The 288,358-nt window shown below is 46.6% G+C and overlaps 1 protein-coding gene across 1 annotated transcript; it reads left to right on the top strand.

Moving 5' to 3' along the window:
- The first annotated feature begins 80,791 nt into the window (after positions 1-80,791).
- Positions 80,792-221,388, top strand: LOC109945012 (probable manganese-transporting ATPase PDR2). Its single transcript, XM_020550787.1, has 11 exons — positions 80,792-80,959; positions 204,151-204,255; positions 204,321-204,436; positions 204,518-204,599; positions 204,710-204,804; positions 209,668-209,773; positions 209,846-209,896; positions 210,194-210,273; positions 220,022-220,130; positions 221,139-221,267; positions 221,341-221,388. The coding sequence occupies exons 1-11, from the start codon at positions 80,792-80,794 to the stop codon at positions 221,386-221,388; spliced, it is 1,089 nt and encodes a 362-aa protein (XP_020406376.1).
- Positions 221,389-288,358: the final 66,970 nt, after the last annotated feature.

Raw genomic sequence — 288,358 nt, 5'->3', positions numbered from 1 at the left:
TAACACCGCTCGCTCCATGAGCTCGACTGAAGGTGTTTTTATAGTTTCAAAGAATACTTCCGAAGGGAGTGGGAGCCCCTGTGCCGCTGATTTAGCTAATAAATCTGCATGCTCATTTTCTCCTCTTGGGATATTCTTCACTGAGAAACCTTCGAAAGAGGCTTCCATTCTTCGGACTGTATCCAGATACTTCTCAAGCTTCGGATCTCTTGCTCTGCTGCTTTTGTCGATATGGCCTGTGATAACCTATGAATCAGATTTTAGAACTGCCCTTCTTATTCCCATCGCATTGAGCTTTCGAAGCCCCAAGAGAAGGGCTTCGTACTCTGCAATGTTATTTGTGCAGTTGAACTCCAATCTCGCTGTGTAGCAGGTTTTGATCTTAGATGGTGAAATTAGGATAGCAGCTGCACCTGCGCCGAAGGTCCCCCATGACCCATCACAGAACACTGTCCAAGCTTCGTTATCTTTTGTGCTTTCTTCGTCCTGAGCCCCTGGCGTGCAATCAGCAATGAAGTCTGCTAACGCTTGGGATTGAATCGAAGACCTGTGAGCATAATCAATAGTGAATTCATTCAGTTCTACAGCCCAATTTCCAACTCTTCCCATGGCGTCTCTGTTCCTTATAATGTCCTTGAGAGGCTGAGACGAAGGTACTATAATATGGTATGATTGGAAATAATGCCAAAGCTTTATGGAGGCAAACAATACAAATTATAGCACTTTCTCCAGCTCTGTGTAATTTATTTTTGATGGACTAAGTACTCCAGAGATGAAGTATACTGGCACTTGCTTCTTCGCTTGGCCATCTTGTTTTTCCTGCACCAATGCTGCACTGACTGCAGCGTGAGAAGCATCCACATACAGTAGCAATGGGGCTCCTGGCGAAGGTGTAGTTAATGTTGTCAATTCTATTAGATATTGCTTCAGCTCTTCAAAAGCCTTTTGTTGAGTTGGTCCCCACTGAAAGACTTCGGCTGATTTTAGCACTTCGAAGAATGGCAAGTTCCTCTCTGCTGATCTTGAGATGAATCTGTTGAGGGATGCCAGTCTTCCTGTTAATCTCTGAGCACCTTTTCTTGTGCTTGGTGGCTCCATCCGAAATATAGCTTCTATTTTGCTTGGATTTGCTTCAATTCCTTTTGCTGACACAAGACACCTAAGAAATTTCCCCTTCTTCACCCTGAAGACACATTTCTGGGTTGAGCTTGAGACTGACCTTCCTAAAATTGGCAAATGTTTCTTATAAATCGGCAATGTGGTTTTCTTGCTTTGTGCTTTTTACTATGATGTCATCGAAGTATGTCAGAACATTCCTGCCAATCTGAGAGCTAAGGACTTTGGCAGTCATTCTGCTGAAGCTTCTTCCAGCATTCTTGAGCCCCTCGGGCATCCAAAGGTAGCAGTAGGTCCCACTAGGGGTTATGAAGCTTGTCTTAGGCTCATCTTCCTTCTTCATCAAAAATTTGATGGTAGCCTGATTAGCAATCTAATAGACTCATGAGCTCCGAAGTGGCTGCTGCATCCACAAGGGAGTCTATTCTTGGCAAGGGGAACTCATCCTTCGAACACGCTTTGTTCAGATCCATAAAATCAATGCACATTCTCCACTTCCCATTAGCCTTTTTCATCATCATAGTATTGGCTTGCCACTCTGGATATGTCACCTCTCTGATTACTCCGGCACTCAGGAGTCTCTTGACTTTGTTTCTTGCACCTTCGGCTTTATCATCGGACATCTTCCGAAGCTTCTTCTTCCTTGCCCTGATAGCAGGATCTACATTGAGTGAGTGTTCGATGACATCTCTGTTGACACCATAAAGATCATTGGGTGACAAAGCAAAGACATCCTTATTGTTGAACAGGAACTTCAACAAAGCTTTCTCTTGTTCACCAGACAATTGGGACCCCAGCAACACCTTTTGCTCGGTTATGTCTTCGCATAGAAGCATAGGCTTTGGTTGATCTGCTGAGGTAGCCTTATCTCTTTAATTTTTATACTGTTGATGAGCTTTGACTTCATCTATGTTATGGATGGCCTTTGAATCTGTCCAGTTCCCTTCGGCCCTTCTAGCATCCTCTTGACTTCCATGCACAACGATGGGCCCCTAGTCAGATGGTATCTTCATGCATAGATATGCTGGATGGAGTATTGCTTCGAAGGCATTTAATGTCCCTCGACCAATGATTGCATTGTAGGGATAATCCATATCAATAATGTCAAAAACAACTTGTTCTGTACTTGTTATCTTCCCGAGTGCCACTATCTGCCTTCCTCCGAAGCCACACAGGGGGTGTGTTGCATCATGTATCTTGTCATCCTGCTCCAACATCTGCCTAAAAGCTTTTGCAAAGATGATATCTGTTGCACTGCCTATGTATACAAGCACATTGTGAACCAGAAACCCCTTGATGACACAAGATATAACCATTGCATCATTGTGAGGATAATCCTTGAGCTGAAGGTCTTCCTTTGAGAAGGTGATTGGTATACGAGACCACTTGGACTTGATGAAGGATCCCTGCACTCCAACATGTTGTACCCTTCTCTGTGTTTCCTTCTTTTGTTTCTTATTGGCTAGTTCAGAACTTGAGCCGCCTGTGATGGGGAGCACCAGCTTCGTAGCCGAAGGTGCCTGTAACACCCTGAATTTGGGGGTATAAAATTTCTTTTCTGATATCCACCAAATTCAGTGGTTACCCTCTTTCTTTACTTCTTTTCTACTCTTTTTTCCAAATAGTGGAGAGTTATTTTGTTTTATATATGTAAGCCTAGTAAAATAGAACCCTAAAAGGGTCCTTGATTGTTGCAGAGCATGTCGAGACATTGTTTTGTATGTTGACTTTTTTTTGTGGTTGTGCACCCATTCAAACTCATAAAGTATATTTGGATCTTGGATTCAAAAGCTATATCTAAATTCGAATAGAATAGATTAAAGGAAAGGGAGAAATAGAAAGCCCCCCCAAAAGTCCACAGCCGGCCCAACCCCTCTTCCTCGTGGCCCATCTCTTCTCCCCCCGTCCTTTCCCTGCTCGGCCCACTCAGTGCTTCGCCCCCTCCCCGGCCCAGCACCCCCGCATTCGCTCCCACAGCCCAGCAGCGCGCGCCTCCCCTGCGGCCCAGTAGTGCGCTTCCGTGCAGCCACGCACAGCCCAGCGCGCAGGGCAGCCCATCCGGCCGTGTCGAGCGTCGGCCTGGCATCCCCCCACCACTCACGGATCAGCGCGGTGGCGCCTCTCACTCTGGCCTACGCGACAGGGGTAGCTAGCATGCTTCTGTTCATCTTCCAGATGAAACTGATCCCGCTCCTAGATCACAAGGCGACCGTGCCCACGCCCCTCGCCCCATATTTCCCTCCTAGAACCGCCCTCCAGTTTCCCCTGCCCTCACAGCAGCCGTTGGAGGTCACCCTCGGCGGCAGCGCTGTCGTTTGTCCCACGCTGCAACGCATGCCGAAGTTCCTCGATCTCGCCGTCCACTGTCAGGCATCGCGAGGTAAGCTCTGCCTATCCTCCATCTTTCCCTTCTCTGTGCATGGACGGGCCTCCATTCACCATAGTCAGCCGCTCGAAGCCCACGTCCGGTTCACTGCGGCTTGCACTTCTCGGCCAATGGCCAGAGCGCTGGGTGCGGCGCCCAGCCGGCCTCCCCTTGTGACCTAGCTCGCACACGTCGTGCCTCTCTGCTGCTGCTGGCTCGCCGTGGTCGCGCTCGTCTTTGCGCTCGGCTTCCGCCATGGCCGGCCCTCGGAGTAACTTCCCTGGCCGAGCCCAGCACCCACCGTAGCCTTGCAGCCCGCGCGCCCCCTACAAACCGCATCGACGCCGACGAGCCTGCAGCCGAGCCCCACCCCGTTGCCCCACCCCGTTGAGCGCGTCAGCCACAGTCGTGTCGTGCACTGAGTCTAGCCTGGCGAGCCGTTGTTGCTGTGTTCGACCCGCCTGCCTACCTAGCCGGCGTCATCCCCGCTACTACAGTTGATCCGCATGCAGACGAGAAAGAAACAGACGTGAGCATCGTGGTCGTGGACACATAGACGAGAAGAGGAAACTACCAGTGGGGCCATTGCATGTTCTCATGTGCTCTTCATGCAGTTAGAGCATCTCTAAGAGACTCTTTATTTTTAACTCTATATTTGACTCTTTATTTGTCTCTCTATAAATATTAAACTCTCTATATAACATCTCATTCCAACAGACTCTCCAACATGTAAGTTAGCTTGGCTAGCGAGAGTTGCTAGCTAAATTTGGCTAGTGAGAGAGTTAATTTAGAGAGCCATATAATTTAGCAAGTTAAATGACTAGTCTGTTGGAGACCTATTATACTAATAAGTAGCTAAAATTTAACTTGACTAACTATTTAGCTAGTCTCTAGGAGATGCTCTTAAATGCTTAAAGCCAGGAAAAACTTCCATGCACCCCACCTGCATGTCCTCTTTTTCTCCCACGCACGTTCTCCCATTGCCCGCGCATGCAGTCCATTTGATCACGAATGCATAGTCTATTCATTAAATAAATATTAATTTAACCAATATTGAGTAAATTAGCCTTTTAATTAGAACTAATTTATCATTTCAAACCTTCTCTTCTATAAATAAATATTAATATGATTAATAACATCTTAAATACTTTTCATTAAATATTTTTTCATTAAATATTTGGCTTATTGTAATCGTGACGTGTATTTAGCCGTTTTCAAATGTCGTGACGTTTATACTCCAAGAATTATTAATTATCTAATATCTTTTGCGTCATAAACTCATTTTCTACTCGTTTTAGTTGTGTTATCTTCGCAATAATACCGTACCGTGTACACGTTTAAAGTACTATTTTGTTATGATGCATGTTCTATTTAACTAATTAATTAATTGTTCATTCAACAGTCATTAAAAATGACCCCCCAATTAAACCTAATGTATAGTTTTAATTTGCGTTCATAATCATGACATCAGTATGTTATTCTTGAGTGTCGCGTGCATTGCTTCACGCATGTCACGCTCGTCGTTCGCACGTCTCACTGTTTCGTGTGTTGAAACGTGCTGTTTCACGTGTTGTCGCGTGTGTTGTTCGCATGCATTGTCGCGCGTCGTCCGCGCACTGTTTTCGTGCATTGTCGCGTGTCGCGTGCTATCCGCGCGCGATATTAAATCGTTCACTTATAATCATTCAGGTTAGTTAATTAATCATTGGTTTAATCGTTCACTATTAAAATAGTAATTTAGTCAAAACTAAGTAGTAGTTTTAATCTACATTTCATAAATGTTAATCAATATAATTATGTCGAACTAATGTTCTAACCAATACTGGTTTAGTGTAACCGCGTTATTTGTTAGCGATTATCACACGTCGTCGCACTGTCTACGCGTTGTTTGCGCGTGATGTGCCCGTGGTCGCGCGGTGATTCGCGCGTCATTCGGCACACACATTGTTTCATGTGTCGTCAACATGCTATGCCGCTCGTGTCCACACGTCGTTCGCACGCTGTCGTGTTGTTTTGCGCTTCGTAAATTATTTAGAATTTTAGTATTTAAGAAGGTATAAACTAGAGCCCAAAAATTATTTATGCAGTATTTAAGAAGGTATAAACCTAGTCTTTTAGAATTTTAGAAATTTCTAGATAGCTCAAAAAATAATAAACATTTTTGGTAAACTTAATTTGATAACTAGAGCCCATGGGTGAAGTTTGACATGCCTTGGACATTGTTTGATCCCCAAACCCAAAACCCTAGCTTTCTAGGTAATAGTTGTCTTATCCTAGTGGAGTACTGACTCAGAAAACCCTAGTATCCCTGGTGTACCGTGAAGAAAAGTTGTATTCAAGATACAACTTGATGTATCATTAATATAATTGCATATTCATAACATCACATAAGCATTCATGTATATGTATGGTTATGTATAGAAAACGAAGAAGAAGTAAGTGTCGAAGGAGAAGGACTGCATCACCCACTGAGACTCCACCTGCCGGGAATTGTTTTTATTTTGATATTTGTGGAACATATCCCGAATCCCTTACAACACAAGGCAAGCCCCGATGCATTTACCTTGTTCCTTGTGATTTTAAACTCTTTATCACCTGAATGATGCATTAGGTGATAGGATTTCGGTGCTAAACCAATTGTTGCATTTCTTTCCTTGGAACTATTTACCCATCCTTGATTATCTGTTTTCTTAAAAGGTTTTCTGATGCTTAGTCTTGCTTTAGAAAACAAAAATGTTTTGGTTTTAACAAAAGATGATGCTTTAGATGGAATGGGATGTTTTCAAAATTAAAACTTGATGGTGGATCCATCATGGCCATAATGGGTTCAACATCGGATAAGATGTACCTCTGCCAGGTACCATACTTTGGGATTTTAAATGATAAAGCTGAGACCAAGCGGGTGACTTGCACGAGAAGGAAGTCTCGGTGTAGTGTCTCCATCTGAGTCGATTAAGGAACGCGTCGATGTAGGCCTGATGATCGAGGACCTTTTAACTAGTCACATGCCTCATCATGGGTAAGCTTTGCCTCGGGCAGACCAATACCAGAAAGGCCAACACGCAATGGGAGTGGAGAGATGGCAAGACTAGCGTGTACCCTCCGTGGTAAGAGGCTGGACGGTGGTGTATCTGTGCTCTCGGTTAGCGTGAACCCGGTCTGGTCTTGAGAAACCCGGTGACGAGTTGACATATGCAACGGTTAAGTGCTACATATGTCGTGTGATTGGAGATCCCCAGCTGGGTATTAATCGATTCGGATCACCGTTACTTCTCGGACATGAAGACTTGGTCACTGACTTACATGTAGCAATCCAGTAAAGTAAAAAGGGATGATAAAAGATGGCTAGTGTAGGCCAAGTGCTTGAACTAGGGTAGAAAGAACTCTAGATTCAGGTAATGACTTAAACTGATAATAAAACTGGATTTTTAAGGATCCACTATTAGTAAGCATTTATGCAAACAGAGTCTTGATTCTTGAATAGCCTTACCTTGACTCCCTCAAGAAAGCATATCCTTGAGAATCATTTCTTTTGTCAGGTAAGACTTGCGAAAGTACACTCTGTACTCAGGGTTTTCGAACCCATGTTGTTGTAGGAGAGGAAACAACAGACTTTTGCTATTTTTGTTCAAAGGTGGTACCCAAGGACGAGCCCCAGCAGTGAAGATGGTCGCGGGAGGATGTTGGCCTCCCACTTGAAATTAATAAACTTTTGTGTGGGAGGGTGTTTTGGCTCCCTGGTCTGTAATAATACTCTAAGCACTCTTAATACCCTGGTATTATAATAACAATACTCTCTCTATATATTTGATGAATGTAAATTAAGTTATTGTAATTCGCTTCCGCTTATTTTTTCCTCCGATGTTGTGACAGAACCTCCCAAGTCATTAGGCCCACCTACAGTTGTGAAAGTCGCCTAGAGGGGGGGTGAATAGGGCGAAACTGAAATTCTCAAAAATAATCACAACTACAAGCCGGGTTAGCGTTAGAAATATAATCGAGTCCGCGAGAGAGGGTCCAAAACAAATCGCAAGCAAATAAAGAGTGTGACACGCGGATTTGTTTTACCGAGGTTCGGTTCTCGCAAACCTACTCCCCGTTGAGGTGGTCACAAAGACCGGGTCTCTTTCAACCCTTTCCCTCTCTCAAACGGTCCCTCGGACCGAGTGAGCTTTCTCTTCTCAATCACTTGGAACACAAAGTTCCCACAATGACCACCACAAGATTGGTGTCTCTTGCCTCAATTACAAGTGAGTTTGATCGCAATAAATAATCAAGAAAGAAGAAAGCAATCCAAGCGCAAGAGCTCGAAAGAACACAAGCAAATCTCTCTCTCTAATCACTAGGGCGTTGTGTGGAGTTTGGAGAGGATTTGATCACTTGGGTGTGTCTAGAATTGAATGCTAGAGCTCTTTTAAGTAGTTGAAGTGGGAAAACTTGGATGCAATGAATGGTGGGTGGTTGGGGGTATTTATAACCCCAACCACCAAACTAGCCGTTTGGTGGGGCTGACTGTCGTATGGTGCACCGGACAGTCCGGTGCACACCGGACATGTCCGGTGCGCCAGCCACGTCACCAAAGCCGTTGGGTTCTGACCGTTGGAGCTCTGTCTTCTGGGCCCGCCTGGATGTCCGGTGGCGCACCGGACAAGTACTGTACAGTGTCCGGTGCGCCAGCATGGGCGTGCCTGACTTCTGCGCGCGCTGGCGCGCATTCAATGCGCTGCAGGTAGCCGTTGGCGCCGAAGTATCCGTTGCTTCGATGTCACACCGGACAGTCCGGTGTACACCGGACATGTCCGGTGAATTATAGCAGACTAGCCGTTGCGAATTCCCAAAGATGGCGAGTTCCTGAGACGCCCTTCCTTGGAGCACCGAACACTGTCCGGTGTACATCGGACAGTCCGGTGAATTATAGCGGAGTCGCCTCTGGATTTTCCCGAAGGTGAGGAGTTCAGTGTGAAGTCCCCTGGTGCACCGGACACTGTCCGGTGGCACACCGGACAGTCCGGTGCGCCAGACCAGAGGTGTCTTCGGTTATCCCTTGCTCTCTTTGTTGAACCCCATACTTGGTCTTTTTATTGGCTAAGTGTGAACCTTTGGCACCTGTATAACTTATACACTAGAGCAAACTTAGTTAGTTCAATTATTTGTGTTGGGCAATTCAACCACCAAAATCATTTAGGAAATAGGTGTACGCCTAATTCCCTTTCAATCTCCCCCTTTTTGTAGATTGATGCCAACACAAACCAAAGCAAGTATAGAAATACATAATTGAACTAGCTTGCATAATGTAACTGCAAAGGTTGCTTGGAATTTGAGCCAATATAAATACTTATAAGATATGCATGGATTGTTTCTTCATTTTTAACATTTTGGACCACGCTTATACCACATGTTTTGTTTTTGCAAATTCTTTTGTAAATCCTTTTCAAAGTTATTTTGCAAATAGTCAAAGGTAAATGAATAAGATTTTGCAAAGCATCTTCAAGATTTGAAATTTTCTCCCCATGTTTCAAATGCTTTTCCTTTGACTAAACAAAACTCCCCATAAATGAAATTCTCCTCTTAGTGTTCAAGAGGGTTTTGATATATCAATTTCGAAATACTACTTTTCTCCCCCTTTTGAACACAATACCAATTTGAAATTTATCAATTGAGAATTATACCAATTGAAAAACTCGTTTTATTTAAAATTAGGTGGTGGTGCGGTCCTTTTGCTTTGGGCTAATACTTTCTCCCCCTTTGGCATGAATCGCCAAAAACGGAGTCATTAGAGCCCTTGAATTACTCTCTCCCCCTTTGGTCATAAATAAATGAGTGAAGATTATACCAAAGATGGAGTTCTTTTGCTTGGTGCTCATGTTTTCTCCCCCAAAAATGGAGAGTTGCTCGGAGTGATGGCGAAGAATGAGTTACGGAGTGGAAGCCTTTGTCTTCGCCGAAGACTCCAATTCCCTTTCAATACACCTATGACTTGGTTTGAAATAGACTTGAAAACACATTAGTCATAGCATATGAAAGAGACATAATCAAAGGTATATAAGTGAGCTATGTGTGCAAATCAACAAAAGAAGTTCCTAGAATCAAGAATATTTAGCTCATGCCTATGTTTGTTAAAGGTTTGTTCATCAAGTGGCTTGGTAAAGATATCAGCTAATTGATCTTTAGTGTTAATGTATGAAATCTCGATATCTCCCTTTTGTTGGTGATCCCTTAAAAAGTGATACCGAATGGCTATGTGCTTAGTGCAGCTGTGCTCAACGGGATTATCCGCCATGCGGATTGCACTCTCATTATCACATAGAAGAGGGACTTTGGTTAATTTGTAACCGTAGTCCCTAAGGGTTTGCCTCATCCAAAGTAATTGCGCGCAACAATGGCCTGCGGCAATATACTCGGCTTCGGCGGTAGAAAGAGCTACGGAATTTTGCTTCTTTGAAGTCCAAGACACCAAGGATCTTCCCAAGAACTGGCAAGTCCCCGATGTGCTCTTTCTATTGATTTTACACCCCGCCCAATTGGCATCCGAATAACCAATCAAATCAAATGTGGATCCCCTAGGATACCAAAGCCCAAACTTAGGAGTATAAACCAAATATCTCAAGATTCGTTTTACGGCCGTAAGGTGAGCTTCCTTAGGGTCGGCTTGGAATCTTGCACACATGCATACGGAAAGCATTATGTCCGGTCGAGATGCACATAAATATAGCAAAGAGCCTATCATCGACCGGTATACCTTTTGATCGACGGATTTACCTCCTTCGTCGAGGTTGAGATGCCCATTGGTTCCCATGGGTGTCTTGATGGGTTTAGCATCCTTCATTCCAAACTTGCTTAGAATATCTTGAGTATACTTCGTTTGTCTTAGGAAGGTGCCCTCTTGGAGTTGCTTTACTTGAAATCCTAGGAAATACTTCAACTCCCCCATCATAGACATCTCGATTTTTTGTGTCATGATCCTACTAAATTCTTCACATGTAGACTCATTAGTAGATCAAAATATAATATCATCAACATAAATTTGGCATACAAACAAGTCATTTTCAAGAGTTTTAGTGAAGAGTGTAGGATCGGCTTTTCCGACTTTGAATCCATTAGTGATAAGGAAATCCCTAAGGCATTCATACCATGCTCGTGGGGCTTGCTTAAGCCCATAAAGCGCCTTAGAGAATTTATACACATGGTTAGGGTACTCACTATCTTCAAAGCCAGGAGGTTGCTCAACATAGACCTCTTCCTTGATTGGTCCATTGAGGAAGGCACTTTTCACGTCCATTTGATAAAGCTTAAAGCCATGGTAAGTAGCATAGGCTAATAATATTCGAATTGACTCAAGCCTAGCTACGGGTGCATAGGTTTCACCGAAATCTAAACCTTCGACTTGGGAGTATCCTTTGGCCACAAGTCGAGCTTTGTTCCTTGTCACCACACCATGCTCGTCTTGCTTGTTGCGGAAGACCCATTTGGTTCCTACAACATTTTGATTAGGACGTGGAACTAAATGCCATACCTCATTCCTAGTGAAGTTGTTGAGCTCCTCTTGCATCGCCACCACCCAATCCGAATCTTGTAGTGCTTCCTCTACCCTGTGTGGCTCAATAGAGGAGACAAAAGAATAATGCTCACAAAAATGTGCAACACGAGATCTAGTGGTTACCCCCTTATGAATGTCGCCGAGGATGGTGTTGACGGGGTGATCTCGTTGGATTGCTTGGTGGACTCTTGGGTGTGGCAGTCTTTGTTCTTCATCCTCCTTGTCTTGATCATTTGCATCTCCCCCTTGATCATTGCTGTCATCTTGAGGTAGCTCATTTGCTTGATCTTCTATTTCATCAACTTGAGCTTCATCCTCATTTTGAGTCGGTGGAGATGCTTGCGTGGAGGAGGATGGTTGATCTTGTGCATTTGGAGGCTCTTCGAATTCCTTAGGACACACATCCCCAATGGACATGTTCCTTAGCGCGATGCATGGAGCCTCTTCAATACCTATATCATCATTATCAACTTTCTCTACTTGAGAGCCATTAGTCTCATCAAACACAACATCACAAGAAACTTCAACTTGTCCGGAGGACTTGTTAAAGACTCTATATGCCCTTGTGTTTGAATCATATCCTAGTAAAAAGCCTTCTACAGTCTTAGGAGCAAATTTAGATTTTCTACCTCTTTTAATAAGAATAAAGCATTTGCTACCAAAGACTCTAAAATATGAAATGTTGGGCTTTTTACCGGTTAGGAGTTCATAAGAAGTCTTCTTGAGGATTCGGTGAAGATATAACCGGTTGATGGCGTAGCAGGCGGTGTTGACCGCCTCGGCCCAAAACCGATCCGAAGTCTTGTACTCATCAAGCATGGTTCTTGCCATGTCCAATAGAGTTCTATTCTTCCTCTCTACTACCCCATTTTGTTGAGGGGTGTAGGGAGAAGAGAACTCATGCTTGATGTCCTCCTCCTCAAGGAAGCCTTCGATTTGTGAGTTCTTGAACTCCTTCCCATTGTCACTTCTAATTTTCTTGATCCTCAAGCTGAACTCATTTTGAGCTCGTCTCAAGAATCCCTTTAAGGTCTCTTGGGTGTGAGATTTTTCCTGCAAAAAGAACACCCAAGTGAAGCGAGAATAATCATCCACAATAACTAGACAGTACTTACTCCCGCCGATGCTTATGTAAGCAATCGGGCCGAATAGATCCATGTGTAGGAGCTCCAGTGGCCTGTCAGTCGTCATGATGTTCTTGTGTGGATGATGGGCACCAACTTGCTTTCCTGCTTGGCATGCGCTACAAACCCTGTCTTTCTCAAAATGAACATTTGTTAATCCTAAAATGTGCTCTCCCTTTAGAAGCTTGTGAAGATTCTTCATTCCAACATGTGCTAGTCAGCGATGCCAGAGCCAGCCCATGTTAGTCTTAGCAATTAAGCAAGTGTTGAGTTCAGCTCTATCAAAAATTACTTAGTATAGCTGACCCTCTAACACTCCCTAAAATGCTATTGAATCATTACTTCTTCTAAAGACAGTGACACCTACATCAGTGAATAAACAGTTGTAGCCCATTTTGCATAATTGAGAGACGGAAAGCAAATTGTAATCTAATGAATCTACAAGAAAAACATTGGAAATAGAATGGTCAGGAGATATAGCTATATTACCCAATCCTTTGACCAAACCTTGATTTCCATCCCCGAATGTGATAGCTCGTTGGGGATCTTGGTTTTTCTCATAGGAGGAGAACATTTTCTTCTCCCCTGTCATGTGGTTTGTGCACCCGCTGTCAATGATCCAACTTTCGCCCCCGGATGCATAAACCTACAAAACAAGTTTAGTTCTTGACTTTAGGTACCCAAACGGTTTTGGGTCCTTTGGCATTAGAAACAAGAACTTTGGGTACCCAAACACAAGTCTTAGAGCTCTTGTGTTTGCCCCCAACATACTTGGCAACTACCTTGCCAGATTTGTTAGTCAAAACATAAGATGCATCAAAAGTTTTAAATGAAATGTCATGATCATTTGATGCACTAGGAATTTTCTTCTTAGGCAACTAAGCATGGGTTGGTTGCCTAGAACTAGATGTCTCACCCTTATACATAAAAGCATGGTTAGGGCCAGAGTGAGACTTCCTAGAATGAATTCTCCTAATTTTGCTCTCAGGGTAGCCGACAGGGTACAAAATGTAACCCTCGTTATCCTGAGGCATGGGAGCCTTGCCCTTAACAAAATTAGATAACTTCTTAGGAGGGGCATTAATTTTGACATTGCCTCCCTGTTGGAAGCCAATGCCATCTTTAATGCCAGGGCGTCTCCCTCTATAGAGCATGCTTCTAGCAAATTTAAATTTTTCGTTTTCTAAGTTATGCTCGACAATTTTAGCATCTAATTTAGCTATATGATCATTTTGTTGTTTAATTAAAGCCATGTGATCATGTATAGCATCAATGTTAACATCTATACATCTAGTACAAATAGTGGTATGTTCTACGGTAGATGTAGAGGGTTTGCAAGAATTAAGTTCAACAATCTTAGCACGCAATATATCATTCTTATCTCTAAGATCGGAAATTGTAACATTGCAAACATCAAAACCCCTAGCCTTAGCAATTAATTTCTCATTTTCACTCCTAAGGCTAGCAAGAGAAGTGTTTAATTCTTCAATCCTAGCAAGTAAATCATCATTATTATTTCTAAGATTGGGAATTGAAACATTACAAACATTTGAATCAACCTTAGCTAACAAATTAGCATTTTCATTTCTAAGGTTGTCTTGTCTCATGGCAAGTGCTTAGCTCACTAGATAATTTTTCACACTTCTCAACTTCTAGAGCATAAGCATTTTTAACCTTAACATGCTTTTTGTTTTCCTTGATTAGGAAGTCCTCTTGGGAGTCCAAGAGGTCATCCTTCTCATGGATGGCACTAATTAATTCATTTAACTTTTCTTTTTGTTGCATGTTTAGGTTGGCAAAGAGAGTACGTAGATTATCTTCCTCATCACTAGCATTATCATCACTAGAGGATTCATATCTAGTGGAGGATTTAGATTTAACCTTCTTCTTTTTGCCGTCCTTAGCCATGAGGCACTTGTGGTCGACGTTGGGGAAGAGAAGTCCCTTGGTGACGGCGATGTTGGCGGCGTCCTCGTCGTCGGAGGAGTCGCTAGAGCTTTCGTCGGAGTCCCACTCCCGACAAACATGGGCATCGCCACCCCTCTTCTTATAGTATCTCTTCTTCTCCTTTCTTCTCCCCTTCTTGTCGTCGCCCCTATCACTGTCACTAGATATAGGACATTTTGCAATGAAATGACCGGGCTTACCACACTTGTAGCAAACCTTCTTGGAGTGGGGCTTGTAATCCTTCCCCCTCCTTTGCTTGAGGATTTGGCAAAAGCTTTTGATGACAAGCGCCATCTCCTCATTGTTGAGCTTGGAGGCGTCGATTGGTTGTCTACTTGGTGTAGACTCCTCCTTCTTTTCTTCCGTCGCTTTGAATGCGACCGGTTGAGCCTCGGATGTAGAAGGACCGTCAAGCTCGTTGATCTTCCATGAGCCCTTGATCATAAATTCAAAGCTCACAAAATTCCCGATTACTTCCTCGGGGGTCATTAGTGTATATCTTGGGTTGCCACGAATTAATTGAACTTGAGTAGGGTTAAGGAAAATAAGAGATCTTAGAATAACCTTAACCACCTCGTGGTCATCCCATTTTTTGCTCCCGAGGTTGCGCACTTGGTTCACCAAGGTTTTGAGCCGGTTGTACATGTCTTGTGGCTCCTCCCCTTGGCGTAGACGGAAGCGACCGAGCTCCCCCTCGATCGTTTCCCGCTTGGTGATCTTGGTGAGTTCATCACCCTCGTGCGCCGTCTTGAGCACGTCCCAAACTTCCTTGGCACTTTTTAGTCCTTACACCTTGTTGTACTCCTCCCTACTTAGAGAGGCGAGGAGTATGGTTGTGGCTTGGGAGTTGAAGTGCTCGATTTGGGCCACCTCATCCTCATCATAATCCTCATCCCCTACGGATGGTACCTGTGCTCCAAACTCAACAACATTCCATATACTTTTGTGGAGTGAGGTTAGATGAAATTTCATTAAATCACTCCACCTAGCATAATCTTCACTGTCAAAGGTTGGCGGTTTGCCTAATGGAACGAAAAGTAATGGAGTATGTCTAGAAGTACGAGGATAATGTAAAGGAATCTTACTAAACTTCTTGCGCTCATGGCGCTTAGAAGTTATGGAGGGCGCGTCGGAGCCGGAGGTAGATGCCGATGAAGTGTCGGTCTCGTAGTAGACCACCTTCCTCATCTTCTTTATTTAGTCACCACTCCGATGCGACTTGTGAGAAGAAGTCTTCTTTTCCTTCCTCTTCTCCTTCCTCTTCTCCTTGTTGCGGGACTCTCCCGATAGGGCTTTCTCGTTGCTTGTAGTGGGCTTTTCGCCGGTCTCCATTTCCTTCTTGGCGTGATCTCCCGACATCACTTCGAGCGGTTAGGCTCTAATGAAGCACCGGGCTTTGATACCAATTGAAAGTCGCCTAGAGGGGGTCAATAGGGCGAAACTGAAATTCTCAAAAATAATCACAACTACAAGTCGGGTTAGCGTTAGAAATATAATCGAGTCCGCGAGAGAGGGTCCAAAACAAATCGCAAGCAAATAAAGAGTGTGACACGCGGATTTGTTTTACCGAGGTTCGGTTCTCGCAAACCTACTCCCCGTTGAGGTGGTCACAAAGACCGGGTCTCTTTCAACCCTTTCCCTCTCTCAAACGGTCCCTCGGACCGAGTGAGCTTTCTCTTCTCAATCGCTTGGAACACAAAGTTCCCACAAGGACCACCACAAGATTGGTGTCTCTTGCCTCAATTACAAGTGAGTTTGATCGCAATAAAGAATCAAGAAAGAAGAAAGCAATCCAAGCGCAAGAGCTCGAAAGAACACAAGCAAATCTCTCTCTCTAATCACTAGGGCGTTGTGTGGAGTTTGGAGAGGATTTGATCACTTGGGTGTGTCTAGAATTGAATGCTAGAGCTCTTGTAAGTAGTTGAAGTGGGAAAACTTGGATGCAATGAATGGTGGGTGGTTGGGGGTATTTATAACCCCAACCACCAAACTAGCCGTTTGGTGGGGCTGACTGTCGTATGGTGCACCGGACAGTCCGGTGCACACCGGACATGTCCGGTGCGCCAGCCACGTCACCAAAGCCGTTAGGTTCCGACCGTTGGAGCTCTGTCTTCTGGGCCCGCCTGGATGTCCGGTGGCGCACCGGACAAGTACTGTAGAGTATCCGGTGCGCCAGCATGGGCGTGCCTGACTTCTGCGCGCGCTGGCGCGCATTCAATGCGCTGCAGGTAGCCGTTGGCGCCGAAGTATCCGTTGCTTCGATGTCACACCGGATAGTCCGGTGTACACCGGACATGTCCGGTGAATTATAGCGGACTAGCCGTTGCGAATTCCCGAAGCTGGCGAGTTCCTGAGACGCCCTTCCTTGGAGCACCGGACACTGTCCGGTGTACACCGGACAGTCCGGTGAATTATAGCGGAGTCGCCTCTGGATTTTCCTGAAGGTGAGAAGTTCAGCGTGAAGTCCCCTGGTGCACCGGACACTGTCCGGTGGTGCACCGGACACTATCCGGTGGCACACCGGACAGTCCGGTGCGCCAGACCAGAGGTGCCTTCGGTTATCCCTTGCTCTCTTTGTTGAACCCCATACTTGGTATTTTTATTGGCTAAGTGTGAACCTTTGGCACCTGTATAACTTATACACTAGAGCAAACTTAGTTAGTTCAATTATTTGTGTTGGGCAATTCAACCACCAAAATCATTTAGGAAATAGGTGTACGCCTAATTCCCTTTCAAGTTGTCCTTGTCCAACGGACCTCAGACAACCCTGCAGGTGCCCCTGATCACTTGACAAGTCGGTATCTGTATTCTTTGCCTTTCCCAAGAGCGTTTCACCCGTCACACAGACATTACAATACATCGGAGGTACAAAAATGCGGAAGCAATTACAGTAACTTACCTTATATTAAAGTAAGAAAGAGTTGTATTATTACAGACCAGAGCGAAATATAAGAGTGCTGAATAATATTATTACATAACCTGGGAGGCAAAACCCCTCCCGATAAACAGTAAAAAGTTTTTCTTAAAGGAGGACACTTCCTCCCGCAGCTTAAGTCTTGATTTTCTTCTTTGGGCACCACCTTGGAACAGAAGCAACAAAAGTTTGCTGCTTCTTCACCTAAAAGAACATGGGACAAAGCCCTGAGTACAAAGTGTACTTTCGCAAGTATTACCCGGCAAAATAAAAGACTCTCAAGGATATGCTGGCCTTTGGGGGATCAAGGTATGGCTTTTCAATAATCAATGACTCTGTTTGCAGAAATGCTTACTAATAATGGATCCTTAAAAGTCCAGTTTTATTAACAAGTTAAGTCATTACCTGAGCTCTAGAGTTCTTTCTACCCTAGTTCAAGCACTTGACCAATACTAGCCAATTTCTTATCAACCCTTCTTGTTCACTAGAATGCTACGTGTAGGGCAGTGACCAAGTCTTCATCTCCGCGAAGTTACGGCGATCCGAATCGATTATACTCAGCTAAGGATCTCCAATCACATGACATATGTAGCACTTAACCCTTGGATATGTCAACTCGCCACCGGGGTTCTTAAGACCAGATCAGGTTCACGCCAACCGAGAGCACATATACACCAACGTCCAGCCTCTTGCTACGGAGGGTACACACTACTCTCGCCATCTCTTCACTCCCATTGCGTGTTATCTTATTCTGGTATTAGTCTGCCCGAGGCAAAGCTTACCCATGATGAGGCATGTGACCAGTTAAAGGGTCTTCGATCATCAAGCCTACATCGAGAAGGTCCTTAATCGACTCAGACGGAGACACTACACGGAGACTCTCTTCTCGTGCAAGTCACCCGCCCGGTCTCAGCTTTATCATTTCAAACCCAAAGTTTGGTACCTGGGAGAGGTACATCTTTTCCGATGTTGAACCCATCATGGCCATGATGGATTCACCATCAAGTTTTATTTTTGAAAACATCCCACCCACTTTGAAGAATCATCTTTGTCAAAACAAAACATTTTGTTTTTCTAGAGCAAAGCTAAGCATAAGAAAAACCTTTTTGTAAAACAGGGATTTAAGGAGAAGTAATCAAATCCAAGGAAGGAAATGCAGCAACTAGTTTAACACACATCTCCTATCACCTAATGCATCAAGTAAGTGACAAAGATTTTAAAATAACAAGGAGGTGGCAAATGCACCGGGGCTTGCCTTGTGTGATAGGTGAATCAGGCTCCACTCCATAGATATCAAAGTAAAAACAGTTTCCTGCCTGAGGTTCTTCAGGTGGTGGTGGTGTAGTCCTCGCTTCTTCAACTTCTATTTCCTCCTCGTTTTCTAGATATAGCCATATATAATCATGAATGCTCATGTAATGCTTATGAAAATTCAAAGATAATAAAAATATATTATCTAAGATCTTGAATATAACTTTCCTTTACAGATCTCCGGGAATCTAGGGTTTTTGGAGTCTATAGTGAAGTTCATAGGGCAGGGGATTAGGGTTTTGGGTTCTAAGTACCAAACTTAGTCCAAATCATGCCAAACTTTACCCAAGGCTTCTAAATATTACTTAAAGCTTGTTTAAAAAGTTTGGTGAATTTTGGGATTATTAATTACTCTCTATAATTCCAGATGTATGGATTTTGGCTATTTTAAATGTCCCAAAATTCCCTATTGGAACTAAAAACCATGAAACTATTTTTATTAAATACTATAGGAAATTAGAAGCCAAGAAAAATTGGTCTGGTATTTTTAGCAGTTTTCTATAATTTTCTCGGAATTCTCTAAGTCTAGAAGAAAAAGAAAAATGAAAAGATGCTACAGGATTAGGCTGAATCTGGCCCGAGTCGGCCCATTCACTGGTGAAAGTGCGCCCGCGGTAGCGGTTTTACACAGAAGACCCTAGCATTTTGAATAAGCAGCAAATAACCCAGAGCACTATTTGTTTGTTTCACTGACGTTTGCACTAAGACCCTCGAAGTTCTAATTCTTCACAAGGGAGAGTCCACGATGGGCAGCGGCGGAGAACCGAGCTCCGGCGAGCCTACACCGGCTGATTCACGCAACGACCGGTGCTCTACTTCGGCTTAGACCTAATTCAATCCCTAACAAGTGTTTCCCCTCAACTAATTTCTCTAACGGAGTTCTAACATGCTTTGTCCACGGTGGCAGCGGGCACCACGGACAATCGAACGCGTTCCCAGTGATCTAAGGGGGCCTAGTCCGATTGGCGGGGTCGGGGAGCATCAAGGACACATCAGAACACTGAAATGAAAGGGTAGAGGGTATGAGCGGACCTGAGACGAGCTAGCCACGACGAGGTCTCTTTCACGGTGGCGCAAAGCAGAATTGGGGGAAATTCGGAATTGGCAAGCTCTGGTGAACAATTGGAGGCACGACTTGGTGGCTTGGTGCGTGACTACCCTACGGACCCGCCGGTGTGCTCAATTTATAGCGTGCTTGGGTGGTGGCCTCCAATTTTGGATTGGCGCGCTGGCAGTCAGAGAAGAAAGGAGTCACTGGCGCACGAGATTATTGGCTGTAACCGTGGCAACCTCACCGACTTGTTGGGGACTTGTTCTCAAATACTATGAATCAAGAACAAGGCAACACAAGATGTTAAATGTTAATGCCCTTCGTCCTTTGAAGCATTATTTCCCTTAGGGTATAATGATCTTCAGACGAAGGTTATGAAGGACATACCTTCATCATCGCAATATACGTTAAATAAAAGAAATAGCATATGACATATGAAACAACATAAACTGTCATATAACATTATTAACTCATTATTATTCATTATATCATCATGTAAAAGCAGGAACAATATTGAATTACAAAGGTACCTTTGGCTTGTCAGAAGGCAAAAAAGCACAAGCGTGACGCAACAGCAGGTACAAGTCAGCGTGAACTGTACGGGGATACTGTTCACCTATTTATAGGCGTAGGACACAGCCTATGAGAAATTACAGGCATGCCCTTTACATTTACTATTGGCTTATAGAAAAATCTATGACGACTGGATAGCCTTTTCCCCTTTAAGTTGGTTCCTTTTCCCGTGATTGAGCCGAAGCTCCTTTGTGCATAGCTTCGGAGCGGCGACAACCTTCATCACTATCATGTCCTCATCCTATATGCCTTTTAATCCTGAATCCGAAGGTACCTGTTTATAAATCAAACTTGACAAACACTGTTAAATTACATTTTTGAGGACTTTCGGAGGACGGAGGCCCCCAACAATAGCCCCTTGCAGTATTAATTTGTTTTAGGATAACGAATTCAGAATGCGACATGGACGAAGGCCTTAAGCCAAAGGTCCGAAAAACACCTTCCTTTTGCTAGAATAGCAACAATCAATGACAGTCGGGACCCTCCAATTTGGATCGCGCCGAGCGTATAAATAAGAACTCACCCTGACCACATTTGGTACGCTGTTTTTGCCACTTGCTTTGTTTGCTCAATTTTATAGCTCTTGCTCACCAACGCTTGCTTAGTTTCTCAAGCTTTCTAAGCTTCGGTTTGGAGGATACATTTTTGCCATTTCCGAAGAAAAGATGTCTCAAGACAAGAAGACAGTTGCTGAGACAAAACTAACCGAAGAGGATAAGCTCCTTGAGGAGAAGACTGCAAGATTTGTTGAGTCAATAGCAAAAACAAATACAAAGAAGATTACTAAAGAGATACTAGAAGGCTTGTCTGAAGATACTGATGATAGCGACAGCTATGATGTGGAGAGTGGAGGCGAAGACTTTGAAGATCGACCCTGGCGACCAAGTAATGCAGTCTTCGGGAAAACAACTATCAAACAGAGTCATCTTGATAATATGAGAGGAAGGTATTTTCGAGATATGTCTATTGTGAGGGCTGACGTAGACAGGGCTGTTCCAGCTCCCGAAGAAAACGAAGTTGTGATCTTCCGAAGCTTCTTCAAAGCTGGACTTCGGTTCCCGTTGATTAGATTTGTGGTTGAAGTTTTAAAGACATACCAGATTTTCCTTCACCAGATCACTCCCGAAGCAGTTATTAGAATGGGAATCTTTGTCTGGGCTATGAGAAGTCAAGGTCTAGAGCCAAGTGCAAGATGTTTTTGCAGTATGCATGAACTTTTGTATGAGACGAAGGCCTGGGGTAAAGAACAATATCATAATAATTTCGGTTGCTATAGCTTCGTTGCTCGATCTGGCGCAAGCTACCCAGTGCCAACGTTTCAGAAGAGATGGCCCGGGGCCTGGATGGAAGAGTGGTTTTATGTGAAAAATGATTTGAAGGCGAGATAAGACATTAAAGAGAACATCATGCGCCCCATCTGGTCCCGCTTCAGCCTCTGAAAACCGAAGGTAGAAATTAATGAGGCAGCCGAAGCATGCCGAAGGGCCTTCAGCACAGTTTGCTCTTTTATTGGGACAAGAGACTTACTTCAAGAACATATAGCCTATAGGATATGGCCATTTATAGACAGCTAGGAAATGCCGAAAGAAACCATCACTAACCCTAGCGAAGGCGGCCTGGTTCGATTGAAATACACCTTCAAGTACAGAGATAAATTTGATGAACCGAATGATGACTGGCTGAAAAGTATCAAAGCTATAAGGGATGAACTGCTTGGGCCGTATTCCAAAGCAGAAGATAATGCATTATCTGCATCCTTTGGTGGCCGGGGAAAAAAGAGATTGAATAGAGTTTTTGATGCCATTGGTTTTGTTTACCCCGACTACTGCTACCCGCTGCGAGGACGGGGAAAGAAGAGGAAGGCTGCTGCTTCGGCCACTCCAGATGAGCCTGCGCCGAAGAGCAAGAAGTTGAAGGTTCTCACCCATCGGCCACGCTATATTGAGCCGGCCATGGTACCTGAGCTTGGCGAGAAGATCTCTTCAGCTGCTGAATCAAAGGAGCCCATTCCTCCTACGCAGAAAACTGAAGAACCGGCAACCATGCCGAAGGCACCCTCAGCCGAGCAAGCTGAGGCAAAGACTGGTAAAGATAAGGCTGAAGAGCCAAAAACTGAAAAAATGTTAGGAATTTTAAGCCCTTCGGCGGAATAACAGTGCTGAAGGCATGAAAAAGTCTTGCAGCAACCCCGAAAAGAAAAAGGATGGTAAATGTACTAAACGTGCTAGAAACAGTAAAGGCTTCAAGCTCTACTCCTTCAAGGAAAATTGCCGAGGCTTCGAAAATGCAAACCGAAGCTGAGACAGAGCCTGAGACAGAGCTGGCCGAAACTGAAGCTGCAGTAGGCCAAGCTAGTGCCGAAGCTGGGCCTTCAGAGCCTACTGAGAAAAAACCTTCGGAAATTAAGAGAAAACAGCGGAGGAAGAGGCTGTAGATCAAACTTTGCCTGAAAAAGCTGCCACTCCTGCTCCCGAAGCTTTAAAAGGAAGTATTGAATATATCATCTATCATGCTTCGGGAAAAAGACTCTCTAAAGAAGAAGAACGAGAAGCTCAACACTATGCCCAGAAGCTAAAATATCCAAAGGGGGCATTAGTGTTCAATGGCAGTGGAGAAGAAGATTTTTTGTACTGTTTCCCGGATAGCAAAGAGATATCTGTTTGCCGGGAGATGGGTAGAAGCTTCGGATTCCCAACGTTAGAAGATGGCCTCTCAGTACCGTCGAAGGATGAATTAGCTGACAGTTTAGCATATAATAACATAAAGGTATGAAAATGAATTTTTGTATTTGAAAACGAATTATTTATTTATACTTAATACTATACTCCTCTTGCAGGGCTTGATCCTTAGCAGTGCCCTCAGGGCGCAGAAAAATATCGAAGATGAAGGATGCATAATGGCTCTGAACAATCTTCGTTCAGAGGTGATTGAACTAAGGAACGAAGGCCTTGAAAAGGATAAAATATTAATTTCATTGGTAAACAAGATAAAGGAAGACGAAACTAATTCCAAAGTTCAAGCTGAGGCCCAAAAGAGTGAAATTGAAGACCTTCGGAAGCAATTAGCTGAGGCCAAATTAAAATGCGCTGTTGCCGAAGCTGATCGAGATGCCAGCAAATACTGGAAAATTTATTTTGAAAAAACAGTTGCAGAGCTTCGCGCATCCAAAGAAAAATGTTTTGAAAAATATATGGAGTGTGTGAAAAAATAAAGACTAGCTTCGCCAACGTGGGCGCCTACTCAAACGAAGACAACTTCATACGGGGCGACCCTGAGGGCGTTGTCGAGTGGATCAGTAGTGAAGCCGAAGCTTTTGAGGAGATTTTGAGTGACCGCAGGGACGTCTGCGCATTCTCTGGCGCGAGAGGAGTTGCAGTCGTCCTGGAGAAGGGGGGTTGCAAACATGTTAAAACCTTGGCCCAGGCCGAAGGTGCCTTTTCTGTTGACGACACGAAGGACCCTTCGGCCGAAGCAAGTTTATTGCGCGGCAAATTTTTTACTGATATCTGAGAAATGGCGGCCGAGGGATGGCTCATGATATAATGAAGAAGAGCGAAAAAGATATTCATGACGCTCGAGAAGCAACAAAAGAAGCTAAAAAAGCTGTGAAACTCGAAAGACAGATAGGTATTACTTAATGGCTTTTAGCTTTGTTGTTTATTTTTGTGACTTCGAACTAATTTATGTCTTCTACAGCAGCTGAACTATCTCCTCCCCCAGAGCCATTTGACCCACTGGCCGACCCAGAAACAAAGAAAGCAATAGAAATTATTAATATGACCGAAGCTATTGTAGACGAAGTTGTTACCAAACTGCTAACCGAAGCTGTAGAAAAGTTCTGAAGGAAGAAGAGTAGCTATTGTAAAAACATTTCTAGAATATTAATGTAACATTTGCTGAACTTAGTTTGTAATATTTTATGTTTACAATTTTGAATCTAATATGTAAGTTGTTTGTAATTTAATTCTTTGCGATGCATGAAATTTTACATACATACCGTTTTTTAGCCTTCGGCGAAAAAACACCTTCCCTTCTTTTCATGCTTCGTAAAGAACTTTTTATGCCTCGTAAGAACATCCACACTTCGTAAAAACATCAATGTTCGTAAACAACAGGTCCCTTCTTCCACATCGGTACTGATGAAGTTGTAATCCTCAGTTCACTTTGTGCCTGAGCACTTTTTCATTTCTGTAAAGCATTCTTCGCCTTCTATTTCGGTGGTATTTGAATTGACTTTTCCCGCTTCGCCTTATATTTCGGCGGTATTTGGCTCTGCATTCCCTTTGGAACGACTTTTGAGCAGAAAACTTACACTGCGCTCCCTTAGGAACGACTTTTTGTAGCTTCGGCAACTTACACTACGCTCCTTAGGAATGACTTTTTGTAGCTTCGGTGAGACTTGCAATGCGATTTTTAACTCTACATTCCCTTAGGAACGACTTTTGAGCTTCAGTATTCAGCAATTTTTGAGCTTCATGAGTCTGTGGAGAAGATATATTTCACTATGACAAGAACGAAGCTATTACAAGAAATTAAAAATGGTAAGGAAACTAAGTTCGGGGGTAGGATATCTCTTAATAGATGTGTTTTGATTCCGGCACAGTACTGATGACTGTGTGGGCTTCGGATTCCTCCCTGAAATCTCGCTGCTGATGGGTCTGTTGGCTCCCTTCTGGTTGCTGACCTCGTGAATAAGCAGGTTGTAGTAGTGGTGAAGGTGGGAGTTGTGGCCAAGAAGCCTGTGGCTGACTAGCCGAAGCAACCGAAGCTGCAGGATGATTACCCACATATTCTAGTATGTAGGGTGAACGACACGAAGCAGTGTGCAGGACCTACTTCGGTTGACTTTGCCTAGCTTTGGCTTCTGCGATTTCCTTCTGCTTTTGGATGGTGATTTGGCACATTCTTGTAGTATGGCCCTTGTCTTCACCACAAAATAGGCAGTAGATCTTCCTGGGCTGATCCCCATATCTTTCTCCGAAGCCCCTGACGCCTCTGCCTCTTGGTGCTGGCGGCCGGAAAGAGCTTTGCTCCTGCCCCAAAGATTGTGAAGTATATTGTGGCTTCTGCAGCTGACTTCCTCTATCATCACTCTGACTGGAGTGAATTGACCTGACATGCCTCGGGTGGATTCTTCCTCCGAAGCCCCTAGTCATCCTAGAGAACCAGTAGGCTTCCTCCCTTCTTTGGCGAAAGTCATTGTCAGCCCGGATGTATTCATCCATCTTTTGAAGCAGCTTCTCCAGAGTCTGTGGAGGCTTTCTAGAAAAATACTGGGCAGTGGGTCCTGGACGAAGCCCCTTGATCATGGCCTCAATGACAATTTCATTGGGCACTGTAGGCGCTTGTGCTCTCAGACACAAGAACCTTCAGACATACGCCTGGAGATACTCCTCATGATCTTGCGTGCATTGAAACAGTGCCTGAGCTGTGACTGGCTTCGTCTGGAAGCCTTGGAAACTTGTCACTAGCATATCCTTAAGCTTCTGCCATGAAGTAATAGTCCCTGGCCGAAGAGAAGAATACCATGTTTGTGCCACATTCTTAACTGCCATGACGAAGGACTTGGCCATGACAGCTGCATTGCCTCCGTATGAAGATATAGTCGCTTCATAACTCATCAAGAACTCATTCGGATCTGAATGCCTATCATACATGGGGAGCTGAGGTGGCTTGTATGATGGAGGCCATGGGATAGCCTGCAGTTCTGCTGCCAAGGGAGAAGCATCATCAAAGGTAAAGGTATCATGATTAAAATCATCATACCATCCGTCCTCGTTGAATAAGGCTTCTTGTTGAAGCTCCCTATGTTGGGGCCTTCGTTCTTGTTCGTCTTGAGCAAGATGGCGTACTTCTTCAATAGCTTCATCGATCTGCCTTTGAAGATCAGCTAGTCGGGCCATCTTCTCCTTCTTTCGTTGTACCTGCTGATGGATTATCTCCATGTTTCTGATCTCCTGGTCCAACTACTCCTCCTGGAGTGTTGGACTGGTGGCCTTTCTTTTCTGGCTTCGGGCCTCTCGAAGAGAGAGGGTCTCCTGATTTGGGTCCAGTGGCTGAAGTGCAGTAGCCCCTGGCGCTGAAGCTTTCTTCGGTGCCATGACGAAAGTCGGTGCTTGCCGAAGGTGGTCGAAAAAAGGGTTCACCGGAGGTGGGCGCCAATGTTGGGGACTTGTTCTCAAATACTATGAATTAAGAACAAGGCAACACAAGATGTTAAATGTTAATGCCCTTCTTCCTTCGAAGCATTATTTCCCTTAGGATATAATGATCTTCAGACGAAGGTTATGAAGGACATACCTTCATCATCGTAATATACGTTAAATAAAAGAAAGAGCATATGACATATGAAACAACATAAACTTTCATATAACATTATTAACTCATTATTATTCATTATATCATCATGTAAAAGCAGGAACAATATTGAATTACAAAGGTACCTTCAGCTTGTCAGAAGGCAAAAAAGCACAAGCGTGACGCAAAAGCAGGTACAAGTCAGCGTGAACAGTACGTGGGTACTGTTCACCTATTTATAGGCACAGGACACAACCTATGAGAAATTATAGTCACGCACTTTACATTTACTATTGGCTTATAGAAAAATCTATGAGGGCTGGATAGCCTTTTCCCCTTTAAGTCGGTTCCTTTTCCCGTGATTGAGCCGAAGCTCCTTTGTGCATAGCTTCAGAGCGGCGACAACCTTCGTCACGATCATGTCCTCATCCTATATGCCTTTTAATCCTGAATCCGAAGGTACCTGTTTATAAATCAAACTTGACAAACACTGTTAAATTACATTTTTGAGGACCTTCGGAGGACGGAGGCCCCCAACACTGGCGATCTCTGGATAGGTCAGTACGAGTCACGGCGGCGTGGTTAAAGTGCTAAGGCACGTGGCACAAGACCGTGAGGTGTCTAACTCCGGCGAGGGTTGATTCAAGGCGATCGGGGTAGGGTGGACACGGCACCTAGACAAATAGTGCCTTAAGCTCATCCGGGGGGAGAAGATCTTTTCACCGCGGAACGTTATCCGGGCGTCGGTGAGCATGAATCACCTCACCGGCGTGAATCCACGCGCGGGGTCACCGGCGGCCGGTTCACTGAACCAATAGATTCTTCTGGTCATTGTACCTTTAGATTCTTCTTTAGTCAGTCTGTTAGACCATGTTTGGGGCGAACTTTCCTCCCGATTTTATATGGTAACTAGATCAATGCTCTGCAGCAAAGTTGTAGCCTAATAGACCAGCTCCAACTTTGCTACATTGTGCACCCACAAGAAGTCACATGATCTTGCTTAGAATTGAGCCGTAAGTTCATCCAATCCCACTGTCAGTCTGAATTCAGACTTAGGGCAGTCTGACAGCCCGACTTTGGGCTCATTTTACTCCAAATTTTTCATGGGACCAAGGCTTAATCCCTATAGCAAACTTATTCCCCTTACATAGCTCTACAAATTTGATGTGCTGACCCTAGGCAAATTCTTAATATTTTTGGATCTACAGAGCCCTAAAGTCAGCCCTATTTCACTGTTTTCTGACTTAACCCTTGGAGCACTAGGGTGGCTTATTTGCAAATAAGCCCAAATCTCATGGTTTAATTTGCAAATCCGACGAGGCCACTGACAGGATCAAGTACCACAATCTCACTCGATGGTGAGTCACAGAGCAAATACAATAAAACATAAAACCATACATTAAGGAGTATTAAATTATTACATCATCATCGGAGTTTTTGCAAAAGTAGTCATCAGTGTTCGAAGTGCAGCAGAATGAAACTAACGATAAATAAACAGAGAGATGGGGAAGCCTGTCCCATCACTCCTCATGCTCCTCCCCAGCCGAGGCGGGGTCCCACTCGACAGTCCAACCTGGTGGCAAGATGGACGGCCAAGTCACTCCAGCAACCATGTCCTCCAAAGAACCTGTAAAATTATGCCACAAGCAAGGCTGAGTATACTAATACTCAGCTAGACTTACCCGGTGTGAGGAGTCTACTCCTCTACCTCTAGACATGCAGCTGCTTGGCTGTGGGGGTTGGTTGCCAAAAGCACTAGCTGAGTTTGTAAATCAAATTTTAGCTTTGTCAAGTTTAAGTGTGACTCTCTTAAGGCTAAATGTGTACTATCTACTCATACATGGTATCAAACATATTTAACAATCAACATCTTATGTCAACTCATCACATTTCCACTTGTTACTCAATGTAGCAGCATGGATCAAGCAGTCTCATTAGCTGCGAGAAGCAGTCGATTCGAATCAAGTTTTTAAACCTTGCAAGGTTAACCTAAACACACGACATGGCGAGGCACTCCGTCCCCACACACATCAACCGTCCCCATCGATTCCCCGTCAGCAGATCAGGGCTCACCGCCTTGGCGTACAATGCCTCACTGACCCCGACTGCCGTCGTGCAGTGACCGCACTTGTACCCACCATAACCGAAATGGGAGACCACGTCTCAGGTCGCGTGAGGGGATATGTCCACTGCCAGGTTCACTCATGTACTAGGCTTACCGATTTACCATATTTCTCGGCATGTGCTTAGTACGTTCAAACGCTTGACACACGGTACCACACCTTAATCCTTATTCCAATTTCCACCTCGTAGACAACCAATCCCCATGGATTGTTGTCCATAGACTATCATCATTATGATATCAAAATGGATACAACCAATTCCTGACCTCGCGCGAGTGCTAGAAAAATCACTCGACTTCTACCGAGATCCTAATTAATGACGCAGCTACTCGACCTAGCATACTAGTATCCATCTCAAAAGGATTCCTGAGATCATGCAACTAGGGTTTCAAACAACTCCTACACTTAAGTGCACATTCAATCCTACAATCATTAAGTGTAGTAAAATAGCATAATAAACAGGTTATGCATAAAACCGGGGCTTGCCTTCCAAAGCTGGGGCAGGCAGATCCTCTGGTGCAGACTCTGGTGCTGGATCCGGGGCTACCTCCCGAGCAACACCTTGCTCCAGCACGAGGACGTACTCTCCATCAGCGAGGTTGCGGTCTATCGAATGCAATGAATAAGAATATGCATGTCATGATTATGCAGGATTTAACAACATTATGCTAAAGGAAGAAGAACTAAGTTAGCTAGCAACTTAGGGTTTCTTGGTCATATGTGGCTTTTAGTGGTTTATGCTTATCACTCTAGGTTTAGGTGTTGTGGAGAATAAGCATAGTGGATTTGTATTTTTCCCTTACATATTTCAGTGGGCAAATTAAAAAGGGTTTTGCTAGTTGGGTTAGGGTGACACAAGTTTCCATTATCAATTTCCCCTTTTTCATTTTCTAATTAAGAATTCTAGTGTGGGTTTGAACTACAACAGTGGTTTAACTTTTTCTAAAAATTTTGCAAAAATTACAGTGGGTTACTATTGGTCACTGTAGTCTGTCCTATGAATTTGAGGTCCAGAATAAAAAGAGTATGCCTTGGACAAAAATAACAAAGTTGGGCAATGGGTGGCAACTTTGCACAACTTTAAACTAGGGGTGGGTTCTGTCCTAAGGGTCATTTTTGTTGGCATCTAACAGTAATAACAAGCTTCTGTGCCAAAAATCACAGAAAGCTAATTGATGGTTATTTAGTTGTGATTTTCTAAAGTTTAATGTCAAAAAGGCACTTACTACTGCCTTGTTATTTGAAAAATGTCAAACAACAGATTTCATATTTTTCCTAGGTTCTTAATAACAAAACATTAATTATCCCAAGGTTTGGGGTGTTTTCACCTTGGGGTTATTTTTCTAGGGTTTTTCTAAGTTTTCCTTGTTGTCTTAAAATAAAATGTATCCTATTTATTTTATAGTAACCAGGGTATAATAAACTTTTCTAGTGAACTACACTAAATAAGTAGACTAACAAAAATATGGGTGCTCCCTGGTTCCTTATTTAAACCTTCATTAATATTTTCTTTAACTTTAGGCTAAAAAGGGTTTAAATGGTAAACTCTATCTTAACTAGGTGTACAGAGGGGTTTATTATTTTTAAACAGGTTAGGAAGTAATTAGGTACTTCTCCAAATTTTCTTAGCCTCAGTCTAACAGTGCAACTATTTTTCTCCTATTATTTAGCTTTTGGCCAAATCAATATTTAAATCAGAACCTTAAAGTTTTCTGTAACACTTAGGGGTTTTATATTTTTCTTAAGTAGTTTACATTATTTAAGATCTGGCAAAATTAGTTTGACTTGATTTGGGTGAATAAAACAGAAGATATGAATTATTCAAGTTCTGTTTGAACTTAAATCAGGTTAAATAAATGGTTTCCTGGAAAAACCACTTTGCACCGAAGTCCTCGGGTTCTTTCCAAATTAATCCTCTCGGTTATACCCCTGCGCTACTATTCCCCTGAGTCACTGACAATGCGCAAAACCCCCTAGCCTTTTCTTCTGCTCCCCCGCGGTCCCTCCCTAGGTTTAAACAGTACCAACAGAAAAGAAAAGGGCGGCGCGGCTTACCAGCGGCGAGAGAGGTCCGGCAAGGGGCGGGGTTGGCTCCGGGAGGTCCTGGCGGTCACAACGGTGTACGGCTCGATGGTGGAGGTAGCCGGAATCGCCCGGTCCACGTGCGCAGGCGGGTGATCTCGTCGGCGGCGGGCGTTCCGGCTAAACCACGGCGATCTAGTCCAATCAATTGGCACGATGAGCTTCACGGGGTGACGTAGAGACTGTGTGCACAAGGAATCGAAGAATGGAGCAGAGGATTACCCAGTCTACGTTCACCGGCGGTCGGGTGAAGTCCGGCGACCGTGGACTGCCTCCTCCGGCGAAGCAAACTCCGATTCCTTGCTCGGGGAGCTTCACCGAGGCGTGCACAGTCTTCTCCGAGGGTTGGACGGGGTTGGGAAGGGCTCTGTTGGCCGGTCTACGGTGGCAGGGGCTCAGGTGGCCGCGGGCACGCCGTGCACGGGGCAAACGCCGGTGGTTTCGGGCTCCGGTGAGGTCGAGCGTGCGCGGAGGAGTACGGTCGACGCCCGAGGGTGCTTTATAGGCGCGGGCACGAGGAGGAGACGCGGGTGCGGCTTGGCGTGGCGCGGGGCACGCGGAGTCGGGCGCGGGCATGCTCTGGCCCGCGCAGAACGTGTCAAACACGTGGAGGTGTTCATCTGCCCGTGTTCAAAAGCTTGCTGAAATCGCAAACGTGCGAATCTTGGCAAAAATCTGGCGCAGACCTCTTCCTGGCACCTATGGCTATCTCTTGTATGTGAGTTCCAAGGGAAGATAAGCCCTAGGTCAGAAGATATGCGGACGCCAAATCTGGCTTGTCTCCCTGCCCGCTGCGCGACAAAAGTGATGCCAAGACCTGTCAAATGTCAAGGGCTCGGTCTCAACTTTTTCCAGGGGGTGCCTTAGGTGGTATGCCACATTTTTGGTATAGAACTTAGGTGGTTTTGGTGCCATCTTCAAGGTGAACATGGTGGATCTTTAGATTAGGTGTAGATTTTGACTTAGAGAGAATTAGAGAGCTCTAGCTCTTTCTCTACTTAAAGAATGGATTTGGGGTTTCTTAAGGGGTCTTTTTGCAATGTTTCCTTTCCATATTTGTTGATTAATATGTCACTTAACTTTAGCCAAAGGTTAGGTCATGATTTGCACATTTGCTTAATCTCTCTCCCCTTCAACCATGGTTTTAGGAGATAGGGGTTCAAGAGAGGTCTAGGGTTTACTCCCTTCTTGCCTAGGGTGGTAAATGCACAAAAGCTTGAGTAATGCTTTTAGGTCATTAACATTCTTGGTTAATACATGGTCTCCAAGATTCTTATACTCTTCTCCTTAAGTTTCTTCCACATGTGATCACAGTCATTAGTGCATAGATGTGCCCTAGCCATGGTAACACCTGGGGTGTTACAGCCCTCCCCCCTTAAAGGAATCTCGTCCCGAGATTTTAGGTAGAGTCCTCTAGAGGGGTGCCAAGAAGGCGTGTTGGTGCGTTGTTCCTTCTTTTGTTCAAGTTTCTCTAGTTAACTGCTCTTCGAATGTCATTCTCTTTGCGACTTCAGAAGGAAGTCCTTTTTAATTTAAATCCACAACTTATACTACCCTTGTCATCTAAGTTTTTCTTATATTTGTATTCAAAGGGCAGGTGGGAGTGGGGTTTTGGGTTATGTACCGACTCCTTTGGGCAGAAAGTCGGGGAAGCGAGAGCGTAGAAAATCCTCAGTCTCCCATGTAGCTTCTTCCACTGAATGGTGACTCCACTGAACCCTATACATTCTGATCGACCTTGCCCGTGTTGATCTCTCTTTCTGATCCAATACCTTGACGGGGTACTCAATTTCTGGTTTAGGTAGCACTTCAGTGGGTAAGCGGACACATTTCCGCAGTTGAGATACATGGAATACATCATGAACAACTGACATGTGTGGTGGCAACTTCAATTGATATGCTACTGGTCCACAAGTTTCCTTGATCTCGTAGGGTCCAATGTAGCGAGGAGCTAACTTGCCCTTGAATCCAAATCTCTGGATGCCCTTGGTGGGTGACACCTTAAGATAAACATGCTCTCCCACTTCAAACTGCAGAGGTTTCCGCCTCTTATCATGATAGCTCTTTTGCCTGGCCTGAGCAGCTTCTAAGTTCTTCTTAATGATTCTGACCTTTTCCTCTGCTTCAAGTACCAAGTCTGGTCCAAATATTTCTCTCTCTCTAGCTTGCGACCAATTTAGCGGGGTTCTACACCATCTCCCATACAAGGCTTCAAAAGGTGCCATCTTTAGACTTGACTGGTAGCTGTTATTATAAGAAAACTCTGCCAAAGAAAGACACTTGTCCCAATCCTTTCCATAGTGTAGCACACATGCCCTCAACATGTCTTCCAAAATCTGATTTACCCTTTCTGTCTGGCCATCTGTTTGAGGATGGTATGCTGAGCTTCGTATTACATGGGTCCCAAGTGATTCTTGCAATTGCTCCCAAAATCGTGCCACAAATGGTGCTCCTCTGTCTGATACTATAGTCCTTGGTATTCCATGCAAACGAACTATCTGGTCAATGTAGATCTCCGCATACTTCTCCGTCCTGTGGGTGGTGTGTACTGGCAAGAAATGAGCTGACTTGGTCAATCTGTCCACAATGACCCAAATGGAATCATGGTGTCGGGAGGTATTAGGCAATCCCACGATAAAGTCCATGCAAATGTTCTCCCATTTCCAAGACGGTATGGGAAGGGATTGCAAAGGGCCTGCTACCTTCAAATGACTGGCTTTGATCCTCTGGCAGGTGTCACACTCGGATATGTACTTGGCAATCTCCCTCTTCATTCTGGTCCACCAGTATAAGGATCTGAGATCATGACACATCTTGTTGCTGCCGGGGTGCATGGAGAATTTTGAAAGGTGAGCTTCATCCAACATCTTCTTTCTGAGCTTAGGGTCCTTGGGAACAACCAATCGATCTCCAAACCATAGAATTCCCTTTCTATCCTGACGGAAGCACTTGTATTTTTCTGCTTTTTGCTTGATCATTTCCTTGATAACCTGAACACCCTTGTCTTCAATCTGTGCCCTGACTATTTGCTCTTGTAATGTGGGCTCTACCGAGATATAATTTAAATTACCTGCAGAAACCACTTCCAGGTTCAACTTGCACAACTCATCACACAGGGTGGTGACTTTTGCATCCATGCTCATACAATTGCACTGGGCTTTTCTGCTCAAGGCATCTGCCACAATATTGGCCTTGCCAAGATGGTAATGCACCTCCAAATCATAGTCCTTGATTAATTCTAACCATCTCCTCTGCCTCATGTTAAGATCTGCCTGAGTGAAAATGTATTTGAGACTCTTATGATCAGTGTAAATGTTACAGTGAGCTCCCATCAAGTAATGTCTCCATATCTTGAGAGCATGAACCACAGCTGCTAACTCCAGATCATGTGTAGGGTAGTTCTGCTCATGGGGTCTGAGTGCTCGGGAGGCATAAGCAATCACTCTGTTATCTTGCATTAAGACGCATCCCAATCCAGTACCGGAAGCATCACAATAAACTTCAAAGGGCTTGGTGTTATCAGGTTGAGCTAGCACTGGGGCTGTTGTCAAGTGCTGCCTTAATGTATGAAAGGCATCCTCACACTTCTGGCTCTAATCATATTTGACTCCCTTCTTCAATAACTCAGTCATTGGCTTGGCAATTATGGAGAAATCCGGAATAAATCGTTGATAATACCCTGCCAATCCCAGAAAACTCCAAATCTGCCGCACTGTGGTAGGAGGTTTCCAATCCATTACTTCTTGTACCTTCTCAGGATCAACTAATATCCCATCTTGAGAAATTGTGTGACCCAAGAATTTAATTTCCTTTAGCCAGAACTCACATTTAGACAACTTAGCACAAAGACGATGATCGCGCAGTCGCTGAAGCACGATGTGCAGATGCTCAGTATGCTCGTCTTCATTCTTGGAATAGACCAGGATATCATCAATGAAAACCACGACAAATTTGTCCAGCTCTGGGATGAATACTGAGTTCATCAGGTACATAAAATAAGTCGGGGCATTGGTCAGCCCAAAAGACATCACCAAGAACTCATAGAGCCCATATCTGGTAGAGAAAGCAGTCTTCGGAATATCACTGGCACAGATCTTGATCTGATGGTAGCCCGAGCGAAGATCTATCTTGGAGAACACCTTGGCTCCCACCAACTGATCAAACAAAACATCAATGCGGGGTAGTGGGTATTTGTTCTTGATGGTCGCCACATTGAGAGGGCGGTAATCGACACACATTCTCAGACTTTCATCCTTCTTCTTTACAAACAAGGCTGGGCATCCCCAAGGTGAAGTACTTGGGCGAATGAACCCCTTGTCCAACAACTCTTGCAGTTGCTTTTTCAGTTCTGCCAATTCCGCGGGAGGCATCCTATAGGGTCTCTTGGAGATAGGAGCAGTCCCAGGTTGCAATTCGATTGCGAACTCGATGTCTCTGTCAGGTGGCATCCCTGGCAATTCATTTGGAAAAACATCTGGGTAGTCACGGACCACTGAGATCCTTTCCACTGGTGACTCTATCATAGTGAATGAACAAGAACGGGTACAACCCTGGTCAGGCAAAAATAATGTGGTTTCACCACAAGTCGGTGAGTGCACTTCAATGGCCCTAGCTGCAATATCCATCATGGCCTGATGTTTGGTTAACCAGTCAGTTCCCAATATGATATCCACACTATCCAAACCCAAAATGAGGAGGTTGGTTTTGATTGTCAAACTGCCAAACTTTATAGGCACATTCTTGTTGATTTGGTAGGTGGCAACCCTGCCTCCTGGTGTTGAAATTGTAATACCCCCATTGGTGTGGTGAAAAGGTAATTGGCACTTGGCACTAAATTTGGCACTGATAAAACTATGTGATGCGCCAGAATCAAAAAGAATAATAGCAGGATAATTCAAAACTGAAAAGATACCAGTCATGACGGGTGCTCCCTCTGGAATGTCAGCCATGGTGGTGAAGTTCAATCTGCCTTGCCTCACTTGCACCTTCTGTCTCTTGCCTTGATTCTGGTTGGCATTCTGTCCCTGCCTCTGCTAGTTCCTGGGGCAATTCTTGGCATAGTGTCCGGTGTTACCACAAGTGAAACACCTATTGTCATTTGCCTGACGATATTGCTGTCGTTGATTGTTCCTCTGAACTGGATACTGGGTGCGGTTGGGTGCGTGCTGCTGCTGCTGCTGTGGTCGGATCACCCAACGTCCTTGCTGCTGCTGCGGTCCCCTGTTCTGAGTGTCAGACACAATCCTGAAGCGCTGTGGCTGAGCTAAAGGTCCTGCCACAGTGGTCTTCCTCATCTTCTCTGCATGACGAGCTGTGATACAGTCCTCCTAAGAAATGGCCATGTTGACCAACTCATTATAGCTGTTGGCCCTGACGGTGTTGAGACGGTCATGGAGCTTAGTGCTGAGCCCCTTCTGAACCTGTCCCTCTTCTTCTTGTCCGTGTCTGCATGATATCCGGCATACTGGCACAGGTCATTGAAGGCCTGAGCATACTGTAACACTGTCCGGTTCCCTTGCGTGAGTGCCAGAAACTCGTTGAGCTTTCGGTACATAATGCCTGCTGGGATATGGTGACCCCTGAAAGCTGCCTTGAACTCTCTCCATTCCACCTCTCGGTCCTCTGGCTGCATAGCAAGAAAATGGTCCCACCATGTCCTTGCGGGTCCACGAAGCTGCTGGGTGGCGAACCTGACCTTAGTGACCTCTGAGCAAACTCCATGGAGTAGCGGGAATTTGGATTCCACTACTCTCAACCATACATCCGCATCAAGTGGGTCCTCGGCCCTGGTGAACAATGGTGGTTGGGTACTGAGGAACTCCTGGTAGGTGGCTGCTGCGGGGTGACGCTGATGATCACCTCCACCATAGTGCTGAGGTGGCGGCTGACGCCGAGCTAGCTGCCTCAAGATCTCATTCTGTTGGGCCATTAGCTCCTGCAGAGTAGGAGGCGGTGGCGGTGGTGGAGGAACGCGCTCATTTTGACCACGACGCGCTCTCCCGGCCATCTGAAAAAGTCACATATATTTTTAATACACATCTTTGAGGTTCAAGGTTCAAGCTCGATGAAAGAGTCAAAAGGCGAAACTCATAGATTCTTGCATAATCATAAAAGATTTCACATGCCATAAATTTCCTTCTTAACTTAAGACTGGCATCATTCATCAACCATGCTTCCAAAAGAGTTTATCGCGATTACATCAATAGCCCAAAAGACTCAACTCTATTTAGCCTAGTACCCCAAGGGTGCAAAAGCTAAGCTAGCTTCGAGGAGTTCTATCATTACCGACTTCTAGCTCTACCCCTGATACCTAGTGAGTGAACGAGGCAACACTCGACTCGGGGGAAGGTGGTCTCCCTGAGCCAGCATTGTCCAAGCTGGAGGCAGGCTCCTCTCCTCCCACGATGTCGACGTCCTCGTTGGCCTCCATGTCCTGGATCTCCTGGTGATGCATATCCAGGTGCTCATTAGCCTCGGCAAGCTGCTGCTGAGTGTTGATAAGCTGATCCTCGAGAACCTCGATGGTGTTCTCCCTTGTTCCCACCAGTTCCTCAAGCTCTTGGATCTCATTTGACAGTTGTTCCACCTGTAAGTCCTTTTCCACCATCTCAGTGGACAAGTCAACCACAAGCTCCTCTCTGTTATCCAGGGTGATCTTTGTCGCCTCCAACAATGCCATCAGATGGGACATTGCCTCTCCACGCATCACTTGCAAACGATACAGGGCATTCATGCACCGCACCGTTAAGTGAGCAGTCTGACCTGGGTAGATAGCCCAGATGTCCTTGGCATGCTCCACTCGGTCCTTCCACATTGGGTCGTCCTCCTTCTTAGCGGGGAATAAGCCAATGGGGTGAGTGGACAGCTCCAAGGGGTGGAATCCGCAGAAAGTGGTTAGTCCGTGAAGACAAATTGCCTCGATCGTATCTTTAGCCCGGTATCCAAAGGACTCAGAGTCCAGCGAACGCCAGCCTGGCTGCAGGGGATGAGGCTCCAGGGTCATCCTCACCCTACAGCGGGGCACTCGGTGCTTCTCGAACAGTTGCACCGCGTACTGAGGAGGTGTCGTGTAACCAGCTCCCTGAAGTACCTCCCACAAAATACGGGGAAAACCCTCTCGTGCAAGCCCGTCAGTGTGAGACTGTGCATTCCCTTCATCCGAGGATCCGTGAGAAGTCATCTGTGTACGGTGAAGCGTAAGTAAAAGAAAAAGAATTATAAAAAGAAAAAGGAATCACAACTCAGCCTCTCTACAACTACGACAATGGTACTGGGGTACTTAGTTTGTCATCATTTTGTATTAAAGTTCTTACCCAATTATCCATTTGTTTAATTAAGGATGCATGCATGCTCGTCCTATTCGACCTCACATCAACGTAGAGGAAATAGGGAGGAACTCCCATCCCTTATAGTAGCTGGTAGGGCTTACTCATATAGCCACCTAGCTACCCCTCTATTATCCTAAGGCTTCACGTCCTAGGTCTATCCTTATCATCCTAACGATCTATCCAACATTTGTTTCTAACCAGTTTTACTTTGAAAAAGGATGGTATTTATAGTTTATTGATTCCTCTGTGGTGGTACGAGCTCCGATACCAGCTGTGGCGGAACTGCCCGAATTATTCCAACTTAAGTGCCTAAGTCCCGCCTTAGAGGCTAGACCACACTTAAATGGGAATAACTCGTCAATCCCTCGGATCTAGTCTGACGAGGCCACTGACAGGATCAAGTACCACAATCTCACTCGATGGTGAGTCACAGAGCAAATACAATAAAACATAAAACCATACATTAAGGAGTATTAAATTATTACATCACCATCGGAGTTTTTGCAAAAGTAGTCATCAGTGTTCGAAGTGTAGCGGAATGAAACTAACGATAAATAAATAGAGAGATGGGGAAGCATGTCCCATCACTCCTGATGCTCCTCCCCAGCCGAGGCGGGGTCCCACTCGACAGTCCAACCCAGTGGCAAGATGGACGGCCAAGTCACTCCAGCAACCATGTCCTCCAAAGAACCTGTAAAATTATGCCACAAGCAAGGCTGAGTATACTAATACTCAGCTAGACTTACCCGGTGTGAGGAGTCTACTCCTCTACTCTGGACATGCAACTGTTTGGCTGTGGGGTTTGGTTGCCAAAAGTACTAGCTGAGTTTGTAAATCAAATTTTAGCTTTGTCAAGTTTAAGTGTGACTCTCTTAAGGCTAAATGTGTACTATCTACTCATACATGGTATCAAACATATTTAACAATCAACATCTTATGTCAACTCATCACATTTCCACTTGTTACTCAATGTAGCAGCATGGATCAAGTAGTCTCATTAGCTGCGAGAAGCAGATGATTCAAATCGAGTTTTTAAACCTTGCAAGGTAAACCTAAACACACAACGTGGCGAGGCACTCCGTCCCCACACACATCAACCGTCCCCATTGATTCCCCGTCAGCAGATCAGGGCTCACCGCCTTGGCGTACAATGCCTCACTGACCCCGACTGCCGTCGTGCAGTGACCGCACTTGTACCCACCATAACCGGAATGGGAGACCACGTCTCAGGTCGCGTGAGGGGCAAAGTCTACTGCCAGGTTCAATCAGGTACTAGGCTTACCGATTTACCATATTTCTCGGCATGTGCTTAGTACGTTCAAACGCTTGACACACGGTACCACACCTTAATCCTTATTCCAATTTTTATCCCGTGGACAACCAATCCCCATGGATTGTTGTCCACAAACCAGCATCATTATGATAAGAAAGCGGATACAACCAATTTCCTGACCTCGCGCGAGTGCTAGAAAAATCACTCGACTTCTACCGAGATCCTAATTAATAAAGCAGCTACTCGACCTAGCATACTAGTATTCATCTCAACAGGATTCCTGAGATCATGCAACTAGGTTTTCAAACAACTCCTACACTTAAGTGCACATTCAATCCTACAATCAATAAATGTAATAAAATAGCATAAATAACAGGTTATGCATAAAACCGGGGCTTGCCTTCCAAAGCTGTGGCAGGCAGATCCTCTGGTGCAGGCTCTGGTGCTGGATCCGGGGCTACCTCCTGAGCAACACCTTGCTCCGGCACGAGGATGTACTCTTCGGAGATTGCTCCGAGGCTACCTCCAAGATTCTTATGCCGACGGAGCAAGGTGTTGCTCAGGAGGTAGCCTCGGATCCAGCACCAGAGCCTGCACCAGAGGATCTGCCTGCCACAACTTTGGAAGGCAAGCCCCGGTTTTATGCATAACCTGTTATTTATGCTATTTTACTACATTTATTTATTGTAGGATTGAATGTGCACTTAAGTGTAGGAGTTGTTTGAAAACCTAGTTGCATGATCTCAGGAATCCTGTTGAGATGAATACTAGTATGCTAGGTCGAGTAGCTGCTTTATTAATTAGGATCTCGGTAGAAGTCAAGTGATTTTTCTAGCACTCGCGCGAGGTCAGGAAATTGGTTGTATCCACTTTCTTATCATAATGATGCTGGTTTGTGGACAACAATCCATGGGGATTGGTTGTCCACGGGATAAAAATTGGAATAAGGATTAAGGTGTGGTACCGTGTGTCAAGCGTTTGAACGTACTAAGCACATGCCGAGAAATATGGTAAATCGGTAAGCCTAGTACCTGATTGAGCCTGGCAGTAGACTTTGCCCCTTATGCGACCTGAGACGTGGTCTCCCATTCCGGTTATGGTGGGTACAAGTGCGGTCACTGCACGACGGCAGTCGGGGTCAGTGAGGCATTGTACGCCAAGGCGGTGAGCCCTGATCTGCTGACGGGGAATCGATGGGGACGGTTGATGTGTGTGGGGACGGAGTGCCTTGCCACGTCGTGTGTTTAGGTTTACCTTGCAAGGTTTAAAAACTCGATTCGAATCATCTGCTTCTCGCAGCTAATGAGACTGCTTGATCCATGCTGCTACATTGAGTAACAAGTGGAAATGTGATGAGTTGACATAAGATGTTGATTGTTAAATATGTTTGATACCATGTATGAGTAGATAGTACACATTTAGCCTTAAGAGAGTCACACTTAAACTTGACAAAGCTAAAATTTGATTTACAAACTCAGCTAGTGCTTTTGGCAACCAAACCCCACAGCCAAACAACTGCATGTCTAGAGGTAGGGGAGTAGACTCCTCACACCGGGTGAGTCTAGCTGAGTATTAGTATACTCAGCCTTGCTTGTGGCATAATTTTACAGGTTCTTTGGAGGACATGGTTGCTGGAGTGACTTGGTCGTCCATCTTGCCACCGGGTTGGACTTTCGAGTGGGACCCCACCTCGGCTGGGGAGGAGCATGAGGAGTGATGGGACAGGCTTCCCCATCTCTCTGTTTATTTATCGTTAGTTTCATTCCGCTGCACTTCGAACACTGATGACTACTTTTGCAAAAACTCCGATGATGATGTAATAATTTAATACTCCTTAATGTATGGTTTTATGTTTTATTGTATTTGCTCTGTGACTCACCATCGAGTGAGATTGTGGTACTTGATCCTGTCAGTGGCCTCGTCAGACTAGATCCGAGGGATTGACGAGTTATTCCCATTTAAGTGTGGTGTAGCCTCTAAGGCGGGACTTAGGCACTTAAGTTGGAATAATTCGGGCAGTTCAGCCACAGCTGGTATCGGAGCTCGTACCACCACAGAGGAATCAATAAACTATAAATACCATCCTTTTTCAAAGTAAAACTGGTTAGAAACAAATGTTGGATAGATCGTTAGGACGATAAGGATAGACCTAGGACGTGAAGCCTTAGGATAATAGAGGGGTAGCTAGGTGGCTATATGAGTAAGCCCTACCAGCTACTATAAGGGATGGGAGTTCCTCCCTATTTCCTCTACGTTGATGTGAGGTCGAACAAGACGAGCATGCATGCATCCTTAATTAAACAAATGGATAATTGGGTAAGAACTTTAATACAAAATGATGACAAACTAAGTACCCCAGTACCATTGTCGTAGTTGTAGAGAGGCTGAGTTGTGATTCCTTTTTCTTTTTATAATTCTTTTTCTTTTACTTACGCTTCACCATACACAGATGACTTCTCACGGATCCTCGGATGAAGGGAATGCACAGTCCCACACTGACGGGCTTGCACGAGAGGGTTTTCCCCGTATTTTGTAGGAGGTACTTCAGGGAGCTGGTTACACGACGCCTCCTCAGTACGCGGTGCAGCTGTTCGAGAAGCACCAGTGCCCCACTATAGGGTGAGGATGACCCTGGAGCCTCATCCCCTGCAGCCAGGCTGGCGTTCGCTGGACTCTGAGTCCTTTGGATACCGGACTGAGGATACGATCGAGGCGATTGCTCTTCACGGATTGACCACTTTCTGCGGATTCCACCCCTTGGAGCTGTCCACTCACCCCATTGGCTTGTTCCCCGCTGAGAAGGAGGACGACCCAATGTGGAAGGACCAAGTGGAGCATGCCAAGGACATCTGGGCTATCTACCTAGGTCAGACTGCTCACTTAACGGTGCGGTGCATGAATGCCCTGTATCATTTGCAAGTGATGCGTGGAGAGGCAATGTCCCATCTGATGGCATTGTTGGAGGCGACAAAGATCACCTTGGATAACAGAGAGGAGCTTGTGGTTGACTTGTCCACTGAGATGGTGGAAAAGGACTTACAGGTGGAACAACTGTCAAATGAGATCCAAGAGCTTGAGGAACTGGTGGGAACAAGGGAGAACACCATCGAGGTTCTCGAGGATCAGATTATCAACACTCAACAGCAGCTTGCCGAGGCTAATGAGCACCTGGATATGCATCACCAGGAGATCCAGGACATGGAGGCCAACGAGGATGTCGACATCGAGGGAGGAGAGGAGCCTGCCTCCAACTTGGACACTGCTGGCTCAGGGAGACCACCTTCCCCCGAGTCGAGTGTTGCCTCGTTCGCTCACTAGGTATCAGGGGTAGAGCTAGAAGTCGGTAACGATAGAACTCCTCGAAGCTAGCTTAGCTTTTACACCCTTGGGGTACTAGGCTAGATAGAGTTGAGTCTTTTGGGCTATTGATGTAATCACGATAAACTCTTTTGGAAGCATGATTCATGAATGATGTCAGTCTTAAGTTAAGAAGGAAATTTATGGCATGTGAAATCTTTTATGATTATGCAAGAATCTATGAGTTTCGCCTTTTGACTCTTTCATCGCGCTTGAACCTTGAACCTCAAAGATGTGTATTAAAAATATATGTGACTTTTTCAGATGGCCGGGAGAGCGCGTCGTGGTCAAAATGAGCGCGTTCCTCCACCACCGCCACCGCATCCTACTCTGCAGGAGCTAATGGCCCAGCAGAATGAGATCTTGAGGCAGCTAGCTCAGCGTCAGCCGCCACCTCAGCACTATGGTGGAGGTGATCATCAGCGTCACCCCGCAGCAGCCACCTACCAGGAGTTCCTCAGTACCCAGCCACCATTGTTCACCAGGGCCGAGAACCCACTTGATGCGGATGTATGGTTGAGAGTAGTGGAATCCAAATTCCCGCTACTCCTTGGAGTTTGCTCAGAGGTCACTAAGGTCAGGTTCGCCACCCAGCAGCTTCGCAGACCCGCAAGGACATGGTGGGACCATTTTCTTGCTATGCAGCCAGAGGACCGAGAGGTGGAATGAAGAGAGTTCAAGGCAGCTTTCAGGGGGCACCATATCACAGCAGGCATTATGGACCGAAAGCTCATTGAGTTTCTGGCACTCACGCAAGGGAACCGGACAGTGTTACAGTATGCTCAGGCCTTCAATGACCTGTGCCAGTATGCCAGATATCATGTAGACACGGACGAGAAGAAGAGGGACAGGTTCAGAAGGGGGCTCAGCACTAAGCTCCGTGACCGTCTCAACACCGTCAGGGCCAACAACTATAATGAGTTGGTCAACATGGCCATTTATCAGGAGGACTGTATCACAGCTCGTCAGGCAGAGAAGAAGAGGAAAACCACTGTGGCAGGACCTTCAGCTCAGCCACAGTGCTTCAGGATTGTGTCTGACACTCAAAACAGGGGACCGCAGCAGCCGCAAGGACATTGGGTGATCCGACCACAGCAGCAGCAGCAGGCACCCAACCGCACCCAGTATCCAGTTCAGAGGAACAATCAACAGCAGCAACATCGTCAAGCCAATGACAACAGGTGTTTCACTTGTGGCAACACCGGACATTATGCCAAAAATTGCCCCAGAAACCAGCAGAGGCAGGGTTTGAATGTTAATCAGAATCAAGGCAAGAGACAGAAAGTGCAAGTGAGGCAAGGCAGGCTAAACTTCACCACCATGGCTGATATTCCAGAGGGAACACCCGTCTTGACTGGTATCTTTTCAGTCTTGAATTATCCCGCAATTATTATTTTTGATTCGGGTGCATCACACAGTTTTATCAGTACCAAATTTAGTGCCAAGTGTCAGTTACCTTTCCTCCACACCAACGGGGGTATTACAATTTCGACACCAGGAGGCAGGATTGCCACCTATCAGATCAATAGACATGTACCAATTAAGTTGGGTAGTTTCATATTTAAAACCACTCTCTTGATAATGGGATTGGATAGTGTGGATATCATCCTAGGGACTGATTGGTTATCGCGACACCACGTGGTGATTGATGTCGCAGCCAGAGCCATAGAAATCCACTCCCCTCTGGATGGCGAGATCACATTGTACCTACCCGACCAGGGTTGTACCCGTTCTTGTGCATTCACTATGATAGAGTCACCAGTGGAAAGGATCTCAGTGGTCCGTGACTACCCAGATGTTTTTCCAGATGAATTGCCAGGGATGCCACCTGACAGAGACATCGAGTTCGCAATCGAATTGCAACCCGGGACTGCTCCTATCTCCAAGAGACCCTATAGGATGCCTCCCGCGGAATTGGCAGAACTGAAAAAGCAACTGCAAGAGTTGTTGGACAAGGGGTTCATTCGCCCAAGTACTTCACCTTGTGGATGCCCAGCCTTGTTTGTAAAGAAGAAGGATGAAAGTCTGAAAATGTGTGTCGATTACCGCCCTCTCAATGCGGTGACCATCAAGAACAAATACCCACTACCCCGCATTGATGTTTTGTTTGATCAGTTGGTGGGAGCCAAGGTGTTCTCCAAGATAGATCTTCGCTCGGGTTACCATCAGATCAAGATCTGTGCCAGCGATATTCCCAAGACGGCCTTCTCTACCAGATATGGGCTCTATGAATTTTTGGTGATGTCTTTTGGACTGACCAATGCCCCGGCTTATTTCATGTACCTGATGAACTCAGTATTCATGCCAGAGCTGGACAAGTTCGTGGTCGTTTTCATTGATGATATTCTGGTCTATTCCAAGAATAAAGACGGACATACTGAGCATCTACACATCGTGCTTCAGCGACTGCGCGATCATCGTATTTATGCTAAGTTGTCTAAATGTGAGTTCTGGCTAAAGGAAATTAAATTCTTGGGTCACACAATTTCTCAAGATGGGATATCAGTTGATCCTAAGAAGGTACAAGAAGTAATGGATTGGAAACCTCCTACCACAGTGCGGCAGATTCGGAGTTTTCTAGGATTGGCAGGGTATTATCGACGATTTATTCCGAATTTCTCCAGAATTGCCAAGCCAATGACTGAGTTATTGAAGAAGGGAGGCAAATATGATTGGAGCCAGAAGTGTGAGGATGCGTTTCATACATTAAGGCAGCACTTGACAACAGCCCCAGTGCTAGCTCAACCTGATAACACCAAGCCCTTTGAAGTTTATTGTGATGCTTCCGGTACTGGATTGGGATGCATCTTAATGCAAGATAACAGAGTGATTGCTTATGCCTCCCGAGCACTCAGACCCCATGAGCAGAACTACCCTACACATGATCTGGAGTTAGCAGCTGTGGTTCATGCTCTCAAGATATGGAGACATTACTTGATGGGAGCTCACTGTAACATTTACACTGATCATAAGAGTCTCAAATACATTTTCACTCAGGCAGATCTTAACATGAGGCAGAGGAGATGGTTAGAATTAATCAAGGACTATGATTTGGAGGTGCATTACCATCCTGGCAAGGCCAATGTTGTGGCAGATGCCTTGAGCAGAAAAGCCCAGTGCAATTGTATGAGCATGGATGCAAAAGTCACCACCCTGTGTGATGAGTTGTGCAAGTTGAACCTGGAAGTGGTTTCTGCAGGTAATTTAAATTATATCTCGGTAGATCCCACATTACAAGAGCAAATAGTCAGGGCACAGATTGAAGACAAGGGTGTTCAGGTTATCAAGGAAATGATCAAGCAAAAAGCAGAAAAATACAAGTGCTTCCGATAGGACAACAAGGGAATTCTATGGTTTGGAGATCGATTGGTTGTTCCCAAGGACCCTGAGCTCAGAAAGAAGATGTTGGATGAAGCTCACCTTTCAAAATTCTCCATGCACCCCGGCAGCAACAAGATGTATCATGATCTCAGATCCTTATACTGGTGGACCAGAATGAAGAGGGAGATTGCCAAGTACATATCCGAGTGTGACACCTACCAGAGGATCAAAGCCAGTCATTTGAAGCAGCAGGCCCTTTGCAATCCCTTCCCATACAGTCTTGGAAATGGGAGGACATTTGCATGGACTTTATCGTGGGATTGTCTAATACCTCCCGGCACCATGATTCCATTTGGGTCATTGTGGATAGATTGACCAAGTCAGCTCATTTCTTGCCAGTACACACCACCCACAGGACGGAGAAGTATGCGGAGATCTACATTGACCAGATAGTTCGTTTGCATGGAATACCAAGGACTATAGTATCAGACAGAGGAGCACCATTTGTGGCACGATTTTGGGAGCAATTGCAAGAATCACTTGGGACCCATGTAATACGAAGCTCAACATACCATCCTCAAACAGATGGCCAGACAGAAAGGGTAAATCAGATTTTGGAAGACATGTTGAGGGCATGTGTGCTACACTATGGAAAGGATTGGGACAAGTGTCTTTCTTTGGCAGAGTTTTCTTATAATAACAGCTACCAGTCAAGTCTAAAGATGGCACCTTTTGAAGCCTTGTATGGGAGAAGGTGTAGAACCCCGCTAAATTGGTCGCAACCTGGAGAGAGAGAAATATTTGGACCAGACTTGGTACTTGAAGCAGAGGAAAAGGTCAGAATCATTAAGAAGAACTTAGAAGCTGCTCAGGCCAGGCAAAAGAGCTATCATGATAAGAGGCGGAAACCTCTGCAGTTTGAAGTGGGAGAGCATGTTTATCTTAAGGTGTCACCCACCAAGGGCATCCAGAGATTTGGATTCAAGGGCAAGTTAGCTCCTCGCTACATTGGACCCTACGAGATCAAGGAAACTTGTGGACCAGTAGCATATCAATTGAAGTTGCCACCACACATGTCAGCTGTTCATGATGTATTCCATGTATCTCAACTGCGGAAATGTGTCCGCTTACCCACTGAAGTGCTACCTGAACCAGAAATTGAGATAGAACCAGACTTATCTTATCAAGAGTACCCCGTCAAGGTATTGGATCAGAAAAAGAGATCAACGCGGGCAAGGTCGATCAGAATGTATAGGGTTCAGTGGAGTCACCATTCAGTGGAAGAAGCTACATGGGAGACTGAGGATTTTCTACGCTCTCGCTTCCCCGACTTTCTGCCCAAAGGAGTCGGTACGTAACCCAAAACCCCACTCCCACCTGCCCTTTGAATACAAAAATAAGAAAAACTTAGATGCCAAGGGTAGTCTAAGTTGTGGATTTAACTTAAAAAGGACTTCCTTCTGAAGTCGCAAAGAGAATGACATTCGAAGAGCAGTTAACTAGAGAAACTTGAACAAAAGAAGGAACAACGCACCAACACGCCTTCTTGGCACCCCTCCAGAGGACTCTACCTAAAATCTCGGGACGAGATTCCTTTAAGGGGGGAGGGCTGTAACACCCTAGGTGTTACCATGGCTAGGGCACATCTATGCACTAATGACTGTGATCACATGTGGAAGAAACTTAAGGAGAAGAGTATAAGAATCTTGGAGACCATGTATTAACCAAGAATGTTAATTACCTAAAAGCATTACTCAAGCTTTTGTGCATTTACCACCCTGGGCAAGAAGGGAGTAAACCCTAGACCTCTCTTGAACCCCTATCTCCTAAAACCATGGTTGAAGGGGAGAGAGATTAAGCAAATGTGCAAATCATGACCTAACCTTTGGCTAAAGTTAAGTGACATATTAATCAACAAATATGGAAAGGAAACATTGCAAAAAGACCCCTTAAGAAACCCCAAATCCATTCTTTAAGTAGAGAAAGAGCTAGAGCTCTCTAATTCTCTCTAAGTCAAAATCTACACCTAATCTAAAGATCCACCGTGTTCACCTTGAAGATGGCACCAAAACCACCTAAGTTCTATACCAAAAATGTGGCATACCACCTAAGGCACCCCCTGGAAAAAGTTGAGACCGATCCCTTGATATTTGATAGGTCTTGGCATCACTTTTGTCGCGCAGCGGGCAGGGAGACAAGCCAGATTTGGCGTCCGCATATCTTCTGACCTAGGGCTTATCTTCCCTTGGAACTCACATACAAGAGATAGCCATAGGTGCCAGGAAGAGGTCTGCGCCGGATTTTTGCCAAGATTCACGCGTTTGCGATCTCAGCAAGCTTTTGAACACGGGCAGATGAACACCTCCACGTGTTCGACACGTTCTACGCGCGCCAAAGCACGCCCGCGCCCGACCCCGTGTGCCCCGCGCCACGCCAAGCCGCACCCGCGTCTCCTCCTCGCACCCGCGCCTATAAAGCACCCTCGGGCGTCGACCGTACTCCTCCGCGCATGCTCGACCTCACCGGAGCCCGAAACCACCGGCGTTTGCCCCGTGCACGGCGTGCCCGCGGCCACCCGAGCCCCTGCCACCGTAGACCGGCCAACAGAGCCCTTCCCAACCCCGTCCAACCCTCGGAGAAGACTGTGCACACCTCGGTGAAGCTCCCCGAGCAAGGAATCGGAGTTTGCTTCGCCGGAGGAGCCAGTCCACGGTCGCCGGACTTCACCCGACCGCCGGTGAACGTAGACCGCGTAATCCTCTGCTCCATTCTTCGATTCCTTGTGCACATAGTCTCTATGTCACCCCGTGAAGCTCATCGTGCCAATTGATTGGACTAGATCGTCGTGGTTTAGCCGGAACACCCGCTGCCGACGAGATCACCCGCCTGCGCACGTGGACCGGGCGATTCCGGCCACCTCCACCGTCGAGCCGTACACCGTTGTGACCGCCAGGACCTCCCGGAGCCAACCCCGCCCCTCGCCGGACCTCTCTCGCCGCCGGTAAGCCGCACCGCCCTTTTCTTTTCTGCTGGTACTGTTTAAACCTAGGGAGGGACCGTGGGGGAGAAGAAGAAAAGGCTAGGGGGTTTTGCGCATTGTCAGTGACTTAGGGGAATAGTAGCGCAGGGGTATAACTGAGAGGATAAGTTTGGAAAGAACCCTAGGACTTCGGTGCAAAGTGGTTTTTCCAGGAAACCATTTATTTAACCTGATTTAAATTCAAACAGAACTTGAATAATTCATATCTTCTGTTTTATTCACCCAAATCAAGTCAAACCAATTTTGCCAGATCTTAAATAATGTAAACTACTTAAGAAAAATATAAAACCCCTAAGTGTTACAGAAAACTTTAAGGTTCTGATTTAAATATTGATTTGGCCAAAAGCTAAATAATAGGAGAAAAATAGTTGCACTGTTAGGCTGAGGCTAAGAAAATTTGGAGAAGTACCTAATTACTTCCTAACCTGTTTAGAAATAATAAACCCCTCTGTACACCTAGTTAAGATAGAGTTTACCATTTAAACCCTTTTTAGCCTAAAGTTAAAGAAAATATTAATGAAGGTTTAAATAAGGAACCAGGGAGCACCCATATTTTTGTTAGTCTACTTATTCAGTGTAGGTCACTAGAAAAATTTATTATACCCTGGTTTAGTATAAAATAAATAGGATACCTTTTATTTTAAGAAAACAAGAAAAACTTAGAAAAACCCTAGAAAAATAACCCCAAGGTGAAAACACCCCAAACCTTGGGATAATTAATGTTTTGTTATTAAGAACATAGGAAAAATATGAAATCTGCTGTTTGACATTTTTCAAATAACAAGGCAGTAGAAAGTGCCTTTTTGACATTAAACTTTAGAAAATCACAACTAAATAACCATCAATTAGCTTTCTGTGATTTTTGGCACAGAAGCTTGTTATTACTGTTAGATGCCAACAAAAATGACCCTTAGGACAGAACCCACCCCTAGTTTAAAGTTGTTGTGCAAAGTGACCCCCCATTGTCCAAATTTGTTATTTTTGTCCAAGGCATACTCTTTTTATTCTGGACCTCAAATTCATAGGACAGACTACAGTGACCAATAGTAACCCACTGTAATTTTTGCAAAATTTTTAGAAAAAGTTAAACCACTGTTGTAGTTCAAACCCACACTAGAATTCTTAATTAGAAAATGAAAAAGGGGAAATTGATAATGGAAACTTGTGTCACCCTAACCCAACTAGCAAAACCCTTTTTAATTTGCCCACTGAAATATGTAAGGGAAAAATACAAATCCACTATGCTTATTCTCCACAACACCTAAACCTAGAGTGATAAGCATAAACCACTAAAAGCCACATATGACCAAGAAACCCTAAGTTGCTAGCTAACTTAGTTCTTCTTCCTTTAGCATAATGTTGTTAAATCCTGCATAATCATGACATGCATATTTTTATTCATTGCATTCGATAGACTGCAACCTCGCTGACGGAGAGTACGTCCTCGTGCCGGAGCAAGGTGTTGCTCAGGAGGTAGCCCCGGATCCAGCACCAGAGTCTGCACCAGAGGATCTGCCTGCCCCAGCTTTGGAAGGCAAGCCCCGGTTTTATGCATAACCTGTTTATTATGCTATTTTACTACACTTAATGATTGTAGGATTGAATGTGACTTAAGTGTAGGAGTTGTTTGAAACCCTCGTTGCATGATCTCAGGAATCCTTTTGAGATGGATACTAGTATGCTAGGTCGAGTAGCTGCGTCATTAATTAGGATCTCGGTAGAAGTCGAGTGATTTTTCTAGCACTCGCGCGAGGTCAGGAATTGGTTGTATTCATTTTGATATCGTAATGATGATAGTCTGTGGACAACAATCCATGGGCATTGGTTGTCTACGAGGTGGAAATTGGAATAAGGATTAAGGTGTGGTACCGTGTGTCAAGCGTTTGAACGTACTAAGCACATGCCGAGAAATATGGTAAATCGGTAAGCCTAGTACCTGAGTGAACCTGGCAGTGGACATATCCCCTCACGCGACCTGAGACGTGGTCTCCCATTCCGGTTATGGTGGGTACAAGTGCGGTCACTGCACGACGGCAGTCGGGGTTAGTGAGGCATTGTACGCCAAGGCGGTGAGCCCTGATCTGCTAACGAGGAATCGATGGGGACGGTTGATGTGTGTGGGGACGGAGTGCCTCGCCACATCGTGTGTTTAGGTTTACCTTGCAAGGTTTAAAAACTCGATTCGAATCGTCTGCTTCTCGCATCTAATGAGACTGCTTGATCCATGCTGCTACATTGAGTAACAAGTGGAAATGTGATGAGTTGACATAAGATGTTGATTGTTAAATATGTTTGATACCATGTATGAGTAGATAGTACACATTTAGCCTTAAGAGAGTCACACTTAAACTTGACAAAGCTAAAATTTGATTTACAAACTCAGCTAGTGCTTTTGGCAACCAAACCCCACAGCCAAACAGCTGCATGTCTAGAGGTAGAGGAGTAGACTCCTCACACCGGGTAAGTCTAGCTGAGTATTAGTATACTCAGCCTTGCTTGTGGCATAATTTTACAGGTTCTTTGGAGGACATGGTTGCTGGAGTGACTTGGCCGTCCATCTTGCCACCGGGTTGGACTGTCGAGTGGGACCCCGCCTCGGCTGGGGAGGAGCATGAGGAGTGATGGGACAGGCTTCCCCATCTCTTTGTTTATTTATCGTTAGTTTCATTCCGCTGCACTTCAAACACTGATGACTACTTTTGCAAAAACTCCGATGATGATGTAATAATTTAATACTCCTTAATTTATGGTTTTATGTTTTATTGTATTTGCTCTGTGACTCACCATCGAGTGAGATTGTGGTACTTGATCCTGTCAGTGGCCTCGTCGGACTAGATCCGAGGGATTGACGAGTTATTCCCATTTAAGTGTGGTCTAGCCTCTAAGGCGGGACTTAGGCACTTAAGTTGGAATAATTCGGGCAGTTCCGCCACAAAATCCTCTCACATGTGAACTATATGAGGTAAGGTACCCTAATTCCATGGTTTTTGCACTTAGGTCCAAAAGTGTGCTTATTTTGCAAATAACCCCTTAGGGTTTCAGTCTAGGGTTTTCTAGGGGTCTATTTAGGGTTTCTAGTACTTCTAGGGTTTGGATGCCACTTAAGTCTATTCATGGTGACATTTTATGACTATTTCTAATGAGTTTTGAAGTGTTCTCTTATTAAGCTTTGTTTACTCTTTTAAGCCCAGCCTAGGGTTAAGCACTGTACCCTAGGGTTTCACTTATAACATGTCCCATCAATACAACTTTGTTTGAAATTTTTACCTAGTGAATGCATTCTAGGTGTGACAAACACATGATATGCCAATGCGTATGATGTCTTGCTCAAGTTTTAGTGGCAGTAACACCAGGGGTGTTACATCCTTCCCCCCATAAAAGAATCTTGTCCCGAGATTAAAAGTCCTAGAGCAAGTAATGGAAAAGGAAACGTGTCATACTTTTATTCCCTTATTTTTGGTACAAGGCAGGGGTGGTATGGGGTTCATTCCTTTATTACAACAAGTGTACACATCTTACAAATTACACGAAGCTAAAAAGCCTGGGAAATTCTTATCTAAAAAGTCTTGAGTTTCCCAAGTAGCTTCATCTTCCGTGTGTTGGTTCCACTGTATCTTGTAAAACTTGAGAGTTTTCTTTCGCGTAATCCTGTCCTTTTGATCCAGAACTCAAAGAGGATGTTCTGAATAGGTCAAGTCTGGTTTTAAAGCAACATCTGTTACTTCAACAGTTCGATCTGGAACCCGAAGACACTTCTTCAATTAAGACATGTGGAACACATTATGTATAGCAGACAAGGTTTCGGGTAACTAGAGTCGGTATGCCACTGGTCCATATCTTTCAAGGATAGGAAAAGGACCAATGTATCAAGGTGCAAGCTTCCCTTTTATCCCGAAACGAGATACACCCTTCATTGGTGAAACTTTCAGGTAGACATAATCTTCAACTTGAAAGTGCAAGGGTTGACGTCGCTTGTCTGCATAACTCTTCTGTCAAGATTGGGCTGCTTTCAAATTATGAATTATTCGCCGCACCTTTTCTTCTGTCTCCTTTACCATATTAGGCCTGAAGAAACATCTTTCACCTCGTTCAGACCAGTTTAACGGAGTACGACACCGTCGGCCATACAAAGCTTCAAAGGGTGCCATTTTTATGCTCTCTTGATAGCTATTATTGTATGAGAACTCCGCTAATGGTAAACAATCATCCCATTTCTGCGGAAACTCCAGAACACATGCTCGCAACATGTCTTCAATTATCTGATTTACGCTTTCAGTCTGAACACTAGTTTGGGGATGATAGGCCGAACTGTGGAGCAATTTAGTACCCAAGGATTTGTGAAGTTCTTCCCAGAATTTGGATATGAATTGAGGTCCACGATCCGACACTATAGTCTTCGGAACACCATGCAAACTGAGAATGCGAGCAATGTATAGTTCCGCATATGCGATTACTGGATACTTTACTTTGACTTGGGAGGAAGTGGGCAATCTTTGTAAGTCGATCAATAATAACCCAGATGGAATCATACCCTTTTGCTGTCCTGGGTAACCCCATAATGAAGTCCATACTAATATCCTCCCATTTCCATGTTGGTATAGGTAAGGACTGCAATGGACCAGCAGTTTTCATATGTATGGCCTTGACACGTCTGCAAGTGTCACATCTTGCCACATAGCGTGCGATTTCAAACTTCATCTTTGTCCACCAGTAATGTTGTTTTAGATCATGATACATCTTAGTGCTTCCAGGATGAATAGAATAACGACTAAGATGTGCTTCATCTAGAATTTGCTGGCGGATCTCATCATTTTTGGGTGGCTATACATATATATACCCATGCTCTCCTAATCACTCACTAATGAAAAAAAATCTTGATTTTTGAACTGATTAGAAACTAAAAGCTAAATTGCAAACCACTCTTCCTATATCCTATTTCTCACAAATCTCGAGGACGAGATTTCTGTTAAGGGGGTAGGATTTGTAGCACCCAAAATCCTATTTTTGAGAACTAATAAAATTTCTCCGAAGATTTTTGAATTATGATATCATTTAATGATACTTATCTTATTCTTGAAATTCACCTCTCCTAAAAACACAAAAAAAGATTCTAATAAGGATTTAATAAAAGTACCCCTATATAATTTTAGTCATCTCCTTGTTGAGATATATATATCCCTAATTATCCTCTAAATAATTCTAAAATAAAGATTTCATTTCTTAAAATACCTATTCGTTATTTTAGTGTGTATAAATTTCAGGATTAACAACGTTTGTTTAAATAGTATAATAAGTAAATTAATTAAACAAATTAAACTCATGCTTGAGTATTTTTGTTGTGCATTTGTTTTTGAAGATGAAACTCAGGCTTGAGTCCAAATTATAATTTGAATTCAAAATTGAAAGAAAAGAAAACTAAAATAGGAAAATAAAAGGAAAAGGAATGCTAACTTACCCGTACTAGGCTCAAATTTTCCCCAACCGGCCCAAAACTCTCTTCTCCACCACCTCCCACACGCGTATGCACTATGTCACCGGTCGTGTGGACCCACGCCGCAGCCTAGCTAACACAGTCAGCCACTTTCGTGTGGGCCATCTTCGTCAGCTCTCTCTCCCTGCTCGAATCGGACTACCCCATGTCCGCGGAACAAATTTGGCAAGTGCGCAACAAACTCGACCGCATCTCGCGTGAGCTCACCGAAACGAACTCCGAATCGTCCGTGGCCTCTCCCCCTCTCTGGCCGGACTCCACGGCGGTACTATAAAGGCACAGGGTCGCACCCTCCCTTGGCCATAGGAGTTGGGGTTCCTCGTCCGGGTGTGCGAAGCGTACATGGTGGGCGGGTGGCGGCCGCCACCATAGAACCTTGCTGGCATCTGCAATTGGAGGACGTGATCTGGTTGGGAAGCTTCACGGGGTCACGCCGAAGCTTGTGAACTATGGGCGCACTAGATGGATGGGATTGCTCATCGGAGCTCGGCGGGCAGATCCGGGCCGCACCGTACCATGGTCAGGACTCCTCGCTTCTCAAACTATCATTAAATTGTCCCTATTGCGCTCTTCAGGCCCCCTGCTACGATTAGTGCTCTTCGGATCGGTGCTGGTAGCTCTAGCGCGGTGGTTTGGCGTGCCAACTATGGCCACCGCCGTGGTGAGCGCGCGCTCCGCTGCTTGCACACTGGCGTGGGGAGGAAGACAGCTGCGGGCCGTTCAATCTAAGTGGGCCGGCGTCGGATGCGTTGATGGACGTGGACCGCAACGTAAGGAAGGTGATGACCTTGTAACCGTTCATTCCCCATCGACGGTCGGGATTAGAAGCCGGATAACCTTTCGCCGCGTTAAATCCATGCCGTAGAAATTAGATCGGACGATCCATAGGGAATCAAACTTCATTAAATCTGTGACGCAGATCTCGGAATGAACGGTCCAGGCTGCGTACCGGTTCAGTGAGCCAAGATGTGGCGGAACTGTCCGAATTATTCCGACTTAAGTGCCTAAGTCCCGCCTTAGAGGCTAGACTACACTTAAATGGGAATAACCCGTCAATCCCTCGGATCTAGTCCGACTAGGCCACTAACAGGATCAAGTACCACAATCTCACTCGAAGGTGAGTCACAGAGCAGATACAATAAAGCATAAAACCATACATGAAGGAGTATTAAATTATTACATCACCATCGGTGTTTTTGCAAAAGTAGTCATCATTGTTCGAAGTGCAGCGGAATTAAACTAATGGTAAATAAACAGAGAGATGGGGAAGCCTGTCCCATCACTCCTCATGCTCCTCCTCAACCGAGGTAGGGTCCCACTCGACAGTCCAACCCGGTGGCAAGATGGACGGCCAAGTCACTCCAGCAACCATGTCCTCCAGAGAACCTGTAAAAAAATTGTGCCACAAGCAAGGCTGAGTATACTAATACTCAGCTAGACTTACCCGGTGTGAGGAGTCTACTCCTCTACCTCTAGACATGCAGCTGTTTGGCTGAGGGGTTTGGTTGCCAAAAGCACTAGCTGAGTTTCTAAATCAAGTTTTTAACTTTGTCAAATTAAGTGTGACTCTCTTAAGGTTAAAGATGTACTATCGATTCATACATAGTAGCAAACATTTTTAGCAATCAACATCTTGTATCATCTCAGCACAATTCCACTTGTTACTCAATGTAGCAGCATGGATCAAGCAGTCTCATTAGCTGCGAGAAGCAGACGATTCGAATCGAGTTTTTATCCTTGCAAGGTAAACCTAAACACACGACATGCAGGGGCACTCCGTCCCCACACACATCAACCGTCCCCATCGATTCCCTGGCAACAGATCAGGGCTCACCGCCTTGGCGTACAATGCCTCACTGACCCCGACTGCCGTCGTGCAGTGACCGCACTTGTACCCACCATAACCGGAATGGGAGACCACGTCTCAGGTCGCGTGAGGGGTAAAGTCTGCGGGCAGGTTCACTCAGGTACTAGGCTTACCGATTTACCATATTTCTCGGTATGTGTTTAGTACGTTCAAACGCTTGACACACGGTACCACACCTTAATCCTGATTCCAATTTTTATCCCGTGAACAACCAATCCCCATGGATTGTTGTCCACCAACCAACCTCATTATGATAAGAAAGTGGATACAACCAATTTCCTGACCTCGCGCGAGTGCTAGAAAAATCACTCGTCTTCTACCGAGATCCTAATTAATAAAGCAGCTACTCGACCTAGCATACTAGTATTCATCTCAACAGGATTCCTGAGATCATGCAACTAGGGTTTCAAACAATTCCTACACCTAAGTGCACAATCAATCCTACAATCATTAAGTGAAGTAAAATAGCATAAATAACAGGTTATGCATAAACCGGGGCTTGCCTTCCAAAGCAGTGGCAGGCAGGTCCTCTGGTGCAGGCTCTGGTGCTGGATCTGGGGCTACCTCCTGAGCAGCTCCTTGCTCCGGCACGAGGACGTACTCTCCGTCAGCAAGGTTACAGTCTATCGAATGCAATGAACATGGATGTCATGATGATGTAGGATTTAATAACATGGTGCAAAGAAGAAAACTAAGTTAAGGAGTAACTTAGGGTTTCTTGGTCATGTGGGGCTTCAGTGGGTTATGCTTATCACTTTTAGGCTTAGGTTTTTATTGTTGAGGATAATCATAGGAACTTTTTGGGTAGTACTTGCTAGTGCTATATGTGGTTTTGGGCATTGAGATACACATTATTCATGATTATACATTTGTTATCAGTTGTTATTTACTGTTCATGATAAGATCATTATGTTAATTGGAACATGGAGCGACCACCCAGGAAAACAGTGCTACCACAAGGGTTTAATGGACGCCGTTGGCTGATTAATTAGGAAAGCTAGTGGAAGACTACCTTACTCGAAAGGGGCAAGGGCAGTAGGGGAGTGGTCAGTGTGGGGAGGTCCTTGGTTGATTTTGCTGCGATGGCGGTCAGGCAAGGGATCCCTGCATTGGAGCTTCCTATAAACTGTAGCGGGTTTTCTGAAGCTAGTGGAACTTTGTAAAGGCCTCGTAGTGTTACCCTGCCTCGCTTCCTTGGTAGAGGTGTATGGGGCCCGTACAACCCTGTGGCAGATGGGTAACATGACTTGTGGGTAAAGATGTGCAACCTCTGCAGAGTGTAAAACTGGTATACTAGCCGTGCTCAAGGTCATGAGCAGCTCGGACCCTCACATGATGAACTTATGGAACTAAATTCAATTTGTCATATGCATTGCATCGCAGGTGTTGTTATTACTTTTGTTCTACTACTTAATTGGGTTGGTATTTACTAATACTTAGTAATTGCTAATAAATTTTTGACCAACTTTAAAAGCAATGCTCAACTTCAACCATCTCCGTTGGTAAGCCTTACACTTTACATGAGCTCCCATCTTTGGCGAGTTCCTGCACATTATTCCCCACAACTTGTTGAGCAATGAACGTATATGAGCTCACTCTTGCTGTCTCGCACCCCCCCAAAGGTCAAGAACAGGTACCACAGGATGAGGCGCATGGAGGATGTTGTGACGAGTTCGTGAGAGGTCTAGGTCGTCGTCTCCCAGTCAACTTTGGGTTGTTGGACCATTGTCTCCTTATAATGTAATTATTTATTTATTTTGTATAGAACTGCTATTATATAGTAAAGTTGTGACATTAGATCTTGTGCCATAATTCATCATATGTGTGAGACTTGGTCCCAGCACACCTGGTGATTATGTTCGCGCCCGGTTCTTGGTGCCCCGAAACCCGGGTGTGACACCTTGCGACTTAACGCATCTGGCACTACATTGGCCTTGACTGGGTGATAGTGAATCTCCAATTCATAATCCTTAATCAGCTCGAGCCATCTCCTCTACCTCATATTTAGCTCTGACTGGGTAAAGATGTACTTCAAGCTTTTATGATCTGTATAAATATGACAAATATTCCTCACCAGATAATGACGCCATATTTTTAGGGCATGAACCACAACAGCTAATTCCAGGTCATGAGTTGGATAATGTTTCTCATGCCGACGTAACTGCCTTGAAGCATAAGCTATCACTCGGCCTTCTTGCATTAGAACACAGCCTAGACCACTGCCTGATGTGTCACAATACACATCAAAGTGCTTTTCAATGTCCGGTTGAGCTAACACCAGAGCAGTGGTCAATAATACTTTCAGCTGCTTCATTACAACTTGAAGACCAATTAAATTTAGTATCATTCTTCAATAAACTTGTGATTGGTTTCACAAGCTTGGAAAAATCTGGAATAAATCGGCGGTAATAACCAGCCAGTCCAAGGAAACTTCGGACTTGATGTATAGTGGTTAGGGGTTTCCACTCCAAAATATCCTTGACTTTGCTGGGATCCACCGCAATCCCGTTAGAAGACAACACGTGTCCCAAAAATTGGATCCCCTCTAGCCAGAACGCGCACTTACTGAACTTAGCATATAATTGGTGCTCCCTTAAGCGCGTTAATACGATCCGCAAATGTCGAGCATGCTCCTCTTCATTCTTGGAATATGTCAATATATCATCAATGAATACCACCACGAATTTATCCAACTCGGGCATGAATACCGAGTTCATAAGATATGTGAAGTGGGCAGGAGCATTTGTTAGTCCGAAAGACATAACCAGATATTCAAATAATCCATACCGCGTAGTGAATGCGGTCTTGGGTATATCTTCAGGTCGGATACGGATCTGACGGTAACCCGACCTGAGGTCAATTTTGGAAAATACCCGAGCTCTGGTAAGTTGATCAAATAGGATGTCAATCCGGGGAAGAGGGTACTTATTCTTGATTGTGACCTCATTAAGGGGTCTATAATCCACGCACATCCGAAGTGTTTGGTCCTTCTTCTTAACAAAGATGGCTGGACAACCCCAAGATGATGAGCTTAGTCGGATGAATCCCTTTTCTAGTAGATGTTGTAATTAGGTCTTGAGTTCTGCCAACTCGTTCGGAGGCATTCGGTACGACCTTCTAGAAATAGGAGCCATACCGGGCTTCAACTCAATCACAAATTCTACATCTCTCTCTGGAGGCAATCCAGGCAGATCTTCCGGGAAGACGTTCGGGAATTCACATACTACCAGAATATCTTGGATCTCCGGTATGATGGCTTCATATACTCTGCCAATTGGTTTAGCTGGAATAGCTACAGGGATGGACAAGAGAATCTCTTCTTGGCCATAACTCAACCTGATGGTTCTCAGATCAGTGTTGAGAATAGCTTTATGTTGGGCTAACCAATTCATGCCCAGAATTATATCTATATCTTGGCCTTTTAGAACAATCATGTTTGTGGGAAAGTCCCGTTCAGCCTATGTTACGGGCACATGGAAAGCCACTTCTTTAGTGAATATTTGTCCCCCAGGCGAATGAATTATAAACCCTTCCCTTGATTCATTGTATGGAATGCAATGTTGCTCCACAAACTTCTTGCTTATGAATGTATGTGAAGCGCCAGAATCAAAAAGAATAACTACAGGGTGATTGGCCACGAGAAACGTACCCATCATAACCGGTTCTCCTTCCGGTGTCGTGGCCACTTGCGTATAATAAATCCGCCCAGTTTTCTTCATATTTTTGTCTGCTGTATTATTCACTGCATTTCCCTTGCCTTGAGTGGAACTCCTAGAACTCTGCTGATTATTTGATTTGTTCTGCTTCGGATATGGACAGTCCTTGATAAAATGTCCAGACTTTCCACAATTAAAGCAGCCTATTGAGGAGCTTGGGAGGGCGGGGAAACGAGTACCAGGGCACCCGGCTGATTTGTTGAGGTGGGGGCAGTTGCAGGATGGATAAAGACAGGTTATTTGAAAAGGTAGGAGGGTGGACGTGGTGAAGAACGATTCTGATTAAAAGGTCGGATCACCAACCTTTGTCTCTTCTCAGGCCCCTGGTTGGGCCTGTCACCTCCATAGCCCTTCGATTTTCCTGGGCCTGCATATTTGGCTTTGACTAACAGTGCCGTGCTGACAGCCCTGCTATAAGATAGGTCGAGGCAGGTGGCCATTTTCCGCTGCAGCCGGTCATTGAGGCCTCTCATAAAACAATTTCTCTTCTTCAGATCAGTGTTTACCTGATCAATGGCATATTGAGACAAATGGTTGAATTTGTTGAGATACTTTGTGACAGTATCTCCACCTTGTTTGAGCTTCATAAATTCTTCCTGTTTCATATGGAGCACCCCTTCTGGAATATAGTGCTCCCGAAAAGCCAGTTTGAATTCATCCCAGGTAATTTGATGACTAGCAGGCTGGATAGCCACATAATTTCCCCACCAGGTGCTGGCAGGGCCTCGCAATTGCTGTGCCGCAAATAAGGGCTTTTGAGTCTCCGTGCATCGGAGAAGCCCAAACTTTTGTTCGATAACCTGGATCCATTCTTCCGCTTCAAGAGGATCTTCAGCCTTGACAAATAGCAAGGGACGTGTTTCAGAGAAATCCAAATTTGAAGTTTTGCGGGGTCCTTGCGGATAGGCTCGCTCGCCTTGCTGTGCATTTGCTATCCCGCGATTTCCTGCAGAAAGCGGGTGTTGTCGGTTGTTGCATTGACTAAGGCAGCGATAGCCTCAGCCAAGGTTGGGGGTACTGGTGGCGGGTTAGGAGTAGTCTCCCTCCCACGGGAGGTTCCTGCACCATCCTATCCACGAGTCCTGGACGACATCTGAGGCAAAGAACATTTGGAAAATATAGTATGCCAAAGCAAACCATCCATTTTACATTACTTTAAAAGGTAATGATACAGACTCGAATTTACAACAGTACCACCTTACCTATTATACATTAACACTATTTCTATACTACACTACTCTAGCTTCTTATCAATTTTGGTAGCTTCGCTGTAGGGTGTAGGAGACCATTCGTCAACCAGATTCATTGAAGGAGGGGGCCTGAAAAGGTCCAGTTCCCCACCAAGGGCTTCACACGCTGCTCTAGAAGGTCCGTCTCCCATTCCGATAGGATCCACAGGTACATTAGGGTGGAGTTGTGAATACAATACATGAACCTCCTCATGTAGTGTATTACAGTACACCTGCAAGTTGTCCACGGCTGTGCTAAGCTCCTCCACGCGGGCTCGAGCTTTGGCTTCCTTGGCCCAAGCAAGTGAATGAGTTAACAGCCCAATCAAGCACTAAATCTTGTTCAGCAAGTTGGTCTTGCAGGTGTTAGATGTCAGTTATTAACTCGTTTATTCGCTGACCATCCTCGACCCATACATCGTTCCTGTGATGGAGCTCCGTTCGAAGCTGTTCTACTTGAGCTTCCAGATCTCCGATAGGATCATTGCTACAACTACTACTGTCCTCATGCCTTGGAGCTAGTTGATGGCGAGGTACGCCAATTGGTCCGGTAGACTTGCGCGCGGTTTTCCTTGTGCGCAGCGACATATCTCCATGAGGGGGAAAATATTATTAGTATAGTTTTTAACATGATGCATGCATAATTACAGAATCAACCTTAGTTGATTCACAACCTTCTATACATTGCACTCTACTATCTGGTCTTTAAAATAAGTACTTCAGAAGGTAGTTAGATAAGAAGGAAAGAAATTTTCTGAGGTAAGTCCTTGAAAATTCTTTTTGAAAATGTCTCATAACATCTGCAGAGATGGGCTTCACTCCAATACCAGCTGTGACAGAACTTCCCAAGTCATTAGGCCCACCTATAGTTGTCCTTGTCCAACGGACCTCAGACAACCCTGCAGGTGCCCCTGATCACTTGACAAGTTCAGTATCTGTATTCTTTACCTTTTCCAAGAGCGTTTCACCCGTCACGCAGACATTACAATACATCGGAGGTACGAAAATGCAGAAGCAATTACAATAACTTACCTTATATTAAAGTAAGAAAGAGTTGTATTATTACAGACCAGAGCGAAATATAAGAGTGCTGAGTAATATTATTACATAACCTGGGAGGCAAAAACCCCTCTCGATAAACAGTAAAAAGTTTTTCTCAAAGGAGGACACTTCCTCCCGCAGCTTCAGTCTTGATTTTCTTCTTTGGGCACCACCTTGGAACAGAAGCAAGAAAAGTTTGCTGCTTCTTCACCTAAAACAACATGGGACAAAGCCCTGAGTACGAAGTGTACTTTCGCAAGTCTTACCCGTCAAAATAAAAGAATCTCAAGGATATGCTGACCTTTGGGGATCAAGGTATGGCTTTTCAATAATCAATGACTCTGTTTGCAGAAATGCTTACTAATAATGGATCCTTAAAAGTCCAGTTTTATTAACAAGTTAAGTCATTACCTGAGCTCTAGAGTTATTTCTACCATAGTTCAAGCACTTGACCTATACTAGCCAATTTCTTATCAACCCTTCTTGTTCTTTGGAATGCTACGTGTAGGCCAGTGACCAAGTCTTCATCTCCACAAAGTTACGGCGATCTGAATCGATTATACTCAGCTAAGGATCTCCAATCACACGACATATGTAGCACTTAACCCTTGCATATGTCAACTTGCCACCGGGGTTCTTAAGACCAGATCAGGTTTACGCCAACCGAGAGCACAGATACACCACCGTCCAGCCTCTTGCTATGGAGGGTACACACTACTCTCGCCATCTCTGCACTCCCATTGCGTGTTATCTTATTCTGGTATTAGTCTGCCTAAGGCAAAGCTTACCCATGATGAGGCATGTGACCAGTTAAAGGGTCCTCGATCATCAAGCCTACATCGAGAAGGTCCTTAATCGACTCAGCTTTATCATTTCAAACCCAAAGTTTGGTACCTGGCAGAGGTACATCTTTTTCGATGTTGAACCCATCATGGCCATGATGGATTCACCATCAAGTTTTGTTTTTGAAAACATCCCACCCACTTTGAAGCATCATCTTTGTCAAAACAAAACATTTTGTTTTTCTAGAGCAAAGCTAAGCATAAGAAAAACCTTTTTGTAAAACAGGGATTTAAGTAGAAGTAATCAAATCCAAGGAAGGAAATGCAACAACTGGTTTAACACACAACTCCTATCACCTAATGCATCAAGTAAGTGAGAAAGATTTTAAAATAACAAGGAGGTGGCAAATGCACCGGGGCTTGCCTTGTCTGATAGGTGAATCAGGCTCTACTCCACAGATATCAAAGTAAAAGCAGTTTCCTGCCTGAGGTTCTTCAGGTGGTGGTGGTGTAGTCCTCGCTTCTTCAACTTCTATTTCCTCTTCGTTTTCTAGATATAGCCATATATAATCATGAATGCTCATGTAATGCTTATGAAATTGCAAAGATAATAAAAATATATTATCTAAGGTCTTGAATATTACTTTCCTTCACGGATCTCCGGGAATCTAGGGTTTTTGGAGTCTATAGTGAAGTTCATAGGGCAAGGGATTAGGGTTTTGGGTTCTAAGTACCAAACATAGTCCAAATCATGCCAAACTTTACCCAAGGCTTCTAAATATTACTTAAAGCTTGTTTAAAAAGTTTGGTGAATTTTTGGATTATTGATTACTCTCTAAAATTCCAGAAGTATGGATTTTGGCTATTTTAAATATCCCAAAATTCCCTATTGGAACTAAAAATCATGAAACTATTTTTATTAAATACTATAGGAAATTAGAAGCCTAGCAAAATTGGTCTGGTATTTTTAGCATTTTTCTATAATTTTCTAGGAATTCCCTAAGTCCAGAAGAAAAAGAAAAAGGAAAAGATGCTACAGGATTTGGCTGAATCTGGCCCGAGTCGGCCCATTCACTAGCGAAAGCGCGCCCGCGCGCGTGCCCGCGGTGGCGGTTTTACACAGACGACCCTAGCATTTTGAATAAGCAGCAAATAACCCAGAGCACTATTTGTTTGTTTCATTGACGTTTGCACTAAGACCCTCGAAGTTCTAATTCTTCACAAGGGAGAGTCCACGACGGGCAGCGGCGGAGAACCGAGCTCCGGCGAGCCTACACCGGCTGATTCATTCAACGACCGGTGCTCTACTTCGGCTTAGACCTAATTCAAGCCCTAACAAGTGTTTCCCCTAAACTAATTTCACTAACGGAGTTCTAACACGCTCTGTCCACGGTGGCAGCGGGCACCACGGACAATCGAACGCGTTCTCGGTGATCTAAGGGGGCCTAGTCCGATTGGCAGGGTCGGGGAGCATCAAGGACACATCAGAACACTGAAATGAAAGGGTAGAGGTTATGAGCGGACCTGAGACGAGCTAGCCACGGCGAGGTCTCTTTCACGGTGGCGCAAAGCAGAATTGGGGGAAATTCGGAATTGGCGAGCTCTGGTGAACAATTGGAGGCACGGCATGGTGGCTTGGTGCATGACTACCCTACGGACCCGCGGTGCGCTCAATTTATAGTGTGCTTGAGCGGTGGCCTCCAATTTTGGATTGGCGCGCTGGCGGTCGGAGAAGAAAGGAGTCACCGGCGCACGAGATTAGTGGCTGTAACCATGGCAACCTCAACGGTGATCTCTGGATAGTTCAGTATGAGTCACGGCGGCATGGTTAAAGTGCTAAGGCACGTGGCACAAGACCGTGAGGTTTCTAACTCTGGCGAGGGTTGATTCAAGGCGATGGGGTAGGGTGGACACGACGGCCGAACAAACAGTGCCTTAAGCTCATCCAGGGGGGAGAAGATCTTTTCACCGCGGAACATTATCCAGGCGCCGGTGAGCATGAATCACCTCACCGGCATGAATCCACGCGCGGGGTCGCCGGCGGACAGTTCACTGAACCAATAGATTGTTCTGGTCACTTTACCATCAGATTCTTCTTCAGTCAGTCTATCAGACCATGTTTGGGGCGAACTTTCCTCCCGATTTTATATGGTAACTAGATCAATGCTCTGCAGCAAAGTTGTAGCCTAATAGACCAGCTCCAACTTTGCTACATTGTGCACCCACAAAAAGTCACGGGATCTTGCTTAGAATTGAGCCCTAAGTTCATCCAATCCCATTGTCAGTCTGAATTCAGACTTAGGGCAGTCTGACAGCTCGACTTTGGGCTCATTTAACTCCAAATTTTTCATGGGACCAAGGCTTAATCCCTATAGCAAACTTATTACCCTTACATAGCTCTACAAATTTGATGTGCTGACCCTAGGCAAATTCTTAATATTTTTGGATCTACAGAGCTCTAAAGTTAGCCCTATTTCACTATTTTCTGACTTAACCCTAGGAGCACTAGGGTGGCCTTTTTGCAAATAAGCCCAAAACTCATGGTTTAATTTGAAAATCCTCTCACATGTGAACTATATGAGGTAAGGTACCCTAATTCCATGGTTTTTGCACTTAGGTCCAAAATTGTGCTTATTTTGCAAATAACCCCTTAGGGTTTCAGTCTAGGGTTTTCTAGGGGTCTATTTAGGGTTTCTGGTACTTCTAGGGTTTGGATGCCACTTAAGTCTATTCATGGTGACATTTTATGACTATTTCTAATGAGTTTTGAAGTTTTCTCTTATTAAGCTTTGTTTACTCTTTTAAGCCCAATCTAGGGTTAAGAACTGTACCCTAGGGTTTCACTTATAACATGTCCCATCAATACAACTTTGTTTGAAATTTTTACCTAGTGAATGCATTCTAGGTGTGACAAACACATGATATGCCAATGCGTATGATGTCATGCTCAAGTTTTAGTGGCAGTAACACAGGGGTGTTACAGATGTGATGTAATATCTGCGTGACGGGTGAAGCGCTCTTGGGCAAAATGATGAGGATACAATTATCGAACTTGTCGAGTGATTAAGTGCATCTACAGGGTTGTCCAAGGTCCTTAGGACAAGGACAACTGTAGGTGGGCCTAATACCTTGGGAGGTTCCATCGCAGCTGGTATCGGAGCGAAGCCCATCTCTCCAGATATTGCGTAGTACTTCAAAAGAATTTTCAAATACTTACCTAGAAATATTCTTTCATTCTTACCCTATCACTTTCTGGGTAGTCAATTATCTTCTAAAGTCAGGGTAATAGAGTGCACTATATAGGAAGTTTGGGATCATCGAAAGTGGATTCCATAGTTATCATGTTATGCATGCATCATGTTTAAGACTATACTAATAAATATTCCCCTCTTATGGAGATATGGCACGAACAAGGAAAACAACACGCAAATCTACTGGACCTTTTGGCGTGCCTCATCATCAGCTAGCCCCCAGACATGAAGGGAGTAGTAGTGGCAGCAATGACCCAATTGGAGACCTAGAAGCCAAGGTGGAGCAACTTCGGTCAGAGCTACGTCATCGAAATAGGGCATGGGCGCAGGACAGCCAGCGTATAGCTGAATTGTCAGCTGACGTCAGCCGCTTGCAATATGAGATATCAGAACGGGATTCGGCCATTGATTGGGTCGTCAACTCGTGTTCGATCACTTGGGACCGCGAAGCAAAAGCTCTAGCTCGTGTGGCAGAGCTTAGTGCGGCCCACGATAGCCTGCAAGTGTACTGTAATACTCTACATGAAGATGTACATGTACTGTATGCTCGACTGCACCCGGACATGCCTTCCGACGCTGCTGCAATGGGAGCAAGACCATCGGGGACAGCAAGTGAAGAACCTGATGGGGAGTTGGACCTTTTTAGGCCCCCTCCTTCCATGAACCTTGCTGACGAACGGTCTCCTGCGGCAGGAAATGAAGCAACCAAGGATGACGAAGACTAGAATAGAATAGTTTAAATGTTATACTTATGTAAAATAAGTAATGAAGTCAAGTTGTACGCTGGAGTCTGTATAATTACATTTTGGTAATGTAATATGATGGTGTATGCTGGCATGTTATATTTTTTCCAAATGTTTCTTTGCCTCAGATGCCACCACGGACTCACGCACATGATGGTGCGGGGACTTCCCGCGGTAGGGAAGATACTCCCAACCCGCCACCAGTACCACCGACGTTGGCCAAGGCTATCCCTGCCCTGGTCAATGCCACTGCGGATAATACGTGCTTCTTGCGTGAAATGGCGGGCAATCAGTTCCAACAGCATGGAGGTAGGGCTCCTCCTCAAGGACCGCGTGAAACTACATATCTGGAATTTTCTGAGACTCGACCCCCGCTTTTCATCAAAGCAGAAGAACCTTTAGAAGCTGATGAAGTAAGAGTGATGGAATAGAAATTTGGGTTGATTCGCTGCATAGAGACGCTGAAGCCATTAATTGCTGCCCAACAACTAAGAGGGCCTGCCCGTACGTGGTGGGCAAATTTTGCAGCACTTCAACCGACTGGACATTAGATCACCTAGGAGGAATTCAAGCTAGCCTTCTGGGAGCATTATGTTCCTGAGGGAGTGCTCCATATGAAACAAGAAGAGTTTATTCAGTTAAAGCAATGGGGAGATACTGTAATGCACTATCTCAACAAATTCAACCATCTACCCTGTATGACATCAACCAAGTGAATATAGATCTAAAGAAAAAGAATTGTTTTATGAGGGGACTTAATGACAGGCTTCAGCGGAAAATGGCAATGTGCTTGGACCTTACCTATAATAGGGCTGTCAGTACAGCACTGGCAGTGGAAGCTAAAACTGTAGGACACGAAAAATCAAAGAGGTTTGGAAGTGAAAAGTCAAATCAAGGGCCTGAGAAGAGAACCAGGTTGGTGATTCGAACTTTAAATCGAAATCGCTCTTCGCCCCGCCCACCTTCATACCCATTCAAGCAGCCTGTTTTTATTCATCCCACTACTGCCCCCGCTCCTACCAATCAGTCGAGTGCCCCTGGTACTCGTTTCCCTGCTCTCCCAAGTTCTTCCACTGGTTGCTTCAACTATGGAAAGTCTGGACACTTCATCAAGGAGTGCCCATACCCGAAGCAAAATAAAACCAATTTCCAACAGAACTCTGGGAACTCCAACCAAGGAAAGGGGAACACGACTAATAATCCAACGGGCAAGAATTTCAAGAAAACAGGATGGATTTATTATACCCGAGTGGCTACAACACCGGAGGGCGAGCCGGTAATGATGGGTACGTTCCTTGTTGCCAATTACCCAGAAGTTATTCTCTTCGATTCTGGTGCATCACACACCTTCATAAGCAAGAAATTTGTGGAAAAGCATTGCATTCCTTGCACTGAATCAAGGGAAGGGTTTATTATCAATTCACCTGGGGGACAGATATTTACTGAGGAAGTAGTCTTTCACATACCAGTAACATTGGCCGAACGGGACTTTCCTACCAACATGATTGTTTTAAAAGGCCAAGACATAGATGTAATCCTGGGCATGAATTGGTTAGCTAGCATAAGGCCATCATCAATACAGACTTAAGGACCATCAAATTGAGCTACGGTCATGAAGAGATTCAATTGTCCATCCCTGTAGTTGTCCCAGCCAAACCATCTGGATGAGTCTATGAAGCTATCGTACAAGAAATCCAGGATATTCCAGTGGTGGGTAAATTTCTGGATGTCTTTCCTAAGGACTTGCCTGGGTTGCCTCTTGAAAGGGATCTGGAATTTGTGATTGAACTAAAGCCTAGTACGACTCCTATTTCTAGAAGGTCGTACCGAATGCCACCTAATGAATTGGCAAAACTCAAGACTCAACTTCAAGATTTGCTTGAGAAGGGGTTCATTAGGCCTAGTTCATCACCATGGGGATGTCCAGCAATTTTAGTTAAGAAGATCGATCAGACACTTCGAATGTGCATGGACTACAAACCCCATAATGAGGTCACTATCAAGAACAAGTACCCTCTTCCCCGGATCAATATCCTATTCGATCAACTTACTGGAGCTCGGGTATTCTCCAAGATTGACCTCAGGTCAGGTTATCATCAGATCCGTATTCGACCCGAAGATGTACCCAAGACCTCATTCACTACACGGTATGCATTATTTGAATATTTAGTCATGTCCTTCGAATTGACAAATGCTCCAGCCCACTTCACATACTTAATGAACTCGGTATTTATGCCTGAGTTGGATAAATTTGTGGTGGTCTTCATTGACGATATCTTGGTCTATTCCAAAAATGAAGAGGAGCATGCTAAGCACTTACGGATCGTGCTAACGCGCTTAAGGGAGCATCAGTTATATGCTAAGTTCAGCAAATGCTCGTTTTGGTTGGAGGAAATCCAATTTCTGGGACATGTATTATCTGCAAAAGGAATTGTGGTCGATCCTAGCAAAGTCCAGGATATTCTAGAATGGAAACCGTCAACAACAGTACATCAAGTTCGAAGCTTCCTTGGACTAGCTAGATATTACCGCAGGTTTATCACGGATTTCTCCAAGATTGTTAAACCTATTACAGGTTTATTGAAGAATGATACAAAGTTTGACTGGTCCTCAAAATGCAATGAAGCCTTCGAGCAGCTGAAGGTGTTATTGACCACTGCTCCGGTATTGGCTCAACCGAATATAAAAAAACCTTTTGTTGTGTACTGTGACGCATCAGGCAGTGGACTCGGATGTGTCCTAATGCAAGAGGGCGGAGTCATAGCTTATGCTTCAAGACAACTACGCCGGCATGAGGAGCACTATCCAACTCATGATTTGGAACTAGCTGCATTTGTTCATGCCCTTAAGATATGGCATCATTATCTGCTGGGAAATATTTGCCATTTATACACAGATCATAAAAGTCTGAAATATATCTTTACCCAGTCAGAACTGAACATGAGACAGAGAAGATGGCTTGAGCTGATTAAAGATTATGATTTATAAATCCATTATCACCCAGGAAAAGCCAATGTGGTGGCAGATGCACTAAGTCGCAAAGCTTCCTGTCATTGTCTTACAGTGAGGATCCCTAACACCACACTATGTCAAGAAATGGAAAACTTAAACCTAGGTATGATACAACACGAATCTTTGACACAGTTAAAGCTTGAGTCAGTTCTTCTACAGATAATTATTGATGCCCAAAGAACTGACAAGGGTATGAAGCACATTCATGAGAAAATAGAAGCCGACAAAGCTAAATGCTTCATAAAAGATGACCAAGGAATACTATGGTTTAATGATCGCATAGTTGTGCCTAAAGATGCTGAAGTCCGCCAACAAATTTTGGATGAAGCCCATCTTAGTCGATATTCCATTCATCCTGGAAGTACTAAGATGTATCAAGACTTAAAGCAACACTATTGGTGGACAAAAATTAAGTTTGAGATTGCACGTTATATGGCAAGATGTGACACATGTAGACGTGTCAAAGCAATACATATGAAGACCGCTGGCACTGCAATCCCTGCCCATCCCAACTTGGAAATGGGAGGATATTAGTATGGACTTCATTGTGGGATTGTCCAAGATGGCCAAAGGTTTCGACTCTATCTAGGTTATAATTGATCGGCTTACGAAGATAGCCCATTTTCTACCGGTCAAGACATCTTACCCGGTCATCACCTATGCCCAGATATACATTGCTCGCATTCTCAGTTTACACAGGGTTCCAAAAATAATAATGTCGGACCGCGGACCACAATTTGTATCCAAATTCTGGGAAGAGCTCCATAAATCTCTGGGTACTAAGGTGCTCCACAGTTCGACATATCATCCTCAAACAAGTGGACAAACTGAGAGAGTAAATCAAATACTTGAAGACATGTTACGGGCATGTGTCCTGGAGTTTCCGCAAAAATGGGATGAATGTCTGCCATTGGTAGAATTTTCTTATAATAATAGCTATCAAGAGAGCATTAAGATGGCACCATTCGAAGCACTGTACTGGCGACGGTGCTGGACACCCTTAAATTGGTCAGAACCTGGAGAACGGTGGTATTTCAGGCCTAACTTAGTCAAGGAAATAGAAACAAAGGTTCAACGGATAAGACACCACTTGAAAGAAGCTCAAGCTCGGCAGAAAAGTTATGCACACAAACGACGCCGACCTTTGTTCTTTCAAGTCAAAGATTATGTGTACCTGAAAGTTTCACCAATGAAGGGTGTGAACCGTTTCGGGGTAAAAGGAAAGCTGGCACCCCGATATATTGACTTGTTTCCCATTCTTGAACAATGTGGACCAGTGCCATATCGACTTCAACTACCAGAAACATTATCTGCAGTGCATAATGTGTTCCATGTATCTCAATTGAAGAAGTGCATTTAGGTTCCTAATCGAACCATCGATGTGGTGGATGTTGTCTTAGAACCAGATTTGACTTATTCTGAACATCCCATTTGAGTTTTGGATCTGAAGGATAGGATCACCCAAAAAAGGACTCTTAAATTCTATAAGGTACAATGGAACCAGCATACTAAAGATGAAGCTACCTGGGAGACTCAAGATTTCATATAAAAGAATTTTCCTAGGTTTTTAGCTTCATGTAACCTGTAAGATATGTACATTTGTTTGTAAAGTTGAAATAAACCCCATAGCACCCCCTGCTCTGTAAGACAAGGAAATAAAGATGTGGCGCGTTTCCTTTTCCATTACTTACCCTAAACCCTTATAGTGTGTTTGGTTTGAGGAATGAAGTGATACATCTTCTCACTCCTCACTTTTTTATTTTGTTTGTGGAATAGAATGGGTTGATCCATCATCACCCCATTCCTCATAAGCTAATAATTAGTATATAAATGAGGGGTGGGTCGATTCCACCAAAATTGATGGAATGATCTTATGATGCATCACCTCATGAAGCATAGAGTGACTCCATAAACCAAACACACCATTAAATCTCGGGACGAGATTCTTTCATGGGGTGAAGGATGTAACACCCCTGGTATTACTAGCAATAAAATTTGAGCATAACATCATGTGCATTGACATTTCATGTTGTTTGTCACACCTAGAATGCATTCACTAGGTAAAAATTTCAAAAGAAGTTGTGATGAGGTGACTTGATGTGTGATCAACCCTATAGTAGGGTACTTAACACTGGGATTAGGGCATGAGGGTAGTAGTAAGCCCAAAATGAGAAAACCACAAAAGTCATTAGAAATATTCACAAGATATCAAAGTTGATGGACTTTAGTGGCACAAAAACCCTAAAGTACTCAAAACCCTAAAAGAAACCCTAGAAAACCCTAATTAGAACCCTAGGGGGGTAAATGTCAATTCTAGGCACTCTTGGACCAAAGTACAAATATCAAAGTAATAGAACACCACAAACTAAGTAACTTTTACATTGAAGAATTTTCAAGTGGAGTGATGAAGTTTGGACTTATTTGCAAAAGATCCAAGAAATCCTATGTGACTAAGTTCTAAAATTCAGAGAAAGTGAGTCATGTTTGGAGCTTGGTATCTCTGAATTCATAAGGAATTTTCCCTAGGTCAATACATCAAAATTGTAGAGCTATGATAGGGGTATAACTTTGCTTAAGTGACTAAGCCTTTGTGACATACAAAATTTGGAGTAAAATGGACTCAAAGTTGGGCTATCTTTCGCTACTGGTGACTGAATTATGGCCACCAGTGAAACTGTAAGAACTTGAAGATCAAATTGTGAGGAATTGAGTGGGTAGCTAAGTAAGATCTTTATAACAAACTTGTAGCTAATTCTTTGGACGACAATATTGATGCAGACAAGTGACGGAGTTGTTACATGAAAAATAGAGAATGAAGCCCTCCAAAATGTGCTGTTAGAGTGTCTCATGAAGATCGCCATGGTACAGTGACCATAAAGATCTCCGGTGATCTGCCACAACAATTCGTGCCCGCCTAGGAGATTCATGCCACGGGAAGAGTAGATAACGTCGGGGCGGGGTGAAAATATCCAGTGTGGGGTGAATCCGGTCGCTGGCCGGACCGGCCGTCGTGTCCCGCCGCGGTCAATCGCGCTGGCATCACCGGAGTTCACCGTTATCCGGCCAGGCTACGTGCCTCAAAGCCTTACCACGTCGCAGTAGACCACCTTAGGTAGCTTGTTCATCGCCTGAGACACTACGCCGGTAAAAGCCACGATAGCGCTTGCGCCAGTGACTTCCCCTCTCTCCGGCCGCCAGCGCGCCTTCTCAAAATTAGACGCCACCGCCGTAGGACTCTATAAATTGCTACCCCAGTGAGTTCTGCTAGGTAATTACGCATCCAACGCACCAGCCCTTGACTCGGATCATCCACCAGAGCCTCCCAATTTCATGTTTCCCCCAAATACGATTTCCACGCCACCGTGAACACTTTGCCGTGGCTAGCCCTCTGCAGGTCAGTTCAAGCTTCTTTGATTGGTGTTCTAGCCTCCCTCAAGCCCCCTGTTGCTCGTAGACCCGTTCGATTAAGCTAGACTGCACCAAATCGTCGTGAACACCTTGGATTACCTCGGATTCATGCAATTAGTTGAGGGATTAGGGTCGCCAGGGGTAGAATTTAGTGTCGACCGAGTATGAAGCTTAGCCTTTGCATATTCCGGCCGGTACAGGCTCGCTGGAGAGTGTGTTCACCGCTGTCGGTGGTCGGTGACATGATCTTGCGAAGAAGCAAAAAGGGAGGGGCCTCGGTGCAAATGTCAGAGACACATGTGAATAGTGCGCAAGGATTCTTAATTAGTTATTTAAATGGTCGGGGTCCTCTATGCGAATTGAGCATCGCGGGCGCGTTTCCCTGTTCATGGGCTGGCTCGGGTTGGTTTGAGCCCGTTACTATTCATTCCTTTTCTTTTTCTTTTTCTTTTCCTGCCAGACTTAGGGAATTCATAGGAAATTCTAAAAAATGATAAAAATATGGGACCAATTTTACTAGATTCCTAAATTCCTCTAGTATTTAATAAAAATAGTTCCAAGATTTTTAGTACAAACCAGGAATTATTTAGTATTTAAGAAGGTATAAACCTAGTCTTTTGGAATTTTAGAAATTACTAGATAGCTCCAAAAATCATAAAACATTTTGGGTAAATTTAATTTGATAACTAGATCCCATGGGTGAAGTTTGACATGGTTTGGACATTGTTTGGTCCCCAAACCCAAAACCCTAGCTTTCTAGGTAATAGTTGTCTTATCCTAGTGGAGTGCTGACTCAGAAAACCCTAGTATCCCTGGTGTACCATGAAGGAAAATTGTATTCAAGATACAACTTGATGTATCATTAATATAATTGCATATTCATAGCATCACATGAGCATTCATGTATATGTATGTTTATGTATAGAAAACGAAGAAGAAGTAAGTGTCAAAGGAGAAGAGACTGCACCACCCACTGAGACTCCTCCTGCCGGGAATTGTTTTTATTTTGATATATGTGGAACATATCCCGAATCCCCTACAACACAAGGCAAGCCCAGTGCATTTACCTTGTTCCTTGTGATTTTAAACTCTTTATCACTTGAATGATGCATTAGGTGATAGGAGTTGGGTGCTAAACCAATTGTTGCATTTCCTTCCTTGGAACTGTTTACCCTTCCTTGATTACCTGTTTTGTTAAAAGGTTTTCTAATGCTTAGTATTGCTTTAGAAAACAAAAATGTTTTGGTTTTAACAAAAGATGATGCTTCAGATGGAATGGGATGTTTTCAAAAATAAAACTTGATGGTGGATCCATCATGGCCGTGATGTGTTCGACATCAGACAAGATGTACCTCTGCCAGATACCAAACTTTTGGATTTTAAATGATAAAGCTGAGACCGGGAGGGTGACTTGCACGAGAAGGAAGTCTCGCTGTAGTGTCTCTGTCTGATTTGATTAAGAACCATGTAGATGTAGGACTAATGATCGAGGACCTTTTAACTGGTCACATGCCTCATCATGGTAAGCTTTGCCTCGGGCAGACTAATACTAGAAAGGCCAACACGCAATGGGAGTGGAGAGATGGCGAGAGTAGCGTGTACCCTCCGTGGGAAGAGGCTGGACGGTGGTGTAATAGTGCTCTCGGTTGGCGTGAACCCGGTCTGGCCTTGAGAAACCCAGTGGCGAGTTGACATATGCAAGTGTTTAAGTGCTACATATGTCGTGTGATTGGAGATCCCCAGCTGGGTATTAATCGATTCGGATCACTGTTACTTCTCGGACATGAAGACTTGGTCACTGACTTACACGTAGAAATCTAGTAAAGTAAAAAGGGATGATAAAAAGATGGCTAGTGTAGGCCAAGTGCTTGAACTAGGGTAGAAAGAACTCTAGATTCAGGTAATGACTTAAACTGATAATAAACTAGATTTTTAAGGATTCACTATTAGTAAGCATTTCTGCAAACAGAGTATTGATTCTTGAATAGCCTTACCTTGACTCCCTCAAGCCAGCATATCCTTGAGAGTCTTTTCTTTTGTCGGGTAAGACTTGCGAAAGTACACTCCATACTCAGGGTTTTCGAACCCATGTTGTTGAAGGAGAGGAAACAACAGACTTTTGTTGTTTTTGTTCAAAGGTGGTACCCAAGGACGAGCCCCAGCAGTGAAGATGGTCGCGGGAGGATGTTGGCCTCCCACTTGAAATTAATAAACTTTTGTGGGGGAGGGTGTTTTGCCTCCCTGGTCTGTAATAATACTCTAAGCACTCTTAATACCCTGGTATTGTAATAATAATACTCTCTCTATATATTTGATGAATGTAAATTAAGTTATTGTAATTCGCTTCCGCTTATTGTTTCCTCCGATGTGATGTAATATCTGCGTGACGGGTGAAGCGCTCTTGGGCAAAATGATGAGGATACAGTTACCGAACTTGTCGAGTGATTAAGTGCATCTACAAGGTTGTCCAAGGACCTTAGGACAAGGACAACTGTAGGTGGGCCTAATACCTTGGGAGGTTCCGTCGCAGTAGTGGTAGCAATGACCCAATTGGAGACCTAGAAGCCAAGGTGGAACAACTTCGGTCAGAGCTACATCACCGGTATAGGGCATGGGACCAGGACAGCCAGCGTATAGCTAAATTGTCAGATGACGTCAGCCGCTTGCAATATGAGATTTCAGAACGGGATTCGACCATTGATTGGGCCGTCAACTCGCGTTCGATCGCTTGGGACCGGGAAGCAAAAGCTCGAGCTCAGGTGGCAGAGCTTAGTGTGGCCCTCGACAGTCTGCATGTGTATTGTAATACTTTACATGAAGAGGTACATGTACTGTATGCTCGACTGCACCCGAATGTGCCTTCCGATGTTGCTACAATGGGAGCCGAATCCTCGTGAACAGCAAATGAAGGACCTGATGGGGAATTCGACCTTTTTAGGCCCCCTCCTTCCATGAACCTTGCTGACGAATGGTCTCCTGCAACAGGAAATGAAGCAACCAAGGATGACAAAGACTAGAATAGTATAGTTTAGATATTATACTTATGTAAAATAAGTACTAAAGTCAAGTGGTACAATGGAGTCTGTATAATTATTGCATTTTGGTAATGTAATATGATGGTGTATGCTGGCATGTTATATTTTCCAATTGTTTCTTTGCCTCAGATGCCATCACGGACTCGCGCACATGATGGTGCGGGAACTTCCTGCGGTAGGGAGGATACTCCCAACCCGCTACCAGTACCACCGACTTTGGCCGAAGCTATCACTGCCTTGGTCAATGCCACCGCGGATTAAACGCGCTTTTTGCGTGAAATGGCGGGCAATCAGTTCCAACAGCACGGAGGCAGAGCTCCTCCGCAAGGACCTTGGGATACTACATATTTGGAATTCTCTGAGACTCGACCCCTGCTCTTCATCAAAGCAGAAGAACCTCTAGAAGCCGATGAGTGGTTAAGAGTTATGGAACAGAAGTTTGGGTTGATTCGCTGCACTGAGACGCAAAAGCCATTATTTGCTGCACAACAACTGAGAGGACCTGCCAGTACTTGGTGGGCAAATTTTGCAGCAATTCAACCGACTAGACATCAGATTACCTGGGAGGAATTCAAGCTAGCATTCCGAGAGCATTATGTTCCAGAGGGAGTGCTCCATATGAAACAAGAAGTGTTCATCAGGTTAAAGCAAGGGGAGATACTATAATGCAATATCTCAATAAGTTCAATCATCTCTCCTAGTATGCCATTGACCAAGTGAATACAGATTTGAAGAAAAAGAATTGTTTTATGAGAGGACTCAATGACAGGCCTCAGCGGAAAATGGCAACATGGTTGGACCTTAGCTACAGTAGGGCTGTCAGTACGGCACTGGCAGTGGAAGCCAAAAATGCAGGACACGGAAAATCAAAGGGGTTTCGAGGTGAAAGGTCAAATCAAGGGCCTGAGAAGAGAACTAGGTTGGTGATCCGACTTTTTAATCAAAATCGTTCTTCGCCTCGCCCACCTTCATATCCATTCAAGTAGCCTGTTTTTATTCGTCCCACTACTGCCCCCGCTCCTACCTATCAGCCGAGTGCCCCTGGTACTCGTTTCCCTGCTCTCCCCAGTTCTTCCACTGGTTGCTTCAAAACAGAACTCTAGGAACTCCATCCAAGGAAAAAAGAACACGACCAATATTTCAACGGGTAAGAACTTCAAGAAAACAGGACGAATTTATTATACCCAAGTGGCTACAACACCAGAGGGTGAGCCGGTAATGATGGGTACGTTCCTTGTTTCCAATTACTGAGCAGTTATTCTCTTCGATTCTGGTGCATCACAAACCTTCATAAGCAAGAATTTTGTGGAAAAGCATTGCATTCCTTGCACTGAATCAAGGGAAGGATTTATTATCCACTCACCTGGGGGACGAATATTTACTAAGGAACTAGCCTTCCACATACAAGTAACGTTGGCTGGACGGGAATTTCCTACTAACATGATTGTTTTAAAAGGTCAAGACATAGATGTAATTTTGGGCATGAATTGGTTGGCCCAGCATAAGGCCATCATCAATACAGACTTAAGGACCATCAAATTGAGCCATGGCCATGAAGAGATTCAATTGTCCATCCCAGTAGCTGTCCCAGCCAAACCCTCTGGACGAGTTTATGAAGCTATCGTGCAAGAAATCCAGGATATTCCGGTGGTATGTGAATTCCTGGATGTCTTTCCTGAGGATTTGCCTGGGTTGCCTCCAGAAAGGGATGTAGAGTTTGTTATTGAACTAAAGCCCAGTACGGCTCCTATTTCCAGAAGGACGTACCGAATGCCACCTAATGAATTAGCAGAGCTCAAGACTCAATTACAAGACTTACTTGAGAAGGGGTTCATTAGGCCTAGTTCATCACCTTGGGGATGTCCCGCAATTTTTGTCAAGAAGAAGGATCAGACATTACGAATGTGTGTGGACTACAGACCCTGTTGGGGACTTGTTCTCAAATGCTATAAGTAAGAACAAGGCAACACAAAATGTTAATGGTTAATGCCCTTCGTCCTTCGAAGCATTATCTCCCTTAGAATATAATGATCTTTAGACGAAGGTCATGAAGGACGTACCTTCATCATCGCAGTATATGTTAATGAAAGAAGAAGCATATGAAATATGAGAGATAACATGAATAATCATATGACATCATTAATATATCTTTATTATATCAATATGAATGAACATGAACAATATCGAATTTTATTTGTACCTTCGGCTTGATAGAAGGCAAAAGTCCATGATGTGACGCATGAGCGAATACAAGTCAGCGTGAACAGTACGGGGGTACTGTTCATCTATTTATAGGCACAGGGTGCAGCCTATGTAAAATTACATTCATGCCCTTTATGTTTACTATTGACTTAAGGACAATCCAACGAGGACTAGATAGCCTTTTCCCCTTTAAGTCGATTCCTTTTCTGCCGTTGAGCCGAAGCTTCCTTGCGTGTAGCTTCGGAGCTGGTTCAACCTTCGTCCCGTCCATGCTTTTCATATTGTGTACTGGTTTATTCTAAGTCCGAAGGTTCCTGTACATATATTACACTTGGGAAACATTGTTAATCATGTTTTTGAAGACCTTCAGAAGACGAAGGCCCCCAACATTAGCCCCTCGCAGTATTAATTTGTTATAACAACGAATTCAGACTGTGACGTGAACGAAGGCTTTAAGCCGAAGGTCCGAAAAACACCTTCCCTTTGCTAGAATAGCAACAATCAATGACAGTCGGGGCCCTCCAAGTTGCCACGCAATGGGCGTATAAATATGAACCCACACCAGCAGCATTTGACTCGACATTTCTGCCATTTGTGTTATTTTCTCAAGTTTTTAGCTCTTGCTCACTAGCTCTCGCCTGATTTTCAAGCTTTTTTGAGCTTCGGTTTAAAGACGTGTTTGCACCATGTCTGGGGAAAAGATGACTGAGGAAAAGAAGATGTCTGAGGAGACGAAGCTAACTGAGGAGCCGAAGTTGTTTGAAGAGAAGAAAGTTGTGGATCCTTTTATCGCCGGTTTTTTTGAGTCTATGTCAAAAACGAACACAGAGAAGATTACTAAAGAGATACTGGAGGGTTTGTCTGAAGATACTGATGACAGTGATAGTTATGATGTGGAGAGTGGAGATGAAGATTCTGAAGATCAGCCCTTGCAACCGAGCCATGCCGTCTTCAGAAAATGAACTATTAAACAGAGTCATATTGACAACATGAGAGGAAGGTACTTTCATGGCATGTCTATCGTGAGAGTTGGTGGAGACAACATCGTCCCTGCTCCTGAGGAAAACGAAGTTGTTAATTATCGAAGCTTTTTGAAGGCTGGTCTTTGGTTCCCTTTGAGCAAGTTTGTGGTTGAAGTGCTGAAGATATACCAGATCTTCCTTCATCAAATCACCCCCGAAGGTATAATTAGGATGGGGATTTTTGTCTAGGCTGTAAGGAGTCAGGGGCTAGAGCCAAGTGCGAAGTGCTTCTGTAGTATGCACGAGCTTTTATATGAGACTAAGGCTAGTGGCAAAGAACAGTACCACAACAACTTCGGTTGTTATGGATTTATTGCTCGCCCCAATGCAAGCCACCCAGTGCCAACATTCCAGAAAAGATGGTCTAGGGCCTGGATGGAGGAGTGGTTTTACGTTAAGAATGATTTAAAGAAAAGGGAGGACATCAAGGAAATTATCCAGCGCCCCATCTGGTCGCGCTTCGGCCTCCGAAGGCCGAAGGTGAGTATTGATAGCGATGTTGAAGCATGCCAGAAGGCCTTTAGTACTATGTGCACCTTCATTGGCACGAGGGATTTAATTCAAGAACACATATCCTTCAGGGTGTGGCCACTTGTGGAAAGCTAGGACATGCCGAAGGAGACTACTGCTGATTCCAATGAAAGTGACCTAGTCCGATTGAAATATACCTTCAGATTTAGGGAGAAGTTTGATGAGCCAGATGATGACTGGTTGAAATGTATTGAAGCTACCAGCGACAAGCTACTTGGGACATATTCCAACGTTGAAGATAATGCTTTGTCCGCAGCCTTCGGGGGTCGGGACAAGAAAAGATTGAATAGGGTATTTGATGCGATTGGCTTCGTATACCCTGATTATCATTACCCGCTACAAGGGCAAGGGAAAAAGAGAAAGACTACCGCTTCGGCCATTGCAGGTGTGCCGAAGAGCAAAAAGGTGAAGGTTCTGACCCACCGGCCGCGGTATATTGAACCGGTCGTAGTGCCTGAACTTGGCGAAGGGGCCTCTTCAACTGCCGAAGCATGACAAGCTACTCAGATTATGCAGAGCGTTGAAGAGCCGACTGTAGTGCTAAAGGTACGTACAGTCAAAGCAGCTGAACCTAAGACTGATAAGGCCGAAGAGCCACAGGCATAAAAAATAAAGAAAATGCCTAAAATTCTGAGCCCACCAGCTGAGGCAAGTTTGTCGAAGGTGCAAAAGGCTCTTGCCACAACTCCCAAGAGGAGGAGAATGGCCAACGTGCTGGACGCTGTCTTGGAGACTACGAAGGCCTTGAGCCCTGGAGCTACTAAGAAAGATGCTGAAGCTACCAAAGTCCAAGATGTGGCCAAAGCTGGGTCTTCAGCGTCCATTGAGACAAAGGCTGCCGCGCTTGAAGACAAAACAGCAGGGCAGATTGTACCAGAAAAGACCGAAGCTCCTGCTCCCGAAGCTCCGAACGAAGATATTGACTACATTATTCAACATGCTTCGGGGAAGAAATTATCCAAAGAAGAAATACTAGAAGCCACACACTACGCCCAAAGACTAAAATATCCGAAGGGGGCCTTAGTGTTCAATGGCAGTAACGAAGATGATTTCCTATACTGTCTCTCGGACAACAAAGAAATATCTGTTTGCCGGGAGATAGCTAAAAGTATGGGATTTCCGAAGCTGGAAGATGGCCTTTCGGTTATGTCGAAGGATGATCTTGCCGGTAGCCTCGCGTACAACAGTATACAAGTATACAAGTTGACTTTGAAGCTAGAAAATGAAGTAATGCCATGCTCAAGTCTTTCTTCTTCTTTACAGGGCTTAATTCTTAGTAATGCCTTGAGGGCACAGAAAAGCGCTGAGGCCGAAAGCTGTGTAATAGCTCTTAACAACCTTCGGACCGAGGTGATTGAGCTAAGAAATGAAGGTCTAGAGAAAGACAAGATTTTGATTTCATTGGTAGACAAAATAAAAGAAGACGAGACTAAATACAATGCTCAAGCCAAAGCTCAAAAAGCTGAGGTTGAAGACCTTCAGAGACAACTGGCCGAAGCTAGTGAGAAGTGTGCTCTCGCAGAGCATAAGCAAGAGATCAGTGAATACTGGAGAAAAAATCTAGAGAAAAATGTTGAAGAGCTTCGCGAGTCCAAGGAAAGGTGTTTTGAAAAATCCTTGGATTGTGTGAAGAAAATAAAAACTAGCTTCTCCAAAATGGGCGCCTACTCTTCTGAAGAAAACTTCATACGAGGCAACCCCGAAGGCGTTGTTGAATGGATAAGTGGAGAAGCTAAAGCCTTCGAAGAAATTTTGAGTGATCGCGAGGATGTTTGCATGTTTTCCGGTGCGCGGGGAATCTCAGCTATTCTGGAGAAGGCCGGATGTGATCACGTTAAGGACATAGCCCAAGCCGAAGCTGCCTTCTCCATAGATGATACGAAGGATCCTTCGGCCGAAGCAACTTTAATGGGCGGGAGATTTTATAACGATGTCTAGGTGAACAGTGGCCGAGAGCTAGCCCACGAGATTATAAAAAAGAGTGAGAAAGACACCCACAACGCCCGGGCAGACGCAAAGCGAGCTGAACAAGCTGCAGAACGCGAAAGGCGTATAGGTATTATTTCTTGATTATTTAGCTTCGGTACTTGCTTTGTGGCTTCGAACTAATCTGTTTACCTACTTCAGCTGAACTATCCCTGCCTCTGGAGCCGTACGATCCCCTAGCTGATCTAGAGATGAAGGAATCATTGGATATCATAAGCATGGCTGAATCCATTATCGATGAGGTTGTCAACAAATTACTGAACGAAGTTGCAGAGAAAGTCCTTAAAGAGGAATAGGTTTTATTGTAATAATCATTTTGAAAAGCTTGATGCATAGAACAAATGAAGGAATATTAGGCTTCTATTGTAACAAAATTATGTAATATTTGAAGTATTTAATATTGAATCAAATATGTAGACTATTGTAATTTATTTCTTTGCGATGCATGAAATTTACACACATACCGTTTTTGAGCCTTCGGTGAAAAAACACCTTCCCTTCTTTTCATGCTTCGTAAAGAAAGAGATCCTTTCTTATGACAAGGCTGATAAAACTGTATTTCCCGGAGCTTACTTCGTGCCTTAGCACATCTTCAATTTGACGAAGCATTTGTCGAAGATTGGCTTCGTATTCGATTCTTGTGTCGTTAATGCAATATGATGTATGATGTAATGTTATGCGAAATGATGTGATGATATGATGATGCAAAATGATGAGGATGCCGAAGACACACACCCACACGCCCACACTAGAATACACAAGCTCTACATCCCCTTAGGAATGACTTTTGAGCTTCTTCACCTTCTATTTCGATGATATAAGTTCTGCTTCCCCTTAGAAACGTCTTTTGAACTTCTTTGCCTTCTATTTCGGCGGTATAAGTTCTGCATCCCCTTAGGAACGACTTTTGAAGTTCTTCGCCTTATATTTTGGCGGTATTTGGCTCTGCATTCCCTTTGGAACGACTTTTGAGCAGAAAACTTACACCGTGCTCCCTTAGGAACGACTTTTTGTAGCTTCGTCAATTTTGGCTCTGCATTCCCTTAGGAACGACTTTTGAGCAAAAGACTTACGCTGCGCTCCCTTAGGAACGACTTTTGTAGCTTCGTTTATGTTGGCTCTGCATTCCCTTATGAACGACTTTTGAGCTTCGTAAATCTGTGAAGAAGATATATTTCATTCTGGTACAGGCAGAATCATTACAAGAAATTAAAACTAAGTTTTCATTGCTTGTTCCTTATACAGAAAGCAAAATGGCATATAAAATAAAAGTATTTCAGAAGTAGGATATTGCTTAGTATATGTGCTTTGATTCTGGTACAGTGTTGTTGACTGTACGAGCTTCGGACTCCTCCCTGAAGTCACGTTGTTGTTGGGAATGCTGGTGCCCTTCTGGCTGCTGGCTTCGGGTATAAGTAGGTTGCAATGGTGGTGGTGGTGGGAGCTAGGGCCAGGAGGCTTGTGAATGGCTTGCCGAAGTAATAGAAGCTGTAGGTTGATTGCCCACATATTCTGGTATGTAAGGAGAGTGGCACAAAGCAATATGTAAAACCTGCTTCGGCTGATTCTGCCGGGCTTCTGCTTCGACAATCTCCTTTTGTTTCTAAATGGTAACCTGACATGTTCTTGTCGTGTGGCCCTTGTCTTCACCACAGAATAAGCAATAGATTTTCCTATGCTGATCCCCATATCTTCCTTCAAAGCCCCTACTGCCTCGGCCCCTTGGGGCTAGTGGCCTGAAGAAGCTTTGCTGCTGTCCTAAAGACTGTGAGTTGTGCTGTGGCCTCTGAAAGTGGCCTCCTTTGTCATCGTTCTGACTGGAGCTATGGATTGATCTGACATGTCTAGGGTGGATTCTTCCTCCGAAGCCCCTAGTCTTCTCAAAAAATCTATAAGCTTCCTCCCTTCTTTGGTGGAAGTCATTGTCAGCCCGGATGTACTCATCCATTTTCTGAAGCAGCTTCTCCGGAGTCTGGGGTGGTTTCCTGGCGAAGTATTGAGCCATAGGCCCTGGCCGAAGTCCTTTGATCATGGCCTCAATGACGATTTCATTGGGCACCGTGGGCGCTTGTGCTCTCAGGCGCAAGAACCTTCGGACATATGCCTGAAGGTAGTCCTCATGGTCTTGAGTGCACTGGAACAAAGCCTGAGCAGTGACTGGCTTCGTCTGAAACCCTTGGAAGCTAGTGACCACCATGTCCTTAAACTTCTGCCACGACATGATTGTCCCTGGCCGGAGAGAAGAGTACCATGTCTGGGCCACACTTCGTACCGCCATGACATCACCATGACTGTGGTATTGCCCCCATACGAAGATATAGTTGCTTCGTAGCTCATCAGGAACTGCTTCGGATCTGAGTGCCCATCATACATGTGGAGCTGAGGTGGCTTGTATGATGGGGGCCATGGGGTAGCCTACAGTTCTGCTGATAGAGGAGAAGCATCATCAAAAGCAAAAATTTCCAATGTGGAAATCGTCATACCAATCATCATCATTGTAGGAGTTGTCTTGACGAAGCTCTCTTTGTGGAGGTCTTCGGTCCTGGTCATCTTGAGTAAGATGACGTATTTCTTTAGCAGCTTCATCGATCTTCTTCTGTAGGTTGGAAAGACGAAGCATCTTCTCTCTCTTCCTTTCGACCTGTTGATGGATAGCTTCGAGATCCCTTATCTCCTGGTCCAGCTCCTCCTCCTGGGGTGTTGGACTTGTAGCCTTCCTCTTTTGAGTTCGAGCTTCGCGCAGCGTGTCCTGGTTGATGTCCAGTGGCTACAGTGCAGCCCCTAGCCCTAAAGAAGTTTTCTTCGGTGGCTTGACGAAGGTCACGGCTTGCCGAATGTGGTCGATTGAGTTCACCGGAGGTGGGCACCAATGTTGGGGACTTGTTCTCAAATGCTATGAGTTAAGAACAAGGCAACACAAAATGTTAATGGTTAATGCCCTTCGTCCTTCGAAGCATTATCTCCCTTAGGATATAATGATCTTTAGACGAAGGTCATGAAGGTCGTACCTTCATCATCGCAGTATATGTTAATGAAAGAAGAAGCATATGAAATATGAGAGATAACATGAATAATCTTATGACATCATTAATATATCTTTATTATATCATCATGATTGAACATGAATAATATCGAATTACATTTGTACCTTCGGCTTGATAGAAGGCAAAAGTCCAAAATGTGACGCACGAGCGAATACAAGTCAGCGTGAAGAGTACAGGGGTACTGTTCATCTATTTATAGGCATAGGGCGCAACCTATGTAAAATTACATTCATGCCCTTTATGTTTACTCTTGACTTAAGGACAATCCAACGAGGACTAGATAGCCCTTTCCCTTTTAAGTCGGTTCCTTTTTCTGTCGCTGAGCCGAAGCTTTCTTGCGCGTAGCTTCGGAGCGAGTTCAACCTTCGTCCCGACCATGCTTTTCATATTGTGTACAGCTTTATTTCGAGTCTGAAGGTTCCTGTACATATATTACACTTGGGAAACATTGTTAATCATGTTTTTGAGGACCTTCGGAAGACGAAGGCCCCCAACAGACCCCTTAATGAGGTCACCGTCAAGAACAAGTACCCTCTTCCTCGGATCGATATCTTATTCGATCAACTTACTAGAGCTCGGGTATTCTCCAAGATTGACCTCAGGTCAGGTTATCATCACATCCGTATTCGACCCGAACATATACCCAAGACCACATTCACTACGCGGTACAGATTATTTTTATATTTGGTTATGTCCTTCGGATTGACAAATGCTCCAATCCACTTCACATACTTAATGAACTCGGTATTTATGCCCGAGTTAGATAAATTTGTGGTGGTCTTCATTGATGATATCTTGATCTATTCCAAAAATGAAGAGGAGCATGCTAAACACTTACGGATCTTGCTAACGCGCTTAAGGGAGCATCAGTTGTATGCTAAGTTCAGCAAATGCGCATTTTGGTTGTAGGAAATCCAATTTCTGGGACATGTATTATCTGGAAAAGGAATTGCGATCGATCCCAGCAAAGTCCAGGATATTCTAGAATGGAAACCGCCAACAACAGTACATCAAGTTCGAAGCTTCCTTGGACTAGCTAGATATTACCATAGGTTCATCCCGGATTTCTCCAAGATTGTTAAACCTATCACGGGTTTATTGAAGAATGATACCAAGTTTGATTGGTCCTCAAAATGCAATGAAGCCTTCGAGCAGCTGAAGGTGTTATTGACCACTGCTCCGGTATTGGCTCAACTGGATATAGAGAAGCCTTTTGATGTGTATTGTGACGCATGAGGTAGTGTACTCGGATGTGTCCAAATGCAGGAGGGTGAGTCATTGCTTATGCTTCAAGAGAACTACGCTGACATGAGGAGCACTATCCAACTCATGACTTGGAACTAGCTGCAGTTGTTCATGCCCTCAAGATATGGCGTCATTATCTGCTGGGAAATACTTGCCATTTAAATATAGATCATAAAAGTCTGAAATATATCTTTACCCAGTCAGAACTGAACATGAGGCAGAGAAGATGACTTGAGCTGATTAAAGATTATGACTTGGAAATCCACTATCACCCAGGAAAAGCCAATGTGGTGACAGATGCACTGAGTCGCAAGGCCTCCTGTCATTGTCTTACAGTAAGGACGCCTGACACCACACTATGTCAAGAAATGGAAAAGTTAAACCTAGGTATGATACAACATGGAACTTTGACCCAATTAAAGCTTGAGTCAGTTCTTCTACACAGAATTATTTATGCCCAAAGAAGTGACAAGGGTATGAAACACATTCATGAGAAAATAGAAACCGGCAAAGCTAATTGCTTCAGAAAAGATGATCAAGGAACAATATGGTTCAATGATCGCATAGTTGTGCCTAAAGATGCTGAGGTCCGCCAACAGATCTTGGATAAAGCTCATCTTAGTCGATATTCCATTCATCCTGGAAGTACTAAGATGTATCAAGACTTAAAGCAACATTATTGGTGGACAAAAATGAAGACTGAGATTGCACGCTATGTGGCAAGATGTGACACCTGTAGACGTGTCAAGGCAGTACACATGAAGACCGCTGGGCCATTGCAATCCTTGCCTATCCCAACTTGGAAATGGGAAGATATTAGTATGGATTTCATTGTGGGATTGCCCAAAATAGCCAAAGGTTTTGACTCAATATGGGTCATAATTGATCGGCTTACGAAGATTGCTCACTTTCTGCCCGTCAAGAAAAATTATCCAGTGGTCGCATACGCGGAACTTTATATTTCTCGTTTTCTCAGTTTACATGGAATTCCAAAAATAATAGTGTCGGATCGTGGACCACAATTTGCATCCAAATTTTGAAGTGAACTGCATAAATCCTTGGGTACTAAACTGCTCCACAGTTCGGCCTATCATCCTCAAACAAGTGGACAAACTGAGAGAGTAAATCAAATACTTGAATACATGTTGTGAGCATGTGTCTTGGAGTTTCCGCAAAAATGGGATGAATGTCTGCCATTGGCAGAATTTTCTTATAATAATAGCTATCAATAGAGCATTAAGACGGCACCATTCGAAGCATTGTATGGACGACGGTGCCGGACACCCTTAAATTGGTCTGAACCCGGAGAAAGATGGTTTTTCAGGCCCGACATGGTTAAAGAGACGGAACCAAAAGTCCAACGGATCATACACAACTTGAAAGGGGCACAAGCTCGGCAAAAGAATTATGCGGTTAAGCGACGTCAACCTTTGGTCTTTCAAGTCAATGATCATGTATACTTGAAAGTATCACTAATGAAAGGTGTGAACCGTTTCGGGGTAAAAGGGAAACTGGCACCCCAGTATGTTGGCCCGTTTCTTATTCTTGAACGATACGGACCAGTGGCATACCGACTTCAACTACCCGAAACATTGTCTGCAGTACATAATGTGTTCCATGTATCTCAATTGAAGAAGTGCCTTCGAGTTCCTGATCGAACCATCGATGTGGTAGATGTTGTCTTGGTACTAGACTTAACTTATTCAGAAGATCCCATTCGAGTTTTGGATCAGAAGGACAGGGTCACCCAAAAAAGGACTCTTAAATTCTATAGGGTACAATGGAACCAGCATACTGAAGATGAAGCTACCTGGGAGACTCAAGACTTCTTGGGAAAGAATTTTCCTAGGTTTTTAGCTTCATGTAACCTGTAAGATATGTACATTTGATCGTAAAGGTGAAATAAACCCCATACCACCCCCTGCTTTGTAAGACAAGTAAGGAAATAAAGATATGACGTGTTTCCTTTTCCATTACTTACCCTAGGACCTTAAATCTCGGGACGAGATATTTTTATGGGGGGAAGGATGTAACACCCCTGGTGTTACTGGCACTAAAACAGCAGCATAACATCATGTGCATTGACATGTCATGTTTTTTGTTACACCTAGAGTGCATTAACTAGGTAAACTTTCAAAGTAAGTTGTGATGATGTGACTTAAGGTATACTAAATGCTAAGGTAGGGTACTTAACCCTGGAAATAGGGCCTATGGATTAAAGTGAAGCCGAAATTGTCGGCGTTTCGAGACAGGGGGGTCCCTAAGGCGACGAGTGAGTGTGCTGCGTGCCCCAGCCCAGATGGGTCGAGCGCGTGGGCGAGCGCGAAGGGGGGAGAGGCGAGGTGGCCGGAGTCGGGCGTGAGAGAGGTGGAAGTCCCGCGGCCTTCGTGTTCGTCCCGCGCCCAGGTCGGGTGCGCTTGCAGTAGGGGGGTTACAAGCGTCCACGCGGGTGAGGGAAGCGAGCGGCCCCAAGAGAGCACCTGTCCCGTCCTCGGTCCCGCGCGGCCAACCTTCTCTAAGAAGGCCCTGGTCCTCCCTTTTATAGTCGTAAGGAGAGGATCCAGGTGTACAATAGGGGGTAGCAGAGTGCTACGTGTCTAGCGGAGAGAGAGAGAGAGCTAGCGCCCTGGGTACATGCCAATGTGGCAGCCGGAGAGGTCTTGGCACCTTGCTGGCGTGATGTCGTGGCTGTCGGAGGAGCGACGGAGCCTGGCGGAGGGACAGCTGTTGGAGCGGTCGAGTCCTTGCTGACGTTGCCCTGCTTCCGTAAGAGAGCTGAGAGCCGCCGTCGTCACAGAGCTTGCGGGGCGCCATCATTGCCCATCTGGCGGAGCTGGCCAGATGGGACGCCGATCTTGTTCTCCGTGACCCGAGTCGGCTCGGGGTAGGATGATGATGGCGCTCCCCGTTGACGTGACGGGCATGTGCCTTAGGTCGGGCGACGTGGGAGCTCCTCCGAAGCCGAGGTCGAGTCTGTCTTCCGTGGTCGAGGCCGAGCCCGAGCCCCTGGGTCGGGCGAGGCGGAGATCGTTCGGCCGAGGCCAGGGCGAAGTCCGAGCCCTGGGGTCGGGCGAGGCGGAGTTTCGTCGTCTTCTGAGCCCAAGTCCGAGCCCTGGGGTCGGGCGAGGCGGAGTTTCGTCGTCTTCTGAGCCCAAGTCCGAGCCCTGGGGTCGGGCGGAGCGGAGTTCGCCGTCTTCCGGGTCTTAGCCCGAGTCCGAGCCCTGGGGTCGGGCGGAGCGGAGTTCGCCGTCTTCCGGGTCTTAGCCCGAGTCCGAGCCCTGGGGTCGGGCGGAGCGGAGTTTGCCGTCTTCCGGGTCTTAGCCCGAGTCCGAGCCCTGGGGTCGGGCGGAGCGGAGTTCGCCGTCTTCCGGGTCTTAGCCCGAGTCCGAGCCCTGGGGTCGGGCGGAGCGGAGTTTCCCATGGCGCCTTTGGCAGGGCCTGACTGCCTGTCAGACTCACTCTATTGAGTGGCACTGCAGTCGGAGTGGCGCAGGCGGCGCTGTCCTTCTGTCAGACTGGTCAGTGGAGCGGTGGAGTGACGGTGGTCACTTCGGCTCTACCGGGGGGCGCGTGTCAGGATAAAGGTGTCAGGCCACCTTTGCGTTAAATGCTCCTGCAACTTGGTCGTTGTGGCGATTTAGTCAGGGTTGCTTCTGAGCGAAGCCAAGGCCTCGGGCGAGCCGGAGGTGTGTCCGCCGTAAAATGGGGGGCCTCGGGCGAGACGGAAGTCTCTCGAGGTCGGCTGCCCTTGGCCGAGGCTAGGCTCGGGTGAAGCGTGATCGAGTCACTCGTGTGGACTGATCCCTGACTTAATCGTACCCATCAGGCCTTTGCGGCTTTATGCTGATGGGGGTTACCAGCTGAGAATTAGGCGTCTTGAGGGTACCCCTAATTATGGTCCCCGACAGTAGCCCCCGAGCCTCAAAGGGAGTGTTAGCACTCGCTTGGAGGCTTTCGTCGCACTTTTTTGCAAGGGGACCAGCCTTTCTCGGTTGCATTTCGTTCCGGTGGGTGCGCGCGAGCGCACCCGCCGGGTGTAGCCCCCGAGGCCTCGGAGGAGTGGTTACACTCCTTCGAGGTCTTAATGCCTTGCGTAATGCTTCGGCTGGTCTGGTTGTTCCCTCATGCGAACTGGCCGTAGCCCGGGTGCACGGTCGGGGCCCAAGCTCTCGGGCTGGTATGTTGACGCTGTCAACGGTTTGCCCGGAGCCGGGTTTGCGAGAGCAGCCCCCGAGCCTCCGCACAGGGCGAGAGGACGATCAGGGACAGACTCGATTTTTTACATACGCCCCTACGTCGCCTTTCCGCAAGGAGGAGGGGGGGAGTGCGCCATGTTACCCTCGATGGGCACTGAACATGGTGTCTCCGGTGAGCTGCAAGCGGGTAATCCGAGTGGACGTCCGTGCCCCGTTCGTTGGGGGTCGGCTAGGGGCCCAGAGGCACGCCCAAAAGTACCTGCGGGTGATTTGCCGGACCCGGTCCCCTGGCGACGGGGTCCGAGGGCTCGATGCCTCCCTCCGATGGGATTCCGTTACAAGATCGTTCCCGCTGGTCTCGGAAATGTCCTAGGGTACCTCGGGAGCGCAGCCCGAGCCTTGGTTATGTATCGAACGTACCCCTGGTCATCCCTCGCTCGGCGTCTGAGGCGACTGTGAACCCTTCGGGGGCCAGCCTTCGAACCCCTGATCAGTAATGGGCGTGGAGCCCGAGTAGCCTGAGGCGGCCATGGAACCCTTCGGGGGGCTGGCCTTCGAACCCCTGACCAGTAGTGGGTGTCGGGCCCACGCGATCTGAGGCGACTGTTGAACCCTTCAGAGGGCCAGTCTTCGAACCTCTGATCAGTAGGGGGGGGCCTGGAGCCCGGTTCCTTCGCGGAGAAGGATCCTTTTCGGGGTATCCCCCTTTCCCGGTCCCTGTTGCAAGAGATAGAGAAAGAGGAAAAAGGAAAAGGATACGAAATCGAAACGACGTGGCATACCTTTTTTGACGCGGTTATTACGGCGAAGGCGAAGCGTCGTCCGCTTCTCCTGCCAGAATCGCCGCCTGTCCCGCCGCGGAGTTAATGCGACGGGGCGATGGTTGGCGGGGCAGCCGTTGCGCGTGCGCGAGCCGTTCGAGGAACGGGTCATGGGTGCACCGTCATCACACCGTGGGAGGAGGCACCCTTGCTGTCCCCGGACGGGACGTGAGCCTGGCTGACGACGTGACTGCGGCTCCCGCCCGCCTGCCACCGTCATTACTGCCGGCCCACTTTCGGCCGCATTGACCGTCGCGCCATGCTGGCGCCGCTGGGTCGTGCGCTGGTCACCTCGAGTCGCGGCACAGGCTCCGCAACCGAAGAGGCGCGACGGTGGCATAAGTGGCGGTGCGGTTGCTTGCATGCAGCAACTGGCGCGCCGGTTGCTTGACACGTGGGCCTGGGCCTCCAAGCTGGCGTGTCAGAAGTCGGAGAAGCGCGTCCACCTGGCGTGGTTGCATGCCGCCTGCATGGCTGCCCGCCCCTTCCGCCCGTTGGTCTGGGCAAAAGTGGGGGGTCGCTTGTAACCGCTGGGCGGTTGTGCGCACCACGCGCGGCGGTTTGGCTTCTTCTGCCCTGAGCCGGTTTGCATGACATGCGGGACCCAACCCCCGAGTCGCAGGGGAGGGCCTTGGAGCGTGTTGGAGAAGACTCAGCCTGTGGCGTCTGGGGGCGCACGTAGGGAGAGTTGCCTTTAAAAGGAGGGAGACTCCTTTCAGAAGGCAACCATGTCTTCTTCCTCCCTTATGCGTCGTGTCTTTCCATCTTCCAAGCCCCCGGATGGGGGGTATCCGCCGCTTTTCCGCCTCCTCGTTGGAGGAACGCAACTCCATGGGAGTTGGTACCTCTCAGCCATCGTTCGGCTTCAAGGATTTTCATCATGCAGCCCGGTCGCACCCCTCCACCGGTGGTCACCCAGGATGGCGACCTCCGGCTTGATGGTGGGGGAAAGCGAGCCGGGCTGCGGCCTCTGCCCCTCCCTCAGCCTCAAGGATTTTCATCACCAAGGCTGGGGAGGGGAGAGTGCCGAGTTGGGGTCGGCCCCTGCGCGAGCGGTGGCCCGCTCCTTCACTCAGTGATCGGAGGGAAGGGCGGCCGTCGTCCGTGGCGCTGGCAGCTGCAGCGTGCCTGGCTTGTGGGCGCGAGTGGCTTCGGAGCCGCTCGCGGTGCCGGCCTCCGCCACGGCAGCTTGAAGAGGTTCTGCTGCCGGCGAGATAGCCGGGGCTGGCCACGGACTGACCTCCAACTCTACGGCCTTCTGCCCGTCCTTGCCTCACGAGTTTTGGCATGGGCGGGGGCCTCCTGGCGGCGGCATCTAGCCTGAGGTCAGCGTTGCCGATGTTAGGCCCCCCGGAGCAGAAGTCGTCGTCGTCGCCGCTGCTGGAGCAGGTGACGGCGCGCCGTTCGCCGGCCTTCCGTTGCTCCGCAGGCCTTCCCCCTCGGAGTGGGGTTGTTCGTACCTGCAGAGGGGGAACCGGAGTTCCGTTTGTAATGGCATCTCGAATGCCGGTGTGTTTGTTCATTGCGGCTGTCGGGGCCTGAACATGTATGTAATTTTGGCACGGAGCCGTGTTTTTTCCTCATTTTTGAGCACTAAGTCTCGCCTGTTGATTATCTGAACCGCTTTACCAAGCATGAGTCGCCCCGTGTCAAGGTGACGAGTGAGGTATCCGTATCCCGGAGGCGTAGGAATCTCTCGGCTCGATCGGCCTTGTTGTCTGGGGCTCCTCTAGCTTAGTTAAAGAGACCCCTCGGCCGCTCTTCGATGAGCCGAGGCCAGGGGTAGTGATATCAGTATGAACAGAGGCAGAGTTGGCTCGAGAATGGGAACCTGGTTGGCCGGAGCCTAGCCGGGTTGTCCGTCAGCGGAGCCGACGCCGGAGTCGATCAGCCGAGGCCTCGGGTCGGGCCGGCGCCCTTGGAAGCCGGTTGGCCGAGGCCCCGGGGGTAACCAGCCGAGCCGCCTGCTCGGGCCGGATTCCCGGAGAAGTCCTTGATCGCGCCGCCGTCCGAGGCTGGTTCGGACTTTGCTGAAGACGTCGTCGATGCCGAGGGTGCTACGGCTCCCTTCAGCGTGAAGACCCGAGCCTGCAGGATCAGATCGTGTTGTAGCGTGTGCCTTCTGCGGCCGCTGAGGCCAGAAAACACACCCTCGCCGTGCTTGCAAAGCTGCGTCTTTTTTCCTCTTGTTTCGAGCATCTAGACTCTCTGTCGGTATCAGGGATGTTTGTGTGGGCGAGAGTTGCTTCTCGCGGAAGGGACGAGTGAGGTATCCGTATCCCAGAGGCGCGGGAGTCCCTCGACTCGGTCGGCCTTGCCGCTTACGCGTACTTTCACCCGTCCATGAGGCCCTGTCCCCGACTTAGTCGAGAAAGCTTGAAGGACTGCTTCGGCAAGAGAGCTTCCGAACGTGAAGACTTGTTCGGTCCACGGAGTCGCTTTATCCGAACGCGAGTTACTTATCGCAGAAGGTGATGAGTGAGGTATCCGTATCCCGGAGGCGTAGGAATCCCTCGGCTCGGTCAGCCTTGGCTGCTTACGTGTACTCCGTCGTTTCCAGGATCCGCTTTCCGAAGTAGTCAAGAAGCACGAAAGAAATCCTGCTAAAAAGAGATCCTTTTTCGAGGAAAAATTCGACGCAGAGGGGGTCTCCCCCCTTTTAGCCCCCGAGGGAGGGTCGGGCTTTGCCGAGGCTAGGCCGACCCTTCCTTGACGACTAAACTTTGCGTAGGTGCGAGGTATATGAACAACTTGGAAACATCTTAAGGGTAGAAGCGACGTAGCTGTTTGATGTTCCAGGCGTTGCCGTAGATCTCGCCTTGATTGTTGGCCAGCTTGTATGTTCCGGGCTTCAGAACTTTGGCGATGACGAACGGCCCCTCCCAGGGGGGCGTGAGTTTGTGCCTTCCCCGGGCGTCTTGCCGTAGTCGAAGCACCAGATCGCCCACCTGGAGGTCTCGGGACCGGACCCCTCGGTCGTGGTAGCGTCGCAGGGACTGCTGGTACCGCGCCGAGTGTAGTAAGGCCCTGTCCCGAGCCTCCTCCAGCTGGTCCAGCGAGTCTTCTCGGCTAGCTTGGTTGCTTTGGTCGGTGTAGGCCCTCGTCCTCGGGGAGCCGTATTCCAGGTCAGTGGGCAAGATGGCTTCGGCCCCGTAGACCAGGAAAAACGGCGTGAAACCCGTGGCACGACTCGGCGTCGTCCTTAGGCTCCAGACCACCAAGGGGAGTTCCTTCATCCATCGCTTGCCGAACTTGTTGAGGTCGTTGTAGATCCGAGGCTTGAGCCCTTGTAGAATCATGTCGTTGGCACGCTCTACTTGCCCATTCGTCATGGGATGAGCCACGGCGGCCCAGTCCACCCGGATATGGTGATCCTCGCAAAAATCCAAGAATTTTTTGCCGGTGAACTGGGTGCCGTTGTCGGTGATGATGGAGTTTGGGACCCCGAAGCGATGGATGATGTTGGTGAAGAACGCCACCGCCTGCTCGGACCTGATGCTGTTTAGGGGTCGGACTTCGATCCACTTGGAGAATTTGTCGATGGCGACCAGCAGGTGCGTGTAGCCCCCGGGCGCCTTCTGCAAGGGACCGACGAGGTCCAGACCCCATACAGCGAAGGGCCAGGTGATGGGTATCGTCTGCAGAGCCTGAGCGGGCAGGTGGGTCTGCTTCGCATAGAATTGGCACCCTTCGCAGGTGCGGACAATTCTAGTGGCGTCAGCCACCGCCGTCGGCCAGTAGAAGCCTTGCCGGAAAGCATTCCCAACAAGGGCTCGGGGCGCTGCGTGATGGCCGCAAGCCCCCCGAGTGTATTTCTTGCAGTAGTTCCCGACCTTCGGCGACGGAGATGCAGCGCTGGAGGATGCCCGAGGGGCTCCGGTGGTAGAGCTCCTCTTCATCGCCCAGCAAGACGAACGACTTGGCACGTCGCGCTACCCGCCGAGCCTCGGCTTGGTCGGGGGGTAGCTCTCCTCGACGGAGATATTGCTGGTACGGGGCCTGCCAATCTCGATCAGGCGTGGCCCCGCTCTGCTCTTCCTCGACGTCCAGTGCCTCGCCCTCGGGGGCCGAGGGTACCTCGGGCTGAGCCGAGGGTGCCTCGGGCTGGGCCGAGGGTGCCCCGGGCTGTGCCGAGGGTGCCCCGGGCTGTGCCAAGGGTGCCTCGGACTCGGGAGCGTCGTCGGTCTTGACGGAGGGTCGATGCAGATCCCGGGAGAAGACGTCCGGGGGACCGTCGTTCGCCCCGAGGCTATTTTAGCCAGCTCGTCTGCGGTTTCGTTGTAGCGCCGAGCGATGTGGTTGAGCTCGAGCCCGAAGAACTTGTCTTCCAGGCGCCGAACCTCGTCGCAGTAGGCCTCCATCTTCGGGTCGCGGCAGTGGGAGTTCTTCATGACTTGGTCGATGACGAGCTGCGAATCACCGCGGGCGTCGAGGCGTCTGACCCCTAGCTCGATGGCGATCCGCAACCCGTTGACCAGAGCTTCGTACTCGGCCACATTGTTGGACGCCGGGAAATGGAGGCACAGCACGTAGCGCAGGTGCTTTCCAAGGGGCGAGATGAAGAGCAGGCCCGCGCCGGCTCCTGTCTTCATCAGCGACCCGTCGAAAAACATGGTCCAGAGCTCCAGCTGGATCGGAGCCGTCGGCAACTGGGTGTCGACCCACTCGGCCACGAAGTCCGCCAACACCTGGGACTTGATGGCTTTCCGAGGGGCGAACGAGATCGTTTCGCCCATGATTTCCACCGCCCACTTTGCGATCCTGCCCGAGGCCTCTCGGCACTGGATGATCTCCCCCAGGGGGAAGGATGACACCACAGTTACCGGATGAGACTCGAAGTAGTGTCGTAACTTCCGCCTTGTCAGGATCACAGCATACATCAGCTTTTGAACTTGTGGGTAGCGGATCTTGGTCTCGGACAGCACTTCGCTGACGAAGTAGACCGGCCTCTGAACGGGCAATGCATGCCCTTCCTCTTGCCTCTCGACCACAATCGCGGCGCTAACCACCTGAGTGGTCGCGGCGACGTAGACCAAGAGGGCTTCTCCATCCGCTGGGGGCACCAAGATAGGCGCCTTTGTAAGGAGCGCCTTCAGGTTCCCGAGGGCTTCCTCGGCCTCAGGGGTCCAAGCGAAACACTCGGCCTTCCTTAAGAGGCGGTACAGAGGCAGCCCTCTTTCGCCGAGGCGTGAGATGAAGCGGCTCAGGGCCGCGAGGCATCCCATGACCCTCTATACGCCTTTTAAGTCCTTGATGGGTCCCATGCTGGTGATGGCCGCGATCTTCTCCGGGTTGGCTTTGATGCCTCGCTCGGAGACGATGAACCCCAGGAGCATGCCCCGGGGCACCCCGAAGACACACTTCTCAGGATTGAGCTTGACTCCTTTCGCCTTGAGACATCGGAATGTCACTTCAAGGTCGGAGAGGAGGTCGGAAGCCTTCCTTGTCTTGACTACGATGTCATCGACGTAGGCCTCGACGGTGCGACCGATGTGTTCGCCGAACACATGGTTCATGCACCGCTGGTACGTCGCGCCCGCATTCCTCAAACCGAACGGCATGGTGACATAGCAGTACATGCCGAACGGCGTGATGAAAGAAGTCGCGAGCTGGTCGGACTCTTTCATCCGGATCTGGTGATACCCTGAGTAGGCATCGAGGAAGGACAGGGTTTCGCACCCAGCGGTGGAATCCACGATTTGATCGATGCGAGGCAGAGGGTAGGGAACCTTCGGACATGCTTTGTTGAGACCAGTGTAGTCTACACACATCCGCCATTTCCCCCCTTTCTTCCTCACAAGCACAGGGTTGGCAAGCCATTCGGGATGGAATACCTCTTTGATGAACCCTGCTGCCATCAGCTTGTGGATCTCTTCGCCAATCACTCTGCGCTTCTCCTCGTCGAATCGGCGCAGAGGCTGCCTGACGGGTCGGGCTCTGGCCCGAATATCCAGCGAGTGCTCGGCGACATCCCTCGGTATGCCGGGCATGTCCGAGGGACTCCACGCAAAGACGTCGGCGTTTGCGCGGAGAAAGTCGACGAGCACTGCTTCCTATTTGGGGTCGAGCCCGGAACCGATCCGGATCTGCTTGGTGGTGTCGCCACTGGGTGAAAGAGGGACGGCCTTAACCGTCTCCGCTGGCTCGAAGTTGCCGGCGTGATGCTTCACGTCCGGCACCTCCTTAGAGAGGTTCTCCAGGTCGGCGATGAGGGCCTCGGACTCGGCGAGGGCCTCGGCGTACTCCACGCACTCCACGTCGCATTCGAACGCGTGTTTGTACGTGGAGCCGACGGTGATGACCCCGTTGGGGCCCGGCCTCTTGAGCTTCAGGTAGGTGTAGTTGGGGACGGCCATGAACTTCGCGTAGCATGGCCTCCCCAGTACGGCGTGGTAGGTTCCTCGGAACCCGACCACCTCGAACGTCAAGGTCTCCTTCCGGAAGTTGGAGGGCATCCCGAAGCAGACGGGGAGGTCGAGTCGTCCGAGGGGCTGGACGCGCTTCCCAGGGATGATCCCGTGGAAGGGCGCAGCACCTGCTCGGACGGAGGACTGATCGACGCGCAGGAGCTTGAGGGTCTCGGCGTAGATGATGTTGAGGCAGCTGCCCCCATCCATCAGGACCTTAATGAGCCTGACGTTGCCGATGACGGGGTCGACGACGAGCGGGTATTTCCCCGGGCTCGGCACATGGTCGAGGTGGTCGGCCTGGTCGAAGGTGATGGGCTTGTCGGACCAGTCTAGGTAGACTGGCGCCGCCACCTTCACCGAGCAGACCTCCCGGCGCTCTTGCTTGCGATGCCGAGCCGAGGCATTCGCCGCATGCCCTCCGTAGATCATGAAGCAGTCGCGGACCTCGGGGAAATCTCCTGCTTGGTGATCTTTGTTCTTGTCGTCGTCGCGGGCCCTGCCACCCTCGGCGGGTGGCCCGGCCCTGTGGAAGTGGCGCCGAAGCATGACGCTCTCCTCGAGAGTGTGCTTGACGGGCCCCTGATGGTAGGGGCACGGCTCCTTGAGCATCTTGTCGAAGAGGTTTGCACCTCCGGGGGGCTTCCGAGGGTTCTTGTACTCGGCGACGGCGACAAGATCCGCGTCCGCGGCGTCGCGTTTCGATTGCGACTTCTTCTTGCCTTTCTTCTTGGCGCCGCGCGGAGCAGACGCCTCGGGAGCCTCTTCTGATGGGCGGCCCTGGGGCTGCTTGTCCTTTCGGAAGATAGCCTCGACCGCCTCCTGGCCGGAGGCGAACTTGGTGGCGATGTCCATCAGCTCGCTCGCCCTGGTGGGGGTCTTGCGACCCAGCTTGCTCACCAGGTCGCGGCAGGTGGTGCCGGCGAGGAACGCGCCGATGACATCTGAGTCGGTGATGTTGGGCAGCTCGGTGCGCTGCTTCGAGAATCGCCGGATGTAGTCCCGGAGCGACTCCCCCGGCTGTTGCCGGCAGCTTCGAAGGTCCCAGGAATTCCCGGGGTGCACGTATGTGCCCTGGAAATTGCCGGCGAAGGCTTGGACCAAGTCGTCCCAGTTGGAGATCTGCCCCGGAGGCAGGTGCTCCAACCAGGCGCGAGCAGTGTCGGAGAGGAACAGGGGGAGGTTACGGATGATGAGGTTGTCGTCGTCCGTTCCACCCAGTTGGCAGGCCAGGCGGTAGTCCGCGAGCCACAGTTCCGGTCTCGTTTCCCCCGAGTACTTCGTGATAGTAGTCGGGGGTCGGAACCGGGTCGGGAATGGCGCCCGTCGGATGGCCCGACTGAAGGCCTGCGGACCGGGTGGTTCGGGCGAGGGACTCCGATCCTCCCCGCTGTCGTAGCGCCCCCCACGCCTGGGGTGGTAGCCTCGGCGCACCCTTTCGTCGAGGTGGGCCCGACGGTCGCGTCGATGGTGCTCGTTGCCGAGGTGGCCCGGGGCCGCAGGCGCGGTGTTGCGCGTGCGCCCGGTGTAGACCGAGGCTTCCCGCATGAATCGGGAAGTCGCGGCATGAGGTTCCGAGGGATATCCCTGCCTTCGGGAGGCAGTGCTCTCGGCCCGTCGGGCCGCAGCGCCTTCCAGGAGATTCTTGAGTTCCCCCTGGATTTGCCGACCCTCGGTGGTTGATGGCTCCGGCATCGCGCGGAGGAGCATCGCCGCGGCTGCCAGGTTCTGACCAACCCCGCTGGATGCGGGCGGCGGCCTGACCCTGACATCGTTGGCGACGCGGTGCTGGAGACCTTGGGGCAGGTGACGTATTTCTCCGGCCAGGGGTTGGCCCGCCCATACCTGCCCGACGTCCCGACGGATCGGCTCAAGCGCTCCTGTTCCCTCGTTGAGCCTGGCCTGCGCCTCGCGGACTTGCTCGAGTTGTGGGTCGTAACCCCCCGCCGGAGCGGGGACCACAGCTAGCTCCCGTGGGATGTCGGCGCGAGGCACCAGCCTAGGAAGATCACCATCCTCCGGCATGCCGAGACGGTTGCCTTCGGAGGGATCCCCTAGCTCGATGTGGAAACATTCGCGGCTTGGGCCGCAGCTCTCGTCGCCAAGGCTGCGGCTTCCGTCGGAACAGTCGGAGAGGCAGTAGTCACATGCGGTCATGAAGTCCCGCATGGCACTGGGGTTGCCAAGTCCAGAGAAATCCCAACAGATGCTGGGATTGTCATCTTCCTCGGACCCAGAGGGCCCGTAGGTTGAGACGTCCGTCAACCGGTCCCAAGGCGACCGCATACGAAACCCCAGTGGGGTTGCACTCGCCTCAATGAGAACGCCCGCCAAAGCGAGGTCGTTTGGCGGGTTGAGGCCGAGTCGAAATGACGTAAGATGGGAGTTAGTCGGTACCTTTTGGTCGACGAGGAGCGACGTAGTCACATCGGGGACTGGTTGCACCGTCATCCCAGGTACGAGGGCGACGTCCTGCAGGCTTTCCTCGAGCGCGCTGGCGTCGTCTTCTTGCTCGGGGTCGGCGTGTCGCGGGGGGACGGCGCTTGCCTTCGTCTCGAACGCGAGGTCGACGTCCGGCGTGCCTTCCGTCGGGGCATCGGGGGCGTCGATTCGCTCGACGACCGACAAAGCGCGGTCTCCCGCTTGGCCTTGATGGCCCCGCCTCCTCCTCCGTTGGCGGGGGAGAGGACGGAGCGAGCTCGAATGTTGTTCTTCCACCACGCGGGGAGGATGTCGTCGATTCCGCCGCCGGCGGGCGGGTTGTCGGCCGCCATTGTCGTTGTCGCGCGGCGGTGGAAGGAGTATCATGTCGTAGCTGCCGTTGAAGGACATGAACTCAAGAGTCCCGAAACGAAGCACCGTCTCGGGCCGGAGAGGTTGCTTGAGACTGCCCATCTGGAGCTTGACGGGGAGCTGTTCGTCAGCACGCAGCAGGCCCCTACCTGGCGCGCCAACTGTCGGCGTTTCGAGACAGGGGGGTCCCTAAGCCGACGAGTGAGTGTGCTGCGTGCCCCAGCCCAGATGGGTCGAGCGCGTGGGCGAGCGCGAAGGGGGGAGAGGTGAGGTGGCCGGAGTCGGGCGTGAGAGAGGTGGAAGTCCCGCGGCCTTCGTGTTCGTCCCGCGCCCAGGTCGGGTGCGCTTGCAGTAGGGGGGTTACAAGCGTCCACGCGGGTGAGGGAAGCGAGCGGCCCCAAGAGAGCGCCTGTCCCGTCCTCGGTCCCGCGCGGCCAACCTTCTCTAAGAAGGCCCTGGTCCTCCCTTTTATAGTCGTAAGGAGAGGATCCAGGTGTACAATAGGGGGTAGCAGAGTGCTACGTGTCTAGCGGAGAGAGAGAGAGCTAGCGCCCTGGGTACATGCCAATGTGGCAGCCGGAGAGGTCTTGGCACCTTGCTGGCGTGATGTCGTGGCTGTCGGAGGAGCGACGGAGCCTGGCGGAGGGACAGCTGTTGGAGCGGTCGAGTCCTTGCTGACGTTGCCCTGCTTCCGTAAGAGAGCTGAGAGCCGCCGTCGTCACAGAGCTTGCGGGGCGCCATCATTGCCCATCTGGCGGAGCTGGCCAGATGGGACGCCGGTCTTGTTCTCCGTGACCCGAGTCGGCTCGGGGTAGGATGATGATGGCGCTCCCCGTTGACGTGACGGGCCTGTGCCTTAGGTCGGGCGACGTGGGAGCTCCTCCGAAGCCGAGGTCGAGTCTGTCTTCCGTGGCCGAGGCCGAGCCCGAGCCCCCGGGTCGGGCGAGGCGGAGATCGTTCGGCCGAGGCCAGGGCGGAGTCCGAGCCCTAGGGTCGGGCGAGGCGGAGTTTCGTCATCTTCTGAGCCCAAGTCCGAGCCCTGGGGTCGGGCGAGGCGGAGTTTCGTCGTCTTCTGAGCCCAAGTCCGAGCCCTGGGGTCGGGCGGAGCGGAGTTCGCCGTCTTCCGGGTCTTAGCCCGAGTCCGAGCCCTGGGGTCGGGCGGAGCGGAGTTCGCCGTCTTCCGGGTCTTAGCCCGAGTCCGAGCCCTGGGGTCGGGCGGAGCGGAGTTCACCGTCTTCCGGGTCTTAGCCCGAGTCCGAGCCCTGGGGTCGGGCGGAGCGGAGTTCGCCGTCTTCCGGGTCTTAGCCCGAGTCCGAGCCCTGGGGTCGGGCGGAGCGGAGTTTCCCATGGCGCCTTTGGCAGGGCCCGACTGCCTGTCAGACTCACTCTGTCGAGTGGCACTGCAGTCGGAGTGGCGCAGGCGGCGCTGTCCTTCTGTCATACTGGTCAGTGGAGCGGTGGAGTGACGACGGTCACTTCGGCTCTGCCGGGGGGCGCGTGTCAGGATAAAGGTGTCAGGACACCTTTGCGTTAAATGCTCCTGCAACTTGGTCGTTGTGGCGATTTAGTCAGGGTTGCTTCTGAGCGAAGCCAAGGCCTCGGGCGAGCCGGAGGTGTGTCCGCCGTAAAATGGGGGGCCTCGGGCGAGACGGAAGTCTCTCGAGGTCGGCTGCCCTTGGCCGAGGCTAGGCTCGGGTGAAGCGTGATCGAGTCACTCGTGTGGACTGATCCCTGACTTAATCGTACCCATCAGGCCTTTGCAGCTTTATGCTGATGGGGGTTACCAGCTGAGAATTAGGCGTCTTGAGGGTACCCCTAATTATGGTCCCCGACAGAAATGAGTAAGAATCTCATAAGCCATGTGAAATGTTCTCAAGGTGTCATATTTAATGAACTTTAATGGTACAAAAACCCTAAAGTATTCAAAACCCTAAAAAGAACCCTAGAAAACCCTAATTGGAACCCTAGGGGGTAAATGTAAATTCTAGGCACTTTTGGACAAAAGTGCAAATAACCAAGTGATAGAACACCACAAACTAAGTAACTTTCTTATTGAAGGAGTTTCAAGTAATGTGCAGGAATTTGGACTCATTTGCACAAGTACCCCTTGAACACTATGTGGTTAAGTCTGAAATTCAGTGTATTGAAGTCAAATTTGGAGCCCTATATCTCTTGATTCATGGAAATTTTGCCCTAGGTCAATATAGCAAACCTGTAGAGCTATGTTAGAGGTACAAGTTTGATTAAGTGACTAAGCATTGGTGTTGTACAAAAATTGGAGATAAAATGACTTAAAGTCGGGCTGTTAGTCAACTCTAAGTCTGAATTTTTACTGACAGTGACCTGGGTTGAACTTTGGAAGCGATTTTGAGTAGAAATGATGAGGATATCATTTCTATACATACAATCAATGGACCGATAACACGATCGCGTGCATGACAGCTAAATCTCCAGGTACGTTCTACCCTAGTCAATTGTGTTTCAGAGCTTACGCTTGGGGCCATGAATGTTTTGATGATTAGAAACTTTGGAGAGGACCAGCAAGGACTTGGGAAAGGCCTAGGTGTTGAGGAGGAGCAGCAAGGGCGCCACAACAGGAAGGAGATCAAGTCCGACTCGGCTGCGACTCCATCTCGGGTTCCAGGACCAGTCTGCACTAAATTGGACGCCCAAGATGCATCCGGACTCCGATTGCGACGGACTTGATATGGTTGGAAAGATAAGGAGATTATCTAACCAACCCAACTGGTTCCACCCTAAACTTCGTTCGGAGTCAACAGGAATAGTCGAAACAAGTCAGAGTTTAGATTCTGTTTTGGTGCTGCGACACCGTCTGTTGGGCCGTTGGCCCGTTTATCGCGTCGGAGCCCATTAGGGGCGAGTCCAGGGGTCACACATGCCCTAATAATCTATTTATTCAGCAACCGCTGTCACATTAGGGTTGGGTTTTGCTTAAGTTTAGATCTGTCAAGAACAGTCGCCGTAGATCAGTTTGTGAGACCCCAACTTGTGAGCTTAATCTTTCATCCGCAATATTCTAGATTGTGTTCTTTCTTGTTCTTGCTTGTGTCTTCGATTCTCAGGCAGGAATTAGCCCTCGTGGCGAGGTCAATCGCGCAGTGCATGGTTGATAACTAGAGAAGTGGTGCTGCGATTGCGGGGTTCTAGTCGTGTTGATTGGAAGCCGGATCGTCTGTGTGACATCTCCACCAAATCGATAGTTATCTTCACCTGACGGAAGATTGGGCACCCCCGTTCCTATCAAGTGGTATTCAAACACTCAGGTATTACCGTTAGGCTTACCCTAGTTTAGTTTAGGTTTTTTATCCTATAACTCCAGATAATTGCCATACAAAAAAAAATTCCGCTGTCCTATAACCCAGTTTAGCCTTGCAATTTTGTTTCAGATTGCTTTGTTGAATTTGTGTCCGTGTTCGAGTCTTGTTGCTGGTTTAGGTCGTGTCGTAGTCGTAGTTCAACTGCTCCATCGTTGTTATTTGTTTCCGCCGCTAGCCCATCCACCTTACCCATATTACAAGTCGAGACACCACATTAATCGATTTGCCCTCGATAGCCGCCTTGTGTGAATTCTCGCCACGCTAGCCCTAGATTAGGTTGCAAGCCGCATTGCATTGCAGCCCCTCCTTGTTTCATTATCTGGCGCTTACCTATTGCTTATACCAGGGAGGTTTGTGCCCCTGTGCTCTATAGCCGCCGCTACGGTTCCTACCAATTTGTGCCGTGGAAAACCATAACTTGAGGTACCTTCCATAAAACGGGCATAACTTTTCGCTCGGTGCTCCGTTTGAGTTCAAATTTTTACAGCAGATTCCTGACTCCATTCTAGGGTGACCTGGTTCGGTCAAAAAATTCAAAAAAAAATCGGGAAGATAATTAAAAAAATTGTTTAAGTGTTTTCAGGAATTTCAGAGATCCTTTGTGAATTTCTCTAGGCCACAATACAACTCTATTTCAAGTGAAATTTTGTGTGCTTCCATCAATTGTGATTTTGGATCAGTGATAAAAAATTCAGAATATTTTGAGCTCGTTTGCTGGTACTCCTTTGGAAACGCGCCTTTGATTTTTACTAGTGCTGAAAAATCTGCGCTATTTACAGAACTGTCATTCTGCTAGTTTGTTACTTTTATCTTGTTGTGCTTCGATAGGACACGTCTTAGCCAGCAATTATGACTTGTGCTTTGGAAACTTATTGAACTTCGCTAATCTGCACTCGATTTTGTTCTACATTCACATACATATTGTGCCTGTCCTACAACTCCACATACTATATCTTCTGATCAATACAGATTTGACCTTGCAATCGCGGTTTCACTACCTGTTGGTAAGTATCATGAACCAGCCTCCGATTGTACCATTCTTTGCTTGTATTTCGTCAGACACTTGTTAGAGCTTGGTAAGATACATTAGAGTGTGTTCCTGTGTTCCACCTGAGAGGAGCGTGTAGTGAGATTATTAGGGATAACCTTCACCGTTTGTTTCCTGTTTTTGTGTTTCGATGGCAGGCGACGACGAAGAAGCAAGGATCCCTACAGACTTTGATGAATGTGTTAGCCGCCAAGATCTTGAGGCAAACAACAAGATCCTGAAGGAGCAAATGGATGAGACGGTCCACAAGTCAGTGCATGATGCCTTCATTAACATGGACCTTGGTAGGACTTACGAGAGGCTGGATCGACAATTGTCCTAGATCGTCGACAGACTTGCTGTGTTGGAGACGCAACAACAAGCACCGCCACCACCACCACCTCGTCCACGTCTTCCCGATGATGAGGTGATTGATGAAGAAGGTAATTATGATGAAGCGGCCACCAGAGATTTGCACCTCCGTCGTCGTCTTCATCAAAACACAGAAGGTATGCCACACCGCCAGCAAGGTAATAACAATCGTGCTCCTGACGACCCTTATGCTAAGATTAAATTTTATATACCATCTTTTTCGGGTCATTATGATGTTGAAGGATATCTTGATTGGGAGATGACGATAGAACAGAAATTTGCTGCCCACCTTGTACCTGAACGATATCAAGTTAGACAAGCCACTAGTGAATTTAAAGATTTTGCTATTGTTTGGTGGACTGGTCTAGTTGGGGATGGTAGAGCACCTACGACTTGGGAAGATCTTAAGGTAGCTATGCGCGATAGATTTGTTCCCCATCTTATCATAGAGAATTGCGTAAGAAATTGATGCGTTTAGAGCAAGGGGATAAATCTGTTCAAGATTATTATGCTGAGCTTTAGAAGGGATTGCAGCGTTGTGGGATAGTAGAGGGACATGAGGACGCTCTTTGCCGTTTTTATTCAGGTTTGCAGCGTGACATTCAGGACATTGTGGATTACAAAGATTTTAACACTGTCAACAAGTTGTTCCAGTTTGCTATGCTTGCAGAGAAAGAATTGCAGGGACACCAACATCGACCTAGGACTACTTTTGGCGCCTCCTCTACATCACGGATGCACACACCTGCCTCGAGTCATACACCTTCGACCACTACAGCGCCCACACGACCTCCCTCGACACCTTCTGCAGATGTTGGTAAACTTCCTTTGCAGGTACCCGCCAAGAAACAGAATTCACCAGCACCTGCAGCACCTTCCAGTGGTCGTTCTTCTGGTATTGTTTGCCACCGCTGTCATGGGATTGTTCACATGAAGAAGGATTGCCCGAGTCAGCGAACATACATTGCTACGGATGATGTCTACATTAGTGCTTTCGGCGGTGAGGATGACTATGATGACACCAGTGATGTTGCTACTAATGATGATGCTATGCTTGGTGCTGATGCTACGGTGAACCTTCGAAGCATCATGGTGCAGCGTGTTCTTAGTGCTCAGCCTGAATCATCAGAGAAGCAGCAACGCCATAATTTGTTCCAGACTTTCTTCACCATCGAGAATCGGCGTGCACGTGTTATTATTGATGGTGGAAGCTGCAATAATTTGGTGAGTTCAGATTTGGTCAAGAAGCTTGGCTTGACCACACGTCCATGACCACATCCATACCACATTCAGTGGATCAATGATTCAGGCAAGGTTAAGGTAACACACATGGTACGAGTGCATTTCTCCATTGGTATGTATTCTGATTATGCGGATTGCGATGTAGTACCTATGGAAGCTTGTTCTCTTTTGTTGGGTAGACCTTGGGAATATGATACTGATGCACGTCACCATGGTAGGAGTAATACATACACTTTTAGGCATAAAGATAAAAACATTACTTTGCTACCTTTGACTCTTGCTGAAATTGTACAAGCTGATAAAGATAGAGCTGCAAATACCCATAACGAACCAACTAATGAGACAGAAATTCAGCAACAAATTAAATTGAAAGCTCCTGTCATGCTTGCTACTAAATCTGATCTTCTTGAAACTCATGCTACTGATGCTTGTTGCTATGCCTTGGTTTGCAAAGATGCTTTCTTTTCTATTGATGATATTGCTAGCACTTTGCCTGCATCTGTGACTAACCTTTTGCAGCAGTTCCGAGATGTTTTTCCCTCTGAGTTACCTCCAGGACTTCCTCCCATTCGTGGGATTGAGCACCAGATTGATTTGATTCCTAGAGCGAGCATGCCCAACCATGCTACTGGACCATTTAATATTTCAGATTTAAAGCCATATTTGGGAAAAGAAGATGAGCTTGAGTCGAGGATGACTCCACTTCAAGAGGGGGAGGATGATGAGGACATGGATATATTTCCCTCTTAGATACCCCCTGGATTACCACCTGAGTTACCTCTAGATTTTCGGGTTAGTTCCACCTTTAACATTTTAGATTTGAAACCATATATGGGTGACGAAGATGAGATCGAGTCGAGGACGACTCCAATTCAAGAGGAGGAGGATGATGAGGACATCATTTCTATACATACAATGAATGGACCGATAACACGATCGCGTGCACGACAGCTAAATCTCCAGGTACGTTCTACCCTAGTCAATTGTGTTTCAGAGCTTACGCTTGGGGCCATGGATGTTTTGATGATTAGGAACTTTGGAGAGGACCAACAAGGACTTGGGAAAGGCCTAGGTGTTGAGGAGGAGCAGCAAGGGCGCCACAACAGGAAGGAGATCAAGTCCGACTCGGCTGCGACTCCATCTCGGGTTCCAGGACCAGTCTGCACTAAATTGGATGCCCAAGATGCATCCGGACACCGATTGCAACGGACTTGATATGGTTGGAATGATAAGGAGATTATCTAGCCAACCCTGGTTCCACCCTAAAATTCGTCCGGAGTCAACGGGAATCGTCGAAATAAGTCAGAGTTCAGATTCTTTTTTGGTGCTGCGACACCGTCTGTTGGGTCGTTGGCCCGTGTATCGCGTCGGAGCCCTTTAGGGGCGAGTCCAGGGGTCACGCACGCCCTAATACTCTATTTATTCAGCAGCCGCCATCACATTAGGGTTGGGTTTTGCTTAAGTTTAGATCTGTCAAGAACAGTCGCCGTAGATCGGTTTGTGAGACCCCAACTTGTGAGCTTAATCTTTCATCCGCAATATTCTAGATTGTGTTCTTTCTTGTTCTTGCTTGTGTCTTCGATTCTCAGGCAGGAATTAGCCCTCGTGGCGAGGTCAATCGCGTAGTGCACGGTTGATAACCAGAGGAGAAGTGGTGCTGCGATTGCGGGGTTCTAGTCGTGTTGATTGGAAGCCGGATCGTCTGTGTGACATCTCCACCAAATCAATAGTTATCTTCACCTGACGGAAGATCGGGCACCTCCGTTCCTATCAAGAAACCAGGGAGTATTTGATTATGGTTGCTATAACATAATCAAGGCTGGTTTATAGAGCTACAACTTTGGTACAGACAGATCAATAGCTCTCCACATGAAAAATGGAGAATGGAGCTTTTCAATTTGCTCTATCAGGCACACTGAATGGAGTCCTGATGGTACAATAGACTAAAAAAAGATCACAGGTTCGCTGCACCTCGCCACCGGTGACCTTGCGCTCGGATTCGCGCCGGCGCTGTGATTCGCGCCCACTAAAACGCATTTAACGACCCCCTGGTGAAAAGATCTCGTCGTGGATGAAGCCGAAGCACTGTGACCGCTCTGTCGCTCATCCACTTGCGCCGCAACGTGGCCGCACGGTCGTCGCGGTGATGATCGCCATTAACCCGAGCCTGCCACGCTATTGCCTTGTTACCACGTTGCCGGAGGTCGCAATAGGTAGCCTGTCGGTCCTCTGAGTCGACGCGCCAGTGAATGCCACGGTAGAACGTCGCGGTGACTCAGTCCCTCTCTCCGGCCGCCAGCGCGCTTTCTTCAAATTGAACGCCACCATTGATGAAATCTATAAATTGTTGCCCCAGTGAGCTCCGCTAGGCTATTACGCATCCAAAGCACCAGCTCTCGCCTCTGACCATCCACCAGAGCCTCCCAATTTCCCATTTCCCCAAATCGGTCAGAACGCCGCCGTGAGACATCTCGCCATGGCCAGTCATCTACGGGTTACTTCATGCCCTTCTGTGTGATGTTCTAGCTTCCCTCATGTCCCCTGTTGCTCACAGGCCCGTTTGATTGAACAAGACCGCATTGAATCGCCTAGAACACCTTGGTTTGTCTCCAGTTTTTGCCGTTGTCATGGACAGAGAGATTTCGGCCCGGATTAGTGCAATTAGTTGAGGGATTAGTCTCGCCAAGGGTGGGATTAGGCGTCAGCCAAGCTAGGGCGCTGGTCATTGAGTGTCTTGGCTGGTACAGGTTCACCAGAAGGCGTGCTCACCGGCGATCCCCATCGGGACTGAAGTTTGCGAAGATAAGAAAAAGGAAGGGTCTAAGTGCAAACGTTAGTGAGACGAGGAAATAGTGCCCATGGTTCTTTACTGTTTGTTCAAAAAGCCGAGGTCTTCTGTGTAAAGCCACCAACGCGGGCGCGCGCGGGCGCGTTTTCCCCGTTCATGGGCCGGCTCGGGCTGGTTTGAGCCCGTTACTATTCATTCCTTTTCTTTTTCTTTTTCTTTTTCTTCCAGGCTTATGGAATTTATAGGAAATTATAGAAAAATGATAAAATCATGGGACCAATTTACTAGACTCCTAAATTCCTCTAGTATTTAATAAAAATAGTTCCAAGATTTTTAGCCCCAACCATGAATTATTTAGTAATTAAAAAGGTCTAAACCTAGACGTTTGGAATTTAGAAATTATTTGATAGTTCCAAAAATCATGAAACTTTTTGGGTAAGCTTAATTTGATAATTAGAGCCCTTGTGTGAAGTTTGACATGTTTTGGACATTGTTTGATCCCCAAACCCAAAACTTTAGCTTTCTAGGTAATATTTGCTTTATTCTAGTAAAGTACTGACTCGGAAAACCCTAGTTTCCCTGGTGTACCGTGAAGGAAAGTTGTATTCAAGGTACAACTTGATGTATCTCTATTATAATTGCATATTCATAGCCTCACATGAGCATTCATGTATATGTATGGTTATGTATAGAAAACGAAGAAGAAGTAAGTGTCGAAGAAGAAGAGACTACACCACCAACTGAGACTCCAACTGCTGGGAATTGTTTTTATTTTGATATCTGTGGAACAGATCCCGAATCCCCTACAACACAAGGAAAGCCCCAGTGCATTTACCTTTTCCTTGTGATTTTATACTCTTTATCACTTGAATGATGCATTAGGTGATAGGAGTTGGGTGTTGAACCAATTGCTGCATTTCCTTCCTTGGAACTGTTTACCATTCCTTGATTACTTGTTTTATTAAAAGGTTTTCTGATGCTTAGTCTTGCTTTAGAAAACAAAAATGTTTTGTTTTTTTTAACAAAAGATGATGCTTCAGATGGAATGGGATGTTTTCAAAAATAAAACTTGATGGTGGATCCATCATGGCTGTGATGGGTTCAACATCGGATAAGATGTACCTCTGTCAGGTACCAAATTTTGGGTTGGAAAATGATAAAGACGAGACCGGGCGGGTTACTTGCACGAGAAGGAAGTCTCAGTGTAGTGTCTCCGTCTGAGTCGATTAAGGACCGTACCGATGTAGGCTTGATGATTGAGGACCTTTTAACTGGCCACATGCCTCGTCATGGGTAAGCTCTGCCTCGGGCAGACTAATACCAGAAAGGACAACATGCAATGGGAGTGGAGAGATGACGAGAGTAGCGTGTATCCTCCGTGGCAAGAGGCTGGGAGGTGGTGTATCTGTGCTCTCGGTTGGCGTGAACCTGGTCTGGTGTTAAGAAACCCGATGGCGAGTTGACATATGCAAGGGTTAAGTACTACATATGTCGTGTGGTTGGAGATCCCGAGCTGGGTATTAATCGATTCGGATCGCCGTTACTTCTCGGATATGAAGACTTGGTCACTGCCCTACACGTAGCAATCCAGTAAAGTAAAAGGGTGATAAAAGACGGCTAGTGCAGGCCAAGTGCTTGACCTAGGATAGATTGAACTCTAGCTACAGGTAATGACTCTTGCTAATAAAATTGGATTTTTAAGGATCCACTATTAGTAAGCATTTTTGCAAACAGAGTCTTTGATTCTTGAATAGCCTTACCTTGACTCTCTCAAGCCAGCATATCCTTGAGAGTCTTTTCTTTTGTCGGGTAAGACTTGCGAAAGTGCACTCCGTACTTAGGGTTTTCGAACCCATGTTGTTGTAGGTGAGGAAACAACAGACTTTTGCTGTTTTTGTTCGAAGGTGGTACCCAAGGACGAGCCCCAGCAGTGAAGTCAATCGCGAGAGGATGTTGGCCTCCCACTTTAAGAACAATAAACTTGTGTGCGGGAGGGTGTTTTGCCTCCCTGGTGTGTAATAATAATACTTTATGCACTCGTAATACCATGGTATTGTAATAATAATAATACTCTTTCTCTATATTTGATGAATGTAAATTAAATTATTGTAATCTTCTTCTGCTTATTCTTTCCTCCGATGTGCTGTAATATCTATGTGACTGGTGACGCGCTCTTGGGAGAAATGATGAGGATACAGTTACCGAACTTGTCGAGTGATTATGTGCATCAAAAGGGTTATCCAAGGTCCTTAGGACAAGGACAACTGTAGGTGGGCCTAATACCTTGGGAGGTTCTGTCACAGTAACAGTGTGGTATGATATGTCTTGTTTATGAGCATCATTGATCCGATGTTCTATAATAAAATCTGCTACGACCTGGCCTTTCATAGATTTCAATGGTTCATAGGCCAAGTCATACTCTATAAGTGCATAAGCCCATTTACCAACCCTACCACTCATAATCGGGTTTTGCAACATGTATTTAATCACATCGGTTTGACTGGAAACGGTGCAATGACTAGACAGTAAATAACATCTACACTTGTTGCATGCATAAAATAGGCATAAGCATAACTTTTCAATGAAAGTGTACCTTGTTTCAGCATCCACCAGCCTCCAACTTAGGTATGTCACTACATGCTCCTTTCCTCCAGTCACATGTGTCAGAACAGCTCCAATAACCTTATCTTCAGCTGCAATGTACAATCTGCACGGTACTCATACTTGTGGTGCTTTTAATACGGGAGCCGAAGACAAATACTTTCTGATGAGATCAAATGCTTCCTGCTGTTCTATCCCCCAAGTGAATTCGGCATCATTTTAAGCCGAAGGATAGGGGTGAAGGCATCAATCTTCCTGGCTAGGTTGGAAATAAACCTTCGCAAATAATTTATCTTGCCAAGGAACTTCTACACTTTGACCTTACAGGTCGGAGGTCCCACATTCCGAATGGATTTAATTCGGTCAGGGTCTATCTCTATACCATGTTCATGAATGATGAATCCTAAAAACTTACCAACCGACACTCCAAAAGCACATTTACGTGGGTTCTTTTTTAGGCCATACCGACGCATTTTATCAAAGGCTTTGCGCAAATCAGCTATATGAGAACTAAACTCAGCCAATTTGACTACAATATCATCAATGTAGACTTCCACAGTGTTTCCCAACAGCTCGTGAAAGATCAAATTCATAGCCCTTTGATAAGTAGCACCAGCATTTCTCAGACCAAATGTCATGACAACCCACTCAAATAAACCAATGAAGCCTGGACATATAAAGGCTGTTTTAGACGCATCTTCTTCGGCCATGAAAATCTGATTATATCTGGCATTACCATCAAGAAAGCTAATAATTCTATTCCCTAACGCATTATTGATTAATGTGTCGGCTATGGGCATGGGATTTTTGTCTTTAGTAGTTGCTCTATTTAAATTGCGAAAATCAATGCATACTCTGAGCTTACCTGACTCCTCCTTCTCCACCGGCACAATATTGGAGTCCCACTCTGCGTATCTGCAAGGTCTAATAAAATTAGCTTCTAGTAGCCGGTGAATTTTGTCCTTGATTCGTGGGAGAAGGTCTGGACGAAATGTTCTAGCTTTCTATTTGAAAGGTTTGAAACCGGACTTAATGGACAGTCGATGCTCTACGATCTCACAACTTAATCCCGGCATCTCAGTGTAATTCCAAGCAAAGCAATCCGAATATTCTTTCAATAGACCGATCATTTCATTTCTAGGATCAGTCTCCAGGGTCTTGTTCACAAAACTCGGCCTTGGAGTTTTACCATCTCCTATGTTGATCTCCTCCAAAGGATCGGCCGATGTAAAGCCCTGTCCTAATTTGTCGAGATCTCTAAATTCCTCTATCATGTCCCCCACAGAGAAATTAGATGATCTTTGTGTGATGGCGGACTCTCCGGTCTCGGGGGCCAGATCATCCGTGATACTGACTTTATGCTATGGTAGATGTTCGGTCTTAAAGACCAAACTGTTTTGTGAAAGACCGGACCATCCAGCCTTAGAAGCCAAACTGTTCGTGACGAGGGACTCATGCATTTTCTGTGTACTCATCATTTAAACTTTATTTAGGATTTAGCCGATTCTCCATCGACTCTAGCATTACAGGAATGAACCCCTTTTTGTCTATACTTATGAACTAATAATCAGAAAAATCTACTTCTATGAGACATTGTCACATCCGGAATTAAAGAACAAAGCCGGGTGCATCTCATATATACGCAAGAGAAGACATCACATATAATAACAGAGTGCATAGAGATAAATGTCATAAATATCATAAATGTATTTATTACAAAGCGGAAGTCTTACATAAATAAATGATAAAATAAAGCGAACTAAATATTATTCCCTGGCGCCACAAAGCTAACTAGGAGACGCCACCTAGATCAAGTCGAAAGCCTTAGTGTTAGGCGGCTCCTCTTCGACCACCTGTTCTTCTCATGTGGGGGGGGTGTGAGACAGCAAGAGTGAGCTCACATACGTTCATGGCTCAACAAGTTGTGGGGAATAATGTGCATGAACTCACCAAAGGTGGGAGTTCATGTGAAGTGTAAGGCTAATCAACAAAATAAAGGTTGAAGCTGAGCATTGCTTTTATAAGTTGGTCAAAATTTTATTAGCAGTTACTAAATGTAAGTGAATAACAAACCATAGTAATAATAAATAAAGTAATAAATAAATAATCCCAATGTGATGCAAATGACAAATTGAGTTTTAATTCCATAGATTAATCATGTGAGGGTCCGAGTTGCTCATGACCGTGAGCACGACTAGTATACCAGTTTTACACTCTGCAGAGGTTGCACATCTTTACCCACAAGTCATATTACCCATCTACCAAGAGACGGCCAATCCCATAGACCTCTACCGAGGAGGCGAGGCAGGGTAACAGTACAAGGCCTTTACAAAGTTCCACTAGCTTCAGAAAACCCGCAATAGTTTATAGGAAGCTCCAGTGCAGGGATCCCTCACCTGACAACTTCCCTACTACCCTTGCCCCTATCGGGTAAGGTAATCATCCACTAGCTTTCCTAGTTAATCAGCCAAGGGCATCCCATACTACCCTTGTGGTAGCACTGTTTTCCCGGGTGGTCGCTCCATGTTCCCATTAACATAATGATCTTAACATGAACAATAATAATAAACAGATAATTAAAGTGTAGTCATGAAATATGTATCTCCATACCCAAAACCACATAAAGCAATAGCAAGTACTACCCAAAAATATTCAGTGGCAAAACAAGGTATAAAGATAGCCAAAACTGGGGTAACCTATTGGATCCCATCAAAATTAACCTATGTAGATCATTATGAATAATAAGAACATGGCTGGGTAAAAATAAGTGATCAATGGCACAACTTGCCTTCATTGAGCTCCTGCTCAACAACTTCTATCTGCTCGGCACCAGGATCCTCAGTAGTTTGCTCGTCTACTCGCATCGATACAAACATACATAGTATAGCAAAAATTAACATCACACCAAACATGTAAACAAAATACATAATAAAAATCTACACATTAAAATAAGAACCTAGGAACAGGAATCATTAATTTTGGAGTTATAGATTTTAAGATATGAATTTCCAAAGGTTTTATGTATTTAAGACAAGGTTAAGTAAGAGATAAATTTTAATGTGTCTTTCATGTCAAAACAGTGGCACTAATGGATAAACAATAATATTATAAAATTATAGAAATTGGAATCGGTCAATTTGGAATTAAAATGAACTAAATATGAATTTTCCAAGTTTCTAGAATTATTTTTGTATTAAAAACCAATTTCTATATTTATTTCCCTATTTTAATTCTTCTCTAGACTGGGCGTCAAATCTCAGAAAGCACAGGACCTAAACCGAAGTTTTCTAAGACTCAGTGAATAACCCGAGTGGACGGCAGGTTGGTTTTCTAAAAACATAAGGGTGATTCTGCAAAGTGTGCAAACCGAAGGGGTATGACGGTTTACCGGCCGTTGGATCCGAGATCGAGCGCCCAGATTAGATCTGGCCGCCCATGAAGCGGTATGCGATCCCAGCCGTTGGATCGCCCATCGGCAGCTCTGATTTAAAAACCTATGACCTAATCTCCCGCGTTCATCCGCCGATGGACGGACGCGATAGTTCCAGTGCCCAACCGGTACGCTTGGATGATCTCGGCCGTCCAGATTACAACCGACCGCTACCGTTCGTCTTCCTGACCCGACCGAACTCCGGCGACACCGCGCCGGCTAGGCGAACACCCACGCGCCGGCGAACTCACTGCCTGGTGTGGCGGAACTGCCCGAATTATTCTAAGTTAAGTGCCTGAGCCCTGCCTTAGAGGCTAGACCACACTTAAATGGGAATAATCCGTCAATCCCTCGGATCTAGTCCGACACGGCCACTGACAGGATCAAGTACCACAATCTCACTCGAAGGTGAGTCACAGAGCAAATACAATAAAGCATAAAACCATACATGAAGGAGTATTAAATTATTACATCACCATCGGAGTTTTGCAAAAGTAGTCATCATTGTTCGTAGTGCAGCGGAATAAAACTAACGATAATTAAACAGAGAGATGGGGAAGCCTGTCCCATCACTCCTCATGCTCCTCCTCAGCCGAGGCAGGGTCCCACTCGACAGTCCAACCCGGTGGCAAGATGGACGGCCAAGTCACTCCAGCAACCATTTCCTCCAGAGAACCTGTAAAAAATTATGCCACAAGCAAGGCTGAGTATACTAATACTCAGCTAGACTTACCCGGTGTGAGGAGTCTACTCCTCTACCTCTAGACATGCAGCTGTTTGGCTGTGGGGTTTGGTTGCCAAAAGCACTAGCTGAGTTTCTAAGTCAAGTTTTAACTTTGTCAATTTAAGTGTGACTCTCTTAAGGCTAAAAGTGTACTATCTACTCATACATAGTAGCAAGCATTATTAGCAATCAACAGCTTATCTCAACTCATCACATTTCCACTTGTTACTCAATGTAGCAGCATGGATCAAGCAGTCTCATTAGCTGCGAGAAGCAGACGATTCGAATCAAGTTTTTATCCTTGCAAGGTAAACCTAAACACACGACATGCAGGGGCACTCCGTCCCCACACACATCAACCGTCCCCATCGATTCCCCGTCAGCAGATCAGGGCTCACCGCCTTGGCGTACAATGCCTCACTGACCCCGACTGCCGTCGTGCAGTGACCGCACTTGTACCCACCATAACCGGAATGGGAGACCACGTCTCAGGTCACGTGAGGGGTAAAGTCTACTGCCAGGTTCAATCAGATACTAGGCTTACCGATTTACCATATTTCTCGGCATGTGCTTAGTACGTTCAAACGCTTGACTCACGGTACCACACCTTAATCCTTATTCCAATTTTTATCCCATGGACAACCAATCCCCATGGATTGTTGTCCACAAAGCAACACCATTATGATAGAAGTGGATACAACCAATTTCCTGACCTCGCGCGAGTGCTAGAAAAATCACTCGACTTCTACCGAGATCCTAATTAATAAAGCAGCTACTCGACTTAGCATACTAGTATTCATCTCAATGGGGTCCCTGAGATCATGCAACTAGGGTTTCAAACAACTCCTACACTTAAGTGCACAATCAATCCTACAATCATTAAGTGTATTAAAATAGCATAATTAACAGGTTATGCATAAAACCGGGGCTTGCCTTCCAAAGCAGTGGCAGGCAGGTCCTCTGATGCAGGCTCTGGTGCTGGGTCCGGGGCTACCTCCTGAGCAGCTCCTTGCTCCGGCACGAGGACGTACTCTCCGTCGGCAAGGTTACAATCTATCGAATGCAATGAACATGTATGTCATGATTATGCAGGATTTAATAACATTATGATAAAAAGAAACTAAGTCAAGAAGTAACTTAGAGTTTCTTGGTCATGTGGGGCTTCCAGTGGGTTATGCTTATTACATTTTAGGCTTAGGTTTTTATTGTTGAGGATAACATAGTGGACTTGTATTGTCTTTATACATTTCAGTGAACAATTTATAAGGGTTTTAGGATGACACTAATTACCATTATTCATTTTCCTTTCTTTAATTTCTACTTATGGTTTCTAGTGTAGGTTTGAACTACGACAGTGGTTTAATATTTTCCAAAAATTCTGTAAAAATTACGGTGGGTTGTCATTTGCTATTCTAGCCCGTTTTAAGAATTTGAGGCTCAACATATAAAGCCTATGCTTAAGACAAAAAGAATAAAAGTTGGGTAAATGGGCCACTTTGTACTACAACTCTTAATTAGAGGTGGGGTTTGTCCTAAGAGTTATTTTTATTGGCATCTACCAGTAATAATAGGCTTATGTGCCAAAAACCACAGAAAGCTAAGGGGTGGTTATTTAGTTATGGTTTTTATAAAGTTTAATGTCAAAAAGGCACTTTCTACTACATTGTTATTTGAAAAATGTCAAACAGCAGATTTCATATTTTTCCTAAGTTCTTAATAACAAAACATTAACTATCCCAAGGGTGGGGGTGTTTTCACCTTGGGGTTATTTTTGTAGGGTTTTTCTAAGTTTCCCTTGTTTTATTAGAATAAAAGGTATCCTACTTATTTTATACTAAAACAGGGTATGATAGATTTTTCCAGTGAACTACATTAAATAAGTATCCTAACAAAAATAGGGGTGTCCTCTGGTTCATTATTTAACTCACATTTTCTATTTTCTTTAACCATAAGCATATTGCAAATTAAGGGGCAAAAACTAACTTAATGGGGTGGACAGAAAGGTTTAGCATTTTTATTTGGGTTAGTAGGTAGATATAAACTTCTCCAAATTTTTCTAGCCCTAGTCAAATAGTGTAACTAATTTTTGCCCTATTATTGAGCTTTTGGCCAAAACTATGATTAAATCAGAGCTTTAAATTTTTCTATAGTACATAGGGGGTTTTATATTTTTCTTAAGTGGGTTACATTATTTAGAGTCTGACAAAATTAGTTTTACCAAATTTGGATGAACAAACAGAAGTTATGAATTTTTGAAGTCTCTGTTCAAATTAAAAACAGATTTAATAAGAGTTTCCTGGAAAAACAGTTTGCACCGAGGTCCCTGGGTTAAAGCTAAATCAATCTTCGCAGTTCTACCCTTGCGCCACTATTCCCCTGGGTCGCTGACAGTTCAAAAAGCCCCCTGACCTTCTCTTCCTCTCACCCGCAGTCCTTCCCCCAATGTAAACAGTACCCGCGGGAAAGAAAAGGGTGGTGCGGCTTACCGGCGGCGAGATAGGTCCGGCGAAGGGCAGGGTTGGCTCGGGGAGGCTCTGGCGGTTACAGCGAGGTGCGGCTCGACGGCGGGGATGGCCGGAATCGCTCGGTCCACGAGCGCAGGCGGGTGTTCTCGTCGGCGGCGAGTGTACCGACCAAACCACGGCGATCTGGTTCAATCCAAGGGCACGGTGAGCTTCCTGGGGTGACATATAGGCTATCTGTGCAGTGAATCGAGAAATGGCTCAGTGATTTACCCGGTCCACGCACTCCGGCGGGGTTGAGAGCTCCGGCGACCGTGGACTGGCCTCTCCGGCGAAGTAGGCTTCGATTCCTCGCTCGGGGAGCTTCACTGGGGTGTGTACACTCGTCTCAGAGGGTTGGATGGTGCTGGGGAAAGCTGGACTGGCCGGTCTACGGTGGCAGTGGCTCGGGTGGCCGCGGACACGCCACGCACGGGCAAACGGCGGTGAACTGAGCTCCGGTGAGGCTTGAGGGTGTGCGGAAGAGTGTAACCGACGCCTGGGAGGGCTTTATAGGTGCGGGCGCGGGACAGAGCGCCGGCTGGCCGTTGGCGCGACGCGGGGCACACGGGGGCGCGCGCGGGCGTGCTCTGGCAAGCTCAGGGCGCGTCGAACACGTGAATCGTTGCTTCTGCCCGTGTTCTTCCCTCTGCTGAGCGGCCAAAACGTACGAATCTTACCCTATCGCCTATGGGAGATCTCTTCCCTGCACCTAGAGCTACCTAGTTCATGTAAGTTCCAAGAATAGATGTGGTCGGGTTAGAGAGATAGGAGGGTGAGAAGTTGGCTGTGTCAGACATGTCCAAACCGAGACAAAAATGGTGCCAAGTCATGTCAAATGCCCTAGGGTAGGTTTCATCTCTTTCCAGGGTATTCTAGGGTTAATTTGGCGCCACTTTGTCAATTGGGTCGAAGGGTTTTGAAATTTGGATTAAGGTGAACATGTGGAATCTTTGTTCAAGGGTTAGTTTTTATACTTAGGCAAAATCTGAATTCTCCCTTGAGCTGAACCTTAGGTGAACTTTTTAGGACTTTTCTGAAAACCTTTTGGGGGTACTTCCTTACTATTAATTGTAGGCTATGAAGTATATTACAACTTTTATATTTGGCCCAAGCCATGATCACAAGATTTACATGACCCTTTGATCCTAGCTTCAATTAGGGTTCCTATTGCCCAAGAGGGGTTTGCTTTAGGGTTTTGGGAAATTCCCCACTTAGATGTGCATGAAAAGCTAGGGCATGATATCCAAGGTGGTTTGCACTTGCTTAGGACCTAGAATTCCAAGTTTGGTGTACTTTTCCCAATTCAATCCTCATGAGATATTAGGTTGAAAAGGGGTAGTCCTGGGTTGACTCCCTGAGTAACACCTGGGGTGTTACAGCCCTCCCCCCTTAAAGGAATCTCGTCCCGAGATTTTAGGCAGAGTCCTCTAGAGGGGTGCTACTAAGGTACGATGGTGTGTTACTCTTCCTTATACTCCAGTTTCTCTCGTTAACTGCTCTTCGAATGTCATTCTCTTTGCAACTTCAGAAGGAAGACCTTCTTAAGTTAAATCCACAACTTAGACTACCCTTGTTATCTAAGTTTTCCTTATTTTTGAATTCAAAGGGCAGGTGGGGGTGGGGTTCTAGGGTTACGTACCGACTCCTTTGGGCAGAAAGTCGGGGAAGCGAGAGCGTAGAAAATCCTCAGTCTCCCATGTAGCTTCTTCTGCTGAATGGTGACTCCACTGAACCTTATACATTCTGACCGACCTTGCCCGAGTTGATCTCTCCTTTTGATCTAATACCTTGACGGGGTACTCTTGGTAGGATAAGTCTGGTTCTATCTCAATGTCGGGTTCGGGCAGCACTTCAGTGGGTAGGCGAACACATTTCTGCAATTGAGATACATGGAATACATCATGAACAGCTGACATGCTGGGTGGCAACTTCAGTTGGTAGGCAACGGGTCCACAAGCTTCCTTGATCTCGTAGGGCCCGATGTAACGAGGAGCTAACTTGCCCTTGATCCCGAATCTCTAGACACCCTTGGTTGGTGATACCTTGAGATAAACATGATCTCCCACCTCAAACTGTAGAGGCTTCCGCCTCTTGTCATGATAGCTCTTTTGCCTGGCCTGAGCAGCTTCTAGGTTCTTCTTGATGATCCTGACCTTTGCCTCTGCCTCAAGTACCAAGTCTGGGCCAAAAATTTCCCTTTCTCCTGCTTGAGACCAATTTAGTGGGGTCCTACACCTTCTCCCATATAAGGCTTCAAATGGTGCCATCTTCACACTGGACTGATAGCTATTATTATAGGAAAACTCAGCCAAGGAAAGACACTTGTCCCAATCCTTCCCATAGTGTAGTGCACATGCTCGCAACATGTCTTCCAAAATCTGATTTACCCTTTCTGTCTGGCCATCTGTTTGAGGATGGTATGCTGAGCTTCGTATGACATGGGTCCCGAGTGATTCCTGCAATTGCTCCCAAAATCGTGCCACAAATGGTGCTCCTCTGTCCGAGACTATAGTCCTTGGTATCCCATGCAGACGAACTATTTGGTCAATGTAGATCTCCGCATACTTCTCTGTCCTGTGGGTGGTGTGCACTGATAAGAAATGAGCAGTCTTCGTCAATCTGTCCACAATAACCCAAATAGAATCATGGTGCCTGGATGTATTGGGTAATCCCACTATAAAGTCCATGCAAATGTCCTCCCATTTCCAAGATGGTATGGGAAGGGGTTGCAAGGGACCTGCTGCCTTCAAGTGACTAGCTTTTATCCTCTAGCAAGTATCACACTCGGATATGTATTTGGCAATTTCCCTCTTCATTCTGGTCCACCAATATAAAGTTCTGAGATCATGGTACATCTTGTTGCTACCCGGGTGCATGGAGAATTTGGAAAGGTGAGCTTCATCCAGTATCTTCTTTCTGAGCTCTGGGTCCTTGGGAACAACCAATCGGTCTCCAAACCATAAAATTCCCTTGCTGTCCTAACGGAAGCACTTGTATTTCTCTGCCTTTTGCTTGACCATTTCCTTAATCATTTGAACACCCTTATCCTCAATCTGTGCCCTCACTATTTGCTCCTGAAATGTGGGTTCCACCGAGATATAACTCAAGTTACCTGAAGAAACAACTTCCAGGTTCAGCTTGCACAACTCATCGCACAGGGTGGTGACCCTTGCATCCATGCTCATACAATTGCATTGGGCCTTTCTGCTCAAGGCATCTGCCACAACATTGGCCTTGCCAGGATGGTAATGCACTTCCAAATCATAGTCCTTGATTAACTCCAACCATCTCCTTTGCCTCATGTTCAGATCTGCCTGAGTGAAGATGTATTTGAGACTCTTGTGATCAGTGTAGATGTTACAGTGAGCTCCCATCAAGTAGTGTCTCCATATCTTAAGAGCATGAACCACAGCTGCCAATTCCAGGTCATGTGTAGGGTAGTTCTGCTCATGGGGCCTGAGTGCTCGGGAGGCATAAGCAATGACTCTGTTATCTTGCATCAAGACACAACCCAATCCTGTACCAGAAGCATCACAATAAACTTCAAATGGCTTGGTGTTGTCAGGTTGAGCCAGCACTGGGGCTGTTGTCAAATGCTGCCTCAAAGTGTGAAAGGCATCCTCACACTTTTGGCTCCAATCATACTTGACTCCCTTCTTCAACAGTTCAGTCATTGGTTTGGCAATTCTGGAGAAGTCCGGAATAAATCGTCGATAATACCCTGCCAATCCCAGAAAACTCCGAATCTGCCTCACTGTAGTCGGGGGTTTCCAATCCATCACTTCTTGTACCTTCTCAGGATCAACTGTTATCCCATCCTGAAAAATTGTGTGACCCAAGAATTTAATTTCCTTCAACCAAAACTCACATTTAGACAACTTAGCATAAAGATGATGATCGCACAGCCGCTGAAGTACGATGTGCAGATGCTCGGTATGTTCGTCTTCATTCTTGGAATAGACCAGAATATCATCAATGAAAACGACCACGAACTTGTCCAATTCTGGCATAAACACTGAGTTCATCAGGTACATAAAATAAGCCGGGGCATTGGTCAGCCCAAAAGACATCACCAAAAATTCATACAACCCATATCTGGTAGAGAAAGCCGTCTTGGGAATGTCACTGGCACGGATCTTGATCTGATGGTAACCTGAGCGAAGGTCTATCTTGGAGAATACCTTGGCTCCCACTAGCTGATCAACAGAACATCAATGCGGGGCAGTGGGTATTTGTTCTTGATAGTCACCGCATTGAGAGGGCGGTAGTCAACACACATTCTCAAACTCTCATCCTTTTTCTTCACGAATAAGGCAGGACATCCCCATGGTGAAGTACTTGGGCGAATAAACCCCTTGTCCAACAACTCTTGCAATTGCTTTTTCAGTTCTGCCAGTTCCGCGGGAGGCATCCTATAGGGTCTCTTGGAGATAGGAGCAGTCCCGGGTTGTAATTCGATGGCGAACTCAATGTCTCGGTCAGGTGGCATCCCTGGCAATTCATCTGGAAACACATCTGGGTAGTCACAGACCACTGGGATCTTTTCCACTGGGGACTCTATCATAACGAAGGCACAAGAACGGGTGCATCCCTGATCGGGCAAATATAATGTAGTTTCACCACAGGTTGGTGAGTGCACCTCAATGGCCCTGGCTGCAATATCAATAACTGCTTGATGCCTGGTTAACCAGTCAGTTCCCAATATAATATCCACGCTATCCAAACCCAAAATGAGGAGGGTGGTTTTAATTATTAGACTACCAAACTTTATGGGCACGTGTCTGTTGATTTGATAGGTGGCAACCCTGCCTCCTGGTGTTGAAATTGTAATGCCCCCATCGGTGTGGTGAAAGGGCAACTGGCACTTGGCACTAAGCTTGGCACTGATAAAACTATGTGATGCACCAGAATCAAAAAGAACAATAGCGGGATAATTTAAAACTGTAAAGATACCAGTCATGACGGGTGCTCCCTCTGGAATATCAGCCATGGTGGTGAAGTTCAGCCTGCCTTGCCTCACTTGCACCTTCTGCCTCTTCCCTTGGTTCTGATTAACATTCTGCCCCTGCCTCTGCTGGTTCCGGGGGCAATTCTTGGCATAATGTCCGGTGTTGCCACACGTGAAACACCTGTTGTCATTTGCCTGGCGGTACTGCTGCTGCTGTTGATTGTTCCTCTAAGCTGGAAACTGGGCGCGGTTGGGTGCCTGCTGCTGCTGTTGTGGTCGTCTCACCCATCTCCCCTGCTGCTGCTGAGGTCCCCTGTTCTGAGTGTCGGATACAATCCGGAAGCGCTGTGGCTGAGCTGAGGGTCCTGCCACAGGGGTCTTCCTCTTCTTCTCTGCCTGTCGAGCTGTAATGCAGTCCTCCTGGGAGATAGCCATGTTGACCAGCTCGTTGTAGCTGTTGGCTCTGACGGTGTTAAGACGGTCATGGAGCTTAGTGCTGAGCCCCCTCCTGAACCTGTCTCTCTTCTTCTCGTCCGTATCTACATGATACCCAGCATACTGGCACAGGTCATTAAAAGCCTGGGCATACTGCAACATTGTCCTGTTGCCCTGAGTGAGTGCCAGAAACTCGTTGAGCTTTCGGTCCATAATCCCAGCTGGTATGTGGTGTCCCCTGAAAGCTGCCTTGAACTCCCTCCATTCCACCTCTCGATCCTCTGGCTGCATGGCAAGAAAATGGTCCCACCAAGTCCTTGCGGGTCCGCGAAGCTGCTGGGTGGCGAACCTGACTTTAGTGACCTCAGAACAAGCTCCATGGAGTAGTGGGAATTTGGATTCCACCACTCGCAACCACACATCTGCATCCAGTGGGTCCTCTGCCCTTGTGAACAATGGTGGCTGGGTGCTGAGGAACTCCTGGTAGGTAGCTGCTGCGGGGTGACGCTGATGGTCTCCACCACCATAATGCTGAGGTGGTGGCTGACGCTGAGCTAGCTGCCTCAAGATCTCATTCTGCTGAGCCATGAGCTCCTGCAGAGTGGGAGGTGGTGGCGGCGGTGGAGGAACGCGCTCATTCTGGCCACGACGCTGCCTCCCGGCCATCTGAAAAACCACATAAATACTTAACACTATAACTCCAAGTTCAAGGTTTAATCGCGGCGAAAAGAGTCAAAAGCAAAATGATAGACTCCAACTTCAACAAAAGGATTTAAAAAAAGGCATAAATTTCTCCTTCCAAATTTAAAACTGATAACAGCATCCATCAAACATGTCTCCAAAAGAGTTTATCACGGTTACATCATTTGTCCCAAGAAGACTCAACTCTATCTAGCCTAGTACCCCAAGGGTGCAAAAGCTAAGCTAGCCGCGAGGAGTCCTACCATCCGACTTCTAACTCCGTCCTGAACATCTAGTGAGCGAACGAGGCAACACTCGACTCGGGGGAAGGTGGTCTCCCCGAGCCAGCAGTGTCCACACTGGAGGCAGGCTCATCTCCTCCCTCGATGTCGACGTCCTCGTTGGCCTCCAGGTCCTGGATCTCCTGGTGATGCATATCCAGGTGCTCGTTAGCCTCAGCAAGCTGCTGCTGAGTGTTAATGAGCTGATCCTCGAGAACCTCAATGGTGTTCTCCCTGGTGCCCACTAGTTCCTCCAACTCTTGGATATCAGTGGATAGCTGCTCCACCTGCAAGTCCTTCTCCACCATTTCAGTGGACAAATCAACCACGAGCTCCTCTCTGTTATCCAGGGTGATCTTTGTGGCCTCCAACAGTGCCATCAGGTGGGACATCGCCTCACCGCGCATCACTTGCAGACGGTACAGAGCATTCATGCACCGTACGGTCAAGTGCGCAGTCTGTCCTGGGTAGATGGCCCAGATATCCTTGGCATGCTCCACCCGATCCTTCCACATCGGGTCGTCCTCCCTTTCGGCGAGGAACAAGCCAATGGGGTGGGTAGCCAGCTCCAAAGGATGGAATCCGCAGAAAGTGGTCAACCCGTGTAGAGCGATCGCCTCGATCGCGTCCTCAGCTCGGTATCCAAAAGACTCGGAGTCCAAAGAGCGCCAGCCTGGCTACAGGGGATGAGGCTCCAAGGTCATCCTCACCCTACAGCGGGGCACTCGGTGCTTCTCGAACTGCTGCACCGCGTACTGAGGGGGTGTCGTGTATCCGGCCCCCTGAAGTACTTCCCACAAAATGCGAGGAAAACCCTCTCGTGCAAGCCCGTCAGTGTGGGATAGTGCATTTCCGTCCTCTGAGGATCCGTGGGAAGTCATCTGTGTACGGTTAAGCGTAAGTAAAAGAAAAAGAATTATAAAAAGAACAAGAAAAAAAATAAAACTCAGCCTTTCTCTAGTTAAAATAAAAAGGTACTGGGACCTAGTTGGTTGTTATCTTGTTTTTAAGTCCTTACTCAGTTATCCATTTGCTTAATTAAGAATGCATGCATGCTCGTCCTGAACGACCTCACAACAAGATAAAAGGAATAGGGAAGAACTCCCATCCTGTAAAAGTGGCCTGTAGGGCCTAATTACTTAGCCACCTAGCTACCCTTCTATTACCCTAAGGCTTCACGTCCTAGGTCTATCCTGCTCGTCCTACTATCTATCCAACATTGGTTCTATCAAGTTTTACTTTGGAAAAAGATGGTATTTATATTTTATTGATTCCTCTGTGGTGGTAAAAGCTCCGATACCAGCTGTGGCAGAACTGCCCGAATTATTCCAAGTTAAGTGCCTGAGCCCTGCCTTAGAGGCTAGACCACACTTAAATGGGAATAATCCGTCAATCCCTCGGATCTAGTCCAACACGGCCACTGACAGGATCAAATACCACAATCTCACTCGAAGGTGAGTCACAGAGCAAATACAATAAAGCATAAAACCATACATGAAGGAGTATTAAATTATTACATCACCATCGGAGATTTGCAAAAGTAGTCATCATTGTTCGTAGTGCAGCGGAATAAAACTAACGATAATTAAACAGAGAGATGGGGAAGCCTGTCCCATCACTCCTCATGCTCCTCCTCAGCCGAGGCAGGGTCCCACTCGACAGTCCAACCCGGTGGCAAGATGGACGGCCAAGTCACTCCAGCAACCATTTCCTCCAGAGAACCTGTAAAAAATTATGCCACAAGCAAGGCTGAGTATACTAATACTCAGTTAGACTTACCCGGTGTGAGGAGTCTACTCCTCTACCTCTAGACATGCAGCTGTTTGGCTGTGGGGTTTGGTTGCCAAAAGCACTAGCTGAGTTTCTAAGTCAAGTTTTAACTTTGTCAATTTAAGTGTGACTCTCTTAAGGCTAAAAGTGTACTATCTACTCATACATAGTAGCAAGCATTATTAGCAATCAACAGCTTATCTCAACTCATCACATTTCCACTTGTTACTCAATGTAGCAGCATGGATCAAGCAGTCTCATTAGCTGCGAGAAGCAGACGATTCGAATCGAGTTTTTATCCTTGCAAGGTAAACCTAAACACACGACATGCAGGGGCACTCCGTCCCCACACACATCAACCATCCCCATCGATTCCCCGTCAGCAGATCAGGGCTCACCGCCTTGGCGTACAATGCCTCACTGACCCCGACTGCCGTCGTGCAGTGACCGCACTTATACCCACCATAACCGGAATGGGAGACCACATCTCAGGTCGCGTGAGGGGTAATGTCTACTGCCAGGTTCAATCAGGTACTAGGCTTACCGATTTACCATATTTCTCGGCATGTGCTTAGTACGTTCAAACGCTTGACTCACGGTACCACACCTTAATCCTTATTCCAATTTTTATCCCGTGGACAACCAATCCCCCATGGATTGTTGTCCACAAACCAACACCATTATGATAGAAGTGGATACAACCAATTTCCTGACCTCGCGCGAGTGCTAGAAAAATCACTCAACTTCTACCGAGATCCTAATTAATAAAGCAGCTACTCGACTTAGCATACTAGTATTCATCTCAATGGGGTCCCTGAGATCATGCAACTAGGGTTTCAAACAACTCCTACACTTAAGTGCACAATCAATCCTACAATCATGAAGTGTATTAAAATAGCATAATTAACAGGTTATGCATAAAACCGGGGCTTGCCTTCCAAAGAAGTGGCAGGCAGGTCCTCTGATGTAGGCTCTGGTGCTGGGTCCGGGGCTACCTCCTGAGCAGCTCCTTGCTCCGGCACGAGGACGTACTCTCCGTCAGCAAGGTTACAATCTATCGAATGCAATGAACATGTATGTCATGATTATGCAGGATTTAATAACATTATGCTAAAAAGAAACTAAGTCAAGAAGTAACTTAGAGTTTCTTGGTCATGCGGGGCTTCCAGTGGGTTATGCTTATTACTTTTTAGGCTTAGGTTTTTATTGTTGAGGATAACATAGTGGACTTGTATTGTCTTTATACATTTCAGTGAACAATTTATAAGGGTTTTAGGATGACACTAATTACCATTATTCATTTTCCTTTCTTTAATTTCTACTTATGGTTTCTAGTGTAGGTTTGAACTACGACAGTGGTTTAATATTTTCCAAAAATTCTGTAAAAATTACAGTGGGTTGTCATTTGCTATTCTAGCCTGTTTTAAGAATTTGACGCTCAACATATAAAGGCTATGCTTAAGACAAAAAGAATAAAAGTTGGGTAAATGGGCCACTTTGTACTACAACTCTTAATTAGAGGTGGGGTCTGTCCTAAGGGTTATTTTTATTGGCATCTACCAGTAATAATAGGCTTCTGTGCCAAAAACCACAGAAAGCTAAGGGGTGGTTATTTAGTTATGGTTTTTCTAAAGTTTAATGTCAAAAAGGCACTTTCTACTACATTGTTATTTGAAAAATGTCAAACAGCAGATTTCATATTTTTCCTAAGTTCTTAATAACAAAACATTAACTATCCCAAGGGTGGGGGTGTTTTCACCTTGGGGTTATTTTTGTAGGGTTTTTCTAAGTTTCCCTTGTTTTATTAGAATAAAAGGTATCCTACTTATTTTATACTAAAACAGGGTATGATAGATTTTTCCAGTGAACTACATTAAATAAGTATCCTAACAAAAATAGGGGTGTCCTCTGGTTCACTATTTAACTCACATTTTCTATTTTCTTTAACCTTAAGCATATTGCAAATTAAGGGGCAAAAACTAACTTAATGGGGTGGACAGAAAGGTTTAGCATTTTTATTTGGGTTAGTAGGTAGATATAAACTTCTCCAAATTTTTCTAGCCCTAGTCAAATAGTGTAACTAATTTTTGCCCTATTATTGAGCTTTTGGCCAAAACTATGATTAAATCAGAGCTTTAAAGTTTTCTATAGTACATAGGGGGTTTTAAATTTTTCTTAAGTGGGTTACATTATTTAGAGTCTGACAAAATTGGTTTTACCAAATTTGGATGAACTAAACAGAAGTTATGAATTTTTGAAGTCTCTGTTCAAATTAAAAACAGATTTAATAAGAGTTTCCTGGAAAAACAGTTTGCACCGAGGTCCCTGGGTTAAAGCTAAATCAATCTTCGCAGTTCTACCCTTGCGCCACTATTCCCCTGGGTCGCTGACAGTTCAAAAAGCCCCCTGACCTTCTCTTCCTCTCACCCGCAGTCCTTCCCACAATGTAAACAGTACCCGCGGGAAAGAAATGGGTGGTGTGGCTTACCGGCGGTGAGATAGGTCCGGCGAAGGGCAGGGTTGGCTCGGGGAGGCTCTGGCGGTTACAGCGAGGTGCGGCTCGACGGCGGGGATGGCCGGAATCGCTTGGTCCACGAGCGCAGGCGGGTGTTCTCATCGGCGGCGAGTGTACCGACCAAACCACGGCGATCTGGTTCAATCCAAGGGCACGGTGAGCTTCCTGGGGTTGATGTATAGGCTATCTGTGCAGTGAATCGAGAAATGGCTCAGTGATTTACCCGGTCCACGCACTTCGGCGGGGTTGAGAGCTCCGGCGACCGTGGACTGGCCTCTCCGGCGAAGTAGGCTTCGATTCCTCGCTCGGGGAGCTTCACTGGGATGTGTACACTCGTCTCAGAGGGTTGGATGGGGCTGGGGAAAGCTGGACTGGCCGGTCTACGGCGGCAGTGGCTCGGGTGGCCGCGGACACGCCGCGCACGGGCAAACGGCGGTGAACTGAGCTTCGGTGAGGCTTGAGGGTGTGCGGAAGAGTGTAACCGACGCCTAGGAGGGCTTTATAGGCGCGGGCGCGGGACAGGGCGCCGGCTGGCCGTTGGTGCGACGCGGGGCATGCGAGGGCGCGCGCGGGCGTGCTCTGGCAAGCTCAGGGCGCGTCGAACACGTGGCTCGTTGCTTCTGCCCGTGTTCTTCCCTCTGCTAAGCGGCCAAAACGTATGAATCTTACCCTATCGCCTGTGGGAGATCTCTTCCCTACACCTAGAGCTACCTAGTTCATGTAAGTTCCAAGAATAGATGTGGTCGGGTTAGAGAGATAGGAGGGTGAGAAGTTGGCTGTGTCAGACATGTCCAAACCGAGACAAAAATGGTGCCAAGTCATGTCAAATGCCCTAGGGTAGGTGTCATCTCTTTCCAGGGTATTCTAGGGTTAATTTGGCGCCACTTTGTCAATTGGGTCGAAGGGTTTTGAAATTTGGATTAAGGTGAACATGTGGAATCTTTGTTCAAGGGTTAGTTTTTATACTTAGGCAAAATCTGAATTCTCCCTTGAGCTGAACCTTAGGTGACCTTTTAGGACTTTTCTGAAAACCTTTTGGGGGTACTTCCTTACTATTAATTGTAGGTTATGAAGTATATTACAACTTTTATATTTGGCCCAAGCCATGATCACAAGATTTACATGACCCTTTGATCCTAGCTTCAATTAGGGTTCCTATTGCCCAAGAGGGGTTTGCTTTAGGGTTTTGAGAAATTCCCCACTTAGATGTGCATGACAAGCTAGGGCATGATATCCAAGGTGGTTTGCACTTGCTTAGGACCTAGAATTCCAAGTTTGGTGTACTTTGCCCAATTCAATCCTCATGAGATATTAGGTTAAAAAGGGGTAGTCCTGGGTTGACTCCCTGAGTAACACCTGGGGTGTTACACCTAGCGATACCATGCACTAAACCCTAAATCTACTAGAGCTAAATGGTACTCAGCGGGAATTGAGGCGCAGAGACCCCCTGGCGATGGCACGGTGCGGATCCAGGCGGTGCACGCAACGGTGGCTAGAAATTACGGCGAGACAACTTGCATTCTGGGGCAGGGAAGTCTGCGATCACCACCGGGGCAATGCCACAATCACTCCAACCCTAACATCGAGGCGCGCGCACCCGTATACTTGTCGAACGACGGCGGTGGCCAGACCCGAGCTCGCGACGGTGATAGTAGCAGTGGTTTTTCAACACAATGCGGGCGCGAGGGGGGCGAGAAGTTAGCAGGGGGAGGAACAGGTCACGGGAGCTCCCTTTTATCTCCTAGAGTCTAGGATCGGGTAGAGGGGAAGGTCGCCCATGACCCTGGCAATGGCGACGACTTCCACGCCAGCCGTTGCGAAGGAGAGGGAAGACGCTGACATGCGGGTCCTGCTTCCCAGTGAACTTGGCTCGCATGCACGGTTTCCGTCTCCGATAGGTGGGCCCCATCACGCAGCGAGCCAGCGAAGGCACAATGTGGCGCGGGCGTGCGACCGACCGAATGGGCCCACATGACAGTACACGCGCACGACTGACCGAGTTGTCCCACTTGTCGGTGCCGCGGAGTGGTATTGGGCAGCGCGGACGCTTTCCCCCGGTGGGCTGAATTAAGACCGAGGTCCACTTAAGTTTTCTTCCTTTTTCTTTTATCTTTTCTTTTCTTCTCTCCTCTCTTCTCTTTCAAATTTAAATTTGAAATTTGAATCTATATGTGTGAAGTTCAAACCCAGGTTACATGTCTATATTTACATAATAATATGAACTTAATTTTTGTTCACTTATATTTTTATTTTATCTTCTTTATATAATATTTTCCTCTCTTTTTTCTCAATTCTAGAATTTCCTTTAGGATTTAAATTCAAATTTTGTGCCCAATTTGTCCTTAAATTATATTATGAAATCAAAGTACCAATTTTGGAGATATTTTTAGATACATATGTCATTTATATTTTTATATCATTTCTCTTTTTCTTATTTTCAAACCCTAATTTCAATTTAGGGTTTAATCCAACTTCTAGTCTTTATTATATTATTATTATCCTTATCATTTTTATTTAATGCACAAACATATAAAGTCCAGCATGATGCATATTCTTTTATTTTAGTATCATTTGTTTTAATTAATCACTCTTAATATGTATGCTCTTGTTGTGACAAATATATGGCACACAAAATAGGGAGATCAATTATATTCTCTTTGTATACATTTTTGGTTATTACAAATCCTACCACCCTTACAAAGAATCTCGTCCTCGAGATTTATGAAGGACAAGGAAAGAGATGGGGAAAGTCTATGCATAGTTCTTCTTCCCTCTCCCAAGTTGCCTCATCTTCTCCATGGTGACTCCATTGTACTTTGCAGATTTTAATTACTTTGCTCCTTGTGACACGAGTGAGTGTATCAAGAATCTTGATGGGATACTCAGCATAAGTCAGATCATCTTGAACACTAAGATCCTCCAGTGGTAGCTGCTCTTCAGGTACCCTGAGACACTTCTTCAACTGTGATACATGTAAGACATCATGTACATCCGCAAGATGATCAGGTAGCTCCAATTGATATGCAACGTCCACCACTCGCTTTAGGATTAAGAAGGGTCCAATGAAACGAGGGGACAACTTTCCTTTGACTTTAAATCTTCGCATACACTAGAGTGGTGACACCTTCAAATAGACATGATCACCCTCCTTAAATTCTAGCAGTCTTCTCCAGGTATCAACATAGCTTTTCTGTATTCACTGTGCAGTTCTCAAATTCTCCCTTATTTGATGGACTTGTTCCTCTGCGTCTTGTATAATTTCAGGTCCAAAGAACTGCCTTCCTCTTTAGATCACCCAATTGAACACGCTTGTGTTCAATAGCAAGAGCCTTATCAAGTAGTCTCTGAAATGATGGAAATGTATGGGCAACCAATGCATATTATAGTGGCCCATCGAGTCCCTCGATGAAATGTTCCCGCTTCCTCTCATCATCAGCCACCTCATTGGGAGCATATCTTGACAGCTGAATGAATTTGTCGCGGTACTCGCTGACAGACATGTTGCCTTACTTCAATGACAGAAACTCCTTCTTCTTGATCTTCATTAATCCAGCAGGAATGTGGTAGTTTCTGAACTGAGTGGTGAATTCCGCCCAAGTAATAGTATCAGCAGCATCATGGGCAGCAACATAAGAATCCCACCAGTCAGGAGCAGGACCAGTCAGACGACCAGAAGCGTATAGAACCTTCTACCGGTCAGAGCATTGGGCGATGTTGAGAATCTTCTCAATCGACTTCAACCAATCATCAGCATGGAGTGGATCTGGCGAGCTGGCAAAGGTAGGCGGCTTGTGGCTCATAAATTCCGGGTGCTTGTCCCAGGGTGGAAGTGGAGGTGGTGGTGGTGGCAGTGGTGCTTACTGTTGTTGCACCCTCCTCTCTTGGCGTATCTCCTCTCGCTCCTGACGCATTTCCTGGCGTATATCCTCTCTCTTCTAGCGCATCTCTTGGCGTTCCTGCCGCATCTGTGCATGCATGTCCGCCATGGTATCTGCCATCTACTGTATTATCCGCATCTGGGCTGTAACTACGGGATCAGCTCCTTCTGGTGGAGGCTGTGGAGGATCCATCTCAGGTTGTTGTTGTGGTTGTCTGAATATCCTCCGTGTGTGTCGATTGGGAGGTAGGTCAATTCCACCACCCTTCCTAGTATTGACCATCTGAGTTAGAAACATATGGTAAGATGCCCTACTAAAGCTAATACATTACCTTGGGGGATTTATTAGCTAAGTGTGTCACCTACTTTGGGGGATTTATTAGCTAAGTGTGTAGACAAGGCAGTAATTACAAAGCATGTTACTTTGGGGGATTTATTAGCTAAGTGTGTCACCTACTAAAGCTAATACATTACCTTATGGTGGTACATGCTAAGATGCCCTACTACAATATTACAATCAATAAAAGAAGCAAATCAGGCATTATCATCAGAACAATCATCCAACATTTTTTTAATAACGAAAATAATTTTGGTTTTCGTCTTAGGCCTCCTATCTCTTAAGAAGGTCATAAATGTAGGATTCCATGCTGTGAAATCCATCTTGTCTCAGAGTAAAAAAAGGTAAGAATAATCAGAGTAGCACAATAGAAGGTGAGACAGGACCAAGATAAGTATAGAAAGAATCAGAGTAAGGTAAGTAGGTAAGGGTTTTGTCCATTTCTATCTAGGTTTCATCCTACAGTCAACATTTCCTCTGATACCACTTCTGTCATACCCGGATTTAAGGAACAAAGCCGGGTGCGTCTCATATATGCGCCAGATAAGACAACACATATAATAACAGAGTGCATGGATATAAATGTCATAAGTATCATAAATGTATTTATTACATAGCGGAAGTCTTACATAAATAAATGATAAAAATAAAGCGAACTAAATATTATTCCCTGGCGCCATAAAGTTGACTGGGAGACGCCACCTAGATGAAGTCGAAAGCCTCAGTGTTAGGCGGATCCTCTTCCACCACCTGCTCTTTTCCTGTGGGCGGTGTGAGACAGCAAGAGTGAGCTCACATACGTTCATAGCTCAAGAAGTTGTGGGAATAATGTGCATGAACTCACCAAAGGTGGGAGTTCATGTGAAGTGTAAGGCTGATCAACAAAATAAAGGCTGAAGCTGAGCATTGATTTTATAAGTTGGTCAAAAATTTATTAGCAGTTACTAAGTGTAAGTGAATACCAAACATAGTAATAATAAATAAAGTAATAAATAAATAATCCGAATGCAATGCAAATGACAAATTGTGTTTTAATTCCATAGATTATTCATGTGAGGGTCCGAGCTGCTCATGACCGTGAGCACGGCTAGTATACCAGTTTTACACTCTGCAGAGGTTGCGCATCTTTACCCACAAGTCATGTTACCCATCTACCAAGAGACGGCCAATCCCATACACCTCTACCGAGGAGGCGAGGTAGGGTAACACTACGAGGCCTTTAAAAAGTTCCACTAGCTTCAGAAAACCCGCTACAGTTTATAGGAAGCTCCAGTGCAGGGATCCCTCACCTGACCGCCATCACAGCAAAATCAACCCAAGGACCTCCCTACATTGACCACTCCCCTACTGCCCTTGCCCCTATCAAGTAAGGTAATCATCCACTAGCTTTCCTAGTTAATCAGCCAAGGGCATCCCATACTACCCTTGTGGTAGCACTGTTTTCCCGGGTGGTCGCTTCATGTTCTCATTAACATAATGATCTTAACATGAACCATAATAATAAACATATAATAAAAGTGTAGTCATGAATAATGTATCTCCATACCCAAAACCACATAAAGCAATAGCAAGGACTACCCAAAAATATTCAGTGGAAAAACAAGGTATAAAGATAGCCAAAACTGGGGTAACCTATTGGATCCCATCAAAATTAACCTATGCAGATCATTATGAATAATAAGAACATGGCTGGGTAAAAATAAGTGATCAAGGGCACAACTTGCCTTCAATGAGCTCCTGCTCAGCAACTTCTATCTACTGGGCACCAGGATCCTCAGTAGTTTGCTCGTCTACTCGCATCGATAAAAACATACATAGTATATCAAAAATTAACATCACACCAAACATGTAAACAAAATACATAATAAAAAATACACATTAATTTTGGAGTTATAGATTTTAAGATATGAATTTTCAAAGGTTTTATGTATTTAATACAAGGTTAAGTAAGAGATAAATTTTAATGTCTCTTTCATGTCAAAACAGTGGCACTAATGGATAAACAATAATATAAAATTATAGAAATTGGAATCGATCAATTTGGAATTAAAATGAATTAAATATGAATTTTCCAAGTTTCAAGAACTATTTTTGTATTAAAAACCAATTTCTAAACCGAAGTTTTCTAAGACTCAGTGAATAACCCGAGTGGACGGTGGGTTGGTTTTCTAAAAACATAAGGGCAATTCTGCAAAGTGTGCAAACCGAAGGGGTATGGCGGTTTACCGGCCGTTGGATCCGAGATCGAGCGTGCAGATTAGATCTAGCCGCCCGCGAAGCGGTATGCGATCCCAATCGTTGGATCCCCCATTGGCGGCTCTGATTTAAAAACATATGACCTAATCTCCCGCATTCATCCGCCGATGGACGGACGCGATAGTTCCAGTGCCCAACCGGTACGCTTGGATGATCTCGGTCGTCCAGTTTACATCCGACCGCTACCGTTCGTCTTCCTGACCCGGCCGAATCCGGCGACACCGCGCCGGCCAGGCAAACACCCACGCGCCGGTGAACTCACTGCCCGGCGATACCAGACACTAAACCCTAAATCTACTAGCGCTAAATGGTCACTACTATCGCGCGAACACGTGGAATGGCTACTCACCGAGAATTGAGGCGCAGATACCCCCTAGCGATGGCGCGGTGCGGATCCAGGCGGTGCGCGCAACGGCGACGAGAAATTACGGCGAGACAGCTTGCGTTCTGGGGCAGGGAAGTCTGCGATCACCACCGGGGCAACGCCACAATCACTCTGACCCTGACACCGAGGCGCGCGCACCCATGTACTTGCCGGACGACGACGGCGGCCAGACCCGAGCTCGCGGCGGCGGTAGCAGGAGTGGTTTTTCAACGGAATGCGGGTGCGAGGGGGCGAGAAATTAGCAGGGGGAGAAACGGGTCACGGGAGCTCCCTTTTATCTCCTGGAGTCCAGGTTCGGGCAGAGGGGAAGGTCGCCCATGACCCCGTCAATGGCGGCGACTTTCGCGCCAGCTGTTGCGAAGGAGACGGAAGACGCTGACATGCAGGTCCGGCTTCCCAGTGAACTTGGCTCGCGCGCACGGTTTCCATCTCGGATAGGTGGGCCCCATCGTGCAGCGAGCCAGCGAAGGCACAATGTGGCGCGGGCGTGCGACCGACCGAATGGCCCACATGACAGTACACGCGCGCGACTGACCGAGTTGTCCCACTTGTCGGCGCGGCAGAGTGGTATTGGGCAGCGCGGATGGTTTCCCCCCGGTGGGCCGAATTGAGACCGAGGCCCACTTAAGTTTTCTTCCTTTTTCTTTTATCTTTTCTTTTCTTCTTTCCTCTCTTCTCTTTCAAATTTAAATTTCAAATTTGAATCTATATGTGTGAAGTTCAAACCAAGGTTACATGTATATATTTACATAATAATATGAACTGAATTTTTGTTCATTTATATTTTTATTTTATCTTATTTGTATAGTGTTTTCCTCTCTTTTTTCTCAATTCTAGAATTTCCTTTAGGATTTAAATTCAAATTTTGTGCCCAATTTGTCCTCAAATTATATTGTGAAATCAAAGTACCAATTTTGGAGATATTTTTAGATACATATGTCATTTATATTTTTATATCATTTCTCTTTTTCTTATTTTCAAACCCTAATTTCAATTTAGGGTTTAATCCAACTTCTAGTGATTATTATATTATTATTATTATCCTTATTATTTTTATTTAATGCACAAACATATAAAGTCCAGCATGATGCATATTCTTTTATTTTAGTATCATTTGTTTTAATTAATCACTCTTAATATGTATGCTCTTTTCGTGAACAAATATATGGCACACAAAATAGGGAGATCAACTATATTCTCTTTGTATACATTTTTGGGTATTACAGACATGTAGCAGTCTCATAGGTCCAAAGTACAGAGGCATCAGCCACAGTGATACGTTCTGATACATCAGCATGTACTTATTCTACATCGTCACCGACCCATTGTAGTAACATTTGATGTAGCGTAGAAGGTACACATTGATTAGCATGAATTCAATCCCTGCCTAGAATTAGACTATAATTTCCTTCTACATCAGCAATGAAGAATGCAGCAGCAAGGGTCTTAGTCCCGATGGTTAATTCAACGGACGTGACTTCCTTGGCTTTGATCGAACTATCAGTTCCAATGCCACTGAGGGTCATGTTGGTCTTGATGAGTTCGTCATCTTGTTTACCTAGTTTTTTGTATAATGAATAAGGCATTAGATTTACAGCCACCCCCCCGTCCACCAACATTTTAGCAATCGGTATCCCATAAATGTGACCACGCACGAAGAGCGGCTTCAAATGATTTACCGATTCCTTTGTTTTAGTGAAGGCGACTTCTTTAGGACCAAAGTGAAACTAGGCGACGACAGGTTCATCGTTGCCTATAATAGTACAATCGGCGGAAAATGTAATCACATTTATGTCCATACCAGTGTGCTCTGGAGAAGCCTCGTAGTCGACCAGGTCCTCTCCTTGTAGGTCGTCTTCCTCCATGGGCGTTAGCACATCGTTGGAGGTATCATGGTGTAGTGCGAACGGTCAGGACTCGAGGGTCGGACGGTCCGTGTCATCTGCAGATGGTCCGGCTTTTATAGCCAGACTGTCTGCCGTACCTGTAGGGAGCTGTGGAGTCGCTATCTCATTCTCTGTCTTTGTGGCCGTTTGATTAATCTCAACTGCCTTTGGCCTCCACCTCTTTTGCGGTGGGGGTTACTGTGGATGTGTGTCATTAAATATTTTTCCGCCTCCTTCTCCTGGTTCTCCTTTGCTCTTAGGCGCTGTAATTTTCACTTTTGGGATCGTGTCAATCCCGACGGGCACCATCGAGGCATGGAGTATTTTGGATCGGCTATTTTGATGGCAGTCGTATCCTCTTTTTTGGTTGTGTTGGCTGATTCACCAAAAATCATCGGCCCTTCATTCTCTTTTTGTACGACGACATTTGCTATGCCTATTTTAATAATGTCCTTCTTTGTCATTCTCTTGGTTATTGTAGATATATGCCCCGTGCTGGATTGGTCGGCTTTTGCTACTGAGTGGTCCGGCAATCTTGCTGGGTTTGTGCCTAGTGACCGGATTGAGTAGTGCTCAATTGGTCTTGTACTGGAGGTGCCAATCTGTTGAATGCAGATGTTTGGGGTGCCCCCCAAGTGGGGTACTGTGGCATCCCAAACAGATATTGTGGCATGTTCCACATGTGACTCGGGCATATGGTGGTGGTATGTATGTATATGGATATGGCATAGGTGGATATGGGAGTGGAGGTGTCCATGCAGGTATGTTAGGCCTCAACTGGACAGTATGACCTTCCATTTTTTCCGATTGGTGAGGTGGTCCAATCGGTCTTACCTGCTGTTGCTCCTGAATGGGCGAGCGAGGTCGCTTCGCTGGGAGGTCACTTGGGATGGCCTTCTTTTTCACATACTTAGATAATAATTGATCAAAGGTCGGGCCGGTTTTGACCAGCCGACCAGCTGCTTTAAATGTATTTGTTTTCCACGTACCTATCTCTGGTCGTCGTGGTTTGAATGTACGTGGTCGTTGCGGGTTCTGAGTGCAGTCGGACCTTCCGCTGGAATGTTTCGGACCGTCCGTGTCTGGATGCCAGACCGTCCATGATGTGCAGCATGGGTTCCCATGCCTGTCCCCTTGTCTGTGCTTGCCCCCCAGTGCCGGAGGTTGTGATGGTCACCTTCAAGGTCTCTCATCCATCAGGAGTCTTTTCCGCCACTACTTTCCTGCAAGAAACTTTATTTCTTTCATCGGCCTCCCGTGTGTTTCCGATGATGACTTCTTTGCCCTTTTCCTTATCGGTTGTGCTGGGCCGAATTAGGACCTTTTTGCCCTCGAAGTCGATCATGTTTATTGGAAAGGGCTCTGTGTCTACCTGCATTTCCTGAAATTTCAATCGTCCTTCGTTAATGGCCGATTGAATCTGTCGACGGAATATATTACAATCATTAATGGCATGAGAAAATGAGTTATGCCACTTGCAGTATGCACGACATTTTAGTTTGTCGACGAATGGAACATTATGATTTATTTTAATGTTGCCATTTTTGAGTAATTCATCAAATATCTTTTCACATTTGCCAACATTAAATGTAAATTTAACCTCTTCTTGCCATTTCTTTTGAACCGGCTGTAAGGAAGAACAAACCGAGGATTTGGCCTGCTTTGGCCAAACCATTTTAGCCGCGTATACTTCCTTTGATTCGTCATCCGAGCTGGTTTGGTCGCATTCTACTATATGCATGTTGTGACGAATTGTTTTAGCAGTTTCTTTGCTTCGGCTTTCACAAGCCAAAGCTCTTTGATGTAATTGTGCTAGCGTAAAAAATTGTATACCTTCTAATCTTTCCTTTAAATAATATTGTAGTCCGTTGAAGGCTAACCCTACTAGCTGTTTTTCTGACAAATGAATTTGAAAGCATCGGTTCCTTGTATCCCAGAACCTTCGGATGTATTCATTAACCGATTCGTCTTTCCCCTATCGTGGGACCATTAAGTCTACCAAATCTAACTAATAGTCACCGGAGAAAAAGTGATCATGGAATTTTTGTTCTAAATCTCCCCATGACACAATAGAATTAGGAGGTAATGTGGCGTACCATGCGAACGCCGTTCCTATCAATGATAACGAAAATAAACGTACGAGGAACGCCTCTGTATCGGCCAATTCTCCTAATTGTGCTAGAAACTGGCCTATGTGTTCACGTGTGCTCTTTCCTTGGTCACCCAAAAATTTTGCGAATTCGGGTATCTTGGTTCCCTTTGGGTATGGGTGGTGATCAAATCGGCTGTCATAAGGTTTCCGATATGATTGCCCTCCAGGGATCATGCTCACTCTAAGCTTATCTCGGAACACCTCAGCTATTTCTTCCCTCACTATATCAATGGCAGCCGGTGCGAGACCACCGGCACTCTGGTCAAACATAGGTGGGGTTGGCTGGATATTGGCATTTTGTCTTACCCCCATTGGTTTGAGCTATGTGGTGCATTACTATTTGCCCTATATGGTTCATAGGTTTGACTGTTCCTTTCTGGCCTCCTAGGCGGGGCCGGAAAGTACTCGTTCCCATGGGCTCGAGACTCCGTGTTAATGGGCTGGTGCATTGTATAATGTGATGGGAGGTGTTGCTGGGATGGATGAGGATTCAGGTAACAATCCTCCTTAAAAAACTCTATGCTAGACCGTCCGGTTGGATATGCGGACCGTCCGGAAGTATGCGTGGGCTGTCCGGGTATGTGCCCGGATCGTCCGTGATTGTACGCGGACCGTCCATCGCTGTATGCGGACCGTCGGACTGGGTAATTTAGATTCTGCGCAGTACGTTGTGGCTCGGGCGCATGTCTTGGTAATTTATTAAAAATGGGCCCAGCCGTTGCTGGCCCAGACGGTCTGCGCTCACGTGCGGATGGTCCGGTCATGTGCATATCGGCTAATTTATTGCGAATGTGCGTAAGAAGTTGTGGTTGCCCAGGGCATGTGTCTATCGGCATCCTATAAAGGGGTGGTAACTGGTTGTGACAACTTGTAGCCGATGAATTACGTGTGTTTTCCCCCAATTCAACCTCGTGCGAAGGAAAATTTGCAATAGTAGATTTATCAAACGCACGTACTAGCCTCCTATAATCATTTTGCATACCCCCTATGATATTTTGCATTTGTTCTCTCTGTTCATCGACATAATTTTTAAGAGATTGTAGCTCGTTTGTGTTGCTTACCTCGGGGGTAGTCGTAGTAGGTCGAAGCGAAGCCAGATCCGTCGCCCGTTGCCGAACGACCTTGTTGTTGCTGTCCACTTTGAAGTTGGCCAGGAACTTCGCCTTTGCCTCTTGGATCAGCTGCTCCTTGTGCTCCTCGAACCGGAGCTATTCGTCAGCCGGCAAGGTTTCCCAAGTCGGCTCTATGATATTGCTAGGGAAGACTTCAGAGTTATCCCTTGAACCGGCCATTGAGGGCCGATTTGATGGGTCTATATGTGTTGTCCCCAACGGAGTCGCCAAATAGTGTGTTGGTGCCTTTTTCGGGCGCCAAACGCTACACAAGAACCAGCGGCGGTGCTCTCTGCACAGGTGTGGACGGTCCGCAGCCAGGGGCCGGACGGTCCGCGACCTGGGACATGGCTATGGGTTTCCTGCCTGACGGCCGGACGGTCCGCGCACTGGGGTCGGACGGTCCGAGCGTGTGCAGGGGCGGCGCCTGGATCTCGCTCCCGAGAGGGACCCCGTCGGGGAGTAGAGATCCTAGGAGGCAGGCCGACCTAGACTCCTCTAATCGTCGTAGAGTCAAAGAGAAGCGGGGAATTTGGTGATTGGAAGGCTAAACTAGAACTAGACTAGAACTACTCCTAATTGTACAAGAAATAAATGCGAGATGAACTGGTTATTGATTCAATTGATGATTCCAAATCGGCCGTATTCCTCTGCTTTTATAGAGGAGGAGGGCTGGAGCCATTACAAACAAACTCCCCGAACTAATTCCGTGAATTTCGTCAACAAACACAGCAAGAAACTCAGAACCCTAATCTGTTCAGCGCGCGCGCAGACCATCTGGCCCACAGGCGCGGACCGTCCGGACAGTCCCATCGGCTCATATTGGTGCCCAACACTACCCCATGTACCCGTAATGGTTATCCCAACTCAGATAAAGACATTTAACACTACAACCGATGTTCCCTAAATCAGACCCTAGAAGAAGGTTAACCTCGACAATAAAGGATATGAGTAGAAACAGTTCTTCAGATGAATCAAGATTCACCACCCGGAATAAAACTTTCCCTTACCACCAAATCTTCTCTACACTCACCTAATAGCTAAAACTGGACGTACCCTTGATTTCGATGCCACACCTCCTAATGGCATGAAAATTTTAGGTGTATAAAAAATACTAATTGGAAGTTCCACTTAAAAAATATAATAGAATTTCATAAAGATAAAGTCAGCTTGATATGCTTAACTGAATGATATTCTTAAATAGGAGTATAGAATCTAATGTGATCTAATCTAGTTTGATCTAATCTAATGTGGTCTACTTAAATAGATTAGTGATACCGGTAGAAGAAAGTAGACCCATCTAAATTAATATGATCTCATCTAATGTGAATTACTTAATGCTGATACGAAGGATAAGGCCATATTCCTAATTCACTCAAGCCTAAATTGGTGACTTCGATCAACTCGGCCAACTCAGCCATATACCAACGACCTACACATTCTTGATAAATTGCCTAATCTGTCTATAAAAAAATTATAATCCACCAGTTTGACCTACATATTATCAATGATATACATCATTGTTTTTCCAAGCCCTGCCTAAGACAAAGTCACCCAACTGAAATTTTACATAACACACTCAACTTGTACTAAGCTAGAGCTTATTCAATCTAATGTGGGTCACTTAACAAGTTAACACTAGTGAAATAAACTAGATCCTACTCCTGTAAACCTTGTTCTCCCCTCATGCACTTAAACCTAAATTAGTGCAACTCAACCGTGAGCAAAAAGAGCTAACCCAACCAATAGAGTCATGATGAAATACATAATTTGTCTATCCCCACCTAACATCAAACAAGATTTTGACCTACATCATGTAGTCTATCTCATCTTGATAGATTCTATCTTACCTTTGGATATTCACCTTATATGACTAGTTACCCCAATCTGGACATCAAACAGCAGATTAAGCCCTGCCAAAGAATCTTCAGTTCATAATCATCTATTAGCCTATTCGTTCTACCTACCAAATAATTTTCCCTTGCAAGACTGTCTTACAATATGCTTCTAACTCTGATGGTCAATACCAGGAAGAGAGGACTATCAGGCAGCAGCAAACAGAAATGAATCCTCCAAATCCTCCAGCGACTGGAACCGATCTAGGGGTTGTCGCCCAAATGCTTGTACTACAATAAATGACAAACATGGTGAACGAAATGCAAAACCAAATAAGGCAAGAACGCCAGGAAATACGACAGGACCGGTTGGAGATGTGACAATCAATGAGGCAAGCACGGTTGGAAAGACAACAACAACAACACCCACTACCTCCACCACCACCAGCAGCTCCACCAAGCTACATATATATATATATTACTATTTGTAAGACCTAAATGTTACTTTAGTTAGTATCTAGTATTTTACTATTTTAGGAATAATAATAAGGTCTATTTGACCCTATATGTTGCTAATAAGTTATGCATCATGCTGAGATTTTGTTTGTGCATATGTTCTGAGACAATATGGTTATACACCCTTTCTTACAAATCTCGGGGACAAGATTTCTGTTAAGGGGGGTAGGATTTGTAAGCCCTAAAATTTGTATAAGATAAAAATAATAAAATAAATAAATGCATATATTGATATAAAAATGTTTTGGAATTATGGAACCTTTGGAGATATATTGGGTTTTCTTTCTTTGTGCATATTCAATTAATAGGAGCTAAGGTAGTCAAATAACAAATAAATAAATACGGAAATAGGAATCTCTTGGTAAGGTTCTTGTATTTCTGTATTTGTACTCAAAATTGTGAAGGCAAGTTTAAGTTGGAAAGTAGGATTTGAAAATAGAAAAGAAAAGAGAAGGGAAAGGATATACACTATAGCAAGAAAAATAGTATTAATGCAAATAGAAGAAAATATATCCTCAATAAAGTTGCGTTTGATATTCAGGAGTTTGAAAGTTGAAACTAGAAACTTAAACTTAGTTTGAATCTTTGAATTTGGAAATAGACTAGAATTAAGAAAAAGAAAAGAGAAAACTGCACACCTGGGCCGACCTCCCCACTTTTTGGCCCACTTGGCAAATCTGTCTGCTCGTCCCGACACGGTGGGATGGCGCCGACATACGGGTCCCACCTGTCAGATGGTCTCTGCGTGCTCGAGCGCGTGACCGAGTCTACCGGCGTTTCGGGCGCTGACTCGGGGGCCCACCCGTCAGCTACAGGTCACCAGTGTGACATGGGTGTGCTTGGTCACGGATTGCCTGGCACGCCGGACCCACCTGCCATTCACCGCTCGCGCACTGCTCTGTTTCTCTTCCTCCCCCCACCCCCTGTGTAACCGTCCGCATCGAGCTGGTCGGGCCGGCTCAATGACCTCCCTACCTTCTCGGACGCCATCTACTGCGCATAAGTAGCCTTCACGGACCCCTGTCGCGAAAAGCCCTAGGAGAGGAGGGAAGTGCACTGTGAGCCCTTCGGTGAATCTTTCCCCCTGGTCGCCGCCGGCCGATATCAAAGCGTGGGTGGTCACATCGGGGTGTGGCGGGAGTGTTCGCAAGGGCAGAAGGGAGAATGGACCCGTGGCGATCTCGGGATTGCTCATCGGAGTCGCGTTTTCCTCCGAGCTTGCGTCCCGCCGTGGCCACAACCACCTGAGCAACGATCTAAGGTAAGAGTTGCCACACTCAGTTTGTCGTCATCTCTTATACGCTCGGCACTAGACGGTAGTTAGGATTGGGGCAGGAATCGCCGGGTCGCCGCCACCGGTGAGGCGCGCGGCTACTGTAGTGTTCGCCACCGTGCCCGGTCTCAGCGGAGGATTGGTGACGTGTCCAAAGCCGTGGATCAGCTCATGCACAGCCTAGATTAGGTCACGCGTACCCTTTCATGCAATCGACATCTGGACCATACAATTTTAATCCAAGGGAGGGAACACGTTTCACATCCTAGCTGATCTGAACCGTAGATTTGTGATCCGGTGAATCCGGTTGTGTACCGCTTCGGTTGGAGTAGCGATCTAATCTTTGCCATCCGACGGAGATCCAACAGCCAAAGTAATCCTATACCCCTTCGTCGTGGCAGTTTTGCGTAAGAAACCCCGCGAAAGATAGGAAACAACCCGCGGTCCACAACGACTGTTCACGGAGTCTTAGGAAGCTTGCGCAGAGGCCCCTGCCCTTCCCGAGAATTATGCGCGCAGTCCAGTCAGTAGTAAAACCTGAGTAATTCTTTTTTAAAATGATTTTTAATATAAAAATAATTACTAGAACTTGTTTAATTCATAGAAAATGCATATTAAGTCCAAATTGAACCATTCCAGTTTCTATAATTTTGTAATATTATTGTTTATCAATTAGTGCCACTGCTTTAACACAAAAGCCACATTAAAAATTGATATCTTAATTAATCTTATACCAAGTACATAAGACCTTTGGAAATTCATAACTTAAAATCCATAACTCAAAATTTAGTGATTCTTGTTCTTACGATCTCGTAGCAACGCGTAGATTATTATTATACAGTTTATTCTTATGTTTGGTGTGATGTTAATTTTGTGTATACCATGTTTGTTTGTATTGCTATGACTAGCGCGAGGTCACGAGTCATTTGAAGAATCATCCTGGTCCCTAGAATCTCAAGTCCCAAGCAAGTTGTGCCCTTGACCACTTTTTACCCAATAATGTTCTTTATTATCACTTATCAATGCATAGGTTTAATTTTGATGGGACCCAATAGGTCACCCTAGACTGGTTATCCTTTTACCTTGTTTAACTCCTGAATCATTTGGGTAGTTTTGCTAATGCTTTATATGGTTTTGGGATAATATTTCATTATATCCATGTTTCAATTATTTTGTTATGTTATTTATGTTCATGTCAAGATCATTAATTTTAATTGGAACATGGAGCTTAACTTGAGAAACACGTGCCACCACAAGGGTGGAATGGGACGCCCTTGGCTGACTAATTAGGAAATCTAATGGAAGACTACCTTACCCGAAAGGGGCAAGGGCAGTAGGGGAGTAGGCATGTAGGGAGGTTCTCTGGTTGATTTTTCTGCGATGGCGGCCAGACGAGGGATTCCTACAATTGCTCTTCCTAGAAACTATAGCGGGTTTTCGGAAGCTAGTGGAACTTTGTAAAGGCCTAGTAGTGTTACCCCGCCTCGCTTCCATGGTAGAGGTGTATGGGGCCCGTACAACCCCGTGGCAGATGTGTAACATGACTTGTGGGTACAGGGTACAACCTCTTCAGAGTGTAAAACTGGTATACTAGCCAAGCTCACGGTCAAGAGCAGCTCAGGACTCTCGCATGATTAAATTATGGAACTAAATTCAATTTGTCATTTGCATTTCATGGTATTATTATTAATTTTGCTCTATTATTCTTATTATGGTTTGGTATTTACATATATCTAGTAATTGCTAATAAAATTTGACCAACTTATTTAAAAGCAATGCTCAGCTTAAACCCCTATTTTTTATCAGCCTTACACTTCACATGAACTCCCACCTTTGGTGAGTTCGTTCACATTATTCCCCACAACTTGTTGAGCATGAACGTATGTGAGCTCACCCTTGCTGTCTCACACCCCCCATAGGAGAACAACAGGTGGTCCAAGAGGAGCCACACAACGAGGAGTTTGACTTGATCTAGGTGGCGTCTCACAGTCGACTTTATGGTGCCAAGGATGTGAAAGGGAAATGTGCCCTTGGGCCATTTCTAAGTATTTTGGTGATTTAGTGTCCAACATAAGTGCTTAAGTGATAAACTATGTCAAATGATGGATAAGGTGCAAATCAATACAAAGGTAAGATTCTAGACTTAGTACATTGGTTTTTGTGTACTAACATGTTTGTCAAAGTGTTAGAATCAATGAAAATGCAATTGAAAAAGAGTGGCTCGAAGCAGCCAAGAGTCTGCTTAGTCTGGGTGCACCGGACTGTCCGGTGGTGCACCGGACAGTGTCCGGTGCGCCAGGCTGGCTCTGGCGAACTGGCTGCTCTCGGGACTTCGACGGCGGCGTACGGCTATAAAGCACCAGACTGTCTGGTGGTGCACCGGACTGTCCGGTGAGCCAACAGTCGGCCGGGCCAACGGTCGGCCGCGGAATCCGCGCGCGACGCGTGGCAAGTGCCAACGGTCGGATGGGGCACCAGACTGTCCAGTGGTGCACCGCCAAATAAGGAAAGAGATCCGCACCGGACAGTGTCCGGTGCGCCAGGCGACAGAAGGCAAGAATTGCCTTCCTGGAATGCACTGGAGGAAGACACCAAGCATTCTCTAAGCATTCTCTAAGCATTCCTAAGCACCAAGACTTCGATTCCGCGCATTTGATTCTTTGTGATAGCAACTAGAGCTTCATTTGAGTTGTGAACTCGCCGGGTTGTGTTGTGAGCTCTTGTTGTGACTTGTGTGCGTGCTGGTACTCTGATTTCGTGTCTTGTGTGTGTTGCTCATCCCTCCCTTACTCCGTGCTTCTTGAACATCAAAGTGTAAGGGAGAGAGGCTCCAAGTTGTGGAGATTCCTCGCAAGCGGGATATCGTAAAGTGAAAGCAAAACACCGTGGTATTCAAGTGGGTCTTTGGACCACTTGAAAGGGGTTGATTGCAACCCTCGTTTGTTGGGATGCCACAACATGGAGTAGGCAAGTGTTGGACTTGGCCGAACCACGGGATAAACCATTGTGCCATCTTTGTGTTGATCTCTTTGTGGTTATCGTGTTGTGCAAGTTTTCCTCTCTAGCCACTTGGCTTATTCGCGCTAACTCCTAATCAAGTTTTGTGGATTAAGTTTCAAGTTTTTACAGGATCACCTATTCACCCCCCTCTAGGTGCTCTCAATTAGTATCGGAGTCGTTCTCTTCAAGAAAGGGACTAATCGCCCGAAGAGATGGATCCTAAGGGCAAGGGGATGGTGGTCAACGATAAGGAGAAGGAGTCCTTTGTCAATGATCCAAAGGAGGACAAGCCTACTAACTCGGGCTCGAGCCACAAAAGAAAAGATGGGAGGAAGATGAAAACAAGGCGCATCAAAGAGATAGTCTACTACGACAGCAACGAATCCTCTTCTTCCCAAAAGGACGACGACAACGACTATGAGAAAAGAAGACGGTTAATTCAAACTTCTCTTTCGATTATTCTCATATTCCTCAAAGTACTAATGCTCATTTACTCTCCATTCCACTTGGTAAACCTCCTCATTTTGATGGAGAGGACTACGGATTTTGGAGTCACAAAATGCGTAGTCACTTGTTCTCTCTCCATCCTAGTATATGGGAGATAGTAGAGAGTGGAATGAAATTTGATAGCTCGGATAGTCCTTTGTTTATCAATGAACAGAATCATAAAAATGCACAAGCTACTACTGTGTTGTTAGCCTCATTGTGTAGGGACGAGTACCATAAGGTGAGCGGCTTGGACAATGCCAAACAAATCTAGGACACCCTCAAGATCTCACATGAGGGGAACAACGTCACCATGCTCACCAAGATGGAGTTGGTGGAAGGCGAACTTGGGAGATTCGCGATGGTAAGAGGGGAGGATCCAACCCAGACGTACAACAGGCTCAAGACCCTCGTCAACAAGATAAGGAGCTATGGAAGCACGCGATGGATGGACCACGACGTCGTCCGCCTAATGCTAAGGTCCTTTACTGTACTTGATCCACATCTGGTAAACAATATTCGTGAAAATCCTAGGTACACCAAGATGTCGCCCGAAGAAATTCTTGGGAAATTTGTAAGCGGCGGATGATGATCAAGGAGGCGAGATACGTGGATGATGCATTGAATGGCCCAATCCACGAGCCTCAAACCGTTGCTCTCAAAGCGACAAGGAGCAAGGAGGCACTACCTAGCAAGGTGCGCAAGTTGAGGCGGCCGGGCTTAATGAGGAAGAAATGGCCCTTATCATCAAGCGGTTCAAGACGGCGCTAAAGGGTCGCAAGGAGCACTCCAATAAGAACAAGACAAAGGGGAAGCGCTCCTGCTTCAAATGTGGTAAGATTGGTCATTTTATCGCTAATTGTCCCGATAATGATAGTGACCAGGAAAAGAAGAGTGGAAAGTGGGAAAAGAAGAAGAACTACAAGAAGGCGAAGGGCGAGGCACATCTTGGAAAGGAGTGGGATTCGGATTGCTCCTCGTCCGACTCCGACAACGAAGGACTCGCCACCACCGCCTTCAACAAGTCATCCCTCTTCCCCAATGAGCATCACACATGCCTCATGGCAAAGGAGAAGAAGGTATGTACTCGAAACAATACTACTTATGCTTCTTCAAGCGAGGATGAGTCTAGTGATGATGATGAAGTAGACTATTCATGCTTATTCAAGGGATTAGATAGAACTAAGATTGATTAGATTAATGAATTGATTGATGCTTTGAATGATAAGAATAGATTACTAGAAAAACAAGATGACCTTTTATATGAAAAGCATGATAAATTTGTTAGTGCACAAAATTCTCTTGCTCTAGAAGTTAAAAGAAATGAAATGCTTTCTTGTGAACTATCTACTTGTCATGAAACCATTTCTACTTTAAAAAGTGTTAATGATGATTTAAATGTTAAACTAGAAGTAGCAAGTAAATCTAACTCTTGTGTAGAACATGTTATGATTTTCAATAGGTGCAAAGATTTTAATGTTGATGCTTGTAGTGAACACCTAGTTTGCATTTCTAAATTAAATGATGAAGTGGCTAGTCTTAATGCCCAACTTAAGACTAGCAAGAATGAATTTGACAAGCTAAAATTTGCAAGGGATGCCTATACGATTGGTAGACACCCCTCAATTAAGGATGGTCTTGGCTTCAAGAGGGAAGTCAAGAACTTAACAAGCCATAAGGCTTCCATCTCTGCCAAGGAGAAAGGGAAGGCCCCTATGGCTAGTAGTGCTCAAAAGAACCATGCCTTCATGTATCATGATAAGAGACATTCTAGAAATGGTTATAGAAATTATGATGCTTTTGATTCTTATGCCATGGTTGCTTCTAGTTCTTCTATTATGCATGATAGAAATTTAGCTAGGAGAAATGTTATTAGTCACATGCCTAGAAGAAATGTTGTTTCTAGGAAAATAATAAATGAACCTTCTACAATTTATCATGGTTGCAATGCTTCATTTGCGATTTGTAGAAAGGATAGGAAAGTGATTGCTAGGAAACTAGGGGCAAAATGCAAGGGAGATAAAACTTGCATTTGGGTCCCTAAGGATATTGTCACTAACCTTGTAGGACCCAACAAGAGTTGGGTACCTAAGACCCAAGCCTAAATTTGCCTTGCAGGTTTATGCATCCGGGGGATCAAGCTGGATTATAGACAGCGGATGCACAAACCACATGACGGGGGAGAAGAAGATGTTCACCTCCTACGTCAAGAATAAAGATTCCCAAGATTCAATCATATTCGGTGACGGGAATCAAGGCAAGGTTAAAGGCTTAGGCAAGATTGCAATCTCAAATGAGCACTCTATTTCTAATGTATTCTTAGTTGAGTCACTTGGATATAATTTGTTATTCGTAAGTCAATTATGTAATATGGGATATAATTGTCTATTCACAAATGTAGATGTGTCTGTCTTTAGAAGAAGTGATGGTTCATTAGCTTTTAAGGGTGTATTAGACGGCAAACTCTATTTAGTCGATTTTGCAAAAGAGGACGCCGGTCTAGATGCATGCTTAATTGCTAAGACTAGCATGGGCTGGCTGTGGCATCACCGTTTAGCACATGTGGGGATGAAGAACCTTCACAAGCTTCTAAAGGGAGAACACGTGATAGGTCTAACTAATGTTACTTTCGAAAAAGATAGACCTTGTGCAGCTTGTCAAGCAGGGAAACAGGTGGGAAGCCCTCATCATGCCAAAAATGTGATGACAACATCAAGACCCCTGGAGTTACTTCATATGGACCTCTTCGGACCCGTCACCTATCTAAGCATAGGAGGAAGTAAGTATGTTCTTGTTATAGTTGATGATTTTTCCCGCTTCACTTGGGTATTCTTTTTGCAGGATAAATCTGAAACCCAAGGGACCCTCAAGCGCTTCCTAAGGAGAGCTCAAAACGAGTTTGAGCTCAAGGTGAAGAAGATAAGGAGCGACAATGGGTCCGAATTCAAGAACCTTCAAGTGGAGGAGTATCTTGAGGAGGAAGGAATCAAGCACGAGTTCTCCGCTCCCTACACACCACAGCAAAATGGTGTGGTAGAGAGGAAGAACAGGACGCTTATAGACATGGCGAGGACGATGCTTGGAGAGTTCAAGACCCTCGAGCGCTTTTGGTCGGAAGCCGTGAATACGGCTTGCCACGCCATCAACCGGGTCTACCTTCATCGCCTCCTCAAGAAGACTTCGTATGAGCTACTAACCGGTAACAAACCCAATGTTTCGTATTTCCGAGTTTTTGGGAGTAAATGCTACATTCTAGTGAAGAAGGGTAGGAATTCCAAATTTGCTCCCAAAGCCGTAGAAGGGTTTTTGTTAGGTTATGACTCAAATACAAAGGCATATAAGGTCTTCAACAAATCATCGGGTTTGGTTGAAGTCTCTAGCAACGTTGTATTTGATGAGACTAATGGCTCTCCAAGAGAGCAAGTTGTTGATCTTGATGATGTAGATGAAGAAGACATTCCAACGGTCGCAATACGCACCATGGCGATTGGAGATGTGAGGCCACTGGAACAAAAAGAGCAAGATCAACCTTCTTCCTCAACAATGGTGCATCCCCCAACTCAAGACGACGAACAGGTTCATCAAGAGGAGACGTGTGATCAAGGGGGAGCACAAAATGATCATGTAATGGAGGAAGAAGCACAACAGGCACCTCCAACTTAAGTCCGAGCGATGATTCAAAGGGATCATCCCGTCGACCAGATTTTGGGTGACATTAGCAAGGGAGTAACTACTCGGTCTCGATTAGTTAATTTTTGTGAGCATTATTCCTTTGTCTCTTCTATTGAGCCTTTTAGGGTAGAAGAAGCCTTGCTAGATCCGAACTGGGTGTTGGCCATGCAAGAGGAGCTCAACAACTTCAAGAGAAATGAAGTTTGGACATTGGTGCCTCGTCCCAAGCAAAACGTTGTGGGAACCAAGTGGGTGTTCTGCAACAAACAAGACGAGCACGAGGTGGTGACAAGGAACAAGGCACGATTTGTGGCAAAAGGTTATGCCCAAGTCGCAGGTTTGGACTTTGAGGAGACTTTTGCTCCTGTGGCTAGGCTAGAGTCCATCCGTATATCACTAGCATATGCCACTCACCACTCCTTCAGGTTGTTCCAAATGGATGTGAAGAGCGCTTTCCTCAACGGGCCAATCAAGGAGGAGGTGTACGTGGAGCAACCCCCTGGCTTCGAGGATGAACGGTACCCCGACCACGTCTGTAAGCTCTCTAAGGCGCTCTATGGACTTAAGCAAGCCCCAAGAGCATGGTATGAATGCCTTAGAGACTTTTTAATTACTAATGCTTTCAAGGTCGGGAAAGCCGATCCAACTCTTTTTACTAAGACATGTGATGGTGATCTTTTTGTGTGCCAAATTTATGTCGTTGACATAATATTTGGTTCGACTAACCAAAAGTCTTGTGAAGAGTTTAGCAGGTGATGACTCAAAAGTTTGAGATGTCGATGATGGGCGAGTTAAGCTATTTCCTTGGGTTCCAAGTGAGGCAACTCAAGGATGGGACCTTCATCTCCTAAACGAAGTACACGCAAGACTTGATCAAGCGGTTTGGGATGAAGGACGCCAAGCCCGCAAAGACTCCAATGGGAACCGACGGACACACCGACCTCAACAAAGGAGGTAAGTCCATTGATCAAAAGGCATACCGGTCTATGATAGGGTCTTTACTTTATTTATGTGCTAGTAGACCGGATATTATGCTTAGTGTATGCATGTGTGCTAGATTTCAATCCGATCCAAGGGATTGTCACTTAGTGGCTGTGAAGCGAATTCTTAGATATTTAGTCGCTACGCCTTGCCTCGGGATCTGGTATCCAAAGGGGTCTACCTTTGACTTGATTGGATACTCAGACTCCGATTATCCTGGATGTAAGGTCGATAGGAAGAGTACATCAGGGACGTGCTAATTCCTAGGAAGGTCCCTCGTGTCGTGGAGTTCTAAGAAACAAACCTCCGTTGCCCTATCCACCGCTGAGGCCGAGTACGTTCCCGCAGGACAGTGTTGCGCGCAACTACTTTGGATGAGGCAAACCCTCAGGGACTTTGGCTACAATCTGAGCAAAGTCCCACTCCTATGTGATAATGAGAGTTCTATCCGCATGGCGGATAATCCTATTGAACACAGCCGCACAAAGCACATACACATCCGTCATCACTTTTTGAGAGACCACCAGCAAAAGGGGGATATCGAAGTGTTTCATGTTAGCACCAAGAACCAGCTAGCTGATATCTTTACCAAGCCTCTAGATGAGAAGACCTTTTGCAGGCTGCGTAGTGAGCTAAATGTCTTAGATTCGCGGAACTTGGATTAATGTGTAGCATACATGTGTCTTATGCTTTAATCATGTTCCTTAATGCATGTTGTTGTTTATTTATGGTGCTCAAGTTGTACAAGCACTCCCCGAATCTCACAAGTCCATTTGCAAGTGATGCACATATTTAGGGGAAGATGTGCTACAACTTGACCCTTTGAGACTAACTGTGTGCTTGAGTTTGCTTAACTTAGTCTCAAAGGAGGTTTGAAAGGGAAAAGGTGGACTTGGACCATGCAAGACTTCCACTGCACTCCGATGAAAGAGTAACTAATTTCAAGTTCATCCTTGTACTCTTATTGCCTTTTTACTCTTAGTTGAAGATTTTGGTGAGGCAATGGGGTTAAAAGGCCAAAATTGATCCCGTTTTGGTGCTTGATGCCAAAGGGGGAGAAAATAAGGCCAAAGCAAGAAATGGATCAGCTACCACTTGAGAATTTTGAAAAAGTAGACTTAGAATTTTTGTTTGTCAAAATACTCTTGTTTATCTCTTATTGTCAAAAGTTGGCCTCTTATGGGGAAAATGTTGATTTTGGGAGAAAGGGGGAGTTTTTGAAATCTTTGATCAATTTCTCTTGGAACAACTCTTTTTATGTTTCAACAAGTGTGTTTGAATTAGAGATAGGAAATTGAGTTTGATTTGCAAAAACAAACCAAGTGGTGGCAAAGGATGATCCAAATATGCCAAATTTGAATCAAAACAAATTTGAGTTTTCATTTGCATTGATGTTGCACTTCTTTTAGTTGCTTTATATTGTGTTGGCATAAATCACCAAAAAGGGGGAGATTGAAAGGGAAATGTGCCCTTGGGCCATTTCTAAGTATTTTGGTGATTTAGTGTCCAACACAAGTGCTTAAGTGATAAACTATGCCAAATGATGGATAAGGTGCAAATCAATACAAAGGTAAGATTCTAGACTTAGTACATTGGTTTTTGTGTACTAACATGTTTGTCTAAGTGTTAGAATCAGTGAAAATGCAATTGAAAAAGAGTGGCTCGAAGCAGCCAAGAGTCTGCTCAGTCTGGGTGCACCGGACTGTCCGGTGGTGCACCGGACAGTGTCCGGTGCGCTAGGCTGGCTCTGGCGAACTGGCTGCTCTCAGGACTTCTACGGCGGCGTACGGCTATAAATCACCGGACTGTCCGGTGAGCCAACAGTCGGCCGGGCCAACGGTCAGCCGCGGAATCCACGCGCGACGCGTGGCAAGTGCCAACGGTCGGATGGGGCACCGGATTGTCCGGTGTGCACCGGACAGTGTCCGGTGCGCCAACGGCTCCAAGACTGCAATGGTCGGCTTCGCCAAATAAGGAAAGAGATCTGCACCGGACAGTGTCCGGTGGTGCACCGGACTGTCCGGTGCGCCAGGCGACAGAAGGCAAGAATTGCCTTCCTGGAATGCACTCAACAGCTCCTAGCTGCCTTGGGGCTATAAAAGGGACCCCTAGGCGCATGGAGGAAGACACCAAGCATTCTCTAAGCATTCCTAAGCACCAAGACTTTGATTCCGCGCATTTGATTCTTTGTGATAGCAACTAGAGCTTCATTTGAGTTGTGAACTCGCCGGGTTGTGTTGTGAGCTCTTGTTGTGACTTGTGTGCGTGCTGGTACTCTGATTTTGTGTCTTGTGTGTGTTGCTCATCCCTCCCTTACTCCGTGCTTCTTTGTGAACATCAAAGTGTAAGGGCGAGAGGCTCCAAGTTGTGGAGATTCCTCGCAAGCGGAATATCGTAAAGTGAAAGCAAAACACCGTGGTATTCAAGTGGGTCTTTGGACCACTTGAAAGGGGTTGATTGCAACCCTCGTCCGTTGGGACGCCACAACGTGGAGTAGGCAAGTGTTGGACTTGGCCGAACCACGGGATAAACCACTGTGCCATCTCTGTGTTGATCTCTTTATGGTTATCGTGTTGTGCAAGTTTTCCTCTCTAGCCACTTGGCTTATTCGCGCTAACTCCTAATAAAGTTTTGTGGATTAAGTTTCAAGTTTTTACAGGATCACCTATTCACGCCCCCCTCTAGGTGCTCTCAGGATGGACTTTAGTTCGTTTTATATTTATCTTTTATTTTGTAAAACTTCCGCTATGTAATAAGTACTGTGATGATATTGTGACATTTATCTCTATACACTCTGTTATTATATGTGTTGTCTTCTTTAGCGCATATATGAGATGCACCCGGCTTTGTCCCTTAAGTCCGGTTGTGACAGCCTGGGCACCGAACAATGTCCGGTTCGCTACTGGCAGCAGCTATACTTGTCTTTGCTCCAAACTTTGTAGAGTTTCCAACTTATTTTCTTTGTTGGTTTATGTTGAACTTTATGCACCTGAGATAAATAACTAGGCAAACTAGTTAGTCCACATGGTTAGTGATGGACGTCAAACACCAAAATCGATTATATGAAATGATTAAGCCCATTTCCCTTTCAATCTCCCGATTTTTGGTGATTGATGCCAACACAAACCAAAGCAAATATTAAGTGATGAATGTAACTAGTTTGCAATTTTGACAGGTGTGCATAAGTTACTTTGAATTTAATCCAACCGAAAGTATTTCTAAGTATATGATTGCTTTCTTCTAGTTTAACATTTTGGACCACATTTGCACCACTTTGCTTGTCTTTGCAAATCTTTTGGAAAATTCTATTCAAATTCTTTTGCAAATAGTCAATGGTATAAGAACATGATTTCAAAAAGTATTTTCAAGATTTTGAAAATTCTCCCCCTGTTTCAAATGCTTTTCCTTTGGCTAAATAAAAGCTCCCCCTTAAGAAGTTCTCCTCTTAGTTGTCAAGAGGGTTTTGTGATTTGAAATAATTTCTCCCCTTTTTTGCAAATTTCTCCCCCTTTACAAAAACGTATTTAGAAAAATAGGGTGGTGGTGCGGTCCTTTTTCTTTGGGCCTATAACTTTCTCCCCCTTTGGCATTAAGCGCCAAAAACGAAGAAACTTGAGAGGCCTACATACTTCTCCAATTGAATATGAATGAAAGTATATGAGGAGGGCAAAGGATAAATGATACCGACAGAGTTGAGTGGAAGCCTTGCATTTGCCGAATCCTCCATTTCCCTTTCAATTTAAGACTAAGCATAGAGGTACTCATGGAAGCACATTAGTCTTAGTTTTGGCACAAGAAGAATAAGAAATATGCATTTGTACCAAATGAAAGAGACATGATCAAAGGTATATAAATAAGCTATGTGTGCAATGTTTCAATCAAAGTTCCGAGAATCTAAGATGTATAGCTCATTCCTAAGTTTTCTAAAAGTCTTTTCATCTAGGGGCTTGGTAAAAATATCGCCTAATTGGTTGTGGGTGTCAAAATAAGCAATTTCGATATTCCTTTTTGTTGGTGATCTCTCAAAAAGTGATACCAGTTGTCTATGTGCTTAGTGCGGCAGTGTTCAACGGGATTATCCGCCATGCGGATTGCACTCTCATTATCACATAGGAGAGGTACTTTGCTCAACTTGTAGCCATAGTCCCTAAGTGTTTGCCTCATCCAGAGTAATTATGCACAACAATGTCCTGCAACAATATATTTGGCTTCGGTAGTGGATAGAGCTACTGAGTTTTGTTTTTTGAAGCCCAAGACACCAGGGATCTTCCCAGAAACTGACAAGTCCCTGATGTGCTCTTCCTATTAATTTTACATCCGGCATAATCGGCATCGGAATACCCAATTAGATCAAAGGTAGATCCCTTGGGGTACCATAGCCCAAACTTAGGAGTGTAAACTAAATATCGCATGATTCTTTTCACGGCCCTAAGGTGAACTTCCTTAGGATTTGCCTGGAACCTTGCACACATGCATACAAAAAGCATAATATCTGGTCGTGAAGCACATAAATAGAGTAAAGATCTTATCATCGACCGGTATACCTTTTGATCTACGGATTTACCTCCCGTGTCGAGGTCGAGATGACCATTTGTTTCCATGGCTGTCTTGATGGGTTTTGCATTCTTCATTCCAAACTTCTTAAGTATGTCTCGAATGTACTTAGTTTGGCAGATGACGGTGCCCTCTTGGAATTGCTTGATTTGAAATCCAAGGAAATACTTCAACTCCCCCATCATTGACATCTCGAATTCTTGTATCATAATCCTACTAAACTTATCACATGATGACTTGTTAGTATACCCAAATATAATATCATTGTGACGGAACCTCCCAAGTAATTAGGCCCACCTACAGTTGTCCTTGTCCAACGGACATCAGACAACCCTGTAGGTGCCCCTGAACTACTTGACAAGTTCGGTATCTTTCCTTACCTTACCAGGAACGTCTCACCCGTCTTGCAGACATTACAGAACATCGGAGATAAAGAAATGCGGAAGCAGTTACATAAACTTACATTTATTTCAAAAGCAAGCTTGAGTTATTTTATTACAGACCAGACTAAAAGTGAGTGCAGAGTAGTATTATACAAACCAAGGGAGGCACAAACTCCTCCCGATAAGTTTAATAAACAAAAGATCCTAAGTGGAGGACCGAGTCCTCCCGCACTTCAGTCTTGTTTTTCCTCGTTTGGTACCACCTTGGAGCAAAAGCAACAAAAGTTTGTCGCTTCCTCACCTAAAAACAACAAAGGGATAAACCCTGAGTATGGAATACTCAGCAAGTCTTACCCGACTAAGGAAAAGACTCTCAAGGGTATGCTGGATAAATAGGAGTCAAGGAGAGGCTTTAGCAAAATCAACTTATACTTTTGCAGAAGTAGCTTACTAAAGTGAGTCCTTACTTTCAATCTTTTAACGCCATATTAAGTATTAATAGACTCCATTTGCATCTAGTCTAGTTTCACATCACATCAAGACAACATCATTTTTATCCATCGTGTTCACATCCTGACTTTAGGTTGCAGGGAAGTGACCAAGTCTTCATAACCGCGAAGGTACGGCGATCCGAATCGATTATACTCAGCTGAGGATCTCCAATCACACGACATATGTAGCACTTAACCCTTGCATATGTCAACCCGCCACCGGGGTTCTTAAGACCGGATCAGGTTCACGCAAACCGAGAGCACAGATACACCACCGTCCAGCCTCTTGCCACGGAGGGTACACGCTACTCTCGCCACCGCTCCACGCCCATTTCGTGTTATCTTATTCCGGCCTTAGTCTGCCCGAGGCAAGGCTTACCCATGACGAGGCATGTGACCAGTTAAAGGGTCCTCGGTCAGCACGCCTACATACACGTTAATCCTTAACCAACCTGGGTAGAACATCACCTGTTCCTAACCCAAGTCTCAATTTAAGTATTTCCATCCTTAGGATTGTGTCTGTTCCTTAGGATGAAAGAGCATCACGGGGAACTTTGCAGTAAGATCCCACTATTGCTCTAAATGAAAATATTCTTGCAGGTAGAAGCCATCCTCTCCATGGTTAAATTGAGGACAACCTCTATCCACAAGATCTAAGCAAGGCTAAGCATTTTTGTAAATCATATTTTGATACTTCACAGAAGTATCTATAAAGGTATGGATATCAAGGAAAGCAATGCATCAAAGGGTTTCAAGTAAATCCTATGAACCTAATGCACATTTCACTAGACTTAAGTGTGCAAAAAGTATTTAAAAACACAAGGAAAGGGGTTGCATGCACCGGGGCTTGCCTTCGTTCACAGGTGAATCAGGCTCAGATCCGCAGATATCAAAGTAGAAACTATTCCCGGCCTGAGACTCCGAAGGTGGTGGTGGTGTCTCTTCTTCAGTTACTTCTATCTCTTCTTCTCGTTCTAATCATAACCATACATAGGTATAAGAATGGATGCCATGGGATGCTCATGAGGATGCAAAGATAATATAAACTTATTATCTATGTCTTGAATACAACTTTCCTTCACGAAGTTCCGGGAACTTAGGGTTTCTGGAGTCGGTAAAGGAGTTCATAGGGTAGGGGGGTGTTTTGGGGTTTGGTGATCAAACAAGGTCCAAATCAATTCAAACTCTACCCAAGGCTTCTAAATATTATGAGGAACTCATATAAAAATTTTGAGCATTTTTGGACGTACCAAATGTTTTCTAAAAATCCATAACCAATATTTTTAACCACTTTAAATACCCTAAAATTTCTTACTTCCACTAAAAATCACAAAACTATTTTTATTAAATTCTAGGGAAAATAACAAGTCTAGGAAAATTAGTTTCACAATTTTATCATTTTTCTATAATTTTCTACATATTTCTAAAGTTCTTTTGAAAAAGAAAAGGGAAAAGGGTTGAACAGTGTTGGGCTGGTTTCAGCCCAGCGGCCCAGTCCAGAGAGGAAAGGCGCCCGCGCGCGCCCGCGCCCTGGCATCTTTGCAGAAGAGACCCCGAGCTTTTGACTAACTGAAAACGAACTTCTTCACTGTTCCTGTGTGTCGCTGACCGATCACAAAAAGACCCCTGCACTTCTACTAATTCACGATTGGAAGTCCACGACGGCGCTCGCGCACGGAGAGACTCCGGCGAGGTCCTGGACCGGTCGATTGGGGCTACGGCTGGGTTCTCCGAGCGCCGGACATGAAATTGGGGTCAGCCTGACCATTTCCCCTAACTTAATTGCGCTATTGGTTAACTATGGAGCTCTGGCCACGGTGGCCGTAAGCATAGCGGCTATATGGTCGCGTTCCCGGCGACCGGAGAGCCCTTAGTTCAATTCAATGGCTCGGCAAGCATCGTAGATGCACGAGAATGCTTAAACAAGGGAGCAGAGGGGAGGGACTAACCAGAGTATGGCTGGCGACGGTGAGCTTGGTTTCACGGTGGCGGAAATCGGATTTGGGGGAAACTCCGAATTCGAGCACACGAGTGAATGATTGTGGCCGATTAGCGGTGGCTGGTTAGCTTAGGACCTTACGGAACTGGTGGGGGGCTCAATTTATAGGGAGCGACAGCGGCGGCGATTAATTTGAGCAGGTTGTGCTGGCGGCCGGAGGGGAAGAAGAACCTTGGCGCGCGGCTACGTGTTCAATAGCGTGGCAGTAACTCCGATGAGCCACGGAAAGTTCAGAGGAGGTCACGGCGACACGGTGAAAGAGTTGAGCCACGCGGCACAAGGCCGAGAGGCGGCGGTCGACGGTGAGCATTTTACCGCGGGCGGTGAGCCAGGGGAGATGTGCCGTGGCCGATCGGGGTGACTTCCAGCTCGGCGGTGACGACGATCTTTTGACGCCGCGAAGTTCTCCACTTACCCGAGCACGAATCGTGACGCCGGCGACGTGAATCACGGCGGAAAGCCACCGGCGGTGAAGACAGCCGCGCTGGCAACCTTATCTGTTTCAGCTACTGTACCATGGGAACGCTCCATCAGGGTTTCTGACAGGGGAATTTACAGAGCCAATAACTTCCAATTTTGTGCAGTAACATGATCGACACCCTTTAGCAAAGTTCTAGACCTAAGATCCAGCTACAATATTGTTATAGCAATCCTAGGCAAATACTTGCTCGATCATGCATTAATTCATGCCCAAAGTGCTTGCAGTTGCACTGCTTGTCTGAAATTCAGAAATTAATCAGCCTGACAGCCAAGGTTTGAGCATGATTATCTCTAAATTTTTCTTAACAACTGAGCTCACACTCTTTAGCAAAGTTGTCCTCCTATAATTGGTCTTCAACTTTGATGTGGTGACCTAGGGCAAAAACCCTATAATTTGAAAGATGCAAAGCTTCAAAGTTGAGCCAATTCTCTGATTTTCAGACTTAGAATAGAACTCAAATGAGGTCCATTTTGCATTTAAGTCCAAAACTTAGGGTTTGGCTTTCAAGTCCACATATTTGTGAACCAAATGACTTAAAATACTTATTTGGCTTGGTTTTTGCACTTTAGTCCAAAAGTGGACCAATTTTGCATATAAGCCCCTAGGGTTTGGTTTTAGGGTTTTCCAGAGTTCCAATTAGGGTTTCTGGTATCCCAGGGGTATAAAAGTGATTCAAGTTTATTTTTGGGGTCATTTTATGACTTTTACCCTAAAGCTTTTAGGTTTTTCTCAACTTGGGTTAAGTTTTACCCCTTTAACCACTACTTAGGGTTAAGTCCATTAACCAGGGTTTCATTTGCAAAAACATTAAAACAATACAACTTGTTTGAAATTTTTGCCTAGTGAATGCACTCTAGGTGTGTCAAACATATGCAATGCCAATGCTCATGATGTCATGCTCAAGTTTTAGTTATAGTAACACCAGGGGTGTTACAATCATCAACATAAATTTGGCATATAAACAAGTCTTTAGCAATAGTTTTAGTGAAGAAATTGGGGTCAGCTTTACCAACTTTGAAGCCATTAGTGATAAGAAAGTCTCTCAAGCATTCATACCAAGCTCTTGGGGCTTGCTTGAGCCCATAAAGCGCCTTTGAGAGCTTATAAACATGAGAAGGATACTCACTATCTTCAAAGTCGGGAGGTTGCTCAACATATACCTCTTTGTTGATAGGACTATTGAGGAAGGCACTCTTCACATCCATTTGTTATAACTTAAAGCCATGGTAAGTAGCATAGGCAAGTAACATACGAATTGACTCAAGCCTAGCTACGGGTGCATAGGTTTCATCAAAATCCAAACCTTCGACTTGTGAATAACCTTTAGCAACAAGTCGAGCTTTGTTCCTAGTCACCACACCATGATCATCTTGTTTGTTGTGGAATACCCATTTGGTACCTACAACATTTTGGTTAGGACGTGGAACTAAATGCCATACCTCATTCCTCGTGAAGTTGTTGAGCTCCTCTTGCATTGCCACCACCCAGTCTGGATCTCTAAGTACATCCTCTATCCTATATGTCTCAATAGAAGACACAAAAGAGTAATGTTCAGAAAAATGAGCAACTCGAGATCTAGTGGTTACCCCTTGTGAATGTCACAAAGAATAGAGTTGAAGGGGTGATCTCTTTGAATTGCTTGGTGGACTCATGGGTGTGGTGGTTTTGATCCTGAATCTCTTGATCATCTTCCTTGTCTTGCTCATCTTCATCTCCCCCTTGATCAATGTCCTCCTCTTGAGGTGGCTCATCGTCTTGATCTTCATCCTCTTCTTCTTGAGCCATTTCCTTATCTTGAGTTAGTGGAGATGCTTGTATAGAAGATGATGGCTGATCTTGTGCTTGTGGAGGCTCTTCGAATTCTTTTGGACATACATCCCCAATGGAGATGTTCCTTAGTGCGACGCATGGAGCCTCTTCATCAACTAATTCATCAAGATCAACTTCCTCCACTTGGGAGCCATTAGTCTCATCAAACACAATGTCACAAGAAACTTCAACTAATCCAGTGGACTAGTTGAAGACTCTATATGCCCTTGTGTTTGAGTCATAACCAAGTAAAAAGCCTTCTACTACTTTAGCAGCAAATTTAGAATTCCTACCTCTTTTAATAAGAATAAAGTATTTGCTCCCAAAAACTCTAAAATAAGAAACATTGGGCTTTTTACCGGTGAGGAATTCATATGATGTCTTCTTGAGGATTCGGTGAAGGTAGAGTCGGTTGATGGAGTAGCAAGCGGTGTTAATTGCCTCATCCCAAAACCGATCCGGTGTCTTGTACTCATCAAGCATGGTCCTTGCCATATCCAAAAGAGTTCTATTCTTCCTCTCCACTACACCATTTTGTTGAGGTGTGTAGGGAGAAGAGAACTCATGCTTGATGCCCTCCTCCTCAAGAAATCCTTCAATTTGAGAGTTCTTGAACTCCATTCCATTGTCACTTCTAATCTTTTTGATTCTCAATCTAAACTCATTTTGAGCCCGTCTTAAGAATCTCTTTAAGGCCTCTTGGGTTTGAGATTTTTCCCTACAAAAAGAATACCCAAGTGAAGCGAGAATAATCATCCACAATTACAAGACAATACTGACTCCCACCGATGCTTATGCAAGGTATCGTGCCGAATAGATCCATGTGGAGTAGCTCAAGTGGTGTGTCGGTGGTCATGATGTTATTGTGTGGATGATGAGCTCCAACTTGCTTCCCTGCTTGACATGCGCTACAAATCCTGTCTTTCTCAAAATGAACATTTGTTAGTCCTAAAATGTGCTCTCCCTTTAAAGCTTGTGAAGATTCTTCATCCCAACATGAGCAACTCGGCGATGCCAGAGCCATCCCATGTTAGTCTTAGCAATTAAGCAAGTGTCTAGCTCAGCATTGTTATAATTAAAATCAACTAAGTATAGCTGACTGTAACATCCTAAAATCTTGATTTTGTGTTTAGTAGATTTTTTTAACGGAATCAAATTAATGTGTATTATAAATTTTTATGAATGAAACAAATTTCTCTTTAAGCAAATAAATTAAACTTTAAAATTAAACTTCATATCCAAAATGATATTTCTCACCATAATATATATTTTTGTATGTGAATTTCATAATTGAAAGCATTTGATTAAATAGGATAATAAAAAAAATTATGTTTCATGTTGGATTTTTGTTTGTGCATTTTTGAATTTACTATATTTAGAAAAATGAAATATAAATTCAAAAGAGAAAACAAGAAAAAAAGATAATCGTAAGCCTACCTGTTTTGGCCAGCTAGCCTCCTTGCTGCTCGTTTGGACAGCCATTGGCTGGTTTCCAAGCCCACATTTCCTTTTGATTTATCAAATCTTTCCAGTCGTAGCTTACTATTGGATAACATCGTTCAAGTTTTCCAATATATTGCTGCAAAGCGGTCCCCTTGGTCAGCTCGTTCATCCTCGTCGAACGGACTCCTCAAACGGAGCAACAGACACGCGTGATTTCAGGGTCTCAGTTGGGGATTCGATTGAGTTTGTTCGGATCCGATCCTCTTCAATCGGGCGCCGCACCAGCCTATAAATTCCAGCCCGTGCAATCGCTGTACCCAGGCATCCATCTAGCGATCAGTGTGAAGCAGAACCGAGAGCTACCGAGAGACGAAGCTAGGAGAGAGTCGAGGGGAGGAGCTCATAGTTTCTGTAGATCGCGCCGTCGTGACCACGGTCTGTGTCGCCGCGAGCTCTGCGTGTGGTGTGGCCGCGACCGGACCGGGAAGAAGCACCTGGGCATCCGCATACCCTCGCAATGGCACGACCTTGACTTGGCCGGACTGGTGACGGCGAGTGGAGCACGGATTTCATCATCGGGGATTGTGGGTCTCGGCGGCGGCTCCGCCTAGGGGCTCTTGGCTACCTGCCCTGCATTGGTGGTGTGATTGAGCGAGGTCGCGACGGCACTGTGTACCAGTGCGGTGCATCCGCAGGTGTTGAGGACCGGCGGGACCTCGTGAATTCCTCATCAGAGTTCTCCCCTCGCCGCGAGTCAACCCTCATCGTGGACAGCCCGCCCGCGCGCCCGATCCTCGGTAATTTCACTTCCTCTGCGTTTGCCATATCTTCTGCTTCGTGTAGCAGCTCATCGTGTCGTGAACCGTGCACTGGGGCGTCGGGCAGGCGTCGGCGAGGTCGCCACCGCGGTGGGAAGATCTCCGCCGCGCTGACGGTCGTGGAGAAGAAAGGCCCTAGGCCGTCGATCGCGTGATAAGTGGTCAGGATTAGATGAGAGGTATCAATTCGGTCGGGCTTCTCTTGACCGTTGATCAGCCATCATGCGCTCAGGATTTAATCGCAATATAACGTTTAGGTTGGTGGGATCCTCACCATCGGATCTAGATCTGGTGGTCAATAGCGCGTACCCCTTCGTCGTTCTATCGGATCCATTGGATCAGGATCGGACGACCGACCTTGCCCGCACCGCTTCATCCGTGGAACTTTTCTTAAAGAGCCCCTACGATTTCCAGAAAATAACCCGCCGTCCCCGCTCACTGTTCTCTGTGTCTTAGAGCAATTTGCGCCGTAGCCCCTAGGGTTTCTGTAAATAGTGTGCGTAATCCAGAGTGTGGGTAAATCAGAGAAAACATTTATAAATTGATTTGTGAATATAGAAATAATTGTAAAGACTTATTTAATTTCTAGAGAATTCATATAATGTCCAAATCCGTTCATTCCAATTTCTATAATTCTATAATATTATTGTTTATCACATAGTACTTCTGTTTTGACATGAAAGTCACATTAAAATTAATATCCTATTTAATCTTGTACTAAACACATAAAACCGTAGGAAATTCATAACTCCTGCGTTTTCTCTCCGATTTGATCCGTTCAAGTTGTGTTAGCCCGTATAAATATTTACTATGCAATAACAGTATTTATTATACCTTGTCTCATTATTTTATAATTAGATCTTTATTTAACTGATGTCGGTTAGTCTTGTTAATCTGCTTATCCTTATAATCTACTAGAATATGATCTATGATTAATTTATAACTTAGATTAAAGTTGAGATAATCATTTATAGAATAACCTCTTATATGATTATATGAACCAATTTATAATATAGTTTAATATTTAAATCACGTAGAGCTTTTATAGATCGTAACTCCTTAACCGTAACTCCGAACTTAGTGGTTCTCGAACCCGCGATCTCGTAGCAACGCGTAGATTACTATATTTCAGTTTGTACTTAGGTTTGGTGTAATGTTAATTTTGCCTATACCATGTTTGTTTGTATTGCTACGACTAGCAGCGAGGTTTCGAGGATCTGAAGAATCACCCTGGTAATTGGAATCTCAAGTGCCAGGCAAGTTGTGCCCTTGATCACTTCTTTTTACCCAGTCATGTTCTGATTAATCATAATGATCTGCATAGGTTAATTTTGATGGGACCCAATAGGCTACCCTAGTTTGTCTATCTTTATACCTTGTTTACCACTGAACTTTTTGGGTAGTACTTGCTAGTGCTTTATGTGGTTTTGGGTATGAAGATACATTGTTCACGATTATACTTTTATTATCTGTTTATTACCACTGTTCATGATAAGATCATTATGTTAATTGGAACATGGAGCGACCACCCGGGAAAACAGTGCTACCACAAGGGTTTAATGGGACGCCCTTGGCTGATTAACTAGGAAAGCTAGTGGAGGTCTTCCTTACCCGAAAGGGGCAAGGGCAGTAGGGGAGTGGTCAGTGTAGGGAGGCCCTCGGGAGGATTTTGCTGCGATGGCGGTCCTGCAAGGGATTCCTGCATTGGAGCTTCCTATAAACTGTAGCGGGATTTCTGAAGCTAGTGGAACTTTGTAAAGGCCTCGTAGTGTTACCCTGCCTCGCCTCCTCGGTAGAGGTGTATGGGACTCATGACCCCTTGGCAGATGGGTAACACGGCTTGTGGGTAAAGATGCGCAACCTCTGCAGAGTGTAAAACTAGTATACTAGCCGTGCTCACGGTCATGAGCGGCTCGGACCCTCACATGATTAATTTATGGAACCTAAACTCAATTTGTCATATACATTTGCATGGGATTATTTATTAATTTTGTTCTATTATTATTATGGTTGGTATTTACTTACATCTAGTAATTGCTAATAAAATTTTGACCAACTTTAAAAGCAATGCTCAGCTTTAACCATTCCCTTTGGTAAGCCTTACACTTCATGAGCTCCCACCTTTGGTGAGTTCATGTCACATTATTCCCCACAACTTGTTGAGCGATGAACGTATGTGAGCTCACTCTTGCTGTCTCACACCCCCCCACAGGAGAAGAGCAGGTGGTTCAAGTGGAGCCGCTTAATGAGGAGTTCGATTCGATCTAGGTGGCGTCTCCCAGTTGACTTTCTGGCGCCAAGGATGGATTTTAGATCCTGCTATATTTATCTTTTATTTTGTAAGACTTCCGCTATATAATAAGTACTCTGATTATTGTGACATTTATCTCTATACACTCTGTGATTATATATGTTGTCTTCTTTGGCGCATGTATGAGATGCACCCGGCTTTGTCCCTTAAAACCGGGTGTTACAGAAGTGGTATCAGAGGAATGTTGACTGTAGGACGAAACCTAGATAGAAATGGACAAAACCCTTATCTACTTACCTGACTCTGATTCTTTCTATACTTATTTTGATCCTTTTCAGCTCCTACTGTTCTACTCTAATTAACCTTACCTCTACTACTCTGATTCTTTTCTAAACTCACCTTAATCTTTTCTCATCTATTTCTGCTTTACTCTGATTATCCTTACCTTTTCTTTCTAAAGACAAAGGTGGATTTCACACTTTGAAATCTTGTGCTTAAAGTGACCTTTAGGAATAGGAGACCTATCCTTAGGAACAAAAACAAAACTATTTTTTTATCTATGAACTTGAATGTTTGTTTTTATGATACTTGTTTGATTTGGATCTTTGATTGAGTGTGATGAGCCATGGAGTCATGTCCACAACTCCATCTGCATATACGTATAAGCATAAATAGAATTCATAAGATAACTAAACAACTTAGAATATCCTCCATTAAAGTGTATCTAATTTATATAGATCCCTCCTATCTCAAAAGACTCTCTCTTACTATAATGGATCCCTCTTAACCTAAAGGAATCTATCTTATCCTACTAGATCCATCTTATCTTAAAAGATTCTTTCTTATCTCAACCGAATCATCTTATCTTGAAAGACTCTTTCTTACCTTAATAGGTTCATCTTATCTCTAAAGATTTTATCATATCCTAATAGATCTAACTAATCTATCTAAAAAAGAATTTCTATCTTATTCTTAGAGACTCATCTTGTCCTAATAAGCATACTTATCCCCACCACTTTGCTTATCTCACAATAGTGTAACACATATGATCTATTCCAAAATAAATTAAGTAGACCTTATCTAGTCTAATCTGATTACACCAATTTAATTCTGACCCCATCTAATCGGAACAGATCTAATCTAATGGACAAACATGTTAGATAATACTAGTAAAATAAGATAGGATCCTACTATGACAAACATGTTTTAATCTAAATTGGAGTCTTAGTCCAACCTGGCCATATGCCACTACCTTAACCATTCGATGGTTGCATAACCACTCTATTTCAGCCTCACAACAAAACATAGATTATGACCAACCCATCTCATGAAATCTATCCTCCCCACAATTATCTTAACTACAAGTCCTTAACTCGGATGACAACTCCAAAAAGAAAGGCCAAACAAGACCAACTACGTCAAAGAAGGATAAGCATCAACTCAAGTCTTCAAAGATCAAGTTGAATCGTTAGCAGAATCAAGATCCACAGTTCTGGATGAAGTCTTTCCTTATTATACTCTTCCTTGCCACAATCTATACTTGCCATAACCGTACCTCATCTGACATAATAAATGGCTAGACATATATATCAATATTTTCCAAATCATCTACTAACGTGTATAAAAAAAGCTTCAAACATAACTTTTGATTCCTAAACCAAATGAGAAACTAAATTTCAAACCAAACCTATTGTATCCCTTTTCTTACAAATCTCGGGGACGAGATTTCTGTTAAGGGGGTAGGATTTGTAACATCCTAAAATCTTGATTTTGTGTTTAGTAGATTTTTTTAACGGAATCAAATTAATGTGTATTATAAATTTTTATGAATGAAACAAATTTCTCTTTAAGCAAATAAATTAAACTTTAAAATTAAACTTCATATCCAAAATGATATTTCTCACCATAATATATATTTTTGTATGTGAATTTCATAATTGAAAGCATTTGATTAAATAGGATAATAAAAAAAATTATGTTTCATGTTGGATTTTTGTTTGTGCATTTTTGAATTTACTATATTTAGAAAAATGAAATATAAATTCAAAAGAGAAAACAAGAAAAAAAGATAATCGTAAGCCTACCTGTTTTGGCCAGCTAGCCTCCTTGCTGCTCGTTTGGACAGCCATTGGCTGGTTTCCAAGCCCACATTTCCTTTTGATTTATCAAATCTTTCCAGTCGTAGCTTACTATTGGATAACATCGTTCAAGTTTTCCAATATATTGCTGCAAAGCGGTCCCCTTGGTCAGCTCGTTCATCCTCGTCGAACGGACTCCTCAAACGGAGCAACAGACACGCGTGATTTCAGGGTCTCAGTTGGGGATTCGATTGAGTTTGTTCGGATCCGATCCTCTTCAATCGGGCGCCGCACCAGCCTATAAATTCCAGCCCATGCAATCGCTGTACCCAGGCATCCATCTAGCGATCAGTGTGAAGCAGAACCGAGAGCTACCGAGAGACGAAGCTAGGAGAGAGTCGAGGGGAGGAGCTCATAGTTTCTGTAGATCGCGCCGTCGTGACCACGGTCTGTGTCGCCGCGAGCTCTGCGTGTGGTGTGGCCGCGACCGGACCGGGAAGAAGCACCTGGGCATCCGCATACCCTCGCAATGGCACGACCTTGACTTGGCCGGACTGGTGACGGCGAGTGGAGCACGGATTTCATCATCGGGGATTGTGGGTCTCGGCGGCGGCTCCGCCTAGGGGCTATTGGCTACCTGCCCTGCATTGGTGGTGTGATTGAGCGAGGTTGCGACGGCACTGTGTACCAGTGCGGTGCATCCGCAGGTGTTGAGGACCGGCGGGACCTCGTGAATTCCTCATCAGAGTTCTCCCCTCGCCGCGAGTCAACCCTCATCGTGGACAGCCCGCCCGCGCGCCCGATCCTCGGTAATTTCACTTCCTCTGCGTTTGCCATATCTTCCGCTTCGTGTAGCAGCTCATCGTGTCGTGAACCGTGCACTGGGGCGTCGGGCAGGCGTCGGCGAGGTCGCCATCGCGGTGGGAAGATCTCCGCCGCGCTGACGGTCGTGGAGAAGAAAGGCCCTAGGCCGTCGATCGCGTGATAAGTGGTCAGGATTAGATGAGAGGTATCAATTCGGCCGGGCTTCTCTTGACCGTTGATCAGCCATCATGCGCTCAGGATTTAATCGCAATATAACGTTTAGGTTGGTGGGATCCTCACCATCGGATCTAGATCTGGTGGTCAATAGCGCGTACCCCTTCGTCGTTCTATCGGATCCATTGGATCAGGATCGGACGACCGACCTTGCCCGCACCGCTTCATCCGTGGAACTTTTCTTAAAGAGCCCCTACGATTTCCAGAAAATAACCCGCCGTCCCCGCTCACTGTTCTCTGTGTCTTAGAGCAATTTGCGCCGTAGCCCCTAGGGTTTCTGTAAATAGTGCGCGTAATCCAGAGTGTGGGTAAATCAGAGAAAACATTTATAAATTGATTTGTGAATATAGAAATAATTGTAAAGACTTATTTAATTTCTAGAGAATTCATATAATGTCCAAATCCGTTCATTCCAATTTCTATAATTCTATAATATTATTGTTTATCACATAGTACTTCTGTTTTGACATGAAAGTCACATTAAAATTAATATCCTATTTAATCTTGTACTAAACACATAAAACCGTAGGAAATTCATAACTCCTGCGTTTTCTCTCCGATTTGATCCGTTCAAGTTGTGTTAGCCCGTATAAATATTTACTATGCAATAACAGTATTTATTATACCTTGTCTCATTATTTTATAATTAGATCTTTATTTAACTGATGTCGGTTAGTCTTGTTAATCTGCTTATCCTTATAATCTACTAGAATATGATCTATGATTAATTTATAACTTAGATTAAAGTTGAGATAATCATTTATAGAATAACCTCTTATATGATTATATGAACCAATTTATAATATAGTTTAATATTTAAATCACGTAGAGCTTTTATAGATCGTAACTCCTTAACCGTAACTCCGAACTTAGTGGTTCTCGAACCCGCGATCTCGTAGCAACGCGTAGATTACTATATTTCAGTTTGTACTTAGGTTTGGTGTAATGTTAATTTTGCCTATACCATGTTTGTTTGTATTGCTACGACTAGCAGCGAGGTTTCGAGGATCTGAAGAATCACCCTGGTAATTGGAATCTCAAGTGCCAGGCAAGTTGTGCCCTTGATCACTTCTTTTTACCCAGTCATGTTCTGATTAATCATAATGATCTGCATAGGTTAATTTTGATGGGACCCAATAGGCTACCCTAGTTTGTCTATCTTTATACCTTGTTTACCACTGAACTTTTTGGGTAGTACTTGCTAGTGCTTTATGTGGTTTTGGGTATGAAGATACATTGTTCACGATTATACTTTTATTATCTGTTTATTACCACTGTTCATGATAAGATCATTATGTTAATTGGAACATGGAGCGACCACCCGGGAAAACAGTGCTACCACAAGGGTTTAATGGGACGCCCTTGGCTGATTAACTAGGAAAGCTAGTGGAGGTCTTCCTTACCCGAAAGGGGCAAGGGCAGTAGGGGAGTGGTCAGTGTAGGGAGGCCCTCGGGAGGATTTTGCTGCGATGGCGGTCCTGCAAGGGATTCCTGCATTGGAGCTTCCTATAAACTGTAGCGGGATTTCTGAAGCTAGTGGAACTTTGTAAAGGCCTCGTAGTGTTACCCTGCCTCGCCTCCTCGGTAGAGGTGTATGGGACTCATGACCCCTTGGCAGATGGGTAACACGGCTTGTGGGTAAAGATGCGCAACCTCTGCAGAGTGTAAAACTAGTATACTAGCCGTGCTCACGGTCATGAGCGGCTCGGACCCTCACATGATTAATTTATGGAACCTAAACTCAATTTGTCATATACATTTGCATGGGATTATTTATTAATTTTGTTCTATTATTATTATGGTTGGTATTTACTTACATCTAGTAATTGCTAATAAAATTTTGACCAACTTTAAAAGCAATGCTCAGCTTTAACCATTCCCTTTGGTAAGCCTTACACTTCATGAGCTCCCACCTTTGGTGAGTTCATGTCACATTATTCCCCACAACTTGTTGAGCGATGAACGTATGTGAGCTCACTCTTGCTGTCTCACACCCCCCCCACAGGAGAAGAGCAGGTGGTTCAAGTGGAGCCGCTTAATGAGGAGTTCGATTCGATCTAGGTGGCGTCTCCCAGTTGACTTTCTGGCGCCAAGGATGGATTTTAGATCCTGCTATATTTATCTTTTATTTTGTAAGACTTCCGCTATATAATAAGTACTCTGATTATTGTGACATTTATCTCTATACACTCTGTGATTATATATGTTGTCTTCTTTGGCGCATGTATGAGATGCACCCGGCTTTGTCCCTTAAAACCGGGTGTTACACTGACCATCTAACACTCCCTTAAATGCTACTGAATCATTACTTCTTCTAAAGATAGTAACACCAACATCACTAAATAGACAGTTGTAGCCCATTTTACACAATTGAGAAACAGAAAGCAAGTTGTAATCTAAAGAATCTATAAGAAAACATTGGAAATGGAATGGTCAGGAGATATAGCAATTTTACCCAAACCTTTGACCAAACCTTGATTTTCATCCCTGTCGGGGACCATAATTAGGGGTACCCCCAAGACTCCTAAACTCGGCTGGTAACCACCATCAGCACAAGCTGCAAAGGCCTGATGGGCGTAATACAGGTCAAGGCTCCATCCACTCAAGGGACACGATCTCGCCTCGCCCGAACCCAGCCTCGGGCAGGAACAATAGACCCAGGTGGATTCACGCCTCGCCCGAAGGCCTCCTCAAGCAACGGGCGCACCTTCGACTCGCCTGAGGCCCAGCTCGGGCAGGCTTCACGGAGAAGCAACCTTGGCCAGATCGATTCGCCAACCGACCGTATCGCAGGAGCATTCAATGCAAGGATCGCCTGACACCTTATCCTGACGCACGTTCCTTAGTCGACAGGGCCGAAGTGACCGCAGTCACTTCGCCCCTCCACTAACTGACATGACAGGAAAACAGCACCGCCTGCCCTGCTCCGACTGTTGTGCCACCCGCCAGGGCGAGGCTGACAATAGCCAAGTCCAGCCTCAGGCGCCATACGAAGCTCCGCCTCGCCCGACCCTAGGGCTCGGCCTCCGCCTCGACCTCGGATGACGGACTCCGCTTCGCCCGACCCCAGGGCTCGGACTCAACCTCGACCTCGGACGACGGTCTCCGCCTCGCCCGACCCTAGGGCTCGGACTCCACCTCGACCTCGGAAGACGGTCTCCGCCTTGCCCGACCCCAGGGCTCGGACTTAGCCTCGACCTCGGAGGAGTCACCGCCTCGCCCAACCTTGGGCTCGGACCGACCACGTTACAGGGGGCCCATCATTACCCTACCCCTAGCTAGCTCAGGCTTCGGGGAACAAGACCGGCGTCCCATCTGGCTCGCCCCGGTAAACAGGTAATGATGGCACCCCGCGTGCTCCCATGACGACGGAGGTTCTCAGCCCCTTACGGAAGCAAGGAGACGTCAGCAAGGACCCGATAGCCCCGACAGCTGTGCTTCTACAGGGCTCAAGCGCTCCTCCGATGGCCACGACATCACATGAACAGGGCACCAACACCTCTCCAACAGCCACGTCGGCATGTACATAGGGCTCTGGCTCCTCTCTGCTAGACACGTTAGCACATTGCTACACTCCCCATTGTACACCTGGGCCTTCTCCTTACGTCTATAAAAGGAAGGTCTAGGGCACTCGTACAAAAGGTGGCCGCGCGGGAGAACGGGCTGACGGACAGGCTCTCACTCTCTCTCTCTCTCCCTCGCAAACGCTTGTAACCCCCTACTGCAAGCGCATCCGCCCTGGGCGCAGGATAACACGAGCCGCGGTTCCCTCTTTTGTTCCCCCTTGTGTTCCATCTCGCGCCGACCCATCTGGGCTGGGACACGCAGCGACAATTTACTCGTCGGTCCAGGGACCCCCCGGGGTCGAAACGCCGACAGTTGGCGCGCCAGGTAGGGGACTGCTGCGTGTTGACGAACAGCTTCCCGTCAAGCTGCAGATGGGTAGTCTCCAGCAACCTCTCCAGCCCGGGACGCTGCTCTGTTTCGGGAGTCTCGAGTTCATGTCCCTCGACGGCAGCTACGACACCGCGCAACAACGACAATGGCGGCCGTCAGCCCACCTGCCGGCGGCAGAATCGACGACGTCTTCCCCGCGTGGCGGAAGAGCAGCATCCGGGTCTGTCCCGTCACCTTCCCCACCGACGGAGAAGGAGGCGGAGCAACCATGGCCAAGCAGGAGGCGACACCTCTTCGGCTGTCGGGCGAGTCGACGACGCCGGCGCCCCAGCGGGGGACACGTCGGGCGTTGACCTCGCGTCTGAGACGAAGACGAGCATCGTTTCCCCGCAACACGCCAACCCCAAGCGGACGGATGACGCCAACACGCTCGCGAAGGACTTGCTGGGCGTTAGCCTCGTACCTGAGATAACGGTGCAGTCTGTCCCCGACGCGACTTCGTCACCATCCGTCGATCAAGAGGTACCGTCCGTTTTCGATCCTGTGCTTTTAAGATTCAGCTTCGACCCACCAAGTGATCCCGCTTTGGTGGACGCTTTCATAAAGGCATATCCTAACCTTCCGGGGTACCATATGTGGTCAACCTGGGACTGACTGACGACCGTCTCGACCTACGCACCCCCGGGTTCCGAGCAAGATGACGAGCCCGACTCTGGATGGGATTTCTCTGGGCTCGGTAACCCCAGTGCCATGCGAGACTTCATGACCGCATGTGACTACTGCCTCTCCGATTACTCCGATGATGGTCACAGCCTTGACGACGAGGACTGTGGCCCAAGTCGCGAATGTTTCCACGTCGATCTAGGGGGTCTCGACGAAGGCAACCACCTTGGTATGCCGGAGGACGGCGATCCCCCTAGGCCTGCGCCTCGCGTTGACATCCTTCGGGAGCTAGCTGTGGTCCCAGTCCCTGCGGGGGGTCAGGACGCACAGCTCGAGCAAATCCACGAGATGCAGGCCAGGCTCGACGAGGAAGCAGGACAACTTGTGCAACTCCGGCAAAATATCGGGTAGGAGTGGGCAGGCCGAGCACCGGCCAGAGAAGCGCGTCATCTGGCCCAGGACGTCCAGCACCGCATCGCCGACGATGCCAGGGCAAGGCTACCCCCGGCCTCTATTGGGGTCGGCCAGAACCTGGCTGCAGCAGCAATACTACTCCGAGCGATGCCGGAACCATCCACCACCGAGGGGCGGCGTATCCAGGGAGAGCTCAAGAATCTCCTAGAGGATGCCACGGTCCGACGGGCCGAAAGCTCTACCTCTCGAAGGCAGGGGTACCCTCCGGAGTATCGCGCCGTGACTTCCCGATTCATGAGGGAAGCCTCGGTCCACATCGGGCGCACGTGGGACGCAACGCCTGTAGCCCCGGGTCGCCTCGGCAACGAGCACCACCCCCACGACCGTCGAGCCCACCTCGACGAGAAGGTGCGCCAAGGCTACCACCCCAGGCGTGGGGGACGCTACGACATCGGGGAGGATCGGAGCCCCTCGCCCGAACCACCCGGTCTGCAAGCTTTCAGCCGGGCCATACGACGGGCGCCGTTCCCGACCCGGTTCCGAACCCCGACTACCATCACCAAGTACTCGGGGGAAACAAGGCCGGAACTGTGGCTCGCGGACTACCGGCTGGCCTGCCTGCTGGGTGGAACGGACGATGAAAACCTAATCATCCGCAACCTCCTCCTATTCCTCTCCGACGCCGCCCGAGCCTGGCTGGAACATCTGCCTCCTGCGCAGATCTCCAGCTGGGACGACCTGGTCAAAGCCTTTGCCGGCAACTTCCAAGGCACATACGTGCACCCTGGGAACTCCTGGGATCTCCAAAGCTGCCGCCAGCAGCCGGGAGAATCCCTGCGGGACTACATCCGGTGATTTTCGAAGCAGCGCACCGAGCTGCCCAACATCACCGACTCAGATGTCATCGGCGTGTTCCTCGCCGGCACCACTTGCCACGACCTGGTGAGCAAGCTGGGTTGCAAGACTCCCACCAGGGCAAGCGAGCTGATGGACATCGCCACCAAGTTCGCCTCTGGTCAGGAGGCGGTCGAGGCCATCTTCTGGAAGGACAAGCAGCCTCAGGGGCGCCAGCAGGAAGACATCCCCGAGGCGTCCGCTCAGCGCGGCACCAAGAAGAAGGGCAAGAAGAAGTCGCAAGCGAAACGTGACGCCGCCGACGCAGACCTTGTCGCCGCCGCCGAGCACAGGAACTGTCGACTTTTCGACCCCGGGGGGTCCCTGGACCGACGAGTAAATTGTCTCCGCGTGTCCCAGCCCAGATGGGTCGGCGCGAGACGGAGCACGGAGGGGGGAAAACAAGGAGACAGGCGTAAAGGGGAAACCCGCGGCCTTCGTGTTTGTCCCGCGCCCAAGTCGGGTGCGCTTGCAGTAGGGGGTTACAAGCGTCCGCGTGGGAAGGAGCGAGAGGCCTGCACGCGCCGTCCCGTCCTCTCCGCGCGGCCAACCTTCTCGTACGAGAGCCCTGGACCTTCCTTTTATAGGCGTAAGGAGAGGGTCCAGGTGTACAATGGGGGGTGTAGCAGTGTGCTAACGTGTCTAGCAGAGAGGAGCTAGTGCCCTAAGTACATGCCGTCGTGGCAGCTGGAGAGGTTTTGGCACCCTGTTCATGTGATGTCGTGGCCGTCGGAGGAGCGCTGGAGTCTTGCGGAAGGACAGCTGTCGGGGCTGTCAAGTCCTTTGCTGACGTCTCCTTGCTTCCGTAAGAGGCTGAGAGTCGTCGTCGTCATGGAGCACGCAGGGCACCATCATTATTTGTTTACCGGGGCGAGCCAGGTGGGACGCCGGTCTTGTTCCCCGTAGCCTGAGCTAGCTAGGGGTAGGATAATGATGGCCCCCCTGTGACGTGGTCGGTCCGAGCCCTGGGTCGGGCGAGGCGGAGGCTCCTCCGAGGTCGAGGTCGAGTCTATCTTCCGAGGTCGAGGTTGAGTCCGAGGCCCGGGTCGGGCGAGGCGGAGACCGTCGTCTGAGGCCAAGGCTGAGTCCGAGCCCTGGGGTCGGGCGAGGCGGAGTTTGTCGTCTTCCAGGGCCGAGGCCGAGTCCGAGCCCTGGGGTCGGGCGAGGCGGAGTTCGTCGTCTTCCGGGGCCGAGACCGAGTCCGAGCCCTGGGGTCGGGCAAGGCGGAGTTCGTCGTCTTCTGGGACCGAGGCCGAGTCCGAGCCCTGGGGTCGAGCGAGGCGGAGTTCGTCGTCTTCCGGAGCCGAGGCTGAGTCTGAGCCCTGGGGTCGGGCGAGGCGGAGTTCTTCGTCTTCCGGAGCCGAGGCCGAGTCCGAGCCCTGGGTCGGGCAGGCGGAATTCGTTGTTCGAGGCCGAGACGGGGGCCAAGCCCTGGGGTCGGGCGAGGCGGAGCTTCCTATGGCGCTCGAAGCCGGACTTGGCTGCTGTCAGCCTCACTCTGTCGAGCGGCACAGCAGTCGGAGCGACGCAGGCGGCGCTGTCCTCTTGTCAGGCCGGTCCGTGGAGTGGCGAAGTGACTGCGGTCACTTCAGCTCTGTCGACTGAGGGGCGCACGTCAGGATAAGGTGTCAGGCCATCCGTGCATTAAATGCTTCTGCGATATGGTCGGCCGGTGTGGCGATCTTGCCAAGGTTGCTTCTTGGCGAAGACTAGGCCTCGGGCGAGCCGAAAGTGTGTCCGTTGCTTGAGGGGGCCCTCGGGCGAGACGTGAATCCTCTGGGGTCGGCTGCCCTTGCCCGAGGCTGGGCTCGGGCGAGGCGAGATCGTGTCCCTTGAGTGGGCCGAGCCTTGACTTAATCGCACCCATCAGGCCTTTGCAGCTTTGTGCTGATGGGGGTTACCAGCTGAGATTAGGAGTCTTGGGGGTACCCCTAATTATGGTCCCCGACAGTAGCCCCCGAGACTCAAAGGGAGTGTTAATACTCGCTTGGAGGCTTTTGTCGCACTTTTTTGCAAGGGGACCGACCTTTCTCGGTTGCGTTTCGTTCCGGTGGGTGCGCGCGAGCGCACCCGCCGGGTGTAGCCCCCGAGGCCTCGGAGGAGTGGTTTGACTCCTTCGAGGTCTTAATGCATTTCTTGATGCTTCGGCCGGTCTGGTTGTTCCCTCATGCGAACTGGCCGTAGCCCGGGTGCACAGTCGAGTCCCAAGTTCTCGGTCTGGTATGTTGACGTTGTCAACGGTTTGGGCGGAGCCGGGTTTGCGAGAGCAGCCCCCGAGCCTCCGCATAGAGCGAGAGGACGGCCAAGGACAGACTCGACTTTTTTACATGCGCCCCTACGTCGCCTTTCCGCAAGGAGGGGGGGGAAAGCGCCATGTTGCCCTCGGAGGGCGCCAAACATGGTGTCTCAAGTGAGTTGCTAACGGGTGATCCGAGTGGACGCCCGTGCCCCATTCGTTAGGGGTCGGCTAGTGGCCCGGAGGCGCGCTCCAAAAGTACCTGCGGGTGATTTGCCGGACCCGGTCCCCTTTTGTCGGGGTCCGAGGGCTCGATGCCTCCCTCTAGTGGGATTCCGTTACAAAATCGTTCCCGTTGGTCTCGGAAATGTCCTAGGGTACCTCGGGAGTGTAGCCCGAGCCTTGGTTATGTATCGAACGTACCCAGGGTCATCCCTCGCTCTGCATCTGAGGTGGCTGTCGAACCCTTCAGGGGCCAGCCTACGAACCCCTGATCAGTAGTGGGCGCGGAGCCCAAGTGGCCTGAGGTGGCCGTTGAACCCTTCCGAGGGGCCAGCCTTTGAACCTCTGACCAGTAGTGGGTGCGGAGCCCGAGTGCTCTGAGGCGGCTGTTGAACCCTTCCGAGGGGCCAGCCTTCGAACCTCTAATCAGTAGGGGGCTCGGGGCCCGTTTCCTTCGTGGAGAAGGATCCCTTTCGGGGTATCCCCTTTCCCGGTCCCTGTTGTAAGAGAGAGAAAGAGGAAGAGGAAAAGGATACGGAATCGAACGACATGGCGCACCTTTTTTGACGCGGTCATTATGGCGGAAGTGAAGTGTCGCCTGCTTCGCCTGCCAAAGGTGCCGCCTGTCCTGCCGCAGAGTTAATGCAACAGGACGAGTGGTTCGCGGGGCAGCCGTTGAGCGTGCGCGAGCCGTTCGAGGAATGGAACACGGGCGCGTCGTCTTCACGCTGCGGGAGAGGGTTCTCTCGCTGTCCCAGGAGGGGACGTGAGCTTGGCTGACGACTTGACCACTGCTTCCGCCCGCCTGCCACCGCCATTACTGCCGACCCATTTCTGGCCGTATCGACCGTCGCGCCTTCTCCTGTGGCTGACTGACCCGTGACCGATGTGCTCGGTTGGCACTATCGAGTCATGCGCAGGGTCGCCTCGAGTCGCGGTACCAGTTCCGCAGTCGAGAGGGCGCGGTACTGGCGCAAGTGGCGGTGCAGTTTCTTGCACGTAGCAACCGGCGCGCCGGTTACATGATGTGTGGGCCTGGGCCTCCATGCTGGACGCGTCGAAGTCGAAAGGGTGCGCCCCTTGGTGCGGTTGCATGCCGCCTGCATGGCGGCTTGCTCTTTCACCCGCTGGTCTGGACGAAAGCGGAGGAATGCTCGTAACCGCTGGGCAGTCGCGCGCACCACGCGCGGCGGTTTGGCTTCTTCTGCCCTGGGCCAGCTTGCACGATGCGTGGGACCCAGCCCCCGTGTCGTAGGGGGAGGACCTTGGAGCGTGTTGGAGAAGACTCAGCCCGTGACGGCTAAGGACGCAAGTGGGGAGAGTTGCCTTTAAAAGGAGGGTGACCCCCTTGAAAGGCAACCATGTCTTTGCGCTCCCCTCATGCATCGCATCTTTCCGCCTTCCAAGCCCCCGGATGGGGGGCGCCCGCGGTTCTTCCGCCTTGTCATTGTTGGAGGAATACAACTTCACGGAAGTTGGTACCTTTCAGCCATCGTTCGGCTTCAAGGATTTTCATCAGGCAGCCCGGCTGCATCCCCTCGCCGGTGGTCACCCACGACGGTGACCACCAGTTCGATGGTGGGGAGAAGCGAGCCGGGCTGCGGCCTCTGCACCGCCCTCAGCTTCAAGGATCTTCATCATCCTTGCTGGGGCGGCGAGCGAGGTGAGTCGGGGCTCTACCTCCCGCACGGGTCCGTGGGTCACCATCTCCCTCAGCATTCAAGGGAGAGGGCGCTCACCGGCCTAGCGGGAGGTTCGGACTTCGACAACGTGGGGCTGGTCGGCGGCGAGCGTCGCCAGCTTCGGCGCGTTGGGTCGCTGGCTCAGTTGGCTCTGGCTCGGCTCCTGGTGCCCCCTCCCGCCGCGAGAGCGGTTGTCGCGCCGCGCGCACCGGAGGACCGCCCAAGACGTCGCGCGCTGCTAGGGCGGCGTTCGTGTTATGGGGCTGACCTGCCTTTGCCCCGGTACGGCGCCTCTGCGCGGAGGTCGGTGCTCCGCTCGTCTGGGAGGATCCGAGTGGGGATCTGCCGGCGGGCAGATGGCTTCCGTCGTCAGCGCTGAGGTGGTGGCGGCTGAAGAAGTCCTCGCCGCCGATGGGATCACCGCCACCATCCGCGCTCCGGGCCTCCGGCTCTTTGGCTTTGATAGCTTGTCCTCGCCCCTTGAGTGGAGACGTGGGCGAGGGCATTTTTGCAGCGGCGTCCGCCCTAAGGCCATCGCTGCTGCAGTTTGGCCACCTGGAGCAGAGGTCATTGTCGCTGCTGCCGGAGCGGGCGGCGGCGAGCCACCTGGAGCCTTGTCGCCCCGCGGGCCCTCCAATGTGGGGGGTTATTCGTACCCGCGGAGGCGGAATCGGAGTTCCGTTTGTAATGGCACCTTGAGTGTCGGTGTCTGTTCATTGTGGCTGTCGGGTCCTGAACATGTATGTAAATTTGGCACGGAGCCGTGTTTTTTCCTTATTTCGAGCACTAGGACTCGCCCGTTGGCTAACTGAACCGCTTAACCAAGTGTTAGTTGCCTCGTGCAAAGGTGACGAGTGAGGTATCCGTATCCCGGAGGCGTAGGAGTCCCTCGGCTCGGTCGGCCTTGCCGCCTGAGGCTCCTCTTGCTTAGTTAAGGGAACCCTCGGCCGCTCTTCGATGAGCCGAAGCCGAAGGCGGCAGTGTTAGCATGGACAGGGGCAGAGTTGGCTCGGAAAGAAGATTTCGTCGGCTGGAGCCTGGCCGGGCCGTCCACTTGCGGGACCAGCGCCGGAGTCGAGTTGCCGAAGCCACGAGCCAGGTCGGTGTCCTTGAAGGACAGCTGGCTGAGGCTTCGGGGCGGCCGGCCGAGCCGTCTACTCGGGCCGGATTCCTGGAGGAGACCCTGGCGGCGATGGCCCGGGCGCGGTGCTGACGTCGTCCTTCAGAGTGGAGATCCTCCGACCGCGTTGCCGTCCGAGGCTCGGTCGGACTTCGCCGAAGGTGGAGTTGACGCCGAGGGTGCTGCTGCTCCCCCTCCGTCGACGTCTGAGCCTGCAGGATCGGTTCATCTTGTAGTGTGCCTATGTTTTCTGCGGCCGCCGAGGCCCAAACATACTGTCGTCGTGTTGTAAAGCTGCGTTTCTTTTCCTCTTGTTTCGAGTATCTGGACTTATTTGTCGGTAACAGAATTGTTTGTCTGAGCGAGAGTTACTTTTCACGGAAGGTGATGAGTGAGGTATCCGTATCCCGGAGGCATAGGAGTCCCTCGGCTCGGTCAGCCTTGGCTGCTTACGTGTACTCCGTCGTTTTCAGGATCCCACTTTCGAAGTAGTCGAAAAGCACGAAAGACGTTCTGGCAGAAAAGATCTTTTCCGAGCAAAATTTTGACGCGGAGGGGGTTCCCCGCTTCTAGCCCCCGAGGGAGGGTCAGGCTTTGCCAAGGCAAGGCTGACCCTTCCTTGATGGTTAGACTTTGTGTGTGAACGAGGTGTACGAACGACTTGAAAGCATCTTAAGGGTAGAAGTGACGTAGCTGTCGGATGTTCCAAGCGTTGTTGTAGACCTCGCCTTGACTGTTGGCTAGCTTGTATGTTCCGGGCTTTAGAACCTTGGCCATGACGAACGGCCCTTCCCAGGGAGGCGTGAGCTTGTGCCGCCCTTGGGCGTCTTGTCGCAGCCGAAGCACCAAGTCGCCCACCGGGAGGTCTCGGGACCGAACCCCTCGGGCGTGGTAGCGTCGCAGGGACTGCTGATACCGAGCCGAGTGTAGTAAGGCCATGTCCCGAGCCTCTTCCAGCTGGTCCAGTGAGTCTTCTCGGTTAGCTCGATTGCTTTGGTCGTCGTTGGCCCTTGCCCTCGGGGAACCGTATTCTAAGTCTGTGGGCAAGATGGCCTCGGCCCCATAGACTAGAAAGAACGGTGTGAAGCCCGTGGCTCGGCTCGGCATTGTCCTTAGACTCCAGACCATCGAGGGGAGCTCCTTCATCCATCATTTGCCGAACTTGTTGAGGTCGTTGTAGATCCGTGGCTTGAGTCCTTGCAGAATCATGCCGTTGGCACGCTCTACTTGCCCATTCGTCATGGGGTGAGCCACGGTGGCCCAGTCCACCCGGATGTGTGATCCTCGCAGAAGTACAGAAACTTTCTGCCGGTGAACTGGGTGCCGTTGTCGGTGATGATGGAGTTCAGGACCCCAAAGCGATGGATGATGTTGGTAAAAAACGTCACCGCCTGTTCGGACCTGATGCTGTTTAGGGGTCGGACCTTGATCCACTTGGAGAATTTGTCGATGGCGACCAGCAGGTGCGTGTAGCCCCTTGGTGCCTTCTGCAAGGGACCGACGAGGTCCAGGCCCCACACAGCAAACGGCCAGGTGATGGGTATTGTCTGCAGAGCCTGAGCGGGCAGGTGGGTCTGCCTTGCGTAGAATTGACACCCTTGGTAGGTGCGGACAATTCTAGTGGCGTCAGCCACCGCGGTCGGCCAGTAGAAACCTTGTCGGAAGGCGTTTCCAACAAGGGCTCGAGGCGCTGCGTGATGACCGCAAGCCCCCGAGTGTATTTCTTGTAAGAGCTCCTGGCCTTAGGCGATGGATATGCATCGCTGGAGGATGCCTGAGGGGCTGCGGTGGTAGAGCTCCTTCCCGTCCCCCAGCAAGACGAACGACTTGGCACGCCGCACCAATCGCCGAGCTTCGGCTCGGTCGAGGGGCAGCTCTCCTTGGTGGAGATATTGCAGGTATGGGGTCTGCCAGTTTCAATTAGGCGTGACCCCACTCCGCTCTTCCTCGACGCGCAGTGCCTCACCCTCGGGGGCCGAGGGTGCCTCGGGCTGGGCCAAGGGTGCCTCGGGCTGGGCCGAGGCCTTCTCGGGCTCGGGCGTGTCGTCGGTCTTGACTGAGGGTTGATGTAGGTCTCGGGAGAAGACGTCCGGGGGAACCATTGTTCGCCCCGAGGCTATCTTAGCCAGCTCGTCCGCAGTCTCGTTGTATCGTCGGGCGACGTGGTTGAGCTCGAGCCCGTAGAACTTGTTTTCCAGGCGCCGAACCTTGTCACAGTAGGCTTCCATCTTCGGGTCGTGGCAGTGGGAGTTCTTCATGACTTGGTCGATGACAAGCTGTGAGTCACCACGAGCGTCGAGGCGTCAGACCCTTAGCTCGATGGCAATGTGCAACCCGTTAACTAGAGCCTCGTACTCGGCCACGTTGTTGGACGCCGGAAAATGGAGGCGCAGCACGTAGCGAAGGTGTTTCCCGAGGGGTGAGATGAAGAGCAGGCCCGCGCTCGCTCCTGTTTTCATTAGCGACCCGTCGAAAAACATGTTCTAGAGTTCCGGTTGGATCGGAGCCGCTGGAAGCTGGGTGTCGACCCATTCAGCCACAAAGTCCGCCAAGACTTGGGACTTGATGGCCTTCCGAGGGGCGAACGAGATTGTCTCGCCCATGATTTCCACCGCCCACTTTGCAATCCTACCCGAAGCCTCTCGGCACTGGATAATCTCCCCCAGGGGGAAGGATGACACCACAGTCAACGGATGAGACTCGAAGTAGTGTCGCAACTTCCGCCGCGTCAGGATCACCGCGTACAGCAGCTTCTGAATTTGTGGGTAGCGAATCTTGGCCTCGGACAGTACCTCACTGATGAAGTAGACCGGCCTCTGGACGGGCAATGCATGCCCCTCTTCTTGTCTCTCAACCACGATCGCGGCGCTAACCACCTGAGTGGTAGCGGCGACGTAGATCAAGAGGGCTTCTCCGGCAGCGGGGGGCGCCAAGATGGGCGCGTTCGTGAGGAGTGCCTTCAGGTTCCCGAGGGCTTCCTCGGCCTCAGGGGTCCAAGTGAAGCACTCGACCTTTCTTAAGAGGCGGTACAGGGGTAGGCCTCTTTCGCCGAGGCGCGAGATGAAGCGGCTCAAAGCCGCAAGGCATCCCATGACCCTCTGTACGCCTTTCAAGTCCTTGATGGGCCCCATGTTGGTGATGGCCACAATTTTCTCCGGGTTGGCCTCGATGCCCCGCTCGGAGACGATGAACCCCAAGAGCATGCCTCGGGGTACTCCGAAGACGCACTTCTCGGGATTGAGTTTTACGCCTTTCGCCTTGAGACATCGGAATGTCGTTTCAAGGTCGGAGGCTTTCCTCTTCTTGACTACGATGTCATCGACGTAAGCCTCGACCGTTCGACCGATGTGTTGGCCGAACACGTGGTTCATGCACCTTTGGTATGTTGCACCCGCATTCCTCAAGCCAAACGACATAGTAACGTAGCAGTACATGCCGAAAGGTGTGATGAAAGAAGTCACGAGCTGGTTGGACTCTTTCATCCTGATTTGGTGATGCCCTGAGTAGGCATCGAGGAAAGATAGGGTTTCGCACCTAGTAGTGGAATCCACGATTTGATCGATGCGAGGTAGAGGATAGGGAACTTTCGGACATGCTTTGTTCAGACAAGTGTAGTCTACACACATCCGCCATTTCCCTCCTTTCTTTCTCACAAGCACAGGGTTGGCAAGCCATTCGGGATGGAATACCTCTTTGATGAACCCTGCAGCCATCAGCTTGTGGATCTCCTCGCCTATGGCTCTGCGCTTTTCTTCGTCGAATTGGCGCAGAGGCTGCTTCACGGGTCGGGCTCCAGCTCGGATATCCAGTGAGTGCTCGGCGACCTCCCTCGGTATGCCAGGCATGTCCGAGGGACTCCACGCAAAGACTTCGGCGTTTGCACGGAGAAAGTCGACGAGCACCGCTTCCTATTTGGGGTCGAGCTCGGAGTCGATCCGGATCTGCTTGGAGGCGTCGCTGCTGGGGTCGAGAGGGACGGATTTGTCCATCTCTGCTGGCTCGAAATTGTCGGCATGGTGCTTCACGTCTGGTGCCTCCTTGGAGAGGCTCTCCAGGTCGGCGATGAGGGCCTCGGATTCGGCGAGGGCCTCAGCGTACTCCACGCACTCCACGTCGCATTCGTACACGTGCCGGTACGTGGGGCCGACGGTGATGACCTCGTTGGGGCCCAGCAGCTTGAGCTTGAGGTAGGTGTAGTTGGGGACAGCCATGAACTTGGCGTAGCATGGCCTCCCCAGCACTGCGTGGTAGGTTCCTCGGAACCCGACCACCTCGAACGTGAGGGTTTCCCTTCGGAAGTTGGAGGGAGTCCCAAAGCAGACGGGTAGATCGAGTTGTCCGAGGGGGTGGACGCGTTTCCCGGGATGATCTCGTGAAAAGGCGTCGCGCCCGCCCGGACCGAGGACAGATCGATCAGCAGGAGCTCGAGGGTCTCGGCGTAGATGATGTTGAGGCTGCTGCCTCCGTCCATGAGGAACTTGGTGAGCCTGACGTTGCCGATGACGGGGTCGACAACGAGCGGATATTTCCCTGGGCTCGGCACGCGATCGGGGTGGTCGCCCTGGTCGAAGGTGATGGGCTTGTCGGACCAGTCTAGGTAGACTGGCGCCGCCACCTTTACCGAGCAGACCTCCCGACGCTCTTGCTTGCGATGCCGAGCCGAGGTGTTCGCCACTTGCCCACCGTAGATCATGAAGCAGTCATGGACCTCGGGGAACTCTCCTGCCTTGTGATCCTCCTTCTTATCGTCGTTGTGAGCCCTGCCACCTTCAGCAGGTGGCCCGGCCTTGTGAAAGTGGCGTCGAAGCATGGCGCACTAATCAAGGGTGTGCTTGACTGGCCCCTGATGATAGGGGCACGGCTCCTTGAGCATCTTGTCGAAGAGATTGGCGGCTCCGGGAGGTTTCCGAGGGTTCTTGTACTCAGCGGCGGCGACAAGGTCCGGGTCGGCGGCGTCGCGTTTTGCTTGCGACTTCTTCTTGCCTTTCTTCTTGGTGCCACGCTGAGTGGATGCCTCGGGGACATCTTCCGGTTGCCGGCCCTGGGGCTGCTTGTCCTTCCGGAAGATGGCCTCAACCACCTCCTGGCCAGAGGCGGACTTGGTGGCGATGTCCATCAGCTTGCTCGCCCTGGTGGGGGTCTTGCGACCTAGCTTGCTCACCAGGTCGCGGCAGGTGGTGCCGGCGAGGAACGCGCCGATGACATCCGAGTCGGTGACGTTGGGTAGCTCGGTGCGCTACTTCGAGAATCGCCGGATGTAGTCCCGGAGAGACTCTCCCGGCTGCTGGCGGCAGCTTCGGAGATCCCAGGAGTTCCCAGGGCGCACGTACGTGCCCTGGAAGTTGCCGGCGAAGGCTCGGACCAGGTCGTCCCAGTTGGGGATCTTCCCCGGAGGCAGATGCTCTAGCCAGGCTCGAGCGGTGTCGGAGAGGAACAGGAGGAGGTTGCGGATGATGAGGTTGTCATCGTCCGTTCCACCCAGTTGGCAGGCCAGCCGATAGTCCGCGAGCCACAGTTTCGGCCTCGTCTCCCCCGAGTACTTTGTGATAGTAGTCGGGGTTCAGAACTGGGTCGGGAACGGCGCCCGTCGTATGGCCCGGCTGAAAGCCTGCGGACCGGGTGGTTCGGGCAAGGGACTCTGATCCTCCCCGCTGTCGTAGCGTCCCCCGCGCCTGGGGTGGTAGCCTCGGCGCACCCTCCCGTCGAGGTGGGTTCGACGGTTGCGGTGATGGTGCTCGTTGCCGAGGTGACTCGGGGCCGCAGGTGCTGTGTTGCGCGTGCGCCCGATGTGGACCGAGACTTCCCACATGAATCGGGAAGTCGCGGCGCGATGCTCCGAGAGGTATCCCTGCCTTTGGGAGGCAGAGCTTTCGGCGCGTCGGACCGCGGCATCCTCCAGTAGATTCTTGAGCTCTCCCTGGATACGCCGCCCTTCGGTGGTTGATGGCTCCGGCATCGCGCAGAGAAGTATTGTCGCTGCAGCCAGGTTCTGGCCGACCCCACTGGAAGCCGGTGGTGGCCTTGCCCTGACATCGTCGGCGATGCGATGCTGGATGCCCTGGGGTAAATGACGCGCTTCTCCGGCCGGAGCTTGGCCTGCCCATTCCTGCCCGATGTCCCGGCGGAACGGCTCAAGTGTTCCTGCTCCCTCGTCGAGCCTGGCCTGCATCTCGCGGATTTGCTCGAGTTGTGCGTCCTGACCCCCCGCAGGAACTGGGACCACAGCTAGCTCCCGAAGGATGTCAACGCGAGGCGCAGGCCTAGGGGGATCACCGTTTTCCGGTATACCAAGATGGTTGCCTTCGCCGGGACCCCCTAGATCGACGTGGAAACATTCACGACTTGGGCCGCAGTCCTCGTCGCTGAAGCTGCGGCTACCATCGGAACAGTCGGAAAGGCAGTAGTCGCATGCGGTCATGAAGTCCCGCATGGCACTAGGGTTACCAAGTCCAGAGAAATCCCAACAAAAGTCGGGCTCGTCATATTCCTCGGAACCCGAGGGCCCGTAGGTCGAGACGGCTACCAGCCAGTCCCAGGGTGACCGCACACCGTACCCCGGAGGGTTTGGACATGCCTCTATGAAGGCTTCCACCGAAGCGAAGTCGCTTGGTGGGTCGAGGCTGAATCCAAAAGGCACGAGATGGGAATCAGTCGGTACCTTTTGGTCAACGGGCGGTGACGAAGTCGCGTCAGGGGCAGATTGCACCATCGTCTCAGGTATGAGGGTGACACCCAGCAAGTCCTTTGCGAGGTCGATGCCCGATGTGTCCCCCGTTGGGGCGCCGGCGCCGTCGACTCGCTCGACAGCCGATGAGGTGCCGCCTCTTGCTTGGCCTTGGTTGCCCCGCCTCCTCCTCCGTCAGCGGGGGAGGCGACGGGACAAACCCGAATGTTGTTCTTCCGCCACGTGGGGAAGACGTCGTCGATTCCGCCGCCGGCGGGCTTGTTCTAGGCCGCCAATGTCGCTGTCGCGCGGCAGGGGAAGGAGTATCATGTCGTAGCTGCCGTCGAGGGACATGAACTCAAGACTCCCGAAACGGAGCACCGTCCCGGGCTGGAAAGGTTGCTGGAGACTACCCATCTGGAGCTTGACGGAAAGCTGTTCGTCAACACGCAGCAGGCCCCTACCTGGCGCGACAACTGTCGGCGTTTTGACCCCAGGGGGTCCCTGGACCGACGAGTAAATTGTCGCTACGTGTCCCAGCCCAAATGGGTCGGCGCGAGACGGAGCACGGAGGGGGGAAAACAAGGAGACAGGCGTAAAGGGGAAACCCGCGGCCTTCGTGCTTGTCCCACGCCCAGGTCGGGTGCGCTTGCAGTAGGGGGTTACAAGCATCCGCGTGGGAGGGAGCGAGAGGCCTGCATGCGCCGTCTCGTCCTCTCCGCGCGGCCAACCTTCTCGTACGAGAGCCCTGGACCTTCCTTTTATAGGCATAAGGAGAGGGTCAAGGTGTACAATGGGGGGTGTAGCAGTGTGCTAACGTGTCTAGCAGAGAGGAGCTAGTGCCCTAAGTACATGTCGTCGTGGCAGCTGGAGAGGTTTTGGCACCCTATTCATGTGATGTCGTGGCCGTCGGAGGAGCGCTGGAGTCTTGCGGAAGGACAGCTGTCGGGGCTGTCGAGTCCTTTGCTGACGTCTCCTTGCTTCCGTAAGGGGCTGAGAGCCGCCGTCGTCATGGAGCACGCGGGGCGCCATCATTATTTGTTTACCGGGGTGAGCCAGGTGGGACGCCGGTCTTTGTTCCCCGTAGACTGAGCTAGCTACGAGTAGGATAATGATGGCCCCCCTATGACGTGGTCGGTCCGAGCCCTGGGTCGGGCGAGGCGGAGGCTCCTCCGAGGTCGAGGTCGAGTCTGTCTTCCGAGGTCGAGTCCGAGCCCCGGGTCGGGCGAGGCAGAGACCGTCATCTGAGGCCAAGGCTGAGTCCGAGCCCTGGGGTCGGGTGAGGCAGAGTTCGTCGTCTTCCGGGGCCGAGGCCAAGTGCGAGCCCTGGGGTCGGGTGAGGCGGAGTTCGTCGTCTTCCGAGGCCAAGACCGAGTCCGAGCCCTGGGGTCGGGCGAGGCGGAGTTCGTCGTCTTCCGGGACCGAGGCCGAGTCCGAGCCCTGGGGTCGGGCGAGGCGGAGTTCGTCGTCTTCCGGAGCCGAGGCCGAGTCCGAGCCCTAGGGTTGGGCGAGGCGGAGTTCGTCGTCTTCTGGAGCCGAGGCCGAGTCCGAGCCCTGGGTCGGGCGAGGCGGAGTTCGTCGTCCGAGGCCGAGACGGGGGCCGAGCCCTGGGGTCGGGCGAGGCGGAGCTTCCTATGGTGCCCGAAGCCGGACTTGGCTGCTGTCAGCCTCACTCTGTCGAGCGGCACAGCAGTCGGAGCGACGCAGGCGGCGCTGTCCTCTTGTCTGGCCGGTCAGTGGAGCGGCAAAGTGACTGCGGTCACTTCGGCTCTGTCGATTGAGGGGCGCGCGTCAGGATAAGGTGTCAGGCCATCCTTGCATTAAATGCTTCTGCGATACGGTCGGCCGGTGTGGCGATCTGGCCAAGGTTGCTTCTTAGCGAAGACTGGGCCTCGGGCAAGTCGAAGGTGTGTCCATTGCTTGAGGGGGTCCTCGGGCGAGACGTGAATCCTCCGGGGTCGGCTGCCCTTGCCCGAGGCTAGGCTCGGGCGAGGCGAGATCGTGTCCCTTGAGTGGACCGAGCCTTGACTTAATCGCACCCATCAGGCCTTTGTAGCTTTGTGCTGATGGGGGTTACCAGCTGAGATTAGGAGTCTTGGGGGTACCCATAATTATGGTCCTCGACAGGAACCCTCGGAAGCCTCCCGGAGGCGCCAACCTGTTCGACAAGATGCTCAAGGAGTCGTGCCCCTATCATCAGGGTCCCGTCAAGCACACCCTTGAGGAGTGTGTCATGCTTCGGCACTACTTCCACAAGGCCGGGCTCCCAGCGGAAGGTGGCAGAGCCCACGACAACGACAAGAAGGAGGGCCACAAGGCAGAGGAGTTCCCCGAGGTCCATGACTGCTTCATGATCTACGGTGGGCAAGTGGCGAACGCCTCGGCCCGGCACCGCAAGCAAGAGCGCCAGGAGGTCTGCTCGGTGAAGGTGGCAGCGCCAGTCTACCTAGACTGGTCCGACAGGCCCATCACCTTCGACCAAGGTGACCACCCCGACCGCGTGCTGAGGCCGGGGAAGTACCCGCTCGTTGTCGATCCCGTCATCGGCAACGTCAGGCTTACCAAGGTCCTCATGGACGGAGGCAGCAACCTCAACATCATCTACGCCGAGACCCTCAGCCTCTTGCAGATCGATCCGTCCGCAATCCGGGCCGTTGCGGTGCCCTTTCATGGGATCATCCCCGGGAAGCGCGTCCAACCCCTTGGGCAACTCGATCTGCCCATCTGCTTCGGGACTCCCTCCAACTTCCGAAAGGAAACCCTCACATTCGAGGTGGTCGGGTTCCGAGGAACCTACCATGCAGTGCTGGGGATGCCATGCTACGCCAAGTTCATGGTCGTCCCCAACTACACCTACCTCAAGCTCAAGATGTCGGGCCCCAACGGGGTCATCACCGTCGGATCCACGTACCGACATGCGTACGAATGCGACGTGGAGTGCGTGGAGTACGCTGAGGCCCTCGCCGAATCCGAGGCCCTCATCGCCGACCTGGATAGCCTCTCCAAGGAGGCGCCAGATGCGAAGCGCCACGCCGACAACTTCGAGCCAGCTGAGGTGGTTAAGTCTGTCCCTCTCGACCCCAGCAACGACGCCTCCAGGCAGGTCCGGATCGGCTCCGAGCTTGACCCCAAATAGGAAGCAGTGCTCGTCGACTTTCTGCGCGCAAACGCCGAGGTTTTTGCGTGGAGTCCCTCGGACATGCCTACCATACCGAGGGATGTCGCCGAGCACTCGCTGGATATCCGAGCTGGAGCCCGACCCGTGAAGCAGCCTCTGCGCCGATTCGACGAAGAAAAACGCAGAGCCATAGGCGAGGAGATCCACAAGCTGATGGCTGCAGGGTTCATCAAAGAGGTGCGACATACCAAAGGTGCATGAACCACGTGTTCGGAGAGCACATTGGCCGAACGGTCGAGGCTTACGTCGATGACATCATAGTCAAGACGAGGAAAGCCTCCGACCTCCTCTCTGACCTTGAAACGACATTCAAGTGTCTCAAGGCGAGAGGCGTAAAACTCAATCCCAAGAAGTGTGTCTTCGAAGTCCCCCGAGGCATGCTCCTGGGGTTCATCGTCTCCGAGCGGGGCATCGAGGCCAACCCGGAGAAAATCGCGGCCATCACCAATATGGGGCCCATCAAGGACTTGAAAGGAGTATAGAGGGTCATGGGATGCCTTGCGGCTCTGAGCCGCTTCATCTCGCGCCTCGGCGAAAGAGGCCTACCCCTGTACCGCCTCTTAAGGAAGACCGAGCGCTTCACTTGGACCCCCGAGGCCGAGGAAGCCCTCGGGAACCTAAAGGCGCTCCTTACAAGCGCGCCCATCCTGGTGCCCCCCCGCTGCCGGAGAAGCCCTCTTGATCTACGTAGCCGCAACCACTCAGGTGGTCAGCACCGCGATCATAGTCGAGAGACGAGAAGAAGGGCATGCATTGCCCGTCCAGAGGCCGGTCTACTTCATCAGTGAGGTACAGTCCGAGACCAAAATCCGCTACCCGCAAATTCAGAAGCTATTGTACGCGGTAATTCTGACGCGACGAAAGTTGCGACACTACTTCAAGTCTCATCCGGTGACTGTGGTGTCATCCTTCCCCTGGGGGAGATCATCCAGTGCCGAGAGGCCTCGGGTAGGATTGCAAAGTGGGCGGTGGAGATCATGGGCGAGACAATCTTGTTCGCTCCTCGGAAGGCCATCAAGTCCCAAGTCTTAGCGGACTTTGTGGCTGAATGGGTCGACACCCAGCTTCCAGCAGCTCCGATCCAACTGGAACTCTGGACCATGTTTTTCGATGGGTCGCTGATGAAAACAGGAGCGGGCGCGGGCCTGCTCTTCATCTCACACCTCAGGAAGCACCTTCGCTACGTGCTGCGCCTCCATTTCCCGGCGTCAAACAACGTGGTCGAGTACGAGGCTCTCGTTAACGGGTTGCGCATCGCCATCGAGCTAGGGGTTCAACGCCTCGATGCTTGTGGCGACTCGCAGCTTGTCATCGACCAAGTCATGAAGAACTCCCATTACAGCGACCCGAAGATGGAAGCCTACTGCGATGAGGTTCGGCGCCTGGAAGACAAGTTCTACGGGCTCGAGCTCAACCACGTCGCTCGACGTACAACGAGACTGCGGACGAGCTGGCTAAAATAGCCTCGGGGCGGACAACGGTTCCCCCGGACGTCTTCTCCCGAGACCTACATCAACCCTCCGTCAAGACCGATGACACGCCCGAGCCCGAGGCACCCTCGGACGCCGAGGGTGAGGCACTGCGCGTCGAGGATGAGCGAAATGGGGTCATGCCTAATCGAAACCGGCAGACCACGTACCTGCAATATCTCCACTGAGGAGAGCTACCCCTCGACAGAGCCGAAGCCAGGCGACTGGCGTGGCGCGCCAGGTCATTCGTCTTGCTGGGTGAAGAAAGGGAGCTCTACCACCGCAGCCCCTCAGGCATCCTCTAGCGATGCATATCCATCACCGAAGGTCAGGAGCTATTGCGAGAAATACACTCGGGGGCTTGCGGTCATCACGCAGCACCTCGAGCCCTCGTTGGAAACGCCTTCCGACAAGGTTTCTACTGGCCAACCGCGGTGGCCGACGCCACTAGGATTGTACGCACCTGCCAAGGGTGTCAATTCTACGCAAGGCAGACACACCTGCCTGTTCAGACCCTGCAAACAATACCCATCACCTGGCCATTTGTTGTGTGGGGTCTGGACCTCGTCGGTCCCTTGCAGAAGGCAACCGGGGGCTTCACGCACTTGCTGGTCGCTATCGACAAATTCTCCAAGTGGATTGAGGTCCGACCCCTAAACAGCATCAGGTCTGAACAGGCGGTGGCATTCTTCACCAACATCATCCATCGCTTTGGGGTCCCGAACTCCATCATCACCGACAACGGCACCCATTTCACTGGCAGGAAGTTCCTGGACTTCTGCGAGGACCACCACATCCGGGTGGACTTGGCCGCCGTAGATCACCCCATGACGAATGGGCTGGTAGAGCGTGCCAACGGCATGATTCTGCAGGGACTCAAGCCGAGGATCTACAACGACCTCAACAAGTTCGGCAGGCGATGGATAAAGGAACTCCCCTTGGTGGTCTGGAGTCTGAGGACGACGCCAAGCCGAGCCACGGGCTTCACGCCGTTCTTTCTAGTCTATGGGGCCGAGGCTATCTTGCCCACAGACTTAGAATACGGTTACTCGAGGACAAGGGCATACGACGACCGAAGCAACCAGACCAACCGAGAAGACTCACTGGACCAGCTGGAAGAGGCTCGGAACATGGCCTTACTACACTCGGCAAGGTATCAGCAGTCTCTGCGACCCTACCACGCTCGAGGGGTTCGGTCCCGAGACCTCTAGGTGGGGGACTTGGTGCTTCGGCTACGACAAGACGCCCGAGGGTGCCACAAGCTCACGCCTCCCTGGGAAGGGCCGTTCATCATCGCCAAGATTTTGAAGCCCGGAACATACAAGCTGGCCAACAGTCAAGGCGAGGCCTACAACAACGCTTGGAACATCCGACAGCTACGTCGCTTTTACCCTTAAGATGTTTTCAAGTCGTTCATATGCCTCGTTCTCTTTACATACACAAATAAAGTCTAACCATCAAGGAAAGGTCAGCCTTGCCTCGGCAAAGCCCGACCCTCCCTCGGGGGATAGAAGGGGGGAACCCCCTCTGCGTCAAAATTTTCCTCAGAAAAAGTCTTTCTGTCAGAACGTCTTTCGCGCTTTTCGACTACTTCGATAGTGGGATCCTGAGAACGACGGAGTACACGTAAGCGGCAAGGCCGACCGAGCCGAGGGACTCCTACGCCTCTGGGATACGGATACCTCACTCATCACCTTCTGCGATAAGTAACTCTCGCTCGGATAAGCGATTCGGCTGCCGAACAAGTCTTAACGCTCAAAAACCTTCCTGGCAGAACGATTTTTCGTGCCTTCTCGACTATATCGATAACAGAATCCTATGGACGAGTAAGAGTACACGTAAGCGGCAAGGCCGACCGAGCCGAGGAACTCCTACGCCTCCGGGATATGGATACCTCACTCATCACCTTCCGAGAAAAGTAACTCTCGCTCGGATAAACGATTCTGCTACCGACGAACAAGTCCTGATACTCGAAACAAGGGGAAAAGAAACGCAGCTTTATAACGCGACAATGATATGTTTGGGCCTCGGCGGCCGCAAAAAACATACGCACACTACAGATAAACTGTTCCTGCAGGATCAGACATCAGTAGGGGGAGCAGCAACACCCTCGGCGTCAACTCCACCTTCGGCGGAATCCGACCCGGCCTCGGACAAGCGACACGGTCGGAGGATCTCCACCTCAAAGGAAGATGTCAGCACTGCGCCTGGGCCATCGCCGCCAGGGTCTCCTCCAGGAACCCGACCCGAGCAGTCGGCTTGACCGGTCGCTCCGTAGCCTCAGCCAGCTGACCCCCGAGGACATCAGCCCGGCTCATGGCCTCGGCAGCCCAACTCTAGGGTTGGTCCCGCCAGTGGACGACTTGGCCAGGTTCCAGCCGCCGCTGCTACGCCTCCTCGGCCTGGGAAGTCCCCTGCTCCTAGGCCGACGAAGTTTCTTCTCCAGCCGACTCCGCCTCTGTCCACGCTCACACCGCTGCCTCCGGCTCTGGCTCATCGCAGAGCGGCCGAGGGTTTTCTTTAACTGAGCAAGAGAAGCCTCGGGCGACAAGGCCGATCGAGCCGAGGGACTCCTACGCCTCCGGGATATGGATACCTCACTCGTCACCTTCCACACGGGGCAACTCACACTTGGTTAAGCGGTCCAGCTAGCCGACAAGCGAGTCCTGGTGCTCGGAATAAGGAAGAAACACGGTATTGCACCCAAAATACCTAGATGTTCAGGCCCCGACAGCTACAAAGAACAGACGCCGGCACTTAAAATGATATTACAAACGGAACTACAGTTCCACTCCCGCAGGTACGAACAACCCCCCACATTGGAGGGCCTGCGGGACGACAAAATTCCAGGTGGCTCGCCGCCGCCCACTCCGGCAGGGCAGGCGACACCTTTGGCAGGCGAAGCGGACGACGCTTCACCTCCGCCATAATGACCGCGTCAAAAAAGGAGCGCCACATCGTTCAATTTCGTATCCTTTTCCTCTTCCCCTTTCTCTCTCTTGCTACAGGGACCGAGAAAGGGGATACTCTGAAAGGGATCCTTCTCTGCGAAGGAAGCGGGCCCCGAGCCCTCCTACTGATCAGAGGTTCGAAGGCTGGCCCCTCGGAAGGATTCAACAACCGCCTCAGAGCACTCGGGCTCCGCGCCCACTACTGGTCAGAGGTTCGAAGGCTGGCCCCTCGGAAGGGTTCGACAGCCGCCTCAGGCCACTCGGGCTCCGCGCCCACTACTGATCAGGGGTTTGAAGGGTTCGACAGCCGCCTCAGAACACGCAGAGCGAGGGATGACTCTAGGTACGTCCGATACATGGCCGAGGCTCGGGCTACACTCCCGAGGTACCCTAGGACATTTCCGAGACCAGCAGGAGCGAATCTGTAACGGAATCCCATCAGAGGGAGGCATCGAGCCCTCGGACCCTATCAAACGGGACCGGGTCCGGCAAATCACCTGCAGGTACTTTTGGAGTGCGCCTCTGGGCCACTAGCCGACCCTTATCGAACGGGGCACGGGCGTCCACTCGGATCACCCGTTAGCATCTCACTGGAGACACCATGTTCGGCACCCTCCGAGGGCAACATGGCGCTTTCCCCCCCTCCTCCTTGCGGAAAGGTGACGAAGGGGCGTATGATAAAAGCCGAGTCAGTCCTTGACCGTCCTCTCGCTCTGTGCGGAGGCTCGGGGGCTGCTCTCGCAAACCCGGCTCCGGCCAAACCGTTGACAGCGTCAACATACCACCCCGAGAACTCGGAACCTGACCATGCACCCGGACTACGATCAGATCGCATGAGGGAACAACCAGACCAGCCGAGGCGTCATGAAAGGCACTAAGACCTCGGAGGAGTCAAACCACTCCTCCGAGGCCTCGGAGGCTACACCCGGCGGGTGCGCTCGCGCGCACCCACTGGAACAGAATGTAACCGAGAAAGGTCGGTCCCCTTGCAAAAAAGTGCGATAAAGCCTCCAAGCGAGTACCAACACTCCCTTTGAGGCTCGGGGGCTACTGTCGAGGACCATAATTAGAGGTACCCCCCAAGACTCCTAAACTCGGTTGGTAAACACCATCAGCACAAGCTGCAAAGGCCTAATGGGCGTAATACAGGTCAAGGCTCCGTCCACGCAAGGGACACGATCTTGCCTCGCCCGAACCCAGCCTCGGGCAGGAACAGTAGACCCAGGTGGATTCACGCCTCGCTCGAAGGCCTCCTCAAGCAACGGGCGCATCTTCGACTCGCCCAAGGCCCAGCTCAGGCAGGCTTCGTGGAGAAGCAACCTTGGCCAGATCGCTTTGCCAACCGACCATATCGCAGGAGCATTCAATGCAAGGATCGCCTGACACCTTATCCTGACGCACGTTCCTCAGTCGACAGGGCTGAAGTGACCGCAGTCACTTCGCCCCTCCACTGATTGACCTGACAGGAAAACAGCGCCGCCTGCCCTGCTCCGACTGTTGTGCCACCCACCAGGGCGAGGCTGACAGCAGCCAAGTCCAGCCTCAGGCGCCATAGGAAGCTCCGCCTCGCCCGACCCCAGGGCTCGGCCCCCGCCTCGACCTCGGACGACGGACTCCGCTTCGCCCGACCCCAGGGCTCGGACTCAACCTCGACCTCGGACGACGGTCTCCGCTTCGCCCGACCCTAGGGCTCGGACTCAACCTCGACCTCGGACGACGGTCTCCTCCTCGCCCAACCCCAAGGCTCGGACTCCACCTCGACCTCGGAAGACGGTCTCCACCTCGCCCGACCCCAGGGCTCGGACTCAGCCTCGACCTCGGAGGAGTCACCGCCTCGCCCGACCTTGGGCTCGGACCGACCACGTTACAGGGGGCCCATCATTACCCTACCCCTGGCTAGCTCAGGCTACGGGGAACAAGACCGGCGTCCCATCTGGCTCGCCCCGATAAACAGGTAATGATGGCACCCCGCGTGCTCCCATGACGACGGCGGTTCTCAGCCCCTTACGGAAGCAAGGAGACGTCAGCAAGGACCCGACAGCCCCTCAGCTGTGCTTCTACAGGGCTCAAGCGCTCCTCCGACGGCCACGACATCACATGAACAGGGCACCAACATCTCTCCAACAGCCACGTCGGCATGTACATAGGGCTCTGGCTCCTCTCTGCTAGACACGTTAGCACATTGCTACACTCCCCATTGTACACCTAGGCCTTCTCCTTACGCCTATAAAAGGAAGGTCCAGGGCCCTCGTACAAAAGGTGGCCGCGGGGGAGAACGGGCTGACGGACAGGCTCTCACTCTCTCTCTCTCTCTCTCTCCCTCGCGAACGCTTGTAACCCCCTACTGCAAGCGCATCCGCCCTGGGTGCAGGATAACACGAGCCACGCTTCCCTCTTTTGTTCCCCCTTGTGTTCCATCTCGCGCCGACCCATCTGGGCTGGGACACGCAGCGACAATTTACTCGTCGGTCCAGGGACCCCCCAGGGTCGAAACGCCGACAATCCCCGAATGTGATTGCTCTTTGGGGATCATCATTTTTTCATATGAGGAGAACATCCTTTTCTCCCATATCATGTGGTGTGTGCACCTGCTATCGATTATCCAACTTGACCCGCCGGATGCATAAACCTACAAAACAGATTTAGGCCTTGTTTTTAGGTACCCAAATGGTCTTGGGTCCTTTCACATTAGAGACAAGAACCTTGGGGACCCAAACACAAGTCTTGGGACTCTTGTGTTTGCCTGCAGCATATTTGGCAACTCTTTGCCTGATTTGTTAGTAAGCACAAAAGATGCATCAAAAGTTTTAAAAGAAATGCTATGTCATTTGATGCATTGACAGTTTTCATTTTTGGCATTCTGATATGAGTTTAATGCCTAGATCTAGATGCCTCATTACTATATATGTAAGCATGATGAGAAACAGTATGAGATTTTCTAGCATGAATTTTCCTAATGTTGTGCTTAGGATAGTTCTCAGGATATAAAATGTAACCCTCTCTATCATGAACTATGGGAGCCTTACCCTTAACAAAATTAGAAAGCCTGTCCTTAGGGGCATTAAGTTTGATGTTACTTTGGCTCCGTTGTTGGAAGCCAATACCATCATTAATGCCAGGGCGTCTCCCATTATAAAGCATGCTACGAGCAAATTTAAAATTTTCATTCTCTAACTCATGCTCGGCAATTTTAGCATTTAACTTAGTTATGTGATCATTTTGTTCTTTAATCATGGCAATGTGATCCTTCATAGCATCAACATTAACATCTCTACATCTAGTGCAAATAGTGACATGCTCAATAGTAGATGTAGAAATATTACTAACATTCAATTCTTCTATCTTAGCAATTAAATTATCATTCTTAGTTCTAAGACAAGAAATTGAATCATTGCAAATGCTAAGCTTTTTAGACAAGTTTTCACATTTTTCTATTTCAAGAGCATAAGCATTTTTCAACTTAACGAATTTTTTATTTTCCTTAACGAGCAAGTCCTCTTGGCTTTCCAAGATATCATCCTTCTTGTTAATGGTTTCTATCAATTCATTTATCTTTTTCTTTTGGTCCTTAGTGAGATTGGCAAAAAGAGAAGTTAAATCATCTTCATTATTACTAGAGCTACCCTCATCAACGGAAGTAGTATATTTAGGGGTATCTCTAGAATGTACCTTCTTCTTCTTCTTGTCGTCCTTAGCCATAAGGCACTTGTGGCCGACGTTGGGGAAGAGAAGGCCCTTGTTGATGGCAATGTTAGTGGCGTCCTCGTCGGAGGAGGAGTCGGTGGAGCTCTCGTCGGAGTCCCATTCCCGCCCCATGTGCGCTTCGCCACCCTTCTTCTTGTAGTATCTTTTCCTTTCCATCTTATTCTTCCCTTTCTTGTCGTCGTCCCTGTCACTGTCACATGTATATGGACATTTTGTAATGAAGTGACTAGACTTACCGCACCTGTAGCAAACCCTCTTAGATTAGGGCTTGTAGTCCTTCCCCTTCATTTGCTTGAGGATTTGCTGAAAGCTCTTGATGATAAGAGCCATCTCCTCATTGTCGAGCTTGGAGGCGTCAATTGGGAGTCTACTTGGTGTAGACTCTTCCTTCTTCTCTTCTGTTTCTTTGAATGCAACGGGTTGCACTTCGGGCGTGGAGGTGACACCTTGCTCCAAGTTGACAATGTGTTTGGAGTATTTGATCATAAGTTCAAAGCTCACAAACTTGCCGATGACTTCCTCGGGAGACATCTGTTTATATCTAGGATCTCCATGGATTAGTTTCACTTGAGTGGGATTACAAAAAAACAAGAGATCTAAGAGTAACCTTGATCATTTCATGGTCATCCCACTTAGTGCTGCTGAGGTTGTGCACTTGATTGACCATTGTTTTGAGCCGGTTATACATTGCTTGTGTCTCCTCTCCTTTGTTGAGGACCAATCGACCGAGCTCTCCCTCGATCGTCTCGCGCTTGGTGATTTTGGTCACCTAGTCCCCTTCATGCGCCGTTTTGAGGACATCCCAAATTTCTTTGTCATTTTCAACCCTTGCTCCTTATTATACTCCTCTCAACACAAGGAGCGAGGAGTATAGAAGTTGCTTGGGAATTAAAATGCCTTATTTGGGCGGCCTCGTCTGAGTCATAATCATCGTCGCCACCTGTGGTGCCTGCGCTCCAAATTTAACAATGTCCCATATGCTTTCATGGAGTGAGGTTAGATGGTGCCTCATTTTATCAATCCACATAAAATAATCCTCACCATCAAAATATGGTGGTTTGCCTAGGGGTATAGAAAGTAAAGGAGCGCGTTTAGGAATGCGAGGATAGCGTAGAGGCATCTTTCTATACTTCTACTCTTGGTGCTTTGAAGTGTTAGACTCGGCGCCGGATGTGGAAGGTGATGAAGATTTGGTCTCGTAGTAGACCAATTCTTCATTTTCTTTTTCTTCTTGTCACCCTTCCTATGTGACTTGATGGAGGAAGGAGATTCCTCCTTGTGCTTGTCGCCGGCCTCCTTTGACGGAGTCTGCTCATCATTCTTCCTTCCCGAGCCTTCGGGCTTTTCGCCGGTGACCATCTCCCTCTTGGTGTGTTCTCCCGACATCACTTCGAGTTGTTAGACTCAAATGAAGCACCGAGCTCTGATACCAATTGAAAGTCTCCAAGAGGGGGGTGAATAGGCGAAACATGAAAATTATAAACTTTGAACACGCACTATGCCCGGGGTTAGCGTTAGAAATAATTCAGAGTGCGGAAGATAGTTCTCCTTGCTACGAGTTGCTCAATTAATGCGGATAACCTTTGGAGCCAACTCAAATAAATGTGAGCAAGGGAACTTTTAGAGAGAGGAAAGAAAGGGAAACAAATCAAGTGACGATCAACACAAATGGACATGGTGATTTGTTTACCGAGGTTCGGTTCCAAAGAACCTAGTCCCCGTTGAGGAGGCCACAAAGGCCGGGTCTATTCCAACCCTTTCCCTCTCTTAATCGGTCACACAGACCGGTCGATTGCTTCTCCTTAATCACTTGGGTTACTAAGACCCCACAAGGATCACACACACTTAGTTGTATCTTGCTAGCTTTACAAAGCACTTAGAAGAACTAGAATGAGAAGGAGAAAGCAATCAAAGCAACAAGTGCAACAAAAGAAACAAAAAACACCCTCTCTCAATTCACTAAGCGGTTGAGTTGATTTTGATGCTTGGAGAGGATTTGATCTTTTGATTGTTTCTTGGAGTGTATGCTTTTGCTCTTGTATTGAATGTGGAGTTCAAAAAACTTGGATGGCTTGAATGGTGGTGGTTGGGGGTATTTATAGCCCCAACCACTATTCTAGCCGTTGCTGTCGATGGCACACCGGACAGTCCGATGGTGCACCAGACATGGCAGTGTTCATTGTCTGGTGCGTACCACGTCAACAAACCATTGGGGTTTCGAGCGGTTGACCATTGAAGTTCTTTGTCCTCTTGCGGCACCGGACAGTCCGGTGTGTTCTAACTTTGCAGTTCTGACTTCTGACCTCTGCGCTGCGCATTGTTCACCGCAGTCGACCGTTGGGCGCAGTTGACTGTTGCTTCGTTGGCGCACTGGATAGTCCGGTGCACACCGGACAGTCTGGTGAATTATAGCGGAGCGACTCTGGGAGAAACCCGAGAGCGGCTAGATCGTGGGTGTGTTCGACCTGGGCACCGGACAGTGTCCAGTGCGCTACTGGCAGCACCTATACTTCTCTTTGCTCCAAACTTTGTAGAGTTCCCAACTTATTTTCTTTGTTGGTTTATGTTGAACTTTATTCACCTGTGATAAATAACTAGGCAAACTAGTTAGTCCATGTGGTTTGTGATGGACGTCAAACACCAAAATCGGTTATATGAAATGATTAAGCCCATTTCCCTTTCAAGACTAGCTAGTCCCTAGTGATTTATGTTACGATTAAGAACAAATGTTAAGGTTATAAATGTACTTTTACCCGGGCTGCGTCCCGTGCCTATAAATAGGTGAACAGTACCCCTGTATTGTTCACGCTGGATTGTAATCGTTCTCGCGTCAGCACCTTCGAACAAGCAGAAGGTATCAATGTAATGTAAATTTTGTTAATATTCATGTGTACATTATGAAATACATATGTGAATGAGCCAAGGAATTATAGTCATTATCTCTATGTATTCTTATTCATTCGTGAATGGTGAAGGCATGTCCTTCATGACCTTCCTCTAAAGAACATTATATCCAAGAGGAGATAATACTTCGGAGGACGAAGATCCTTAATCCTTTTCAATTGTGTTGTCTTGTTCTTGATTTATAGCATTTGAGAACAAGTGACCAATAGCCACGGTGTCGCGTGGGTGGCACCCCTGTTGCCCCAATCCGAGGTGAGCTACCTTCCATGACGATCGCCTTGTCATATCCAATGTATAGCACCCATCGTCCATGAGATCCGAGCACCGGGTCGCCGGATTCACCGCAAACCGGTGGAGGGCACCACCGTTGTGGTCGACACCGCCGCCTAGTTCTTTCCGAACGTAGAAGAAGAGTCGCGCGCTGTCCGATCGGTGATCAACGGTGGAGATTAGAAGATAGAACCTTTCCAGCTCATTTTGATCTGAGCCGTAGATTTTGGGATGGTTGGTTGAGATCATAAGCCGCATACTGGTTCGGTTGGGCCATTGGATCCCGATCATGTGGCCCATAAGAGACACTGGTTCATTAAAAGCCAGATCAAATCTGGGCTCTCAAAATCAGATCGAACGACTAGGGATCACAGATACCCGTTCACCGAGCTGTTTTGCTAAAGAGACCCTGTGTTCGTGGCAAATAAAACTGCCATCCTAGTTAAGTGAAGAAAGATTTAACTAAAGCCCCTAGAATTTGTGGTTTGACCCCGAGTTTTTAGAAATTAGTACTCGCAGTCCATAAATCCCAGAAATTCATAAAATGAATATAGAAACTACTTTTAACACATAAATAATTCCCAAAAAACTTTGGAAATTCGTATCTTCTCTATTTTAACTCTGATTTGATCCATTCGAATTGCGTTAGCTTTGTATAAATATTTATTACACAATAACAACATTAATTATACGATATCACATACTATTATAATTAGGTAACTAATTTTGATTAATCTATGTTTGTTGGATTAGCTTATCTATACACTACACCAAAATCATACACTTGCTACGGTTTTTTTACTTCCTACAACTTTTATAACAAACCGTAGGAAATAAATAACTTCCGAGAGGCAACTGGTAGCTCTAGGAAATAAACATAACTTCCTACGGTATTTTATAAAAGCTGTCTTTCTACGGCTGGCTCTAGGAAATTAGCTGCCTAGCTAACTTTCTACGCCCTCCTCTAGGAAGTTAGGTTTCACCTGTTGACCAGTCAAACGAAAAGCTAACTTCCTACGGCTAGCTCTAGGAAGTTAGCTGCCCAGCTAACTTCCTAGGACCTCCTTTAGGAAGTTAGGTTTCAGCTGTTGACTAGTCAAACGAAAAGATAACTTCCTACGGCCGGCTCTAGAAAGTTAGCTGCCCAGCTAACTTCCTACGACCTCCTCTAGGAAGTTAGAATTCAGCTTTTGACCAGTCAAACGAAAAACTAACTTCCTACGGCCGGCTCTAGAAAGTTACTTAACTTCCTAGAGTAAATGTACAACTTTAGGAAGTTACGTAACTTCCTACGACTTTACTCTAGGAAGTTATTTTTTTATTTGAAACCTCACCTCAACCTTATCTCTTCTCTCCTTTCTCAACTCGTTCTCTCTCGCGTCTGTCTCTTCATTGGAGCCGCCCGCCGCCGCCCACGCCACCGGCCGCCCCCCGCCTCCGACCGCCCTCGCCCGCCCCCGCCGCCCCCAGCCCCGTCCGCCGCGGATGCCCCCGCCTTTAAAACCATGCCTCTGACCACATCTACTGATAGGTTTCAATTGCTGGACGTGGTCCTGATGATATGCTATCTATAAGGCGAGATAAGAACCATATCCTATTTGGTGGCACTAAAGTATTGCAACACACTGCAGATAAGGTAGATACATCTTCTGAGCTAGCTGTCTGTGTCCAATTTCGTTGCTGACATGTTTAGTTTTGTAGTCTATAAATCTTCGATCACCTGATGGTGGCTGTCTAGCTTTTGTATTGAGGATTAGATTTGAGACTAGCCAAGGGAAATTGATGAGGACTATCTTATTTTCAACTGAGAGGGTACCATCTTTTTCTTCAGTATTAAAATAAATTATCAGAAGTCATGAAAATATGACGGTTGCATTTTAATGAAATTAACATGTTACTGCAAATAACAAAGAAAGTGGCATGTTTATACTCTTTTTGCTTTTGTTTGCAATCATTGCGTCCGGTTATGTGCTTGTGAAGGTAACACCAGAAACTATATATCTATAGAGTGAATCATTGTTTTTATCCTATTATTTAGTTCATTTTTGCTGCCGAGCATTCTATTCAATTGTTGTTTTATCTGTGTATAGGGATTAGAGGACCCAACAAGGAGCGGATATAAACTTTTATTGAGCTGTTCGTTGATTATTACTTCTGTGATACCACCGGAAACGCCTAAATTTTCGTGAACCGGGATATTTTCGTCGGTCGGCCCACGAAACTACGGAAGTTATTTTCGTTGGTCACGAGGCCGACGAAAATGGGGCGTATTTTCGTGGGCCGACCAATATTTTCGTCGGCAGGCCTACGAAAATACGGAAGTTATTTTTGTCGATCACTAAGCCGACGAAAATGAGGCGTATTTTCGTGCGCCGGGGCCATACAGACGAAAATACGTCATTGACCGACCACTATTTTCGTCAGCCTCACTGAGGCCGACGAAAATAGAGGCCCTAAATCGTCCACCTCGGCCTTCTCGCTCGTTTCAATCGCGCGTTTCAATCCCGCGCCGCCCTCGCCGCACCGCCGCACGCGCCCCGCCTGCCCTCGCCGCGCCGCCCGCTTAGCCCGCAGCTAGAGCGCTCACCGCGCTGCCCGCTTAGCCCGCGCGCCCGCACAGCAGCGCCGCCGTGGGCCCACGCCGCCGCACGCCCGCGCCGCCGCCGAGCCAGCTCGGCCGCCCCACGCCGCGCCCCACGTCGCCCCGCCCGCCCCTACATGCCGCGCCCTTCGCCCCTGCACGCCTACAGAGCCCCACGCCGCCCCGCCCGCCCCTCGCCGCGCTGCCGCACGCCCGCCGTCCGAGGCACCCCGCCTGCCCCTCGCCGCGCCGTCACCCCACCCGAGGCGCGCTGCACCGCGTCGCGACGGCCTCCCTGCGCTGTGCCGCCGCCCACACGCCCGCCGCCGAGGCGCGCCGCGCCGTCGCTGCCCGCCTCGCCCCGCCCGCCGGCCCGCTCCGTCGCGAAGGTCTCCCAGCTGCGCCGTCGCCCGCCTCGCCCCGCCCGCATTTTTGCCATCAGGCAACTATAATCGCCGAGGCCCCGAGGTCATTAATTTATATTAGTCATCTTGTCATGTTGTGATTAGTTTAACTGTTGATTGCTTTAATTCAAATTCATATTTGTCTCTGAGTTATTATTTAATGTTTAGAGTTTAGTTTTAATCGTTAACCGTAGCGAACCGTATGTGTCACCCGTTCGGGAACGGCGAACGTCACATTGGCTTGTGAGGTTCGCCGTTCCGAAATTGTCCACGTATTTTGGACAGCCTGAGAGTGTAGGCCAATGCTTGTGATTTGTGACATGTGTCTTACGATTGACGCGGAATTTCGGTTGTGTAACCCAGTTGTTCTCCAACACACCATGTTCAGGCGTGTGCTTGGAGAGCAGCGGGGTTATGCTGCCAAAATTTTGCGGCAATCGTGGGCTACACGTCACAAATCACAAGCATCGACCTACACTCTTGGGTGGGTTTAGGGCCTTTACCTAATAGGGAGTTCACCTAAGCCACGGACGATCGTTGATGTTCTTTGTCTTTCGTTTAGCCTTTGAAATGGACGGTGATCGGAGGGTGATGTATGACGGGTGGAGAAAGGATGGGGCACATTCGAATGAATGGATGGTTGTAACAAAGGCTTTTCTTGAGCACGCTTTCAAAGATGCAACTGGTCGTCTAGTGAAGTGTCCTTGCAATCGCTGCGAGAACAAGTGGCCTCAGAAGAAGGAAGAAATGGAGAAACACCTTTGCAAAAGTGGGTTTATACCGAACTACCTTGTATGATACCGGCATGGAGAGTCTATTAGACACGTTGACGCGGAGGTGGAACTTGATGACGATCATGATAGGATGGACGACATGTTGCATGATCTTGGTAGGGAGGTTGAAATGAACGCTGAGGAGCCGGGGCAGCTTCCACGCGATGCTCAGGAATTCTTCCGGCTACTCGCCGTGGGAGAAGAGAGACTGCACGAGCAAACTCAGATGTCAGTTCTTGGGACTCTCACAAGACTAATGGCGATAAATTTGAAGCACAACATTTCAAACAGTGCTTACAACGACATCGTCCAACTGATAGGCGAGGTTCTCCCGGAGAATCATAAGTTGCCAAAGAATATGTACTTCGCAAAGAAGATGTTGGCTAGTCTTGGGATGACATATGAGAAGATCGACGTGTGTCCCAACAGTTGCATGCTATTCTTTGAGGAGGATGACAAGCTGGACCGTTGTAAGCATTGCGAAGCTTCTAGGTATAAGAAGAGCAATGCGCTTGGTCCGAGACCTGCCGAGAGGAGGCTCATCCGGCCGCATGGAGAATGGTGGGGCTTATTTCTGTTGTGTTAATTTTTTAATGTGAACGTGATTGCACTGGTTTACTTGTGTTATTAATGTTTGTAGGTCATGGGAAGACTTGACTTGGGACGGTACAGGCAGACGTCCCAAGGTGAACGCAGTGTTGGGTATCCTCTGTCGCTTCTACTACCCTAGCATGGTGGAGCTCAATGGCGAGAGGTTCGCGGCTATGTAGTGGGCCGACTGGGGTCTGAAGGACTATGTCCAGCCAGGGGAAAGCAGTAGCGGAGGGGGAAGTTCGCAACAAAGACGAAGGACTTGTCAGGTGGCTGTGTGGGACGAGTTCTGGGTGAGTTTACTTTCGTATATAAGCAATTCACTGAATTAGTGCTTCTCCTTATCTTACTTTAACTTAACATCTCCGTTGATATGTAGGAGAGGTTCCAATTGTCGAAAGAGATCGAGGAGGATCAGGCTCAGTGGGCACAGAGGCACTTTCGGAAGTGCGCTGATAAGGTCATCAAGGATGCCATGTACAATGCTCGCATCGCGGCCGTCAACTACTACTACAAGAAGATAAAGGGGCAGAACATGAGCAAATCGTTAGGGGCCAATGAGATCTACCTCACAGAGGAGCAGTACCTGGAGAGCGTTGTGGATTGGCTTGCGAAGGACATGGAAGCCTGAAGGTGGTTGGCTAAGAGATGGGCGTCGCCCGAGTGGATTGCAGAGTCCCAGAAGCACCGTGCCAACCGTGGCACTGAAGGACCGGGGCACAGGTACAGCGCCGATGGACACCTTGGTACCGCACGCCGCATGGTAAGTATATAAATCAAACTTGTATGTTACATCTATGAAAATTCTATGGTTTAACTCTTCTTTTTCATGCAGGAAGCTGAAAGTGGAGCTGCTCCAAGTTTTATGGAGGTTTACGTCCGTGGTCACCATGGCCCTGATCCGGCGAACCCTGATGTGCTATGCAGCGAGGCGGCAAGGGAGAAAATGGTAAACAAGTTTGTATTTACGAATTAAATTGCATGTTTTGTGTCTAACTCCAACTCTAACTTTCTTTGCAGAATGCATATGGGGAGGAAATGACTCAACGCCATGGGCCTGACTTCGACTGGATGCATTTAGACTTAGATGCCTCGCCGTTGTACAACAGTGGTGGGGGTAGGAAGCATGGCAGGTGAGGTGTTTGTGTTTGATTCGACAATTTCATTAACAAGAACGTGTCCACTTAATGGCTCAACTATGTGTATCATGCAGGTTTGCCTTTGGCACCGGCGTTGTGGAGTATAACAGGACAATAGGTCAAGGGAAGGCATCGTCTTCGGCAGGGAGTTCTCGCTCCTTCAGGTCTTCTCGAGAGGCTCAGTTGGAGGAGGAGACTCGGGCAGCACAGGAGCAGGCTCGAGCAGCGCAGGAGCAGGTTGAACACCTGACGCAGTATATGACTTCTTATTTTCAGGTAACTTTTCTATCTCATCACGTGTCATTGAATTCAAAGTATAATGTTGCGATTCTAACGTTTCATCCATTTGCAGGAAATGACTACTCGACTCGGCCCTGATATGAACTTGCCCGCTTTTCGCCCTCCCTAGGTAACACTATCTGAACACTTTAATTCCATAGCAACTATTTTTTTATTATCAAAAATGGCTCGCAGGCACAAAGATGGGGACAGTGGCTAGGACAAGCTCCAGCGTCGCAGCCACTGTGGATCGGTGTTGGGTGGACGCAGGCACCTCCAGGCACTTGGACGGCTCCACCACCCCAAGGATCGCAGCCAGTCTCGGGATGGGTGCCACCGGTCTCCCAGCCACCGGCGGGCTCTCAGCCATTTCAAGCGTGGATGGCACCGCTACCGACGGGGTGGGTGCCACCACCTCAGGGGTGGCCAGCACAACAGTACCCGTGGATGCATGCACAGCCTCCTCATCACCATGGATCACAGGTGACGTTCCATGTTTAGTTTTATGCAAATAGCGACCAAACATAGCAATGTATAGGTATAGGGATAGCAAAACACAGCCTTATTTGAATGATTGATGAATTGCAGGGTTCAGCGTCACATGCTCAGGGATCGGAGGGTGCTGTCAACGTCCAAGACTTCCTCGTCCATGGTTCTGGAGGCAGTGGCCACCTTCCTGGTGGCGGAGGAGGGAGTGGCCAAAACTCCCACAGCCCGCAGGAGTGAGTAGTGAGTTTGTTTATGGGCTATGTATGGATGTGATTATATGGTATTGAAACTATGTATGTACTATGGACTATGTATGGACTATGGACTATTTATGTACTATGGACTATGTATATGGTATTGCTTGTGAATGTGTTTTGTGAAATCTGTATTGCTTGTGAATCTGTATATGTGATATTGTAGATTATGTGTATTTTGCTGTGAATTAAAAGGTGCAGAAAAATCTGTTTGGGGGGGGGGGGGGTATCATGAATTTTCGTCGGCTTGGTCGGAGGCCGACGAAAATACATGCTGGCCGCCAGCTATTTTCGTGGGCCACCGGGGCCGACAAAAATAAAGCTCTTATTTTCGTCGGCCACTGAGGCCGACGCAAATATTTAGCCGACCATCTATTTTCGTCGGCCTTGGGGAAGCCGACGAAAATAGGTCGTTTTCGTCGGTGCCGATGGAAATAGTTGCATATTTTCGTCGAACTTATTTTCGGTGGCTATTTTCATCGGTTTACGCTTATTTTCGTGGGTTTTTGGCCCATGAAAAATTAGGCGTTTCCTGTAGTGAATTGCCAGTGGAGCTCTCCATAGCAGCCAATACATCTTTAATTGCATTGGCTCGACATGGTATTTTCTACACAAAGCCATTCAGAATACCATTTGCTGGGAAGGTTAGTAAGGTAACCTTATGATTCCCTGTTTCGACTTTCGTTTCAAGCTTTTTAAGAGCTCTCTTTGATCAGGTTGACATATGCTGCTTTGATAAGATAGGGACTCTAACATCAGATGATATGGTAAGCTATATGCTTAGTTTATTTCCTTATCCAACAATAAGAGCTGGATGACAAACCTTGTGTTTCAGGAATTTCAAGGTATTGTTACATCAGAAGGTGATGACTTAATATCTGATGCAAATAAGCTGCCTCTCCGAACTCAAGAAGTGCTTTCTAGTTGACATGCATTGGTATTTGTTGACAACAAGCTGGTATGTGTTTTGAAATTATCTAATGACTAAATGCCTTTTAGAAGGTCTGAAGTATAACCTAGTAATAATCTTGAAAAGTTTGATGGTACCTTTCATGTTAATAAAGGTTGGTGATCCCCTAGAAAAGGCTGCTATAAAGGGCTTAGACTGGATCTACACATCTGATGAGAAGGCCATGTCCAAAAAGTAAGTTGTTATATGTATTAACCTGCATAAATGTGTAAGCAAGTGAGCTTATGATCGAGTGAACCTGATGAAATCATAAAATTCAATTTTATTGTTGTCACCAGGAAATAATATCTCAGGTGGTTATTGATAGTCGCCTAGAGGGGGGTGAATAGGGCGAAACTGAAATAATATCTCAGGTGGTTAGCGTTAGAAATATAATCGAGTCCGCGAGAGAGGGGCAAAACAAATCACAAGCAAATAAGAAGTGTGACACGTGGATTTGTTTTACCGAGGTTCGGTTCTCGCAAACCTACTCCCCGTTGAGGAGGCCACAAAGGTCGGGTCTCTTTCAACCCTTCCCTCTCTCAAACGGTCCCTCGGACCGAGTGAGCTTTCTCTTCTCAATCACTTGGAACACAAAGTTCCTACAAGGATCACCACAAGATTGGTGTCTCTTACCTCAATTACAAGTGAGTTTGATCGCAATGAAAGAATCAAGAAAGCACGATTGAAAAAGGCCAAGCGACAAGAGCGGCAAATAACACACGGATCACTTTCTCTCTCAAGTCACTAATCACTAATGATCTCTTTTCTCAATGGTGAAACTTGGAGAGATGGAGGCTTTGAATGTGTCTTGGAATGGATTGCTAGCTCTTGTATTGAATGTTGAAGGTTGGAATGCTTGGTTGTAGTGAATGGAGGTGGTTGGGGTTGTATTTATAGCCACCAACCACTTCCTAGCCGTTACTCCATTCTGCTGAGCGCGGACGGTCCGCCCCTGTAGATCAACGGCTGAAAATGCAACGATCAGCAGTAACGGCTATATCACCGGCTATATTGATGTCAGACAGACCCAGTCGCGGACGGTTCGGTCGTGCACCCCGGACGGTCCGCGAGGCCGCTATAATTCATTCTTCCGAACCCGTCACCTTCGGGTTTTTCGGATCCTTGCCTACCGGACTGTCCGCGCATGAGGCCGGACGGTCCGAGCGAGGTCCCAGACGGTCCGTGCTTATCCTCCGGACGGTCCATAGTGCAGACTCGGATTTTTGCATTGGTTCTGTCCGAGGGTCATCCTTGTGTCGCGGACGGTCCGCCGCAAGGGCCCGGACGGTCCGCGCTTGGCCTGATTTTCCAAAAAGCTTCTCCTGTCCGGAATAATCTACGGTATTTCGGACAGTCGATTTAGTATAGTTGTAGATGAACCTTTGACACCTGTAGAACATATAATCTAGAGCAAACTAGTTAGTCCAATTATTTGTGTTGGGCAATTCAACCACCAAAATCAATTAGGAAGTAGGTGTAAGCCTAATTCCCTTTCAATCTCCCCCTTTTTGGTGATTGATGCCAACACAAACCAAAGCAAATATAAAAGTGCATAATTTGAACTAGTTTGCATAATGTAAGTGCAAAGGTTGCTTGGAGTTGAGCCAATAAGAATTCTTGCATGGATTGTTTCTTTATTTTTAATATTTTGGACCACGCTTGCACCACATGTCTTGATTTTGCAAACTGTTTTGTAAATTCTTTTCAAAGTTCTTTTGCAAATAGTCAAAGGTAAATGAGTAATAATTTGTAAAGCATTTTCAAGATTTGAAATTTTCTCCCCCTGTTTCAAATGCTTTTCTTTTGACTTAAATAAAACTCCCCCTAAATGAGATCCTCCTCTTAGTGTTCAAGAGGGTTTTGATATATCATTTTTGAAATACTACTTACTCCCTCTTTTGAATACAATAAGGTACCAATTTGAAATTTACCAATTGAAAATCTCCAATTTTAAAATTAGTGGTGGTGCGGTCCTTTTGCTTTGGGCTCATACTCTCTCCCCCTTTGGCATGAATCGCCAAAAACGGAATCATTAGAGCCCTTGAAGTACTATCTTCTCCTTTGGTCATAAATAAATGAGTTAAGATTGTACCAAAGACGAAGTCCTTTTGTTCTCTCCCCCAAAGATGGAGAGTGACATGGAGTGATGGCGAAGGATGAGTTACGGAGTGGAAGCCTTTGTCTTCGCCGAAGACTCCAATTCCCTTTCAATACACCTATGACTTGGTTTGAAATAGACTTGAAAACATATTAGTCATAGCATATGAAAGAGACATGATCAAAGGTATATAAATGAGCGATGTGTGCAAATTAGCAAAAGAAATTGCGCGAATCAAGAATATTGAGCTCATGCCTAAGTTTGTTAAAAGTTTGTTCATCAAGAGGCTTGGTAAAGATAACGGCTAATTGATCTTTAGTGTTAATGTAAGAGATCTCGATATCTCCCTTTTGTTGGTGATCCCTTAAAAAGTGATACCGAATGGCTATGTGTTTAGTGCGGCTATGCTCGACGGGATTATCCTCCATTTTGATTGCACTCTCATTATCACATAGCAAAGGGACTTTGGTTAATTTGTAACCGTAGTCCCGCAGGGTTTGCCTCATCCAAAGCAATTGCGCGTAACAATGACCTGCGACAATGTACTCAGCTTCGGCGGTGGAAAGAGCGACCGAATTTTGCTTCTTTGAAGCCCAAGACACCAAGGATCTTCCCAAGAACTGGCAAGTCCCCGATGTGCTCTTCCTATTGATTTTGCACCCCGCCCAATCGGCATCCGAATAACCAATCAAATCAAATGTGGATCCCTTAGGATACCAAAGCCCAAACTTAGGAGTATAAGCCAAATATCTCAAGATTCGTTTCACGGCCGTAAGGTGAGCTTCCTTAGGGTCGGCTTGGAATCTTGCACACATGCATACGGAAAGCATAATATCCGGTCGAGATGCACATAAATATAGCAAAGAACCAATCATCGACCGGTATATCTTTTGATCCACGAACTTACCTCCCGTGTCGAGGTCGAGATGCCCATTAGTTCCCATGGGTGTCTTGATGGGCTTGGCATCCTTCATTCCAAACTTGTTTAGAATGTCTTGAGTATACTTCGTTTGGCTAATGAAGGTGCCCTCTTGGAGTTGCTTCACTTGAAATCCCAAGAAATACTTCAACTCCCCCATCATAGACATCTCGAACTTTTGTGTCATGATCCTACTAAACTCTTCACATGTAGACTCGTTAGTAGACCCAAATATAATATCATCAACATAAATTTGGCATACAAACAAGTCATTTTCAAGAGTTTTAGTAAAGAGTGTAGGATCGGCCTTTCCGACTTTGAAGCCATTAGCAATAAGGAAATCTCTAAGGCATTCATACCATGCTCTCGGGGCTTGCTTGAGCCCGTAAAGCGCCTTAGAGAGCCTATAGACATGGTTAGGGTACTTACTATCTTCAAAACTGGGAGGTTGCTCAACATAGACCTCTTCCTTGATTGGTCCGTTGAGGAAGGCACTTTTCACGTCCATTTGATAAAGCTTAAAGCCATGGTAAGTAGCATAGGCCAATAATATGCGAATTGACTCAAGCCTAGCTACGGGTGCATAGGTTTCACCGAAATCCAAACCTTCGACTTGGGAGTATCCCTTGGCCACATGTCGAGCTTTGTTCCTTGTCACCACACCATGCTCATCTTGCTTGTTGCGGAAGACCCATTTGGTTCCTACAACATTTTGATTAGGACGTGGAACTAAATGCCATACCTCATTCCTAGTGAAGTTGTTGAGCTCCTCTTGCATAGCCACCACCCAATCCGAATCTTGTAGTGCTTCCTCTACCCTGTGTGGCTCAATAGAGAAAACAAAAGAGTAATGCTCACAAAAATGTGCAACACGAGATCTAGTAGTTACCCCCTTATGAATGTCGCCGAGGATGGTGTCGACGGGGTGATCTCGTTGGATTGCTTGGTGGACTCTTGGGTGTGGCGGCCTTTGCTCTTCATCCTCCTTGTCTTGATCATTTGCATCTCCCCCTTGATCTATGCCGTCATCTTGAGGTGGCTCATTTGATTGATCTTCTTCTTCATCAACTTGAGCCTGTTCCTCATTTTGAGTTGGTGGAGATGCTTGCAAGGAGGAGGACGGTTGATCTTGTGCTTTTGGAGGCTCTTCGGATTCCTTAGGACACACATCCCCAATGGACATGTTCCTTAGAGCGATGCACGGAGCCCGTTCTTCACCTATCTCATCAAGATCAACTTGCTCTACTTGAGAGCCGTTAGTCTCATCAAACACAACGTCACAAGAAACTTCAACTTGTCCAGTGGACTTGTTAAAGACTCTATATGCCCTTGTGTTTGAGTCATATCCTAGTAAAAAGCCTTCTACAGTCTTAGGAGCAAATTTAGATTTTCTACCTCTTTTAACAAGAATAAAGCATTTGCTACCAAAGACTCTAAAATATGAAATGTTGGGCTTTTTACCGATTAGGAGTTCATATGATGTCTTCTTGAGGATTCGGTGAAGATATAACCGGTTGATGGCGTAGCAAGCGGTGTTGACCGCCTCGGCCCAAAACCGATCCGAAGTCTTGTACTCATCAAGCATGGTTCTTGCCATGTCCAATAGAGTTCGATTCTTCCTCTCCACTACACCATTTTGTTGCGGCGTGTAGGGAGAAGAGAACTCATGCTTGATGCCCTCCTCCTCAAGGAAGCCTTCAATTTGAGAATTCTTAAACTCTGTCCCGTTATCGCTTCTAATTTTCTTGATCCTTAAGCCGAACTCATTTTGAGCCCGTCTCAAGAATCCCTTTAAGGTCTCTTGGGTTTGAGATTTTTCCTGTAAAAAGAATACCCAAGTGAAGCGAGAATAATCATCCACAATAACTAGACAGTACTTACTCCCGCCGATGCTTATGTAAGCAATCAGGCCGAATAGATCCATGTGTAGGAGCTCTAGTGGCCTGTCGGTCGTCATGATGTTCTTGTGTGGATGATGGGCTCCAACTTGCTTTCCTGCCTGACATGCGCTACAAATCCTGTCTTTCTCAAAATGAACATTTGTTAGCCCTAAAATGTGTTCTCCCTTTAGAAGCTTATGAACATTCTTCATTCCAACATGGGCTAGTCGGCGGTGCCAGAGCCAACCCATGTTAGTCTTAGCAATTAAGCATGTGTCGAGTTCAGCTCTATCAAAATCTACTAAGTATAGCTGACCCTCTAACACACCCTTAAATGCTATTGAATCATCACTTCTTCTAAAGACAGTGACACCTACATCAGTAAAGAGACAGTTGTAGCCCATTTTGCATAATTGAGATACGGAAAGCAAATTGTAGTCTAATGAATCTACAAGAAAAACATTGGAAATAGAATGGTCAGGAGATATAGCAATTTTACCAAGACCTTTGACCAAACCTTGATTTCCATCCCCGAATGTAATAGCTCGTTGGGGGTCTTGGTTTTTCTCATAGGAGGAGAACATCTTCTTTTCCCCTGTCATGTGGTTTGTGCACCCGCTGTCGATAATCCAACTTGAGCCCCCGGATGCATAAACCTACAAAACAAGTTTAGTTCTTGACTTTAGGTACCCAAATGGTTTTGGGTCCTTTGGCATTAGACACAAGAACTTTGGGTACCCAAACACAAGTCTTTGACCCCTTGTGCTTGCCCCCAACATATTTGGCAACTACTTTGCCGGATTTGTTAGTTAAAACATATGATGCATCAAAAGTTTTGAATGGAATGTCATGATCATTTGATGCATTAGAAACTCTCTTCTTAGGCAACTTAGCACGGTTTGGTTGCCTAGAACTAGATGTCTCACCCTTATACATAAAAGCATGGTTAGGGCCAGAGTGAGACTTCCTAGAATGAATTCTCCTAATTTTGTTCTCGGGATAACCGGTAGGATACAAAATGTAACCCTCGTTATCATGAGGCATGGGAGCCTTGCCCTTTACAAAATTAGACAATCTTTTAGGAGGGGCACTAAGTTTGACATTGTCTCCCCTTTGGAAGCCAATGCCATCCTTGATGCCAGGGCGTCTCCCATTATAGAGCATACTTCTAGCAAATTTAAATTTTTCATTCTCCAAGTTATGCTCGGCAATTTTAGCATCTAATTTAGCTATATGATCATTTTGTTGTTTAATTAAATTCATGTGACCATGAATAGCATCAACATTAATATCTCTACATCTAGTACAAATAGTGACATGCTCAATAGTAGATGTGGATGGTTTGCAAGAATTAAGTTCAACAATCTTAGCACGCAAGATATCATTATTATCTTTAAGATTGGAAATTGTAACATTGCAAACATCTAGTTCTTTAGCCTTAGCAATTAAATTTTCATTTTCTACTCTAAGGCTAGCAAGAGAAATGTTCAATTCTTCAATCCTAGCAAGCAAATCATCATTATTATCTCTAGGATTGGGAATTGAAATATTACAAACATGTGAATCAACCTTAGCATTTAAACTAGCATTTTCATTTCTAAGGTTGTCAATCATCTCACGGCAAGTGCTTAGCTCACTAGATAGTTTTTGACATTTTTCTACTTCTAGAGCATAAGCATTTTTAACCTTAACATGTTTCTTGTTTTCTTTAATTAGAAAATCCTCTTGGGAATCCAAAAGGTCATCTTTTTCATGAATAGCACTAATCAATTCATTTAATTTTTCTTTTTGCTCCATGTTAAGATTGGCAAAGAGAATACGCAAATTATCCTCCTCATCACTAGCATTATTATCACTAGAAGACTCATATTTAGTGGAGGAGTTAGATTTAACCTTCTTTCGTTTGCCGTCCTTAGCCATGAGGCACTTGTGGCCGACGTTGGGGAAGAGGAGTCCCTTGGTGACGGCGATGTTGGCGGCGTCCTCGTCGTCGGAGGAGTCGCTTGAGCTTTCGTCGGAGTCCCACTCCCGACAAACATGGGCATCACCGCCTTTCCTTTTGTAGTACCTCTTCTTCTCCTTTCTTCTCCCCTTCTTGTCGTCGCCCCTGTCACTATCACTTGATAATGGACATTTAGCTATAAAGTGACCGGGCTTACCACACTTGTAGCAAACCTTTTTGGAGCGGGACTTGTAGTCTTTCCCTCTCCTTTGCTTGAGGATTTGGCGGAAGCTCTTGATGACGAGCGCCATTTCCTCATTGTCGAGCTTGGAGGCGTCTATTGGTTGTCGACTTGGTGTAGAATCTTCCTTCTTTTCCTCCGTCGCCTTGAATGCGACGGGTTGAGCTTCAGATGTGGAGGGATCATCAAGCTCGTTGATCTTCCTCGAGCCTTCGATCATGCACTCAAAACTTACAAAATTCCCGATAACTTCCTCGGGGGTCATTTTAGTATATCTAGGATTACCACGAATTAATTGAACTTGAGTGGGGTTAAGGAAAATGAGAGATCTTAGAATAACCTTAACCACTTCGTGGTCGTCCCACTTCTTGCTCCCGAGGTTGCGCACTTGATTCACCAAGGTCTTGAGCCGGTTGTACATGTGTTGTGGCTCCTCCCCTTTGCGAAGCCGGAACCGACCAAGCTCCCCCTCGATCGTTTCCCGCTTGGTGATCTTTGTGAGCTCATCTCCCTCGTGCGCGGTTTTGAGCACATCCCAAACCTCCTTGGCGCTCTTCAACCCTTGAACTTTGTTATACTCCTCTCTACTTAAAGAGGCGAGGAGTATTGTTGTTGCTTGAGAGTTGAAGTGCTCGATTTGGGCCACCTCATCCTCATCATAGTCTTCATCCCCTACGGACGGTACCTGTGCACCAAACTCAACAACATCCCATATACTTTTGTGGAGCGAGGTTAGATGAAATCGCATTAAATCACTCCACCTAGCGTAATCTTCACCATCAAAAGTTGGTGGTTTGCCTAAAGGGACGGAAAGTAAAGGTGTATGTTTAGAAATACGAGGGTAGCGTAGGGGGATCTTACTATACTTCTTGCGCTCTTGGCGCTTAGAAGTGACGGATGCCGCGTCGGAGCCGGAGGTGGATGTTGATGAAGTGTCGGTCTCGTAATAGACCACTTTCCTCATCCTCTTGTGCTTGTCCCCACTCCGATGCGGCTTGTGAGAAGAAGATTTCTCCTTCTTCTCTTTGTGGTGAGAAGAAGATTTCTTCTCCTTCCCTTTGTTGGAGGAGCTCTTCTTCTTCTCCTTCCTCTTGGTGCGGGACTCTTCCGATGAAGTGCTCCCATGGCTTGTAGTGGGCTTTTCGCCGGTCTCCATCTCCTTCTTGGCGTGATCTCCCGACATCACTTCGAGTGGTTAGGCTCTTAATGAAGCACCGGGCTTTGATACCAATTGATAGTCGCCTAGAGGGGGGGTGAATAGGGCGAAACTGAAATTTACAAATATAAACACAACTACAAGCCGGGTTAGCGTTAGAAATATAATCGAGTCCGCGAGAGAGGGGCAAAACAAATCACAAGCAAATAAGAAGTGTGACACGTGGATTTGTTTTACCGAGGTTCGGTTCTCGCAAACCTACTCCCCGTTGAGGAGGCCACAAAGGCCGGGTCTCTTTCAACCCTTCCCTCTCTCAAACGGTCCCTCGGACCGAGTGAGCTTTCTCTTCTCAATCACTTGGAACACAAAGTTCCTACAAGGATCACCACAAGATTGGTGTCTCTTGCCTCAATTACAAGTGAGTTTGATCGCAATGAAAGAATCAAGAAAGCACGATTGAAAAAGGCCAAGCGACAAGAGCGACAAATAACACACGGATCACTTTCTCTCTCAAGTCACTAATCACTAATGATCTCTTTTCTCAATGGTGAAACTTGGAGAGATGGAGGCTTTGAATGTGTCTTGGAATGGATTGCTAGCTCTTGTATTGAATGTTGAAGGTTGGAATGCTTGGTTGTAGTGAATGGAGGTGGTTGGGGTTGTATTTATAGCCACCAACCACTTCCTAGCCGTTACTCCATTCTGCTGAGCGCGGACGGTCCGCCCGCCAGGTCCGGACGGTCCGCCCCTGTAGATCAACGGCTGAAAATGCAATGGTCAGCAGTAACGGCTATATCAACGGCTATATTTCATTTAATGCGTCGTCAGATGTCAGACAGACCCAGTCGCGGACGGTCCGGTCGTGCACCCCGGACGGTCCGCGAGGCCGCTATAATTCATTCTTCCGAACCCGTCACCTTCGGGTTTTTCGGATCCTTGCCTACCGGACTGTCCGCGCCTGAGGCCGGACGGTCCGAGCGAGGTCCCAGACGGTCCGCGCTTATCCTCCGGACGGTCCATAGTGCAGACTCGGATTTTTGCATTGGTTCTGTCCGAGGGTCATCCTTGTGTCGCGGACGGTCCGCCGCAAGGGCCCGGACAGTCCGCGCTTGGCCTGTTTTTCCAAAAAGCTTCTCCTGTCCGGAATAATCTACGGTATTCCGGACAGTCGATTTAGTATAGTTGTAGATGAACCTTTGACACCTGTAGAACATATAATCTAGAGCAAACTAGTTAGTCCAATTATTTGTGTTGGGCAATTCAACCACCAAAATCAATTAGGAAGTAGGTGTAAGCCTAATTCCCTTTCAGTTATTAGTTATTACTGTGCGAAAGGACATCTAGCTGAGTTGGTTAGGTGGTATGAGTAGCAGTCCTCAAGTCCTGAGTTAGTCCTGAGTTTGACTCCCTGTGGAAGAGAACTTTAGGCTGTTAAATAATCCCTCGTCTATCCCACGCCAAAGCACAAGTCTTAAGTCCTGGTCCCGGTCGTGGTTGTTCTCACATGGGCTACGACACCATTGTATATGGGTGGGGCAGGGGTTCAGGTTTTTTCGACCTATGTGAGAAGGTCTTCTTAATATAATGCTTGGAGGCTGTCTTAACCCGTAGGACGAGTTTTTTTATTAGTTATTACTGCTTTTCTTGTTCCACTGCGAGCTGTATTAAATTGTATGTGCTAATTCATGTTTTCTCTCACCACAGGCCTGGTGGTCAACCTGTTCAAATTGTGCACAGATACCATTTTGCTTCTCACTTGAAGAGAATGTCTATTATCGTCTGTATTCAGCAGAAATTTTATGCTTTCATTAAGGTAAGAATTCTGAGAGATCCAATGATGAAACTTTGGTGTCATGGGTTTACACAAGTTGTTACCCCGTTTTTTGTTAATATAGTGTTCCTATTTGGGGTAGTTCAGAAACAGACGCTTTTGGCCTTGGATGTAAATGTGATCGTAGTTGTAACATAATGAAACATAGTAATTTCTCTTGTTCCAAGATATTTGTACTTTGGAGGAACCAAAATGAACTACATAGGGTTTTCATACATTGAATATTTACCGTTTGAGGTCTGGAGCAAATTACAAGACAGTTTTCTGTAGTCTATACTATTGCTCCAGAAATAGGAAAAAAATTCACCAGATTTATATTGAGAGAAGATATCTCTTCCATGCTCCCTTACATTCTGCCACACGATCTCTATTTGTTTAAAGTTGAAAGTTGAGTTCATCTTGGTCATCTGCCAGTTTGAGCAAATCTTTGAAAAGTTTTATCTCAAATTTTCTGGTTACTATTATTATTATTTTTGGTATACTTATTATCTTTATTTGCCGGTATATAAACTCAATTTGTTCAATGAAATTACCATGAGAGTTCCATTTTCTTTTTCTGCTAACTAAAGGAAATCATTTTCTAGAATTTTCCCAAAACAGCAATGTCGAGTCTTCAGGAAAAAAATGCAATAACATAGGGACCTCAGTGAGCTAATGATGCAACCAATGTTCCATTTGAAACTATGGTTGGATCAGTCTACATTAGAGTAGCTATTATTCAGTAATGTGCAGTATCTTTCTTTCTACCACAGTTAAAAGGGTGAATATGGCAGCTGGCAAAAAAAATAAAATCATAATATCTGTTGAGTTTTGTAATTTGGATAACAAGAAAGCATGGTTTTCCCCAGCCCATAAGAACTTGTGAGTCAAATTGCTTCTCTGTTTGGTGGTCCTGTGAGATTACTTTTAATTGTTTTTTCCAAGATCTTGTTTAATTTGATCTTTTCTTTTCTAGATATATCCATGTGTCTTATACTTTGTGATCTTCAGGGTGCACCAGAGACCATCCAAGAGAAATTAGTTGATTTACCTGCTGCATATGTGGAGACATATAAGAAATACACACGACAAGGTTCTCGGGTCTTGGCTCTTGCATATAAATTGCTTCCTGAGATGCCTGTAAGTTTCTGTTGATATTAATCATGTTTGCCTATAGCCATTCTTATCTAGTATTCTGTTATTCTTTTGTCAGTGTACTTCCATAAAAGCCCTTTGCCAAAACAAAGCAAAAAACTTCTAGATTCTTTGATGTAAAGGGACTATACAAATTCTAACTGTCCATCATTGTGGTTGTGAAGATAATAGCTTTCAAAAGATAATAGCTTTCACTTTAAGATATGTATTGATTTTAAACACTGATGTGAATGAGTTCGACAAATTTGTAGCAACTAGCACAGGCCCAAGGGATACACGTCCCAGTGCCCCCCACCTCCTGTTCATTATCCTTGGTCTTCACCTCCACCTATACCTACATCTCCATCTATCGAACATCAGGTATGCAAATTCATCCTCATTTACTTGTTGTTAGTTATATTATGATGTAACTCAGCAAATGGCATGTGTACATGTATATTAGACCCCTCCAGCTACCTTGCCGACGCATGAACAAGAAGACGGGTTAGACTTTGTCGAAACCCTCTTCACAAGTGGAGGTATCGACCATCACTCGTCACGATAACCCGATGGTGATCGGCGACCGTGAGCTTCCATGTTATTGCGTTCTGATACTTGAGACTTTTATTATGACTATGTATGAGATATTGTCTCTTATTAGTACTGGATGATGAGATGTGTCTTATTATGACTATGGATGAGACTTTTGTGATATAATTGATGAGACTATGGATGAGACTTTTGTGATGTAATTGATGAGACTATGGATTTAAATATTGTTATGTGATTGTGTGTGAGATGTTTTATGTGACAATATGTTGTGCTATATAGCTGTTGATATATTTATTATGTTGTGGAATGTGGTGTAAAATAAAAATAAACAGCATTTGTAATGCTGGTCAAATTAACTTCTTAGAGGCTTATTAAGTCGTAGGAAGTTAGTCAGCTAACTTCCTAGGGGCTACGGTCAGCCGTAGAAAGTTAGTCAACTGACGGCGCTAACGGTGTGAAGTTTCTAACTTCCGAGAGGATTTTTTGGCTGTAGAAAGTTAGCTAACTTCCTATAGGGCTCTAGGAAGTTAAGCTAACTTCCGACAAAAAAATTCCGAGAGCCAAACTTCCGACGGGATGGCTTAACTTCCGAGAGTTTAGCTAACTTCCTAGAGTTTAGGCCTAACTTCCTAATGTTTAGGCTCTAGGAAGTTTACTATTTTGGTGTAGTGATATTAATATAATATTCTGATCTTATAGTAATAATTTGACTAAAAGATAATCTATGATCAAGTAATAACTTAGATTAAAGTTGAACGAAGATAGTTATATATTTTCTCACATAACTTATGTTAACAAAATATAGTTTTATTATTTAAACACATAAAACTTTGGAAAAGCATAAGTCATTAACCGTAACTCTGAATTTAGTGGTTTTCGAACCTAGGTTCTCGTTACAACACGTAGAACATTATTATGTTGTTTGTTTTTATGTTTGGTGTGATGTTAATTTTGCCTGTACCATGTTTGTTTGTATTGCTACGACTAGCAGCGAGGTTACGAGTCACTTGAAGACCAAGTTAGTACCTGGGAATCTCGAGTCTAAGGCATGTTGTTCCCTTGATCACTTTTCTCCTTACCTAATAATGTTCCTATTAATCACTGTGACATGCTCAGGTTAATTTGATGGGACCTAATAGGTTTCCCTAGATTTGTTTATCCCACACCTTGTTTACCACTGGATTTTTGGGTAGTTTTGCTATTGATCTACCTGGCTTGGAATTAATGTTACATTATGATCATGTTCCAGTTATGTTGTTATTTTAATTATTGTTCATGACAAGATCATTGTGTTAATTGGAACATGAAGCTTAATTTGAGATATTTGTGCTACCACAAGAGTGGAATGGGACGCCCTTGACTAACTAATTAGGAAAGCTAGTGGAGGACTACCTTACCCGAAAGGGGCAAGGGCGGTAGAGGAGCTGCGTATAGGGAGGTTCTCGGGTTGATCATGCTATGAGGGCTTTACGAACGAGGGATTGCTATATTGCCCTTCTCAGAACTGTAGCGGGTTTTCTGAAGCTAGTGGAACTTTGTAAAGGTATCGTAGTGCTACCCTGCATCGTCTCCTCGGCATAGATGAATGGGAAGTCGTGATCCCTTGGCAAATGGGTAACACGACTTGTGGGTAAAGGGTGCAACCTCTGCAGAGTGTAAAACTGTTATATCAGTCGTGCTCGTGGTCAAGAGCGACTCAGGACTCTCGCATGATTAATTTATGGAACTAAACTTAATCTATCGTATGCATTGCGTTGTGGGTGTTATTATTAATTGGGATCTCTTATTTAATTGGGTTAGTATCTACTTACACTTAGTAACCGCTAATAAAAATTTTACCAACTTTAAAAGCAATGCCTAGCTTTAACCATCTCCTTTGGTAATCCTTACACTTCAAATGAGCTCCCACCTTTGGTGAGTTCATGCATATTATTCCCCACAACTTGTTGAGCAATGAACGTATGTGAGCTCACCCTTTCTATACTCACATCCCCCAGGTCAAGAACAGGTACCACTGCATGAGGCGCATGAAGGATGTTGTGATGAGTTCGTGAGTGGTCTAGGCCATCGTCTCCCAGTCAACTATGGTTGATGAATCGTTGTCTTCGTATGGTGTAATTATTTATCTATTTTGAACAGAACTCTGTTATATATTAAAGATGTGACATTCGTTCCTGTACCATGAGACATCATATGTGTGAGACTTGATCCTAGTAGAACACTTGGTGAAGTTCGCGTCCGGGTTTTGGACCCCTAAAACCCGGGTTTGACAGTTGGATAGCCAATGTTCATGAACAAGTTTTATTAGGACGACCTGACTTGATGCCACATAAATCTACGAAATAATGGTGCTCAAAATGCCTCTGTCAAAAGAGAAAAGCAGACGGTGACTGTGGCGGAACCGCCCGAATTATTCCCACTTAAGTGCCTAAGTCTCACCTTAGAGGCTAGACCACACTTGAATAGGAATAAAACGTCAGTCCCTCAGATCTAGTCCGACAAGGCCACTAACAAGATCAAGTACCACGTACTCACTCGAAGGTGAGGCACAGAGCAAATACAATAAAGCATAAAACCATACATTAAAGAAGTGCTTAAGTTTATTACAACATCATCGAAGTTTTGCAAAAGTAGTAATCATTGTTCGGAATGCAACAGAAATTAACTAACGATAAATAAGGGAGGATGGGGAAGCCTGGCCCATCACTCCTCCTGCTCCTCTCCTGCTGAGGTAGGGTCCTACTCGACTGTCCAACCCGGTGGCAAGGTAGACGGCCAAGTCACTCCAGCAACCATATCCTCCAGAGAACCTGTAAAATTATGCCACAAGCAAGGCTTAGTAGACTAATACTCAGCTAGACTTACCCTATGTGAGGAGTCTACTCCTCTACCTCTAGACATGCAGCTGTTTGGCTGAGGGGGTTTGGTTTGCCAAAAGCACTAGCTGAGTCTAAAATCAAGTTTTAGCTTTTCAAGTTTTAGTATGATCCTTTTTAAACTAAGTGAGTACCTAGCTACTCATACATGGTATCAGACATATTTAGCAACCAACATCTTTTGCCAATCAAATCATTTCCACTTATTACTCAATGTAGCAGCATGGATCAAGCGGTCTCATTAGCTGCAAGAAGCAGACGATTCGAATCGAGTTTTTAAACCTTGCAGGGTAAACCTAAACACACGACGTGGCGAGGCACTTCGTCCCCACACACATCAATCATCCCCATCGATTCCCCGTCAACAGAACTTGGCTCACCGCCTTGGAGTACAATGCCTCACTGACCCCGACTGCCGTCATGCAGTGACCGCACTTGTACCTACCATAACCGGAATGGGAGACCACGTCTCAGGTCGCGTGAGGGGCAAAGTCTGTAGGCAGGTTCACTCAGGTACTAGGCTTACCAATTTACCATATTTCTCGGCATGTATTTAGTATGTTCAAACGCTTGACACACGGTACCACACCTTAATCCTTATTCCAATTTCTGTCTCGTAGAAAAGACATCCCCATGGATCGTTGTCCACAGACCATCATCATTATGATATAAAAATGGATACAACCAAGTCCTGACCTCGCGCGAGTGCTAGAAAAATCACTCTACTTCTACCGAGATCCCTATTTTAGCAAGCAGCTACTCGACCTAGCATACTAGTATCCATCTCAAAAGGAAATCCTGAGTTCATGCAACTAGGGTTTCAGACAACTACACTTAAGTGCACAGTACAAGCCTACAAACATTAAGTGTAGTAAAATAGCATATATATATATGGTTATGCATAAAACCGGGGCTTGCCTTCCAAAGCTAGGGCAGGCAGATCCTCGATGGCAGGCTCTGGTGCTGGCTCCTAGACTACCTCCATAGCAACTCCTTGCTTCGGAACGAGGATGTACTCTCTGTCAGCGAGATTACAATCTATCGAATGCAATGAATAAGATACATGTATATTAATGATATGCCAATTTAATAAATACTATGTATGGTGAAACAATTATGAAAACAGTGGGTACACTAGGGTTTCTTTATCGGATGGTGCCTTAAGTGTTCCATTCACACTTATCCTAGGGTCTTGAGTGAATTTAAAACCTTTAATCGTCTCCTTCATGTTTTATTGGACTCTTAGAGAGATTTAGTTGTATAATATTAATTTCTTCCACAATTCCCCTTTTACTTTCTATTTATGTTTTTTAGTGCTATTGAACTATCATGGTGATTTAGAATTTTCCAAAAATGTTGCAAAAATTACAGTGGGTAAACATTGGTCTCTATGGTTTATTCTACAAATTTGAGGTTACAAATAATTCAGATAAACCTTGGGCAAAAATAACAAAAAATGAGGTTACATGGTCACTTTGCCCTACAACTCTGATTTAGGTGAGGGCTCTGGACTAAAATTTATTTTTGTCAAGAATCATGGGTGATAATAGGTGTCTGTGCTAACAATCACAGAAAGTGACCTAATGGTTATTTTGTTGTGATTTTCTAAAGTTTAATGTCAAAAGGGCACTTATAACTAACTTGGTGTTTGAAAAATATCAAACAACAGAACTTATATTTTTCCTAGATTTATACTAGCATGTTATTAGTTATCCCAAGGATTGGGGTGGTTTCTCCTTAGGGTTATTTTCTAGGATTTTTCTAAGTTCTTACTGTTTTTATGAAATAAAATGTGGTGCATTTCTTTTGTACTAACAGAGGGTTCAACAAAATTTTCTTGTGAACTATATTACTTAAGTGAGCTAGGAAAAATGTGGTTGCCCTCTCGTTCTTAGTTTAAATCCTCTTTTTTATTTTCTCAATGTTTGGGTAAAAGAAAGTTTAAATGGTTAATCCCTCCTTAATCTAGTATACTAGGGAGTTTAACATTTTTAAACATGGTAGTTAGTAGTTAAGCATGTCTCTGATTTTTCTTACCCTCAGTCCAAAAGTATTTCTATTTTTCCTCTATTTATTTAGTTTTGGGCAGTACACTTATTTAAATTAAAACTTTAAAAGTCTTGCAGTACTCAGGGTGTTTGTTATTTTTCCTAAGAAGTTCATAATATTTAGGACCTAGCAAAATTGGTTTGACCAAATTTGGTTGGATAAAATTCGAGTTATGAATTTTGCAAGTTCTGTATTCATTTAAAAGAATAAAACTTAAAAGGTTTAAGGAAAACCAGTTTGCACCGAGGCCCCTGGGGTTTCCTTTAACTATTCCTTTCAACGGTGCCCCTGCGGAACTATTCCCTGAGTCACTGACCTCGCAAAAACCCCCTGGCTTTTCTTTCTTTCAACCGGGCTCCTTCCCCATTGCAACAGTAACCGCGGAGGGAAAAAAGGGTGGCGTGGCTTACCGGCGGCGAGGGAGGTCCGGTGAAGGGCTGGGTGAGGTCCGGGAGGTCCTGGCGGTCACATCGAGGTGCGGGTCGTCGACGGTGATGACCGGAATAGGTCTGACCGCGTGCGCAGGCGGTCGGGCTCGTCGGCGGCATGTGCTCCGGCATGCTCACGGTGGCAGGGTTCAATCAAATGTCACAGGGAGCTTCACGGGATGTTAAGGAGGCTATAGGCATAAGGAATCGACAAACGGCTTACCGTGGAGCTTGGTCTACGTGCGACGGCAGCCAGTTGAAGTCCCGCGATGTCGATCCGGCGTCTCCGGTGAGGTATTGTTCAATCCTCGGCTCGGGGAGCTTCACTGAGGTCCGCAGAAGCTATCCCAAGGGTCAAACGGGGCGGAAAATGGCTGGCTTGGCCGGTCTACGGTGGTCGTGGCTTGCGCGGCCGCTGGCACGCCGTTCTCTGGGCAAATATCGGTGAACTCGTGCTCGGGCTGGGTCAGGGGCGCGCGGGGGTGTACAGTCGAGGCCAGTGTGGGTTTTATAGCCGCGGGCGTGGGCGCGGGGGGACACGGCGCGGGGCTGCACGTGGTCGTGTTCATCTGCCCAACTTCTTGCGCTTGCAGCGGTCACAAACGTGCGAATCTCGCCAAGTGTCTTGTGCAAGATTTCTTCCTGGCACCTTGGGCTAGTTAGTTCGTGTAAGTTCCAAGGGAATATCTGCCCTAGCTTAGAAGATATGGGGGTGCCAAGTCTTGTCTGTCGGCACTATTCACCAGCGACAAAAATGATGCCAAATCGTGTCAAACGACCCTGGTTTGGTTTCAAATTTTTTAGGGGTGTGCCTTGGGTAGTTTGGCCACTTTTTGTTATTTGGTCCAAGTGGTTTTGGTGCTAGCACAAAGGTGAACACATCTGATCTTTAGGCTAGGGTTGGTTTTGGGACTTAGAGAAATTTTTGATGGCTCTAGTGTGCTTTCCACTTAGTGAACTAATTTGGGGTTTTTGTTGGGCCTTTTTGTAATACCTTCCTTAATACATTTTGTAGATTTACTAATATACTTCATCTTTGGTAAAGGTTTCCTTTTATGATTTGGCCATTTGCACAATCTTTTCCCTCTAATCCCATGTTTAGGGTTTAATGGCTTAAGAGGGGATTTAGGGTTTTAGAATCTTTCCATGAGTGAGAATGTATGAAGGCTAGGGTGTCTCTCTTGTTATGATCAATACTTAGCTTAGCCATGATTCTAAGGCTTTTAGTGCCTTCACTTTCCAATTTTAGCATATAGGATAAGTAGGACATAAGTGTGTTCCTTTGGCCAGGGCCTTGGGTAACACTTGGGGTGTTAAAGTGACTGTAGGCCGAGATTCAGAAAATTGAAATGGCACCAGTGTGATGTAGCTAATGTTTGGGCGCCATAACTTTGAGCCTATGCAGTTTAGGTCCAAGAACCTTATAGTAACTTTGAAGATGTTTGTTTGGTGAACATGATTTGTTAACAAAGATTTGTCTATCTTTAGCAAATGCAGGGAGAAAAAAGGGGCTGAACAAGGAGGGCTCAGTTGAGCAATGTAGATCATAATGATCTGAAATATCTATAACACATCTTTTCTCCTTGCCGTGTCTCACTTTTGTGCAAAGGTTTGATAAAGATGGGGTAAATAGCAAGAGTGTTCAAGACTTTAGCCATCACTGAAATATCCAAAGTTGGACTGAAGAATATCTACCCAATGGAGCCTTATCTACTGTCCTCTGCCGTCGTGAGCTCCATCATTTCTACTGCCTTGTAGTGTTCATGAGTCGTGTGTGGATCCTTGGGATCGAGCCACGCACTCACGCTCATGCAGTTGCCAACCCCTCAAGAGCATCTTTCGATGTACATCCCTTGAATTCGGCCACTGCTTGAGCTTTTCTCTGACCATATAAAGAGCAACCGAGGGGGGTAAGATCCTTGTCATCTCCAAGCCTAGCCAAGATCACCGTGAGTCGTTGTGATTCACATCTGTGCAGTGTTATCGCCTTCACCTCCCCCAAATTACACCCAAGGTTTACTCAAGTTTCTTGATCAGTGTCTTTGCGAGCCTTGTGACCATGTGTAACACCCCACTGATCCCACACAATGGATGTTACCAAAAACTCTTCCTACAAAACTTATGCTACACATAGATAAAGAAAGTATTGCAAAATTCGGCGGCACCTCCCTTGAAAGAAGCATAACAAGGGAAACATAGAGTTTATACAGGATATAAAAGAAAGATAGATGACATAGTATAATCGAAATGCAACGGTAAAAATGAACATTCATGACCAGACAAAAGATAGACAACTCAGCCCACCAAACTAAACATTTCAACTACCATGAAAGATTAGAATGTAATAATCCCCTAGACTTGACCCTCCCTGTTTAACATCATTATTAAGCAGTGGTTCCTTTATTTAAAGAGGTGGTGGCCGTGCTGCTACATCCCTTCATTCCCAAAGCAAAGATCAGGTGCCTGCATCAGACAATGCAAGAGTGAGATGATACATCTCAACAAATAAAAAGAGCAAACAATAGTTGGACAATGTAAACCAACAGTGCATAAGCAACCACATGGTTCACAACTTCATTCTTAAATAATAATTTGCAGCAAGTAAGCAAGTAATCAATTACTTAATGCCAAGATGAATCACAAAGTAAAGATCCACATCATCCACATCACCATAATGGGTTCCACTCTTCCCCATGAATGCACATGGCTACAAATGCAATATGACTTCTGCCTTCATACCTCTAAGGATATGAAGCTGCATCATACCCCTTCTCGGGCAAAATATGATGTTCATTGTACCGGTACGGTCGGACCATAAGATCGCGACGAAACTTCAATGCAATGGATGATGAATGCATTATGCATGTCAACAACATGAGTTCTTCCCAAATAAAATGTGCTAGACATAAACTTCCACCCATTTCACATAATAAACCACATGGGTAACATGATCAAACCACAACCTCTTCATGTATAATAAATAAACATGAATAACTTCAAACGACGGTACCCAATTAGGAACATGAATACGAACACAAATAGCACAAACATAATCAAGTATAAGACTCTTCAATCAACAGACGGAATAACCATCACTGTTTTACTTGCCTTCAACGAAAGTTTGGGCAAATCCCTAAGTATGATCCAGAAGTACACCACCTGTTTTTGACACACAACTTAGTGCACCAATTTCACATAATAACGCTCATAAACGACGCCGCACTTACGCACCATCTCAAACCCCGCCGCGGGTAACAATTCTCCCCACACCCACCAAACTGCAGCGGCGCTGCTTAATAATTCCATAACTTTAAAATTATGACAGCAGGGGTGACAAACAAAAGCTCCAGAGACATCTACATAAAATTCCCCACAAGTTTTGTATACAATTTATAATTAAATTTCAACATCTAAATACCCCAAAACAGTCCACAAGATAAACCCTGCAATCTGTTTTTTCTCTTTTGGGCAGCGACATAACCGGATTCAAACAGCGATATCTTTTAAATATAATTCTGAATCGAGCGCATAAGTACTTGTTGGAAAGGTAAGACAAAGCTCTACATGATTCTCATACTTATTATCACTAATTACTCACGAAAAATCCCCAGAAACTGCTAATACTGCTGCTGTTCGGCCACCTGAAAATCTGTTTTTTGGACAGCCACCTACCCGGATTCAAACGGCGATATCTCCTAATCTATAACTTCGAATTGAGCGCATAAGTACTCGTTGGAAAGGTATGACAAAGAACCACATGATTCCCATACTTATTCCCATTAACTTCACACGAAAAATTCCCAGAAACTGCTAATACTACTGGTGTTCGCCCACCCACTAAAATTCTGGACAGCACCTCTACCAATTCGCATACGCAACATCTATTCAATCGGATTGCAGCACAAATGAACAAGAGATAAACACAAAAATCACCTTGGATTCTCCCCCTTTCCTTCCTCCCTTCTTCCCTCCACTAAAACCAATTGGAGACTTGCACCACGCGACGAAGATCCGAGCGGCAAGGAATGGCACCTTCGGGAGGAGGAGGTGGGGACGGCTAGGGTTAGGTGGTGTGGCTGCAAGGGTTTGAGGGAGGAGGAGATGGGAAGGGAGGCGGCGGCCAAGGGTTAGGGGAAATGGGGGGGATACTGCACAAGGGAAGGGGATTAGGGGGAGGGCGGCTAGGGTTAAGGGGTGGTTAGTGGGTCGGATCAAGATTCGCGGGCCAACTCGCCCACGCGACAGCTCCCGACCCCGTCGCCAGCGTCCAACCAAAGAAATTCTACTGTCCTACGGGTGAATGTTTCTCACAAATTCCAAATCCCAAAACGCATCACCCGAATGAGAAAAAAACAAAAAAGAATAACCTCCAACTTCTCTTCTTTGCGAACCGGGTATCACACTCTACCCCCCTTAAAAAGAATTCGACCTCGAATTCTGACGCTTCTATCGGAACGACAAAAGGAAAGATTAATGAATCAACAACACTTACCCACAACGAAAAGTTCCAGATATTTCTGCCGCATCAGCTCCTCAAGTTCCCACGTAGCCTCGCGCTCAGACTGATTAGTCCATAAGACCTTGACATACTTAATTGATCTCTTCCTCAATACACGCTCCGAGAATTCCAAGATACGCACCGGACGACACTCCAAAGTCAGATCCTGCTGCACAGCAATTGGTTCCATCTCAATCTGATGGTCCGGATCCCGCAAAAACTTCCTCAACATAGAGACATGAAAAACCGGGTGTACCCACGCCATGGAATCCGGCAGTTGCAAGCGATAAGCCAGGCTGCCCACTTGGTCCAAGATAGTGAACGGTCCAATGTATCTCAGGCTGAGCTTTCCGGAGACACCGAACCGAACAACTCCTTTAGTAGGTGATACCCTGAGAAGGACTTCGTCACCCACTGCAAATTCCAAATCCCGCCTCCTCACATCAGCATAACTCTTCTGACGGCTCTGAGCGGCCAAAATATTCTGACGAATTTCCCGAACCTTTTCAGAAGTCTGCTGAACCCAATCAGGACCAACCAGTGATCTCTCTCCCAAAGTCTCCTAACACAGAGGGGAGATACATCGCCTGCCATACAAAGCCTCAAATGGTGCCATCTTGATGCTAGCCTGGTAGCTGTTGTTATAAACAAACTCTGCCAATGCAAGATGATCCTCCTAGCTACCCTTCCATGACAGAACACAAGCACGCAACATATCTTCCAAGGTTTGGATCGTTCGCTCCGACTGACCATCAGTCTAAGGGTGAAAAGCGACACTAAGTGAAAGCTTGGTGCCCAATGCACTGTGAATACTCTCCCAGAATTTGGATACAAATTTGGAGTCTCGATCAGAAACAATGGACTTAGGTACCTCGTGAAGCCTTACTACTTCCTTCATATACAAGGGAGCCAAATCTGAAGCTGAATTTGTGGTCTTCATGGGAATAAAATGCGCAGACTTAGTCAAGCAATCCACTACCACCCATATAGCATCCCTGCCCCGAGGAGAACGAGGTAAACCAACCACAAAATCCATGGTGATATGCTCCCATTTCCACTCCGGAATTTCCAATGGCTTCAGTAAACCTGCAGGCCGCTTATGCTCGGCCTTCACGCGCTGACATACTTCACAGGCGGCCACATACTTAGAAAAGTCAACCTTCATCCGCTTCCACCAGAAGTTTTGCTTCAAATCTCGGTACATTTTGGTTTCGCCAGGGTGAACGGTGTAAGGCATTTTATGAGCTTCTCTCAAGATATCCATCTTCACCTCTGATTTCTGAGGCACACAAAGACGGCCCCTGAAACGAACCAAGTAATTCTCATCAATGGTGAACTCGCGGGGTTTACCATCACCAACCCTCTTTCGAGCTTCCTGCAATAGACGATCATGTTGCTGAGCCGCACGCACTCTCTCCATGAGGGAGGATTGAATAAGCATCCGAGTCTCCTCACTAGCGGTGCCGACACAGCACAAAGCGATCCCCAAACGGTCCAGATCAGTGATCAAAGGCAAGGCCACTTTTGGAACCCCGGACCTGCTAAGGGCATCAGCCACCACATTTGCCTTCCCCGGGTGATAATGAATGGACAAATCATAATCTTTAATCAATTCGAGCCACCGACGCTGCCTCAAATTCAGCTCCTTCTGAGTGAAAATATACTTGAGACTTTTATGATCGGTGTAAATGTCACAAGCCTCACCATAAAGATAATGCCTCCACGACTTTAGAGCAAAAACCACCACGGCCAATTCAAGATCATGAGTTGGATAATTCCCCTCATGCTTCCTCAACTGCCTAGAGCCATAAGCAATCACTCTGCCTTCCTGCATCAACACACAACCAAGACCAATTCGCGAAGCATCCGTATAAACTGTGAAATGCTTACCGCTCAAAGGCAAAGCTAGGATAGGGGCATCCACCAACTTGCTCTTCAATGTCTGATAACTGACCTCGCAATCGCTGGACCAGACGAAGAGAACACTCTTCTCCAAGAGTCTAGTCAAAGGCTTAGCAACAATGCTGGAAAAATTTGGTACGAAGCGCCGATAATATCCAGCGAGCCCCAAGAAACTTCGGATTTCAGAGACACTAGAGGGTCTCTTCCACTCCACCACAGCCGCAACATTCTTGGGATCAACCGCAATGCCCTGCTGATTAATCACATGCCCCAGGAAAGCCACTTTGGACAGCCAAAAGGCACACTTCTTCAACTTGCCATAGAACTGATTCTTTCTTAGGGCACCCAGAACGAGACGGAGATGCTGCTCATGCTCAGCCTCGGTCTTTGAATAAATCAGAATATCATCTAGGAACACAACCACAAAGTCATCCAAGAACTCATGCAACATCCTATTCATTGCTTTCATAAAAGCAGCAGGGGCATTAGTTAAGCCAAAAGACATGACTATGAACTCATAATGCCTATACCTGGTGCAAAAAGCAGTCTTCTCAATATCCTCCTCACGAATCCACAATTGATGATAACTAGAGTTCAAATCAATTTTGGAGAACACCTAGGCACCCCTCAACTGTTCAAAGAGAACCTCAATACGGGGTAGCGGATATTTATTCTTGATTGTCACTTGATTCAAAGCGCGATAATCCACACAGAGCCTCTTGCTTTTATCCTTCTTCTCAACAAACAATACTGGGGAAGCCCATGGAGACCTGCTAGGCCTAATGAAACCCTTAGCCAGCAGATCATCCAATTGCTGCTTCAATTCAACCTGCTGCTTTGGGGCCATTCGATACGGGGCCTTATGAATGGGCTGCATACCCGGAATCAGCTTAATCTCAAAAGCTGCATCACGCTCCGGAGGAATGCCTGGAAGCTCTGCTGGAAACACGTCAACAAAGTCAAACACCACCCGGATGTCCTGCACCCGCAAGGCAGCCTCACCCTCCACCACCATGGAGAAAAAGATTCCCGACTTCCTTGACCGGCGATCCGGAAGCAATTGCACCAACAAGGATAATGTGAACTTTGGGGAACTTCCCAAGAATACCACCTTCTTACCCGACGGCGCCTACAATAACACTGTCTTCCAGAAACAGGATATAACTGCGCGATACTAAGATAACCAATCCATACCCAAGAAACATCGAATGCCCCCAAGGAAATCACAACCAGATTGGCCGAAAAGACCTCATCAGCAAGAATGACGAAACACCCCTGACAAACTGAACAGCTACTAATGGAGCCATTAGCAGAACTAACCAAAATTGGGTGACCCAACCTCTACACCGAAAGACCAGCCCGCGACACAAAATCCTCCGAAACAAACGAATAGCTAGCACCAGAGTCAAAAAGAACATGGGCCACAAATGAATCAACTGAAATCGTACCTGTCACCACGTCTCCTTGCACTCTGTCATCCGCAGCGGGTAGCACATAAGCTCTGGAAATACCCGCAGAAGAGGAAGCTCCTAGAGTGAAATTAACAGAAGAACCCCACTAAGCCGCCGGGTGAGGCAGACGCGGAGCTCCAAACTAAGATGGCATAGGAGTAGTCGGTGCAGGAGTAGGCGCAGCCAGATACTGAGGAAAACCCTGCACCAGCACGAACTGAGAAGTCCCAGGCAAATAAAACTGCTGCGGAGGAAGTGGAACTGAAAATTGCTGCTCAGCGCTTGACATCATGTTGACAGTGTCCTGAGAAGAGGAGGAAGTCACTGGCTCCCATCTGAGCTTCCCATTGGGATTCCTCCTACACACCACATCCTTGTGGTCTTGACTGGAGATTGAACACCTGCCGTTCCACTGGCACTCTGCACGGCGATGCGCATCACCACAACGGAAACACACCAGCCCAAGCCCGGGCTTAGGAACAGCCCGAAACCTCTGAGTACTTCCTCCCGAAGTACCCGAGTCAGAGGATTTGCCACGGTAGGGATGGTGGCGCTGATGTTGAGACTTGCCCCTCTTGTGGGCTGGACCTCCAGTGTTGCCCCTTCTCGCGTCCTGGCCACGAGGCTGATCAACACCCGAAGACTTCTGCGACTCCATGGTATACTGGTGTTGCATCTCCACACCCAGTGCCTGCTCCACTATAGTACGGAAGTCCACCAACGGAAAGCTCCTAGGGCATGCCTGATGGAAGGTTTCAGGCCCTGACGGAACTGGCTCGCCTTCTCCATCTCATTATAAGCCACATGAGGGACAAAGAGGACCATCTTGTTGAAGCCCACTTCATACTCCGTGACAGACTTCTTCTCCTGCTTGTAGGATGCAAATCAATCTTCATTTTCTCCAGGAAGGTGACCGGGTAGAATCTCCTTTCAAACTGCCTGATGAAGACATCCCAAGACAGGACTCCTGGTGAGGAGGAGTGCACTGCCTGCACGCCTCTCCACCAATTTTGAGCCTCTCCCCTCAGCAACTGCGTGCCAAAGCGAACTCGATCTCCATACACAATCTCGAAGACATTCATCTTATCCTCCAAGTAAGTTAGCCAATCTGCCGCCTCGACCGGAGTACCACTTCCATGAAACAAATCCAACTTCATGCCCATCCACTACATCAGAGAAAGACCACTGACTGGAAGAGGCACCTCGGCCCCGCCACCTAGAGCAGCACCCGCAGGGACAGCGCCCCCGAGCACTCCTCCACCACCAGCACCCTAAGCAGCACCCGCAGGGGCAACAGGAATAGCTTGCCTCAGAATGGCCAACTCCTGCTGCATGGCCTGCATCGCGGCTAACATTGCCGCCGGACTCATCGAGTCCCCACTAGGAACTTGCGGACTACCCTGAGTCCTACGAGGCGGCATAGCTGCAGCCATAGGGATGAGAATAATAAGTATATAAGATTGGCATAGCATCTCTTCAGATAATGTCAAACTAGCTCAGACAATAACATACCATATCAATAGTAAAGCAGAAAACCCATCCTACATGTGCAGTGTGTCAATTTATTATTACTCCACTTGCTAGGACCTACAGCCTATTCCTCTGATACCAACTGTAACACCCACTGATCCCACACAATGGATTTTACCAAAAACCCTTCCTACAAAACTTATGCTACACATAGAGAAAGAAAGTATTGCAAAATCCGGTAGCACCTCCCTTGAAAGAAGCATAACAAGGGAAACATAGAGTTTATACAGGATATAAAAGAAAGATAATTGACATAGTATAATCGAAATGCAACGGTAAAAATGAACATTCATGACCAGACAAAAGATAGACAACTCAGCCCACCAAACTAAACAGTTCAACTACCATGAAAGATTAGAATGTAATAATCCCCTAGACTTGACCCTCCCTGTTTAACATCATGATTAAGCAGTGGTTCCTTTATTTAAATAGGTGGTGGCCGTGCTGCTACATCCCTTCATTCCCAAAGCAAAGATCAGGTGCCTGCATCAGACAATGCAAGAGTGAGATGACACATCTCAACAAGTAAAAAGAGCAAACAACAGTTGGACAATGTAAACCAACCGTGCATAAGCAACCACGTGGTTCACAACTTCTTTCTTAAATAATAATTTGCAGCAAGTAAGAAAGTAATCAATTACTTAATGCCAAGATGAATCACAAAGTAAAGATCCACATCATCCACATCACCATAATGGGTTCCACACTTCCCCATGAATGCACATGGCTACAGATGCAATATGACTTCTGCCTTCATACCTCTAAGGATATGAAGCTGCATCATACCCCTTCTCGGGCAACATATGATGCTCATTGTACTGGTACGGTCGGACCATAAGATCGCGACAAAACTTCAATGCAATGGATGATGAATGCATTATGCATGTCAACAACATGAGTTCTTCCCAAATAAAATGTGGTAGACATAAACTTCCACCCATTTCACATAATAAACCACATGGGTAAAATGATCAAACCACAACCTCCACATGTATAATAAATAAACATGAATAACTTCAAACGACGGTACCCAATTAGGAACATGAATACGAACATAAATAGCACAAACATAATCAAGTATAAGACTCTTCAATCAACAGACGGAATAACCATCACTGTTTTACTTGCCTTCCCCGGAAGTTTGGGCAAATCCCTAAGTACGATCCGGAAGTCCACCACCTGTTTTTGACACACAACTTAGTGCACCAATTTCACATAATAACGCTCATAAACGACGCCGCACCTACGCACCATCTCAAACCCCGCCGCGGGTAACAATTCTCCCCACACCCACCAAACTGCAGCGGCGCTGCTTAACAATTCCATAACTTCAAAATTATGACAGCAGGGGTGACAAACAAAAGCTCCAGAGATATCTACATAAAATTCCCCACAAGTTTTGTATACAATTTATAATTAAATTTCAACATCTAAATACCCCAAAACAGTCCACAAGATAAACCCTGCATTCTGTTTTTTCTCTTTTGGGCAGCGACATACCCAGATTCAAACAGCAATATCTTTTAAAATATAATTCCGAATCGAGCGCATAAGTACTTGTTGGAAAGGTAAGACAAAGCTCAACATGATTCTCATACTGATTATCACTAATTACTCACGAAAAATCCCCAGAAACTGCTAATACTGCTGCTGTTCGCCCACCTGAAAATCTGTTTTTTGGACAGCCACCTACCTGGATTCAAACGGCGATATCTCCTAATCTATAACTCCGAATCGAGCGCATAAGTACTCGTTGGAAAGGTATGACAAAGAACTAAATTATTCCCATACTGATTCCCATTAATTTCCCACGAAAAATTCCCAGAAACTGCTAATACTACTGCTGTTCGCCCACCCACTAAAATTCTGGACAGCACCTCTACCAATTCGCATACGCAACATCTATTCAATCGGACTGCAGCACAAATGAACAAGAGATAAACACAAAAATCACCTTGGATTCTCCCTCTTTCCTTCCTCCCTTCTTTCCTCCACCAAAACCAATTGGAGACTTGCACCACGCGACGAAGATCCGAGAGGCAAGGAATGACACCTTGGGCAGGAGGAGGTGGGGGCGGCTAGGGTTAGGTGGTGTGGCTGCAAAGGTTTGAGGGAGGAGGAGATGGGAGGGGGGGCGGCGGCAAAGGGTTAGGGGAAATGGGGGGCGGCTGCACAAAGGAAGGGGATTAGGGGGAGGGCGGCTAGGGTTAAGGGGTGGTTAGTGGGCCGGATCAAGATTCGCGGCCCAACTCGCCCACGCGATAGCTCCCGACCCGGTCGCCAGCGTCCAACCAAAGAAATTCTACTGTCCTACTGGTGAATGTTTCCCACAAATTCCAAATCCCAAAACACATCACCCGAATGAGAAAAAAAACAAAAAAGAATAACCTCCAACTTCTCTTCTTTGCGAACCGGGTATCACACCATGTCACCGACATAGCAACCTCACACGGTTAAGCGAACAAGGTATGGTTCAATGCCTATAATCTAGTGTTTTAGCGTCCATGTTTGTTGGTGAAGCTCACCAAAGTGGTCATTTGGTCAATACTATTATAGCTAGATCGGAACGTGAGCTCAACGTCGCGTACTAACAGCGCGAACTGCCCCTATGTCAACCAATCGATTCCATCAGTCCGAAGCCGGTTCACGTGAGCATCGTGTAGTACATGACCTACTGATGTTTCCCATTACCTTCATTTGAGCTCGACGGTGTTGTTATCTTGAGAATGGGTGTCGCGGACCCGAAACCCTGTTGTGGGTATGTGTAGGTCGATGTAGTGTTTGCTAGCAAAATCCATGCCCTAGGATCGTTCGATTTAGGTCATTTCACACCCGGATTTAAGGAACAAAGTCGGGTGCATCTCATACATGCGCCAAAGAAGACAACATATATAATAATGGAGTGTATAGAGATAAATGTCACAATAATCATAGTATTTATTACATAGAGGAAGTCTTACAAAATAAAAGATAAATATAAAAGGATCTAAAATCCATCCTTGGCGCCAGAAAGTCAACTGGGAGACACCACCTAGATCGAATCAAACTCCTCGATAAGTGGCTCCTCTTGAACCACATGTTCTTCTCCTGTGGGGGAGTGTGAGACAGCAAGGGTGAGCTCACATATGATCATAGCTCAACAAGTTGTGGGGAAACCATTGTGCATGAACTCACCAAAGGTGGTAGTTCATGTGAAGTGTAAGGCTGATCAACAATAAGGGTTAAAGCTGAGCATTGCTTTTAATAAGTTGGTCAAATTTTATTAGCAATTACTAAATGTAAGTAAGTACCAAACCATAATAAGAAAAATAGAACAAAATTAATAATAAACTCATGCAAATGCAAATGACAAATTGAATTTAAGTTCCATAAATTAATTATGTGAGAGTCCTGAGCTGCTCATGACCGTGAGCTCGGCTAGTATACCAGTTTTACACTCTACAGAGGTTGTACCCTGTACCCACAAGTCATGTATCCCATGTCGCCAGGGTTTGCAAGGCCCTTAGACACTACCGAGGTGAATGGCTAGGAATCCACTACGAGGTCTTTACAAAGTTCCACTAGCTTCCGAAAACCCGCTACAGTTTATGGGAAGAGCACTTGCAAGAATCCCTCGTCTGACCGCCATCGCAGCAAAATCAACCCGAGAACCTCCTTGGATGCAACTCCCCTACTGCCCTTGCCCCTTTCGGGTAAGGTAGTCTTCCACTAGCTTTCCTAATTAGTAAGCCAAGGTCGTCCCATTCCACCCTTGTGGTGGCACATGTTTCTCAAGTTAAGCTCCATGTTCCAATTAACATTAATGATCTTGACATGAACATAAATAGAATAACAAAATAATTGGAACATGGATAGAATGAAATATTAACCCAAAACCATATAAGGCAATAGCAAAACTACCTAAGTGATTCAGGGGTAAACAAGGTAAAAGATAATCAGACTAGGGTGACCTATTGAGTCCCATCAAAAATTAAACCTATGCATTGAATAATGATGATAAAGAATATTATTGGGTAATAAAAGTGGATCAAGGGCACAACTTGCCTAGCACTTGAGATTCCAGTTACTAGGGTGATTCTTTAGATCCTCGGTGACTCGTGACCTCACTGCTAGTCGTAGCAATACAAACAAACATGGTATAGACAAAATTAACATCACACCAAACATAAGTACAAACTGTATAATAATAATCTACGCGAAGCTACGAGATCATGGGTTCGAGAAACACTATAATCGGAGTTATGGCTAAGAAGTAGTGGTTTTACCAGGTTCTAAGTGATTAATCAATAAACTATATATTATGATGATTAAAATCAATTATGTGAGAAAGATATAACTAACTTAACCTTCAATCTAAGTTACCACAGAATCATATACCAGTAGATGGTCCAAATTAAAATCCTAGATTAACTCAGATTAAATATGTTAATCCAATAACCATAGGTTGGACAAATTAATTAATTATTTTTGATAGCATGTTACATGGTAAAATGATGTTACTATGGTGTAGGTAATATTAGTACGAGTCCAACACAATTCGAACGGGTCTAATCAGATTTAAAGTGTACAAGTTATGATTTTCTGAATAATTTAGGTGCTAACATAAAACAAAAATAGGTGCTATTTTTATAACTAAGTTACATAGTAAAATACGGTTACTTAACGATAAACAATATTATCATGAATCTAATGCAATTGGAATGGATCGAATCGGAGCTAGAATGAGATAAATATGAATTTTACAAGTTTCTTGAATTAATTTACCAAGAAAAATAGGAATTCTGGACTGCGTATGTTAATATTCACAAGCGCAGGGGGGCCTGTGTAAGTTTTAGGACCTGTTTGCTTGGTTCTTTCTATAGGATTGGACTGCGGGTTGTTTATAAAGAAAGACAGGGTCCCATACGTAAAAGTGTTGGGCTGAAAGGGTATGGAAGGTTCACGGTCGCAAGATCAACAGCGGACGGCTACGATTGGATCTTATCTATTATGAAACGTTACGCGATGACGTCACTCGGATCAGAGACTAACGGTCCTGATTTTAAGTTGCCGAGGCCCTATTAGATCCGCCCGATCGTGATCCAAGGGCCACCGCTGATCCGCGCGACGCTACACCCTTGATTGAATCTGCACCGCACATCAGTGAATCCACGGTTCCCACTGACCCAGCCCTTCGTCTAATCCTGACCGTCGACCAAATCGGACGGCCGAAGGCGCATCTTCAACCTCCGATTAGACTCCGGTCCCAGCGCCCCCATCACCGCACGGAGTCGCCGACCACAGAGGGGAAAACAGGTAACGCGCTATGAAGAGCATCTCACCGAGATTGGAGGCAGTGGGACAGCTGGTCTTCGTTGCCGAGCGATTCCATGGCGTCGGTGGCGAGAACGACCCCAGAACCACGCCCGCGACTGGCTTCCGTCCACATGGTGCGCCGAGAACACGAAGTAGGCACAGCAGTAATCCCCGCGACAATACTCCCTCCTGCGCTTCTTTTCTTCTCTATTTCTCTCTCTGCTACCTGCGACAAGCACCCGGTGCTTCACTGACGTGGCTTAGGGTTGGCTTTCGGTGTTGCCAAGGGATGTGAGGTGCGTGCATAAGTACCCAATGGTCAGGGAAGATTTGGTCCCTCCATGCCTCGGCGAGGAGCAATGGTCGATGCGCAAAACCCGTCCAGCAACCCGGTAAGGGCTTGTTCGGTTATTCCTATCCCATGTGGATTGGATGGGATTGGAAAAAATTGTGAAAGATTTTGACTTGTTTGGGATTGAAACCCATCCAATCCCACCCAATCCACATGGATTGAGAGCAAAACGAACAAGCCCTAACTAAGTCCTGAGCGGGCAGGCGAGTCTGTTGGGTGAAGAAGATGCGACCGAGATGGTGAGAGAGTAGAGCTGACGGGTGGGCCTGTCAGAACCGGTCAGACTCGCGCGGCACACTGGTTTCACCGCGGCGGATGCGGAGGATCTGGTGAAGGAGACGAGCACATGACAGAGCAGGTCCCACGTGGAAGCTACGGATGGCGCGCGCTCGGTCGTGGTACGCCTGACCCGTGGGCCAGAGTCGTCAGCGCCAGTCCACCAGAGTCGGGTCGCGCGAACGAGTGAGCAAGGTGTGCTGCGGGTGTAGAGAGTGGGCCGAGAAGCAACCAATTCAGCCCATGGCGCAGGTATATCCCTTTTCTTTTATTTTTCTTTTAATTTTCTGTTTTCTCCCCCTCTTTATTTTAAAAATCCAATGGGTTTAAATATTTGTTGTGAAATTGTACTTTGGATTAAACATTCAATTTCACGATGCCAACATAAAATAATATCTTTATTTATACATTTTTATTTACTTTGCATGTAGTCTCCCTTTTCTATTTCTTCTCCAAATTCTAAATTTCAAATTAGGTCAAAACATTCTTTTCATTATTATATTCCCATATTATTCCTTTTTGACTTACCAAATTCAAATTCCAATCTAGGATGAAGTTTAAGAATTTCAATTTGAATCCCAATAAGATCAATCATTATGAAGTAGATATCTATTTATTCTAATTAATTTATCTGTTTGATAAATGTTTGAAATATGAGATACACTCATATTGTTTTCTTTCTATTTAGAAAAATAGTATTTTGATTGTGGAACAATAATTTAGAGTTACTTCAAAATTAACTATTCATGTAAATAAATGCTTATGGTGGATCATTTAATGAAATGAATAGTCATTTAGTTGAATTGAAAACCTTTCCACTATTTCTTTTCTAATATAATTCTTGGTTTTCAAAATTCAGTCCTCAATTTTCAATACTCAAGTATAATTTGAGATATCTGAATTTACTATTTTATTTCTTCATATATTTATTGTATTATTCGTATTTTTTTCTCATACCAATTTTGGGCCTTACAAATCCTACCCCCTTAACAGAAATCTCGCCCTCGAGATTTGTAAGGAAAGGGTATATAACCATGTTATCTCAAAACATATGCACAAACAAAATCTCAACATGATGCATACTTTATTAGCAACACATGGGGTCAATTAGACCTTTTTATTCCTCCTAAAATAGTATCATAGCATTTACTAACTAAAGTAACATTTAGATCTTACAAATAGTAGTAACGTATATATATGTTTATGTAGCTTGGTGAAGCTAGTGGTGGTGGTGGAGGTAGTGGACGTTGTTGTTGTGGTCTTTCAAACCGTGCTTGCCTTATTTCTTGGCGTATCTCAAGTCGGTCCTGACGTATTTCCTGGCGTTCTTGTCTTATCTGATTTTGCATTTCGGTAACCATGTCTGACATTAGTTGTATTACCAGCATTTGGGCGGCAACCACTTGATCAATTCCAGCAGGTGGAGGATTTGGAGGATTCATTTCTGTTTGTTGTTGCCTGATAACCTTCCCTTCCTGGTATTGACCATGAGAGTTAGAAGCATATAGTAGGATAGTTTTGCAATGAAAAGTATTTGGTAAGCAGAATGAATAGGTCAGTAGTTGGTTATGATCTGAAGATTCTTTAGCAGGGCTTTATCTTTGTTTTATACCAAACTTGGGATAACTAGTCGTACAAGGTGAATGTCCCAAAGGTAGGATAGAATATGTCAAAATGAGATAGATATGGGTGACATAGACTGCATGATGTAGATTAAAATCTCATTTAATGTTAGGTGGGGATTGTTAGATTATGCAATTCATCATGACTCTATGGTTGAGTTAGACCTTCTGTTCATGGTTGAGTTGGTCTAATGCACTAATTTAGGTTTAAGTGCATGAGGGGAGAACAAGGTTTATAGGAGTAGGATCTAGTTTATTTTGCTAGTGCTCACTTGTTAAGTGACTCTCATTAGATTCTATTATTCCATTTATAAATACCATTTAGTTGAGCATATCAAGCTGACTTTATTTTTATGAAATTCCAGTATATATATATATATATATATATATATATATATATATATATATATATATATATATATATATATTTAAGTGGAACTTCCCATTAGTATATATTTTCTTTAAAAAATTTCATGCCATTAACAGGTGGGGTATAGAAAACAAAGGGTACATCCAGTTTTAGCTTGTAGGTGAGTGTAAAGAAAACTTGTGGGTTAGGTAAGGGAGATTTTTTTTATTCCGGGTAGTGAATCTTGATTCATCTGAAGATCTGTTTCTATTCACATTTTTAATTGTCGAGGTTAACCTTCTTCTTGGGTCTGATTTAGGGAACATCGGTTGTGTGTTAGATGCCATTATCTGAGTTGAGATAACAATGCGGGTACATGGGGTAGGTAGATTAAACAGAGTTTTAGTTTGCCTTTGAGATAAATGGGTTGAGCAACCTATAACTTGAGTTTTCTAATAAAATTCTTGGTTTTCAAAATTCAGTCCTCAATTTTCAATACTCAAGTATAATTTGAGATATCTGAATTTACTATTTTATTTCTTCATATATTTATTGTATTATTCATATTTTTTTCTCATACCAATTTTGGGCCTTATAGGTCAGGGTTACATTCAGTAGGTGTTCAATGGATGCTCGAGCTTTCCGCTGCCATGGCCAGGGTTTGATTTCATCGACGCCGCCGGCAGGGCTCGGGGACAGGATTTAGGAAGACAAAAGAAGCAGGGGGTAGAGCAAAAAGACACATAGAAACATGACCAGTGCTCTTTTCCAATTGTTTGAACAACCATGGGTCTCGGCGCAAATCTGCTAGTGCGGGCCCAGTACTATTCATGGTTTTATTCTTTTCTTTTTACTGCTAGTTAGGAAATCTGTAGAAAATAGTAGAAAAATGTTAAAAATATGAGACCAATTTTGTTAGACTCCTAAAATCAAGTAGTATTTAATAAAAAGAATTCCATGATTTTTATTCCAAACCCTGAATTATGTAGCATTTAAGGATACTCAAGTAAGGTGTTGGGGGCCTTCGTCTTCCGAAGGTCCTCAAAAACATGATTTAACAATGTTTCTGGAGTTGTAATACATGAACAGGTACCTTCGGACTCGGATCAGAACCACAGTGTGAGAAGCACGAACAATATGAAGATTGATGCAGCGCCAAAGCTACGCGCAAGGGAGCTTCAGCATGACAGCAGGAAAGGGAACCGACTTAAAGGGGAAAAGGCTATTTAGACCTCGATGAATTACCTTATAGTCATTAGCAAATGTAAAGGGCATGGATGTAATTTCAGATGGGCTGCGTCCCGTGCCTATAAATAGATGAACAGTACCCCCGTACTGTTCACGCTGACTTGCATTTGCTCGTGCATCACACTTGAACTTTTACCTTCTATCAAGCCGAAGGTACATTTGTAATTTGATATCATTTCTATTTTTTTCTATGATAATAAAATAGAAATGAGCTGATAATGTTACATAATTGTTCATATTATCTCCTACATTCCATATGATTCTCCTTTTATTATCGTATACAGCAATGATAAAGGTATGTCCTTCATGACCTTCGTCTGAAGATCATTATATCCTAAGGAAAATAATGTCTCGAACGACAAAGGGCATTAACATTTAACATTTTTTGTGTTGCCTTGTTCTTAACTCATAGCACTTGAGAATAAGTCTCCAACATTGGCGCCCACCTCCGGTGAATCCTTTTCGACCACCTTCGGCAAGCACTGACCTTTGTCATGCCACCGAAGAAAGCTTCAGCGACAGGGGCTGCCGCTCTGCAGCCACTGGACCCAAACCAGGAGACCCTTTCTCTTCGAGAGGCCCAAATCCAGAAGAGGAAGGCCACTAGTCCAACACTCCAGGACGAGGAGTTGGACCAAGAAATCAGAATCATGGAAATGCTTCATCAACAAGTACAAAGGAAGAAGGAGAAGATGGCCCGACTGCCGATCTTCAAAGGCAGATTGACGAAGCCACTGAAGAAGTATGCCATCTTGCCCAAGACGAACAAGAGCAAAGGCCCCAACATAGGGAGCTTCACCAAGAAGGCTTCTTCAACGAGGATGGATGGTGTGATGATTTTAATCATGATACCTTTACCTTTGACGATGCTTCTCCCTTGGCAGCAGAACTGCAGGCTATCGCATGGCCTCCATCATACAAGCCACCTCAGCTCCCCATGTATGATGGACATTCAGATCCGAAGCAGTTTTTGATGAGTTATGAAGCAACTATATCTTCATACGGAGGCAATGCAGCTGTCATGGCCAAGTCCTTCGTCATGGCAGTTAAGAATGTGGCCTAAACGTGGTATTCTTCTCTTCGGCCAGGAACTATTACTGCATGGCAAAAGCTCAAGGATATGCTGGTGACAAGTTTTCAGGGCTTTCAGACGAAGCCAGTCACAGCTTAGGCTCTATTTCAATGCACGCAAGATCATGAAGAGTATCTCCAATCATACGTCCGAAGGTTCTTGCGCCTGAGAGCACAAGCGCCTACAGTGCCTAATGAAATTGTCATTGATGCCACGATTAAGGGGCTTCGTCCAGGACCTACTGCCTAGTATTTTGCTAGAAAGCCTCCACAGACTTTGGAGAAGCTGCTTGAAAAGATGGATGAATACATCCGGGCTGACAATGACTTTCGCCAAAGAAGGGAGGAAGCCTACATGTTCTTTGAGATGACCAGGGGCTTCGGAGGAAGAATCCATCCAAGGCATGTCAGGTCAATTCACTCCACCTAGAGTGACGATAGAGGAAGTCAACAACAGAGGCCACATTATTCCTCGCAAGCTTCGGGGCAGCAACAAAGCCCTTTCCGGCCACTAGCTCCAAGAGACAGAGGCGCCAGGGGCTTCGGAGGAAGGTTTGGGGATCAGCCTAGAAAAATTTATTGCTTATTCTGTGGTGAGGACAAGGGCCATACTACAAGGATGTGCCATGTCACCATTCAGAAACAAAAGGAAATAGCAGAAGCCGCAGCTCAGCAGAACCAGCCGAAGCAGGTCATGCATACTGCTTCGTATCACTCACCCTACATACCAGAGTATGTGGTTAACCATCCTGCAGCTTCTGTTGCTTCGGCTAGTCAGCCACAGGCATCTTGGCCACATCCTCCACCTCCGCCACCACTACAACCTGCATATTCACGAGGCCAGCAGCCAGAAGGGAGCCAACAGACCCATCACCAGCGAGATTTTAGGGAGGAGTCCGAAGCTCGCACAGTCAACAGTATTGTGCCAGAATCAAAACATATCTATTGAGAGATATCCTACCCCTGAAACAGATTTCATATTCATTGTCATTTTCTTTTTTAATAAGGAACAATTATTGTAAACCTAGTTTTATTGCCATTTTCAATTTCTTGTATTAGCTTCGCTCTTGCCACAGTGAAATATATCTTCTCCACAGACTCACGAAGTCCAAAAAGTCGCTAAAGCGCAAAAGTCGTTCCTAGGGGAACGCGGGGCTAAAAATCACATTACAAGTATCACCGAAGCTACAAAAAGTCGTTCTAAGGAACGCAGCGTAAGTTTGCCGAAGCTACAAAAAGTCATTCCTAAGGGAGCGCAGTGTAAGTTTTCTGCTCAAAAGTCGTTCCAAAGGGAATGCAGAGCCAAATACCACCGAAATATAAGGCGAAGAGCGAAAAGTCAACGCGAATACCGCCGAAATAGAAGGCGAAGAAGTTCAAAAGATGTTCCTAAGGGAATGCAGAACTTACAGCGAAAAGTCAGCGCTGATACACCGAAAAATAAACGGTGAAGCCGAAAAATAAGCGGCAAAGAGATTGTGTATTCCACTATGGGGGTTTGAGTGTGTGTCTTCGGCATAAACATCATTTTGCATAACATAACATCATCACATCATTTCGCATAACATAACATCATACATTATATCGCATCAATGGCACAAGAAGGGGATACAATGTTGATCTTCGGAGATTGCTTCGGAAAAGTGATTTTGTGCTAAGGCACAAAATAAGTTTTGAAGAGATACAACTTCATCAGCCCTGATGTGGAGGCAGAAATCTATTGTTCATGAAGCATTAATGTTTATACGATGCTTGGATGTTCTCTACGAAGTATGAATTTCTTCACGAAGCATGAAAAGAAGGGAATGTGTTTTCTCGCCGAAGGCTCAAAAAACGGTATGTATGTAAAGTTTCATGCATCGTAATGAACTGAATTACAAACAATTTACATATTACATTCAAAGATACAAACATCGAGTATTACAGACTTAGTTCAGTAAATATTAGATTAATATCTTAAAAAATGTTTTTACAACAGCTACTCTTCTTCCTTCAAAACTTTATCTGCAGCTTCGGTCAGCAATTTGGTAACGACTTCATCTACGATAGCTTCAGCCATATTAATAATTTCTATTGTTTTCTCTGTCTCTGGGTCGGCCTGTGGGTCGAATGGCTCTGGGGGAGGAGATAGTTTAGCTGCGGTAGAAGACATGAGTTAATTCAAAGTCACAAAAATAAGTAACAATAAAGTTAAAAGACATCAAGTAATACTTATCCGTCTTGCCGAGAGGGGGGGTGAATAGGGTGAATAGGGCGCTTGTCGAGTGTCATGAATATCTTTTTCGCTCTTTTTCATTATTTCATGGGCCATCCCTGATAGTCGCCTAGAGGGGGGGGGTGAATAGGGCGAAACTGAAATTTACAAATATAAACACAACTACAAGCCGGGTTAGCGTTAGAAATAAAAATGAGTCCGCGAGAGAGGGTGCAAAACAAATCTCAAGCAAATAAGAAGTGAGACACACGGATTTGTTTTACCGAGGTTCGGTTCTCGCAAACCTACTCCCCGTTGAGGTGGTCACAAAGACCGGGTCTCTTTCAACCCTTTCCCTCTCTCAAACGGTCCCTTTGACCGAGTGAGCTTCTCTTCTCAAATCAAAGCCGGTAACAAAACTTCCCTGCAAGGGCCACCACACAATTGGTGCCTCTTGCCTTGATTACAATGGAGTTTTGATCACAAGAACAAGTGAGAAAGAAAAGAAGCAATCCAAGCGCAAGAGCTCAAAAGAACACGGGAAATCTCTCTCGCTAATCACTAAAGCCTTGTGTGGAATTGGAGAGGATTTGATCTCTTTGGTGTGTCTAGAATTGAATGCCTAGCTCTTGTAAGTGGTTGAAAAGTGGAAAACTTGGATGCCATGAATGTTGGGGTGGTTGGGGTATTTATAGCCCCAACCACCAAACATGACCGTTGGTGGAGGCTATCTGTCGTATGGTGCACCGGACAGTCCGGTGCACACCGGACATGTCCGGTGCGCCAGCCACGTCACCAATGCCGTTGAATTCCGACCGTTGAAGCTTCTGTCTTCTGGGCCCGCCTGGATGTCCGGTGCACACCGGACATGTACTTTTCAATGTCCGGTGCGCCAGTATGGGCGTGCCTGACTCCTGCGCGCTTCTGGCGCGCATTGAATGCGCCTGCAGGTGACCGTTGGCGCGAAGTAGCCGTTGCTCTGCTGGTTCACCGGACAGTCCGGTGTACACCGGACATGTCCGGTGAATTATAGCGGAGCAGCCGCTGTGATTTCCCGAGACTGGCGAGTTCCTGAGGCGGCTCTTCCTTGGAGCACTGGACATGTCCGGTGTACACCGGACAGTCCGGTGAATTATAGCGTAGTGCCTCTGGAAATTCCCGAAGGTGGCAAGTTTGAGTTGGAGTCCTCTGGTGCACCGGACACTGTCCGGTGTACACCGGACAGTCCGGTGCCACCAGACCAGAGGTGCCTTCGGTTGTCCCTTTGCTCCTTTGTTGAATCCAATATTTGATCTTTTTATTGGCTAAGTGTGAACCTTTGACACCTGTATAACTTATACACTAGAGCAAACTAGTTAGTCCAATTTATTTGTGTTGGGCAATTCAACCACCAAAATTATTTAGGAACTAGGTGTAAGCCTAATTCCCTTTCAATCTCCCCCTTTTTGGTGATTGATGCCAACACAAACCAAAGCAAATATAGAAGTGCATAATTGAACTAGTTTGCATAATGTAAGTGCAAAGGTTGCTTGGAATTGAGCCAATATAAATTCTTACAAGATATGCATGGATTGCTTCTTCGTTTTTAACATTTTGGACCACGCTTGCACCACATGTTTTGTTTTTGCAAACTCCTTTTGTAAATCCTTTTCAAAGTTCTTTTGCAAATAGTCAAAGGTAAATGAATAAGATTTTGCAAAGCATTTTCAAGATTTTAAATTTTCTCCCCCTGTTTCAAATGCTTTTCCTTTGACTAAACAAAACTCCCCCTAAATGAGATCCTCCTCTTAGTGTTCAAGAGGGTTTTGATATATCCTTTTTGAAATACTACTTTCTCCCCCTTTTGAACACAATAAGATGCCAATTGAAAATATTCTTTGAAAAACTAAGTTTTTGAATTTTGGTGGTGGTGCGGTCCTTTTGCTTTGGGCTCATACTTTCTCCCCCTTTGGCATGAATCGCCAAAAACGGAATCATTAGAGCCCTTGAAGTGCTTTTCTTCCCCTTTGGTCATAAATAAATGAGTTAAGATTATACCAAAGACGAAGTCCTTTTGCTCTCTCCCCCAAAGATGGAGAGTGGCTCGGAGTGACGGCGAAGGATGAGTTACGGAGTGGAAGCCTTTGTCTTCGCCGAAGACTCCAATTCCCTTTCAATACACCTATGACTTGGTTTGAAATAGACTTGAAAGACACATTAGTCATAGCATATGAAAGAGATATGATCAAAGGTATACAAATGAGCTATGTGTGTAAGTTAGCAAAAGAAATTGCACGAATCAAGAATATTGAGCTCATGCCTAAGTTTGTTAAAAGTTTGTTCATCAAGTGGCTTGGTAAAGATATCAGCTAATTGATCTTTAGTGTTAATGTAAGAAATCTCGATATCTCCCTTTTGTTGGTGATCCCTAAGAAAATGATATCGAATGGCTATGTGTTTAGTGCGGCTATGCTCGACGGGATTATCCGCCATCTTGATTGCACTCTCATTATCACATAGCAAAGGGACTTTGGTTAATTTGTAACCGTAGTCCCGCAGGATTTGCCTCATCCAAAGCAATTGCGCGCAACAATGGCCTGCGGCAATGTACTCGGCTTCGGCGGTGGAAAGAGCGACCGAATTTTGCTTTTTTGAAGCCCAAGACACTAAGGATCTTCCCAAGAACTGGCAAGTCCCCGATGTGCTCTTCCTATTGATTTTGCACCCCGCCCAATCGGCATCTGAATAACCAATCAAATCAAATGTGGATCCCCTAGGATACCAAAGCCCAAACTTAGGAGTGTAAGCCAAATATCTCAAGATTCGTTTTACGGCCGTAAGGTGAGCTTCCTTAGGGTCGGCTTGGAATCTTGCACACATGCATACGGAAAGCATAATATCCGGTCGAGATGCACATAAATAGAGTAAAGAACCTATCATCGACCGGTATACCTTTTGATCCACGGACTTACCTCCCGTGTCGAGGTCGAGATGCCCATTAGTTCCCATGGGTGTCTTGATGGGTTTGGCATCCTTCATTCCAAACTTGCTTAGAATATCTTGAGTGTACTTCGTTTGGCTAATGAAGGTGCCCTCTTGGAGTTGCTTCACTTGAAATCCTAAAAAATATTTCAACTCCCCCATCATAGACATCTCAAACTTTTGTGTCATGATCCTACTAAATTCTTCACATGTAGACTCGTTAGTAGACCCAAATATAATATCATCAACATAAATTTGGCATACAAACAAGTCATTTTCAAGAGTTTTAGTGAATAAAGTAGGATCGGCCTTTCTGACTTTGAAGCCATTAGCGGTAAGGAAGTCTCTTAGGCATTCATACCATGCTCTTGGGGCTTGCTTGAGCCCATAAAGCGCCTTAGAGAGTTTGTAAACATGGTTAGGGTACTCACTATCTTCAAAGCCGAGAGGTTGCTCAACATAGACCTCTTCCTTGATTGGTCTATTGAGGAAGGCACTCTTCACGTCCATTTGGTAAAGCTTAAAGCCATGGTAAGTAGCATAGGCCAATAAAATGCGAATTGACTCAAGCCTAGCTACGGGTGCATAGGTTTCACCAAAATCCAAACCTTCGACTTGGGAGTATCCTTTGGCCACAAGTCGAGCTTTGTTCCTTGTCACCACACCATGCTCGTCTTGCTTGTTGCGGAAGACCCATTTGGTTCCTACAACATTTTGGTTAGGACGTGGTACTAAATGTCATACCTCATTCCTAGTGAAGTTGTTGAGCTCCTCTTGCATCGCCACCACCCAATCTGAATCTTGGAGTGCTTCCTCCACCCTGTGTGGCTCAATAGAGGAAACAAAAGAGTAATGTTCACAAAAATGTGCAACACGAGATCTAGTAGTTACCCCCTTATGAATGTCGCCGAGGATGGTGTCGACGGGGTGATCTCGTTGGATTGCTTGGTGGACTCTTGGGTGTGGCGGCCTTTGCTCTTCATCCTCCTTATCTTGATTATTTGCATCTCCCCCTTGATCATTGTCGTCATCTTGAGGTGGCTCATTTGCTTGATCTTCTACTTCATCAACTTGAGCTTCATCCTCATTTTGAGTTGGTGGAGATGCTTGAGTGGAGGAGGATGGTTGATCTTGTGTATTTGGAGGCTCTTCGGATTCCTTAGGGCACACATCCCCAATGGACATGTTCCTTAGTGCGATGCATGGAGCCTCTTCATCACCTATCTCGTCAAGATCAACTTGCTCTACTTGAGAGCCGTTAGTCTCATCAAACACAACGTCACAAGAAACTTCAACTTGTCCGGAGGACTTGTTAAAGACTCTGTATGCCCTTGTGTTTGAATCATATCCTAGTAGAAAGCCTTCTACAGTCTTAGGAGCAAATTTAGATTTTCTACCTCTTTTAACAAGAATAAAGCATTTGCTACCAAAGACTCTAAAATATGAAATGTTGGGCTTTTTACTGGTTAGGAGTTCATATGATGTCTTCTTGAGGATTCGGTGTAGATATAACCGGTTGATGGCGTAGCAAGCGGTGTTGACCGCCTCGGCCCAAAACCGATCCGAAGTCTTGTACTCATCAAGCATGGTCCTTGCCATGTCCAATAGAGTTCGATTCTTCCTTTCCACTACACCATTTTGTTGTGGCGTGTAGGGAGAAGAGAACTCATGCTTGATGCCCTCCTCCTCAAGGAAGCCTTCGATTTGAGAGTTCTTGAACTCCGTCCCGTTGTCGCTTCTAATTTTCTTGATCCTTAAGCCGAACTCATTTTGAGCCCGTCTCAAGAATCCTTTTAAGGTCTCTTGGGTTTGAGATTTTTCCTGCAAAAAGAATACCCAAGTGAAGCGAGAAAAATCATCCACTATTACAAGATAATACTTACTCCCGCTGATGCTTATGTAAGCGATCGGGCCGAATAGATCCATGTGGAGTAGCTCAAGCGGCCTGTCGGTCGTCATGATTTTCTTGTGTGGATGATGGGTACCAACTTGCTTTCCTGCTTGGCATGCGCTACAAATCCTGTCTTTCTCAAAATTAACATTGGTTAGTCCTAAAATGTGCTCTCCCTTTAGAAGCTTATGAAGATTCTTCATCCCAACATGGGCTAGTCGGCGATGCCAGAGCCAACCCATGTTAGTCTTAGCAATTAAGCATGTGTCGAGTTCAGCACTATCAAAATCTACTAAGTATAGCTGACCCTCTAACACACCCATAAATGCTATTGAATCATCACTTCTTCTAAAGACAGTGACACCTACATCAGTAAAGAGACAGTTGTAGCCCATTTTGCATAATTGAGATACAGAAAGCAAATTGTAATCTAAAGAATCTACAAGAAAAACATTGGAAATAGAATGGTCAGGAGATATAGCAATTTTACCCAATCCTTTGACCAAACCTTGGTTTCCATCCCCGAATGTGATTGCTCGTTGGGGATCTTGGTTTTTCTCGTAGGAGGAGAACATCTTCTTCTCCCATGTCATGTGGTTTGTGCACCCGCTGTCGATGATCCAACTTGAGCCTCCGGATGCATAAACCTACAAAACAAGTTTAGTTCTTGACTTTAGGTACCCAAATGGTTTTGGGTCCTTTGGCATTAGAAACAAGAACTTTGGGTACCCAAACACAAGTCTTTGACCCCTTGTGCTTGCCCCCAACATATTTGGCAACTACTTTGCCGGATTTGTTAGTCAACACATAAGATGCATCAAAAGTTTTAAATGAGAGACTATGTTCATTTGATGCACTAGGAGTTTTCTTTTTAGGCAACTTAGCACGGGTTGGTTGCCTAGAGCTAGATGTCTCACCCTTATACATGAAAGCATGGTTAGGGCCAGAGCGAGACTTCCTAGAATGAATTCTCCTAATTTTGTCCTTGGGATAACCGACAGGGTATAAAATGTAACCCTCGTTATCCTGAGGCATGGGAGCCTTGCCCTTAACAAAGTTGGACAATTTCTTAGGAGGGGCAGTAAGTTTAACATTGTCCCCCTTTTGGAAGCCAATGCCATCCTTAATGCCAGGGCGTCTCCCACTATAGAGCATACTTCTAGCAAATTTAAATTTTTCATTTTCTAAGTTATGCTCGACAATTTTGGCATCTAGTTTTGCTATATGATCATTTTGTTGTTTAATTAAAGTCATGTGATCATGAATAGCATCAACATTAACATCTCTACATCTAGTACAAATAGAAACATGCTCAACGATAGATGTAGAGGGTTTGTAAGATTTTAATTCTACAACCTTAGCATGTAACATGTCATTCTTAGTTCTAAGGTCGGAAATAGTAGCACTGCAAACATCAAAGTCTTTAGCCTTAGCAAGCAATTTTTCATTTTCAATCCTAAGGCTAGCAAGAGAAACATTCAACTCATCAATCCTAGCAAGTAAATCAACATTATCATCTCTAGAATTGGAAGTTGAGACATTACAAACATGAGAATCAACCTTAGCATTTTCATTTCTAAGGTTGTCTATTGTCTCATGGCAAGTGCTTAGCTCACTAGATAATTTTTCACATTTCTCAATTTCTAGAGCATAAGCATTTTTAACCTTAACATGTTTCTTATTTTCTTTAATAAGGAAGTCCTCTTGGGAATCCAAAAGGTCATCCTTTTCATGAATAGCACTAATCAATTCATTTAATTTTTCTTTTTGTTCCATGTTAAGGTTGGCAAAAAGGGTACGTAAATTATCTTCCTCATCACTAGCATTATCATTACTAGAGGACTCATATCTAGTGGAGGATTTAGATTTAACCTTCTTCTTTTTGCCGTCCTTTGCCATGAGGCACTTGTGGCCGACGTTGGGGAAGAGAAGTCCTTTGGTGATGGCGATGTTGGCGGCGTCCTCGTCGTCGGAGGAGTCGCTTGAGCTTTCGTCGGAGTCCCACTCCCGACAAACATGGGCATCGCCGCCCTTCTTCTTGTAGTACCTCTTCTTCTCCTTTCTTCTCCCCTTCTTGTCGTCGCCCCTGTCACTATCACTTGATAATGGACATTTAGCTATAAAGTGACCGGACTTACCACACTTGTAGCAAACCTTCTTGGAGCGGGACTTGTAGTCTTTCCCCCTCCTTTGCTTGAGGATTTGGCGGAAGCTCTTGATGACGAGCGCCATTTCCTCATTGTCGAGTTTGGAGGCGTCGATTGGTTGTCGACTTGGTGTAGACTCCTTCTTTTCCTCCGTCGCCTTGAATGCGACGGGTTGAGCTTCGGATGTGGAGGGATCATCAAGCTCGTTGATCTTCCTCGAGCCTTCGATCATGCACTCAAAACTTACAAAATTCCCGATTACTTCCTCGGGGGTCATTAGTGTATATCTTGGGTTGCCACGAATTAATTGAACTTGAGTAGGGTTAAGGAAAATAAGAGATCTTAGAATAACCTTAACCACCTCGTGGTCATCCCACTTTTTGCTCCCGAGGTTGCGCACTTGATTCACCAAGGTCTTGAGCCGGTTGTACATGTTTTGTGGCTCCTCCCCTTTGCGAAGCCGGAACAGACCGAGCTCCCCCTCGATCGTCTCCCGCTTGGTGATCTTTGTGAGCTCATCTCCTTCGTGTGCGGTTTTGAGCACATCCCAAACCTCCTTGGCGCTCTTCAACCCTTGCACTTTGTTATACTCCTCTCTACTTAGAGAGGCGAGGAGTATTGTTGTTGCTTGAGAGTTGAAGTGCTCGATTTGGGCCACCTCATCCTCATCATAGTCTTCATCCCCTAAGGATGGTACCTGTGCACCAAACTCAACAACATCCCATATACTTTTGTGGAGTGAGGTTAGATGAAATCGCATTAAATCACTCCACCTAGCATAATCTTCACCATCAAAAGTTGGTGGTTTGCCTAATGGGACGGAAAGTAAAAGTGTATGTTTAGAAATGCGAGGGTAGCGTAGGGGGATCTTACTATACTTCTTGCGCTCTTGGCGCTTAGAAGTGACGGATGTCGCGTCGGAGCCGGAGGTGGAGGTTGATGAAGAATCGGTCTCGTAGTAGACCACTTTCCTCATCCTCTTTTTCTTGTCCCCACTCCGTTGCGGCTTGTGGGAGGAAGACTTCTCCTTCTTCTCTTTGTGTGAAGAAGATTTCTTCTCCTTCCCTTTGGAGGAGTCCTTCTTCTTCTCCTTTCCTTTGGAGGAGTCTTTCTTCTCCTTCCTCTTGGTGCGGGACTCTTCCGATGAAGTGCTCCCGTGGCTTGTAGTGGGCTTTTCGCCGGTCTCCATCTCCTTCTTGGCGTGATCTCCCAACATCACTTCGAGCGGTTAGGCTCTAATGAAGCACCGGCTTTGATACCAATTGATAGTCGCCTAGAGGGGGGGGTGAATAGGGCGAAACTGAAATTTACAAATATAAACACAACTACAAGCCGGGTTAGCGTTAGAAATAAAAACGAGTCCGCGAGAGAGGGTGCAAAACAAATCTCAAGCAAATAAGAAGTGAGACACACGGATTTGTTTTACCGAGGTTCGGTTCTCGCAAACCTACTCCCCGTTGAGGTGGTCACAAAGACCGGGTCTCTTTCAACCCTTTCCCTCTCTCAAACGGTCCCTTTGACCGAGTGAGCTTCTCTTCTCAAATCAAAGCCGGGAACAAAACTTCCTTGCAAGGGCCACCACACAATTGGTGCCTCTTGCCTTGATTACAATGGAGTTTTGATCACAAGAACAAGTGAGAAAGAAAAGAAGCAATCCAAGCGCAAGAGCTCAAAAGAACACGGGAAATCTCTCTCGCTAATCACTAAAGCCTTGTGTGGAATTGGAGAGGATTTGATCTCTTTGGTGTGTCTAGAATTGAATGCCTAGCTCTTGTAAGTGGTTGAAAAGTGGAAAACTTGGATGCCATGAATGTTGGGGTGGTTGGGGTATTTATAGCCCCAACCACCAAACATGACCGTTGGTGGAGGCTGTCTGTCGTATGGTGCACCGGACAGTCCGGTGCACACCGGACATGTCCAGTGCGCCAGCCACGTCACCAATGCCGTTGAATTCCGACCGTTGAAGCTTCTGTCTTCTGGGCCCGCCTGGATGTCCGGTGCACACCGGACATGTACTGTTCAATGTCCGGTGCGCCAGTATGGGCGTGCCTGACTCCTGCGCGCTTCTGGCGCGCATTGAATGCGCCTGCAGGTGACCGTTGGCGTGAAGTAGTCGTTGCTCTGCTGGTTCACCGGACAGTCCGGTGTACACCGGACATGTCCGGTGAATTATAGCGGAGCAGCCGCTGCGATTTCCCGAGACTGGCGAGTTCCTGAGGCGGCTCTTCCTTGGAGCACCGGACATGTCCGGTGTACACCGGACAGTCCGGTGAATTATAGCGGAGTGCCTCTGGAAATTCCCGAAGGTGGCAAGTTTGAGTTGGAGTCCTCTGGTGCACCGGACGCTGTCCGGTGGTGCACCGGACACTGTCCGGTGTACACCGGACAGTCCGGTGCCACCAGACCAGAGGTGCCTTCGGTTGTCCCTTTGCTCCTTTGTTGAATCCAATATTTGATCTTTTTATTGGCTAAGTGTGAACCTTTGACACCTGTATAACTTATACACTAGAGCAAACTAGTTAGTCCAATTTATTTGTGTTGGGCAATTCAACCACCAAAATTATTTAGGAACTAAGTGTAAGCCTAATTCCCTTTCAATCCCTCGGCCGCTATTTTCCCAGATATCAGTGAAAAAAATTCCACCTATTGAGCTTGCTTCGGCCGAGGGGTCCTTCGTATCGTCAATAGAGAAGGCAGTTTCGGCCTGGGCCGAAGTTTTAACATGTTCGCACCCCGCCTTCTCCAAAATAGCTGCAACTCCCCTCACACCAGAGAACGCGCAGACGTACCCGCGGTCGCTCAAAATTTCTTCAAAAGCTTCGGCTTCGCTACTGATCCACTCAATTACGCCCTCAAGATCGCCTTTTATGAAGTTATCTTCGCTCGAGTACGCGCCCACATTGGAGAAGCTAGTTGTTGGGGACTTGTTCTCAAGTGCTAAGAGTTAAGAACAAGGCAACATAAAAAGTGTTAAGTGTTAAAATCCTTCGTCCTTCGAAGCATTATGTTCCTTCGGGAAATAATGAGTCTCGGACGAAGGTCATGAGAGACATACCTTCGTAAACATAACAAGTAATGACGAAGGACTCACATAAAGCATGAAATGTGATATAAGCATCACCATAGAATCATTTCTATTTTATTAACATGGAAAAACAGAAATGATTCCAAATTACAAATGTACCTTCGGTCCTGAGAGAAGGTGAAAAGTACAAGCGTGATGCCAAAAGCAAATGCCAAGTCAGCGTGAACAGTACGGGAGTACTGTTCATCTATTTATAGACGCGGGACGCAGCCCACGTAAAATTACATCCATGTCCATTACATTTGTTAACGGCTTATGGAAATCTGTCGAGGCCCCCGAAGTCTTTTCATCTTTGAGTCGGTTCCCCCTTCTGCCATCGCGCCGAAGCTTCCCTGCGCACAGCTTCGGCTACACTCGACCTTCGTCTGGTTCAGGCTTCGTCCTGGCCGTGCTCCATATTCATAATTCTGGATCCGAAAATACCTGTTCACATAATCCACTCGGAAAACATTGTCAAATCATGTTTTTGAGGACCTTCGGAGGACGAAGGCCCCCAACAGTAGCCCCTCGCAATATTAATTTGTAAATAATAAATTCAGATTGCGATATGGACGAAGGCCTTGAGCCGAAGGTCCGAAAAAACACCTTCCCTTTGCTAGAATAGCAACATTCAATGACAAGTGGGGTCTTTCAACTTTCAACGCATCAAGCGTATAAATACGGCCATGCCGCAAACTTATTTCGCACGCTTTCTGGCCAACCACTCCTGCTCATTCATTTTTTAGCTCTTGTGCACTGTGATCTGCTAAGTTTTTAGCTTTGAAGCTTCGGCTTTTAAAAACAGTTTTTTAGCGCTTCCGAAGATGTCTGAAGCTGCTAAGAAGGCTGCTGCTGAGATGAAGCTGAGTCTTGATGAAGAGAAGAACCTAGGGTTTCTTATAGCGATGTCGAAGTCCAACACAGAAAAGATTACCAAGGAAATTCTGGAGGGGCTGTCTGAAGATACTGGTGACAGTGAAAGTTATGATATGGACAGCGGTGGCGAAGACTCCGAAGATCGCCCCTGGCGACCAAGCCATTCAGTTTATGGTAAATCAACTATCAAAGAGAATCATCTTGTTAATATGAGAGGAAGGTATTTCCGGGATCTGTCCATTGTGAGGGCGGACGAAGGGGAAAAAACTTGTCCACACCCTGAAGAAAATGAAGTTGTGGTGTACCGAAGCTTTTTGAAAGCTGGACTGCGATTCCCCTTGAGCAGCTTCGTCGTGGAGGTGTTGAAAATCTTCGAAGTCTATCTTCATCAACTTACTCCCGAGGCAATTATAAGGCTAAATATCTTCGTGTGGGCCGCGAGGAGCCAAGGTCTGAAGCCTGACGCAAGAAGCTTCTGTAATGTTCATGAATTATTATATGAAACAAAGCCTTGGGGCAAGGAACAGTACCATAACAACTTTGGCTGCTACAGCTTCGTTTCTCGGTCCGGGGCAAGCTGTCCCGTACCAACCTTTCGGAAGAGATGGCCCGGGGATTGGATGACAGAATGGTTTTATGTGAAGAATGACTTATCAGCACGAGAAGACATCAAAGGTATAATTATGCGTCCTATTTGGCAAAGCTTCGGCCTTCGGAGGCCGAAGGTTGAAATGAACGAAACCGCCGAAGAGTGCCAAAGAGCCTTCGGCGTTGTCTGCTCTTTTATAGGAACAAGGGACTTAGTACAAGAACATATCGCCTTCAGGGTGTGGCCGCTTGCTGAGAAATGGGAAATGCCACAAGAAACCATGAAAGAGGCCGACGAAGGTGAGCTTGTGAGACTGAAGTACACCTTCAAATTTGGAGATAAATTTATTGAGCCAGATGATGAGTGGTTGAAAAGCATTGACAATTTAAGTGATGAGCTACTCGGGACCTACTCGAAGGCTGAAGATAATGCAATGTCAGCAGCCTTCGGAGGCCGAAAAAAGAAGAGACTGAATCGGGTATTCGATGCCATTGGGTTTGTCTACCCTGACTATCGTTATCCCACTCGAGGGCAGAAAAGAAAGAACACAACCTCTGCAGAAGAGGAAGCTGCAACTGCTCCTAGCGAGCTAGAATCAAAGAGAAAGAGGATAAAAGTCCTCACACACCGGCCACGCTATATTGAACCAGCTTCGGTGCCTGAGTTCACCGGAGAAGCTTCTTCGGCCACCGAAGCTGAACAGCCAACCTTGCTGCCAGAAACTGCAGAGATGGCCGAAGCACCATCCACAGAAAAAATGGAAGAAGCGAAAAAGCCGACTAAGGAAAAAACATTAGAAGTTTTGAGTCCTGCAGTAAATATTGAAACAGCAAAAAACCAAAAGGGGCCATCAGTGACCCCAAAAAGGAAAAGAATGGTAAATGTACTAGACGTCTTGGAGACAATTAAGTCTTCAAGCACAATTCCAAAAAAGAGTGTTGAAATTGCTGAAGCTTCCACTGAAGCTTCGGCTCAACAAGCTAAAGCTGAAGCTGGGCCTTCAGAGCCCTGCAAGGAGCAACCTTTTGAAGCCGAAGCAATAAAAATTCCAGAACCAGTATTAGTTGAAGAAACTGACACCGCCATCCCCGAAGCACCTGCCAGCATGCGTGATTACATGATACGACATGCTTCGGGGAAGAAGCTATCTGAAGAAGAAACTCATGAAGCCATCCATTATGCAAAGGAACTAAAATATCCGAAGGGGGCAGTAATATTCAATGGAACGAATGAAGATGACTTCTTATACTGCCTGCCTGACAACAAAGAGCTATCTGTCTGCCGAGAAATGGCCAGAAGTATTGGTTTCCCGAAGCTTGAATCTGGATTAAGCGCCATGACGAAAGAAGATCTCGCAGACAGTCTTGCGTACAACAGCCTGAAGGTATAGGAATTAAACACTTGAAAAATCCCCTTATTTTACACAACTCATTCCTTTTTTCTTATATGAATTCTTTTTCGTATAGGGCCTGATCCTAAGCAACGCACTAAGAGCCCAAAAGAGCGCCGAAGATGAAAGCTATGAAATTGCGTTTAATAATTTACGCTCCGAAGTTATCAGACTGAGAAACGAAGCTTTGGAAAAAGATAAAATTCTGCTTACACTGGTAGATAAAGTGAAAAAAGACGAAGCTGCTTCAAAGGCCCAGGCCGAAGCTCAAAAACGCGAGATTAAAGATCTTCAGAAATAGCTGGCTAGAGCTAAAGAGGAGCGCGCGCTTGAGGAAACGAAACGAGAACTTAGTGATTTTATGGTCAGCAAATTGGAATCAAAAGTTAAGGAGCTTCGCACATCTCAGGGGAAATGCTATGTCAAATCTGTAGAATGTGTGAATAAAATTAAATCCAGCTTCGCCAGCGTAGGCGCCTTTTCCAGCGAAGAGAATTTCTCTCGAGGCAATCCCGAAGGTCCGCTGGAATGGATTAGCCACGAAGCAGAGGCCTTCGAAGAGATTCTGAACAGTCGTGGCGACATATGCGCTTTTTCGGGCGCCAGAGGAATTGCTTCTGTCTTAGAGAAGAAAGGTTGCGGGCATGTAAAATTTTTAGCTCAATCCGAAGCTACCTTATCTTCCGAAGACGTCAAGGACCCCTCGGCCGAAGCAAGCGTGGTTGGTGGCAAATTTTTTACTGATATCTGGAACTACGGCGGCCGAGGAATGGCGCAAGAGATCATCCAAAGGAGCGAAAAAGGCATTCATGACGCCAGAAAAGTGGCAGAAGCTGCCGAAAGGAGTACAGAGCCCGAAAGGCAATTAGGTACCAATTAGTCGCTCTTATTGTGTTGTAATTTTTATTCCAAACTTTGCTCAAGGTTTGCAAAAGTAATGAAGAAATGTTCTCTTCCCTCAGAAACTGCTGGATCAAATGTCGACGAAGAAATTAAACAAATGGCCGAAACTATCTTGGACAAGGTTGTTGACCAACTTCTAAATGAGGCCGCCGAAGAAGTATTGAGAGAAGATTAGATGCTATTTGGAAAAATCATTTAAAGTGTAATCTATGTAACACTTTGTACATTTGAATGTAATATACAAGTCTCCTTTCATTATTGAATTCTTTACGATGCATGAAACATTAAATACATACCATTTTTGAGCCTTTGGCGAAAAAACACCTTCCCTTCTTTTCATGCTTCGTGAAGAAGGCATTCTCCGTTAAAATTATTCTGATGAATCACATCCATGCTTCGTCAAAACATTCTTCGAAGCTATACTCCGAAGCTATACAACTTCGATATTGATCTGATAAAGCTCGCCCATGTTTCGTAAAAATATTCTCCGAAGCTGTATTCCGAAGCTGTACAATTTCGATGTCACTTTCTCAAAGCATCCTTTCAAAGGTTGAGAGTATCTCCTTCTCTTGCCAAATGCAATATGATGTATGATGCTTATGCTATGCAAAATGATGTGATGATGTTATGTTATGCATGTGACATTTGTTCCGGAGATACACATAAAATATATTCGTAAGCTCTGCATTCCCTTGGGAACGTCTTTGGAGCTTCTTCGTCTTTTACTTAGACGGTATCAGCGTTGACTTTTCGCTGTAAGCCTCCCTTAGGAGCTTCTTCGCCTTTTACTTAGGCGGTATCAGCGTTGACTTTTCGCTGTAAGCCTCCCTTAGGAGCTTCTTCGCCTTTTACTTAGGCGGTATCAGCGTTGACTTTTCGCTGTAGGCTCTGCATTCCTTTAGGAACGACTTCTGAGCAGAAAACTTACACTGCGCTCCCTTTGGAACGGCTTTTTGTGACTTCATAAACTTACTCTGTGTTCCTTAGAACGACTTTCTGTTACTCCGAAGGATTTTTAATCCGAAGGTCCTCCTTGGTAACGGAAAAAGTTTTAGGCTTCAGCAACTTGGGCCTGTGGAGCAAATAGATTTTCCTCGTGGGAAACAACGAAATTATTACATGAAAACTATCAATGTTTTTTGCTTCACAGAAAATAAAACTGAATAGAAAAGACTGCTATCAAAGGTAGGATATGTCAATAAATGTGCTTCGACTCTGGCACAGTGCTGTTGACTGTGCGAGCTTCGGACTGTTCTCTGAAGTCCCTCTGATGTGGAGCGTATTGACTCCCTTCTGGCTGTTGACCTTGCTGCAATGGAGGTGGAGGCGGAAGCTGCTGCCAGGAAGCTTGAGGTTGACTTGCCGAAGCTACAGAAGCCGCAGGGTGGTTGTCTATGTATTGTGGGACATAAGGCGGATGAAACGAAGCAGTATGCATAACCTGCTTCGACTGAGCTTGTTGAGATGCAGCTTCGGCTAGTTCCTTTTGCTTCTGGATTGTAACATGGCACGTCCTAGTGGTGTGGCCCTTGCCCTCTCCACAGAATAGGCAAAACAGTCTCCTTGGCTGATCTCCGAATCTTCCGCCGAAGCCCCTGGCGCCTCTGCCTCTTGGAGCTGGTGGCCGAAAGAAAGTTTGTTGTTGCCCCGAAGCCTGTGAGGAGCACTGCGGCCTGTTTTGCTGACTCCCCTTATCATCATTCTGAGTGTTGTGAATGGAACGGACATGCCTCGGGTAGTATCTTCCTCCGAAGCCCCTGGTCATCTCAGAAAATCTGAAGGCCTCCTCCCTTCTTTGGCGAAAGTCATTGTCAGCACGAATGTACTCATCCATCTTTTGGAGCAATTTCTGCAAGGTCTGAGGAGGCTTCCGAGCAAAGTATTGAGCTGCAGGTCCAGGACGGAGCCCCTTGATCATGGCTTCGATAACGATTTCATTGGGCACCGTTGGTGCCTGCGCCCTCAATCGTAAGAACCTTCGGACATACGCCTGAAGGTATTCTTCGTGATCCTGAATACACTGGAAGAGGGCTTGAGCTGTAACCGGCTTCGTTTGAAATCCTTGAAAGCTGGTCAGTAACATATCCTTCAGCTTCTGCCATGAAGTGATTGTTCCTGGCCGAAGGGAGGAATACCAGGTCTGAGCAACATTCCGGACGGCCATGACGAAAGACTTCGCCATGATTGCAGCGTTGCCCCCGTACGAAGACACTGTTGCTTCGTAGCTCATCAAGAATTGCTTCGGGTCGGAGTGGCCGTCAAACATGGGGAGCTGGGGTGGCTTATAGGATGGAGGCCAAGGTGTAGCCTGCAGCTCAGCAGACAGAGGAGAAGCATCATCAAAAACAAAATTTCCCTGATGGAAATTATCATACCAGTCGTCTTCGTTGACGAAGCCCTCCTGATGGAGGTCTTTCTGATGAGGCCTTCTGTTCTGCTCATCGTGAGTGAGATGGCGGACTTCCTCAGAAGCTTCGTCAATTTGCCTTTGCAACTCAGCTAGGCGGGCCACCTTCTCCTTCTTCCTCTGCACTTGTTGATGTAGCATCTCCATCTCTCTGATTTCTTGGTCTAGCTCTTCTTCCTCAAGCGTCGGGCTAACAGCTTTTCTCTTCTGGCTTCTGGCCTCCCGAAGAGAGACGGTCTCCTGGTTGTGGTCCAGCGGTTGTAGTGCTGCAGCCCCAGCCGCTGAAGCTTTCTTCGGCGCCATAGCGAAGGTCTATAGCTTCCGAAGGTGTTCACGAAGACTCGAAGTGGAAGTGAGTTCACCGGAGGTGGGCGCCAATGTTGGGGACTTGTTCTCAAGTGCTAAGAGTTAAGAACAAGGCAACATAAAAAGTGTTAAGTGTTAAAATCCTTCGTCCTTCGAAGCATTATGTTCCTTCGGGAAATAATGAGTCTCGGACGAAGGTCATGAGAGACATACCTTCGTAAACATAACAAGTAATGACGAAGGACTCACATAAAGCATGAAATGTGATATAAGCATCACCATAGAATCATTTCTATTTTATTAACATGGAAAAACAGAAATGATTCCAAATTACAAATGTACCTTCGGTCCTGAGAGAAGGTGAAAAGTACAAGCGTGATGCCAAAAGCAAATGCCAAGTCAGCGTGAACAGTACGGGAGTACTGTTCATCTATTTATAGACGCGGGACGCAGCCCACGTAAAATTACATCCATGTCCATTACATTTGTTAACGGCTTATGGAAATCTGTCGAGGCCCCCGAAGTCTTTTCATCTTTGAGTCGGTTCCCCCTTCTGCCATCGCGCCGAAGCTTCCCTGCGCACAGCTTCGGCTACACTCGACCTTCGTCTGGTTCAGGCTTCGTCCTGGCCGTGCTCCATATTCATAATTCTGGATCCGAAAATACCTGTTCACATAATCCACTCGGAAAACATTGTCAAATCATGTTTTTGAGGACCTTCGGAGGACGAAGGCCCCCAACACTAGTCTTTATCTTTTTTACGCACTCCACAGATTTTTCAAAACATCTCTCTTTTGATGCGCGAAGTTCTGCAACTGTTTTTTCACAATAATGTTTCCAGTAATCACTGGCATCTCGTTCAGCTTCGACAACATCGCATTTTAATTTGGCTTCAGCCAGTTGCTTTTGAAGGTTTTCAATCTCATTCCTTTGGATTTCAGATTGAGCCTTGAAGTTAGCTTCATCTCCCTTTACTTTGTCCACCAATGTAAGTAGGATTTTCTCTTCTTCCAAAGCTTCGTTTCTCAGCCTGATAACCTCTGTTCAAAGGTTGTTGAGAGCAATAGTGCAGCTCTCGTCTTCAGCATTCTTCTGCACCCTTAAGGCGTTGCTAAGTATTGAGCCCTATACGAAAAGAATGAATGGATTAATATAAGAACAAAAGACTAATTCAAAATTCATAAACTTCCAAATACACAATTCTCGTACCTTCAGACTGTTGTATGCAAGGCTATCCGCAAGATTGTCCTTCATCATGGCGCAGAGGCCAGCTTCAAGCTTCGGGAACCCCATACTTCTGGCCATTTCCCGGTAGACGGATAATTCTTTGTTGTCTGGGAGGCAATACAAGAAGTCATCTTCATCTGTGCCATTAAACACTAAGGCCCCTTTCGGGTACTTCAGTTCTCGGGCATAGTGTTTAGCTTCAAAAATTTCTTCTTCAGATAATCTTTTTCCCGAAGCGTGTCGAATAATATAATCAAGGACTTCGGAAGGCGCTTCGGGAGTAGGAGCGGCAGCTTTTTCAGGCAAAATCTGTTCTATAGCTTCTTCCTCCGCTGCCTTTTTTCCAATTTCCGAGGGTTTCTCCTTGACGGGCTCTGAAGGCCCAACTTCGGCGCTAGCCTGGCTCATTGTAGCTTCGACTTCGGTCATTTTTGTTTCGATTTCAATTTGCACTTTTGAAGCCTTGGCAATTTTCCCTAGAGTAGAGCTTGAAGCTTTTATCGTCTCCAGGACATCTAGTACACTGGCCATCCTTTTTCTCTTGGGGGTTGCTGCTAGACCTTTTTGTGCCTTCGGCACTGCCACTCCTGCCGAAGGGCTTAGAACTTCTAATGTTTTCGTCCCTTCGATTCTTGGTTCCTCAATTTTGTCAGTCTTCGGCATTGCAGCCGACTCTTCAATCCTCTGCGTAGGAGCAGGTCCTCTTGCTTCAATAGCTGAAGAAGTTTCACCGCCAAATTCAGGTACTATGGCCGGTTCAATGTAGCGCAGTCGGTGGGTAAGAACCTTCAACTTTTTCCTCTTCGATGTAGGCTCGCTTGAAGCAGCAGCCTTTCCAGAAGTTGCACCCTTTCTTTTCTGGCCCCGCGGCGGGTAGCGATAGTCAGGGTACACAAATCCAATAGCATCAAAAACCCTATTTAGTCTTTTCTTTTTTCGGCTCCCGAAGGCCGCATATAGTGCACTATCTTCAGACTTGGAGTATGCTCCAAGTAGTTCATCACTAGTATTTTCAACACATTTCAGCCAGTCATCATCTGGTTCGATAAACTGGTCTCCAAACCTGAAGGTATATTTCAATCGAACTAAACCACCTTCGCTAGGGTTAGTGATGGTCTCTTTTGGCATTTCCCAGTTGTCTATCAATGGCCATATTCTATAGGATACATGTTCTTGAACTAAGTCTCTTGTCCCAATAAAAGAGCAAACTGTGTTGAAGGCCCTTCGGCATGCTTCGGCTGCCTCATCAATTTCTACCTTCGGCTTTCGGAGGCCGAAGCGGGACCAGATGGGTCGCATGATGATTTCTTTAATATCTTCTCTTGCCTTCAAATCATTTTTCACGTAAAACCATTCTTCCATCCAGGCCCCAGGCCACCTCTTCCGAAACGTTGGCACTGGGTAGCTTGCGCCAGAGCGAGCAACAAAGTTGTAGAACCCAAAATTGTTATGATATTGTTCCTTACCCCAAGGCTTCGTCTCATACGAAAGCTCGTGCATATTGCAAAAACATCTTGCGCTTGGCTCTAGACCTTGACTCCTCACAGCCCAGACGAAGATCCCCATTCTAATAATTGCTTCGGGAGTGATCTGGTGAAGGAAAATATGATATATCTTTAAAACTTCAACCACAAATCTGCTTAATGGGATCCGAAGTCCAGCTTTGAAGAAACTTCGGTAGATTACAACTTCGTCTTCTTCGGGAGCATGAACGGCTCTGTCTACGTCAGCCCTCACAATAGACATATCTCGAAAATACCTTCCTCGCATATTATCAAGATGACTCTGTTTGATAGTTGATTTCCCGAAGACTGCATGACTTGGTCGCCAAGGACGATCTTCAGAGTCTTCGTCTCCACTCTCCACATCATAGCTGTCGCTATCATCAGTATCTTCAGACAAGCCTTCTAATATATCTTTAGTTATCTTCTCTGTGTTTGTTTTTGCAATTGACTCAATAAATCTAGCAGTCTTCTCCTCAAGGAGCTTCTCCTCCTCGCTCAGCTTTTTCTCAGCAGCAACTTTCTTGTCTTGAGACATCTTTTCTTCGGAAATGGCAAAAATGTGTCCTTAAAACCGAAGCTTAGGAAGTCTAAGAAACTAAGCAAGTGTTGGTAAGCAAGAGCTAAAAAATTGAGCAAAACAAAGCAGACTGCAAGTAACGTACCAAATGTGCTCGGGGTGAGTTCTTATTTATACGCCCAGTGCGCTCCAAATTGGAGGGCCCCGTCTGTCATTGACTGTTGCTATTCTAGCAAAGGGAAGGTGTTTTTTCGGACCTTCGGCTTAGGGCCTTTGTCCATATCGCAATTTGAATTCGTTATTCTAACAAATTAATCTTGCGAGGGGCTACTGTTGGGGGCATTCGTCTTCCGAAGGTCCTCAAAAACATGATTTAACAATGTTTCCAGAGTTGTAATACATGAACAGGTACCTTCGGACTCGGATCAGAACCACAGTTTGAGAAGCACGAACAATACGAAGATTGATGCAGCGCCGAAGCTACGCGCAAGGGAGCTTCGACATGACAGCAGGAAAGGGAACCGACTTAAAGGGGAAAAGGCTATTTAGACCTCGATGAATTACCTTATAGTCATTAGCAAATATAAAGGGCATGGTTGTAATTTCACATGGGCTGCGTCCCATGCCTATAAATAGATAAGCAGTACCCCCATACTGTTCACGCTGACTTGCATTTGCTCGTGCATCACACTTGAACTTTTACCTTCTATCAAGCCGAAGGTACATTTGTAATTTGATATCATTTCTAGTTTTCTATGATAATAAAATAGAAATGAGCTGATAATGTTACATAATTGTTCATATTATCTCCTACATTCCATATGATTCTCCTTTTATTATCGTATACTGCAATGATAAAGGTATGTCCTTCATGACCTTCGTCTGAAGATCATTATATCCTAAGGAAAATAATGTCTCGGAGGACGAAGGGCATTAACATTTAACATTTTTTGTGTTGCCTTGTTCTTAACTCATAGCACTTGAGAACAAGTCTCTAACATAAGGCCTTTCCGAATTTTAGAAAACATTTAGTAATCGCAAAAATCATAAAACTTTTTTGGTAGACTTAAAATGTTGGTTATAGACTTTGAGTAAAGTTTGAAGTTGTTTGAACACAATTTGACCAGAAAACCAGTAATTGGTTCCATAGATTACCCATTTTAATACTAACTAAGTTAGAGGTATCTTTTGTAATTAAAGTTGAACTTAGTAACCTTACTTTTACTAGTAGCCTAAGGAGGTTAGTAAGTGAATCCTAAAAGAATATTTAACTAGGAAGTCTTAGTGGTTGATTAGCACCATGAAGGAAAGTTGTATTCAAGATATAATTGCATAGCCATGACATATCATAAGCATTCATATACATGTATTATCATGTATAGAACATGAATAAGAATCCATAGTAGAAGAGGAGGTTGTCCCTAAGACCGAGAATCCTCCAGCAGAAAATAACTTTTACTTCGACATCTGTGGTGAGGAAGCGGAAACTCCTACAACACAAGGCAAGCCCCGGTTCATTTACCTTTCCTTGTATTTTAAAAGTTTTATCAACTTTGAATGTTGCATTAGGTGATAGTAATTGTGTGACAAACTATTGATGCATTTCCTTCCTTGAGAAATTGAATACCATTCATTGTTACATGATTTATTCAAACAAATTTTATGATGCTTAGCCTTGCTTTAGAAAAACAAAATGTTTAGTTTTGAAACAAAAGCTGATGCTTCACACTAGATGAGAATTTTTACAAAGAAAAGACTTATGATAGTGAATCCATCATGGCGTGATGGGTTCAATGTTTGAAAAGAGTACCTCTGTCAAGCACCAAACTTTGGGCTTTAAATGATAAAAATTAGACCGGGCAGGTGACTTGCACAAGAAGGAAGTCTCAGTGTAATGTCGTTGTCTGAGTCGTTTAAGGACCAAGTCGATGTAGGCTTTATGATCGAGGACCTTTTAACTGGCCACATGCCTCATCATGGGTAAGCTTTGCCTCTGTCGAACCAATACTAGAAAGGCTACCACATAATGGGAGTGGAGAGATGGCAAGAGTAGCTTGTACCCTCCGTGGCAAGAGGCTGGACGGTGGAGTATCTGTACTCTCGGTTGGCGTGAACCCATTCCGGTCTTGTTAAACTCGGGTACGAGTTGACATATGTAAGGGTTAAGTGCTACATATATTGTGTGGTTGGAGATCCCTAGCTGGGTATTAATCGATTCGGATCGCCGTTACTTCTCGGATATGAAGACTTGGTCATTGACCTACACGTAGTGACAAGTGAACTCAAGGGATGGTAAAAGATGGCTAGTATAGGCCAAGTGCTTGATCTAGAATAGAAAGAAATCTAGATGCAGTTAACTAATTAACCTGATAAGTAAAATGAATTCATCAGGACCAACTTTAGTAAGCTTTGTGCAAACTGGGTCATTGATTCTTGCTAAACCTTACCTTGACTCCTAAAGGCCAGCATATCCTAGAAAGTCTTTTCTTTTGTTCGGGTAAGACTTGCGAAAGTAAATTCCGTACTCAGGGTTTTCAAACCCATGTTGTTGTAGGTGAAGAGACTACTAAGTTTTTTTGCTTCTGCTCCAAGGTTGTCCCAAAATAGGGAGGAAGACAATTAAGAAAAACTTATGGAAGGTGTTTATCTTCCCGTGATGTAATAAGTTTAAGCACTCGAACCCGGTTATGTAATAATGACTCTTTCTATATTGTACTTATGAATGTAAATTAATTTATTGTAAATATTCTGTTTTACTCTGATGTTATGTAATGTCTGTGATATGGGATGAACGCTCTTGGGCGATGTGAAGGAGGTAAAGGAAACCGGACCTATCGAGCCATTGGGTGCACCTGCATGACTGTCTAAGGTCTTCGGGACAAGGACATCTGTAGGTGGGCCTAATATCTTGGGAGGTTCCGTGATAGATTGAGCGACCCATCCCTGAAAGGGAAATGTGCCTTTGGGACATTTCTAAGTATTTTGGTGATTAAGTGCCAACACAAGTGCTTAAATGTGAATCTATGCCCATGGATGAACAAAGTGCAAATCACAAGTAAAGGTATGTTTCTAAGCCTTAGTACATTGGTTTTGTGTACTAATATATTTGTCTAAGTGTTAGAAACAGAGAGAAGAAGAAAAGGAGAATGTTGGCTGTGTACAGCCAACAGGCTGTTTCGGTCTGGGGCACCGGACTGTCCGGTGGTGCACCGGACAGTGTCCGGTGCGCCAGGCTGCCTCGGGCGAAGAGGCCGCTCTCGGGAAATTGCTGACGGCGTACGGCTAAAATTCACCAGACTGTCCGGTGTGCACCGGACTGTCCGGTGAGCCAACGGTCGGCCGAGCCAACGTTCGGCCGCGGAATCTGCGCGCGACACGTGGTCTGGCCAACGGTCGGAAGGAGGCACCGGACTGTCCGGTGTGCACCGGACTGTCCGGTGCGCCAGATCTGCAACGGTCGGCAACGGTCGGCTGCGCCGGTTAAGGAAAGAAATCGGGCACCGGACAGTGTCCGGTGTGCACCGGACTGTCCGGTGCGCCCGACGACAGAAGGCAAGGATGGCCTTCCAGATTCGTTCTCAACGGCTCCTAGCTGCCTTGGGGCTATAAAAGGGTCCCCTAGGCGCATGGAGGAGGATACCAAGCATTCCTACAACATTCTTAAGCACCAAGACATCGATCTCACGCATTCGTTTCATTGTGATAGCATATAGAGCTCTTGTGGAGTTGTGAACTCTTTGAGTTGTGTTGCGAGCTCTTGTTGCTGCTTGTGTGCGTGTTGTTGCTCTGATCTTTTGAAGTCTTGTGTGCGTTGTTCATTCCCACCCTTGCTCTGTGTCTCTTTGTGAACTTCAATTGTAAGGGCGAGAGGCTCCAAGTTGTGGAGATTCCTCGCAAACGGGATTGAAAAAAAAAACAAGCAAAACACCGTGGTATTTAAGTGGGTCTTTGGACCGCTTGAGAGGGGTTGATTGCAACCCTCGTCCGTAGGGACGCCACAACGTGGAGTAGGCAAGCGTTGGTCTTGGCCGAACCACGGGATAAACCACTGTGTCATCTCTGTGTTTGATCTTTTGTGGTATTGTGTTGTTGAGACTCCTCTCTAGCCACTTGGCAATAATTGTGCTAACACTTAACAAGTTTTTGTGGCTATAAGTTTAAGTTTTACAGGATCACCTATTCACCCCCCCCCCTCTAGGTGCTCTCAATTGGTATCGGAGCCGTTCTCTTCAAGAAAGGGACTAACCGCCCGAAGAGATGGATCCTAAGGGGAAGGGAATCGTGATCAACGATAAGGAGAAGGAGTCCTTCGTCAACGAGCCCAAAGATGACAAGCCTACCGACTCCGGCTCGGGCCATAGACGGAAGGAAGGGAAGAAGAAGAAGACAAGGCGCATCAAGGAGATCGTCTACTACGACGACAGCGACGAATCTTCCTCTTCCCAAAAGGACAACGACGACAACGACTATGGCAAACAAAAGACGGTTAATTCAAACTTTTCTTTTGATTATTCGCGCATTCCACATAGTTCGAATTCGCATTTGCTTTCCATTCCTCTTGGCAAACCTCCACACTTTGATGGGGAGGACTACGGTTTTTGGAGTCACAAAATGCATAGTCATTTATTCTCTCTCCATCCAAGCATATGGGAGATTGTAGAGAATGGAATGAAATTTGATAGCTCGGATAGCCCTATGTTTATTAATGAACAGATTCATAAAAATGCACAAGCTACTACTGTGTTGCTAGCCTCTTTGTGCAGGGACGAGTACAATAAGGTGAGCGGCTTGGACAATGCCAAGCAGATATGGGACACCCTCAAGATTTCTCACGAGGGGAACGACATCACCATGCTCACTAAAATGGAGTTGGTGGAGGGTGAGCTTGGAAGATTTGCGATGATAAGGGGCGAGGAGCCAACCCAAACATACAACCGGCTCAAGACCCTTATCAACAAAATAAGGAGCTATGGAAGCACGCGATGGACGGACCATGACGTCGTCCGACTATTACTAAGGTCCTTTACCATTCTTGATCCTCATTTGGTGAATAATATTCGTGAGAATCCCAGGTACACCAAAATGTCGCCCGAAGAAGTTCTTGGGAAGTTCGTAAGCGGGCGAATGATGATCAAGGAGGCAAGATACGTGGACGACGCGTTGAACGGTCCTATTCATGAGCCTCAATCCATTGCTCTCAAGGCAACGAGGAGCAAGGAGGCACTACCAAGCAAGGTGGCGCAAGTTGAGGCGGCCGGGCTAAATAATGAGGAGATGGCCCTCATCATTAAGCGCTTCAAGACGGCGCTTAAAGGTCGCAAGGGACAGCCAAGCAAGACCAAGACAAAGGAGAAGCGCTCGTGCTTCAAATGTGGTAAGATTGGTCATTTCATTGCTAACTGTCCCGATAATGAAAGTGACCAGGACAAAAGGGAGAAGAAGAAGCATTACAAGAAGGCCAAGGGCGAAGCACATATCGGAAAGGAGTGGGATTCGGATTGCTCCTCCTCCGACTCCGACAATGAAGGACTCGCCGCCACCGCCTTCAACAAGTCATCTCTCTTCCCCAACGAGCATCACACTTGTCTCATGGCAAGAGAGAAGAAGGTGAGTACTCGAGACTCCACTTATACTTCTTCTAGTGATGATGAGTCTAGCGATGAGGAAATAGATTACTCTAGCTTGTTCAAGGGATTGGATAGAAATAAGATTGATAAAATCAATGAATTGATTGATGCCTTGAATGAGAAGGATAAACTCTTAGAGAAACAAGAGGATTTATTGTATGAAGAGCATGATAAATTTGTAGAAGCTCAAAGATCTCGTGCTTTAGAAGTTAAAAGAAATGAAGTGCTTTCTAGTGAACTATCTTCTTGTCATGAAACCATTGCTACTTTAAAGAGTGTTAATGATGACTTAAATGCTAAACTAGAAGTAGCTAGTAAATCTAATTCTTGTGTAGAACATGTTAAGATTTGCACTAGGTGTAAAGATTTCGATGTTGATGCTTGTAGTGATCATTTAGTTTCAATTTCTAAATTAACTGAGGAATTGACTAGTCTTAATGCTCAACTTAAGACTAGCAAGAACGAATTTGATAAACTAAAATTTGCAAGGGATGCCTACACGATCGGTAGACACCCCTCAATTAAGGATGGGCTTGGCTTCAAGAGGGAAGCCAAGAACTTAACAAGCCATAAGGCTCCCATTCCCACTAAGGAGAAAGGGAAGGCCCCTATGGCTACTAGTGCTAAAAAGAACCATGCCTTTTTGTATCATGATAGGAGACAAACTAGAAATGATTATAGGAGTTATAATGCATACGATGATTTTTCCCATGCTATGTTTGCTTCTAGTTCTTCATATGTGCATGATAGAAATGTTGGTAGAAGGGATATTGTTCATAATATGCCTAGGAGAAATGTTGTTAATATTCCTAGGAAAGTTAATGAGCCTTCTACAATATATCATGCTTTGAATGCTTCCTTTGCAATTTGTAGAAAGGATAGAAAGGTAATTGCTAGGAAGTTAGGGGCAAGATGCAAGGGAGACAAAACTTGCATTTGGGTCCCTAAGAATATTTGTGCTAACCTTGTAGGACCCAACATGAGTTGGGTACCTAAAACCCAAGCCTAAATTTGCCTTGCAGGTTTATGCATCCGGGGGTTCAAGCTGGATTATTGACAGCGGATGCACAAACCATATGACGGGGGAGAAGAAGATGTTCACCTCCTACGTCAAGAATAAGGATTCCCAAGATTCAATCATATTCGGTGATGGGAATCAAGGCAAGGTAAAAGGGTTAGGTAAAATTGCAATTTCTAATGAGCATTCTATCTCTAATGTGTTTTTAGTAGTCTCTAGGATATAATTTACTATCTGTTAGTCAATTATGCAATATGGGATATAACTGTCTATTTACAAATATAGATGTGTCTGTCTTTAGAAGAAGTGATGGTTCACTAGCTTTTAAGGGTGTATTAGACGGCAAACTTTATTTAGTTGATTTTGCAAAAGAAGAGGCCGGTCTAGATGCATGCTTAATTGCTAAGACTAGCATGGGCTGGCTGTGGCATCGCCGCTTAGCACATGTGGGGATGAAGAACCTTCACAAGCTTCTAAAGGGAGAACATGTGATAGGTTTGACTAACGTTCAATTCGAAAAAGATAGACCTTGTGCAGCTTGTCAAGCAGGTAAACAGGTGGGAGGAGCTCATCACAGCAAGAATGTGATGACCACTTCAAGACCGCTGAAGCTGCTGCATATGGACCTCTTCGGACCCGTCGCCTATCTGAGCATAGGAGGGAGTAAGTATGGTCTAGTTATTGTTGATGACTTTTCCCGCTTCACTTGGGTGTTCTTTTTGCAGGATAAGTCTGAAACCCAAGGGACCCTCAAGCGCTTCCTCAGGAGAGCTCAAAATGAGTTTGAGCTCAAGGTAAAGAAGATAAGGAGCGACAACGGGTCCGAGTTCAAGAACCTTCAAGTGGAAGAGTTCCTTGAAGAAGAAGGGATCAAGCACGAGTTCTCCGCTCCCCACACACCACAGCAAAATGGTGTGGTAGAGAGGAAGAACAGGACGCTCATCGATATGGCGAGGACGATGCTAGGAGAGTTCAAGACCCCCGAGTGCTTTTGGACGGAAGCCGTGAACACGGCTTGCCACGCCATCAACAGGGTCTACCTTCATCGCCTCCTCAAGAAGACGTCGTATGAGCTACTAACCGGTAACAAACCCAATGTATCTTACTTTCGTGTATTTGGGAGCAAGTGCTACATTCTAGTGAAGAAGGGTAGAAATTCTAAGTTTGCTCCCAAAGCTGTAGAAGGGTTTTTGTTAGGTTATGACTCAAATACAAAGGCGTATAGAGTCTTCAACAAATCATCGGGTTTGGTTGAAGTCTCTAGCGACGTTGTATTTGATGAGACTAATGGCTCTCCAAGAGAGCAAGTTGTTAATTGTGATGATGTAGATGAAGAAGATGTTCCGACAGCCGCTATACGAACCATGGCGATTGGAGAAGTTCGGCCACAGGAACGAGATGAACGAGATCAACCTTCTTCCTCAACAACGATGCTTCCCCCAACTCAAGACAATGAACAGGTTCATCAACAGGAGGAGTGTGATCAAGGGGGAGCACAAGATGATCATGTGATGGAGGAAGAAGCGGAACCGGCACCTCCTACCCAAGTTCGAGCGATGATTCAAAGGGATCATCCCGTCGACCAAATTCTGGGTGACATTAGCAAGGGAGTAACTACTCGGTCTCGATTAGTTAATTTTTGTGAACATTACTCCTTTGTCTCTTCTATTGAGCCCTTCAGGGTAGAAGAGGCCTTGCTAGATCTGGACTGGGTGTTGGCCATGCAAGAGGAGCTCAATAACTTCAAGCGCAATGAAGTTTGGACACTGGTGCCTCGTCCCAAGCAGAATATTGTGGGAACCAAGTGGGTGTTCCGCAACAAACAGGACGAGCACGGGGTGGTGACGAGGAACAAGGCTCGACTTGTGGCAAAAGGTTATGCCCAAGTCGCAGGTTTGGATTTCGAGGAGACTTTTGCTCCTGTGGCTAGGCTAGAGTCCATTCGTATCTTGCTAGCATATGCCGCTCACCATTCTTTCAGGTTGTACCAAATGGATGTGAAGAGCGCTTTCCTCAACGGGCCAATAAAGGAGGAGGTGTACGTGGAGCAACCCCCTGGCTTCGAGGATGAACGGTACCCCGACCACGTGTGTAAGCTCTCTAAGGCGCTCTATGGACTTAAGCAAGCCCCAAGAGCATGGTATGAATGCCTTAGAGATTTCTTAATTGCTAATGCTTTCAAGGTTGGGAAAGCCGATCCAACTCTTTTCACTAAGACATGTGATGGTGATTTGTTTGTGTGCCAAATTTATGTCGATGACATAATATTTGGTTCTACTAATAAAAAGTCTTGTGAAAAGTTTAGCAGGGTGATGACGCAGAAATTCGAAATGTCAATGATGGGCGAGTTGAACTACTTCCTTGGGTTCCAAGTGAAGCAACTCAAGGACGGCACCTTCATCTCTCAAACAAAGTACACGCAAGATCTGCTAAAGCGGTTTGGGATGAAGGACGCCAAGCCCGCAAAGACTCCGATGGGAACCGACGGACACACCGACCTCAACAAAGGAGGTAAGTCCATTGATCAAAAAGCATACCGGTCAATGATAGGATCGTTACTTTAACTATGTGCTAGTAGACCGGATATTATGCTTAGTGTATGCATGTGTGCTAGATTTCAATCCGATCCTAAGGAGTGTCACTTAGTGGCGGTGAAGCGAATCCTTAGATATTTAGTTGCTACGCCTTGCTTCGGGCTCTGGTATCCAAAGGGGTCTACATTTGACTTGATTGGATATTCAGACTCCGACTATACTGGATGTAAGGTCGATAGGAAGAGTACATCGGGGACGTGCCAATTCTTAGGAAGGTCCCTGGTGTCGTGGAAATCTAAGAAACAAACCTCCGTTGCCCTATCCACCGCTGAGGCCGAGTATGTTGCCGCAGGACAGTGTTGCGCGCAACTACTTTGGATAAGGCAAACCCTCAGGGACTTTGGCTACAATCTGAGCAAAGTCCCACTCCTATGTGATAATGAGAGTGCTATCCGCATGGCAGAAAATCCTGTTGAGCACAGCCGCACAAAGCACATAGACATCCGGCATCACTTTTTGAGAGACCACCAGCAAATGGGAGATATCGAAGTGTTTCATGTTAGCACCGAGAACCAGCTAGCCGATATCTTTACCAAACCCCTAGATGAGAAGACCTTTTGCAGGCTGCGTAGTGAGCTAAATGTCTTAGATTCGCGGAACTTGGATTGAATTGTAGCATACATGTGTTTATGCCTTTGATCATGTTCATTCTGCATTTTATTGCTTATTGTGGTGCTCAAGTTGTACAAACACTCCCTGGACCTCTCAAAGTCCGTTGCAAAGTGATGCACATGTTTAGGGGGCTTAACCCTTTGAGATTAACCATATGCTTGAGTGCTTGAAAGGGAAAAGGTGGACTTGGACCATGAAAGACTTCCACTGCACTCCGATGAGAGGGTAACTAATTCCAAGTTCATCTCATGAACTCTTATTGCCATTTGCTCTTAATTGAAGATTTTGGTGAGGCAATGGGGTTAAAAGGGCCAAAGTTCATTCCGTTTTGGTGCTTGATGCCAAAGGGGGAGAAAATAAAGGACAAAGCAATAAATGGATCAGCTACCACTTGAGAGATTTTGAAAATAGTAGAATAGAGCTTTTGGTTTGTTCAAAACTCTTGCATTGTCTCTTTCGTCAAAAGTTGGCTTCTTGTGGGGAGAAGTATTGATTATGGGAAATAGGGGGAGTTTTTGAAATCTTTGATCAATCTCTTTTGGAATGACTCTCTTTATGCTTCAACATGTGTGTTTGACTTAGAGATAGAGATTTGAGTTTGATTTGTAAAAACAAACCAAGTGGTGGAAAAGGATGATCCATATATGCCAAAAATGAATCAAAATAGATTTGAGTTCTATTTCAAGTGATTTTGCACTTGTTCTAGTTGCTTTATGTTGTGTTGGCATAAATCACCAAAAAGGGGGAGATTGAAAGGGAAATGTGCCTTTGGGCCATTTCTAAGTATTTTGGTGATTAAGTGCCAACACAAGTGCTTAAATGTGAATCTATGCCCATGGATGAACAAAGTGCAAATCACAAGTAAAGGTATGTTTCTAAGCCTTAGTACATTGGTTTTGTGTACTAATATATTTGTCTAAGTGTTAGAAACAGAGAGAAGAAGAAAAGGAGAATGTTGGCTGTGTACAGCCAACAGGCTGTTTCGGTCTAGGGCACCGGACTGTCCGGTGGTGCACCGGACAGTGTCCGGTGCGCCAGGCTGCCTCGGGCGAAGAGGCCGCTCTCGGGAAATTGCCGACGGCGTACGGCTAAAATTCACCGGACTGTCCGGTGAGCCAACGGTCGGCCGAGCCAACGGTCGGCCGCGGAATCTGCGCGCGACACGTGGTCTGGCCAACGGTCGGAAGGAGGCACCGGACTGTCCGGTGTGCACCGGACTGTCCGGTGCGCCAGATCTGCAACGGTCGGCAACGGTCGCCTGCGCCGGTTAAGGAAAGAAATCGGGCACCGGACAGTGTCCGGTGTGCACCGGACTGTCCGGTGCGCCCGACGACAGAAGGCAAGGATGGCCTTCCAGATTCGTTCTCAACGGCTCCTAGCTGCCTTGGGGCTATAAAAGGGTCCCCTAGGCGCATGGAGGAGGATACCAAGCATTCCTACAACATTCTTAAGCACCAAGACATCGATCTCACGCATTCGTTTCATTGTGATAGCATATAGAGCTCTTGTGGAGTTGTGAACTCTTTGAGTTGTGTTGCGAGCTCTTGTTGCTGCTTGTGTGCGTGTTGTTGCTCTGATCTTTTGAAGTCTTGTGTGCGTTGCTCATTCCCACCCTTGCTCTGTGTCTCTTTGTGAACTTCAATTGTAAGGGCGAGAGGCTCCAAGTTGTGGAGATTCCTCGCAAACGGGATTGAAAAAAAAACAAGCAAAACACCGCGGTATTCAAGTGGGTCTTTGGACCGCTTGAGAGGGGTTGATTGCAACCCTCGTCCGTAGGGACGCCACAACGTGGAGTAGGCAAGCGTTGGTCTTGGCCGAACCATGGGATAAACCACTGTGTCATCTATGTGTTTGATCTTTTGTGGTATTGTGTTGTTGAGACTCCTCTCTAGCCACTTGGCAATAATTGTGCTAACACTTAACAAGTTTTTGTGGCTATAAGTTTAAGTTTTACAGGATCACCTATTCACCCCCCCCCTCTAGGTGCTCTCAATCCCTCTAGCTCTTGCTCCTTTGAGCTCAGAATTGTGACCTGAGCTATTGTCGTCTCCATCTTCATCTCTGTCGTGGTCTCCTCTAAGACCTCCTCCAGCAGCCGAGGCACCCTGTGGTGGTGCAGGGGGCGCCTCTAGCCGGGGCACTATGATGGGGCATCTCACATACTCTACCTCCCGTAGAGGCAGGGTGGAAGAGTCATGTTGCTGCTCTCCTGACGTTGGTGCTCCTGCTCCTCATGTAGACGATGGTGTAGCCTCTTCAAGTGGCTCGACTGACTAGTCATCATACGTCGAAGTGGACAATCCGCAAGGCGAGAGGGTAGGAAAGGGATCATTGACTTAGGAGCGATGTGCTTAAGACAGACCATCTACAAAAGACACCGTAAGCATAAGAGTAAGAGCGGAACTATTATTAAAGGTAAGTAAGCCCTAGGCGGAACCAAAATAAAATTTTAGCAAGGTACATATATATATAGTAGTATAACATAAGGTCGGTCAAGGTAGTCCAAATTTTGAAGAGACAACAGAGGTCAAGGTGAGGGTGAGGGTCAATAGTCCATAGAACGACCATTACTATTCTAGGTTAGTGTTCCTATAGTCAGCACGGCTTTGATATTACTTATGTCACACCCGGTTTTATAAGGAAAACCAAATTCGAACCATGTATGTGCCAGGATCAGAAATTCACGTACACAACGATTACATAACTGAACATCGTCACACAGAGCTTGAATAACAACATAAAGAAGTATTACTTTATTACGTCATGATGTGGGAGACATCCACATATTTATTAACTTAAACAGTAATCAAAGTGCTAAGCGAAAACAGTAATAATAAGGCCTTCACAGACAACTGGCTGGGGTTTGTTGTTAATCTAGTTTAGAACTCCTCGAAGTCCTGGAACTCCTGAAAGTCCTCCGTGTTGCTGTCATCTTCTCCTGAGCACTGGTTGCAATGTGGACAACCTGGTGTTTTGTATTTAAGCAAGGGTGAGTATACATCAACATACTCAGCAAATGTCCCATTTGGCTGAAGTTGACTATCTGTATGTGGGGTTAGGTTCAAAGCAGTTGCTTTTAGTTCATCAAGTAATTATCATTATTAGTAGAGCAACCTTCTATTATAGAACCCAAGTTGTAATCCCAAACGACACCTCCTTAGAGAGGAAATTACCAGAAACCATAATTATAGCCATCATCATTAAACATCATCATAAAGTTATCTAGAGCATCTCTAATCAAAGAGGATCCCAAGGCTTCTCTTAGCCGTGAGCATGCTCGATATACCAGTTACTAACCCTCATAGAGTTTGCTCACTTTATCCACAATTCATGATCTCTTTTGCCATAGGTCGATCAAACCCTTAAACTCTCCTAAGGTGAGTCAGTAAGGTTTCACTACGTAGCCTTTACAAAGATTCATTAGAGGTCATAGTCGCCTGATAGGTTTTTTGAGTTTTTTTAAACATAGTACCTCTCACCGCATGAGGGATGACTAAAAAAAGAAAAAAAGAAAAGAACCTTGACACCTAGCCTCGGCAAAGAAAGCACTATGCTTGGACCCCATTGACGGCATGACGGCGAAGCGACTACACCTCTTGTTCCTCCAATTAATTAGCTAAGGGCGTCCCATTCCACCCTCATGGCTGCAATGTTTTCCTAGGTGGTCTATCAACGAGCAGGTACTTACAGAGAGGTACTCAGGAAATAGCCTGAGCCCCGTTTAGTGTCACAAGTTCATCATCATATCTAGAATAAAATCATCATCTCATAAAGTATTTCTCATCATGTTCATTGATTAAGGTAAAGCACTAGCATGGTATTGATCATAATAGCCCAACCCAAAAAGGTAATCAAGGACAGGATAAGCATAAACAAGTAAATGCTTAGGTTGGTCATGGTATGCGGAAGAATGAATTATAAAGTGAAAAGCCATAATAGATCAGAGGACACTTCTCCAAGCTGCTGCTTAGGGACCAGTAAATCCTTCACCAAGCTGCTGCTCAGGGACTTCTTCTGGAACTGCCTCGGGAAACATAGACAGCTCGTTGTCTATGCAAAACAATCATTCATTCAATACACTTGGGGAATAGCAAATGAACAATACACCAAACAATATAGATCAAGTAAATATATGCAACGTGACATGGAGCTTGCATCTGTGGTAGACAAACGACCGTGGCTAAGGGCATCGGTGAGACCAAATTAGGTGGCTCGGCCAACCGTGCCGAGGGCACATCACGCCGAGGACAGACACATCGCACTAAGGGCACAACGCACCGAGGCACCAGCTAAGACGGTTGACAGATTCTCTGCCTCGCCGGAGGGAGTGGCACTGGCTGGGATGGTGATCGCTTCTCCGCCTCAAACGGCGGTTGGGACACGGGATTAGCTTGGACGACTTACAGACTCTCCGCCTCGCCCGAGGGCACGGTGCAGACTGACTCAGATAGCTGAAGGATTCTTCGCCTCGCCCGAGGGCGCGACGCAGACTGGCTCAGATGCGGGCATGGCTCGAGTGTGAGCGGCGATGGTTGGGTCTCAGATGGACGGTTAGGTTTAGTCTCGGGTTAGTTATAATCCAACCTTAGGATCTAGGGTGAACGGTGTTGATCGGGCGACCGGCTTCGGCGTTCTCCCACGGCTACCCGAGGCGGCATCACCCGCGTTTGCGGCGAAGAACTCATTGGAGGCGAAGGAAGCGAGCGCTCCGAGGTCTAGAGCTACCGGGATGGTCTAGGATGATGGGGAAGGGTGCGGGGAACCCAATGGTGGTGGCTAAACCAAGGTAGGGGCATCAGAGGGTGAGGGTTCAAGGTGGGGCGGCTCGCGGTGGCGCTAGGAAACTTCGACAAGCAATTGCACACAACAGAGGGAAAGGGAGGGACCCATAGGGGGCAAGCGAGACTCCTTACCGCAATGCGAGACTTGGGATCCCAACAGAGGCGGCAACATCACGGTGGGGTTTGAGTCGATGGCGACGGCTCCGGGACTACACAGGGAACGACAGTGAGCACGTGTAGAGCAAATCAGAGGGAGAAAGGGGAATTGAGGGCGAGTCCCGAGTGACTGGCACCGAGGCGAAGCTCACCGTGAAAAGAGTGATGACTAGAGCTCGGCGGCAACGGCGGAACGACCTTTGCGACAGTGGCTGCACTGCTGCGTCCTGAGCGCGGAAAACGGACAGGGCGAGTGTGAATGAAGAGTATGGGGCGCTGGGGTCCGGTGTCCTATTTGAAGCCTAGGCGAGGCACGCGAGACGGGGGATGTGGGGTGCGGGTGGTGGTAATTTGCACAGAACTCGTGAGGCATGTACGATCGGAGCGGACAGTTGCGAGGAAGAGGACAGGGCTGACGGGTGGTGTCTGCTGGTCAGAGAGAAAAGAGGGAGAGCGTGCACCCAAGCGAGTGCACGGATGAGGGCTCGTCTGGGAGCGGCGCACTGACCGGGCGGGCTCATGGGGCAGAGAGAAAGGGAAGGTGCGCGACTGAGCGCGACCAAGGGCTCGGCTGAACTCAACGGCGAGGGTGGAAAGGGATGGCTGGCTCAACTGACTCAAATTCAAATATGCCCAACTCAAGCATATGCATCAAACAAAGACCAAAAGTTGGGGTTCAACATGATGCAACATTTCATATTTCCTTTGGGTTTTGTCTACTAGAAAATAGATACATCTCCAACTAAAACAATAACTCTCTTTCTAAAGGAGAAAGAAATGGGTTAAGAGAGAAGAGGACTAACACCTAAATTTGAGGATAGGAGCAAAGAAATTTTATACCCCCAAATTCCGGGTGTTACACCGAAGCGTACCCAAGTTGTTTAGCAAATACAATAGCTTCGATTAGTTGTTTTGCACCCATAACCTTTCCGGCTGAATGATGGACCCTGTATCACCGGCCTCCAAGCTCCTGGTCAAATGTGCCTTCTCCAAGTGGTCTGTCATCCTCAATAGCCTTCTAGGCCTGTTCGAAGATGTCACTATGATCGTCGAAGGTGTCACAGTTGGAGTCATCACTGCTGGAGGCACTAGTTGAGCCTTCGGGCTCTTTGGCATTGCCACATCTGCAACAGGTGGCATAGAATCATTCGACACCAAGGTCGTACCAGCAATATCCTTATCCTTGGCGTCGTCGTCTTCGTCGTCATCAGAAAAAAATGAGCTCATTACTAAAGCCATATGTTCCTCTTCTTCTTCATTGTCTAGGAGCGGTTCGAGAGCAGTAACTCCTTGAGCCTTCAAAGCAATGGCCTCCTCGATCTTCGTATCTTGGGCCCGAGAAGTAATAGATTCCATGGTCTCTGAAGTTATGCTAACCAGGGCAATTTCTCTAATAGTAGGCGGTGTCGCAGCTTCGAGCGCAACCTGCAAAAAGCTAAAAATAACAAAGTCAATGTAATAGTTTTAAGTTTAAATAATAGATTTCAATAGTTCGACGTAACGGTATCTCTTCTAAAGCTTGAGAAGGTATTGCCCCATGTTTTATCTTCGGAATTTTGCTGTGTTTCGTCATTACCTTCTTCTTCTTCCTCCTCCTTTTTTGTCTCCTGAACCACACGAGGGTAATCAAGGTAAAAGAAGCCAATAGCATAAAAAATGTGATTCAATTGGTGTCTTTTTCGCGCACGCAAAAGCCTAATGCAAAGCTTGGGTCTCTGGCTTCCTATAATTTCTAAGAATTTCATCACATTTTGCTTCAATTGAATATAACCACTTGTCACAAGGCTCCCCAAATTCATCTTCAAATTTATACTTATAGCGAAGTCTAACTAGTCCAAGATCTACATCCGAAGCATCTTTTTCAGACATCTTAGGCATCTCCCACCTAGTCCTTAGAGGCCATGTTTTAAACGCCAAATACTCTTGAACAAGATCCCTTGTTCCAACATCCGTGCATACAACGTTAAAAGCAAATATAGCGGGTTGAGCATCAAAATCAATATAGCAAATTGGTCTCTTGTACCCAAAGCAAATATGGATGAAAGTTTGAATAACCCCTTTAATATCTTCCCTCTCTTTCAAATCATTCTTCATATAAAACCACTTCTTTGCCCATTCGTTTGACCATTTGCTTTGGTATGCGAGTGCAGGGAATATGGCTCCCCTTTGATAAGCAAAATTGTAACAGCCGAAATTATTGTGAAGGTTTCTAGTTGCCTTCGTCTGAAAAAGATGTTCATGAATCTGGTAGAAAGCTTCGACATTTGGTTTGAAACCTTGGCATCGAACAGCCCAAATAAAAATCCCTAGGCACACTATAGTGTTTGGTGTAAGCTAGTGAAGGTATATGTTAAACCTTTTCAAAACAACAACTACCATCCTATGCATTGAAAATCTAAGTCCAGCTTTCAGAAAGCTTTGGAAGACAACAGCTTCATCTTCTTTTAGATTCGGCACTAAGTCATCGCCCCCTAGCTAGACCCATTCAACATTTTCAATATAATCTTACCGAGTGAGTGCCTCAATATGTCCTCCCTTGATCTTCGACTTCGCAAAGTCCACATGACATGGTTTTGTAGGACGAATGATAATGCTATCCTCCTCAATGTCAATGTCATCGTTGTCCTCCTCCGATCCTTTGGATGGATTCACAGCAGCAGCTTTGGCTTGGGATGCAGTAGAAACGTTTGACTCTAGCACATTTGACGAAGGCAACAAAGACAGCTCGGGCCTAGTTTGCTCTCCAGCCATTTCTAATGAAAGGCCACTTGCTTTGCGACTGGCTAAGGTTGGTTTGAAGGTAGCAAAGGCGTTCAAAGCAAGCTTTGAAGGCAAAGAAGGCTCTAACAACAATGGATGCAAAACAACAAATGTCGTGCCAAATGCTAGCGGGCGTTGTCCCTTTTATATGCACAACTTTTGAGATTCAAACGTTGCGCTCTCTGAGTGCTGGACCCAGTTAGCGAGATGGTCCCAAACTGACGTTTCATAACAAACTTTGGGAAGGTGTTTTTCGAACCTTCAACACAAGGTATCCCAATTGTGTTTTTTTGTAATCTAAGCTCGTTATAAAGAAACTAACTCATTCCGCAAGGGGCTACTTTTGGGGACCTGCCTTGCCGAACATCCTCAAAATGTATTCACTTCGGTATAAACAAATGTGTTTCAGGCATATAGCAAAAAGCGGTTGAAGGTAGCCCCCGGCCGAAGCGGCATGAGAAAGAAGATTCGATCATATGTGCATGCAATGAAGATGCTAAGCCGAGGTCACCAGCCTCGGCATGGAGAAGGCTTCGAACACAGACGAAGCAAGAGAAGCTAAAGGCTTGTGCAGCAAGAAAGAAAGAGAAAAGATAGTACTGCCCTGTATCATTTGTAAATCATGTGCGTAAACTTTGTGGGCATATTTTTAATTACTTACGAGGCTGCTCAACTTCCCTATAAATAGATGAATAGTGACATGTATAAATTCACATTTCTAGGGGTCTTAAGCTTCGATCTGCTTAGCCTTCGAAGTATCTTTGATGTATCTTATGTAAAGAAGTCGAAGGTATGTCTACAAGCTTATTTAATACGAAGAAAGAAGGAGTAAAAATGCTAAGTCATATAAGATGAGTTTTATGCTTCACTATCCATCGTTATTTTATTCAGTGTTGTTTCATCTATGTCTCTTCTTGGAGACTTCCATCCTCAAGTTATCCCTTCAGTGAAGTGATAACTTAAGGATGAAAGTATAAATTTGTTAAATTGTGTTGTTTTATTTTTAATGCATATAGCAATTGAAAATAAGGGACCAACTTTAGGGTTTATTATTTGCTTTAAAAATGGAGCATGTTATGGCCCTCTTCCAAGCACTTGTAACACCCCTAGTGTTATTGGCACTAAAACTTGAGCATAACATCATATCCATTGACATTTCATATTGCTTGTCACACCTAGAATGCATTCACTAAGTAAAATTTCAAAGAAGTTGTGATGATAGGGCTTGGTGTGCTATAAACCCTAGGGTAGGGTACTTAACCCTGAATTAGGACTTATGCGTGAAAGTGAAGCTTAAATGAGTAAAAATCTCATGAGACATGAGAAATGATTACAAGGTATCACATTTGATGGACTTTAGTGGCACCAAAACCCTAATGTGCCTAAAACCCTAAAAACAAACCCAAGAAACCCTAATTGAAACCCTAGGGGGTAGATGTAAGTTTTGTGCACTTTTGGACCAAAGTGCAACCTTCAAAGTGATAGAACACCACAAATCATGTGTTTTTCACATTTGAGAATTTGCAAGTTGAATAGTGGAGTTTGGACTTATTTGCAAAAAGTACCCCATGAACCCAATATGCTTAAGTCTGAATTTCAGTAAATAGGGTCAAATTTGGAGCTCTATATTTCTAAATCTACTAGGAATTTGACTAGGGTCAACACATCAAATTTGTAGAGCTACTATAGGAGCATAACTTTGTTTAAGTCACAAGACATGAGTGCTGTATAAAAATTGGAGTTAAATGGACTCAAAGTATTGCTATCAGTCACCAATGAAGTCTGAGATTGGTTTGACAGTGAGTTTTGATGAACTTTGGACTCGATTCAAGCTCGACGGAGTAAGTAAATGAGCAAGGTCTCTATAGTCGAATTGTAGCTGGTTTATAGAGCTACAACTTTGATACAAATGGATGATCAAGTTGCTACACAAATTTTGGAATTAATTGTCCCCAATTGTGCTCGGTCAGGCGCTCTGAATAAGGATCCCATTGTACAGTAACTGAAAAAGATCCCCAGGTTCATCGCCCCTCGCCGCTGGTGATCTCGCGCCCGGATTCGTGCTGGCCACTG

Source organism: Zea mays, chromosome 3 (genome assembly GCF_902167145.1).
Source record: "Zea mays cultivar B73 chromosome 3, Zm-B73-REFERENCE-NAM-5.0, whole genome shotgun sequence".
NCBI lineage: Eukaryota > Viridiplantae > Streptophyta > Magnoliopsida > Poales > Poaceae > Zea > Zea mays.
This window is presented reverse-complemented; position numbering and strand designations above follow the sequence as displayed.

What these genes read in the sequence shown, in the direction of transcription:
- LOC109945012 (XM_020550787.1), top strand. Translation starts at nt 80,792, where the DNA reads ATGGCCAACGTGCTGGACGCTGTCTTGGAGACTACGAAGGCCTTGAGC. An exon ending in TTTTCAACTGAGAGGGTACC is followed by an intron (nt 204,437 to 204,517) that starts ATCTTTTTCTTC and finishes TTAACATGTTAC; the next exon opens with TGCAAATAACAAAGAAAGTG. An exon ending in AATTTTATGCTTTCATTAAG is followed by an intron (nt 220,131 to 221,138) that starts GTAAGAATTCTG and finishes TGTGATCTTCAG; the next exon opens with GGTGCACCAGAGACCATCCA.